This window comes from Theropithecus gelada, chromosome 7b (assembly GCF_003255815.1).
Source record: "Theropithecus gelada isolate Dixy chromosome 7b, Tgel_1.0, whole genome shotgun sequence".
Lineage (NCBI taxonomy): Eukaryota > Metazoa > Chordata > Mammalia > Primates > Cercopithecidae > Theropithecus > Theropithecus gelada.
This window is the reverse complement of record NC_037675.1, coordinates 74,964,468-75,252,825: the sequence shown is the minus strand read 5'-3', so window position 1 is coordinate 75,252,825 and position 288,358 is coordinate 74,964,468. Positions and strand designations below refer to the sequence as shown.

Sequence of the window (288,358 nt, the reverse complement as noted above, 5' to 3'; positions counted from 1 at the left end):
AGTGCACCAAGATCGCACCACTGCACTCCAGCCTGGGAGACAGCAAGACTCCGTCTCAAAAAAAAAAAAAGAAAAAGTCATGAAATGTCCAGAACAGGCAAATCAATCCAGAGACAGAAAGCAGATTAATGGTTGCCAGGGGCTGGAGGAAGAGAGAAATGGGCAATGATACTAATAATGGGAATTCTTTTTCTTTTTTTAATCATCTCCTGGATATGGGGATCCTCTTTGGGATGATGAAATGTTGTGGAGTTGGACAGTAGAGAAAACTATAAAACTATGAATATATGAATATATAGTTGGCCATACACATCCACTGATTGAACCAAGCAGATAAAAAAAATTCAGAAAAAATAAAAATAAAAAATAACAGGCCAGGTGTGGTGGCTCATGCCTGTAATCCTAGTACTTTGGGAGGCCAAGGCAGGTAGATCACTTGAGGTCAGGAGTTCAAGACCTGGCCAACATGGTGAAACCCTGTCTCTACTAAAAATACAAAAATTAGCCAGGCACGTGCCTGTAATCCCAGCTACTTGGGAGGCTGAGGCAGGAAAATCACTTGAACCCAGGAGGTGGAGGTTTCATTGAGCCGAGATCATGGGCCACTGCACTCCGGCCTGGGCAACAGAGCAAGACTCCATCTAAAAAAATAAATAAATAAAAAATAACAATATAGTAATAAAAAATACAAATAAAAAACCAATATGGCATAACTATTCACATAGCATTTACGTTGTATTAGGTACTATCAGTAATCTAGAGATGATTTAAAGCATATGGGAGGATATGTGTAGGTTATATGCAAATACCATGCCATTTTATGTTAAGAGACTTGGGTTATTTGTGGATTTTGATATCTGCTGGGGTCCTGGAACCTATACACCACAGATAACAAGGGATAATTACATTACTACTAAAAATCACTTAGCTGCACACTTGTCTTCTTTTTATATTTTAGACAGAGTCTCACTCTGTCACCCAGGCTGGAGTGCAGTGGCATGATCTTAGTTCACTGCAACCTCCGCCTCCCGGGTTCAAGTTGATTCTTGTGCCTCCGCCTTATGAGTAGTTGGGATTACAGGCACACACCACCACACCCAGCTAATTTTTGTATTTTTAGTAGAGATAGGATTTCACCATGTTGGCCAGGCTGGTTTTGAACTCCTGACCTCAGGTGATTCACCCGCCTCAGCCTCCCAAAGTGCTGGGATTACATGCATGAGTCACCATGCCCGGCCGGACTGCACACTTTTTTGAGATGAATCTTATGGTATGTGAACTATATCTCAACTTTAAAAATGTATGGATGAAAAGGGAGGGAAATATGAAAAATAACCTGCATTTGCTTGTATATGCAAAAAGAACCATTGGAAAAGTAAACCAAATAGGAAATAAAAAGTGGTTATATCTATAAGAGGAGGAGGGAGGGAACATGGTAAAATGACACACCTATAATCAAGGCTTTTTGAATGCATCTAGCTTTGACTCTACATATTAAAAAGACTTCAAAAAGAAACTGAAGCAAATCTATATATCAGGCTGGCGATATATTAAAACAATGATTTAAAAGGTATTTAAACATAGTATTATTCTAAGAAAAATACAGCTCCAAGAGTCTTAAACTTCATTCTGTAGACAAATTGATAATATTGGTATTATCATTTTGAAACAATATTGCATTAATGTTAGGAACCAAGATTTTCAGTGTAAGAGAAAAAAATATAAAGTACAAAAAAATTCCCTGAAAATTGTTTAATGTGAAAATTTAAATTGGAATTATCAATATGAACCAATTATTTTATTTTCAAAAATATGTCTTCTCTAGTTCTTTCCACCAAAAAGTTCTAGAAACAGTAACAACCTTCTTTTTTTCTTTGAGATGCAGTCTCGCTTTGTTTCCCAGGCTGGAGTGCAGTGGTGCATTTTGGCTCACTGCAGCCTCCACCTCCTAGGTTCAAGCGATCCTCATGCCTCAGCCCCCCAAGTAGCTGGGATTACAGGTGCATGCCACCACACCCAGGTAATTTTTGTATTTTTTTTGTAGAAACAGGGCTTCACCGAGTTGCCCAGGCTGGTCTTGAACTGATGGGCTAAAGTGATATGCTCACCTCAGCCTCCCAAAGTACCGAGATTACAGACATAAACCACTGCGCCCTGCCAACAATGACAACCTAACAGCAACGGGCACGTGGCACCCAGACTGTGGTTCAACTATAAGGAACCAGGACTCCATGGAGGAATAGCTGATTCCAAGTCTAAGGTAAGCCTGGGAACTGTTGTTGTGTTATAAAGCAAAGAGGCTATAACAACACAAATGGGTCATGTCAAAAGCATAAATACGGCATGAGAAGCTCCGAAAATAACAACCAGGCCAGGCACGGTGGCTCACGCCTATAATCCCAGCACTTTGGGAGGCCAAGGCAGGTGGATCACTGGAGGCCAAGAGTTCAAGACCAGCCTAACAAGGCAAAACCCCATCTCTACTAAAAAATGTGCAAAAATTAACAAGACATGGTGGTGGATGCCTGTAGTGCCAGCTACTCACGAAACTGTGGCATGAGAATCGCTTGAACTAGGGAGGTCACTATAATTACCCTGATAAAAAAGCTAAAAATATCACAAGAAAACATTACAGACCAATATCCCTCATGAACATATAGACTCCTTTTCCTCCTTCCTTTCCACTCTCCTGCCCTCCTCCTCTCTCTCTCCCTTTCTCTCATCCTTCCTTCCTTCCCTCCCTCCCTCTCTCTCACTGATTGATTTTTTTTGTAGAGGACAGGTCTACCTATGCTGCCCAGGCCGGTCTAGAACTCCTAGGCCCAAGCAATCCTCCTGCCTTGGCCTCCCAAAGTGCTGAGATTACAGGCATGAGCCACCACATCCAGCGAGTTGTAAAAATTCTTAACAAATTATGACAAAACCAAGTCTAGCACCATATAAATAGGACTATACACCCTGACTAAATGGGATTTACCCTAGAAATACAAAGTTAGTTTTATATCCAAAAACCAACTGTTAGCAGTAACATTAGTAGCATACAGTACAAAAACAACAAGATCATCTCAATAGACACACAAAGGTACTTAACAAGATCCAAACCCATTCATAATAAAAATTCTCAACAAACTAGGAAGAGAAGGTAAATTCCTTCATCTGATAAAGGGCATCTATGAAAAAAACTACAGTTAACATCAAATTTAATCATGAAAGACCAGGCACGGTGGCTCACACCTATAATCCCAGCACTTTGGGAGGCTGAGGCAGGTGGATCATTTCACGTCAGAAGTTCGAGACCAGCCTGACCAACATGATGAAACCCCACCTCTACTAAAAAAAAAAAAAATTAGCCAGCCATGGTGGCGGGCGCCTATAATCCCCACTACTCAGGAGACTGAGGCAGGACAATCGCTTGAACCCAGGAGGCAGAGGTTGCAGTGAGCCAAGATCACATCACTGCACTCCAGCCTGGGCAACAGAGTAAGACTTTGTCTTTAAAAAAAAAAAAATTAATCATGAAAGAATAAATGCTTTTCCCCTAAGACTAGGAAAAAGACAAGGATGCATACTCTCACCACTTTTTTTTTTTTTTTTTTTTTTTTTTAAACAGAGTCTCGCTCTATCGCCCAGGTCAGAGTGCAGTGGTATGATCTTGGCTCACTGCAACCTCCGCCTCCTGGGTTTAAGTGATTCTCATGCCTCAGCCACCTGAGTAGCTGGGATTACAGGCATGAGCTACCACATCTGGATAATTTTGTATTTTTAGTAGAGACAGGGTTTCACCATGTTGGCCAGGCTGGTCTCGAACTCCTGACCTCAGATGATCTGCCTGCCTCAGCCTCCCAAAGCATTGGGATTACAGGTGTGAGTCACTGCGCCGGGCCTCACCACTTCTATTCAACATTGTACTACTAGCCAGAAAAAGAAATTAGGCCAGGTGCGATGGCTCACGCCTATAATCTCAGCACTTTGGGAGGCCAAGATGGGCAGATTACCTGAGGTCAGGAGTTCAAGACCAGCCTGGCCAACATGCTGAAACCCTGTCTCTACTAAAAATACAAAATTATCCAGGTGTGGTGGCTCACGTGTGTAATTCCAGCTCTTGAACCCAGGAGGCAGAGGCTGCAGTGAGCTGAGATTGCTCCAAAAAAAAAAAAAAAAAAAAAAAAAGAAGTTAAGGCCAGGTGCAGTGGCTCATGCCTATCATCCCAACATTGGAAGACTGAGACAGGAAGACTGCTTGAGCTCAGGAGTGTGAAACCAGCCTGGGCAACACGGCAAAACCCTGTCTCTATAAAAATTTTTTAAAAACCTAGCTGGGGGCTGGGCGCGGTGGCTCAAGCCTGTAATCCCAGCACTTTGGGAGGCCGAGGCAGGTGGATCACAAGGTCAGGAGATCGAGACCATCCTGGCTAACACGGTGAAACCCCGTCTCTACTAAAAAATACAAAAAACTAGCCGGGCGAGGTGGCGGGCACCTGTAGTCCCAGCTACTCGGGAGGCTGAGGCAGGAGAATGGTGCAAACCCGGGAGGCGGAGCTTGCAGTGAGCTGAGATCCGGCCACTGCACTCCAGCCTGGGTGACGGAGAGAGACTCTCTCAAAAAAAAAGAAAAAAAAAAAACTAGCTGGGGGCCAGGCGTGGTGGCTCATGCCTGTAATCCCACTACTTTGGTAGGCCAAGGTGGGCAGATGACTTGAGGTCAGAAGTTCCAGACTAGCCTGGTCAACATGGTGAAAACCTGTCTCTACCAAAAATACAAAAATTAGCTGGGCGTGGTGGTGCATGCCTGTAATCCCAGTACTCGGGAGGCTGAGGCAGAAGAATCACTTGAACCTGGGAGCTGGAGATTGCAGTGAGCTGAGACTGTGCCACTGCACTCCAGCCTGGGCAACACAGTGAGACTCAAAAAAAAAAAAAAAAGCTGGGCATGCGCCTGTAGTCCCAGCCTCGGGAGGCTGATGTGGAAGAACTGCCCGAGCCCAGGAGGTCGAGGCTGCCGTGAGCCATGATCATGCCACTGCACTCCAACCTGAGTAACAGAGGGAGACCACGTCTCAAAAAAAACTAATAAATAAAAAAGAAAAGAAAAGAAAGGAAATTAAAGGCACCTAGATTGGAAAGGAAGAAGCAAAACTATCTTTAATCTCCGATGACATGATCTTTTATGTAGAAAACACTAAAAAATCTATTTTTTAAAAACTACTAAAACTCAGCCAGGTGTGGTGGCTCATGCCTGTAATCCCAACACTTTGGGAGGCCAAGGTGGGAATATCACTTGAGGCCAGGAGTTCAGGACCAGCCCAGGCAACACAAAAAGACTCCATTTCTACAAAAAAAAAATAGAAATTAGCTAGATGTGGTGGTGTGAGCCTGTAGTCCTGTTGCGGGAAATTAAAGACTGGAAAGGCTGATATGGAGAACGGGAGGATTGTTTATTTTATGTACGCACCAGCTCAGTGGATTCACATCCAAAAAGCTGAGCATTAAACAAAGACGGAGTGGGGTTTTTACAAACAGACTTATAAAAGTAAAACAAAAGCAGTTAATCGTGACAGGTCACATAATCTATAGCATAGCATAACTTGTGGCCTTGCATAGCTGGTGGCCTTGTAACTGCATTGAAAGAAAAATAAGAACTGGCTAAATACAGACATTTGTAAAACAGTTATGCTTAAGAAGCCAGGGAAGTGAATAACAGTAAAGGAATTTGTCTTTCTCTCTCTTTTTTTTTTCCTTCAACCTTGCTCTGGAAGAGGGGGTGTCTGGAGTCCATTCTTTTGGCCTTGGCTTCTCAAACAGTGTTACTTTTTAACTGTCCTTGAAGTGAACTTGCTAGGCAGAGGAAAACTTGTTCTTTTCTTTTTAACCCTTGCGTTGCCTGTTATTTTCTTGGAGTGAATGAATGCATATTTATTTTTAAATTTCTGCCTCAGTCCCAGCTATTGGGGAGGCTGAGGTGGGAAGATCACTTGTTCCCAGGAGTTCAAAGGCTTCGGTGAGCTATGATGGTGCCACTGCACTCTAGCCTGGGCAATAGAGTGAGACTTTGTCTCTAAAAAAAATAAACAGAAAAAATAGGGTGTAGGAGGAGGGGGAGAGCATCAGGAAGAATAGCTAATAGACGCTGGGCTTAATATCTAGGTGATGGGATGATCTGTGCAGCAAACCACCATGGTAAAAGACACCTTTACCTATGTAACAAACCTGCACATCCTGCACATGTACCCCTGAACTAAAAAGCTGGAAGGAAAAAAAAAAAAGAAACTACTAAAACTCAAGCACTTACCAAGGTTGCAAGATCAATGTACAAAATTCAATTATATTTCTACATATTAGCAATGAACAACTCAAAAATAAAATCAAGGAAACATTTCATTTGAAATAGCATCAAACATGAAATACTAGAAGTAACTAGAGCATCAATTCCTTATTCTCAAAATTCACAATTAAAAGAATTACACATTGATCCTGCCTTGGCTATGCAAATGATCAAATAGCCCTATACTTGATATTAGTGGAAAAGAGTCCAACTACAGAGTTCCACAGTACAGAAGAATTCCAACTAACGTGAAAAGAGTAAATGAGTAAGAAAAACCACCATTTTACAATCCTTAATGAAATAAGGGATTCAGGCATCATTTAGGAATGAAATCAAAAGGTGAAAGGTTGGCTGGGTGCAGTGGCACACGCCTGTTAATCCCAGCACTTTGGGAGGCCAAGGCAGGCAGAACACTTGAGGTCAGGAGTTCAAGACCAGCCTGGCCACATGGTGAAACCCTATCTCTAGTAAAAATATAAAAACTAGTGGGGCGTAGTGGCATGCGCCTGTGATACCAGCTACTCAGGTGGCTGAGACAGGAGAATTGCTTGAACTCAGGAGGTGGAGGCTGCAGTGAGCCAAGATCATGCCACTGCACTCTCGCCTGGGCAACACAGTAGTAACTGTCTCAAAAAAAAAAAAAAAAAAAAAAAAGAAAGTGAAAGGTTCATAGGGAACTTTACAATATAGGGATTAGGCCAGCTGAACCCATGGATCAATTTTGACAACCAAGCACTGTGAGCTTCCTGATGTGACACAAAATGAAGCACACAGAACCATCTCTCACATATTCTTGCCCAAAACTTCCAAACTTTGAAGCTTTTAGAGCTTACTTACATTTATAGGAAATGTAGGGAAACAAGTTAAATGACATAAATGGAAGCAAACCAACACATCCAGAATGTGGGGTATTCTACAGGACTCAACTAACTCTGTTTTGCAAAAACTCTATGAAAAACAACAACAACAACAAAAACTCCATGTAGAAAGATCTAGAGTTTTAAAGACTTAATAACCAAGTATAATATTGGATCTTGTTGGATCCTGATTTAAACAAACCAACTTTAAAAGAAATTTTCGAAACAAGTAGAAAAAACTGAACATTGGTTATAAGATAAAACCAAGGAATTATTAATTTTGATAGGTATAACACCACTGTTGCTATGTAAAAAAAAAAAACTTCTCTACTTTGGTGAATCTTTCACATAATCTGACACAGTAAAGTAAAATAAAAATGCTCTACAATCCAAGCAAAACACATCTGAAGTCCACATCTAGCCTACAGGATACGTTTGCCATCTCTGCTTAGAACCTGTCATCATATTAAAACACTGCTCCACTCCTAATAGCTCAACTCTGCAATGCCCATTCCTGATTGTAATCTCCAACTTCCTTGCTCCCGCTGCAGTAGCTTGCTTTCCTCATAAGTAACTTCCAGTTCCTCCTTTCCACTTGTCATGTTCTGGCTTCCCCTTGGCCCATCATTCAACAATGACCTGATTCCATTCTAGAATCCCTCTCCTCCTTGAGTTCATCTCTTACTCAGCAAGCCTCTGTTCTGATTAACCTCCATCACCTATTTTCTCCAGTGTCCAGCTTTTAAATTGTTCAGCAGTAGCAGAAAAAAGTAATAAAATCTGAGTTATGCTACTTACTCTCAGCTATGTCCTCACTCACTGTTACTTAGCAATCCTTTTATTCATTCTCATTGGCTCAATCAACAAATTCTAAACAGCTGTTGTACGCCAGGAATTTTTTTTTTTCTCACCTCCAACGAACTTACAAGGCTAGTCTACAGACCCCCTCTAGCACTCATCATCCAACACTTTTCTAACCCCTCATAAATATGTGAGTCACCCTGACAACTGGAAAGCCCCCTTTCCCTCCTTATCTTCACTACCACTTTTTTTTTTTTTTTTTTTTTTTTGAGACAGGGTCTCGCCCGGTCATCCAGGCTGGAGTGCAGTGGCACAATCACAACTCACTGCAGCCTCAACCTCCTGAAACTACCATGCTTTTTTTTTTTTTTTTTTTTTTTGAGACGGAGTTTCACTCTTGTTGCCCAGGCTGGAGTGCAATGGCACAATCTTGGCTCACTGCAACCTCCGCCTCCCGGGCTCAAGCAATTCTCCTGCCTCAACTTCCCAAGTAACTGGGATTACAGGCATGTGCTGCCACGCCCGGATAATTTTGTATTTTTTTAGTAGGCTGATCTCGGCAGGATTTCACCATGTTGGCCAGGCTGGTCTCAAACTCCTAACCTCAAGTGATCCACCCGCCTCGGCCTCCCAAAGTGCTGGAATTACAGGCATGAGCCACGACACCCGGCCACTACCATGCTTCTTGAATCAATAATCCTCACCTGCTGCCTCCATTTCCGTATCACTTTATAGCCAATCATTTGCGGAGTTGAACAGATTCTTTCACTGGGTCTCTTTCCATGCTCCCTGCCACTACACTGGAGCAGACTTCTTGACCAGACTGAAAAAAAGTCTTCTCATCTCTTCCTATTTTGGTTTAGCTTCTGCATCACTGCCAGATTAACCTTCAGTAAGCCAAGTTTTCATCAGGTTGTACTTCCAGTAGGCTCCACAAACTCTCCTTTCTGACATTCTAGGCCCTTCTTAAACTACCTTCCCCGTCTTGTTTTCCAAGTAAATCACCATGTCCTACAGGAAAAAAGTCCTTCTAACAAGATACAGGTTTTTCCCTGGGCTGTACCTGACTTCTGGTTGAGAAGATGAGATATATCTGCAGAGTGAGCAAACTGACAGAATTGCAGGGAATTAATTTAAGGCTCCAAACAGAAAATGGGTTGCTAAATCTTACTCCTTTCTTCTCTTCTCCACATCTGCAACGATAAGGTTTGTGGTTCTACTTGCCAAAGGCACAGTTTCTGCCAAAATGGTGACTCAAGCAGGATCACTAACACCTGCTCAGAAGGCAGTAATATTACTGGTGCTGCTACAACTTATATCAATCTTTTTACTTTCTTCTGATGTGAAATCCTCCCCAAGGATAAAAACATCAATTCCTAAAGAGAAGCGTCCACGTTTCATGTAACTTATAAAGCACCCAGCAGAGTGCCAAATTTGCTGTTCAAAAAAAGGCTGTATGAGAAACACAGCTGAAAATAATAATTAGATGTTTCCCCCCCTCCTTGATTATAAGAATTAAGGGCCTAGACTTCTGATTCCGTCATGATGATGAGAAGCTTTCTATCTTTATAGTGAACAGTTTGTTTCTTTTTAGGTGTCTTTATATCACCCCCACAACCCTTTTAGTCTTTTGTCTACTTTTCCTAAAATCTATGAATGGCAAAGGTTCTGATACCTGAGTGAACCACCAGATGTTTTCGGAGACTAGAATACTCAGCAAAGGAACGGCCACATCCTTGGGCTTCACAAAGGAAAGGTTTCTCTCCTAGAGACAGAAAATGAGATAAAGATTCAGTCTTCTGATGAACTGATTACCTGTTACTCTCTTTTCCCACCAACTTTATTCAGAGTCGAATGACTTACCTACTCTGATTTATTTAATTCATGTTATAATTTTAACTGGGCTACCTAGCAAGTGTTGCCTCTCAGTGATCTTTTAGTATACATCCCGCTGACAGCCTTGCCCTTTTCCTTGGAATGGCTGCCTCAAAGCCTATACTTCCTTCTCCCTCCTGGCCCAAGAGCTAGAGAGTTGCATTAACCTACCTTCTTCAGTGATTCCCACCCTCTGAGGATATCAAGATTAATACTGAATATGCGGTCAGGACTTTTACCTTACATCAATTTTCTTTATGACTCAGTTTCTAGATCCATCTAAAAGTATAATTTTTTTGGAGATGAAGTCTCACTATGTTTCCCAGGCTGATCTCAAATTCCTGGGCTCAAGCCTGGGCTACAGAGAGAGAGTGAGACCCTGTCTCAAAAACAAAAAACAAAAAACAAAAAACAAAAAAGATGCAGTCTCTATCCTCTAAAAGTCACAGACCAGTGTGAGACAAATGAATTCATTAAAAAAAAAAAAAAAAAGTGCTCCCTTGCAGTAATTTTTGTAAGCAGCTGAATTTGAGTTCATCTAAAAGATGACAAGGATGGAAGGAAATTTCAGGCACAAGGAATAGTGTGTGAGCAGAGCCTTGAAACTGAGAGTGCCAAGGGAAAGTTCAGAAAATGGCAAGTAAGGCTGGCACAGTGACATTACGGGAGCTGAGCTTTCTAGAAGGGAACAGCACTGCTAGATTATACTATTCTTTCAGACTGTACCACACAGTTTAATGTTTGCGATTCTCCAGCGGTAGCTTTTTTCAATGCTTTATTTGTATACTCATCCCTACCCCAGAATGCTAGGTACTCAAAAGTTATTGAAAGAATGAACAATACATTAATATATGTAACAGAACAAATGTCAAGAAAACAGAACATTTTAGTAATTACAAGGTCAAATGTTTCAAAAGATGAACTAAAGAACTAAAAATACAAAAAGGATTTAGAAAAATATTCTACATAAGAATGTAATGGCATGAAATATTTGCATCAAGCTGGTTAGGGGATATACCTATTTGGAAACTTGAGAGGATGGTTATTTCACTGGGATAAGGGACACAGGAGAAGGAACAGGTTTAAAAGGCAATGCAGCAAAATGGTGAAAAACATGGCCTTTGGGGTCTGTTAATCCAATTCTGACTTCAAATCCTGGCACTACCACTTATTTGTATGGGGAAGGTGTTTAATCTCTTTAAAAATCAGCTTTTCATCTATAATACGGAAATAATACAATTTCAAAAGTGTTTTGAGGATTAAATGAGATAATACCAGGTAAATATTCAGCATGGTGCCTGGCACATAGTAAGCCCTCATAGTAAGCCACTGAATTAGCAGCTTTACTTTTTTTTTTTTTTTTGAGACAGAGTTTTGCTCTTGTTGCCCAGTCTGGAGTACAATGGCGCGATCTCCATTCACTGCATCCTCTGCCTCTTGGGTTCAAGCGATTCTCCTGCCTCAGCCTCCCTAGTAGCTGGGATTACAGGCATGCGCCACCATGCCCCAGCTAATTTTTGTATTTTTAGTAGAGATGGGATTTCACCATGTTGGTCAGGCTGGTCTGGAACTCCTGACCTCAGATGATCCACTCACCTTGGCCTCCCAAAGTGCTGGGATTACAGGCATGAGCCACTGTACCCAGTCAAAATTGTTCTTTTGAGATGGAGTCTCGCTCTGTCTCCCAGGCTGGAGTGTAGTAGCACAATCTTGGCTCACTGTAACTTCTAACTCCCGGGTTCAAGCAATTCTCCTGCCTCAGCCTCCTGAGTAACTGGGATTACAGGCACCCATCACCATGCCTGGCTAATTGTATTTTTAGTAGAGATGGGGTTTCACTGTGTTGGCCAGGCTGGCCTCAAACTCCTGCCCTCAAGTGATCTGTTCGCCTCAGCCTCCCAAAGTGCTGGGATTACAGGTGTGAGCCACTGTGCCCGACCTGAACTGCAGCTTTAATTACTATCAATACTACTAACAAAGATTTGAGGTCAGTTTTGACATTTGAGATAAACTGAGTTGTCAGCATTTAAATATAAAATCCTTGGAAGAGCTCTGGGATCATATCAGAATTCAAATTCCAGCTCTGCCATTTCCTACCTGCATGATATTGGGCAAGTTACTTCTCTCTCTAATCTTCTGTTCCTTTATCAATAAGTACAGTATCTAAGGCATAAAGTTACCTTAAAGATTAAATGAGGTAACATATATGTGGTTGGTACATATTAAAGTGCCTCAACAAATGCTAACTTTTATTATTATTATTTATTATTGAGATTCAGATCTGTGAGGCATCTAGGGAGAAATAATTAAATTGAGGTCTGAGATTGTGACAAGAGAGTGCACTGAGTAAAAGAGAAGGAACGAGAAATTCTGAAACTGATGAAAAATTCAGAGATTAACAGATAAAAGTCAGAAAGAATTAGAAAGAGAAAAATAAAAAACAAAAAAAAAATCAGGCCATATTTTGAAGTAAAAGCGTTTTAAGGCTGGGTGTGGTGGTTCACATATGTAATCTCAGCACTTTGGAAGGGCAAGGTCAGCAGATCACTTGAGGTCAGGAGTTCGAGAACAGCCTGGCCAACATGGCAAAACCCGGTCTCTACTAGAAATACAATTGTCTGGGCATGGTAGTGCACACCTGTAATCCCAGCTACTGGGAGGCTGAGGCACGAGAAAAACTTGAACCCAAGAGGCAGAGGTTGCAGTGAGCTGAGATCACATCACTGCACTCCAGCCTGGCTGACAGAGTAAGACTCTGTCTCAAAAATAAATAAGAAAAAAAGAAAGCTTTTTAAGATGATGTTCAGTGTTATCAAATGGTACAACAAAGGGCTGGTCCGAAGGTAGTGAGTTATCTCAACTGATGTTCACAGTTATAGATCAAGTGCCTTGTTTTACTTTTTCCCCTCTTCTCACTACCGCTCATTTGACTAATTTTAAAAAACGGTACAGGCTGGGCACAGTGGCTCACGCCTGTAATCCCAGCACTTTGGGAGGCTGAGACGGGCAGATCACAAGGTCAGGAGATCGAGACCATCCTACCTAACATGGTGAAACCCTGTCTCTACTAAAAACATACACACACACACAAAATTAGCTGGGCGTGGTGGCGGGTGTCTGTAGTCCCAGCTACTGGGGAGGCTGAGGCAGGAGAATGGCGTGAACCTAGAAGGCGGAGCTTGCAGTGAGCCGAGATCTCACCACTGCACTCTAGCCTAGCAACACAGCAAGACTCCATCTCAAACAAACAAACAAAAAACAAAAAAAAAAGTATGTGTGTGTGTATATATATATATGCCTTTTACTTTTAATTTTACATATGCCTTATGTTTTTATACAAGCTTTTTATTTTATATATGTCATATATATATTCGCCTTTTAATTTTACCTGCTGTCATTTTACCAATGCAAGAATCAAGAAGAGTCAACGAAAGTGGGGAAGAATAGTTACACATTCTAAGAGTGGTCTGGGTTCAGCGATTATACTTTGGCTAGATACTAGAACATGCTAGACTAAGTGGCTTGGAAAATCACCCTTAGACTCTTAGACTATGAGTCAAGGAATCTTTATTTTGTTCCTGTGATATTAACATGCTGTGTGACCCAGAATAATTAACTTCTCTATTCTGTTTCTCATGTTGTGAGGCTCTAATGAGAAAGTCAGGGATTGCATCTTATCTTTTGTATTTTTTCCCACCCTGCCCCATTTAGTGCCTAGAACAGGTTCTGCATGATTTGTGTGACTCAATAAATGTTACTGCCCAAAATCTTAACTGCACAGTGTTCAGAAAGATTTGAACACAGACTGATTTTGTCCAGATCTCCCCACATCATTGTTGTCTGAGAAGGTCTTACAACTCTCCCTACAGGTTAGGCTCCTGGAGACAGAAATCAACATCGTCCACTCTAAACACACAGGTAAAAATACAATAAATATTATTATAAGTGCCACAAGTCATTTGAAAAAGAAATCCCATCTTCAGAGTTCTAGCAACAACCCCAGACCTTCATTTCTATTCCCACTTGAGTTTTTCCTAAGGATAGGCAAACATGCAGAGCCAAGGAGTAGACTGCCCAAAGGAATGTTGGTGCTGCACATACCTGTGTGAATGCGCCGGTGGTTCTTCAGGTTTCCAGCTGTAGTAAACTGCTTACCACAGCCAGACTCATGGCACATAAAGGGCTTCTCTCCATTGTGGGTCCTCATGTGTACCTTCAGCCTCTGCAGCACATAGAAGCTTTTCCCACAACCTTCTGCAGGACAGATGAAGGAGCGGTCATTTCTGCAAAAATAATCACATAAGCAAAAATATCTGAAAATACTCTTTGCTAGAGATGACAAGTCAAAGCCCCTATTGACTCTCAAGGCAAACAGTAAGTCCAAAAACTGGATATATCAGAATCAACTGAAGACTTCGTTAAACCTACAGCTGGGTGGTGGCTCACAGCCTGTAATCCCAGCTACTCTGGAGGCTGAGGCAGGAAGATTACTTGAGCCCAGGAGTTTCAGATCAGCTTGGGCAACATAGCGAGACCTTGTCTCAAAAAAAATTTTTTTTTAATTAGCCAGGTGTGGTGGTGCAAGTCTGTAATCCCAGCTGAGGCTGAGGTAGGAAGATGACTTGAGCACAGGAGTTTGAGACTGCAGTGAGCTATGATGGCGCCACTGTACTCCAGCCTGGGTGAGATCCTGTCTCTTTTAAAAAAAAAAAAAAATCAAACAAAAAACTACAGATGCCTAGCACCACCCCTTAAACTGATTTCATAGGCTCGAGGTAGGGGCCCATGCTTACTTGTTACTTTTAAGTTCTCAAAGGAAATATGTTTTATAATAAAATTTGAGAACTCTTAGTTTAACGTCTTTAGGTCCCAAATGTCTTATTAAATATTTATCAAGAATGAGATAAATGAGACAATGCAAATCTTTCTGTTAAAGAAAAAAAGACATCTTAACCAGAAGTTAACTGGAGTCCCTACTTTCCTGTAATCTATCAACCTGAGGGACAAGCTCCTCTGGAAGAATCAACTTTTGCATCAACATATATCCAAATATGAGATCTCAGATTTGCTCACCGATGAGTCTTGAGGTGGTATTTAAAGTGAGCTGGCCATACAAATGTCCGGTCACAGCCTTCAACTGTACACTTGAGCTTCTTTTCCACTTGAGGAAGGGGCCCAGAATCTTTTGGTTGCCCATCACCAGAACCAAGGTGGACATTTTCTCCTGTAACAGAGTCACATATTTATAATCCAGGAAAGGACCCTACTCAGATACTTAGGCTCAAACAGTAAAGCTCCTATGTTTTCCTCCTAGAGATCATGAATCAGATATCTATCTTCATCTTCCTCAGTTCTCCGTGTACACACTTAACAGCAGAAACTGGGCCAGGCGTGGTGCTCACACCTATAATCCCAAGCACTTGGGAAGCCAAGCTGGGGGGACTGCTTGAGCCCAGGAGTTCCGAGACTAGCATGGGCAATGTGGTGAAACCGTATCTTTACAAAACACAAACAAACAAACAAAAATTAACCAGGCATGGTGGCACAGGCCTCTAGTTGAGGCTCCAAGGCTAAGGCAGGAAGATCACTTAAGCCTGGGAGGTTGATGCTATAGTGAGCCGTGACTGCACCACTGTACTCCAGCCTGGGTGACAGAGCAAGAATCTGTCAATAAATAAATAAATATAACAAAACAATAGAAATGCAAGTGTTCTACATATTTATTCCCTTACTCCAGGAAAAACTACCAAAAACTATCATGTTTTGTTTCACAAGACTAGGCCTCTTTGACAAATTTAAGAGATATCCAAAATGGTTTGCTATTAGAAATCTTAGAAAGCAGAATTAAACCCACTTTGCATTACAGTTTGGTGAGAAGCAGGGATAGCAACACTATCCCTGAGTAGTATGCTACAAAGATGACAAAGTTCTGAGTAGTTAAAAACACTGTATTTTGCTTGTGTCCAGGAGGCGGAGGCTGCAGTGAGCCGAGATTGCACCACTGCACTCCAGTCTGGGCAACAGAGTAAGACCCTGTTTCAAAAACAAACAAACAAAAAATCCCACTGTATTTTAAGGAGAAACAGTCATTCTGGTTCAGTGTGGGCTTTGACAGATAGCCATTTTTATATTTCCATCTTCTGAAATGAATTTGGCCATTTCCTGTCATTCTGGAAACTAAGCACCACCTTCCAATTTCCTGTACCACCCTTCTTTAGTTATAAAATACTTAAGGAATACAAAATTTAAATTTCTAACCACATTTTAAAAAGTAAGAGAAAATATCTACTGCAGTTTTGTTCAACAGAATAAAGAGAGGTAAGGAGTACAAAGTGCCTCCCTTAAATGTAAACAAAATCAGTTAAAAATTTTTATATAAATTCCAAATTAGTAGGTGGTGGTCCTTTTCTTTCACTTTCTTCAAGAAATACTTGAACATCAATAGAGAAAAAAATTAATAGTCATTTAATTCTGCTATAAGCATATGCAGGCAGTGTATCTTTCCACTATATATACCTTAGCAATAAGATTTATATCTCCAAATTTCCCCCTCAATAGCCAAAAGTAGAATATATATGTTGTACCTATCACAACCCCTAGAACCTGATGGCTAATCAAAGGCAGTTTCTGTCCCATCTATTAATCTTCTCCTTGCTATACTTTACCAAATACTAGTCATAAAGCTGATTGCTCCAAGGTCAGAGCAGAACCTAGGATGCTTCCTGCTAGTTACTATTAACTTTTTCTTTAATATTGCCCCAAGATTTTTAAAAATGTGCTTACCTGAAAAATATCTACACATATAGCACAAAAATACATATGCCATGAAGGAATCTTCCCACCAACCCCAGAACTCCAGCTAACTGATTTCTAATGAAAGGTCTGTTAAACATCATGCTTTTTTCTTTTACATTTTTTTGTTTTTGTTTTTGAGACAAGGTCTCATTTTGTTGCCCAGGCTGGAATCCAGTGGCATGATCTCAGTTCACTGCAACCTCGACCTCCCTAGCTCGGGAGATCCTCCCACATCAGCCTCCCAAGTAGCTGGGACTAGAGTCAGGTGTGCACCACCACACCTGGTTAATTTTTTTTTTTTTTTTTTTTTTTTGTAGAGATGGGGTTTTGCCACGTTGCCCAGGCTGGTCTCCTGAGCTCAACAGATCCACCTGCCTCGGCCACCCAGTGTTGAGATTACAGGCGTGAACCACTGCATCGGCCAAAAACATCATGCTAATACAGTGATTCAAATCAGTGATAGTAGGGGCTTTCTGGATTCAGTTTTATAGATATAATAAGAATATTAATATAATCATAAAATAGGAAAAATGAATACATAGAATAAGGAAAGGCTAAGAAATTATTGAAACTCCTCCTGCTCAACAATGAAGATTATCAATATATGCTCAAAGAAATATAAGGCAAATTTTTCCCTAAAAAAAAAAAATCCCTCAGAAAAGAGTGCATTTGAGTTCTACCATGTTGGCCAGGCTGGTCTTGAACTCCTGACCTCCAGTGATCCGCCCACCTTGGCCTCCCAAAGTGCTGGGATTACAGGTGTGAGCCACTGCACCTGGCTGCCATATGGTTTCTGTTACAACAACTCAGCTTTGCCATAGTAGCAGCCTTAGACAATCTGTAAGTAATGTGGATGCCTATGTTCTAAAACTTTAATTATAAAAACAGGTGCGGGCCGGGCACAGTGGCTAACGCCTGTAATCCCAGCACTTTGGGAGGCCGAGGCGGGCCGATCATGAGATCATGAGATCGAGACCATCCTGGCTAACACAGTGAAACCCCGTCTTTACTAAAAATACAAAAAATTAGCTGGGCGTGGTGGTGGGCACCTGTAGTCCCAGCTGCTCGGGAGGCTGAGGCAGGAGAATGGCATGAACCTGGGACGCAGAGCTTGCAGTGAGCCAAGATCACACCACTGCACTCCAGCCTGGGCGACAGAGCGAGACTCCGTCTCAAAAAAAGAAAAAAAACAAAAAACCGGTGGGGATTTGGCCCAAAGGCCTTTGCTGACCTAATATACAACATCTTATGCAAACTTAAAATGTTTCTGTATTTCAAACAACTTTGATTATAAATGAAGATAATGTGCTCTGAAAATCTATGCTAGAGGACTCACAAACTGACTTCAGTGTTGACAATGACAAAGATATTTATGTTAAAAATGCACTAAAATATTGAATAAAATCACTTCATTACATGTTAGTGCAAGGGTGTCCAATATTTTGGCTTCCCTGAGCCAAAATTCTTCTTTCACTGAAAGAAGAAATGTCTTGGGCCACACATAAAATATACTAATACTGGCCAGGCGCGGTGGCTCATGCCTTAATCTCAGCACTTTGGGAGGCCAAGGCAGGCAGATCACAAGGTCAGGAGATTGAGACCATCCTGGCTAACATGGTGAAACCCTGTCTCTAGTAAAAATACAAAAAAAATTAGCCGGGCGTGGTGGCAGGCACCTGTAGTCCCAGCTACTTGGGAGGCTGAGGCAGGAGAATGGCACGAACTCGGGAGGCGGAGATTGCAGTGAGCCGAGACTGCACCACTGCACTCCAGCCTGGGCAACAGAGCAAGACTCCGTCTCAAAAAAAAAAAAAGAAAAAAAACAAAAACAAAAACTAATACTAACGACAGCTGGTGAGCTTTAAAAGAAAAACAACTCATAATGTTTTAAGAAAGTTTACAAATTTGTGTTGGGCTGCATTCAAAGGCATCCTGGGCTACATGTGGCCCACAGGCCGTGAGTTGGACAAGCTTGTGTTAGTGGGTAAAAGCAATATAGATATATTTCATATGATTCAAATGTTTATGTGGGAGCAGGCGCAGTGGCTCACACCTGTAATCCCAGCACTGTGGGAGGCCGAGGCAGGCAGATCACCTTGGGTCAGGAATTTGAGACCAGCCATGGCCAACATGGTGAAACCCTGTGTCTACTAAAAATACAAAAATTAGCTGGGCATGGTGGCATGCATATGTAGTCCCAGCTACTCGGGAGGCTGAGGCAGAGAATCACTTGAGCCCAGGAGGTGGAGTTTGCAGTGAGCACTGCAGTGAGCAGATTGCACTGCTGCACTCCAGCCTGGGCGACAGAGAGAGACTTGGTCTCAAAAAAATAAATAAATAAAAAAAAATGAGTATGTATAACCAAGATCATAAAGTTTCCAAATAGCAACCTATAATGTTAATTTTATCTACATGCCTAAAGGTTTACATAACTAAGTTAGGGGGGAAAAAAAGGCTTTTAGGGAATTAACTTGTTGGAAAATAAAAGACTGTCTTATATTTGGGGTGATTTTTTTTTTGGGGAGACCGAGTTTCGCTCCTGTTGCCCAGGCTGGAGTGCAGCGGTGCGATCTCAACTCACTGTAATCTCCGCTTCCCGGGTTCAAGCAATTCTCCTGTCTCAGCCTCCCTAAGTAGCTGGGATTACAGGCATGCGCCACCATGCCCAGCTAATTTTGTATTTTTAGTAGAGACGGGGTTTCTCAACATTGGTCAGGCTGGTCTCAAACTCCTGACCTCAGATGATCCGCCCACCTCAGCCTCCCAAAGTGCTGGGATTACAGGCGTAAGCCACCATGCCCAGCCTATTTGGGGTGATTTATATTCAGGCATACAAGGTAGTTGTTAAGATAGTAAGGCAACATATTTTGAGAGTAAGAAAAACATCCACACAATGCTTTGCCGATTCTAACATTTCCCAGATAGAATGTTACGTAATCTCCATAACAAGTCAATCAGGTAAGCTGCCTGATCTCCATGTTCAGATCATGAGAAAATTGAAGCTAAGGGAGGTTAAACTGCCCAAGGCAGGGAACTAATAAATGATGATCCCAGGCTTGGATCCCAAGCCCCCAGATTCTAAATTGCAAGCTCCCCTCCCTACACCGCTTCTCATTGGCAAATATGGCACTATTTCTTCAACGTAAGAGGAAATGCTGAAGGTTTCAGCATCCAGAGATTGGCACATACATCTCAGGAAGAATCTCAACTTTAAGGGTCCTACCAAAATGGTAAAATGAACCATTCTAAGTAGCACTATGGTAGTCATAAACAGAACTAAGTATTTTGAAAACGAACAGAAGTTTAGAGTTTGGCTGAGCATGGTTGCTCACACCTATAATCCCAGCACTTAGGGAGCCAGAGGGAGGAGGAGAACCTGAGTCCAGGAGTTTGAGACCTGCCTGGGCAACAGAGCAAAACCCCATTCTCTACAAAAAGGGAAAAAACAGAAGACAAAAAAAAAAAATTTAATGTTTCAAAATATTCATAGGGAACTCTAGTTCTCTATTAGAAACTTTAACTTTTATTTTCATTTGAATGGTAATCAAAAAATAATAATAAGCATATACTAAATAATCTGCATAAACTCCAAACAGCTGTACTAAGTGCTTAAGCTTAGTTTGTGATAATGATAGCATTAAACCATGTAGTACTGAGTTGTCACATGTTAATGAGAAAACACAGAGGCAGACATAAAAAAGAATTCATGACATGCTACATAAGCAAAGATTCTGCAGTGGTCCGAATAGAGCCGTGGTTCTCAAGCTTTAACATGTATCAGAACCAAGTTTTTGACTCAGTAGGTCTGGCATGGGCCTGAGAGTTTGCATTTCTCAGTTCCCATGTGACATCAATGAACCAGTGACAATGCTTTGGAAATTACTAGAACAGAGAAAAGTGGCACAGAGTAATTAGTACAGGCATGCTGAACTGAAAAAGAAAAAGCATTAAAACCATCATAGCTAATTGTTAAACTGCCAGGAGCAGCAATTCAGTTTCAGCAAAACATAATCCTCTGCCACAATGACTTAATGTTATTTTTATTTTCATGGGTTTGGTAGTTTTATTCCTATTAACTGATAAAACTTTTGATTTCATGAGGGTGTAAGAGCTCTAAGTATATAAAGTTTACACAGAATTGATGTTTGTGCGTATTTAAGAGACATTACAATAAAAACAATTCAAACCCCAGAATGTATATTATTTTTTCTTTAAAAGGGGCTCTGTACATTTTTAAAGTTGAGAATTCAGAATACTAGTTGGTTTTGGACACAAATCTAGTATGGCCAAGTTATTTTACAGAAAATAAAATTTAAACAATTTACAGATTTCTAGCTTTCTGCTCTCATCAATAAAATAACTTGAATTATATACAACTCAAACCAGCCACTGCATTACCAAAATCTCTTTGCACAGAATAGCGGCAAGGAAAATGCCAACAGGCCTCACCATTGCTGCTGGTTTTTGCATTCTTTGCCAGTTGTGCACGAGTAGCAGCAATCAAACTGTCATGGGCCAACTCTTGAACCCGGAGGAACCATGGAATGCTACTGTCTGTGCTCTCACTGGAGAGGAAATCATTCCCTGAATCTTCTGCCTCATCCTGTACAAACACTAAGTGCTCAGCTGAAGAGCCCAGACCTGGAAGAAACAAAATATATGAAAAGTTAGCAACCAAGCAAGCCTTTTATTTGCCCTGGCTCAGAAACTCTCCATGTCCCCCCATCTTTTTTTTTTTGAGACGGAGTCTCGCTCTGTCACCTAGGCTGGAGTGCAGTGGCACGATTTCGGCTTACCACAACCTCTGCTTCCCAGGTTCAAGCGATTCTCCTGCCTCAGCCGCCTGAGTAGCTGGGATTACAGGCATGCGCCACCATGCCCAGCTAATTTTTGTATTTTTAGTAGAGACAGGGTTTCACCACGTGGGTCAGGCTGGCTGTGAACTCCTGACCTTGTAATCCGCCCACCTCGGCCTCCCAAAGTACTGGGATTACAGGCGTGAGCCACTGCGCCTGGCCCAGAAACTCTCCATGTCCTAAATAAGCTATTCCTGACCTTCGCCTTTTACCTCAAACTTCTCATTGAAAAGTAGGCTATCACCTTTCTACCTTTAGTCTACAGGCTTGTCGTTACCTTGCCTCCTCTAATTTCAGAGGCAAAGCTGTCTTTCTTGGTCAACCAGACTAACCCCCATCTACAGTATTTCATTCTCATTCTTCAATTATCCCCTCATATATACTTCTGTTATCTCCTCTCTCCCATCTGCAACCAGTTTCCTATCAGCCAGCATTTCCTTAGAGTCTTTAAATATGTCCTAACTCAAGTCTCTCACCCTTATTTTTTAAAAGAAGTAGAAAACCCCAAGTACTTCTCTAGCTATTACCTTCTTCCCTGTTCCTTTAAAGTCAAGTTTCTTGAACAAGTGTACCTTCTAACTTGCGTATCTACTGTCTTACCTCCCATCCACTCCCCATCTCTTTAACCCTGGCCTCTACCTTAGCTACCACAGTAACAACTGCTCTTGCTAGGGTCACCAGACACACACTTCTCACTAATAAGCCCATCATGTAGCATTTGGCATGATTTAGTGTATTTTCTGCCTTAAAACTTCTTCCTCCCTTGGCTTCCCCGCTACCAGTCTCTCCAGTTCTCTTCATCCCCTTCCAGCTGCTCCTTCCTGTTCTTCTGTTGTCCTCTTAAATGTTTTTTCCCAGGGTCCCGGACTTGCCTTCTTTTCTGTTTATGCTTCAGACTTCTCTTGAATCAAAGAATCCACACTCACTGTTTCATACATTTCCTGAATGCTGATAAGCACCAAAACAGACCTTTCTAGAACTCTGGATTCCTGTTTCTAACTCTCTAAAGGACATGTCCTCCTGAATGTACCTCAAAATCTCAACATAAATAGGCATAAATTGGAACTAATCATCCTCCCCCAAGCCTTGCTCTTCCTGTTCGATCTCAGTAAATGGCACTACATAATTTCCCAAACAAGATGGGTCATACTAGAGTCCTCCCTCTCCCTCTACATATTCAAATGGTCACCAGACACACCAATTCTCCAAAATAATAAAATAATAAAGCTTCTTTCTATTTTAAGTATGACTAAGTAAAATATGCCCCACCCCTAATTTTTTTCTTAGGCATTAGCAGAGCTCAAGAAAAGGAAAGAATACCTGCTCTTGTTAGGTTAAGAAGAATAAAAGAAGTGCTATCACTTGGCTGTAGATCTTGCAACAAGCTAGAAGACTCTGAAGTGGACAAAAACTCCGGGGATTTCTGTACAGTCTGAGCTCTCGTCTCCTCTCCGTCTGGACCTACATTCACCCGAAGGCTTCTCAAAACAGCTGAGGAAGGGACCTCCTTGGAGGAGTTAGAATGATTTGTAGTATCATCTAGTAAAGGGAAAATATCACAGCTTTATGTAACACCTATCTCCAGGGGCTCACCATTTTGATACACAGCACCCAACATCTCTTGGAAGCTAACATCCTTATAGGAGCAGACAGCATTCTCATTATACAAATAAAAACTCTGTCTCACAGAAGACCAGAGAGATGGCTTTATGTTCTAAAGGCAGTCAGCCAAAATGTGAGGAACAGAATTCTCTGTCACTTGGCAGTAATGGTTGGTGAATAACCAACCATTCACATTTGGACCATGGAATTTAGTCCTTTTTGAAGCCAGAAATCAGTACTTTTTCCTTGAAAAATATAGCTATACAATGAATACTAACTCAAGAATAGGATCTACATTTTATTTTTCTTGTAGAGAGCTCCCTCTCCTTAACTTTTATATTAGGTTGGTGCAAAAGCTATTGCAGTTTTTGCCATTACCTTTTTACCTCTGGTTGTACCTCAGGCTGTGGTATTTTTTTCTGTGCCACCACACCTGGCTAACTTTTGTATTTTTAGTAGAGACAGTGTTTCACCAGCCAGGCTGGTCTCAAACTCCTGACCTCAAGTGATCCACCTGCCTTGGCCTCCCAAAGTGCTGGGATTATAGGCGTGAGCCACCACGCCCAGCCTGTAATATTGTGTTTTATGAGCTGGGAGGCAAGTATTTGGATTTTCATTTACTTTTATCTATACTTGTTTGTATGTCTCAAATACTTAAAATTAAAACTAAAGGAAATGTGGAAAAGAAAGTGAATGCATTTTTAAAAAATCCATTCATTAGTTGATGAACACAAAACTGATTCCTTATCTTGGTTATTATGAATAATGCTGCAATTAACATGTAAGTATAGATATCTTTGACTTACTGATTTCAATTCCTTTAGATATATACCTACAAGTTAGATTGCTGGGTCATATGGTAGCTCCATTTTTAGTTTTCTGAGGAACTTCCATACAATTTCCATAATGGCTGTACTAACTTACATTCCCACCAACAGTGTACAAAGGTTACCTTTTCTCCATATCCTTGCCAACACTTGTTATCTTCCATCTTTATAACAGTCATTCTAAGGGGAGATGGACACTCTGTTGTTTTCATTTCCTTAATTATTGTTTGTTTTTATATATATATATATATTTTTTTTTTTTTTTTAATTTATTATTACTATTTCTTTTAAGGTGTTGCTCTATCCACCCAGGATGGAGTGCAGTGTTGCAAAAACAGCTTACTGCAGCCTCAAACTCCTGGGCTCTACTGATCTTCCCACCTCAGCTGGGACTACAGGTGCACACCACCATGCCCAGCTAATTTTTAATTTTTTGTAGAGACGAGGTCTCGCCATGTTGCCCAGGCTAGTCTCAATCTCCTGGGCTCAAGCAATCTTCCTGCCTCAGCCTCCCAAAGTGCTGGGATTACAGGCATGAGCCACCACACCTGGCCTGTCTTCAACTTTTCTAACTGGTTCTTTCCTCTTAGCATAAAGCTACCCTCAAATACCTCAGATCTTAACACAAACAAAAAATTTCCCTCTATCTCATCACCTTCTCGTTTTCCTTCTCGTACCAGGAGAGTCTTTAGAAAGTATGTATTGATAGGCCTGATGCAGTGGCTCACACTTGTAATCCCAGCACTTTGGGAGGCCAAGGTGGACTGATCACTTGAGGTCAGGAGTTCAAGACCAGCCTGGCCAACATGGTGAAACCCTGTTTCTACTTAAAATGCAAAAATTAGCTAGGCATAGTGGCGCGCACCTGTAATCCCAGCTACTTAGGAGGCTGAGGCAGGAGACTAGCTTGAACCCGGGAGGGGAGGCAGAGGTTGCAGTGAGCCGATATCGCACCACTGCACTCCAGTCTGGGTGACAGAGTGACACTCCGTCTCAAAAAAAACAGCTTGTACACTCAAGTCACTGCAGCCTGACTTTCCATCCTCTTCTCTCCATGGAACAGGTTCTGCCAAAGTCAATAATGGTGTCCTTTTAGTCCCTATTTCACTGGGCCTGTCAGTAGCATTTGATACAATGATTTCCCCTGGGTTTCATGCCTCCACTCTGCTGATGTTCATCCAACTATTTTAGTCTTCGCTTCTTCCCTCCTTTACAAGTTCTCCTGCCCTACCCTGTACCTTAAATAAATAGTTCCATAGTTTTGCATTGACCTTTTTTCCCCACTCTCACACTCTCTGGGTGATCATATCCATTCCTATGGCTTAAACTACCAAAGCACTAATGATTTCATGGTTGCTTTTTCTCCATGACTCCTAATTTTTACAGTTTCCACCAGTCAGTTATTAAGTGATATATTCATTCCACCACTAACATAGAGTAGGCTAGGCTCTTAAGACTTCTTTATCCTATCTCTAGTGATCTTAATTTTTACCTGGTAACATTAGCCGACTGCATTCTGAGGCTTCAGTCACGGGAAGGAGGGACAAACAAGTAATATCTTTAGCTTCTGATTCTACAAGCCCCTGTCCCAATGGGATGGATGTATTCTGAACAAACTGTACCAGGAGCTAGGGGGAAAAAAGACAACACTGAGAAATACAAGTTGTTAGAAATGTATCTAAACCTCCGAATTTACCAAAAGATAATATTAAGACTATTTACTAGTCTCCTCCATATTCAAAGAAAAACTAAACACCATAATATCTAAAGTTATTTTATCAAGTTCTCTGTTCTAGAGAACAGCTGATTTATATAAAGTCATGTGCTGCATAACGACATTTCAGTTAACAGACCACATACAGTGTTATGGTCCCGTAAGATTGTAATACCCTATTTTTACTGTACTTTTTCCACATTTAGATATGTTTAGATACACAATGTTTACCACTATGCTTCAACTGCCTACAGTATTCAGTACAGTAACATGCTGTATAGGTTTGCAGCTTAGGGGCAATAGGGTATACCATACAGCCTAGGAATGTAGCAGGCTAAACCATCCAGGTCTGTGAAAGTATACTCTACCATGTTCGCATAATAATGAAGTCAACTAATGTCATATTTCTCAGAATGTATCTCTATCGCTAAGTGACACTTCACTGTAATTAAGTTAACCTCTGCCACCTTCTGTCAAACAGAGAAATGATAAAAATACTTACATTTTAAAATAATGGCTTAAAATCAACTGCATCATATTGATTACATTTTACAAAGCAATTTTCTGTGTACTGGCTCATTTAATTATCACATTAACCCAGTAAGATTTAAGATGTATTTTTTTTTTTTGGAGACAGAGTCTTGCTCTGTCACCCAGGCTGGAGTGCAGTGGCACAATCTTGGCTAACTGCAAGCTCTGCCTCGTGGGATCACACCATTCTCCTGCCTCAGCCTCTCAAGTAGCTGGGACTACAGGTGCCCGCCACCAGGCCCCGCTAATTTTTTTTTGTATTTTTAGTAGACATGGGGTTTCACTGTGTTAGCCAGGATGGTCTCGATCTCCTGACCTCGTGATCCACCTGCCTCGGCCTCCCAGAGTGATGGGATTACAGGCGTGAGCCACCGCACCCGGCCTTAAGGTGTATTTTACAGCTGAGGAATCAAATTGAAACATTAAGTGACTTGTCTAAGGTCACATGACTAGTTACGAGCAATGCCAATCCTTAAATTTAAGTAATCTGGTTCCAAATTCAGTGTCCATTCTGCAACACAGATGTGCTAAATTTAAAGTAAGAAAAGTGAACAACAAAAAATGTTTAAATCCCCTAATCACATTTAGAAAGAAAATACTTACATATACAAAATAAACAAAAGAAGAATTTGTAGTAGTAAATATTTATATATGTATACACCTATATACATCGCATGTATCTCATATTTATGTAAGTACATATTTATACATAAACATATTTTTATTTACAAGATTTTATTACATAATTATCTAAATGTATAATGGTTTTACGTATACTGAAAAACATATACAGCTTATAAAACCTAAAATATTTATTATCTGGCTCATTGAATAAAAAGTTTGCTGACCCCTAAACTAAAGATAAACTTTGAAATATAGCCCACCAAAAGAAAAGGAAACAAGCTGACTGGGCTCACCTCTGGTTTGGATTCTAACTCATCTGATAACATTGATTCAGCTTCCAAAACCTGTAGCTATTCAGGGGACAAGTTCAAATTTAATTCAGAGCCAATGATACCTTCCTGTTATGTTCATATTCCTCTAGGAAATACTATGCTCTTCCTGTAAGATGTTGTACTAGGTGGGTAATCAATTTAACCTAGAATAGGGTAAAAAAGAGAGAAGGGGCATTAAGAGCAGTGGGAAAACACAGGTACATAAAGACACTTCTTCACATATCCAAAAACAATCACAAGCAAGCAAATAAAGAATTCAAACCAAAACACTTGTTTTAAAATACAACAAGCTCAACAGGCATCCAAACCCATAAAAATACTATGCTTTGATGCAGTATTTCAACCTTTAATAATCTAAGAAACTATCTTAAATATGGATAGAGCTATGTCCAAAGATGTCCATCTTAAATAATAAACAACTGGAAGCAATGTATATACATACACCACACACACACCCCAATTAGGGAATGATTGATTAAATATGGCACTGTCACTTCAAAATATGCTATCAAGGGTTGGGCATGGTGGCTTACACCTGTAATTCCAGCATTTTGATAGGCTGAAGTGGGTGGATCACTTGAGGTCAATAGTTCGAGACCAGCCTGGCCAACACAGTGAAACCCTCTCTATTAAAAATACAAAAATTAGCCAACCATGGTCGCAGGCACCCGTAATCCCAGCTACTCGGGAGACTGACGCAGGAGAATCCCTTGAACCCAGAAGGTGGAGGTTGCAGTGAGCCAAGGTCAGACCACTGCACTCCAGCCTGGGCGACAGAGTAGGACTCCATCTCAAAAAAGAAACCAACAAACAAATGCTATGAAGACTATGCAGCAACAGATGACTGACATGTTAAATTATAAAAACAAAATACAAAATTATATACTTGCTATTATTAAAACTAGTTATAATAAGCATCAGAAAAAGTAAAAGGAGATTCATACAGCTATGACAGTAGCCATACAGTGTGGTAGGCTGGTGTGACTTAATTTTCTTTTCTCAATTGTCCGATTTTTCTAAAAGGCAACCATATCGTTTTGATAATTTTAAAAATTACATTAAAGAAACAGTAAAAATTTGAAGAGTGTTTCCCAAAGGTAGTACTCTCAGGACCCTGATACGGTTGTTCTCTCCCTATAATTTATTTAGTTAATTAATTTATTTATTTAGAGATGGAGTTTTGCTCTTGTTGCCCAGGCTGGAGTGCAATGGCACGATCTCAGCTCACCGTAACCTCTGCCTTCCAGGTTCAAGCAATTCTCCTGCCTCAGCCCCCCGGAGTAGCTGGGATTACAGGCATGCACCACCACACCTGGCTAATTTTGTATTTTTAGTAGAGACAGGGTTTCTCCATGTTGGTCAGGCTGGTCTCGAACTCCCGACCTTAGGTGATCCGCCTGTCCTGGCCTCCCAGAGTGCTGAGATTACAGGCATGAGCCACCAGGCCCTGCCATTCCCTGGAATTTAAATTCTTACTTTCTAATAGTTTAGTTTCTTTTCAGGATTTTGGAATGTTAGTCCATTTTATTTGGTACAACTGTTGCTAAAATCGGGAGCACTATTACAAATAATCATACAGGGTAAAATGTATCCAGGATGGGTATATTTTCAATCAATGGGTACTTTAAGTTTCCAATTAATACAAGGTAGCATGGAAAGGTAGAACAAGACAGACTTAACAAAGAGGGCACTTAGGCTGGGCACGGTTGCTCATGTCTGTAATCCCAGCACCGAGGCAGGTGGGTCACCTGAGGTCAGGAGTTTAAGATCAGCCTGGACAATATGGTGAAACCCCGTCTCTACCCAAAATATAAAAATTAGCCGGGCATGTGGCAGGTGCCTGTAATCCCAGCTACTTCGGAGGATGAGGCAGGAGAATCGCCTGAACCCTGGAGACGGAGGATGCAGTGAGCTGAGACTGCATCACTGTACTCCAGCCTGGGCGACAGAACAAGACTCCATCTTAAAAAAAAAAAAAATACCTGAATAAATTTTTTTTTTTTTTGTCCTGTTGGTTCCTCCCTCTCTCTTTCTAGCTGCCTGAAATCCTCCTTTTTCATTGTAAAAAAGTAACCATTTAGGCCAGGGCCAGTGGCTCACACCTGTAATCCCAGCATTTTGGGAGGCCGAGGTGGTCGGATCACAAGGTCAGGAAATTGAGACTATCCTGGCCAACATGGTGGAACCCGTCTGGACTAAAATACAAAAAATTAGCCAGGTGTGGTGGCACGTGCCTGCAGTCCCAGCTACTCAGGAGGCTGAGGTGGGGGAGGCAGAGGCTGCAGCGAGCTGCGATCGCGCCACTGTACTCTAGCCTGGGCGACAGAGCAAGACTCTGTGTCAAAAAAAAAAAAAGTAGTAACCATTTACAAGATATAAATGGAAATGCTCCTTCCAAGTTTCCCACATAAAGTATCATAAATCCCTGACTTTTCTTTTTTTTTTTTTTTTTTTGAGACGGAGTCTTGCTCTGTCGCCCAGGCTGGAGTGCAGTGGCTGGATCTCAGCTCACTGCAAGCTCCGCCTCCCGGGTTCACGCCATTCTCCTGCCTCAGCCTCCCCAGTAGCTGGGACTACAGGCGCCCGCCACCTCGCCCGGCTAGTTTTTTGTATTTTTTTAGTAGAGACGGGGTTTCACCGTGTCAGCCAGGATGGTCTCGATCTCCTGACCTCGTGATCCGCCCGTCTCGGCCTCCCAAAGTGCTGGGATTACAGGCTTGAGCCACCGCGCCCGGCCCCTGACTTTTCTTTCACACACATTTTTCTTATTCAAGCTCTGCAACAGCTTCATATGTTTATCCATCCCTCTATTTAGAGAGGAAGGAACCAAGGCTCAGTATTAAGTAATTAAGTAATATACTTAATTACCAAGTTATTAAGTTGCAAAGCCAAGACTCCCACCGACAGGGGAAGTACGCAGGAATCATTAGCGTGAAGAGTGATTACATCTCTCTAGGTTTGATTTTGAATCTCCATGGCTTAAGAATTCCTTTTTTCAGCCTAGGCAACACAGTGAGACCCTATTTCTCTCTCTCTTTTTTTTTTTTTTTTTGTTTCAGACGGAGTCTCGCTCTGTCGCCCAGGCTGGAGTGCAGTGGCTGGATCTCAGCTCACTGCAAGCTCCGCCTCCTGGGTTTACGCCACTCTCCTGCCTCAGCCTCCCGAGTAGCTGGGACTATAGGCGCCCGCCACCTCGCCCGGCTAGTTTTTTTTTTGTATTTTTAGTAGAGACGGGGTTTCACCGTGTTAGCCAGGATGGTCTCGATCTCCTGACCTCGTGATCCGCCCGTCTCGGCCTCCCAAAGTGCTGGGATTACAGGCTTGAGCCACCGCGCCCGGCCTTTTTTTTTTTTTTTTTTTGAGACAGAGTCTGGCTCTGTCACTCAGGCTGGAGTGCAGTGGTGCAGTCTCGGCCAGTGAGACCCTATTTCTACAAAAAAAACCACTTTTTTTCAATTAGTTTCACATGGTGGCACATGCCTGTGGTCCAAGCTACTAGGGAGGCTAAGTAGGAGGATCGCTTTAGCCCAGGAGATTGAGGCTGAAATAGCAGCGATCACACCACTGCACTACAGCCTGCGTAACGAATGGAGGTTGTCTCAAAAAAAACAAGAATTCCTCTTCCCCAATTCCAGCTTAACAAGCCAAGAAATTATCAGATGTTTGTTGTTTAAGTCATCTTTAAGGTTCCTCCAACTTTGAGATTCCAGGATTGTAAAATCTCTGAGGAACCAGACAACTATTTACTGTCCTTTATATGTTATCTATGACATCTTTTTATTTCAGTGTTTTCACTTCAATAATCTTTAAAAATTAACACGAGCATTTTCTCAAGCACTAGGTATTCATATAATAACTAAGTACTGCCATACAATTTTGGTGTCCAAGTTTATGATTTGTATGTGTACAGTATGAATAAAACAGAAAATAGCAGAATGCATTAAGATATGCAACTGAACTCAAAAGAATTTGTACTAGAGCACTATCTTTTTTTTTTTTTTTGAGACGGAGTCTCACTCTGTCACCCAGGTTGGAGTGCAGTGGCTGGATCTCAGCTCACTGCAAGCTCCGCCTCCCGGGTGTACACCATTCTCCTGCCTCAGCCTCCGGAGTACCTGGGACTACAGGTGCCCGCTACTTCGCCCGGCTAGTTTTTTGTATTTTTTAGTAGAGACGGGGTTTCAGCGGGTTAGCCAGGATGGTCTCGATCTCCTGACCTCGTGATCCGCCCGTCTCGGCCTCCCAAAGTGCTGGGATTACAGGCTTGAGCCACCGCGTCCGGCCAGCACTCAGTATCTTATCAAGTGTACTGTGGGGATCTCATCTTTAACAGAGCAACGTACTAATTAGCTACAGGTGTAACAGCAAATATGCAATTAAACATTCCTATTCCCAATTCCTTACTCAACAGATTTCCAAAACTGCAATGTAAATCTTTTTTAAAAATTAGTTTCATTAAGATATTGTTCACATACCATACTATTGACTCATTTAAAGAGTACAATTAAAATGTCTTTAGTTTATTCAGAGTTGTACAAGCACAATCAATTTTACAACATTTCATCACCTCACAAGGAAACCCTGTGCCCATTAACAGTCACTTCCCACTTCTAATGTGTTTATTATGAGCTTAAAGGGCTTCCATACAAGCTTCCCAGTAAGCAACTGGTGGGTACTAAATATTTGTATAATGAATGAATGACACTACAAATGATACCCACATTTTTCTCTAGTCATCTCTGCTGAACTCCAAACCTTCATTTCTAACTACTTGCTAGGTATCTCCACATGTATGTACATTCAACAGCATCTCAAACCTAACAATGTCCAAAATTCAGATTATTATCTTCCTTACCAAACCTGTTCTTCTTGTATTATCTATTTCAATGATCGCCCAATCTTCCTCCCACTCAGCTGCAAATTCTAGGTCTTTAAATCTCTTTCTCCATTTTTAAATAATTCCCGTGATTCTCTGTTCCCAGAATGTTCTCTATTCCCTACTGTAAAGCCCTGTTTGCGTCTCTCAGTAACTTTCTACTATACTACTAAAACAGGCTTCTAACTGGTCACCCCGCCTTTAAAATTCCTCTTTCCAATGCATCCTTTAGGCAACCATTCAAGTTACCTTTCCAAAACAAAGAAATGCTTATGTCACTTCTATTCAAAGTTCAGTGCCTCAGAATAACTGTCATAACCCTAAGGGTAAACCCTTTCGTTTATACAGAAAAACTCCCCAGAGCTAGAGATTCAGCAACTTGCCAAAAATTAGATGCAAAACGTAAAAAACTAGAACTTAAAACTTCTGACTGCTACTTTAGTTGTCTTTTACTCTGCACCACACTAAGAAAAAAACAAGTGCAATTTCTCACCCCCTAACAAAATGCCCGACTTTATTTCCAAATGTTTCTTTTATTTACTGCAAAGATGCTGCGTTGATCTTCGTGCCAACCTAAGTACTAATTCTTAAGTCCCAACTTAATATTTAACTTCCAAATGGTGCCTAAATGCATTTCTGAGCCTCATGAGCAAGTGGGATAAACTTTAATAAATTGGATTATCTTGAGAAATTTCAGAAAATAAATTCGACATGAAATGTATAAAGGCCGTAAACACAATTCATACACTCTCCCCTACCCCCCTAACTGACAGGCAAAGGTGAAACGGGCGACCCAGCCCAGTCGAGTAGGCAGCTGTCCCTTTTCCAGACGCAGAAAGTAAGTGGTATGAAAGGAGAGGGTAGCTATGGACCGAAACATTTAGGGCAAGGCCTCCTGGCATCCTCTACCCCACACCACAAAGGCCTTAGTAATAAGGCCCCAAGGTCCGCGGGCAGGCCCCGGCTGCGGGTGCAGTCCAAGAGCCCCCGCCCTGGGGACTCGCTGACTCCGGCTTTCTCAGGACAGTCTGTTCCTATATCCCTGTCCCCAAAACCAAGCAAAGGAGTAGGAATATCGCCCCTAAAAACCCGCGAGGGGAAGGGCCAAAGCCGCAGGGCTTCAGACTGGCCGCTCCCAGGCCCGCCAGATCCTGGAGGGATGCCCAAGGAGGGCGGTTTCCTCTCTCGGGGTGAACTCGGCCCCAGGCCCCAAGTAGCCGGTACTGGCCCCCGCCCTCTGGGTTACTACCTAGCCGAGCTGGTGTGGCCAGGCCCACCTCGGAGCTCACCTTCCAGTTCTGGGCAGCCGGCCGGCCGTCTGTCGGTCCCGAATTCCGTCCACACACAGCGTCTTCCGGCTCCCGCCGGAAGCAGCTCGAGCGCGGGACAGGAAGTTTGGCCGACCCCCCACGCACACACCCACTCGCCCGCCTCAGGGCTGGGTGGCTGCAGCGCCGCTCCAGACCCAGACGTCAAGGCTGCTGGCGGGTACTGCCCAGGCCCGCGACGCAGGGCTCCGCCCCGGACAGGAGGAGCCGCAGCCTCCCCGCTCCCAGTCACTCACTCTCGGCCTTCGGGACTCCTAGGTCCGCGAAGCCTGAAAAAACAGGTCAGCTAATTCGTTGACGTCACTGCCACCCCCCAGTAGCGGAGGGAGTAGTTTTTCCCATCAGCGGAGGCGTTGCAATGGAGGCAGACGAGAAAGGATCACTGCTTAAACATTTATCAGAGGTCTCCATGGAGAGGACCTCGAAGTTTCACCGCCTGAGAAAGGAACTTGCAGAATCAAGTTTTGCATTATATACGGGACGGGGTATACAGTGAGTCTGGGTTCGGTGTTGTAATTAGGATGTAAAGAGCTCTTGGATGTCCCAACTGCGGCCTTGAACACTTGACTTCCAAGCTAGATGCCACCTTGTTAAAGCTTTGTGAGTTTGACTGACTTCTTGAAATTACTTACTTTTAAATATTTGCGTGCGGAAGGATGAGACTCAACTAATGTGGGGAATTAAAGGAGTTATCTTTAAAAAGGGATTTTCAAGGTTAAAGATAAGCCTCGATGACAGGTTTGGGTACACAAATTACTAATGGTGATTTAAAATAAAGGAGAAACGTTTCAGAGGAAGATCATTCCACTTTAGAAAAGCAGAGTAGGCCGGACTCGGTGGCTCACGCCTGTAATTCCAGCACTTTGGGAGGCTAAGGCGGGCGGATCACGAGGTCAGGAGATAGAGACCATCCTAACTCAGTGAAACCCCGTCTCTACTAAAGATACAAAAATTAGCCGGGCGTGGTGGCACGCGTCTGTAATCCTAGCTACTCTGGAGGCTGAGGCAGAAGAATCGCTTGACCCCGGGAGGCGGAGTTTGCAGTGAGCCGAGATCGTGCCACCGCACTCCAGCCTGGGCGGCGGCAGAGCGAGACAAAAAAAGAAAAAAAGAAAAAGCAGAGTATAAGGTGCCAATCCAGAGTTGAGGATATTTACTTGGAGGTAAAGGTCCAGTGCTCAAGAGGTGAGAAATACAGATGGAGATTTGGGAGTTAACAACATACAAAGAAAAGGTGAAACCCCCTCAGGAGATGAAATGGTCCAGGAAAAGTAACAAGAAAGAGCCACTCAAGTAAACTGGAGAGGCTGATTCCCAACACAATTTGATCTACTTATTACAAATGTTGCATACAAAAGTGTATTGGCAGTGTGTAGACAGACGATCATAAGCCAAAACATTCAGAAACAATAATCTTCAGTTTTACTGTTCTGTGAGGGTTGAGTACAATTAATAAAACAAACTCTTGAGGTACATCAGCAGTTCCTGAACATTCATGTTTACAAACGTTTGCTAATTTGCTCAGTCCTGTCATTTTCTGAAGCTGTCTTTATTGTCAATCTGTTTTTGTTTTTTGAGACGGAATTTCACTCTTGTCGCCCAGGCTAGGGTGCAATGGTGCGATTTCAGCTCACTGCAACCTCCCCCTCCCAGGTTCAAATGATTCTCCACCCTCAGCCTCTTGAGTAGCCGGAATTACAGGCACCCACCACCATGCCCTGCTAATTTTTGTATTAGAGAGAGGGGGTTTCACTGTGTTGGCCAGGCTGGTCTCGAACTCCTGACCTCAAGTGATCTGCCCGCCTCTGCCTCCCAACGTGCTAGGATTACAGGCTTGAGACATCAGGCCCGGCCGTCAATCTTTTAATCACCTAAAACTCCAACTGATGTTTACATCTGTTTGCCCTCTCAATCTTTACAACTATTTGACAGTATGTGCCTGCTAACCTAAAATAAACATACACTTTTCTCAATATATATTGAGTTTTTAGGCTATACAGTAAATTATTTGGCAAATACAAAGAGATCATCCTCTGGAGTAAATCTTGTCAACTTAACCAACCTAAGTTATTTATTTTCCCATACTAATCCCAACCCAAAGCCGCTGGTCTCCTATCCCAAAAACTGTTACACAAGCTCTGAAACCTCCCAATCCTGCCCCTAGTCCCTATGTACACATCATACCATTAAGTCTCTTTTCTGTCTACAATGTGAAAAAAAGGCCATCTCAATTCTATTTTTACATCAAGTTTCAGTTTAAGAATCATGTAAAACATTTCCAGTTCAACAAATCTTTACTAAGTGCCTCTCAAGTATTCTATTTTAAGCATTCTATTTTAAATTAATAAAAGTTATTATTTTTAAAAACCTATTGTGTATGATTCATTAATGGTTGTATCAGATCATGTAAAACTTTTCCAGTTTAACAAATCTTTACAAAGTGCCTCTCAAGCATTCTTTTAAATTAATAAAAGTAATTACTAAAAGTTACTATTAAAAACCTATTGTGTGTGATCCATTAATGGTTGTTATCAAATCCCCTATGCAACTAAAAATAACACCTATGATCACATTTAAATCGAGAGCTATGTATATTCTAAGCATTTTTTAATGTATCTTTGAAAATATGCAAAATGGAAAAGAAATCTATGATTGCCTTGAAGACATTTACAGCGATTACAAAGAGATTTCTTCTGAAATGCAAACTATCTGCTTTCCAATGTTACCTCCTGTCATCATGGACTGGAATGCAGCTGGAAAAAGAGAAAGTAGATTATCTGAAAAGGTAAATGTCACTATCATACTTGTTTCCAAAAGGTACAACACAAAAAATTATCTTCAATAACCTTTTCAGTGATTTTCAATATTAAGCATAGAAAATTGTCATGAATGTAATCCCAGCACTTTGGGAGGCCGAGACGGGTGGATCACGAGGTCAGGAGATCGAGACCATCCTGGCTAACACGGTGAAACCCCGTCTCTACTAAAAAATACAAAAAAAAACTAGCGGGGCGAGGTGGCAGGCGCCTGTAGTCCCAGCTACTTGGGAGGCTGAGGCAGGAGAATGGTGTAAACCTGGGAGGCGGAGCTTGCAGTGAGCTGAGATCCAGCCACTGCACTCCAGCCTGGGTGACAGAGCAAGACTCCGTCTCAAAAAAAGAAATCTCAAGTAAAAAGTTATACACAAACCCAATTAACATCTTAAAAAAAAGTTTTGCCTATACTGAAAATATTTAATTGGTATCTAATTGGTATGTACATGAATGTTCATTGTTTACAGTATCTGAAGACTAGAGGCAAAAAAAAATATGGGAATAAAATGTCAGTGAAGGCCAGGCATGGGGCCTTGCAACTGTAATCCCAGCACTTTGGAAGGCCAAGGTGGGCGGATCACTTGAGGTCAGGAGTTTGAGACCAGCCTGACCAACATGATGACACCCTATCTCTACTAAAAATACAAAAATCAGCTGGGAGTGGTGGTGTGTGCCTGTAGTCCCAGCTACTCCGGGGACTGAGGTGGAAGCATCATCTGAGCCTGGGAGGGAGAGGCTGCAGTGAACCATGATTGCACCACTGCACTCCAGCCAGGGTGACAGAGCATGGCCCTACCTCAAAAATTAAAAAAAGGGCCAGGCATTCCCACCTGTAAATTCCAGCACTTTGGGAGGCTGAGGCAGGAGGATCATTTGAGGCCAGGAGTTGCCTGGACAATATAGTGAGACCCTGTTTCTATGGAAAATTTAAAAAAAAAAAAGAAAAAAAAAAGGCTGGGCATAGTGGCAGGTAATTGTAGTCCCAGCTACTCTGGTAAGAGGATTGCTTGAGCCCATGGGTTCATAAGTTATAGTTAGCTATGATCATGCTACTGCACTCCAGCCTGGGCAACAGAGCAAGATCATCTCTTTAAAAAAAGGGGGAGGTAAGGGGAAGGAAGGGCAGGGAAGGGGAGGCCAGAGAGGTAGCATTAAAAGATAAAAAGATAAAAGACTTTGGCCTGTGGGGTGGGTCACACCTGTAATCCCAGCACTTTGAGAGGCCGAGACAGGCAAATCACTTTAGTTCAGGAGTTCAAGACCAGCCTGGCCAATATGTTGAAACCCTGTCTCTACTAAAAATACAAAAATTAGCCAGGCCTGCTAGTGCACGCCTGTGGTTCCAGCTACTTGGTAGACTGAGGCAGGAGAATTGCTTGATCTCGGGAAGTGGAGGTTGCAGTGAGCCAAGATCACACCACTGCACTCCAGCCTGGGAGATAGAGCAAGACTCCATCTCAAAAAAAAAAAAAAAAGGCCAGGCATGGTGGCTCACACCTGTAATTCCAGCACTTTGGGAGGCCGAGGCGGGCAGATCACGAGGTCAGGAGATTGGGACCATCCTGGCTATGACAGTGAAACCCCGTCTCTACTAAAAATACAAAAAATTAGCCCGGCGTGGTGATGGGCACCTGTAGTCCCTGCTACTTGGGAGCTGAGGCAAGAGAATGGCATCAGCCTGGGAGACGGAGCTTGCAGTGAGCTGAGATCGCGCCACTGCACTGTTTCCAGCCTGGGCAACAGGGCAAGACTCCATCTCAAAAAAAAACAAAAAGACTTTATCTTTGTGTGTTGAGCACATGTATATAATAAATAAGTCTACATTCATCTTACCTCCCATGTTTTCCAACCCATTTATCACCGTCTCCTTAATCTGTAAATCAAAATAGGTAGATTTAATAGTCTTTAAACTTCAATGTTTCTCTATAATAGTTTCCATACTTACAAAAGGCAGCAATACTATTTAGCACCTTCTGTCTAAAAATAGATACTCTTTATTTCATGTAGGTAGTCCAGAAAAGCTTCCTATCAATTGGTTTTTTTAAAGTAATATCCCATTTTCCCGTTGTTTAATCTCTTCAATTAGTAACAGATTACAAGCTATACACTCTAAAACAGAAAAAGAAAAGTACAGAAGCATACAAAGGTACAACTTTGCCTATCATTTGCAGGTTTCAAGAATAGCCTAGGCCAGTCTGGATGCAGTGGTTCACACCTGTAATCCCAGCATTTTGGGAGGCTGAGATGGGGAGATCACTCGAGGTCAGGAGTTCGAGACCAGCCTGGCCAACATGGTGAAACCCCATCGCTACTAAAAATGCAAAAATTAGCTGAGCGAGTGGCACATGCCTGTAATCCTAGCTACTCAGGAGGCTGAGGCAGGAGAATAGCTTGAACCCAGGAGGCAGAGGTTGCAGTGAGCTGAGATTGCGCCACTGCACTACAACCTGGGTGACAAAGCGAGACTCTGTCTCAAAAAAAAAAAAAAAAAAAAAAGAACAGCCTAGGCCAGTATGTCTGAAGCCCAGATTAATAACTCCTGACTTTCAATCAACAACTAAGACATACATTAGGATGTCCAGGGAGGACAGGGAAGAAGTATGGTGCTAAAGGCATCAGGAGGTGCTTACATGATTTTTGAGAAAGCACAGCTTCTAACACATAGTAGCATCCCATAAATATTTGTTAAATTAATAAACATAACAATTTTACATTTGGGGGAAAACCTATTGATTTTGTGATATAATCTATGGAAAGTAAAGCTAAAAAATTTTAGATAAAGGGAATAACAAACAAGGGTTTGTTAAGGGTTTGTTAATCAGGAGGTTATACTCACCTGGGAGGTAGAGTTAATTTATAATATTCAGCATACTTTTCTTTTGTAGGAATTTTTATAATGAAACTAATATGTTTGCTATAGTACATTTAAATAATGCAAAATTATATCAAGTAGCAGGAAGAATTATATTGATAAAGAATAGAAGTTCTACCTTTAGCTTTCCTTCTTTAAACCACTGACTCAGCTGTAGAATGCCAGGCTCAAATTTGTCTTTATAATTTAACACCAGAAATCTTTCCCTGCAGTGAGGAAGAAAAGGATAATGATCAGAGAATATGACGGGAGTGGTATTCCAAGATCAAACCATTCCAGAATTCTAGTATCTGTTAATCCTTAAAATATTAGGACATAATCACATTGAGTCTGGTCAGATACAGTTTTATGCGGAGTTACAGGTATAACTGTAGAAGACTTCTATTAATAATTTTTGTTGCCAGGCGCAGTGGCTCACGCCTGTAATCCTAACACTTTGGGAGGCCGAGGTGGGCAGATCACCTGAGGTCAGGAGTTCAAGACCAGCCTGGCCAACACAGTGAAACCCCCGTCTCTACTAAAACATAAAAATTAGCTGTGCATGATGGCAGGTGCCTGTAGTCCCAGCTACTTGGGAGGCTGAGACAGGAGAATCGCTTTAACCTGGGAGATGGTGGTAGAAGTGAGCTGAGATCGTGCCACTATACTCCAGCCTGGGCGGCTGAGCGAGACAGCATGTCAAAATAATAAGTTTTTGTCTGCCCAGTATCTACAACCCCATTGGTTAATAGCACCGTGATTTTTTCCTTTGTGGGTAACATCCTTACTCGACCCTCATGTGACCTAACCCAGGCCAGTCAAAGCCAGTAAGTATGTTTTCAGGGAGCTAGTCAGCCAAAACCTAAATATTGAATGGGCTTTAAAAATGTGTATTTTAAAGCTTTCTTTTTGAGACGGAGTTTCGTTCTCGTTGCCCAGGCTGGATGGAGTGCGTGAGGTGATCTTGGCTCACTGCAACCTCCGTCTCCCGGGTTCAAGTGATTCTCCTGCCTCAGCCTCCCAAGTAGCTGGGATTACAGGCGCCCACGACCACGCCCGGCTAATTTTTTGTATTTTTAGTAGAGATGGGGTTTCACCATGTTGGCCAGGCTAGTTTTGAACTCTTGGCCTCAAGCAATCCACCTTGCTTGCTTTGGGATGCCGTCTCAGCATCCCAAAGTGCTAGGATTGCAGGTGCAAGCCACCACACCCGACCTAAGGTTTTATTTAATAAAGAAAAAGTGTCTATGAAGAACAATAGATTTCATACACATCTATGATATTTAAAACCCCATGAACCGGTAATAAGGGCAAAGAGGAAGAACACACCTTGTGATGTTTCTTTCTTTCTGGATTGCCTCTATAGCAGGGGATAGTGGGGGAGGATAAGGCACATCTTTGTTGTACTGAGAAATCTGACCACACAGGATGATATGGCTGTTCTCATTCATCTGCACAAAGAAAAATGATGATAAAATATCCCGTTCCTATGTTTACTGATTTTATGGCTGCCATAATGAAAGCCTCCTTGACTATTTAATCCTTTTTGTCAACTAGTTCGATTTTTTTTTTTTTAATTTACCTGTTAGAGGCATTTGAGAATTTGAGCTAGCTAGAAATAATTATATTCCAAAGGAACACAGAGGCAAATAAATGTTTGGTAATCAGCAAAAGAATTACATTAGTTGTTGTTGCTACTTATTAGTGGTAGAACTGTATTTTTTTGGATTTAAATAATTTAATAATCTCAACTGCAAATAATTTTAGATGCAGCAAAGGACTATGTAGTGTTAATAACTCATCCCAAAAAAAATATTATGATATTTTATAATATTGTTAGTAAATATACATAAATACATGCAGCCTGTGAAACCCATTCTCTACACAAGGTCTGGGGCCATAGCTGTGAGTTGGTCAGTGGTGAGTTAGGGGTCAGAGCTTCACTATTTCAACAATGCAACTGTAATTTTTCACAAAAATAAACCAAAAGTGAAAAATATAATATTGGTAGCAAATAACTGAAATTGAAGTTCATAGTACAAATCTGCAAGTAAAGGGAAGTAGGTATCAGCAAGCTCTTTTGTATCACTTAAATACAATACTGATCATCACATTAAGTCACAATAATCCCTCCAATTTTATAAATTTTTTTCTCAGTATTAGGTAAAAAGATATCACAACATATAAAATGCAGTATTCAAATTTGTAATAGAAATCAGCAAACAACCTGACTTATCACTGTATCACTGATGTTACCACCAACATTGTCAAAATAAACATCCACTCCAGCTGGGCATGATTCACGGAGTTGTTCTGCCACATTCTCTTTTTTATAATTAATTGCAGCATCAAAGCCCAGTTCTGAGGTCAAGAGGACGCATTTCTCATGTGTTCCACAAATCCCCACCACTCTGGAACAACCTAACAAATGGCCAATCTAGGGGAGAAATTTGAAGATTAAATGACTTTATATTGTCACATTTAAATGTAAAAATATACAAGTATGCAAGATATTACAGGTATATGACAGTGTTCATTACAATTTAGGTTAGATTACGCTGCTTTTAATGAAGAGTAATTTGAAAGTAAAAGAACTGAGGGCAGACAATGTCATCCCAAAAAAAAATTATTAAAATTGAACAAAGTTAGACTTACGTTCCTCAACTTATGATGGGGATATGTCCCAATAAAACCATCTTTTTTTTTTTTGGAGACGGAATCTTCACTTTGTTCCCCAGGCTGGAGCTCTGTCCCCTAGGCTGAAGCGCAGTGGCACGATCTTGGCTCACTGCCAGCTCCGCCTCCCAGGTTCACACCATTCTCCTGCTTCAGCGTCCCGAGTAGCTGGGACTACAGGCGCCTGCCACCATGCCCGGCTAATTTTTTTACATTTTTTAGTAGAGATGGGGTTTCAGCGTGTTATCCAGGATGGTCTCGATCTCCTGACCTCGTGCTCCGCCCGCCTCGGCCTCCCAAAGTGCTGGGATTACAGGCGTGAGCCACTGCGCCCAGCCAAAACCATTGTTAGTTGAAAATATCCTAAGCAAAAAATGCATTTAAGCCGGGCGCGGTGGCTCACGCCTGTAATCCCAGCACTTTGGGAGGCCGAGGCGGGCGGATCACAAGGTCAGGAGATCGAGACCACAGTGAAACCCCGTCTCTACTAAAAATACAAAAAATTAGCCGGGCGCGGTGGTGGGTGCCTGTAGTCCCAGCTACTCAGGAGGCTGAGGCAGGAGAATGGCGTGAACCCAGGAGGCGGAGCTTGCAGTGAGCCGAGATCGCGCCACTGCACTCCAGCCTGGGCGACAGCGCGAGACTCCGTCTCAAAAAAAAAAAAAAAAAAAAAAAAAAAAAAAAAAAATGCATTTAATATACCTAACCTACTGAACATCATAGCTTAGCCTAGCCTACCTAAAATGTGCTCAGAACACTTATGGCTGGGCAAAACCATGTGGCAATACAGTACACCATAGAGTACCAGTTGTTTACCCTCATGGTCATTGTCAAAATAAACATCCACTCCAGCTGGGCATGATTGACGGAGTTGTTCAGCCACATACAGTGGCTGACCTGGAGTTACAGCTTGTTGCTGCTGCCCAGCATCTCGAGAGAGTGTCATACTGATATCACTAGCCTGGGAAAAGACCAAAATTCAAAATTCAAAGTATGGCTTCTACTGAATGCATAGGGCTTTTGCATCATTGTAAAGTAGAACCATCATAAGTTGGGGACCATCTGTAGTTTAAATGTTAAAATCTCACAATTTTTGGCTTTCACTCATTGAAAAATATAAAATCAAAGAATAACTAAATTTAAAAAATAAAATTTCACAACTTAAATCTAATTTCATAAAAGGAATAATCAGACCCAAAGCATCACATGCAATTCATTATTTTTCAGGCTTGTGGTGAACTAAAATCACAGCTCAGACACAATGTTTGTTTTCAATGGTTTCAATCTATAAAGGCTATTATTTATAAAAGGATGTACTTTTATAAGATTTTTTTTTTTTTTTTTTCAAAGAAACAGGGTCTCACTCTGTCACCCAGGCTGGAGTACAGTGGTATATTCATAGCTCGCTGTAGCTTCAAACTCTTGGGCTCAAGTACTCTTCCTGCCTCAGCCTCTCAAGTAGTTAGGACAACAGGAGTGCTGCCACACTGGGCTAATTTATTTACTGAAGAGTCTTACTATGTTGCCCAGGCTGGTCTTGAGCTCCTGTCCTCAAGTAATCCTGCCACCTTGGCCTCCCAAAGCACTGGGGTTGCAGGCGTGAGCCACTGTGCCAGGCCGACTTCATAAAATTCTATCAAAATGTTTACATGTCTAGAATTCAATAAGTGGTTTCTTATTTGAGGATATTAATTTAAAATGTGAGTTTGACTTTTAATTCATGAATTCCAAACAGCTTCTCTATCATTCTCTTCCTTATAATAATGAAAGCAAAGCTTTAGCATTTACTACATCTATTTTTGGTTAACAGAGAATAAGACACTAAAATCTGCATTTTTTTTTTTTTTTTTTTTTGAGATGGAGTTTTGCTCTGTAGCCCGGGCTGGAGTGCAGTGGCCGGATCTCAGCTCACTGCAAGCTCCGCCTCCAGGGTTCCCGCCATTCTCCTGCCTCAGCCTCCGGAGTAGCTGGGACTACAGGCGCCCGCCACCTCGCCCGGCTAGTTTTTTGTATTTTTAGTAGAGACGGGGTTTCACCGTGTTAGCCAGGATGGTCTCGATCTCCTGACCTCGTGATCCACCCGTCTCGGCCTCCCAAAGTGCTGGGATTACAGGCTTGAGCCACCGCGCCCGGCCAAATCTGCATTTTTTATTACTGTTATTAAGAGAGTCTAAGTAGGTAAAAAAAAAAAAAAACAAAAAACACCCATTTCTACAAGAAACGTGTGAAAGCCATTATAAATTTATTGAATTTTGGCTGGGCATGGTAGCTCACGCCTATAATCCCAGAACTTTGGGAGCCAAAGCAGGTGGATCCCTTGAGGCCAGGAGTTCAAGACCAGCCTGGCCAACATGGCAAAACCCCATCTCTACTAAAAATACAAAAATTAGCCAGGTGTGGTGGCACACACCTGTAGTCCCAGCTACTCTCGAGGCTGAGGCATGAGGAACCCAGGAGGCAGAGGTTGCAGTGAGCCAAGATTGCGCCACTGCACTCCAGCCTGCAGACTCTGTCTCAAAAAAGAAAAAAAAAATTATCCAATTTTATATTTTTGATGGTATACATATATCCAGAATTTCAATTATGAATTATAACAATCCTCAAATAATCAGAAAATCATATAATTCTCAGAAAGTTTACCTGCCCAGCCACGGATCCACAGGCACCTGCAGCACCACTGACAACCATTGTCTTTTTAGATCCAGCAGTTATATGACCTTTTTCCTGTATCCCAATCAAGGAAGTCAAACCAGGCATACCTATAGCTCCAAGAAAATATGAAAGGTGTCCATTCACAAGTTGTGGGTCTACCTAAAATAAAATATATACTCTTTAAAAATACTAGGAATTCCTGTTTTGAGACAACAAAGTAGAGACAATGTGTTATAGACTGAATTGTGTCCCCGTAACATTTATATAGTAAAGCCCTAAGCCCCAGTGTGACTTTATTTGGAAACAGGGACTTAAAGGAGATATTTAGGATTGAATGAGGACATAAGGGTGGGGTCCTAGTCCAACAAGACTTGTGTCCTGGCCGGGTACGGTGGCTCACATCTGTAATCTCAGCACTTTGGAAGACTGAGGCAGGCAGATCACCTGAGAGCAGGAGTTTGAGACCAGCCTAGCCAACATGGCGAAACCCCGTCTCTACTAAAAATACAAAAAATTAGCAAGGCGTGGTGGTGTATGCCTGTAATTCCAGCTACTTGGGAGGCTGAGGCAGGAGAATCACTTGAACCCAGGAGGCAATGGTTGCAGTGAGCTGAGATCATGCCACTGCACTCCAGCCTGGGTGACAGAGTAAGACTCCATCTCAAAGGAAAAAAAACAAAAACAAAAACAAAAACAAAACAGACTTGTGTGTCCTTAGAAGAAGAAGAAACAAAACAAGATCTATCTCTCTGCACACCCACAGAGGAAAGACTGCCTAAGGACACAGCAAGAAGGTGGCCATCTGCAATCCAGGAAGAGGGGCCTCCCCAGAAACCAAATTTTCCAGAACTCTGATCTTGGACTTCTAGCTTCCAGAACTGTGAGAAAATAAATCTCTGTTGTTTAAACCACCCAGCCTGTAGTATTTTGTTATGGCAGTCCATCAGTATAATAAACAACCCAATATGGTTTATAGAAGAGTAAACCATTCATCAATCTTGCTAAAATTCTATACTTTATTTGTAAAGAGTAAAAAACAATATTACTTCTCTTTATATTAAAAAGAAACTTTAAGGCCAGGTGCAGTGGCTCACGCCTGTAATCCCAGCACTTAGGGAGGCTGAGGTGGATGGATCACAAGGTCAGGAGTTCAAGACCAGCCTGGCCAAAATGGTGAAACCCCATCTCTACTAAAAATACAAAAAATTAGCCGGGTGTGGTGGCAGGTGCCCAAATCCCAGCTACTCGGGAGGCTGAGGCAGAGAATTGTTTGAACCTGGGAGGTCGAGGTTGCAGTGAGTCGAGATCGTGCCACTGCACTCCAGCCTGGACAACAAAGCAAGACTCCGTCTCAAAAAAAAAAAAAAAAAGAAACTTTTAAAAACAATTCCCACATAAGAGACAAAATATTCTTTCTGTTAATGCCCCAAGTATGGGGGAAAAAAAAAAAAGGAAATGCTTAACAAAAAAATACTTGGCAACACTGGAAGATTTTTAAGTCTCTGAGCAATTCCAACATAAACATGTACCTATAAAAATCAACTCTGGCTGGGTACGGTGGCTCATGCCAGTAATCCCAGCACTTTGGGAGGCCAAGACGGGTGGATCATGAGGTCAGGAGTTCAACACTACCCTGGCCAAGATGCTGAAATCCCGTCTCTACTAAAAATACAAAAATTAGCTGGGTGTGGTGGTGGGCGCCTGTAATCCCAGCTACCCGTGTGGCTGAGGCAGGAGAATCACTTGAACCCGGGTGGCAGAGGTTGCAGTGAGCCAAGGTCACGCCACTGCACTCCAGCCTGGGCAACAGAGCAAGACTGTCTTAAAAAAAAAAGAAAAAAAATCAACTCAAATTCCAACAGTTCTCATTACTGATGTTTAAAATGTACCATTAAGGCTGGGCACAGTGGTTCACAACTGTAATCCCAGCACTTTCTAGGGCTGAGGCGGGAGGATCGGTTGAGGCCAGGAGTTCAAGACTAGCCTGGGCAATATGGTGAGACTCTTGTTTCTACACAAAGTTTAATAAAAATGGCTGGGCATGGTGACTCACGCTTGTAATCCCAGCACTTTGGGAGACTGAGGCGGACAGATCACTTGAGGTCAGGAGCTTGAGACCAGCCTGGCCAACATGGCAAAATCCTGTCTCTACTAAAAATACAAAAAATTAGCTGGGCGTGGTGGTGCACACCTGTAATCCCAGCTACTCGGGAGACTGAGGTGGGAAGATCCCTTGAACCCAGGAGGCAGAGGTTGCAGTCAGCCAAGATCACTCCAGCCTGGGTGACAGAGTGAGACGCTGTCTCTAAATACATAAATAAAGTCATTAGCAGACCCAGTCAGGCTATTGCCTATTCTTTTGGCAGCTGCTCTGAAACAACTTTTATTACCTGAGAGACTTTATCTACAATAAGATAACCTTTGTTTACCACGCAATTCCTCCCCTTTCCCTTTTTGTTGCCATTTCCCCCAAAAGCCTCAAGTCCCATTCCTTTAGGCTATAAGAACTTCAAGCTCACACCTGAAATCTCAGCACTGTGGGAGGCTGAGGTGGGAGGACTGCTTGAGCCTAGGAGTTTGAGACCAGATGGGGCAACACAGTGATACCCCATCTCTAAAACAAACAAACAAGCAAAGAAACAACAACAACAAAAAACCTTCAACCATCTGGTCCCTCCTTTGAGTCTTCTATTCTTCTGTGAGGCTCCAGTGCACATACATGAATTAAAATGGTTTTTCTCCTGTTAATCTGTTTACTGTCAGTTTATTTTAGCAGGCTCAATTATCAAACCTTCAGAAGGAAAATTTAAACTTCCCTATACAGCTAACAGTGGAAAAGGAACAAAGGCTTTCCGCATTTTGGCAGCTAGCTAAAAGAAAATATATGCTTTTATTTTTCCCTGATTACAAACACAACTGAATATCAAATGCACAAAGTAAGAATTGCACAGGGGAAAAAAAAATCAGATACGTTCATATATATATCACCTTTTCAAGGTTATTTCCATCCAGAATAACTTTGGTTTGCCAGGGCCAATAGAAAGAAGTCACAAAATCGCCTTTAGTCAAATTTGTGTGTTTGCTTTCTTCTATAATTCCAACACCTCCACCATCAACGACTTGAGATAGCTGCCAAGGTGTTATATAATCAGTGCCAGTGTCTTCATTCATTCTACAACGCTGAAAAAGAAAACATTAAGATAATTTTATCCAATAATGTCAAACCACTCTACTAATTTACCCAATGATAAAAGTATATAATAAGTAATATATCACACACAATACACAAAAATCAACTCAAAATACATTCAAGACTTAAACATAAGACCTGAAACAATATGGTGACTATAGTTAATAACAATGTATTGTATACTTCAAAATTGCCACTGGCTGGGAACGGTGGCTCACGCCTGTAATCCCAACACTTTGGGAGGCTGAGGAGGGCAGATCCCCTGAGGTCAGGAGTTCAAGACCAGCCTGGCCAACATAGTGAAACCCCATCTCTACAAAAATACAAAAATTAGCTAGGCATGATGGTGGTTGCCTGTACAGCTATTCAGGAGGCTGAGGTAGAAGAATCACTTGAACCGGGAGGCAGAGGTTGCAGTGAGCTGAGATCGCACCACTGTACTCCATCCAGTCTGGGCAATGAGAGCAAAACTCCGTCTCAAAAAAAAAAAGAAAAGAAAAAAAGAAAAGAAACTTGCCACGAGGGTAGATTCTAAGTGTTCTCACCACAAACAATAAGTATGTGATGTAATCCATGTTAATTAGCATGTTAGCATAATATAACCACTGTACAATGTAAACATATTTCTTTTTTTTCCTTTTCTTTTTTTTCATGTGGAGTTTCGCTCTTGTTGGCCAGGCTGGAGTACAATGGTGCAATCTAGGCTCACTGCAACCTCCGCCTCCTGGGTTTAAGCGATTTTCCTGCCTCAGCCTCCCGAGTAGCTGGGATTATAGGCATGCGCCACCACGGCCGGCTACTTTTGTGTTTTCAGTAGAGACGCGGTTTCTCCATGTTGGTCAGGCTAGTCTCAAACTCCCAATCTCAGGTGTTCCGCCCGCGGCCTCTCAAAATGCTGGGATTACAGGCATAAACCACCGCGCCCAGCCTGTAAACATTTTAAAACATCATGTTGCATACCATAAACATAAACTTTTTTTTTTTTTTTGCAGATGGAGTGTTACTCTGTCACCCAGGCTGGAGTGTAGTGGCACGATCTGGGCTCAGTGCAACTTCCGCCTTCTGGGTTCAAGCGATTCTTCTGCCTCAACCTCCCGCGTAGCTGGGACTACAGGCACGCGACACCACGCCTGGCTAATTTTTGTATTTTTAGTAGAGATGGAGCTTCACTATATTGGCCAGGCTGGTCTCGAACTCCTGACCTTGTGATCTGCTGGCCTCGGCCTCCCAAAGTGCTGGGATTACAGGTGTGGGCCACTGCGCCTGGCAACAATTTTTATTTGTCAATAAATTTGTTTTTAAATAAAAAATTTAAAAATTGAGGTGACAGTTGCAAAGAAAGCTCTGTGAGTATTCTAAAAGTCACTGAACTGTACATTTAAATGCATGAAACGTATGCTAGTAAATAAAGCTAAAAATTTTAAAGAATTACTTAAGGAAATTGAAGTAATATTATACACATTATACTAGCAAAAAGTAATACAAAATAGTGTTTTGATGGTGTCAAAGGATTGTGGCCAATTAGGTACACTCACATGTTGCTGATACTATAAAACTATTTTTTATGGAAAACAAACTAGCAACACATACACCATAAAACTTGATTTCTTTCAGGCTAAGGATTCTGTCTCCCCAGTGGAAATAACCCAAAAAGTAGTGAAGTAATTTTTATACAGTTGCTCATCCCAACTTCAGACCAAGGACTCTCCCTATTTCATGCCCCCTAACCTCAGATGAGTGCTCTCTTCACCCCTCGAAGACAAGAGTGTCACAGTGGGACCACACCCCGTCTCAAGAGGAGAGCTAACAACTTCTCTGGGTAGTACTCAAGGCTCTCTTCCTCTGTGGCTCACTCTTGCCTCTATCATGAAATCCAAAATGTAGAGGACCACAGCATGGACCAGGAAGTGGAAAACATGGAAGGACGCCTGATCCCATGTGGTTCAGTGTACCCGGGTAAAACCGCGTAAAAGACGAAACAGAGAACTGATGCAGAAGCTTCTGTAAGAATACATTTGCTTCTGCTTGTGTGCCACCTCCCACGTATTCCTTAAAAGCAAGTGCAGCCATAGACACTGGCCAGACCAAGTGCCTGACACTAAACACAGCTAGTAGGAAAAACGGAAATAAGTTCTCTGAGATATAGGAAAAAAATCTACTTTTTCCTCCTTTCACTCACCACTCAACACTTTTAAAAACAGATGTGGTGGGGTATTTCCCCATACACCAACCAAGCAGTTCTGCAGAGGACATCAACTGGGTGTCCCCTAATTCCATTCAGTTCAATTGTGACACTGTCTACCTGGATATAGTGTCAGGTCCCACAGATTAAAGGCTCAGTCCCACAAGACTGCACCTACTTCAGATGCCAATCTCAAGCCCTAGGTTATGGTCTGTGCTTCTGATAAACTGGCTACAAATCAGGGTCCCCACTCTACTCTCTCCTTTGGTTTCATTTGCTAGAGCACCTCACCGAAGTCAGAGAAATACTTTACTTACATTTACTGTTTATTATAAAGGATATTACAAAAGATATAGATGAATAGTCAAATAAAAATAAAAATTAAAAAAAAAGACAAAGAACAAAAATTAATTTAAAAAAAAAAAAAAAAGATGAACAGTCAAATAGAAGAGATGCATGGAGTAAGGCGTATGGGAAAAGGTGCAGAGTTTCCACACCCTCTCCAGGTGCACCACCCTACAGGAATCACCATGTGTTCAGCTATTTGGAAACTCCTCAACAAGGTCCTTCTGGGTTTTGATGAAGGCCTCATTATATAGACATGATTGATTAAACCGAATAAAAGTTCCAACTCTCTGAGCATATGGTTGGTTGCCCTGGTAACCAGCCCCCATCCTGAGGCTATCCAGGAGCCCCCCAACCACTTGTCATCTCATTAGAATATAAAAAGACACCTTGGAGATTCCAAAGGCTTTAGGAATTGTGTGCCAGCAAAGAGCAAGAAGACCAAATACTTCCTATTATAAATCACAATATCACACAAGTAATTCCCTATAGCTAAACAAATGATGTCAACAGAACAGAATGTTATTAACCACCAAAATAAAAATATTTGAACTAGTTTTCCCATTAAAGTCACTTAAAGAATATGAAAGCACATCTATAAACCCACCACTTTGGGAGGCTGAGGCAGGAGGATTGCTTGAGGCCAGGACTTTGAGACCAGCCTGGCCAACAAGTAAAACCCTCTTCTCTATCTTCTCTATCAAATGAAAATAAAAAATTTAAAAAATTAAAAACAATATGAAAGCCAAGTTGTAGATGTACATTAAGGATAATCATGTAAAATACTGTGTACACATAATGATTAATTTTAGTTGTGAATTGGAATGATATAAAATCTCAATTAGTTAACGTTTGTTAGACTCCCTTTTCCCTTTTAAAGCTGCTTAAGAAGCCTGGTGTGGTTGGTGGCTCATGTCTGTAATCCCAGCACTCTGAGAGGCCAAGGCAGGCAGATCACCTGAGGTCAGGAGTTTGAGACCAGCCTGGTCAATGTGGCGAAACCCAGTCTCTACTAAAAATACAAAAATTAGCTGGACATGGTGGTGCACGCCTGTAATCCCAACTACTCAGGAGGCTGAGGCAGGAGAATCACTTGAACCCGGGAGGCAGAGGTGGCAGTGAGCCAAGATTGTGCCACTGCACAGAACAAGACTCTATCTCAAAAGAAAAAAAAAAAAACAAAAAGGTGCTTAGGGTTTTTCTATTTTTTAGAGTGGGGATCTTGCTTTCTGCCCAAGCTGGATTTGAACTCCTGGCTTCAAGCCATCCTCCCGTCTCAGTCTCCCAAGTAGCTGGAAGTATAGTCCCAAGCCACCACACCCAGCCAATTCTTTTTATTTTTTTTCTGAGACAAGAGTCTCTCTCTGTCGCCCAGGCTACAGTGTAATGGAGTGGCACAATCTCAGCTCACTGCAACCTCCACCTCCCCAGCTCAAGCGATTCTCCTGCCTCAGCCTCCCAAGTAGCTGGGATAACAGGCGCATGCCACCATGCCCCGTTAATTTTTGTATTTTTACTAGAGACGGTGTTTCACCATGTTGGCCAGGCTGGTCTCAAACTCCTGACTTCAAGTGATCCACCCGCCTCGGCCTCCCAAAATGCTGGGATTACCAGCATGAGCCACCTTGCTCAGTCTGATTATTTTTTTAAAGGAATGATGCATAGAGAATGTCTAGTGGAAGTATCCCAAAGTGATTTTTCTTCCTTCCTTTATGCAATTAACATTGAATAAACATTATGCTAGTCACTGGAGATAGTGATAAATACAAAACTTTGTTTTCATAAACTTTTTTGTTTTTTTGTTTTGTTTTTTTTTGAGGCAGGGTCTCACTGTGTTGCCCAGGCTGGAGTGCAATGGCACGATCACGGCTCACCACAAGCTTCGACCTCCTGGGCTAAGTGATCCTCCCACCTCAGCCTCCAGAGTGACTGGTGCACCTTAACACTCCTTTTTTTGGTATTGATGGCATCTTTCTATGTTGCCCAGGATGGTTTCAAACTCCGGGGTCAAGTGATCTCCTGCCTCAGCCTCCCAATGTGCTGGGATTATAAGTATGAACCATGGCACCCAGACCATAAACTGACTTTTCATTAGGGAAGACAGATAATCTAACAATTACACACAAGTAATTATTACTTTCAATTGGGATAAATGCTGAATGTCAAGAGGAAAATATAAAAGAGAGGTCTAGACGAGTCTGAGGGTTCAGGGTGATTTACCAAAGGAAATCTCTTTAAAGCAGGCATCTAGGGAATAACAGGGATTACCAGGTAAAGAGAAAGGAGTGGGAGGAGGTTTTTAGATAGAGGGCCAACATGTATGAAGGCTTGCTTTAATATGTACCCGGGACTCTGTTTTAACCAGGTATGGTAAAATGATAGATACGAAGACAACTGCCTTGAAAGAAGAATTTCTTACAGTTGCCAAGGAGGGGAGGACACAATATGCCAAGAAGGGTCGTATGGGGAAGCATGAGAGTTGGTCACGAGGGCAAAGGAGCGAGGAAGAGCATGGCCCAGAGTCTTTTTTATTTTTTTTTGGAGGAAGTATCTTTGGTTTCCACAGGGAAGAAGGGGCAAGGCAGGGTAGGTAACCTTGAGTAGATTACATGACAGCTTTAATAACATCAGAGAGCTCTGATATACAGGGGTGGTTCTTAAGTTGTGCAGCATCTGGCCCTGGGGTGATTTAAGGCAGGGGAGTGTGAGTTAGATACAGGAGGAGTTTAGGGATATGGGCTTTGGATTGGTTGGTTTGTTTATGAATGGCAAGACTCAAATGCAAGTTGTTATCTCTAAAAATAAGCAAATCCTGCCAGGGACAGTTACTCTAGGATTCACAAGCCCCCTAAGATGTGAAAACATCCTAAAATACACTAAATTAAAAACATGATTAATACAAAGATTAAGCAGAAGGGGGCACTGATGTGTTACAAAAGAAAGACATCCCCTGAGGCAACAGTGTGAGGGTAATTGGCAGGTTTCTCTGAGCCTGGACAGGTAAAGGAGTCAGGTTATGCAGCTTCTTTTTTTTTTTTTTTTTTTTTTTTTTGAGACAGAGTCTTGTTCTGTTGCCTAGGCTGGAGTGCAGTGGCTTGATCTCGGCTCACTGCAACCTCTGCCTCACGGGCTCAAGCGATTCTCCTGACTCAGCCTCCCAAGTAGGTGGGACTACAGGCATGTGCCACCACGCCTGGCTAATATTTTTTGTATTTTTAGTAGAGATGGGGTTTCACCATGTTGGCCAGGCTGGTCTCAAACTCCTGACCTCAGGTTATCCGCCCACCTCGGTCTCCCAAAGTGCTGGGATTATAAGCATGAGCCACTGCGCCTAGCCCAGGTTATGTAGTTTCTTAGACCATGTCAAGGCTGATTGGTCTCAATTCCAATGGGAAGCCATTAAACCACTTTAAGCAAGGTGACACAATTAGTTGCTGTTATAAAAAGAATCACTCTGGCACTCTGGCTGCAGTGTGAAAAATGGCTTAAAGGGGCAACGTGTGTATGCAAGGGTACCTACCCTATTAGGAAAGAAACAATGGTAATTCAGAGTAGGTAGACTTCTCTGGAACTACTAAGATATGGACTGAATTGAGAGGTATTTAGGAGGTGGGACCCACAGGACTTCGCAGAGGCAAAATTCTCAAGACGGTGCTTTCTAGCATGAAATGAGTAAGTAGACAAAATATTTACTTCCCTGGAGGAAAAAGATGTTTTTTGGTTTTTGTTTTTGCTTTGAAGTTGGGAGTGTTCTAAGTGAAGATCATTAACTCAATTCATATTATAATCCTATTGTTCCATCATTTTTCCTCCCCTAAAATCTTTTTTTTTTTTTTTTAAGAGAAGGGTCTTGGCCAGGTGCGGTGGCTCACACCTGTGATCCTAACACTTTGGAAAGCTGGGGAAGGCAGATTGCTTGAGCTCAGGAGTTCTGGGCAACATGGCAAAACGCTGTCTCTACAAAAAATATAAAAATTAGCCAGGCATGGTGGCACATGCCTATAGTCCCAGTTACTCCAGAGGCTTAAGTGGGAGGATCACTTGATTCCAGGAGTTCGAGGTGGGGCAACGAGCCGTGATCACACCACCATACTCCAGCTAAAGGGACATAGTGAGATCCTGTCTCAAAAAAAAAAAAAAAAAAAAGTGATTTGGTCATGAGGGCTCTGCCTTCATGAATGGACTAATGCCATTATGGCAGCAGTGGGTTCCAGATAAAAGAATGAGTTTGGCTCTTTCCCCATGCTCTTGCTTGCACTCTTTCTTTTATTCTTTCTTTTATTTATTTATATATTTTTTGAGATGGAGTCTCGCTTTGTTGCCCAGGCTGGAGTGCAGTGGCGCAATCTCAGCTCACTGCAAGCTCCACCTCCTGGGTTCAAGGAATTCACTGCCTCAGCCTCTCGAGTAGCTGGGATTACAGGCGCCCACCAACACACCCAGCTAATTTTTGTATTTTTAGTAGAGACAAGGTTTCACCGTCTTGGCCAGGCTGGTCTTGAACTCCTGACCTCATGATCTGCCCGCCTCGGCCTCCCAAAGTGCTGGGATTACAGGCGTGAGCCACCATGCTCAGTCTATTTTTATTTTTCAGAGACAAAATCTTGCTCTGCTGCCAACGCTGGAGTGCAGTAGCGTGATCATAGCTTACTGCAGCTTCAACCTCCTGGGCTCAAGGGATTCTCCCACCTCAGCATGCCGAGTAGCCAGGACTGCAGGCACATACCACCATGCCTAGTTAATTTTTTTTTTTTTTTGAGACAGAGTTTCACTCTTGTTACCCAGGCTAGAGTGCAATGGCACGATCTCGACTCACTGCAACCTCTGCATCCCAGGTTCAAGCGATTCTCCTGCCTCAGTCTCTTGAGTAGTTGGTATTACAGGCACCTGCCACCATGCCCAGCTAATGTTTTTTGTATTTTTAGTAGAGACAGGGTTTCACTATGATGGCCAGGCTGGTCTTGAACTCCTGACCTCAGGCGACCTGCCCACCTCAGCCTTCCAAAGTGCTGGGATTACAGGCGTGAGCCACTGTGCCCGGCAAATGTTTTGTAGAGACGTGGTCTTGCTATATTGCCCAAATTTGTCTTGAATTCCTGGCCTCAAGTGATCCTCCAGCCTTGGCCTCCCAAAGTGATGGGATTACAGAGATGAACCATTGTGCCTAGCCTCTTTTTTTTCTTTCTTCTACTGTATAGCTACTCAATTTATATGCTCTTGCCCTTCTACTTTACACTATGCGAAGACACAGTTAGAAGGCCCTTGCCAGATCCCAGTGTCATGCTCTGGAACTTCTCAGCCTCCAGAACCATGAACCAAATAAATTTCTGTTCCTAATAAATTATCTACTTTGTGGTAATGTATTAATAAGCGCATAAAACAAACTAAGACAATAATGAACCAATCAATAGAATAAAAAGCAAAAACCACGATTGTCAATAGGTATGGAAAAAGCGTTTTACAAAATCCAATACCTCTGCTGGGGGAAACGGAAAGTGGTGATGGCCACACAACACTGTGAATGTGCTGTGTGTGTATGTTCTTTCTTTTTTTTTGAGATGGAGTCTCGCTCTGTCACCCAGGCTGGAGTGCAGTGGCAAGATCTCTGCTCATTGCAAGCTCTGCCTCCCGGATTCACACCATTCTCCTACCTCAGCATCCCAAGTAGCTGGGACTACAGGCACCCGCCACCATGCCTGGCTAATTTTTTGTATTTTTAGTAGAGATGGGGTTTCAAAGTGTTAGTCAGGATGGTCTCGATCTCCTGACCTCATGATCTGCCTGCCTCGGCCTCCCAAAGTGCTGGGATTACAGGCGTGAGCCACCGTGCCTGGCTGTGTGTATGTTCTTAATGCCAATGAATTGTATACTTAAAAATGGTTAAAATGGTAAATTAAATTATTATATATATTTCACACCAATAAAAAAAAATCCACACCCTTTCATGATAAAAACACTCAACAAACCAGAAATAGGAGGAAATTCCCTTAATCTTATAAAGGATATATACAAGAATCCTACAATGAACCAGGTGCATTGGCTCATGCCTGTAATCCCAGCACTTTGGGAGGCCGAGGTGGGCAGATCATGAGGTCAGGAGTTCAAAGACCGGCCTGGCCAACATAGTGAAACCCTGTCTCTACTAAAAATACAAAAATTAGCCGGGCATGGTGGCACATGCCTGTAATCCCAGCTACTCGGGAGGCTGAGGCAGAAGAATCGCTTGAACCTGGGAGGCAGAAGTTGCAGTGAGCCAAGATCATGCCACTGCACTCCAGCCTGGGCAACAGAGTGAAACTCCGTCTCAAAAAAAAAAAAAAAAAAAAAAAATCCCACAATGAACATCATACTTAATGGTGAAAGACTGAATGCTTTCTCCCTAAGATCAGGAACAAGACAAAGATGTGTACTCTCAATACTTCTACTCAATACTATACCAGATATTCTAGTAAGGGTAATTAGGCAAAAAAATGAAATAAAAGGCATCTATATTGGAAAAGAAGAAGTAAAACTACATTTATAGATGACATAATCATGTACATAGAAAATCCTAAGGAATCCACCAAAAAAAAACTATTAGCACTAACAAACAAGTTCAGCAGGGTTGAACAATATAAGATCAATATACAAAAATCAATTGTATTTCTACATTAGCAATGAACAATCTTAAAACAAATTTTTTAAAAATTCCATTTATAATAGCATCAAAAGAAATACTTAATAAATTTAAAAAAGAACAAAACTTGTACTCAGAACTACAAAACATTATTGAAAAAAATTAATGAACACCCAAATAAGTAGAAAGACATCATGCATTCATGGATCAGTGTATTAGGATATTGTTTTTATCAGAATTCTCCAGAGAAACAGAATCAACAGCATACATACATATATATGAAGAGATTTATTATAAGGTATTGGCTCATGCAATAGAGAGGCTGAGAAGTCCCATTATCTGCCATCTGCAAGCTGAAGACTCAGAAAAGCCAGCAGTGTGGTTCCAATGAATGAGAGCAGGTAAGCTGACAGTAGAGATTCTAGTCCAGGTCTGAAGGCCTGAGAACCAGGAACTCCGAGGACAGGAGAAGAATGATGCTCCAGCTTAAGCAGTTAGAGTTAGTTCAACCTTCTTCTCCTTTTTTCTTTTTTTTTTTTTTTTTTTTTTTTGAGACAGAGTCTTGCTCTGTCACACAGGCTGGAGTGCAATGATGCAATCTTGGCTTACTGCAATCTCCGCCTCCCGGGTTCAAGCAATTCTCTTGCCTCAGCCTCCTGAGTAGCTGAGATCACAGTTGCCTGCCGCCACACCCAGCTAATTTTTGTATTCTTAGTAGAGATGGGGTTTCACCACGTTGGCCAGGCTGGTCCTGAACTTCTGACCTCAGGTGATCTGCCCACCTCAGCCTCCCAAAGTGCTGGGATTACAGGTGTGAGCCACCATGCCCAGCAACCTTCTTCTACATTTTGCTCTCCTTAGGCTCTCAATGGACTGGATGATGCCCACCCACATTAGAGAAGGACATCTGCTTTATTCAGTCCACCAATTCAAAAGCTAATCTCTTCTAGAAACACCTTTGCAGACACACCCAGAAATAACATTTAACCAGCTATTTAGACATCCCATGGCCTAGTTAAGTGGACACATAAAATGAATCATCACAGAAGACAATACTCCCCAAATTGATCTACAGACTCAAAGCAATCCCTATCAAAATCCCTATCAAAATCTTCTGTGCAGAAATTGACAAGATGTTTCTAAGGTTCATATGAAAATTCATGGGACCCAGAAGAGCCAAAACAATCTTAAAAAAGAAAAACAGGCCAGGCAGGGTGGCTCACCCAACTGGGTGATCAAGACCATCCTGGCCAACACGGTTAAAACCCTATCTCTACTAAAATACAAAAAAATTGTTCAGGCATAGTGGCTCATGCCTGTAATCCCAGCACTTTCAGAGGCCGAGGTGGGTGGATCACCTGAAGGTCTGGAGTTTAAGACCCGCCTGGCCAACATGCTGAAACCCCATCTCTGCTAAAAATACAAAAAATTAGCCAGGTGTGGTGGTAGGTGCCTGTAATCCCAGCTATTTGGGAGGCTGAGGCAGGAGAATTGCTTGAACCTGGGAAGCAGAGGTTGCAGTGAGCCAAGATTGCACCATTGCACTCCAGCCTGGGCAACAAGACTGAAACTTCTTCTCAAAAAAAAAAAAAAAAAATTTGCCAGGTGTGGTGGCATGCGCCTGTAGTCCCAGCTACTCAGGAGGCTGAGGCCGGGGAATCACTTGAACCTGGAAAGCAGAGGTTGCAGTGAGCCAAGAGAGCGCCACTGCACTCCAGCCTGATGACAGAGCAAGATTCCATCTCAAAAAAAAAAGGAAAATCAAATTGGAAGAGTCACAGTTGCTCATTTCAAACTTTTTTTTTTTTTTTTTTTTGAGACGGAGTCTCGCTCTGTAGCCCAGGCTGGAGTGCAGTGGCCGGATCTCAGCTCACTGCAAGCTCCGCCTCCCGGGTTCATGCCATTCTCCTGCCTCAGCCTCCCGAGTAGCTGGGACTACAGGCGCCCGCCATCTCGCCCGGCTATTTTTTGTATTTCTTAGTAGAGACGGGGTTTCACTGTGTTCGCCAGGATGGTCTCGATCTCCTGACCTCGTGATCCGCCCATCTCGGCCTCCCAAAGTGCTGGGATTACAGGCTTGAGCCACCGCGCCCGGCCTACTCATTTCAAACTTATTACAAAGCGACGGTAATTAAGAGAGCGAGGTACTAGCATGACAGATACACAGATTGATAGAATAGAGTTGAAAGTCCAGAAATAAACCCTCACATTTATGGTCAACTGGTTTTCCACAAGAGTACTAAGACAAACCAATGAGGAAAGAATTATCTTTTCAACAAACAGTGCTGGTTCATGTCACTTCGTGGTCACATATTTCTGGTCTCTCAAAAAAAAAAAAAAAAAGTGCTGACATGACTGTATATTCACTTGCAAAAAAATGAAGTTAGGTCAGGTGTGGTGGGCTTGCACCTATCGTCCCAGTTACTTGAGAGTCTGAGACAGGAGAATCGCTTGAGTCCAGGAAGTTTAAGATTGCAAACAAGAATGAGTTGGGCCCTGTGATGGATAATTTTAGGTGTCAACTTGACAGGATAGAGGGATGCCTAGATGGCTTGTGAAGCATTGTTTCTGGGTATGTCCTTGAGGGTGTTTTCAGAGGTAACTAGCATGTGAGTCTGTGGACTATGTGGCAAAGATTTGCCCTCAATGTGGGTGGGCACCATCCATTCAACAGGAGCCCAGATGGAACAAAAAGGCAGGTGAAGGACAAATTCTCTCTCTCTCCTGCAAAGCAGGACACCCTTCTGCTCCTGCCCTCTGACATGAGAACTCCAGGTTCTTCAGCCTTTGGACTCTGAGACTGCACCCATGGCTTCCCGGGCTCTCAGGCCTTGGGACTGACAAGTATACCAATGGCTTCCTTGGTTGTTGGGCCTTCCAGCTTGGACTGAGCCATGCTACCAGCTTCTCTGATTCTCCAGTTTGCAGACAGCCTATCATGGGAACTCTCAGCTTCCATAATCTCATGAGCCAATTCCTCTTACAAGTCCCCTCTCATATACATGTGTGTGCATGTCTGTGGGTGCATGCCTATGTGTGTGTTTGTGTTTCTGTCTCTCTAAAGAATCTTGATTAATACAGACTCCTTCCTCATACTCATACACAAAGTTTAACCCAAAATGTGTTACTGACTTAAATGTTAGAGCAAAACTATAAAACTCTTAGCAGAAAATATAGGACTATTGTGCTTCAATGGATACCATCAAGAGAATAGACAACCTACAACATAGTCTTGCTGTGTTGTACTCCAGCCTAGGTGACAGCGGCCAATTTCCCTACTGCAGCAATCTGATTCCAAGCACTGAGACTTTTAAGACAGGGTCTTGCTCCATCACCCGAACAGAAGGGCAGTGGCGCAATCATGGCTCAATGTAGCCTCAATCTCCCAGGCTCAAGCGATCCGCCCACATCAGCCTCTCAAGTAGCTAGGACTACAGGCACAGGCCACCACACCTGTATAAATTTTTAATTTTTTGTAGATGTGGGGTCTCACTCTCTTGTCCAGGCTGGTCTTGAACTCCTGGGCTCAAGCAATCCTGCCCTGGCCTCCCAAAGTGCTAGGATTACAGGCAAGAGCCACCATGCCCAGCCGAGACTCTTAATAGCAGGGGGTAAACTGACATATAGAGCTGTGCTTTTCATGGCCATAGGAAAAAGTTAGAAGTAAAGAAGAGACTGTATGACCTCTGGGAAAAGTAAAGCAAGACACCAGCTCATAGAGCCAAAGTCCCTGTGCCTAATGGCTTCTTATCTGCAGTCTTCGGCAATATATGCGTTTTCAATAAATCTTCTTTATCTAGAAGTAGCATAAGTGAGTCTGTTCCTTTCAAAAAGAGATCAAATACAGGGCTGAGCACAGTGGCTCATGCCTGTAATCCCAGCACTTCAAGGAGGCCAAGGTTAGAGGATTGCCTGAGCCCAGCAAAACTGAGACCAGCCTGGGCAACATAGCTAGACCTCATCTCTTAAAAACAAGAAAAAGTAAAGAAAAGGAGGTCAACTAGAAATAAATAAAGATCTCATACATAGCCTCTCTTATAAAGTGGATCTGAAAGAATGTGCAATCTCATTTTACCATCTTCAAGCTTTATTTACTGAATTTGCAATCCTATTTTACTATCTTCAAGCTTTGTTTACTCCCAGGAAGTAATCTGAACATTTGAAAGCACCTGAATCACATACATGTGCTACTATTATCTGTCCCCTCTACAACATTCCTTATTACACTAGTGAATAAAAACGAAGGCAATCTATAATTAAAAAGTATCAATATATAACTGCTCAAATATTTACCAATCTATAAGGGACTGCACAATAAAATTCAGATACAACAACACAAAAAATAATAAAATAAAGTTATTTTTCACCAAGTTACAACATCCTGATTCTTACCATGTAAGGATCCACAGAAAGATAAAGAGTTCTAACTTGCACTTGTCCTTCATTAATATTATCTGGTAAACAGACTTCTTCCATTCGGAAATTCTCTGCCACTGGATTACCATTTTTTCCTAAAATATTAGGCAAAAATATAAACTTAAAAAAAGCTACTTTACTATTTATTATTATTATTATTATTTGAGACAGAGTCTTGCTCTATCGCCCAGGCTAGAATGCAGTGGCACGAGCTCGGCTTACTGCAACTTCTACCTCCTGGGTTCAAGTGATTCTCCTGACTCAGCCTCCTGAGTAGCTGGGATTACAGGTGCGCACCACCATGCCTGGCTACTGTTTTGTATTGTTGGTAGAGATGGGGTTTCACCATGCTGACCAGGCTGGTCTCGAATTCCTGACCTCTTGATCTGCCCACCTTGGCCTCCCAAAGTGGTGGGATATACTTATTAAAGGGTCACTCTAGGATTCAGAGCACTTCCTTTTAAAACAGGCACAAGGGGCCAGGTGCGGTGGCTCACACCTGTAATCCCAGCACAGGTGGATCACGAGGTCAGGAGTTTGAGACCAGCCTGGTCAACATGGTAAAACCCTGACTCTACCAAAAGTACAAAATTATCCAGGCATGGTGGTGCACACCTGTAGTACCAGCTACTTGGGAGGCTGAGGCAGAGGAATTGCTTGAACCCGGGAGGTGGAAGTTGCAGTGAGCCGAAATCGTGCCACTGCATTCCAGCCTGGATGACAGAGCGAGACTCTGTCTCAAAAAAAAAAAAAAAAAAAAAACAGGCACAAGTAAATCTATATTGTTTTGTAATTCTTCTGTAACTATAGAAATGACTCAGTACGTATTTCTTTTTTTTTTTTAGAGACAGGGTCTTACTCTGTCACCCAGGATGGAGTGCGACTAAACTTTCCTTCCTCATTTTAAGAAGCAAATAGAAACTTAAAGGAATACAAAAGTAACAATAATAAAGTCTGAAAAATTAGGAAATTAAAAAATTAAAAAATTTGAGGCATGAGAAAAATTTGTAAGAAAAGATCATCATTATAGAAACTTAAACGAATATAAAAGCAATAATAATAAAGTCTGAAAAAATAGGAAGTAGGAAATTAGAAAATTTGAGGTATGAGAAAAATTTGTAAGAAGGAAAGGTTACCAGTAGAAGGTACTCATCTTCAGATATGTTTAATGCATATTTACTCTTCATAGAATTATTACATTTATAAGGTGGGAATAGTACATAAAGATCTTAATCTAACTGCTCATTTTACTAAAATTGAGTTCAGAAAACTTAAGTGATTTCCCCAAGTGGGCAGCAGTGATCCAAATCTCTCAGGTTCTTTCCATACCTGTTTTTATGATGCAGTTTACATGTCAGCACTGATATAAGTTAGTACATTTCACATAAAAAAGAAAAGCAAATTTTAAGACCAATAATAGCATACTCTAAAGAAATAAAAGCCACGTATATTTGTAATGTAACCTTTCAGATGTTACGATTCCAAAATAACTTTATTTCATCAACAAATGCCTGGATAAGTTACCACTTGAAAAACCAGTACACTGTTTAAAAATGGCCTTGATAAGCTAACACTTGAAAACTATCACATCATTTAAAGAGTTTCTTCTAATACCTCTACTAGTGTTAATATCTTACTACCTTAATTTACCACATGAACATCACATTAGTTTTTATTCCTCCATTTGCATTAGTAATTATCAAAGATCACAGCTGTTCATTCATCACAAATACATACCAGGTCGAGAATTCAGTACCACTCTTTGAACGATCATCGCTCTGGTTGGGCAGTGGTTTCACAAGATTTCTGTATAAAATACTCCTATAAATAGAAAAAATTTTAAATCACAAATAAGATTTGAAGTATTCAACAATTTAAAAATAAAAAAGAAGTCCATTTGTGTTTCCCAATGAAGGGGAGAAAAATCACATTTAGGATCCAAAAAGATAAACTCTCCTGTCAGTTTGCCTCCTAAAGCAAATACGTGAAGAAAGACTAAATCTAGTTAGAATTTTTAACTAATAGGAACAAGTTCACTGAAGATTAAGTGGGGCAAAATGTTTGTTTGTTTATTTATTTATTTTGAAGACAGAATCTCGCTCTGTTGCCCAGGCTGGAGTGCAGTGGTGTGATCTCTGCTCACTGCAAGCTCTGCCTCCCGGGTTCACGACATTCTCCTGCCTCAGCCTCCTGAGTAGCTGGGACTGCAGGCGCCCGCCACCGTGCCCGGCTAATTTTTTTGTATTTTTAGTAGAGAGGGGATTTCACCGTGTTAGCCAGGATGGTCTCGATCTCCTGACCTCGCGATCTGCCTGCCTGGGATTATAGGCATGAGCCACTGCACCCGGCCCAAGTGGGGCAAAATGTTTTTGGTATCAGATAATTCTCATCTTCAAGCACACCATCATGAATAAGCCTCCTACAGCTCGATTAAAAGAAAACACCACAAGGCTGGTCCAAAGGTAGTGAGTTATCTCAACTGATTATTCACAGTCAGTAACAGGTCAGACCCCTTTGTTCTACTCTTTCCTCCTTCTCAGTACTGCACTTGACTTGTTTTTAAATAAAGACAAGAAAAAAACAAAACAAACAACATGATATATTCCTCCAGAGCTAGCAGTTAATCTAGTGGCAAAATAAAAACACTTACTGCGGCTGGGCACGGTGGCTCACGCCTATAATCCCAGCAATTTGGGAGGCCAAGGAGGGTGGATCACGAGGTCAGGAGTTCGAGACCATCCTGCCTAATACGGTGAAACCCTGTCTCTACTAAAATTACAAAAAAATTAGCCGGGCGTGGTGGCAGGTGCCTGTAGTCCCAGCTACTCCAGAGGCTGAGGCAGGAAAATGGCGTGAACCTGGGAGGCGGAGCTTGCAGTGAGCTGAGATCCCGCCACTGCACTCCAGTCTGGGCAACAGAGCGAGACTCCATCTCAAAAAAAAAAAAAAAAAAAAAAACACTAACTGCTTAATTGATATGTAATCAAAATTTTTTTTTTTTTTTTTTTTTTTGGAGTTGGGGATGGAGTCTCACTCTGTCACCCAGGCTGGAGTGCCGTGTCTCAGGATCTCAGCTCACCACAACCTCTGCTTCCTCGGTTCAAGCGATTCTCCTGCCTCAGCCTCCCAAGTAGCTGGGATTACAGGCGTACACCACGATGCCTTGCTAATTTTTTTTTTGTATTTTTAGTAGAGACGGGGTTTCACCATGTTGGCTAGGCTGGTCTTGAACTCCTGACCTCAAGTGATCTGCCTGCCTCAGCCTCACAAAGTGCTGGGATTACAGGCATGAGCCACCAAGCCCAGCCACGTAACCAAATTTCCAAAGGCTCTTCTATTTGTTTATCAAAATAGAAATTCCTTTGCCTTCTTATCAGTGGTGAATTAAAAAAAAAAAACAAAAAACGGAAATTCCTTTATAGTTTAGCTAACAATAAAAGTAACGTATCAAAGGAATTTAAAAATCCTTACCTTAGAGGAAATTCTATATCACAATATGGCCAATAAGTAAAGGATCAGTTCATTCTGTTTTGTTTTATTTTTTGAGATGAGGTCTTGCTATGTTGCTCAGGCTGGTTTTGAATTCCTGGGCTCAAGTGATCCTCCCATCTCAGCCTCCCAAAGTGCTGGGATTACAGGTGTGAGCCACTACATCTAGCCAGTTTATTCTGGATTTACAATTTGAGCTAATGAAGGAAGCAAAAGAAGTTCCAGTACTAGCACTATCTGACTTGTTGAAAATCACTTTGCTTACTTTATCCACCAGTGAAAATTAGAAAATCAAGCCCTTAGTGTTACTATGTGCCAAGCACTGTTGTGAGTGCTTTCTACAGCTTGACTACTGGGATACATGCCGAGAAATGTGACATTAGGTGATTTCATCATTGTGTGAACATCAAAGTGTACTTACACAAACCTACATGCTACAGATGACACTAGACACCTAGGCTACATGGTTTAGCCTATAACTTCCAGGGTACAAACCTATATGGCATATTGCTGTACTGAACGCTGCAGACAACTGGAACACAATGGTAAGTATTTGTGTATCTAAACATAGAAAAAGTACAGTAAAAATATGGGGTAAAAGATTTAAAAATGGGCTGGGCGCGGTGGCTCACCCTTGTAATCCCAGCACTTTGGGAGGCCAAGGTAGGCAGTTCACCTGAGGTCAGGAGTTCCAGACCAGCCTAGCTAACATGATGAAACCCCGTGTCTACCAAAAATAAAAAAAAACTTAGCCGGTGGGTAGGTGGTGCACGCCTGTAGTCCCAGCTACTTGGGAGGCTGAGGCAGGAGAATAGCTTATACCCTGGAGGCAGAGATTGCAGTGAGCCAAGATCGCGCCACTGCACTCCAGCCTGGGTGACAGAGTGGGACTCCGTCCCCCAAAAAACAACAACAAAAAATTTTTTTAATGGTATACTTATATAGGGCACCTTACCATGAATGGAGCCTACCAGATTAGAAGTTCCTCTGGATGAGTCAGTGAGTGAGTGGTAAGGGAATGTGAAAGCCTAGGACATTACTGTAGGCTACTTAGACTTTATTAACACTATACACTCAGACTACACTAAATTTCTTTTCTTTTTTTTTCGAAACGGAGTCTTGCTCTGTTGCACAGGCTGGAGTGCAGTGACGCAATCTCAGCTCACTGCACTTCCGCCTCCCAGGTTCAAGCGATTCTCCTGCCTCAGCCTCCCGAGTAGCTGGGATTACAGGCACATGCCACCATTCCTGGCTAATTTTTGTATTTTTAGTAGAGACGGGGTTTCACCATGTTGTTCAGGCTGGTCTCGAACTCCTGACCTCATGATCCACCCGCCTCGGCCTCTCAAAGTGCTGGAACTATAGGCATAAGCCACCGCACCTGGCCCCACTAAATTTCTTAAAAAATAAAGTAATACTCCAGGCATGGTGGCTCATGCCTGTAATCCCAGCACTTTGGGAGGCTGAGGCAGGTGGATCATTTGAGGTCAGGAGTTCACAACCAGCCTGGCCAACATGGTGAAACCCTGTCTCTACTAAACATACAAAAATCAGTTGGGCATGGTGGTGCACTTCTGTAATCCCAGCTACTCGAGAGGCTGAGGCAGGAGAATCGCTTGAACTCAGGAGGCACAGGTTGTGATGAGCCAAGATTGCGCCATTGCACTCCAGTCTGGGTGACAGAGTGAGACCCTGTATGTATAAATAAATAAATAAATAAATAAAGTAATTGCACTATAATGTTCTGATGACTATGACATCACCAGGCAAGAGGAATTTTTCAGTTGCATTATGTTATGGGAGGCTCATCGTCTGTCATTGTTTGAACCATCATCATGTGGCAAATGATTGTATAATCTCACTGGTTGTGACAGAACAGCTAGTTGCCCTCAGTGACTATCCTCTCCTACTGGACGCTATGTTGCCCAGCTAAAATATTACATTTTCCAACTCCCCCTTGAAGCAAAACCCAGCCATCACAGATTTAAACATAAACACTATGTCATTATTACACCTAATAGAAGTAATAGTACAAGTAATTCCTTATCATCATCTAATGCCTAGTGCATATTCAAATCTCCTGATGTTTCAAGGATGTCTTTTTACATTTGGTTCATTAAAATCAGAATTCAAGGTCCACATACTACAGTTTGAGTCTCCCTTCCCTATTTCATGCCCTTGATTTGTTTCATTACTTTGTCTGTAGAATGTTCTTTGACTGCTTCCTCATGGTGTCATTTACCATCACAAGGTAAATGACTAGCTTTTAAAGAAAGAAGGAAATGTCTCTTCTATCTCCTTCCCTTATCTATGACTGCTAGTTACATCCAGAGGCTTGATTACTTCAGGTTCAATTTTTTAGGCAAGAATCTTTAAGGGTGGTGCCACATCCATTCATCACACCAAGAGGTCCATAATGCCATGTAGGGCTACACGTGTTTTAAAAAGAAAACTTTCTACAGAATCACCATATGTGTCAATTATATAAGGATTAAAAAGCCAAAGTTTTCCAAATTAAGTGGGTCTAAGAGTCCTTAAGTAGTAATAGAACCATAATGGCTAAATTTTCAAAGTAGTCTTTCCAAATGAAATGTCATATTTGCCCTCTTATCTAATTACTGTCAATGGTATGCTTTATTTCTTTAAAATATTAATATGTATATTATAGATTTGTCCAAACACTGCTTATCAGCATGAAAAATATAGTATTAAAGTTCTCCCACTCTGTATTAAATTAGAAACTTTTCAAGTGTCAAATACTACAATTAATACAGGATAATTGTATGATATCCCTCCACAGTACCAAAAAAACACACATTTACAATACAGATAACTTGGCTGTGCACGGTGGCTCACACCTGGAATCCTAGCACTTTGGAAGGCTGAGGCAGGTGGATCACTTGAGGTCAGGAGTTTGAGACCAGCCTGGCCAACATGGTGAAACTCTGCCCTACTAAAAATACAAAAATTAACCGGGCGTGGTGGTGGGCGCCTGTAATCCCAGCTACTCGGGAGGCTGAGGCAGGAGAATAGCTTGAACCTGCGAGGTGGAGGTTGCAGTGAGCCAAAACTGAGCCATTACACTCAAGCCTGGGGGACAAGAGCGAAACTTCGTCTCAAAAAAATAAATAAATAATAAAAATAAAACATGGATAACTGGATTTAGTCATAAAATTAACAGCTAAAATAAGACACACCAAGTTCCAAGATCTGAAAGAAGGGTAGATTGCTAAATTCATCCCAAGTAGGGGAAAAAAAACTCAGCAAATCCTATTTGCCTGGGATGCTATTCCTACTTGGTGCTAATATTCCAAAATAATAACAGATGAATTTGCTCTGATGTGATGATAAAGAGTGTGTTGAGTGTTTACCTTGCAGCCTGGAAAAGAGAAAGATCATTTAACTAGGAAGAACAGCATACTTGTCCTGGTTCTAACCAGGTGGGAACTTGGAAAAAGTCCCTTCTGTCAACCTGTTTCCTTAATATTCCTAAACGCCAGGAACTGAGCAAAGACTCATTCATTAGCCTGTTTAAACCACCTCCCCCACCCCCATCCCCAAAAAACTGTGAGGTTGGTAATATCATCCTCTCAATTTTATAGATGAGAAAAGGGGCCGGGTATGGTGGTTCAAGCCTGTAATCCCAGCACTTTGGGAGGCTGAGGTGGACGGACCACCTGAGGTCAGGAGTTGGAGACCAGCTTGGACAACATGGCGAAACCCCACCTCTACTAAAAATACAAAAATTAGCCCGGCGAGGTGGCAGGCACCTGTAATCCCAGCTACTCTGGAGGCTGAGGCTGGAGAATCACTTGAAACCGGGAGGTGGAAGTTGCAGTGAGCCGAGATCATGCCATTGCACTCCAGCCTGAGTGACGAGAGCAAAACTCCGTCTCAAAAAAAAAAGAGAAAAGAGAAAAAAAAAAAAAAAAAGAGGCACAGAAAGATTGAATAATTCGCCCAAGGTCGCAAAACTTGTAATAACGCTAGAACCCATACTCCAACGCGGCACCTACTATTTCAATCACATTAGCTTCTTAATACCTTTTAATACCCTTATTTCGTGCAATTTTTCTGCCACTAGCAACTCTGTTGACCACACCTTGTTATAAAACATGTCTTTCCGGGCCCAACGCCGTGGCTCACACCTGTAATTCCAGCACTTTGGGAGGCTGAGGTGGGAGGATCACTTGAGGCCAGGAATTTGAGACCAGTCTGGCCACCATGGCAAAACCCCACTCTACTAAAATACAAAAATTAGTTAGGCGTGGTGGTGGGCGCCTGTAGTCCCAGCTACACCGTAGGCTGAGGCTGGAGACTGAGGTTGCAGTGAGCCGAGATCCAACCACTGCACTCCAGCCTGGGAAAGAGTGAGACTTTGTATCAAAAAACAAACAAATCACATGTCTTTCTGGATCTCTCTGCCAGTCTTCTCCTCCCCTTCCGGTTTTCTGGTCTCCTCCTTCCCCTCCCGAAGTCTTGCATGTGGAAATTCCTATCTGGCTCTTCCCTTTCTCAGTGACCTCACTGAGCCCTATGGCTCCTGCTACCAACCACTTTATATGGAATTTGATCATAATTTGCGTCTCTGGCCCAGAATTTCAAACTAACTGCCCAGATCGTCAGCGCTAAGAGGATAAGGACTCGTCTGCTTTCTTCAACGATGTGACTCCAGGCCGGGCGCGGTGGCTCACGCCTGTAATCCCAGCACTTTGGGAGGCCGAGGCGGGCAGATCACGAGGTCAGGAGATCAAGACCATCCTGGCTAACACGGTGAAACCTCGTCTCTACCAAAAACAACAAAAAATTATCCGGGCGTGGTGGCACGCACCTGTAATCCCAGCTACTCGGGAGGCTGAAGCAGGAGAATCGCTTGAACCCGGGAGACGGAGTCTGCAGTGAGCCGAGATCAAGCCACTGCACTCCAACCTGGGCGACAGAGCGAGACTCCGTCACACACACACACACACACACACAAAAATGTGAGTCCAATCCCCTAAGCCCGGCACATGGTAGGTGCTCAACTAATCTGTGTTAAATGAAAGTTCCAAAGGCACCTCAAACACAATTACGTCAAAACCTCAGGTTGCTTTCCCCCAAGAATTCAAAAAAACACCCCAAAACCTGCTTCAAAAAGAAGCTTCTGCTTCTCAGTGTTCTGGGCAATAACGCCAGTGTCCCCGGTAGATCCAGGAGGACGCCTGGAAGTCACCCTGGTTGAGTCTCCTCCCTCCCCGCTGAGGCCCGAAGCAGCTTCAGGAGCCACAGTCGCGGCGGCCGCTCGCGCTTCACTGACCGTAGTGGAGCCGGGGTAAACGAAATCTCGCGTGATTTGCCGGAAAGATGCTGTACTCCACGACCCCAGCTCGCCCACAGGCCGCGGCCCTCCGACCGCAGTACGCAGGCGCGCGGCTGGGCCCGGCTCCGCGCCCCCTCCCCTCCCAGGGGCGGGGTTTGGAAGCTTAGGGAAGATTCCCAGGCGCCCCACGTTTCCGGCAGAAGCAGGGGAAATGCAGCACGTCAGGGGAGAGTTACTAGTCTGGATAAAGTGCGTTAATAACTTAACCGAGATTGGTTCCCTGTGGCCGCCCCTACTGCCTTGACCCAAAAAGCAAATCTTGCAACCTTGACCGGCGAATTCACATTTAGCAGTCCTTGAAGAAGCTGTATTAGTTTTGTGGATTTCTCCCTCAACCTCGATTGGGAAATCATAGCGAGAGAGGGACCGTCAAGCCTACTCCTTGTTGTATAGACGGGAAACTGAGTCTCGGAGAGCTGATGTGATTGGATCACCTACCTTTCAGCTGGTTAGGGGCAGTGCTGAAATAAAACGCCTGTCCCCGGACCCTGATCCTGGGCCCCTTTGCGCCTCTTTTATTTCACAAAGAATACCAAATTCCTCCAAGATTACCCAGAGTGGGCTGATTTCTCAATTTCATTCATTGTTAGTTGTCTCCTTTTGTGCTGGACTGGGTTGAGCAAAGTGTATACCTAGGACAGCTTCGGATCCTCAGGGACTTAAGACCCTAAGAAAGATCATGTGAATTAGGCAGGTATAAGAATTGCTTGTATTCACGTGAGAGCTAATAGCTCAGCACAAGTCACGCATGGAGTAGCTGAAAGATGACGAGGTTGGTGAGCAAGGGAATAGTGATCGAACAGGTTGGAGCTCCTGGTAGCTTTATGTCTGAATGTTTTTGCTTCTTTGGGAAAGCTTCAGGAAGGACTAGGAGAATTATACTACTTTGCAAACATTTTCAGACAGGAGCTAATCTCTTTTATCTGTCATGGACAGGTAGACAGATCTTCAATGCCTTTTGTAATGACTTAAACCAAATGATGAAAAATAAAATGCTCAAATAGACAAAAGGTAGTAGTATAAAATAAAGGTAATCTAGAACCTGATTTAAAAGAAACACTCATTCAAAATAGAAAAGAAACCCTGCAATATTAAATTAGTTTTGGGGCTGGGTGCGGTGGCTCACGCCTGTAATCTCAGACCTTTGGGAGGCACAGGCAGGTGGATTGCTTGAGTCAGGAGTTCGAGACCAGCCTGGGCAACGTGGTGAAACCGCGTTTCTTCAAAAAATAGAAAATAAAATGAAATTAGCCAGGTGTGGTGATGCTTGCTGGTAGTCTCTCAGCTGCTCAGTAGGCTGCAGCGAGCCTTGATCACACCACTGCACTCCAGCCTGGGTGACAGACTGATACCTTGTCTTAAAAATTTAAAATACATGTATATTAATTAGTTTTAGCTCTCTTGATTCTAGGGTCTGTGAACTCCTTGTAACAAGTGTGATTTTTCTCACCAAAATGAGTTCCCAAAAATTCAATAAATGAGTAGAGGATTTATATGTACATTTTAATCTTGTTTATCCCCTACTTCTAAATTTTCTCTAACACCAGGATTACTATCATTTATATAATGCTTAGTTTGAGTTGGATAATGCCTTATATGATTTTTTGCCTACATGATTTAATTTTCAAAACAGCCCTGTTACTATTATTACCATTTTACCAATGAGGAAACCAAAGTTAAACCAGTTAAGTACTAAGTCAGGTTAAGTAACTAATAAGTAAAGGAGCAAGTTATCCTCCCTCAGTCCAAGCACCTGACCCTTTGTTATATTTGCCATAAATCTGGAATTCCCTACTCCTCCCCCTTTGCAGAACTTTGTACTGCCCCCTTCTCATCATTCAAGGAATTCCTGAGAATCATTTTCTTTTCTTTTTTTTTTTTTTTTAAGACGGAGTCTCTCTCTGTCGCCCAGGCTAGAGTGCAGTGGCACAATCTCCGCCTACTGCAACCTCCGCCTCCCAGGTTCAAGCAACTGAACCTACTGAGTAGCTGGAACTACAGGCGTGTGCCACCACACCCAGCTAATTTTTGTATTTTTAGTAGAAACGGGGTTTCATCATGTTGGCCAGGCTGGTCTCAAACTCCAGACCTCAGGTGATCCACCCACCTTGGCCTCCCAAAGTGCTGGGATTAAAGGCGTGAGCCACCACACCTGGCCCTGAGAATAATTTTCTAGACTTCACTAGAAGGAAGTGTCAATTATTCTCATCTCCATCTTATCAAAAAAAATATATAGTATATATTGTTTCATTCAAGCATGATAAATATAGGCCAGGTACAGTGGTTCACACTCATAATTCCAGCACTTAGGGAAGCGAGACAGGAGGATCACTTGAGGCCATAAGTTTCAGACCAGCCTAGGAACATAGGAGACCCCAGAAAAAAAGTAGCCAGGTGTGGTGGCACACACCTGCAGTCCCAGCTACTCAGGAGGCTGAGGCAGGAGAATCACTTAAACCCAGGAATTCCAAGTTGTAGCTAGCTATGATCTCACCACTACATTCCACGTAGGTACCAGAGTAAGACTTTGTCTCAAAAAAAAAAAAAAAAAAAGAAGCCCAGGCACTGTGACTCAAACCTGTAATCCCAGAACTTTGGGAGGCTGAGAGGTAGGAAGATAAATTAAGCCCAGGAGTTCAACACCAGCCTAGGCAACATGACAAAACCCACCTCTACATAAATTTTAAAAATTAGCCTGGTATGATGCACGTGCCTGTTGTCTCAGCTACTTGGGAGGCCAAGGTAGGAGGATCACTTGAGCCCAGGAGGGCGAGGCTGCAGCGAGCTGTGTTTGCACCACTGCACTCCAGCCTAGGCAACAGAATGAGATTCTGTCTCTTAAAAAAAAAAAAAAAAAAAAGGCCGGGCGCGGTGGCTCAAGCCTGTAATCCCAGCACTTTGGGAGGCCGAGACGGGCGGATCACGAGGTCAGGAGATCAAGACCATCCTGGCTAACATGGTGAAACCCCGTCTCTACTAAAAATTACAAAAAACTAGCCGGGCGAGGTGGCGGGCGCCTGTAGTCCCAGCTACTCGGGAGGCTGAGGCAGGAGAATGGCGTGAACCCGGGAGGCGGAGCTTGCAGTGAGCCGAGATCTGGCCACTGCACTCCAGCCTGGGTGACAGAGCAAGACTCCGCCTCAAAAAAAAAAAAAAAAAAAAAAAAGCGTAATAAATATAACTACTTGGCCAGGCACAGTGTCTCACACCTGTAATCCCAGTACTTTGGGAGGCCAAGGCAGGCGGATCACGAGGTCAGGAGTTGGGACCATCCTGGCTAACACGGTGAAACCCCGTCTCTACTAAAAATACAAAAAAATTAGCCAGGTGTGGTGGTAGGCGCCTGCAGTCCCAGCTACTCTGGAGGCTGAGGCAGGAGAATGGCATGAACCCAGGAGGCAGAGCTTGCAGTGAGCGGAGATTGCGCCACTGCACTCCAGCCTGGGCGACAGAGCGAGACTCAGTCTCAAAAAAATAAAAAAATAAAATAAATAAATATAAATACTTAATCTGATATGTTTGTATACTCATTAAATTATGTTTTAGTTTTTTTATTCATTAAATTATTTTTAAATGAAAATAACTTCATGTGATAGCAAATTACTTAGGAGAAATCATTCAAGTTTGACCAACCTGCATGATATATGACAGTGCAATATCAAAGATTATTGGATGCTAAATAAAACATTTTTCCATGGAGGTGATAATTGTTCATAATGACACAAATTCATACCCAAACATACATCGTAAAGAAATAACAGAACAAGGTAGGAGACAAAAACCGCACCTGGCTAGGCTCAGAAGCTCATGCCTGTAATCCCAGCACTTTGGGAGGCTGAGGTGGGCGGATCACATGAGGTCAGGAGTTCGAGACCAGCCTGGCCAACATCGTGAAACCCTGCTCCACTAAAAATACAAAATACAAAAATACAAATACAAATAAAACTACAAAAAATTAGCCGGGCGTGTTAGCAAGCACCTGTAATCCCAGCTACGCAGGAGGCTGAGGCCAAAGAATGGCTTGAACCTGGGAGGCAGAGGTTGCAGTGAGCCCAGATCATGCCACTGCACTCCAGCCTGGGCAACAGAGCAAGACTCCATCTCAAAAAAAAAAAAAGAAAGAAAAAGGAAAAAAAAAAAGAATGCTGTAACTGAATCCTGTGACACTCAAGCTTAAATAAATGCTTTTTCATAAAAATTGAGTATTTAGAAAAAGGTCATATTTCTGCCTATTACAAGGTGGGTTCTCTGGAAAGCAGACTCTGATGGGGAGTTTGGTATGCAGGATGTCTATTACAGAATACCTTTTGAATCAATACTTACAGGAGGGAGAGGAAGAAAGCAGGACTCGGCAACAGGAGAAGTTGAACTCCACGGGGAGCTTGGAACTAACATGGCCAGTCAGAGTTTTCCTCTGTTGGACCTGAAGTTTCTCCCACTGCCTTTAGTTAAAGTCACTGTGAGTAATGTATCTCAAAATTGCAAATCATAATTTTCTCCCCTGTACCTCCTATTGGTATGACTGATCTCTTTAGGGGCTTGAATGCAATAAACTCCCTATTTCACTGCTATTAAACAAAAGTTTATTTATTTATTTATTTATTTTAATTTTTTTTGAGATGGAGTCTCATTTTATCACCCAGGCTGTAGTGCAGTGGCGGGATCTTGGCTCACTGCAACCTCTGCTTCCCAGGTTCAAGTGATTCTCCTGCCTCAGCCTCCCAAGTAGCTGGGACTACAGGCACCCACCACCATGCCTGGCTAATTTTTGTATTTTTAGTAGATACAGAGTTTTACTATGTTGGCGAAGCTGGTCTTGAACTCCTGACCTCAAGTGATCCACCTGCCTCGGCCTCCCAAAGTGCTTGGATTACAGGCGTGAGCCACTGCACCCGGCCATATTTCCTCCTCCACTTCTGCCAGTAAAATTTAGCTCTACTAGCCTACATTTTACTTATAATGTTGACTAATGAAATCCGGAGCCTGACCTTAAAAATACCAACTCTTCAAAATTAACAAAAAGAGTCCCAGAAAGAGATAAATGAGATTTCTCCTCTCCCCTGCAGTTACTGATGGAAAGAGACATTTCTGTATCATAAAATCATTTCAAAGACTCTAACCATATAAGGTGTTAAATTAAGAACATTCATATGATTACCAACTTGTATGGACATTTATAAATGTGATCAACCTTTTTTTTGTTCCCCCTTAATATATCTGTCCTTTGAAGCATAATTTCAGAAAAGAGAGCTTAAAAACTCTTAGAGGTTTAGAAATTCTTGCATGCCAAGTGAAAATAACCTTGAAAGAAAAACCTTTGAAGATTGGCTGTTGTATCGTTATCTATTGCTACAAACAAATTACCCCCAAAACTTAGTGGTTTAAAACAACGAACTTTTCAGTGGCTCATGCTTGTAATCCCAGCACTTTGTAGGGGCCGAGGCAGGCGGTTCACGAGGTCAGGAGTTCGAGACCAGCCTGGCCAAAACAGTGAAACCCCGTCTCTACTAAAAATTACAAAAAACTAGCCGGGTGAGGTGGCGGGTGCCTGTAGTCCCAGCTACTCGGGAGGCTGAGGCAGGAGAATGGCGTGAACCCGGGAGTCAGAGATTGCAGTGAGCCAAGACTGTGCCACTGCACTCCAGCCTGGGTGACAGAGCTAGACTCCATCTCAAAAAACAAACAAACAAAAACTATGAACTTTTTTTTTTTTTTTTTTGAGGCGGAGTCTCGCTCTGTCACCCAGGCTAGAGTGCAGTGGCCAGATCCTGGCTCACTGCAAGCTCCGCCTCCCGGGTTCACGCCATTCTCCTGCCTCAGCCTCCCGAGTAGCTGGGACTACAGGCACCCGCCACCTCACCCGGCTAGTTTTTTGTAATTTTTAATAGAGACGGGGTTTCACCGTGTTAGCCAGGATGGTCTCGATCTCCTGACCTCGTGATCCGCCCGTCTCGGCCTCCCAAAGTGCTGGGATTACAGGCTTGAGCCACCGTGCCCGGCCAAAACTATGAACTTTTATGTTATTATCTCAGAGTTTTGAAGGATCAGGAAGCCAGGCACAGTTTAGCTGGATACTTCTGGCTCAAGGTCTCTGTAGTCAAGCTGCCAGTCTGGGCTGGGCTGTGGTCTCATTAAGAAGACTCAGCTGGGGAAGAATCCACTTCCAAGCATGCTTTTTTTTTTTTTTTTTTTTTTTTGAGACAGTCTTGTTCTGTTGCCCAGGCTGGAGTGCAGTGGCACAGTCTCAGCTCACTCAAGCGATTCTCATGCCTCAGCCTCCCAAGTAGCTGGAATTACAGGTGCACGCTACCATGCCTGGCTAATTTTCATATTTTTAGTAGAGACAGGGTTTCACAATGTTGGCCAGGCTGGTCTCAAACTCCTGGTCTCAAGGGATTCTCCTGTCTCAGCCTCCTGAGTAGCTGGGATTACAGGCGCCTGCCACCATGCTTGGCTAATTTTGTATTTTTAGTAGAGATGGGGTTCCTATATGTTGGTCAGGCTGGTCTCGAACTCCCGATCTCAGGTGATCCGCCCACCTCAGCTTCCCAAAGTGCTGGGATTATAGGCGTGAGCCACCGCGCCCAGCCCTATTATTATTATTAAAGACTAGTCAAGCGCAGTTGTAAGAAGGAAGAAAGAGTAGAACAAGGAGTTCAATCTGTAACTGAACAGTCAATTGATATAGCTCACAACCTTCAGACTAGTCCACATTTATTATTGCTGGGAATGAAAATTGGAACAATCTCAATGAGGGGAATTTGGCAACTAATAAACTATATATGCATTTATCCTTCAACGCCGCAATTTCGCTTCTAGAAACTTACCTTGAAGATAGATAGAGACAGATATGTTCAAGGTTATTTGTTGCAGCATTATTTATCATGGTAAAATATTGGCAACTACGTTAAGTGTCCAAGTGTAAGAGATTGGTTAAATAAGCTATGATACATCCACCTAGTAAAATACCATCAAGCTATACAAAAAAATTCAAGACAGATCATTATGGACTGATATGAAGGCCGGGTTTTTTATAGAAACAGGGTCTCACTCTGCCCAGGCTGGAATGCAGTCACATGATCATAGCTCACTGTAGCCTTGAACTCCTGGGCTCTAGTGATCTTCCCACCTCGGCTTCCCAAAATGCCAGGATTACAGGTATGACCCACCACGCCTGGCCTCCAAGAAATATTACTAAGTGAAAAAAGTAAAGTGCAAATAATCATATGTAGTATGTTACATTTGTGCGAGAAAGGAAGGAAAATAAGAAAACATACATATGGGCCAGGCTCAGTGGCTCATCACACCTATACTCCTAGCACTTTGGGAGGTCGAGGTGGATGGATCGCTTGAGCCCAGGAATTCAAGACCAGCCTGGGCAAAAAGGTGAAACCCCATCTCTACTCTAAAAAATACAAAAATTAGTTGGGTGTGGTAGTGTGCACCTGTGGTCCCAGGTACTCAGGAGGCTGATGTTGGAGAATGGCTTGAGCCTGGGAGGTCGAGGCTGCAGTGAGCTGTGATCATGCCACTGCACTTTAGCCTGGCCAATGAAACAAGACCCTGTCTCAAAAAAACAAAAAAAAGTAAAATATATATATGTGTGTGTGTGTGTATATATATATATATATACGCTTGTTTTTATTAAAAGAATCAGGAAACATAAACCAAAAACAACAAAGGTGGGCTACCTATAAGGGATGTAGGGAAATAGGTGGCAGTGATATTAGGAGTGAAACAGTGGGGCATGGTGGCTTATACCTGTAATCCCAGCATTTTGGGAGGCTGAGGTGGGCAGATCACTTGAGGCCAATAATTTGATATTAGCCTGGCCAACATGGTAAAACCCCGTTTCTACCAAAAATACAAAAATTAGCCAGTCGTGGTGGCGCCTGCCTATACTCCCAGCTACTCGGGAGGCTGAGGTGGGAGAATCACTTGAATATGCGAGGCGGAGGCTGCAGAGAGCCGAGATCCTGCCATTGCACTCCAGACTGGGCTAGTGAGTCTTTTGTCGTATGCTGATGGATCTGTGTATGTTTAGGGGAGTACATTCAAAGTGGAGACTGTCTTCAAGTATGTTCCATGTTTTCCTTTCTACAGGGCCTTTTTGAGTCTCTTACATACATATGCACAGCTCCAGTGTCAGCTAGGCATGTGTGAATAGGTTGGCCCCTCTTTGGTCTCCACTATGCATGCATTCTGCCCCAGCTAGGAATATGCTTGCCCCAACCACAACAGGCTCATAGAACCAGGCTGTTGGCCTTCTCCTGCTCACCGGCCTCAGAGAAGTCACTTCCACTGACAATAGCTCTAAGCATTGACATTGCCCACTGCTCCAAATAAAGCATCACCCTTCCATCACAGCAAAAAAGCTGCCAGTCTTCATGACCTGCCCTGCCCTGGCAGAACCTCCACATATTCAGCTGGAGTGGTGGTAGGGAAATGGGAGTAGCCCCAGGTCAGAATACCTCAGATCCCTCTGATTCTTACCTAAAGTTCAGTGTTCAATCATAAATGCTTCTCATTGTTGTATGCTTTTGGTCAATTTCTGGAGCACAAAAGGGTTGCTTATGTTAATTTTGTCCAGCTTTAGAGCTGTTTTTTGTTTTTCTAGTGGGGGTTGATTGGATGTACCAATCTCCTCACTTGGTTATTATGAGAAATCTGTTTGTTTATTTTATGAATTCCAAATAATTTTAGAGAAAGACTTGACATTTCTGTGTGACTCAAAAGAGACATTGTCACAGCCAGACGTGGTGACGTATGTCTCTAGTTCCAGTTACTTGGGAAGTTGAGACAGGAGAATCACTTGAGCCCAGGAATTTGGGGCTACAGTGCACTGTGATGGTGCCTGTGAATAGCCACTGCAGTCTAGCCTGGGCAACACAGCAAGACTCCATCTCTAAAAACTATAGAAATAGTAAAATAAAAATAAAAGCGGGGGGTAGTATTGTAAAAAAAAAAAAAAAAGGCATTGGCTTTAAAAATTTTTTTCTGAGAAACTCTGATCTAATTAAACTTCCTCATTGTACAGAGAAAAAAAAAAGAAAAGTTATTATTTACCCAAGATAGAATAACTTGGTTAGTTTTTAAAATAGCAAATTAAGCTATCTTCTTTTCTTTTTTTTTTTTTTTTGAGATGAAATCTCACTCTGACACCAGGCTGGAGTGCAGTGGCATGATCTCAGCTCACTGCAACCTCTGCCTCCTGGGTTCAAGTGATTCTCCTGCCTCAGCCTCCCAAGTAGCTGGGACTACAGGTGCATGCCACCACGCCCAGCTAAATTTTGTAATTTTTTTTTTTTTTTGAGACGGAGTCTCGCTCTGTCGCCCAGGCTGGAGTGCAGTGGCGCGATCTCAGCTCACTGCAAGCTCTGCCTCCCAGGTTTATGCCATTCTGCTGTCTCAGCCTCCCGAGTAGCTGGGACTACAGGCGCCTGCCACCTCACCCAGCTAGTTTTTTGTATTTTTTAGTAGAGACGGGGTTTCACCGTGTTAGCCAGGATGGTCTCGATCTCCTGACCTCGTGATCCGCCCGTCTCGGCCTCCCAAAGTGCTAGGATTACAGGCTTGAGACACCGCGCCCGGCTAAGTTTTGTGTTTTTAGTAGAGACAGGGTTTCACCATGTTGGCCAGGATGGTCTCCATCTCTTGACCTCGTGATCCGCCCACTTCAGCCTCCAAAGCTGGGATTACAGGTGTGAGCCACCGTGTCCCGCCTATCTTATATTTTCATAGTGACTAATAAAGCTACCCATCCTAGAATATTTTTTCCAATTTCTTTAATTTGCTGCCATCTGTTGATCACCTCTGTCTTTCTTTTCATGTACTGTTTCTATGGATACATGTCCAGGACTTGTATAATAATCGTAGGGGTAGAAAGGTGTGATATGCCTGACACTCCCATAAAAACAGACAAATTAACAAGAGAAAAAAGCATAACAAATTTATTTAATCAAGATGGGGTTTTTTGTTGTTTGTTTTTTTTTTTTAGACAGAGTCTCACTCTGTTGCCCAGGCTGGAGTGCAGTGGCGCAATCTCAGCTCACTGCAACCTCTGCCTCCCAGGTTTAAGTGATTCTCCTACCTCAGCCTCTGGAGTAGCTGGGATTACAGGCACCCGCCACCATGCCCAGCTACTTTTCATATTTTTAGTAGAGATGGGGTTTTACCATGTTGGCCAGGCTGGTCTCGAACTCCTGACCGCAGGTGATCTGCCCACCTTGGCCTCCCAAAGTGCTGGGATTACAGGCATGAGCCACCATGCCAGGGCTAATCAAGGTTTTACAAGATACAGGAGAACTTCAGAAATGAAGACCCAAAGACCCAGGGAAAATTATTTTTTATAGAGACAGAGTCTTGCATACTGCCCAGGCTGTTCTCAAACTCCTGGCCTCACGCAATCCTCCCACTTCAGCCTCCCAAAGTTTTGGAATTACAGGCGTGAGCCACTGCTCCCAGCCTCTTACTCATTTTAGAGCCACAGTGCCTAGCATAATCTTTGACATATATAAAAAGTACAAGATATATTTGTAAATTTAATGGAAAATCTGGGACTCTTCTCCTAATTCAAGTTGTCTGCATTATCTCAGTAAGACTTTCAAGCTCTGTGGTCAGAGTTTGAAAGGCATTAGATATGCTGAGTGCAGTGGCTCACACCTGTAATCCTAGCACTTTGGGAGGCCGAGGTGGGAGTTTCATTTGAGCTCAGGAGTTTGAGACCAGCCTGAGAAACATAGTGAGACCTTGTCTATACAAAAAATGAACAAAATTAGCCAGGCATGGTGGCGTGTGCCTGTAGTCACAGCTACTTGGGAGGCTGATGTAGGTGACTCGCTTGAGCCCAGGAGGTCAAGGCTGCAGTTAGCTGTAATCACCCCACTGTTCTCTAGCCTGGACGACAGAGCGAGACCCTGTCTCAAAGAACAAAAAGGGGCAGGGAAGAAAGAAAGAAAAGAAAACAAAGGAAGGAAGGAAGGAAGGAAGGAAGGAAGGAAGGAAGGAAGGAAGAGAGGGAGAAGGAAGGAAGGAAGGGAGGGAGGAAAAAGAAAAAAGAAAAGAAAAGGGAAAGTATTCGATAAGCAGTTGAGATCAGAAATTCAGTTCTGCATCTTCTTTGTGACTTCTCATTCATCTCTGGGTCAGTCATAGAGTCTCTCTTGTCTTAATTTTCTCATCTATGAAACAGCTACCCCTCTATTTATCACCAGTGGTTTTGAGAACCTTAATCAACATTTAAGAAATAATATATAATCCTCATAACATGAGACCCATCATTGAAAGACTATACCATTATCATGGCCCATTTCATTTTATCTGGATTTTTTTAAACTAAGTTGGTTTTATATATTGATGTGAATTTCTACGCAGCACTATTGTTTAATTGAGTGTTGATTTTCACTCCCCAGAGAGTTTTCTCCTTCAGTAGTGGAAAAATGAAGCGTACATTATTGCAATAATAACACTCTTACTTGTGATCTTGTCATTTCACAAGATTTTTTTTTTTTTTTTTTTTTTTGAGACGGACTCTTGCTCTGTCGCCCAGGCTGGAGAGCAGTGGTATGATCTCGGCTCACTGCAACTTCTGCTGCCAGGGCGCAAGTGTTTCTCCTGCCTCAGCCTCCTGAGCAGCTAGGATTACAGGCGCGTGCCACCATGCCCAGTTTTTTTTTTTTTTTTTTTTTTTTTTTTTTAGTAGAGATGGGGTTTCACCATGTTGGTCAGGCTGGTCTTGAACTCCTGACCTCAAGTGATCGGCCTGCCTCGGCCTCCCAGAGTGCTAGGATTACAGGTGTGAGCCACAGCACCTAGCCTCATAAGAATCTTGAAACAGGAGTTGGGCTAAATTACAGCTTAGAGGAGAAACCTTCAGAATAAAAGCATGAGCTGTAGGAACAACCTTAGCTGCTATTCTTTGCATTTTCCTTTTTCTATGTTCAATTCTTGAGAACCCAGGAGTAGATAAGCCCTAGCATCATATGCATTCAAACACTTCTTTTGAATATAATAGCTGCTGTTTCTCCTCTAGCTGCTCCACCAATCCTATGAGACACCCTTCTTATAGTCCAGGGGGGACTTCCTGATATCTGTCCCTAGCTATTCCCTTTTTCTTGTTGGTTACTGAAGAAATAGTAGGCAAGAGCTTGTGGTTTAGGAGAGCTGCCAATCCATACCTCAGCGTGCATTCTTATCAACCAGTTTCAATTGTGATGACTCTTGGCACTTGCAAAAGCTCTTTAATTTCCGTCTCCCATTGATATTTGCTACCATGCTCTCTTGCTGTGGCCAGAATTCAGTCCTAAGTTACCACATGTGACTGGGTGGTATTTTGTTAAGTAATAACTTTATTTATATGTATACATCCATTTGATGATGTAGATACACATCATAAACACTACTCTATGCCATATATATATATAATATATATGTATGTATATATATCTGCACATGAGTAGTTCAAATTCCTTGACATAAAAACATATAGAATTTGGGCACAGTGGCTCATGCCTGTAATCCCAGCAGTTTGGTAAGCCAAGGTGGGAGGATCACTTGAGGCCAGGAGTTCAAGACCAGCCTGGGCAACATAGTGAGACCCTGTCGCTACAGAAAATCTTTAAAAATATTAGCCAAGTGTGGTAACACACCCCTGTAGTCCCAGCTACTCAGGAGGCAAAGATGGGAAGATTGCTTGATCCCAGGAGATTGAGGTTATGCTGAGCTATGATGATACCACTTCAGCCTGGGTGACAAAGCAAGGCCCTGTCCCCCCCAAAAAACAAAAACAAAACAAAAACATACAGAATTTCCATTTATATATATATTATATATATTTCTTTTTTTTTTTTTTTGAGACGGAGTCTCGCTCTGTCACCCAGGCTGGAGTGCAGTGGCACGATCTCGGCTCACTGCAAGCTCCGCCTCCCGGGTTCCCACCATTCCCCTGCCTCAGCCTGCTGAGTAGCTGGGACTACAGGTGCCCACCACCACGCCTGGCTAATTTTTTGTATTTTCAGTAGAGACGGGGTTTCACCGTGTTAGCCAGGATGGTCTCTATCTCCTGACCTTGTGATCCGCCCGCCTTAGCCTCCCAAAGGGCTGGGATTACAGGTGTGAGCCACCTTGCCCGGCTAATTTGTGTACTTTTAGTAGAGACGGGGGTTTCACCATGTTGGTCAGACTGGTCTCAAACTCCTGACCTCAGGTGATCCACCCACCTCCACTTCCCAAAGTGCTGGGATTACAGGCGTGAGCCATTGCACCCGCCCCTGCCCATACATTTTCTCCCCTCATGTTCCCATATTCAAAACACTCTGGTCCCAAACATTTTGAATAAAGGATATTCAACCTGTAGTATATAGTATATACTGTACATATTACATAATATGTAAAATAGATACATTCCCATCATTTGTCTCTACCTTATCTCCAGAAGCCCCAAACCCTATTCCTTTCCATAGCGGAGGATGATACCCAAATCTGGATCATCTGGCCTCTTCCCTGCGTCTTATATTTTTGAGGGACTCCTGTGCATACATACATACATACATAAAATTGTGTTTCTCCTGTTAATGTTAATGTCAATTACATTCACAGACCAGCCAAAGAGCCTAGAAGAGTTGAGGGAAGCATGTTTCCTTCCCTACAGTCACTGGTGTGCATGTGAACAACACATGTGTCACATGAATAGCAAACTCAGGTGTTTCACCACTTATCTGTTCACGACTGTAGTCATTCTCCATTTCTTCTTCTTTTTTTTTTTCAGGCTGGAGTGCCGTGGCACGATCTCAGCTCACTGCAACCGCCACCTCTCAGGTTCAAGGAATTCTCGTGCCTCAGCCTCCAGAGTAGCTGGGACTACAGGCACAAGCCACCACACTCAGCTAATTTTTTGTATTTTTAGCAGAGACAGGGTTTCACTATATTGGCCAGGCTGGTCTCGAACTCCTGACCTCAGGTGATCCACCCACCTCAGCCTCCCAAAGCGCTGGGGTTACAGGCATGGGCTACCGTGCCTGGCCCATTCTCCATTTCTTCTGATCTCCTTAATAAACACTGCTGTGAACATACCTCTTTCAGTTGATTTCATCATTTCACCAACCTGAACACAAACTCCATTAGGCTGGTATTGCAATAATATCCTCTGACAGATAGCATAGTGCCACTGAGATGTGTTGGGGTGTGTGGGAGGCAGAAGATGTACCTTGAACGGGGGAGGAGAGGGCTATGCAAAACAAAATCAGAAACGAAGATGAACTGAAAGGGGTGTCAAGTGCGACTAGTCTAAAACACAACGCGCAACCAAATCCTTGACAATAGTAGGAAATTACTTGCAGGGAGAACATTCAATTAAGCCACTATTTTCAGGAACTAGTTGAAAAAGGACTAATAAGCAGCCAACTGTTGAACATCATCTTGAGAAACAGCTAAATGACAGGTGCATCACCAAAGCGGGTAATGAACACATGAATAAAGATGTAAGTGTTTTGTGTGTCTGAAGTTATATTGCTGTGAGTGAATTATTAAAGAGTTTTATAATTTAAGGCTCAGCAAGAAGAAACTCTTGTTAAGTAGCTCTTTAGGGGACAGTGGGTTTCTACTGATCATATAGTCATCCAACATGGCTATGTTCTTTTTTTTTTTTCTTTTTTTTTTGGGACGGAGTCTCACTCTGTCGCCTAGGCTGGAGTGCAGTGGCGCAATCTTGGCGCACTGCAAGCTCCGCCTCCCGGGTTCGCGCCATTCTCCTGCCTCAGCCTCATGAGTAGCTGCAGCTACAGGTGCCCGCCACCATGCCCAGCTAATTTTTTGTAATTTTTTTTTTTTTAGTAGACATGGGGTTTCACTGTGTTAGCCAGGATGGTCTCGATCTCCTGACCTCTTGATCCACCCACCTCGGCCTCCCAAAGTGCTGGGATTACAGGCGTGAGCCACCGTGCCTGGCCTTTTTAAAAATTATTATTTGTGTGTGTGTGAGAGAGAGACATAGTTTCACTCTTGTTGCCCAGGCAAGAGTGCAGTGGTGCGATCTTGGCTCACTGCAACCTCTGCCTCCTGGGTTCCAGCGATTCTCTACCTCACCCTCCTGAGTAGCTGGGATTACAGGTGCCCATCGCCATGCCGGGCTAATTTTTTGTATTTTTAGTAGAAATGGGGTTTCATCATGTTAGCCAGGCTGGTCTAGGACTCCTGATCTCAGGTGACCCACCCACCTTGGCCTCCCAAAGTGCTGGGTTTACAGGTGTAAGCCACCGGGCCTGGCCAAGACTGTCTATGTTCTATGCACTGCAACAGTTGCTGAAATCCTTGTCTTAGATGCCCAGTGCACACACAGTCTCCACATACTAAGCATATATGTACACACAGTACCTCACCTCTTATTGTAAAGAACAGCATAAAATCCAGCTCAAGGCATGTTGCATCATTGGAACACCTGAAAGCTTGCTGCTTTTTCTTCCTGGATTGACTTTATTAAAGTCAGCCTCCCTGGGCTACCTTTAATTCTGCAGCCTGTTTAGACCCAGAGGTCTGACAAGACTTTCCTTAAATCTAGATGCTTTGGTGCTTCCCAGGGGTCAGCCTGTGTGGGCCTGGTATACAGGCGGCCATGCTTGTGAGATCCATTGAACTTGTCTCTTTTTTTAATTTATCTTTTTTATTTATGCCTCTGTAGGGGAGAAAAGTAATATCTTTCATCACTCATTGCTAGGTTCTTGGCTGACCCCCCTATAACAAAAGACAGATGAACAGGAAAAGAGAGATAATCTTTTCTGTCCTTTTTTACCAGGTCCTTGGGAGAATGTAGGAGATTTGTGATATAAATGCAAGGAGGAGAAAAAGAAAGATTCAAGAGTTTTACAGAAGTGTCTTTAAGAAAATTGAAGGGGGCCAGGTGCTCATGCCCATAATCCTAATTTTTGGGAGGCTGAGGCAGATGGATCACTTGAGGCTAGGAGCTTGAGACCAGCCTGACCAACATGGCAAAACCCCGTCCCCACTAAAAATACAAAATTTAGCCAGGCGTGGTAGTGGGCACCTGTAATCCCAGCTATTCAGGAGGCTGAGGCAGGAGAATTGCTTGACCCCAGGAGGCAGAGGTTGCAATGAGCTGAGATGGCGCCACTGCACTCCAGTCTGGGCAACAGAGTGAGACTGCATCTCAAAAAAAAAAAAAAAATTGAAAGGAACATATTTCCTTTAGTCCTGTTTTCCTGGCAGGGCCCCAAGGAGGTGGCAAAGCCCCAGAGAGGAAAGGAATTGGGGCCCTCAGTCTTGCAAACAAGTCTCATGTCTCAAGTGGGTGTAGAAACGAAGGTGTCAGCAGATCTGAAGGGGCTACTGGGAAAGGGACAATGTCTCCGCAGGGATCTTCAACAGCCAGGCAGGACTCACTGTTAGAAGGTCACCTTCAACTTGGAATTGGGTAAGACTGTGGAATCTTTGCCTGATTGCAAGGTGCCAAACATTAGAAACGACCAAAGTTAAATATTTGCCTGCCTGTCTGACTGGGACAGAGAGGCAGTAACTCAATTGATATGGAAAACAAAATACCTGTTCTGCAGGTCTGGCCCTGGGTGCTGAGACTGGTTTTCTCTGTGCATTCATCAGTGAAGTTGTGCAGATCTAGCTCAACTGGAACTACATTTCCCAGAATTCCCTCCCCCATAGTGTATGAGTTAGGCTTGGCCACAAGTGAAAGATTGCATGTGATTTGGATGGCAGAAGTGAAGCAGTGGCCATAACGCTCTGAAAGCCTCACATACATCATGACTGCCCTGCTGACTTCCCTTGGTGTGGGGCAGCAACTTGGCCCACCATTCCTCCAGCTCCCATCCCAGGGATGTTTCCTGGGATGCTTCCCAAATAAACTACTTGCATGCAAATCCTTTTTTTTTTTTTTGAGACAGGGTCTCTCTCTGTCACCCAGGCTGGTGAACTCCTGGGCTAGACAGACAAACCGTGTCTCTACCAAAAATAAACAAACAAACAAAAATACACATATATATATTTATATATATTATATATATATGACATATATAACTTAGCCAGGTGTGATGGCATGTGCTTGTAGTCTCAGCCAGTTGGAGGCAGAAGCATCACTTGAACCCAAGAGGTTGAGGCTGCAGTGAGCCTTGATGGGACCACTGCACTCCAGCCTGGGTAACAGAGCGAGACCCTGTCTCAAATAAAGTAAAAATAAATCTGTTTCAGAGGGTTGGTTGAGGAAGTTGAGGAAGGAGCTACCTTATTGAAACAATAGCAAGTTCTCAAGCTTCAAAATTCCACCCTTAAGGAAATTGTTTAAATCTTTCTTCAGTTCCCCAAAGGCTCCAGCGCCCCTGTGGGTGCGTGCCCCCAAGTCCCACCCCCAAGTCTGTACTGGTGCACAAATGTTGGAGTCTCAATGACTCACAAACCAAGAGTTTCCTCAAGAGGTTGGGGTTGGGGAAAGAATGGGATTGGGGGGCAGGGAGAAACTGACTAATTATACCTCAAAAATTATTGTCCCTGTCACATGCAAAAATTAATTGCTTAAATGATCATAAATTCAGGATCCACCACTCCCTCCTTACCAGTCAAGCCTCCTCTCAGGGAGAATTAACATAGGATAATAGGAACGGACTATTAGAAACAACTCAGTTACCTCTCACTTCCTGCTGGGAGCCAGTCCCTTATTCAGATAGGTATTTTAGGCAGGGTTGCTAATGACCTCCAAGCCCATTAGTGACATTCTTCATGTTGGCTTCACATGCTGATGCAGGTGATGTGACTGCCCCCTGGCAAGATGGGAACTTCTCTCTCTTCCCTGGCACAGCTGCGTTAATGTTCTTAGGTAGCCCCTACTATTGTGTTCTAGAATCAAAATCCAGGCTAGTAAAAAGGGCTTCAGAAATTGGCCGACCCCGAAGTCCTTTCCTATTTTGTTCTTTTCTGCACTGATATACGAGTAAAGGTTTACGTGGTTGACACAGCGCCCAAACTCCATTTTCTCTGCTAATGGAAGAGAGTAGAGGGAAGAAAACACAAAACAAGCCCTGTGTGCACAGCACACACACTGTCATTCTCACAAGGGCCTCTCTGGCTTCTTGGGCAGCTTGTCTCTTGAGGGGAGAGCAGGGCCGCTGGTCATGGTGCCAGGAACTCCTAGTTGCGTCAGAAAGGGGAGCCGCTGCCCGTGAAGGCTGAGCAAATTCCCCGAGGCACCCAAACAGTGGGCAAAGGAATTCAGAGGTGTTGGGCCCCTGCTGCCTCCACCCCTCCCACTTATAAAAACACAGGCAACAAGCCATCAAAAAGACATTTTCAACCAGCAAAGCCCTAATATCCAAAACGCATACTCCAATGAATCAATAGGAAAAAAAAAAGCAACCCACTGGAAAAAAATAGACATTTCACAAAAGATGAAAAATATATTTAAAAGACACTCATTGGCTGGGTGCGGTGGCTTATGCCTGTAATCCCAGCACTTTAGGAGGCCGAGATGGGCGGATCACGAGGTCAGGAGATCGAGACCATCCTGGCTAACACGGTGAAACCCCATCTCTACTAAAAAATACAAAAACCTAGCCGGGCGAGGTGGCGGGCGCCTGTAGTCCCAGCTACTCGGGAGGCTGAGGCAGGAGAATGGTGTAAACCCGGGAGGCGGAGCTTGCAGTGAGCTGAGATCGCGCCACTGCACTCCAGCCTGGGTGACAGAGCGAGACCCCGTCTCAAAATAAATAAATAAATAAATAAATAAATAAATAAATAAATAAATAAATAAAAGACGCTCATCTTCACTAACTAGCAGGATAATGCAACTTAAAACAATAAGATGTCTTTACATCTGATGATGTCAAATGGTAAAGAGGATGTGTAACAATGGGAACTCATACATGGCTGGGGAGGGAATACATTGGATTCAGTCACTTGGAAAACTATTTGGCAGTATCTAGCACAGTTGATTATTCACACATGCTGTGTGCCATTTGTCCCAAAAACCTGACCACTTCTTTTGCAGGTCTCCCAGAACCTTGTCTGGATTAGCTATACAAACAAATGAGGTCTGGTTCGAGGACCTGTCATTCCTTTCCTTCCTTCCTTTCTTCTCTCCCTCCTTTCTCCCTTTTCTTCCTTCCTTTCTTTTTACCTTTTGCCTCCCTCCTTTTCTTTCTTCCTTTATTTTTGCTTTTCAAAATAGTAAAATACAACATACATATAGAAAAATGCATAAAAGACTGGGCACAGTGGCTCACACCTCTAATCTGAGCGCTTCAGGAGGCCTAGCCGGGCAGATCACCTGAGGTCAGGAGTTCGAGACCAGCCTGGCCAACATGGTAAAACCCTGTCTCTACTAAAAATACAAAAAAATTAGCCGGGCATGGTGGCACACACCTGTAGTCCCAGCTACTTGGGAGGCTGAGGCGGAAGAATTGCTTGAACCCTGGAGGCGGAGGTTGCATGAGCTGAGATACAGCTACTGCATCAAGCCTAGGTGACACAGCAAGACTCTGTCTCAAAAAAAAGAGAAAAAAGAAAAATGAATAGAATATATTTGGACAGTTTAAAAAATAATTACAAAGCAGCCCCCTGTGTAACCAACACTCAGATCAAGAAATAATAATGGCCAAGCATGGCAGCTTATACCTGTAATCCCAGCACAATGGGAGGCCGAAGCCAGAGGACTGCTTGAGCCCAGAAGTTCAAGACCAGACTGGGCAACACAGTGATGTCCTATCTCTATGAAAAATTTTCAAATTAGCTGGGCATGGTGGCATGCACCTGTAGTCCTAGCTACTTGGAGGGCTAAGGTGAGAGGATAACTTGAGCCCGGAAGGTTGAGGTTGCAATGACTTGTGATTGTGCCATTGCACAATCCTGGGTAACAGAGTAAGATCCTGTCTCAAAAAGAAAAAATAAATAAATAAATAAATAGTAATAATCAGCACCCAAGAAGTTCCCTGTGCATCCCCTGAGTGATCACAACCATCTCCCTCCTATCAGAATTACTATTATCCTAACTTTCATTATGTTAATTCCTTCTTATTCTTTATAATCTACCACCTGTATTTGAATTTTATATGTGTGGATTCCCACTGTGTACATTCTTCTGTATCATGCTTCTTTCCCTCAATGTTATGTTTGTGGGATTCAAACAACTAACTCACTGGCTGTCACCGTAGGTCACTCATTTTCATTGCTGTATTGTATGAATTCACCACAATGCATCTCTTTCATTGTTTTTCTACCTTTTTTTTTTTTTTTTTTTTTGAGATGTAGTCTCGCTCTGTCACCCAGGCTGGAGTGCGGTGGCATGATCTTGGCTCACTGCAACCTCTGCCTCCCGAGTTCAAGCAATTCTCTGCCTCAGCCTCCTGAGTAGCTGAGATTACAGGCACCTGCCACCATACCCAGCTCATTGTTTTTGTATTTTTAGTAGAGACAGGGTTTCACCATCTTGGCCAGGCTGGTCTTGAATTCCTGACCTCATGGTCCACCTGCCTCAGCCTCCCAAAGTGTGGGCATTACAGGCATGAGCCACCGCACCCGGCTGCATCTCTTTCATTCTATTTTTTTCTTTCTTTCTTTTTTTTTTTTTTTTGAGACGGAGTCTTGCTCTGTCGCCAGGCTGGAGTGCAGTGGTGCAGTCTTGCCCCACTGCAACCTCTGCCTCCCAGGTTCAAGCGATTCTCCTGCCTCAGCATCCCAAGTAGCTGGGACTACAGGCGCCCACCAGCATGCCTGGCTAATTTTTGTATTTTTAGTAGAGATAGGGTTTCACCACGTTGGCTGGGATGATCTCAATCTCTTGACCTCGTGATCTGCCTGCCTCGGCCTCCCAAAGTGCTGGTCTTTCATTCTATTCTTGATAGATAGGATTGTTGGGCCGGGCGCGGTGGCTCATGCCTATAATTCCAGCACTTTGGGAGGCCGAGGCGGACGGATCACGAGATCAAGAGATCGAGACCATCCTGGCCAACATGGTGAAACCCCATCTCTACTAAAAATACCAGAATTAGCCGGGTGTGGTGGCAGGTGCCTGTAGTCCCAGCTACTCTGGGGGTTGAGGCAGGAGAATCACTTGAACCCAGGAGGCGGAGGTTTCAGTGAGCTAAGATTGTGCCACTGCACTCCAGCCTGGTGACAGAGCAAGACGCCGTCTCAAAAAAAAAAGAAAAAAAGATAGATAGGATTGTTTCTGCTTTGAGTCTATTATGAACAATGCTGCCAAGAACATTCTTGCACCTAAATCCTGATACCCATGTGCAAGAGCTTTTGTAAAGTGACGGCATTGGGGGGCTTCCCTTTAATCAGGGCTTAGTACATTCACGCTTCTTCCCTGTCTCCTCTTTCAAAACCAGCTCTCAGGAAAGGATTAGAAATTCACTCATGGCAAGGTATAAATGGCTGAGAAGGATTAATATGTAGTCTCTCCCATATAACTGTGAGGTGGGACCAAAGGAATTAATTTCTAGTTGTAGAATTTTAGTATCAAGAGATTGGTGGAGAGAAATCCATTACAGTTAGCCCTAGAAAAAAGCATCACATGGTTGTAATACCATGAACCAAGAAAATGAAAAAGAAAAAATCCACATACACAACAACAAAAAACCAGCCAAGGTGTTATACTCTACTTGAAAGGTCAAAAACCACATACAAGCAGCGAAGTCCCACTGGGCACGGTGGCTCATGCCTGTAATCCCAGAACTTTGGGAGGCTGAGGTGGGTGGATCACTTGAGGTCAGGAGTTCGAGACCAGCCTGACCAACATGGTGATACCCCATCTCTACTAAATATACAAAATTAGTTGGGCAGGGTGGTGCGTGCCTGTAATCCCAGCTACTTGGGAGGCTGAGGCAGGAGAATTGCTTGAACCTGGGAGGCAGAGGTTGCAGTGAGCCAAGATCACACCACTGCACTCCAGCCTGGGCAACAAGAGCTAAACTTCGTCTCAAAAGAAAAAAAAGAAGTGAGGTCTCGTCTCCGAGGATCAGTTGGTAGTTAATGGCTAAGTTAACTGGTGATAGAGCGGTCAAAAGTAAGTCCTCAAGGCCAGATACCAGCACTTGAACCTCAGCTCCATCAGCTAGACGGGTCACGTTCTCCCAGCCTCAGTTCCTCTTCTGTGAAATTGACATAATGAGAGTACTTACTTCATCAGGCTGTTGTGCAAATAATGACTGAATCACATTTCACACAGCGCTTTATAGTGTAAGTGCTCAAATAGTATTGGGCATCCTTCTGCTTATTTGTATTATTTGATGCCGAGTGTGGGCACTTTCTGTGAGTCGGGATAAGCCAATGATCTGAGTAGGGCTTAATGATGCCACTGGAGAGTCTGACAAGATCAAAGCGTAAATGGGAGACAAGAGGAAAAGAAGGAAAGAAATGAGAACCACATAGCTGCTGGGCAAGATGAAAAGTGCAAAATTTTCAGGGGCAGGTGGGTAAGTGGAGAGGCTGGGCCAGAGAGGCAGAGGGGCTGCTCACCTAGATGAGGCCCAAGAAGCGGTTTGAGTGGGTCTCACTGTGTCAGGATAGAGAGGTCAGGTGTAGTCAATACATGAATAGGGAGGTGCAGGGCAAGGAGTAGGTCAGACAACAGCAAAGGTGTGCATCCCCACAGGATTGCTGTAGATCTACTGGAACTGAGGTCTGTGGCTCGTGATGCAGCTGTGGCTAACAGCTCCTATGCATGCTGATGGCTTCACATCTCAAGCACCAGTGGAATCTCTCAACTTTTCTGCCTCAGAATTTTCCCTTGGCTTGGAAGCTTGTTCAGTCCAACTTGCAGAGACAGCAACAGAAGAAAGGGGTGGGAGCTGGCTGGTAGGGGAGTGGGAGATTGTCAATGGAGGATGAAGGTTGCTGGATAAATGTCCCAACCTCTCACACTTCAGCAGGACAGTTTTGAGTGGTTTCTTTTATTATTATTTTTTTTTAGACGGAGTCTTGCTCTGTCCCCCAGGCTGGAGTGCAGTGGCGCAATCTCGGCTCACTGCAAGCTCCACCTCCCGGGTTCACGCCATTCTCCTGCCTCAGCCTCCCGAATAGCTGGGACTACAGGTACCCGCCACCTCGCCTGGCTAGTTTTTTGTATTTTTAGTAGAGACGGGGTTTCACCGTGTTAGCCAGGATGGTCTCAATCTCCTGACCTTGTGATCCGCCCGTCTCGGCCTCCCAAAGTGCTGGGATTACAGGCTTGAGCCACCGCGCCCGGCCAGGTGGTTTCTATATGGTTCTTCAAAGGTGTGCAGGAAGAATGAGCCAGTTGTCCACAGTGAAACCTAGCTCAGCAGTGTACCTTTCATTGGCTTTCCCTCCTTCCCGTATCATTCTCCGCTCTCCCTCTCTGTCTTGCTTGGATATCTTCCCAAGTAAACTATTGTCAACCAAGTTCTTGTCTCAGGGTCTGCTTTAGGAGGCACCAAACCTAAGTGGTATTATTACTAACACAAATCTGGAGCTGAGATTCCAAAAACTGAAACAAAAACTAACTTAAATAGAATGTAGTCTGGATGTGGGGGCTCATGCCTGTAATCCTAGCACTTTGTGAGGCTAAGGCGGATGGATCGCTTGAGTCCAGGAGTTCAAGACCAGCCTGGGCAACGTGGCAAAATCTCATCTCTATAAAAAAAAAAACCAGAAAAATTATCCAGGTATGGTGGTGCATGCCTGTAGTCCCAGCTACTTGGGAGGCTGAGGTGGGAGGATCACTTGAGCCTAGGAGAGTGAGGCTGCAGTAAGCCGCCATCATGCCTCTGCACTCCAGCCTGGTAGACAGAGCAAGACACTGTCTCAAAAAAAAATCAATAATAAACTAAAAATAAATATAATAGAATGTTGAAGAAACATGGTCAAAGTGGAAATTAGGAGTGTTTTTGCCAATGGAAAATGTCAAGAACTAATATATCTTGTTCCAGCAGGTGTAACTAGAGAAAGAGGGGGAAAAAAAAGAATAGAGTCAAAATCATTGCATAAGGTAGATGTGCTCAGATAAACCAAATGTGGGGAGGCATATGAATAGAAGAAAAAACAAACTGCAGGAGTATCAGAAGAAAATGTAAGCAATCCTGTGAAAATAGTCCTCAGAAATTCTCACAAAGGACCATACATGAAGTTGTTCATTACAGGGCTGTTTGTGGTAAGGGGAGTTGAAGGCTCCAGGGGGTCAATGCTGGGGGAAGGGATGAGGGTAGCAGTTAGAAGGAAGAAACTGAGGGTACCATGGCCATGTGGAAGGGCTGTAAAACAGTGTTGAGAGAAGACAGTCAGAATAAGGCCTATGGCACAATATCATTTACCTAAATATATATATATAAAAACATTTTATTTATTTATATGCTTCCCATGGAAGGTATATAACATATATATATATGTATTTATTTTTGAGATGGAGTCTCACTCTGTCACCCAGGCTGGAGTGTAGTGGCATGATCTCGGCTCACTGCAACCTTCACCTCCTGGGTTCAAGCGATTCTCCTGCCTCAGCCTCCTGAGTAGCTGGGACTACAGGCACGTGCCACCACACCCAGCTAAGTTTTGTATTTTTAGTAGAGATGGGGTTTCACCTTGTTGGCCAGGAGGGTCTCCATCTCTTGACCTCATGATCTGCCCGCCTTGGCCTCTCAAAGTGCTGGGATTACAGGTATGAGCCACCGTGCCCAGCCCGAGAGCCACCATGCCTGGCCATATATTTTATAAGGAAACATGCAAATGCTGTAAAACCTATCAAATGCATTACTGTGTTGTCCATGATGTACTGGGGGGATAGGAATGGGAAATGGGATAAAAGGGAATAAACAGACAGACAAAGAGATGTCTCACACAGACCAATGCTGACCATGCGGAATGTGAGCTGAGGAGCTAAGGAGCAGATTAACTCAACTGAGGTCCAAAATGAAAGAAAAAAAGTACAGGGAGATAGTATTATAACCTTAAAGTACGGAAGGCCTTGAACAAGGTATAAGATGCTAAATACAGCTGGGCGCAGCTACTCACACCAATAATCCCAGCAGTTTGGGAGGCTGAGGAGAGAGGATCGCTTGAGCTCAATTCAAGACCAGCCTGGGCGATTTATTGAGACCTCATCTTTACTGAAAAAAAAAAAAAAAATTAGCCAGGTGTCGTGGTATACACCTGTAGTCCCAGCTACTCGGAGGCTGAGGTGGGAGGATTGCTTGAGCTGGGGAAGGCAAGACTGCAGTGAACCATGACTGCACCACTGCACTCCAGCCTGGTGAGGGAGCAAGATCCACTCTCCATTAAAAAAAAAGTAAAATAAAATGTATACATGCTAAAGTAAAAATTACAACCACTACATACATAAAAACATATCTGGCTGGGTGTAGTGGCTCATGCCTATAATCCCAGCACTTTAGGAGGCCAAGGCAGTAGGATCACTTGAGGTCAGGAATTTGAGATCAGCCTGGCCAACATGGTGAAAACCTGTCTCTACCAAAAATATTAAAAATTAGCCAGATGTGGTGGCCGGCGCCTGTAATCCCAGCTACTCAGGAGGCTGGAGCAGGAGAATCGCTTGAACCCGGGAGGTGGCGGTTGCAGTGAGCTGAGATCGTGCCACTGCACTCCAGCCTGGGTCATAGAGCGAGACTCTGTCTCAAAAAAAAAAAAAAAAAAAAAAAAAGACATCTATTAGGGTGTCAACACAGCATTTTAGTAACAGCTAGAAATTGAAAACGAAATGGTTAGTGGTGTTCCATTTCTACCATAGAATACTATGCAGGCGTAACAAGAATGAGGTGAAGCTGCGTGTACTGAGAAAGGGCGCAGAGTGCAAGGAGGTCATTCTCAGGGTCACAGACGGTTCTGCTTGCCTCACCCTGGTCCTGGCCCTGCCAGGGTATATCTATAGGGGAAGAAGCAAGTCAAAGAATAACAAAAGTGGCCAGGCGCGGTGGCTCACGCCTATAATCCCAGCACTTTGGGAGCCTGAGACAGGTAGATTACCTGAGGTCAGGAGTTCAAGACCAGCCTGACCAACATGGCAAAACCCTGTCTCTACTGAAAATACAAAAATTAGCTGAGCATGGTGTGCATGCCTGTAATCCCAGCTACCCGGGAGGCTGAGACAGGACAATTGCTCAAACCCAAGGTGGGGAGGGCAGAGGTTTCAGTGAGCTGAAATCACGCTACTGCACTCCAGCCTGGGTGACAGAGCAAGATTCCATCTAAAATAAAATAAAATAAGCCGGGCACGGTGGCTCACGCCTGTAATCCCAGCACTTTGGGAGGCCGAGGTGAGCTGATCACCAGGTCAGGAGATCGAGACCATCCTGGCTAACACGGTGAAACCCCGTCTTTACTAAAAACACAAAAAATTAGCTGGGAATGGTAGTGGGCACCTGTAGTCCCAGCTACTTAGGAGGCTGAGGCAGGAGAATGGCATGAACCCAGGAGGTGGAGCTTGCAATGAGCTGAGATCACGCCACTGCACTCCAGCCTGGGCAACAGAGTGAGACTCCGTCTCAATAAAAAAAATTTAAAAAAAAGATTAGCGAGCATGGTGGCACACGCCTATAGTCCCAGCTACTCGGGAGGCCTAGGCAGGAGAATCACCTGAGCCCAGGAGGTCGAAGCTGCAGTGAGCTGTCACTGTGCCACTGCGTTCCAGCCTGGGTGACAGAGTGAAACTCTCTCTCAAATAAAATAAAATTAAAAAGAATAAAAGTACAATACAATATAATTTGTACTATAAAAATAGCAGGGATATACCTACTATGTATCCACAGTTTTGTTTTTTTTTTAATGGCAGGGGAACACAAAAAGGAATTTATCATTTGATCTGTACATTCTACACATATATCAGTGTCTAGAATGAAGTGTGCAAATTAAAATAAATAAATATATGTGTTGAAAACGAGTGTAGGGAGTATGAAAGGATTGCTACATGATTAGTTGCTCCATGGTAAGATCTTCCAGAACAGTTCTGAGCAGTGAGGCCAGTTTTTCCAAATGTCTCTGGGTTCTGAAACACTCATCTCTCCAGGGCCCTGTGCCTGGAGAAACCCGCAGGCCAGAGCCTGCACTTTCCAGAGATGCCCATCGGGGGGCAGAAGCACCTATGAGCCGGCTGCCCTGGCAAACTGCCCTGTGACCTGGAATTTAGGGCTGGGCCCCGCCTGCTTCAGAGCCATTAAGGCTGCTTATTAAGTTTTTCTGCAGAGCAGCAGATTCACATATGTGCTCTTGGCTGCATATTTTCAAAATTCTGAACATGCATTTGAGTTAAAAGTAACGACCTAATTTTTTTTTTTCAAAATAGAATTACCCTACTTTCTTTCTTTATGATTATAAAAGTAAAAATATACTTATTATAAAAACTTTTTTGGAAAAGTATAAAATGAGAAAAACACATTTTTATTACCTGAATAAAACACTGTAATGTATTTCTTTTTATACACAAGCATTTTACTAAAAGATTTATTCATACCATACATATCATTTTATAGCTGCTTCATTTCAACGGGATCAATAAGATCTCATGGGTAATAAGATCAAGGGCTCAATGGTAAACAAAATTTACATACATGTTATTAACCTAATTATTTCCATTAAAGCATCCTGGCAGTCACTGAGATGGGCCAAGACCCATGCCACTGTTTGGGCTTTAGATCTGGTTATGCTATTCTGACCAGAGGACTTGCCATTTCTGGGAACAAATCAGCAGTGAAGGGACCAAGTGCTTCCATGGATCCACACTTCTAAATGGCTGTGGAGTTTTGGCAGTCAAGGGCTTTGTGGTCTTTTATAGGTTCCCTTACACAGTGACTTTCTTTTTCTGTTCTTTTTTTTTTTTTTTTTTTGAGACAGAGTCTCTCTCTTGCTCTGTTGCCCAGGCTGGAGTGCAACGGCGTGATCTTGGCTCACTGCAACATCCGTCCCCGGGTTCAAGCAAGTCTCATGCCTCAGCCTCCCTAGTATCTGGGACTACAGGCGCCAGCCACCACACCCAGACAATTTTTTGTATTTTTAGTAGAGGTGGGGTTTCACCATGTTGGCCAGGCTGGTCTCAAACTCCTGACCTCAAGTGATCCGCCCGCCTTGGCCTCCCAAAGTGCTGTGACTGCAGGCATGAGTCACCGTGCCTGGCCACACAGTCACGACTTTTTGAATAATAGATGTTATTTCAATTTATTAGATAACAGAAAATAGATGCACATCAGCTTCAAAAATCTCCCTTGGAAAAGTGACTGATTTGTCTATGTATTGTGTGGAGTGACTTACTAGAAAATGAAGTCTTTGGACTGCCAGATTTTAGTTGCTTCTCCCTTAGGGGAAGTGATTATCTCATTATAGAAATTTATAAATATAGCTCTTGCTAACTACATTGTTTGGGGAGGTTTGATTCAAAAAAGAATAAAGCAGTGGCTTCATATGCAAAGACATGTCAGATTTAAACTATCTTTCTTTCTGGCCCTGTTCTTCCAGGAGTGCCTAGAAAACTTAACCAGATAAAAAATAGTTTGGGCTGGGCGCAGTGACTCACACGTGTAATCCCAGCACTTTGGGAGGCCAAGGCGGGCATATCCCTTGAGCCCAGGAGTTCGAGCAACATGGCAAAACCCTGTCTCTAAAAACAAATACAAAATACAAAAAAATTAGCCGGGCATGGTGGTGTGCATCTGTAGTCCCAGCTACTCAGGAGGCTGAGGTGGGAGGATCGCTTGAGCCCGGGAGGTCAAGGCTGCATTAAGCCATGGTCATGCCACTGCTTTCCAGTCTGGGCGACAGAGTGAGACACTGTCAAAAAAAAAAAAAAAAAAAAAAGAAATCTGATTTTTTTTAAGTGAATTGTTTCTTGTTTTGGAAGGTGTTCCGATAAATAAAAAGTTAAAAGATTTGCCAACAAATACGAGAACAAATATACCATTTGGAGGGGATCAACCACCATACATATCCAACGCCCAAGGAAACAACAACTAATTTTGCCACCAACTTACAAAGATCAATGAATACAGAATTCAGAGAGAAAGTGTGATATTATTTTCTCAAAGGCATAATGAAAAATTTCCAAACTCCAACATCTTGGCAGACAATCGCTCAGACAATGGCTGAACTGAATACTCAAAACCCCAGGAACAATGGGCCACAGATGCAGAAAGGGCCCTGGGTGGTCAGGCTTGTGGCGGGGTGACAGCTTGCCAACCAGCAAGGGCCCCTCTGAAGAGTTCTGCAGTTGTGTTCCTTCTTCCTCAGGATTTAGGTCACAGGAGATTGTCCTGCTTTAAACCACCAAGCTTCAAACCACTTCCAAAGTTGTCAATGCCTGGAGGAACTCCAGTCTTTGTCTGTGGTAGAGCAGACAAAGCTGACAGGAAGTTGGAAAGCATATTTTATTACATATGTATTTGTTTTTTGACAGGATGGAAGGCAAAGGTTGTTGATGTTATGAATGTCTGTTTCACAGAACTAAATGTGAACAGTTTTATTAAAGAGATGGCTCATCCCAGGGTAAAGACAGCAACAGATGATATAGAGAAGATTACACCAAGCAAACCTGCTATAAACTGCATTTACCTTTAGAAGATGATAAACTAAAAATGAAGAGAAGGGATAATGAATGAATGTTAAGAGCTAAAAGCTATAAAACTCTTAGAAGAAAATATAGCAGTAAATCAACACAATCTTGGATTAGGCAACAGTTTCTCAGATACCTCATCAAAAGCACAAGTGACAAAATAAAAAAATAGATAAATTGGACTTCATCAAAGTAAAACTTTTGCATTCCAAAGAATACCATCAAGAAAGTAAAAAGACAACCCACAAAATGGGAGAAAATATTTGCAAATCATGTATCTTAAGAGAATTGTAGCCAGAATATAAAAACTCTCACAACTCAACAATAAAAAGACAAATAACTCAATTTTGAAAGTGGACAAAGGGATAGACCTACAAATGCTCAATAAACACACGAAAAGACACTCAGTATCATTAGCCATCAGGGAAATGCCAATCAAAACCACAATAGATGCCACTTTATGCCCACTAGAATGGCTGTAATAAGAAAGATAGATAATAATAAATTTTGTCAAAGATTTGGAGAAACCAAACCCTTACACATTGCTGATGAGAACATAAAATGGTACAGACTTTTTGGAAAACAATCTGGCAGTTCTTCAAAGAGTTAAAACAAAAAGTTACCTTGTGACCCAGTAATCCCATTCCAGGAGAGTTAAAAACATATGTTCCAACAAAAGCTTGTACATCAATGTTTATAGAAACATTATTCATTATGGCCAAAAAAGTGGAAACAACACAAATAAATGTTCATCAGCTGATGAGTGGGTAAATAAACATGGTATGAACTTATGTTTTATTTATTCATTAAACCATAAAAAGCAATTAAGTACTGATACAGGCTACAACACAGACAAATCTTGAAAACATTATGCCAGCCTGGGCAACATGGTGAAACTCCATCTCTGTCAAAAAATATGAAAGTTAGCTGGGTGTGGTGGTGTGTGCCTGTAGTCCCAGTTACTCAGGAGCCTGAGGTGGATGGGAGGATCACTTGGGGCTGAGAGGCAGAGGTTGCAGTTAGCCAAGATTGCACCACTGCACTCCAGCCTGGGCGACAGAGTGAGACCCTGTCTCAAAAAGAAAAAGAAAAAAAAAAGAAAAAGCAGAGAAAACAGTATGCTAGCTGGGTGCAGTGGCTCATGCCTGCAATCCCAGAGCTTTGGGAGGTTGAGATGGGAGAATCAGTTAAGCACAGGAGTTTGAGGCTTCAGTGAACTCATCACACCGCTGCACTCCAGCCTAGATGACAGAGACTCTGTCTCAAAAAAAAAAAAGAAAGAAAGTAAAAGAAGGAAAGGAAGGAAGGAAGGAAAGAAGAAAGGAAGGAAAGAAGGAAGGAAGGAAGGAAGAAAGAAAGGAAGAAAGAAAACTTCATGCTAAGTGTCTAAGTGAAAGAACCCAGGCTGGAAGTGGTGGCTCATGCCTGTAATTCTAGCATTCGGGAGGCTAAGGTGGGTGGATCGTTTAAGCCCCGGAGTTCAAGACCAGCCTGGACAACATGGTGAGATCCCATCTCTATTAAAAATTTAAAATCTGGCTGAGTGTGGTGATGTGTGCCTGTAGTGCCAACTACTCAGGAGGCTGAGGTGGGAGCATCGCTTGAGCCTGGGAGGTTGAGGCTGCAGTGAGTTGTGTTTGTACCACTGTAATCCAGCCTAGGCAGCCTGGGTGACAGAGTGAGAGACCTTGTCTCAAAAAGAAAGAAAGAAACCATACATAAAAGGCCATATATTGTATGATTCCATTCATATAAAATAACTAGAATAGGCAAATCCACAAAGACGGAAAGTAGATTAGTGGTAGCTAAGGCCAAAGGGGAAGTAGGAATGGAGAGTGACTGCTAATGGATATAGGGTTTCTCCTGGGGGGTGATGAAAATGCTCTGGAGTTAGGAAATGCTGATGGTTGCACAGCTCTGTGCATACACTAAAGCTACTATATTGCACACTTTAAAAAGGGAGATTTTATGGGTGTGTGAACCATATCTCAATAAAGTTGTCAAAATAAATACATAAACTAGGAGGACTTCAATAAATAAAAATATAAACGGAAGTCACAGACTGTCTGATCCCATCTCTCAGCTGAGCAGGAGCCCGGAGTGCTGAGTAGTGACTTGGGTGGGGTGACCAGGCCTGGCTCACCAGCTGCCAAGGGAGGAGTGAGGACAGTCAGGAGACGGCACCCACGGGCAGAAATGGAACCGACACCCATTGTCACTGCTCACTGGGAAAACTCCTGTTAGGTGGCAACCCAGGGAAACTGAGGCAACTGGAATTGAGCAAGAGGGATGGGCAGGAAGGTGGGAGCCAAGGTATTTCCCGAATTAAAGAGCACAGCCAATTCTATAGGTTGCCTGGAACAAGGTGTGAGCAGAGAGCTATTAAGGGCACTAAGCAGAAATTGTGTGGTGTTTAAGGAGACTGACTTGTGTAAGTAGTCATCGACTATCTCCAAAGTGATTCGTGACATGACATTCATTTTATTCAGTAAGCTTGCGTGCCTACTGTGGTGCTAGACTGAGGCAATAAAAAGGAAAGTAAGGCCAGGCGTGGTGGCTCATGCCTGTAATCCCAGCAATATGGGAAGCCAAAGAGGGTGGATCACTTGAGGTCAGGAGTTCAAGACTAACCTGGCCAACATGGTGAAACCCCATCTCTACTAAAAATGTAAAAATTAGCCAGGCGTGGTAGCGCGTGCCTGTGGTCCCAGCCAACCCAGAGGTTGAGGCAGGAGAATTGCTTGAACCCGGGAGATGGAGGTTGCAGTGAGCCGAGAACCTGCCACTGCACTCCAGACTGGGTGACAGAACGAGACTCCATCTCAAAAAGAAAAAAAAAAAGGGAAAGTAAGGGCCAAGACTCGCAGCCTGATAAAAATGACAGATGGTAAGTTACTCTACAGTATGACAGGTGCTATGGTGAAAATAGGTTCCAGAGTACAGATAAGGGTCATCAGATTCAGGTGGAACACAGTGACAAAGCAGGTAACAATTTGATTCTCTTTGTCAATTGAGATGCTGAATTCAACTCAGTTTTAACTGGAGTGTGTTCCTCCTTATGATCCCCTCAAAAAGATATGTTGGACCGGGCGCAGTGGCTCACGCCACCACAGGCAAGGCCGGCAGAAAACCTGAGGTCAGGAGTTTGAGCCCCACCTGACCAATGTGGCGAAATGCCATCTCTACCTTTTTTTTTTTTTTGAGACAAAGTCTTGCTCTGTCACCCAGGCTGGAGTGCAATTGCATGATCTCGGCTCACTGCAACCTCTGCCTTCTGGATTCAAGTGACTCTTCTGCCTCGGTCTCCTGAGTAGCTGAAATTACAGGCACCCACCATCACACTCAGATAATTTTTTGTATATATATATATTTTTTTGAGATGGAGTCTCGCTCTGTTGCCCAGGCTGGAGTGCAGCGACCCGATCTCGGCTCACTGCAAGCTCCACCTATTGGGTTCACACCATTCTCCTGCCTCAGCTTCCCGAGTAGCTGGGACTACAGGTGCCCACCACCATGCCCGGCTAATTTTTTGTATTTTTAGTAGAGTTGGGGTTTCACTGTGTTAGCCAGGATGGTCTCCATCTCCTGACCTTGTGATCCACCCGCCTCGGCCTTCCAAAGTGCTGGGATTACAGGTGTGAGCCACTGTGCCCGGCTAATTTTTGGTATCTTTAGTAGAGGCGGGGTTTCACTCTGTTGGCCAGGCTGGTCTTGAACTCCTGACCTTGTGATCTGCCTGCCTTGGCCTCCCAAAGTGCTGGGATTACAGGTGTGAGCCACCACACCCAGCCTGTCTCTACTTAAAAATACAAAAAGTAGTCGAGCATGGTGGTGCAAGCCTGTAATCCCAGCTACTTGGGAGGTTGAGGCAGGAGAGTCGCTTGAACCTGGAAGGTGGACGTTGCAGTGAGCCGAGATCACGCCACTGCACCCCAGCCTGGGCAACAGAGCAAGACTCCGTCTAAAAAAAAAAAAAAGAGAGATGTTGACGTTTTAACCCCTTAACCCAGTATCTCAGAGTCTGACCTTATTTGGAAATAGGTCATTGCAGACGTAATGAGTTAAGGTTAGGTCACACTGGAGTAGGATGGACCCCTAATCCAACATGAGTGGTGTCGTAAGAAGATGGCCATGTGAAGACAGAGACCCACAGGGAGAACAGGACACGGGGAGCCTTGCCGCTGCAAGCCAAGGCAAACTACCAGCAGCTAGGAAGAGGCAAGGGAGGGTTCCGTGACCTCTACCAGGGGAAATACGACCTTGCCGATACCTTGATTTTGGACCTGTAGCCTCTAGAACTGCGAGACAATGAATTTATGTTGTTTTATGCCACCCAATTTGTTGTATTTTGTTATGGCAGCCCAGGGAAACTAACACAGCCTCCCAAAGCTGAGGCTCTATCAACTTGCACACAAAAAAAGTTTGTAGTCTTTACTTGAAGGATTGTTTCCATTAACAACAACAACAACAAAATACCTTCAAATCCCCTGGGATTCCAAAGCTGTTCCCAAGAGTGCTGGTTTCCTGATGGAGTCTGGTGCTGGCTCTAGTACATCTTACTCTGGTGAAATGGACTGAGCTTCCTTGAGAAGCACCTGGAAATGCCATTTTCAGGTCCTATGTGAGACTGAAATAATGGATAAATTGGGCTTCTTTTTTCTAGGGTTTTGGGTTTTTTTACTTTTTTTTTTTTTTTTTTTTGGAGACGGGGTCTCGCTCTGTCTCCTAGGCTGGAGTGCAGTGGCATGATCTCGGCTCACTGCAACCGCTGTCTGCCAGGTTCAAGCAATTCTCCTGCTTCAGCCTCCCGCGTAGCTGGGATTACAGGCGCATGCTGCCACGCTCGGCTAATTTTTTGTATTTTAGTAGAGATAGGGTTTCACCGTGTTGCTCAGGCTGGTCTTGAACTCCTGAGCTTAGGTAATCTGCCCGCCTCGGCCTCCCAAAGTGCTGGGATTACAGGCGTGAGCCACCACGCCCGGTCTGTTTTTTTTTTTTTTACCTTTTTAAGAAATAAATTATTATTTTTGGGGGGTGGGTGTGACTGGGCATGGTGGCTCATGTCTGTAATCCCAGCACTGTGAGAGGCCAAGGCGGGCAGATCACTTGAGGTCAAGAGTTTGAGACCATCCTGGTCAACATGGTGAAACCCCGTCTCTACTAAAAATATAAAAATTAGCCAGGCATGGTGGTGGGTGTCTGTAATCCCAGCTACTCTGGAGGCTGAGGCAGGAGAATCTCTTGAACCCGGGAGATAGAGGTTGCAGTGAGCTGAGATCATGCCACTGCACTCCAGCCTGGGTGACAGAGGGAGACTCAGTCTCAGAAAAAAAAAAAATATATATATATATATTTTTTATATATATATATATATATATACAAAATAGAAATAGAGACAGGGTCTCAATATGTTGCCCAGGCTGGTTTTGAACTCCTGGGCTCAAGCAATCCTTCTGCCTCAGCCTCCCAAAGCCTCCCAAAGTGTTGGTATTACAGGCATGAACCACTGCACCCAGTATATGTATATATATTTTGGAGATAAGGTTTCAGTCTGTCCACCCAGGCTTGGGTTTATTGGGGTGATTACAGCTCATTGCAGTGTCAAACTTGTGGGCTGGAGTGATCCTCCCACCTCAGCCTCTAGAGTAGCTGGCTGGGACTACAAATGTGCGCCACCACACCCAGCTAATTTTTTTTGTTTTTTTATAGAGATGGTTCTCAATTTTTTGCCCAGGCTGGTCTTGAACTCCTGGCCTCAAGCAATTCTCCGGTTAAGGGAGATTACAGGCTGAGCCACTGCATCCAGCCCTTTTTTCTAGTTTTTAAAAGACACTGAAGAACTTATACTTCCATATATGTGATAGTCTTTCTCTTTCTTTCATTTATTCATTCAACAAACCTGTACAGCACACCTACTGTGTGTCAGTGGTGGATGGTCTCTGCCCTCACGGAGTCGGCAGCCGGGGGCACCTTCTCACTGTTGCACCTGTGCTGCCGCTGCCTCTACGCCTTTCCAGGCCTCCTCACTGAATAATGTCTGCCTACCTCATAGCATGCCCTCAGTGGTGAAAACCTCCACCTTTGCAGGCAAATATGAGTTTTTGGAGCATCCAGAGACCTTCAGAACCATGTCTGAAGAATAAAATGTATGATTAAGCAGGAAAAAAAAAGATTAAGTCTCGGTTTTTCCTCTAAAAATCTCAGGAAAAAAACCCAAAATATTTTAATGGCAATACCAATGGGATACATTTATAGCTCATAAGATGATGCTGTAGAAGAACAATGTTATTCAGATATAAAAAATGACTTATTACACCATGGTCATAGAAGCAGAACCTTTTAAGTCAAGCCCGGAGTTCTCACGTGGCAGCCTTTCTCTCATGTTTTTTTTTCTTTGTGTTATTCTTTCCTTTAGATAGAGGCGCAGGGTGAAGGGAGCAGTATCTTTCATCTCTTCTTTCTTTCTCTTGAGTACATAGATGATGACTGGTGCATGGCTCAAACCTTTCATAGCTGCCAGGACTTTCCAGACTCTTGATTGCCCTCATTATTTTTCCTGCCTTGTCCAGGGTTCTCCTTCCAAGGTCATTTTCTGGTTGTGATGTGAGCCTCATCACAGCTCCCATAACACATCACAAGACATGTACACTGCAGACACTCACAAAGCTGAACTGCAAGAGAAAACAGGAAGCAGGCTGGGCTTTCCATTCACAGAGGAAAGCGTCTCAAGATGCCTGGGAAAGTGACTCCAGGGCTTGTGACCCAGTGAACTGAACCTAGTTTCCCTTTCCTTCCTTCTTTCTTTCCTTCCTTCCTTCCTTCCTTCCTTCCTTCCTTCCTTCCTTCCTTCCTTCCTTCCTTCCTTCCTTCCTTCCTCCCTCCCTCCCTCCCTTCCTCCCTCCCTCCCTCCCTCCCTTCCTCCTTCCCTTCCTCCCTTCTTCTTCCTTCCTTCTTTCCTTCTTTCCTTCTCTTTCCTTCTTTCCTTCTTTCTTTCTCTCTCTCTCTTTTTTTCTCTCTCACTCTGCCGTCCAGGCTGGAGTGCAGTGGTGCAATCATAACTCACTGCAGCCTTTAACTCCCAGGCTCAAGCAATCCTCCCACTTCGGCCTCCCCAAGTGTTGGGATAGCAGACGCGAACTGCCATACCGGGTCATTACTATTTCTTGACTCAAGTGTCAGTTACACAGAGAGCTGCTTTGTAATTATTTGTTAAATTGTCCAAATATGTTCTATGCATTTTTTTCTCCTTCCTTCCTTCCTTTCTTTCTTTCTCTTTTTCTTCTTCTTTTTTTTTTTTTTTTGTTGGAGAGAGGGTCTTGTGGTCTTGCGTCATTGCCCAGACAGGAGTGCAGTGGTACAATCACGATTCGCTGCAGCTTCAACCTCCCAGACTCAAGCTATCCTCCCACCTCAGCCTCCCAAGTTTCTGGGACTTCAGGCACATGCCACCACGCCCAGCTAATTTTTTATTTTTTGTAGAGAGAGGGTCTTGCCACGTGGCCCAGGCTGGTCTCAAACTCCTGGGCTCAAGTGATTCTCCCATCCCAGCTTCTGCAAGTGCTGGGATTACATGTGTGAGCCACCATGCCCAGCCCGAGCCTAGTTGTTAAGTCTAGAATATTCCCTCCTGGTGTGTGGAAATAGCAAAGGTTAAATTCAGTGTTCCATAAGGCAATTGTATATCTGATGACCACAATTTGTTATATCAGAAGACCACCATCTCTGCAAATGAGGAGGCTTCATTCACTCATTCATTCATTCATTTATTCACCAGATATGTATGAAGTGACACACTTTAATAGGCAGTAGGAAATCTAAAGCTGGAAACAAAGTCTGTGCCCTTGAGGGGTTCATGGCAGGGAGACAGATCTACATAGAATCTGGTGTGATATGGCCTGAAGGCAGCCATGACTTCTTAGTCCACCCTTCTCATCGTTTTTTTCTTTGTTTGTTTGTTTGTTTGATTGAGTTGGAGTCTTGCTCTGTTACCCAGGCTGCAGTGCAATGGCGTGATCTCGGCCCACTGCAACCTCTGCCTCCCGGGTTCAAGCAATTCTCCTGCCTCAGCCTCCCAAGTAGCTGGGATTACAGGTGTACACCACCATGCTCAGCTAATTTTTGTATTTTTAGTAGAGACAGGGTTTCACCATGTTGGCCAGGCTGGTCTCGAACTCCTAACATCATGATCCACCCGCCTCGGCCTCCCAAAGTACTGGGATTACAGGCATGAGCCATTGTGCCCAGCATGGTTTTTTGTTTGTTTGTTTGTTTGTTTGATATGGAGTCTTGCTCTGTCGCCCAGGCTGGAGTGCAGTGGTGCGATCTCGGCTCACTGCAACCTCCGTCTCCTGGATGCAAGCGATTCTCCTGCCTCAGCCTCCCAGGTAGCTGAAACTACAGGCATGCACCACTATGCCCAGCTAATTTTTGTGTTTTTAGTAGAGATGGGGTTTCATCATGTTGGCTAGGCTGGTCTTGAACTCCTGACCTCAAGTGATCCACCCACCTTGGCCTCCCAAAACTCTCGGATTACAGGCATGAGCCACCGCACTCGGCCTTCATCCACACTTCTAAGCCCTGTAGATCCAGCCCAGCATCTAAATTACCCTGCTCCAAAGACATGAGCAGGAAAAGGATGAGCAGACATCACACATCACCAACAAAACTTCCCAATCACTGCCTTTTAAAAACCTCTCTGCTCCTTCCCCAAAGTGCCCTCTCATCGCAGTTGCTGTACCTCAGCTCTCATCCCATCCCACCCCAGACACTAGGATCTTAGCTTTTTCTCCCCTCCTCACATCACCCCTCCACTTGTAATCTGGTTTAGTAAAACAAGACTTGGCCTCAAGCATCTTTCAAGATTGCCTCTAAGGGGCCTCAATTCAAAGTGGTTTGGTGTTGCTGCACCATGAAGTGAAAGCCCAGGGGAAGCCTGGAGTCAGAGGAAGGGGGATCTCAGAAGCCAGACCAATTTTTGTAGTGGCTGCACCTACCCTTGATTTTCTGAATCAGAATCTAAACAAAATTCCGTCTCTTTTTCTCTCTCTCTTTTTCTACTTGTTGAAAAAGTTGAGTGGTCTGTTCTGCAGGACAAAGTTTCTCGCACTCTGAATGTTGCTGATTATAATATTGCTGTGCTTCCTGGTAGTTAGATTTTGAGGTTAAAGTGGGTTCAGGTGTGACTATTTTGGCCAGACTACTTCTAGGGTTACCAGGATTAGTAAAAAAAAATACAAGATGCCCAGTTAAGTTTTAATTTCAGATAATGAGCTTTTTTTTTTTTTGAAATAGAGTCTTGCTGTGTCACCCAGGCTGGAGTGCAGTGACGATCTCGGCTCAACGCAACCTCTGCCTCCCAGGCTCAAGCAATCCTCCCACCTCAGCCTCTCAGGGAGCTGGGACCACAGGCATGCACCACCTTGCCTGGCCAATTTTTTGTAAGGATGAGGTCTTGGTATGTTGCCCAGGCTGGTCTTGAACTACTGGGCTCAAGCAATCTGCCTGCCTCTACCTCCCAAAATGCTGGGATTATAGGTGTGAGTCACTGCACACAGTCCCTGAACTTTTTTTTTTGGCGGGGGGCAGGGGGACAAAGTCTCACTCTGTCACCAGGTTGGAGTGCCGTGGCGTGATCTCAGCTCTCTGCATCCTCCAACTCCCTGGTTCAAGCGATTCTCCTGCCTCAGCCTCCCGAGTAGCTGGGATTACAGGCACGGGCCACTACGCCCAGTTAATGTTTATATTTTTAGTAGAGATGGGGTTTCACCGTGTTGGCCAGGATGGTCTCGATCTCCTGACCTCATGATCTGCCTGCCTCGGCCTCCCAAAGTGCTAGGATTACAGGTGTGAGCCACCGCGCCCAACCTGGTCCTTGAACATTTTTCAGCATATGTATGTCTCATGGAATATTTGGGATATATTTATACTAAAATTTATTTGATATTTGAAATCCAAATTTAACCGGACACTGTGTATTTTATCTGGAAACCCAAACTACTTCACAAGATGTATTGCGTCCACTCGTCAGGAGCTGAATATCTGGCTTTTGCTCTTTTTGTGATGTTAGAAGCTGGGGATGATCGTGGCGTAGACTGATTATGTCCCCAGAGGCTGTAAAATGATGATATTCTAATTCTATCTTTTTTCTTCATGTCTTAGCTGGAATATGTCTATAAAGAGGAACTTTTCCTCGTCAACTATTTGGTTTCCTTGGTTATTTTCATATAGAGAAAGCAGGCAACATGCTTATTTCTGTCCTTTTCTTCACCAGTTTTCAGAATAATTAATCGGTTCCCTAGAACTTGCCAAAGGTGACCAATGGGTTGTGTTCTTGACTTTAAAAGTATCATTATGATCTCAGGTGTGTTTTTTTTTTGAGACAGAGTCTCGCTCTGTCGCCCAGGCTGGGGCACAGTGGCACGATCTCCGCGCACTGCAACCTCCACCTCCCGGGTTCATGCCATTCTCCTGCCTCAGCCTCCCGAGTGGCTGGGACTACAGGCGCCCGCCACCATGCTCAGCTAATTTTTTGTATTTTTAGTAGAGATGGGGTTTCACCATGTCAGCCAGGATGGTCTCGATCTCCTGACCTTGTGATCCACCCGCCTCGGCCTCCCAAAGTGCTGGGATTACAGGCGTGAGCCACCATGCCTGGCCGAACTCAGGTATTTGGACATGTACATATTTTGACCCATTGCAGTTGTTATTTTTTCAGACACTCAAATTGTTCCATATTTGGCAAATGAGAGTCTCTTGAACTTGGCTACTGTGTCCTTTTGATGCCACCCCAACAGTCTTTGTTAGGTTCTTTGTTTTCTGGTGTAACAAGATATTCCAGAATCATCTTACGCATTTCTTAGCTCTGGCATGGAATTAGACATTTCTCTTAGGAACTCTTTTAGTAGGAAATGATATTTAGAGATCAAACATTTCCTACTCCCCTATTTAAAATTACAAACCCCTGCAAGTTACACATAGACCTATGTTCCCTGAGATCCCCTTACCTGATCTATTTTATTCCATACGGTTATCACCACCTTCTAACATGAATTTGTTGATTGCTTTTCTCTCAGCATGAGACTATAAGCTTCTAAACAGCAGAGACTTGTTCACTGTCTGATACATCGCACAACAGCAGACACTCAATAAATACTCCTTTAATGAGACGATGACTATATATCACCAAATGACTATTTTTTTTTTTTTGAGACAGAGCCTTGTTCTGTTGCCCAGGCTGGGGTGCAGTGGCATGATCTTGGCTCACTGCAACCTCCACCTCCTGGGTTCAAGTAATTCTCGTGCCTCAGCCTCCCGAGTAGCTGGGATTGCCACCATACCTGGCAAATTTTTGTATTTTTAGTAGAGACGGGGTTTCACCATGTTGGCGAGGCTGGTCTGGAACTCCTGACTTCAAATGATCTGCCTGCCTCGGCTTCCCAAAATGCTAGGATGACAGGCATGAGCCACCGCACCCAGCCCCAAATTACATTTTTGAAGTGTTCATTCTCACTTCTGGTGGAGAATGTATTTGGGAGGGACTGATGTGAAGCAGGGAGGCCACTAAAGAGGCTTTTTCAGTTGTCCAGGGGAAAGACGAGGGTGGCTGAGACTAAGAATGTGTCTGTGGAAATGGAAAGAAAAGTGAGGTAGAGACAAGAGGTATTTAATAGAACTGACTAAACATGGTGATGGGCTGGATGTGTAGGATGAGGGAAAAGTAAGAGTGAAAGATGACTTAAAGAATTTGCCCTGTGCAAATAGATGGATAAAGAAGCTAAAGGGGTGAAGGGGAGGGGAGAGGAGAGGGAGAGATTTTGAGGATAAAGAGAATGAAGAGCTCCAATGTGGAAATGCAAGATTTGAAGTGCCTGTTAGCCAGGTGGAGACATAAAGCAAGAGGAGCATGAATGAGTCTGGGCTCAGGCATGGAGATGTAAAATTGGGTGTCATTAGTATTTAGGTGGTATTTAGAGCTCTGGAGTAGATGAGATCATTTTGACAGCTTTAGACAGCAACTAGATGCTATTTCAGAACCAAGCCCTAAAGTACCCCAACACTAATGGTCAGATAAAAGAGAAGCCTGCCAAGGAGACTGAGAAGAGGAGGCTATAGAGGTAGAGGAAAACCAGGAGAGAATATCATCGTTAAAACCAAGAAGGAAGAATGCCTCGAGAAGGAGGAAATGGTCAACTGTGTCAAATGCTACTGAAGGGTCAAGTTCTACGAGGGCAGAGGTAAACTCATTAGATTTTGCAATATATAAGTTGCTGGCAACCTTTACAAGGGAAGTTTCAGTGGAACAGTAGGGACAGATGAGTGAACAGGAAGAATGAAACCATAGAGAGTAGACTCTAGACTCTTTCTTTTTTTCCTTGTTTTGAGACAGGGTCTCGCTCTATCACCCAGGCTGGAATGCAGTGGCAGAATCATAGCTCATTGAAGCCTTGAACTCCTGGGCTGAAGTGATCCTCCCACCTCAGCCTACAGAGTTACTGGGGGTACAGGTGTGCACCACCTTGCTGGGCTAATTTTTAATTTTTTTGTATGAAGACAGTGTCCAACTATGTTGCCCTGGCTGGCCGCCAACTCCTGGCCTCAAACGATCCGTCTGCCTCAGCCTCCCAAAACATTAGGATTACACGCATGAGCCTCCGCACCTGGCCCTGACTACTATTTCAAGAAGCTTTGTGATGAAGGGGAGAAAAGGAGCAGTAGTTGGAGAGAGATGCAGAGGCGAGGAATGGGTATAGTCAAAATGGGAGATGCTGTGTAATAATGAGATGCCCCTGTGTAGTAGGAGAGCCTACTGACACAGGACTGAGAAGAAACTGAAGACTGTTGGCAACATCCATACAAGAAATAAGAAAGACCTGAACCAGGACAGGAAAAAAACAGCTAATGGAATTTATGAAGCAGGTTGACCTAGAAGTCCTCCATTTCCAGACCAGGAGGCAAATGCCAGGGTACATCATTTCTCGGGATCCAAACCTACCTGCTGAACAGACTATCTTCTCCCCACTGTCACCCCAAATCAACACATAGACGGAAACACCTGAGCCTTTCGAAAAGCATAGAAAGCAGGATGCACACTGGGATCCTGAACAAATGGCCAGCTGCACGTAGGGTGGCCTGATCTAGGTTCAAAGCCGAGAAAGCACACGGAGTTTTCTTGCTCCCCGACTAGATTTAAGTAGGGTTTTAAGGCACTCTTCTCTGGCTACCCAGGGATTAACCATGTGTTTCAGCAAGTGATTTAAAATCATTACTCGTCTCCTTTGGTTGAACCTCAAACGTTTGAAATGTACACAGCTTGGCAGGCTGGACAGTGCAGCTGAGCATCAAGAGGCCATGTCCCAACCATCTGTTGCCCCACTTAATTCCAGCTTTCTGCCCTTCCCGCAGCTTGGGAGCGCTGGGCTTGACAGGCAGATGCAGGACAAAGACAACTGCAGCCTTGGCTTCAAACAGTTGCTCATACAGTGTCTTGGGTGGTGGTGGGAGGGACGGGGAAATCATTGAGTTGATTCTAAGTGCTTTGCCTTGACATATGGAGTTTTTTCCTCCACCTCAGAGATCCGGAGAGTTTTAGAGACAAAGACTAAGGGTGTTATCTTTTGTTTCCCTTCCATCAGGGCGGATCAGTGGATTTCAAACTGTGCTCAGCTACTCTGAGGTCATTCAGCAGTGCCAATGGAAATATTAGAATCTCAATACAATTATATTTAAATATTTTTCTCTTTTTTCTTATTTTATTATTATTCAAATTTTTTTTGTAGAGACAAGGTCTTGCTATGTTGCCCAGGCTGGTCAAGCTATCCTCCTGCCTCAGCCTACCAAAGTGCTGGGATTACAGGTGTGAGCCACCAAACCTGTCCCCTAAACTTTTTTTTTTTTTTTTTTTTTTTTGAGACAGAGTCTCGCTCTGTCGCCCGGGCTGGAGTGCAGTGGCCGGATCTCAGCTCACTGCAAGCTCCGCCTCCCGGGTTTACGCCATTCTCCTGCCTCAGCCTCCCAAGTAACTGGGACTACAGGCGCCCGCCATCTCGCCCGGCTAGTTTTTTGTATTTTTTAGTAGAGATGGGGTTTCACCGTGTTCGCCAGGATGGTCTCGATCTTCTGACCTCGTGATCCACCCGTCTCGGCCTCCCAAAGTGCTGGGATTACAGGCTTGAGCCACCGCGCCCGGCCTATTATTATTATTTTTTTTTGAGACAGGATCTCGCACTGTTGCCCAGGCTGGAGTGCAGTGGCATGATCTTGGCTCATTGCAGCCTTGACCTCCCCTAGGTCCCATCTCAGCCTCCAGAGTAGCTGGGACTATAGGCACATGCCACCATGCTCAGCTAATTTCTTTTGTATTTTTTTTTCCCCTTAAATATGGGCTTTTGCCATGTTATTCAGGCCGGTCTCAAACCCCTGGAGGCTCAAGCGATTCTCCTGCCCTGGCCTCCCAAAGTGTTGAGATTATAGACATGAGCCACCACCTCTGGCCCTATTTAAATATGTCTTAAAACAGCTATTAAAATGTTTAGGGGGCCGGGCGCGGTGGCTCACGCCTGTAATCTTTGGGGGGCCAAGGCGGGTGGATCATGAGGTCAGGAGATCGAGACCATCCTGACTAACATGGTGAAACCCTGTCTCCACTAAAAATACAAAAAATTAGCCGGGCGTGGTGGTGGGCATCTGTAGTCCCAGCTACTCGAGAGGCTGAGGCAAGAGAATGGTGTGAACCCGGGAGGCGGAGCTTGCAGTGAGCCGAGATTGTGCCACTGCACTCCAGCCTGGGCAAAAGAGTGAGACTTCGTCTCAAAAAAAAAAAAAAAAAAAAAAAGTTTAGGGGACAGGTTTGGTGGCTCACACCTGTAATCCCAGCACTTTGGTAGGCTGAGGCAGGAGGATAGCTTGACCAGCCTGGGCAACATAGCAAGACCTTGTCTCTACAAAAAAAATTTGAAAACTTAGCCAAGTATGGTTCCATGTGCCTATAGTCTCAGCTACTTGGGAGGCCAAGGTGGGAGGATCACTTGAGCCCAGGAGTTAAGGGTTTTAACACACTGTGATCGTACCTGTGAATAGCCACTGCACTCTATCCAGCCTGGGTGTCACAGCAAGACTCTGTCTCTAAAAAAGTTTAGTCCATAACAATATAAGTGCATTAAATGCTTACTTTTAGCATGTCAAGACCTTGGTGGTTTAAGTTGCATCACCAGGTAAACTAATTTTTTAACAGGGCAGCCAATTTTATTTTTTATTAATAGATTTTATATTTTAGAAAAATTTTAGGGCAGGTGCGATGGCTCACGCCTGCAATCCCAGCACTTTGGGAGGCCAAGGCAAGTGGATCACGAGGTCAGGAGATCAAGACCATCTTGGCTAACATGGTGAAACCCCGTCTCTACTAAAAATATAAAAAATTAGCCAGGCATGGTGGCATGTGCCTATAATCCCAGCTACTCAGGAGACTGAGGCAGGAGCATTGCTTGAACCCGGGAGGTGGAGGTTACAGTGAGCCTAGATCACGCCACTGCACTCCAGCCTGGGTGACAGAGCGGGACTCCATCTCAAAAAAACAAACAAAACAAAAAACAAAAAGGAAAGAAAAATTTTAGATTTGCAAAAACATTGAGCAAATAATAGAGTTCCCATGTTACCTTCCCCTTTCCAGCAGTCACTTTCTCCTATTAACATCTTAAATTGATAGGGTACATTTGTCACAATTGATAGACCAATGTTGACACATTATTAACTAAAGTCCATAATTTATTCATATTTTTACCTAAAAGCCTTTTTCTGTCCCTGGATCCTGTTTAAGATAATACCTTACATTTTGCTCTCATATCTCCTTAGGCTTCTCTTGGCTGTGACAATTTTTCAGACTTTCCTCGTTTTTGATGACCTTCTGAGTTTTGAAGAGTACTAGCAGAGAATTTTGTAGTATGGCCCTCTAGTGAGATTTATCTGATGGTTTTCTCACAAGTAGACTGGAGTTAAGAGACTTGGGAAGGAAGATCACAGAGATAAAGGTGTCATTTTCATTATATCATTCAAGGGTATGTACTATCAACATGATTTATCAACATGATTTATGAGTGTTGATGTTGACCTTGATCACCTAGCTGAAGCAGTATTTGTTTTTATTCTTTTTTTTTTTTTTTTTTTTTTTGAGATGGAGTGTCACTCTATCACCCAGGCTGGAGTGCAACGGCACAATCTCAGCTCACTGCAATCTCTGCCTCCCTGGTTCAAGCAATTCTCCTGCCTCAGCCTCCCAGGTAGCTGGGATTACAGGCACCTGCCACTCCACCTGGCTAATTTTTGTATTTTCAGTAAAGATGGGGGTTTCACCATGTTGGCGAGGCTGGTCTTGAACTCCTGACCTCTAATGATCTGCCCGCCTCGGTCTCCCAAAGTTCTGGGATTACAGGTGTGAGGCACTGGGCCCAGCCTATTTTTACTCTTTTTTAAATTAAAAATTATGTAAGTATCGATTCACAGCCATTCTACACTTTGGGTTGTAATCCAATATTACTTTATCTTGTTGGTGACATTGTTCCAACTTTGGCCACTGGGGCACAGTTTACTCCTGTGCCTCCCTGACATACCCCCATCTGTGTAGTGTTTTTTTATTTTTTGAGACAGAGTTTCGCTCTTGCTGCCCAGGCTGGAGTGCAATGGTGTGATCTCAGCTCACTGCAACCTCTGCCTCCCAGGTTCAAGCAATTCTTCTGCCTCAGCCTCCCAAGTAGCTGAGATTACAAGCAAGTGCCACCACGCCCGGCTAATTTTGTATTTTTAGTAGAGAAGGGGTTTCTCCATGTTGGTCAGGCTGGTCTCAAACTCCCAACCTCAGGTGATCTGCCCACCTCAGCCTCCCAAAGTGCTGGGATTACAGGTGTGAGCTGCCGTGCTCAGCAGTAATTTTTTTCTAAACTCAATTTTGTGCAGACTTTGGCACAAGCTCCTCCCAGCATCTCTGAGCCCAGCTAGCACTGAGATGGGTGTGTCAAGCGGATGTTGCAGTGCTGTGCCAGCCTGGGCACGTCTGCTTGTGAAGAGCAAAGCAATGAAGAGCCGAGAGCTTCCTGCAGTTGGGTGTACCAGGCTCCATAAACCACCAGAACTATAACAGGGAACACCACCGGCAGAGTGATGAAATTGTCTTGTTTGTTTAATATTTGTCATAAGTTTTAGTTGTTTATTGTCTGATTTTTATGTTTATGATGACGAAAAGCAGTTGTTATATATTTTGATAGTTACTCATTCAACTTTGAAACAAATATTTCTACTGCTTCTCTTTCTAGCTTCTAGATTGGTTTAATTGAACACTATTCTAATCTCAAAAGAGAATCTGAAAAAAAATCCTTTAGCAGGAGTTAAGAGCACAAATCCTGGATTGGGACTGCCTAGATTTAAGTCCTTGACCTCAGACAAAACACTCCTCTGTCCCTCAGTTTTCTCATTTACAAAAGGGGGATGTTAATGATAGACCCACTTCAAAACGTTTGTTAAGTGAATTAATATATGCAAAGTGATTAGGACAGGGCCTGGCATATAGTGAGTGCTACGTAACAGTTTTTTGTGGCGGCTGTTGTTGTGTCTCGCTCTGTCACCCAGGTTGGAGTGCAGTGGTGTGATCATGGTTCACTGTAGTCTCAACTTCCTGGGCTCAAGCAATCCTCCCACCCCAGTCTCCCAAGTAGCTGGAACTACAGACATGCACCAAGATGCCTGGCTATTTTTTAAATTGTTTTTTGTAGAGACGGGGTCTCGCTATGTTGCCCAGGCTGGTCTTGAACTCCTGGGCTCAAGTGATCCTCCTGCCCTAGCCACCCAAAGTGCTGGGATGACAGGCAGGAGCCACAGTGCCCAGCCAGTAATAGTTGTTATCATTATTATTTATAACCATCCATCTGTATGATCAGAATTTTCTCAGAACCGTGTGTACCAAAGCAAAATGCAAAAATAAGTTGGATGAGGAGACTGAAATAAGACTGTGAATTGGTCAGAACTCTGACTTAAAAATGCAACAGAAACTGGCTCTGGATGATTTTAAGCAGAAGAGGGATTTATGTAAAGATGCTGGGCAGCCCACAGGTCTCTAGGAAGGCTAAAGAGCCAGTTTAGGGCATGAATGAGAGCAAAGGGTGTGAGACGGCAGCCAGGAACATGGCCAGAACTGTGGAGCACAAGCTATGCAGACAGTCCTGCTCTGTTCTCAGAACACTGGGCAGCTGTGCCACAACCATGGCTGGGGTCTGAACCATGACCCTGCTGCTGTTGCCCTGGAATCTGGACAAGGCTGCAGTAGCCATGGCCACTTCCACCAGAAAAGGTTCTGTGCCGGGCTCTGGCTTGGTCCAGGCTCCTCGGTCCACGGAACCTGAGTGGCCCAGCCAAGATCACATGACTAAGCCCTGCAGCTAAAGGAGGTTGAGAAGCATCTGGCATTTTCAGCCTCTATGTTGACAGGTAAGCAAAAGGCTCCAGCTTCCATGAAGACTCCTAAGATGGCATCTTCCACAAACCTGGGAAGGGACTCCAAAACCGGGTAGCCAAAAAGTAACAAATGTTACTCATTACCCTGCTTTCAAATTTTGTTCCATCGTATTGGCATCATTGATGGACTTTATTTTTTTATTTTTATGTTTTTGAAACGGAGTTTCGCTCTTTTTGCCCAGGCTGGAGTGCAGTGGCGCGATCTCAGCTGACTGAAACCTCCACCTCCGGGGTTCAAAGGATTGTCCTGCCTCAGCCTCCCAAGTAGCTGGGATTACAGGCGCCCACCACTACACCCAGCTAATTTTACAAAAAACTACAAAGTTTTAGTAGAGAAGGGGTTTCTCCATGTTGGCCAGACTGGTCTCAAACTCCTGACCTCATGATTCACTCGCTTTGGCCTCCCAAAGTGTTGGGATTATAGGCATGAGCCACCGTGCCCTGCCCATTGATGGACTTTATAACAAGCACTGGCCCAGTGCTCTGGTATCCCTTGTATTTTTCCTTTTAAAAAAAAATAGAGATGGGATCTCTTTATGTTGCCCAATCTGGAGTGCAGTGGCATGATCTCAGCTCACTGCAACCTCTGCCTCCTGGGTTCAAGCAATTCTCCTGCCTCAGCCTCCCGAGTAGCTAGGATTACAGGTGTGCGCCACCACACCTGGCTAATTTTTGTATTTTTAGTAGAGACAGGTTTTGCCATGTTGGCCAGGCTGGTCTCGAATTCCTGACCTTAGGTGATCCTCTCTCCTTGACCTCCCAAAGTGCTAGGATTACAAGTGTGAGCCACCGTGCCCGGCCGTATTTTTCCTTTTTTTAAAGACTAGAGATGGAATCTCGCTATGTTGCCCAAGCTGGATTGCAGCAGCTATTCACAGGCATACCACAGCTCACTGCAAACTCAAATTCCTGGGCTCAAGTGCTCCTCCCGCCTTAGCCTCTCAAATAGATGGGACTACAGGCAAACACCACCATGCCTAATTTTGTATTTTTTTTTTTTTAATGGAGTCTTGTCCTATTGCCCAGGCTGGAGTGCAGTGGTACAATCTCAGCTCACTGCAACCTCTGCCTCCCAGGTTCAAATGATTCTCTTGCCTCAGCCTCCCGAGTAGCTGGGATTACAGGCATGTACCACCACACCCAGCTAATTTTTGTATTTTTATTAGAGACGATGCTTCACCATGTTGGCCAGGCTGGTCTCGAACTCCTGACTTCAGGTGATCCTCCTGCCTCGGCCTCCCAAAGTTTTGGAATTACAGGCATGAGCGACTACACCCAGCCTAATTTTGTATTTTTTAAATCAACAGATGCCAAAATGAACACTACTATCATGTGGACTCTTTGAAATGTTGTGCTTTCAAAAGGAAGTCTTCATGTTAGAATGTTGCAAACCCTTCACATCGTCCCAACACTCCTTTCCAAAGTGCAGAAATGGAGGCCCAAGGGGTGAAGTGACTTATGCAAGTCCACACAGTTGGTTTAGTAGCAGGACTGGGTCTCGTGTCGCAGTTCTTAATGTTGCCTCATTGCTGTGCTGCCAGCAGCCAGCTCAGGAACAGGCCCGGCCCTCCAGCCCCACAGCCACCTCCTTCTCAAAGCAGGTCTTGACAGGAACCCAAAGCTGCTCTGGAATAGTGGCCTGTGGCTGCTGCTGCTGCTTTCCTCATCTTTACTTCTGTGTTGTTTTTGTTTTTTTTTTGTTTTGTTTTTTTTTTGAGACGGAGTCTCGCTCGGTCGCCCAGGGTGGAGTGCAGTGGCCGGATCTCAGCTCACTGCTAGCTCCGCCTCCCGGGTTCACGCCATTCTCCTGCCTCAGCCCCCCAAGTAGCTGGGACTACAGGCGCCCACCACCTTGCCCGGCTAGTTTTCTGTATTTTTTTGGTAGAGACGGGGTTTCACCGTGTTAGCCAGGATGGTCTCGATCTCCTGACCTCGTGATCCGCCCGTCTCGGCCTCCCAAAGTGCTGGGATTACAGGCTTGAGCCACCGCGCCCGGCTCCTCATCTTTACTTCTGGGATGAGAAGTCCTGAGTGACTTTCTCTCTGCCTTCTAGCTCCTCCACAGAGACAGGAAGGAAAAAAAAAAAGAGCAAGGCTGACAACAACCCCTGCACTGGGAGTGCTGTCCTCCCTGATGGTAATAGACCTGGGAGGACCTCGCCTAATAGACTCTGACCTCTGCCAGGCTCCACTCAGCCGCTTCTCAGAGTTGCTCACCTCCTCCCTCCCTCACTTTTGACTTGCTCCAGATCCTATGAACCAGAGTTCCTGGTCCTGCCTTCCTGCCCTGGTTCCCAGTCCCATGCTTTGGTCACATCCTGACATGGGCTGTGTGTACCCAGCACCGGAACTGCCTGTCTCCTCGCCTGGTCAGCCAGATCTGGAGCCAGCCACTCCTCAGGAAGCTCCGGAAACAGGGCTCATACCCTATTTTCCCTGGCATCCTCGGCACCCAACAGGGCCTGGTGCTGCAAACCCTCGTTGAGAGGAGGAATGGCCTGTTCTGTGTGACTGCTGCCCATGCCTCATCATGACAAATTAGAACAAAGGAAGGTGGAGGTGCTGAGAGGGCATTTCTACCAAACTATGAGCCACTTCTCTTATATGCTACCTGGGGGGATGTCTGTCTGATGTTGAGACCAGTTATGTAGATCTGAAATTCAAATGCCATAAACAAGATCTGGGCTGTGACCTGCCCAGGCCAGAGCAAGGAAAACTGGTCTTGGGAATCCAGAAAGAACTTCAGGATTAGGCAAAGCCTGCTGAGCTAAACCAAGAACTGAGATATACATTCATTCATTCATCCATTCAATAAATATGTATTGAGGGCCAGGTGCGGTGACTCACACCTGTAATCCCAGCACTTTGGGAGGCCGAGGCGGGCGGATCACAAGGTCAGGAGATCGAGACCATCCTGGCTAACATGGTGAAACCCCGTCTCTCCTAAAACTACAAAAAAATTAGCCAGGCGTGGTGGCGGGTGCCTGTAGTCCCAGCTACTCAGGAGGCTGAGGCAGGAGAATGGTGTGAACCCAGGAGGCGGAGCTTGCAGTGAGCAGAGATTGTGCCACTGCACTCCAGCCTGGGCGACAGAGCAAGACTCTGTCTCAATAAATAAATAAAATAAATAAATATGTATTGAGCACCATGTGTGTCAGGTTCTGAGAGAGGCACCCAGAGATTTAATGGTAAATGAGATATACTCCCTGCCCCCAAGGAGCTTAGAATGAGGAAGACAAAGCAGGGAATTGGTATCTACCATAGATTATGATGTGGGCTAGAATAATAATAGCTAACATTTATGGAGTGTTCACTATATGCCAGACTCTGCACTAAGCCGTTGAGGCTGCATTGTTTCATATAATCCTTACAGAAACCATATTAGTAGATATTATTATTATTCCATCTTACAGATGAGGAAACAGAGGCACAGAGAAGTTAAGTGACTTGCCCAATGTCACACAGCTGGGGCACATAGCATACCAAGAATTTAAATCCAGCCTGGGTGCAGTGGCGCACGCCTGTAATCCCATCACTTTGAGAGGCCAAGGCAGGCAGATTGCTTGAGGCTAGGAGTTCAAGACCAGCCTGGGCAACATGGCGAGACCCTGTCCCTATAAAACAAACAGAAAATTAGGCACGGTGGTGCGCACCTGTAGTCCCAGCTACTTGGGAGGCTGAGGTGGGGGGATCGCTTGAGCCCAGGAGGCAGAGGTGGCAGTGCACCCTGATTATGTCACTGCATTTCTGCCTAGGTGTCAGAGTGAGATCCTGTCTCAAAAATAAACAAATAAGTAAGTAAATCCAGGAAGTTAGACTCTAGGGCCTGTGCTTCCAGAGGACAGCACAGGGTATTATCGTAGCACAGAGAGAGGTACCTGACATGGGAGGGCAAGGAAGGCTTCCTTGAGGAGATCACATGTGAGCGGAGTCCAAAACAATCAGGCAGAATTGGGAGAACAGGGGAGGAAAGGGCATTCCAGACTGAAGGAACAGCATGTACAAAGACTGGCGGCAAGAGGCCATAGTGAGTTAATTACTATTTAGTGAGTACCAACTGTGTGTCAAGGACATCTAGAAGCCTTCAGGGACTGTAATCAGTATCAAATGACTGGCTTGTCTGGGATGAAGAGAAGACTGGGGAGAGAAGCGGCTGGAAGGTACAGGAAGTACCAGTTCACAAAGGTCTTTAAATCCAGGCTAAGGAGTCAAGACTTTATCCACAGGGCAGTGGGGAGATGCTTAAGGATAAGCAGAGAGTTTCCTAATCAAGTTGTACCTCAGTAAACTCACTTTGAACCATACTAGTTAAAGGAATGAAGGCACGCAAGGCTGGAGGGCATGCTAGGTGCCCACTCCGGAGATGATGGTGGCCCAAAGAGGTGATTGGCAGTGGCAGGAGAGATAAGTAGCCTAGTTTGATTATTTCATTGGAGGGGAGCTCACCATCAGACCAGAAGATTCGTGGGGACCAAGATACCAGCCGAGCCTCAGAGGGTCAAGGGTCAGCAATGGCCCAATGCCAGGCAGTTGGCCAAAGTCTGAACAGGTGAGGAGACGGGAGGAGAAAAACCCAGCAGGAGTTGGCGTGGACCCTGCAGCAGGAAAGGACTCCAGCCCTGGGGGGACTGATGAAGAAAGAGAATTTTCCATCGAACAACTGGGGACAGGGGAGACAATGGGAAACCAGAACCAGAAAGGCGAGTCCCTCAGGCTGGCAGCCAGACCGAGGATGCTCAGCTTCGAGAAAGGGATGGAGTTCCTTCTGTGTCCCTCCTCCTCCCTGGTCCTAAACACCCCCTTCCATGGCAGGTGGATTCTGTTTTTGTTTGTTTGTTTGTTTTGTTTTGGTTTGTTTTGTTTTTGAGATGTGGTCTCACTCTGTCACCCAGGCTGGAGTGCAGTGGCACGATCTCAGCTCACTGCAACCTCCACCTCCCAGACTCAAGTGATCCTCCCTCCTCAGCCTCCTGAGAAGCTATGACCACAGGGATGCACCACCATGCCTGGCTATTTTTTGTATTTTTGGTAGAGATGGGGTTTCGCCATGTTGCCCAGGCTGGACAGGTGGATTGTTTAATCAGGTTGGGTGAAGAGGGGGCAATGTGGCGAAAGGGAAAGAGCAGGAGTTTTGAAGTCAGGGTCTGAGTTGAATCTCATCCTTGAGCCACTCACTAGCTCTGTGACTTCAGGTAAGTTACTTAACCTCTCTGAGCCATAGCTCATTCATCTGTAAAATGAGAATAAACAACTACTCCCCAGGGGTTGCTGAATGGGAATAGCACCACTAGCTCCTGCAGTGGAGTTATTGTGAGGATGCAGAGTTAATATTTGAAAGCCTAGGGCCTGGCACCAGGGTGGGAGCTCAGTCAATTCATCAACTATCCTCCTTCATCAGAAACCATCCATGTGCAGGACCTTAGGCTGAGGTTGCCTTTTAACAAATCCAGGGAAATATCACCATTTCATTTAGCAGGCCAGGAATCAGGGTCAGAGAGTTAAGAAACATTTCCAACTTCACATTGCATTGTTTCTCCAAACTGTAGTCTTGCATCTTCTGCACAACTTTTTCAAAATCAACTGTACCTATACTATTTTTTGATTAATATTTTATTTAAATTAGTCCCTTTTTTACATTAATCAATATATTCTTTTATTTAAGAGATGGGGCTAGGTGCGGGTGGCTCATACCTGTCATCCCAGCACTTTGGGAGGCTGAGGTGGGCAGATCACTTGAGGTCAGGAGTTTGAGACCAGCCTGGTCAACATGGAGAAACCCTGTCTCTACCAAAAATACAAAAATTAGCCGGGGATGGTGGTGCATGCCTGCAATCCCAGCTACTTGGGAGGCTGAGGCACAAGAATCACTTGAACCCGGGAGGCAGAGGTTGCAATGAGCCAAGATCATGCCACTGCACTCCTGCCTGGGTGACAGAGCAAAACTCTGTCTCAAAAAAAAAAAAAAAAAAAAAAAAGGCCGGGCTTGGTGGCTCACACCTGTAATCCCAGCACTTTGGGAGGCCGAGGCAGGCGAATCACAAGGTCAAGAGATCGAGACCATTCTGGCCAACATGGTGAAACCCTATCTCTACTAAAAGTACAAAAATTAGCTGGGCATGGTGGTGCTTGCCTGTAATCCCAGCTACTCAGGAGGCTGAGGCAGGAGAATTGCTTGAACCTGGGAGGCGGAGGTTGCAGTGAGCCAAGATTACCACTGCACTCCAGCCTGGTGACACAGCGAAACTCCGTCTCAAAAATAAGTAAATAAATACAAGATGGGGTCTCGCTATGTTGCTGAGGCTGGAGTGCAATGGCTAGTATTCACAGATGTGATCATAGCACACTACAGCCTTTTCAAGAGATCCACCTGCCTCAGGCTCCCGGGTAGCTATGACGACAGGCACATATCTGGTTCCAATGTATGTTTTTCTTTTTTTTTTTTCCCCCACATCAGATGGGTAATGTGCTGACAATATAACAAGGTTTGAGTTAGGCACATCTCACAGATGAAAGTGAAAAGCCAATTGTCACGCTTATGAACTACAAAAGGATACCAATTTACTTTTTTTTTTTTTTTTTTTTTTTGAGACGGAGTCTTGCTCTGTCGCCCAGGCTGGAGTGCAGTGGCTGGATCTCAGCTCACTGCAAGCTCCGCCTCCTGGGTTCACGCCATTCTCCTGCCTCAGCCTCCCGAGTAGCTGGGACTACAGGCGCCCACCACCTCGCCCGGCTAGTTTTTTGTATTTTTTAGTAGAGATGGGGTTTCACCGTGTTAGGCAGGATGGTCTCGATCTCCTGACGTTGTGATCCACCTGTCTCGGCCTCCCAAAGTGCTGGGATTACAGGCTTGAGCCACCGTGCCCGGCCTACTTTTTTTTTTTTTTGAGACAGGGTCTCACTTTGTTACCCAGGCTGGAGTGCAGTGGTGCAATCACAGCTCACTGCAGCCTAGACCTCCCAGGCTCAAAGTGAGCCTCCTGCCTCAGTTTCCTGAGTAGCTGGGACTAGAGGAGTATGCCACCATGCCTGGCTAATTTTTTTTTTATTTTTTGTAGAGACAGGATCTCACTATGTTGCCCAGGCTGGTCTCAAACTCCTGGGCTAAAGTGATCTTCCCACCTTGGCCTCCCAAACTGCTGGGATTACAGGCGTGAGCCACCGTGCCTGGCCTCAATTTACTTTTTAAAATGGCTTTGTGGGGATGTAATTTGCATACCATCCAACTCACCCATATAAAGCTTATGATTCAGTGGGTTTTTTTTTTCAGTATATTCACAGAATTGTGCAACATTACCACAATCAATTTTAGAACATTTTCATAATTAAGTTACTTTTAAAGGAAACTTTGCATCATTCTCATAAGTGGAAAACCTGAATTATTTGCCACAAATGGAAGGCAAAACAAAAATAAAGTAAAGAGAGCTGGGCAATGTTATTAAATGCTATCTAGCTAGTGCTGCCTGTGAAGTATCTGAGCTTGAGACTTCTCTTTTTGCCAAAAAGGGAGGATGGGAAGTATTGAAGAGTTGTTGAAGACACACCAGCACTAAACTGAGACTCTCTCTTTAACATAATCAGAAAAACAAAAAGAAAACTGAAAAGAAAAATTACTTTTTCAATATATAATTTAATGCCACATCTCTGAGCCACCCAAAATCATCTTAAGTCTACGTCCCCACGTGCCTCCTCCAGGTAATTTAAGTGACTTGCCCAGTGTCACACGGCTAGGTAGTGGCAGACTAAGCCTAGAATTCAGGCTTCTTAACTGCTAATGCTATGTCCTTTCCACTACGTCATAGTCCTCTTTGCAATCATTATTTTAAATTAGGTCAAGTGCCTGATGTGTGTGCTAGGCAGCCCTGTTACAGATTTATAAAGCACAAATTTTACAGCTAGAAGGCACACCAGAAACAATCTAATCTAACTCATTTCATTTTACAGATGAGAAAACCAACAAGTTTGTTCACTTAAGCATGTTTAGAATTGCCTGTCAGTCAATCGGCTAGAACATACAACCAACGATATAGCTATAAACAGCCCAGAATTACAATGACCTTTCTCTGGTCTCAGCCTTAAACCAAACTTCGGATATCTCAGCCCTGTCACCAGGTCCTGGTTCAGCTTCAGTCTTGCTCTTTAATTTGGTCCGTTCTCACTTCTACATGAGTAGTTTCCCCTTGACCTAAACTGCCTAGGTGGCTTTAAGGATCACAGAGGTGAGGGGAATTCACTGGTGGATAGAAGGAGTGTGTTATATGAGAAAGAAATGAGAGCTTCTCACGAACTGTGGAGGGTTTAAGATTTTATCCTACTTGCAAGCTAATAAGTGAGCCTGTCGCAGTTTCATGGATGCTGGCAGAAGACAGAAGACTTCTAGGTGTGTCTGAAACAAAAGGTCTTATTTGCTCATAGAAATAGCAATAGCAAAAATATTGACATTTTCTTGTGCTTGTTTCCTGAGTCCCAGTTCCCAAAGGCAATGCAAAGGGGGCCAGGTGACATCTGTACACACAGCAAAGCATATCACAAGAGAGCCTAGCTTTAAGCTTGGGGAAGCAGAATCTCTCTCTCTCTTTTTTTTTTTTTTTTTCGAGTCAGCATCTTGCTCTATTGCCCAGGCAGTCATAGCTCACTGCAACCTCAAACTCCTGGGCTCAAGCAATCCTCCCGCCTCCGCCTAGGTGTGAGCTGAAGCACAGTGCTCAGAATCTTAGCTAATGGAGAGTAAGCATGCTTTACTTTGCTCTGGGAAAGAAGCTCTCCTAAAAAGTTGGTTTGAAACAAAGGGCAGTGACTCTGCTCGCAAGGCATGCAGACATGGAAGAGACCCACGGAGAACTGTCTTCCAACAAGCATTATGTACCTGCAGTCTATGGGAAGTGAGCTCACGGTTCTCTGCCATACTGGAAGGCACAGGGTGGGGAAGATGGAGAACCAGAAGCCCAAGTCCACGAGTGCTTTCGGTTCTATATTGATTCTTACTGGTTTCAGTTATGGAAAGAGCATTTGGAGGCTTGCTTGTGGATTTTGGCACGTGTCTTATTTATTTTTTTTTTATTTATTTTTTTGAGACAGAGTCTCACTCTGTCACCCAGGCTGGAGTGCAGTGGTGCCATCTCGGCTCACTGCAAGCTCCGTCTCCCAGGTTCACACCATTCTCCTGCCTTAGCCTCCCGAGTAGCTGGGACTACAGGCACCCGCCACCACGCCCAGCTAATTTTTTGTATTTTCAGTAGAGACGAGGTTTCACCATGTGAGCCAGGAGGGTCTCGATCTCCTGACCTCGTGATCTGCCCGCCTCAGCCTCCCAAAGTGCTGGGATTACAGGTGTGAGCCACTGCGCCCGGCACATGTCTTATTTTTTGCTGTATATAGCCCTCAATTCACAGCCTTGACCGGGTTTAGACAATTCAAATCATTCCTTTGCATAGCTATTAGAAAACCCTAGAAGCTCCATAAATTCACAGTTGGAAGAAAGAATATAACCTTCCAAATTTTATCTGCTTCCTGAAAATCACGCATGCTGGGAGAATCCAGGGTGGCCACACTGCAGTTGGTTGTGGGATGTTCACTCATCTCTTGCATCATGTTTATTAATACCTAAAATAAATGTGGTAAGATCTAACAGTCACCATGATGTAGTCACCAAGATTCCTGACTTGGTCTAGTCTCTCATCTGAAATGAGGACTACATGGGCCATGAAGGAAGATGTTATTTGTTATGTGGGGTCCACATCTGAGGCAGATATTTTGTGTCTATAACCAAGACCTTGAATCCAGGCCTCTGGCTGTCAGGAATAATGGCTGTTCGTTTTATTCCTCTGCCTGGAGAAGAATAAATTCTTAGGCTAAAGAAAAGCCAAAGCAACTGAGGACAGGAGCTCAGAGATACTGCTGGAACCATACCAGGACCTGGGATGTGGTCCACAGAGGAATTCTGTGGCATTCCATGGGTCCTCAGGCTCTTTGCAATCAACTCAGATGGGAGTTAACCTGTTGACTGGACTCAGGCAATGAGTTCCTGGTAGGTGAGTCAGTGGCCACACCCTCCAACTGGGGGCAAAGAGCAAAAATTATGTCAGTAAAACAAGGCCGAGCACAATGGTACAGGGCAAAGGCCATTCGAGTGGGATATCCTTAGCTGGTGATTCTAAAAGAGTGATGTGGGAACCAGAGATGTTCCCGCAGATGTGGTGGGCTGCTCTAGATATAAATATAAATATAAATATAAAGCTGACTATCCAAAGAGGTCCTTCTAGCTCATTGCCTCCTGAAGACCTCTATTTGGAATCGGGAAGTAAAAGGGGATAAATTAGAGGGATCATGGAGTCTTTTGCCCTGTCCAAGCAATCCATAAACTAAAGCTTTTACGAAATTCCTTGGTGCTATTGTGAAGAATTTCAGTTCATGAAGATCCCTGAAGATCTGCAGTCCCCTATGGAGTCTATATACTGCCACACACCTGGTTGCTGTAATCCCCAGATAGTACCACACCCAGAAGAGGAAGACTTCCTTCTTCCCAAAAGAAGCTGTGGGCCCTAAAGTAATCTCATGAATGCCTAGCAACCTCTTGGTCTATGAACCCAAATGATACCTCCCACATTATGCTAAGACTGATGTCCCAGGACCAACATGTATTACTGGCAGAGGACTGTGAAAATACTTCCTCCCCACTGGGCAGTGGGCTCTAACTTTTGAGTTGTGCCCGCCAATAAATAGTGACCTATCTCAGACAAGAAAAAGCACACTGTGTGGGGTGAAAGAACCGGGCTCCAGCACAGCTGGCCAGTCTGGTCCCAGAAATGCCATGCAGGTTGCCTTGATGCTTGGATTTGTGTTTTTCTATCCATTGTGAAAGACTGATTTACACACTCTGAGTGGTTGTACAGCCTTGCTGGGCTCCTGTGATCGTCAAACGCACAGAATTTCCACAGCAGCTTTGGAGAGCTGACTCCTGTTTACTTTTGTTAACCATTTCTACACTTGGCCTCCACATTGTGGCCTGCGAGGCTAACAAGTCTGAGAAGAAGCTTCAAGAAAGAATGTGTGAATTAGAGTTTATCCCTAAGCCAGGGGCCCGCAATCAGATTGTACTTTCAAGATACTGTCTCACGGCCAGGCATGGTGGCTCACGCCTGTAATCCCAGCACTTTGGGAGGCCAAGGCATGCAGATCACTCAAGGTCAGGAGTTCGAGAGCAGCCCGGCCAACATGGTGAAACCCCGTCTCTACTAAAAAAAAAAAACACCTAAAAAATTAGCTGAGGCCGGAGAAGCGCTTGAACCTAGGAGGCAGAGGTTGCAGTAAGCCAAGATTGCATCACTGTACTCCAGCCCGGGTGACAGAGTGAGATTCCGTGTCAAAAAAAAAAAAAAAAAAAGTAGACTGTTTCAGAGTTTGGGACTCAAGCCATTGACTTTCTAGTGGCTTGTTACTTTGGAAACCTTCTGGTGACCTAGCATCCTGGGACATTGCTTGGCCCACCTAGTTTGACTTTCTGCTCAGGCTCTTATATAAAAACCAGGGCTTCTAATACCTGGCATAGACACTTCACAGAGAACACCACATTTAGAAGACATCCCTGCGGTAGTTTTCTATGGCTACTATAACAAATTACCACAGTTGTATATGGCTACTGTAACAAATTACCACCAACTTGGCAGCTTAAAACAACACAGACTTTTTACCTTGCAGTTCTGTAGGTCAAAAATCCAATGCAAGTTTACCAGGCTAAAATCAAGGTGCTGGCTAGATCGTGTTCCTTTCTGGGGTTCCAGAGAATTTGTTTCCCTGCCTTTTCTGGCTTCCAGAAACTATCTGTATTTCTTGGGTCATGACCCCTTTTCTCCGTCTTCAAAGCCAGCAATGCTGTATGTCTTCAACCATTCATTCTTCCATAATCACACTTTCCTCTGACTCTGATTCCTCTTCTGCCTCTTGGTTCCACTTTTAAGGACCCTTGTGATTATAATGAACCTACTTTGTTAATCCAAGATAATCGCTTTATTTTTTATGCATTTATTTTTTGGGGAAGGGAAGTCTGGTTGAATAACTGCTTTATTTTAAGGTCAGCTAATTAGCAAATCTTAATTGCATCTGCAACCTTAATTTCCCTTTTGTCATGAAACGTACCATATTCCCATATTTATTAGAATATGAACATTTAGGGGAAGATCTTTATTCTGCCTACTGCAGTTCCCTTCTGAATTACTTTTGGACAACTGGAGGTAAGTAAATGTAAAGACTTGCTGTGTCTGTCTTCCCAGTTGGACTGTGTTTGGGGAGGGTCAAGCCTTTTAATTTAGATTACTTTTTTTCTTTTTTGAGATGGAGTTTCACTCTTGTTGCCCAGGCTGGAGTACAATGGCATGATCTCGGCTCACTGCAACCTCTGCCTCCCAGGTTCAAGTGATTCTCCTGCCTCAGCCTCCCAAGTAGCTGGGATTACAGGCATGGGCCACCACACCTGGCTAATTTTTTTGTATTTTTAATAGAGATGGGGTTTCCCCATGTTGGTCAGGCTGGTCTCCAACTCCTGACCTCAGGTGATCCACCCGCCTCAGCCTCCCGAAGTACTAGGATTACAGGTGTGAGCCACTGCGCCTGGCCATAATGTAGATTACATCTTAAATGTGCAGTCTATAACTGATCCAGTCCTCCCCATGAGCTGATGATGGTTGGGAGAATTTTTTTTCTTTTCTTTTCTTTTTTTTGAGACGGAGTCTTGCTCTGTCACCCAGGCTGGAGTGCAGTGGTGCAATTTCGGCTCACTGCAACCTCCACCTCCCAGGTTCAAGCGATTCTACTGCCTCAGTCTCCCGAGTAGCTGGGATTACAGGTGCCCGCCACTACGCCCAGCCAATTTTTTGTATTTTTAGTAGAGACAGGGTTTCACCATGTTGGCCAGGCTGGTCTCAAACTCCTGACCTCGTGATTCGCCTGCCTCGGCCTCCCAAAGTGCTGGGATTACAAGCATGAGCCACCGTGCCTGGCTGGTTGCGGGAATTTTTAACTGACAGTCCAACTTGAGGGTGTGGGAGACATAGGATGTTGCTATCCATATAGAATCCTATTGTCTGGTGAATGATTTACTTGTTTAACTGATGCTTATAGAACGCTTATATGTAAGAGCTTTACAAACTAATTTAATTCTCATAACAACCTTATCAAATATGTACAATTGTTATTATCATCCTTGTCTTACAGATAAGGAAACTGAGGCACAAAAAGATTAGTAACCTGTCCAAGGTCACACAGATAGTATATGGCAGAGATGGGCCTTGCAGCCAGGCAGCCTGTGGACCATCCTGAATCTTTGTTCCTAAGCCCCCATACCAAGCTGCCTTGTCCTCTTGGTTTCTGCTTACTCTTCAGGCCTTGCTGCTCTGCTATGCAAACTTGTGGTTCATTCTTTTTTTTTTTTTTTTTTTTTTAATTTTTTTTTTTTTTTTTAATTATTTTTTTTATTTTTTTTTTTTGAGACGGAGTCTCGCTCTGTCGCCCAGGCTGGAGTGCAGTGGCCGGATCTCAGCTCACTGCAAGCTCCGCCTCCCGGGTTCACGCCATTCTCCGGCCTCAGCCTCCCGACTAGCTGGGACTACAGGCGCCCGCCACCTCGCCCGGCTAGTTTTTTGTATTTCTTAATAGAGACGGGGTTTCACCCTGTTAGCCAGGATGGTCTCGATCTCCTGACCTCGTGATCCGCCCGTCTCGGCCTCCCAAAGTGCTGGGATTACAGGCTTGAGCCACCGCGCCCGGCCTGTGGTTCATTCTTTAGCAAAGCCGACCCCCTCCCTCCAACACTGGTTCCTCCCCATTGCAACTTGATGCTCATTTCTCCCTCTGTTCTCAGTGGTACAGACCCCTGACCTCCTCTGAGCTTGCTGTAGGGTCACCTTGCCCCATCAGGGCTGTCCCACACACAGCAGGCTGCTGGTTCCCAACGTGATATCCATGCCATGCAAGAATCAGGGGGACTCAGGAGAGCTCAGCCTCAGAGCTTCTCTCTGCCTACTCGGTTTTTTACTGCCAGGTTCACTTTGGCATGGCTGCCCCTGGTTGGGCATAAAACAGGCTTGGATACAGGTTCCTCCCAGAGTCCCTAGTGGGGAGCTGGGTGAGAGCCCCCTCTGTGTACGGAGTACCACTCATTAGGTAGTGCACCTGTCCAGACCCCATCCAAGACCTGGAGAGGAGGAATAAGCATGAGACCCTTCTGACCCTCTTCTCTCTCCTTACCCTTCCTACCTGCCAGCAGGCCAGAAAGGGAGTGGGGCTTTCTCCATCTTAGGTTCTCTCTATCTATCTTAGGGCTTTCTCTATCTCTATATTAGAGTTGGCCTTGCTGTTCTGGTGGAAATGGCCTCTGCTCTGCTAAGAGAGGACTCCAGGAGCTGGTCATTCAGGCATGGCCTTTGCTTTACTAAGGAGGGAGAATCTGGAAGGATTTGGAAAATCTCTTAAGTCATAGCTAACCTCTTCAGCTATACAGTGGGACGCCAACACCCTGATGCCTGGCCTATCGAAGGCGTTCAGTGTGTGGTAGTTATTTATCACTTTCTCTCTCTCTCTCTCTCTCTCCCCCCCTCTTTTTTTTTTTTCTTGAGATGGAGTCTTGCTCTTGTTGCCCAGGCTGGAGTGCAATGGCACGATCTCAGCTCACTGAAACCTCTGCGTCTCGGGTTAAGCAATTCTCCTGCCCCAGCCTCCTGAATAGTTGGGATTATAGGCATGTGCCAACACGGCCAGCTAATTTTTGTATTTTTAGTAGAGACAAGGTTTCACCATGCTGGCCAGGCTGGTCTCCAACTCCTGACCTCAGGTGATCCACCAACCTCAGCCTCCCAAAGTGCTGGGATTACAGGCATGAACCACCACACCCAGCCTTATTTATCAGTCTCTAAACCCAGAACTTTCACACTTCTTTATCTGAATGTAGGAAATTTGTTTTACATTCTGACACTGCACGAATGTACCTATATAGTACATAATTGAAACAAATGCTACACAAAACAATACTTATTATTACTTAATGCAATACAACCAATATTGCATGCAATACTTAATGCAATGCAAAAAGTTAAGTTTTAATATATTCTCTTTTTGTAAAAAGAAACACCCTGGTGCTGACCCATAACCCCTCTCCTGAGACAGACTTACTTTCCCCCTTCTCTGAGATCTCATAGTGCTCTCTGCAAAGCTGAACTCGAATACTTCTCATACTGCATTGCAATGTATGTCATTCTCTCCCACTAGGGACTTTGTTCTTTTCATCTTTGCATCCCTAGCATACACAGTAATAGACATCCAGTGAGTGTTAACTGAAGAAGTGAGTGGAAAATGCCTGTCTGAGCTGGGCATGCTGGCACATGCCTGTAATCCCAGCACTTTGGGAGGCTAAGGCAGGCAGATCACCTGAGGTCAGGAGTTCAAGACCAGCCTGACCAACATGGTGAAACCCTGTCTCTACTAAAAATACAAAACTTAGCTGGACGTAGTGGCGGGAACCTGTAATCCCAGTTACTTGGGAGGCTGAGGCAGGTGAATTGTCTGAACCCAGGAGGCAGAGGTTCCAGTGAGCTGAGATCATGCCATTGTACTTCAGCCTGGGAGACAGAGTGAGACTGTCTTCAAAAAAAAAAAAAAAAAAAAAGAAGAAGAAGACAATGTCTGTCTATGTGCTCAACAGAAAAGGATGGTACTTCCCCTCTATGGTGCCACATGATGCCTAGTGTGGTGTTGGAGAGCGCAGACCTTGGCAGTGAGCAACCGGGCTCAGGGAGGAATTCCTATGGATAGGAGTATATCCGCCTCCTGCAGAGAGGACCTAAATGCATAAAGAACTAGGACCAGCGACTTTAACCATTTCCCCCCTCCTCGGTTTTTTCCCTGAAACGATGTGTTTGCATCCCCATGCTAGAATGCCTTTCTGTCCTCCACAGTAATTTAATTATATAAAACTGACTGTGCAGACTCAAAATTTGGGGCATTTGGCATTCTTGCAAAGCCAGACTCTAGGAAACATGCCCATTGCTGAACACACTGGATGTGGTTTAGGTAGCAAAGCAAATGACCTAACAAGGAATATATGTGCTGAGCCTAGTTCCTGTTAAATTAATAGATTCACGTTCTGGCACATCCACAACCTCACAAGTCATAGCAACCGGATGACGGCATGGCAACACAGCAGCTGCGGCCACTGTACATGAGAAAAATCAGAGCCTAGTGTCTCTGGAGGGAAAACAGAAACGGCCTCTACAATTGCTGGCTTGTACTGGATTGACTGAAGCGAGGGAGCCGTGGGGGCAATCACAAGTAGATGCCTGCCCTGGTCAGGGATTGAGTATGACATCTCTCCTGCTTCCTGAAACTTTGTTTTATATTTTAAAAGTAAATAATTTGTTCCAGCCAGAGAGGAAATGATGCTGAGAGAAAGACACCATCACGTGGACAGAATGTTCTCCCTCGCCCTGGCAGCAGTGTGGAGTTGATCCTTATCAGTGATAGTCCAGGACTTGCTCTTCAACAGCAGGACCACAAGCCTTTCTTCCTAGTTTTTTGACCTTCCACCCCAACCAAAATCGCCTACCCCTTCTGGCTGCCAGGGTTGAAGGCCCTTCTTGCCAACTCTCCTTCTAGGATGAAGCCCTGACTCCACAGCCACTGTTTGGGCCAAGCCCTTAGGGATCAGGGTAAATGCCTGGAGGAGGAGGAAGACTATGCCTGGACAGATGTCAATTCTGGTGACACAAAAACATCTGCATGTGCTGTCAGGTAGGTGACACCCAATACCAGGGCTGCCTGGGACCGAGCAGGAGTCCACACCCCCTGACCTAGTTTAAAGTCAAGAATGACCCTTGCTCTGCAAAAGGACTGAGAGCTGGGCCTTCTGTTCTTGGGGTTTGTGTCTTACGCTTAGATCTGGCTCCGGCCCCTGCTTTCCTTTCCATGTTCTATCAGGAAGGCCATGCAGGGTTGTCACTGAGTCCCCATGGATTCTCTACTGGTCTCTGTCTTATTGGTGGCCGTGTAATGAATTCCTCAAAACACAGCAGCTTAAGACAACATTTATTATCTTATAGTTTCTGTGGGTGAGGAATCCAGGCAGCTTAGCTGGGTGCCTCTGCCTGAAGGGCCTGAGGGAGGCCCTTCAGCTATTGGCTGGGGTTGAAGGTCTTATCTGAAGTCTTGATTCATATAGGGGAAGAAGAGGCATCCCTTTCCAGGTTCTCTCAAATGGTGGTTGGCAGGCCTAGCTCCCTTTCTACCAGGCTGCCTTAGGATGTGGCAGTTGGCTTCCCCCACAGTGAGCGTTCCGAGAGAGCAAAAGGCATAGAGAGGACCCAGTACGGAAGCCGCAGTTTTTTTTATAACCTAGTCTCAGAAGTAACATCACATCACTGGCCATATTCTATTTGTCAGAACTCAGTCAATGAATTCAGCTTACACTTAAGGGGAGAGGATTATACAAGGGTATGAATACCTGGAGGCAGAGATCATTGGCAGGGGGTGCATCTTAGAGGCTGTCTACCACATCCTCCACATGGTGCCCTGGTACTCCAGCAACTGCCACCCTATATAGAGAGAAAAGCAATGTATGTGTAAGTGTCAGGCCTTCACACATTTACACTGTCTGCTAATTACTCCTGGGCATGCAGAAATACTGAATATTCATGAAATTGTGACTGAAAATTTGGAATCACATACAGAACAAAAAAAAATTCAACTCTTGTTTTAGCAAATATGGAGTATCACATGATTGCCTTTAGAAGCCTGGATAACATATTCTCTCTACTCATTGGTTGCCTTAAGCAGAATGCCCTAAGGAATTACTTCTATTTATTCCAAAATTGAAATGGGCAATCCCTTCACCATCTTCCCACAACAGTGTGATGTAAGAAGAATTTCAGAGAAGTTTAATTATTGAGTCTAATGATGCACTTATTTCTCAAAGCTGTATTATTTTTCTTGCATTGCACATTTTGTATTTATGATGTGCCATTAATGTCTTAGTAAAAATCAGAACTAGGGCGAAGCAGCTGCAACGTGGAGGATTTCATGTTGCTAGGAGAGCTTCGATCTTCATACTTCCTATCTTTGGGTGAGTCTGTGGCTTTCCATGAGGGATTAACACAGACCTGGGGATCATTTCCCAAATGTCATTTTCCACCAGTCTTACATCCACCTTTCTGAACAAAGCCTTCACTCAAGTCTATGGTTTCCTGTGTTTTCATAAAAAGATGAAGCATTGGAAGGGGTAGGTTTTATCTGGCCAATGTGCTAGGAGAAGCAGTATTTGCGGAAAAAAGGAAAATTGTTGAGCCCTAACATGCTTTTGAACCACCTATTAAAAGATCCCTGTTTTCCACGACAAGCTACAATGAAGCTAATGTTTCTGTTATGAAAGCCCTTTACTGCAGTTTCGAATGTCTTTTTTTTTGTTTGTTTGTTTTTGTTTTCACCAGCAAAGGCTAACCCCGTTTTTTCTCCAGCCTTATGGGATCAGGAGTTCTTCCTTCAAGACTGCTGTTTAACTACTTGGTTGCTACTTACCCTAAAGGTGGCTTTCCGTTGTACTTTTTAGGTGAACACATTTATTTTTAGCAATGATAAATTTCAGGATTACTATTGCCTGAAGCTGCCCTTCTCATGCCTCCACCCTACCCTCTAAGGCACTCTTGACCGGTGATGAAACAGAATGCATCAGACTCCATTCTCTGTGAGTTGAGTGTAAAGGAAGAGGTGGAAATCGCGGGGGAGGATTAGAACAGAAACCATGCTGCAGCCCCAGCTTCAGCTTGGGCGCTGAAATAGCCCCCAGAAGTGTGATACGTGGTAAACGTCTTGCTCACTTATAACCCGTAGAAATGACAAGGAACATCATGCAGACTTTTAGAGAGAACGTGGGGACAGGGACCCTTGTTTTAAGGCTCACTTTAGGCATTATTTAAGAACACAGCGCACACTGCTTTCTGACATGACATTTTTAGCCCCAACACCAAACAGAAAAACTTTTTCTTTCCCCTCCCCAACCCCTTTGTTTGTGTACTGGTGTTTCTCCTGGAACCCCAGCTTTACAGGGACCCTGAACCCCACCACCACCTTCCAGACCAGCCTGAGACCAGGGGACTCCAGCGCGGGTCCCCGGATCGCACTTGGGCGCGGAAACGACGCGGCTGGAGCGAGCCTTCCCTCCCAGAGGGGTGCAGGCTAGGCGGCCGGCCGCGCAGGGCTGCCCACTCCCCCGCAGCTGAGGGCGCGCAGAGCTGGGAGACGGCGCCTGGGACAAGGGGCGCGCGGAGCCGGGGGCGCGGGCGGGGCGGGCGGCTGCAGGGCCCGGCGCGCCACCGCGCGAGCGGCTGGGTCACAGCCCGGGCCGCGCCGCCAGCTCCGCGAGGAAGTGACGACTGCGCAGTCCCGAGAGCAACAAAGTTTGAGTCTGCGGGCCGCGCTCGCCTGCGCCCCCCGCCCCTCCGAGCCGCCCGGGGATCCAGCACGCAGGTGAGCCGTGGGCTCGGCACCCCCTCCCGCCACCGGGCGCCTGCGTGGGGCTCGGAATCGTTCCGGGGCTCGGGCTGGGCCGCGCGGGCGCGGATGTGGCGGGCCGGGTTGGGCCGGGCGCCGGGGTGCGGGGGCGCTGCAGGGAGGGAGCTCGGCGGCCGGGGTCAGGGCGCCGGGCTGCGCCGGTGTTGTCGCCGCTTTGCCGCGGGACTTCAAACAGCAAGGGCTGCAGCGGGACCAGCTCCAGGCGCCGTTGGCCAGAGAAGGGGTGGGGGGTAAGGGGCTTTCCGGGGCCTACGTTTGCAGCCAGCCCTCCGCCCAGCGCCTCCATCCCTGCAGGCTGGGCGCAGCGCTCGGCCCCCGCCCGATGCTTCCCTGGGAAACGACCTCTTCCTCTTCGCAGCCCTCGTCGAGGGCGCAGGAAGGAAGTTAAAGGAACTTTCCCCGGACTTTTATTTGCTCGGCCTTCCTGGGACGAAGAGCAGAGCAGTTCGGAAGTTTGGGAAAACAACCCCTACGCATTTCCAGAAAACCAAACCGGAATTGCCCCCAAGCCCTCTTGAAATGAATCGCTCCCGATTCCCCCTCTACCCTCCTCCCCAACCGCGTCCCAAACCTGACAGTGATCGCTAAGGCCTAACGCTTTGCAATTTAGCCATAAAAACTGTCAGCACACCCACGTACATATGTGAGTGTTTTCTATATAAAACTCAGAAACCCGCTTCCAGCGGACTCTGTGGCATCTCGTTCTTTTCTGTTTCCTAAAACTGCAAGGGCTGCAGGAATGTGCTGCAGGAACTTTGATGGTGGTTCCTGCCGCCCTCGGTAGCCTCGTGGCGCAGGGTTTTTTTAAAGAACAGCTAAGAAGTTTGGGACATCCCTGCAGAGTAACTCGGGGCTGGCGGCCCGGGCCAGCGGCGAGACTGCAACTGTAGTGGCGGCGGCGGGGACACGTTGGTGTGTGCAGGAGAGTGCGTCCGAGCCGTGGAGACTCGAGATGGGGTGTCCTGGAGGTTGAATGGTGCAGTTCCTAGCAGCAGCTTCCTGCCGGCCTGTAATTACAGCGTGATTGCACAGTCAGGCATTGTTGGCGTGGATGTTTATACACAGGCTATTGTGCAAGACCTCGGTGGTGGCTAACAAAACGCAGCTTTGCATTGCAAATGCCCAGGATAGATCTGGGTCTGAGCTGCAGTCTCCAAATTCTTTTTGCCCTTTAACCCTAGCTAGGTGATTTATTTCTTTACCTCTCTCTCACTTTTGACGACTTCTCCAAAGCCTGAGATGTGGGGTTGACTTGGAAGGCCACTACACTCCTATCTTAGGCAGCCTGAAAACTATCCCAGGAACTGTACCCTTATTTGTCTCCGGAGAAAATGTGGGATGACGTCAGCAGGAAAAGGAGATGGGAGATGGCTATCAACCTCTCTAAACGGGAAAGCTGTTTGAATTAGCAGAATTGCACGGGTGGCTGGGTTGGGGCTGAGTTGCAAAGAGGACTCGTCAGACCATGTGTGACTGAGCTGGCGTGCTAGACTTTAAGCCTGGAAGTGTCAGCTGCAGAAACTTAGTAGGTGGTGGGTCCTAATTCCTTTATTGTGCTCTGGGCAAAGAGGAAACGTGCAAGTGCTGGCACTTTTGTCTGTGCTGGTGGTCTGGGTCTGGGAGGGGCAGAGGAGTGACTCATGCACATTTTCTCCAGAGGAGCCCTAGGCCCACTTTCTTAGCAGGAACTGCAGCACAGACCAGGGCAGGGATCCTCCCATCTGCCATGCTGCCTTGCAGGAAGGGAGCCAAGCCTGCAAGTATGGAAAGAAGGCAAACAGTTTCTTGTGAGGGCCTTACAGGGGGATAATTGTATAGAGAAATTTAAAACACAGTAAAAAAAAAGCGTGTATTGGATTTGTGCAGGACCATTGTTTTCACATTCTAAATCTCAACCTGATAACTCCCTGTCCTAGGCAGAAGACGCTCATGGGGAGCACTCAGCCCAGCTAGGTTGCTGTGTGGCTAGGTGGTACCACCTTATTCTGGGCATGGGCAGCCTCTTTTCTCAGAGTGGCAGGTACTGATGATTCCAGTGCACTGGAGTTTCTCCATGCCTGGCCTTCTTTCCAGCCAAGTATCTGAGCTTCACTTGGAGGAAAAATGCTGTTTTGCAGCCTCGTGTCAGGTGTGTGTCACGGGCACAGTGACCGTTTGTCAAACCAAAAGATTAGGGCACAGTCCCTGGCAGGTACCTGTGTGCTTCCAGAAACTCGAGGACAAACATGTAAAATCAGGACAGTTCTGGAAAGTCTGGCATGTATGGTTACAGTTGCCATAGGGGAATGAGGTTTGAGCAAAAGCAGCACTATGGTAGGAGTCACCACAGGTTGCACAACCCTCTGCTCTAGAGACATTTGGTTTTTACTGATCTTGACTGTGAAGGTCCTGGTTAGCTGGATCACCTGACCAGGACTGCCATAATGAAGGCCTGCTGGTGCCTGGCGCTAGTCTTGAGGGGCAGGAGAGGGAAGCTTCCCTTCTGACCCCAAAGCTTTGAGTTTGCCGTCCTTTGTGTTCGTGTGGAACTTACAGAGACTGAAAGTGGCCCAAAGCCCTCCAGAGTGTGGCTGGGAGAGTGGAGGGGAGGGGTGCCTTGCAAAGGCCAGAGAAAGAGGGAAGCCAGGCTCCAGGGAGCTGCGGAGCCACATGCAGGCCCCGCACCTTCAGTTCCCTCTGGCTGAATTTTGTGCATAACTCAGGCCCTTTCCCTGGCTTGCTCAGCTTTGCCTCTGCATTCAGGGAGCTTGTCCCGAAGTTGTTACACAGAGACAGAGTCATAACCCTGACTTCCTCCTTCACCTTACCTAAACGTTGGTTTATGACTTGAAGTTGTTGCCTAGTTCACGGCGCCCGAGCAGCCCTGCCTACTGCCTCGCCATGCACAATTAGGAACAACAGTGAAAAAGCTCTGATTCAAAACTTGACAAGAGATTTTAAAAACAGTTTTATTGTTCTAAGAGGAAAAAATATTGGAGGTAATTAGGGAACCCAGCAACTCTGGCAGAAACCCCGACGTGCCACTGAGAGAAGCCGATGCAGGAGTGCCCTGGAGAGGGTGATCTTCAAAGGGAGGCTGCCCAGGCCCGGTATTGCTATTTCCGTTCATCTGCCCCTTCCTAGCTACCCCACTTCCTACACCACAACCCACTGTTTTGACATCACAACTCACCCCCAAAAAAGGAGGCCGAACACCCCCAGCTAAAGAGGGCATTCCAGTCGCGTGAGAATGCGCTGGTTTTCCAGACACCGCGGCTGGCGGTTCTGTCCTGCAGATTTGTTTCGTTCTTTAAAATGTGCCCCTCTTCATTTCTTGTTCTCACTGAAGCATCTCTTTGTGAGCCCCTTAAACCTTCTTTTTTCTCGTCTGCATGACACAGGGCAAACGCTTTACGACTTTCTGTCTCAAGTGCCACTTGAAATACACACAGGGCTTTGAATAAGCTTCGGATAAAGGCCTGCTCTGTAATCTCACTTAAAATGCCTCTTTGCAAGGGTCACCTTCCTGCTCAGCAACCTTCAATGGCTCCCCACTGTCTGCATGGTAGGGATCAAACTTCTAGGCCAGCAGTCAGGCCCTTCTCCACAGGGGTCTGACCTTTGCGGCTCTCCCGTCCTAACCCTCGGCTCTGACCCGGTGACCCACTCTGTGTGTTTGTCCGAATTACTGGTGGCAAGAATTCCTACCTCCCAGCTTCCCCAGAGGACTGGAATGCCTCCTTCCTCTCATCCACTTGGCTCAGTCCTGCTCCCCTTACAGTCCTGTTCATGTCCCCCTCCTTGAGAATTTCTCCCTGTCCCACCCTGTGGGCCTCCCCCTGGGACTCCAGCAACATCAGCCTGGGCCCTGTGCTGAGGAAAACCTTGAGTCCTGGTCTGAGGATTTTCACCTTCTCTTTTGGGCCATGACTTTAATCATATCCCCTGTTCAGCTCCTTAAACGAGCCTTTGGGTGAATAAATATTATAATTCTTCAACTAAACTGGAAGCCCTGTTTTATATATCTTTGTATCCCCAGGCCTGGTGCCCCACTCATATCAAGTCTCAATAAATGTTTTATGATGCTGATACAAAGAGCAGTGGCCATCAGATTTTGTCCACTTGGACACCCAAGTCAAGCTCCAAAGGCCGTGGTCCCTGGTGTCAATTCTGAACATTAAGCCAAGCCTGCCTCCTCTGCTTGTTAGCCGCTCTCAGGCTCCTCCTGGCTTTGCACCTCATTCTTTTGCTCCATTTCCAGCATCCCTTTCCTGACTGTCGGTATCTGCCCGGCTTTGGCACTGGCTCCTTTTGTCCCAGTCAGCCTGCCCTGTGATGCCCTACGCCTCTGCTCTGGCTCTGAGGTGAGACAGTTTGTTACTTGGGTTGGCCTGACTTTCTGAGGAACCAATCTGATAGAAGGAGGCAGGACCAACTTGCAGGCAAGACTTGTGAAGATAGCCAGGCATGGTGGCTCACGCCAGTAATCCCAGCACTTTGGGAGGCCAAGGTGGAAGGATCCTTTGAGTCTAGAAGTTCAAGACCGGCCTAGGCAATGTGACAAGACCCCTTCTCTACAAAAAATGCAAAAAATTAGTCAGGCATGGTGGCACGTGCCTGTAGTCCCAGTTACTTGGGAGGCTGAGGTAGGAGGATTGCATGCCACTGCCCTCCAGCTTGGGTGACAGAGATTCTCTCTCAGAGAATCTCTGAGAATAGTGGCATGCACCACCATGCCTGACTAATTATACATATATATATATATATATAAAGATTGTGAGGAGGGCAAAGAGAGGTGTCCTGGTTGGCCGGATGCATGTTTTGCCCAAACAGGTGTTGAACATACAAAAACCAGGCTAAACTATAAAACTTGAGTTTTAGGGAGATCCTGGCTGAACCCTAGCATTGGACTTGGCTAGGAGGACTGTGTTGCCTTCAGCCAGTCCTCATGCTGTTAATCACAACCTTGCCTCATAAGCCAGATTCTTTCTTTTTTGAAAAATAATTTGCATACCATAAAATGCACGTATAAGCTAGATTCTTTTAAAGTTTTGTTTTATTTAAAAATAGAATCTGGTGGATTCCTTTTCTTTATTCCACCCAGGCTGGAGTGAAGTGGTGTGATCTTGGCTCACTGCAACCTCTGCACCCCAGGTTCAAGCGATTCTCCTGCCTCAGCTTCCTGAGTAGCTGGGATTATGGGCGCCTGCCACCATGCCCGACTAATTTTTGTGTTTTTAGTAGAGACAGGGTTTCCCCATGTTGGCCAGTCTGGTCTCGAACTCTTGACCTCAGGTGATCCACCCGCCTTGGCCTCCTTAACCTCAAAAAGTGTTGAGATAACAGGCATGACCCACCGCAGCTGGCCTGAAGTCAGTTTTAATTGAAAGTTATTAATAAACGTAAAAGGGTGAAACTGTGATTTACATATTTCTGATAAGTTATGTATACACTGAATTTAATAAATCAACATTTTTTCAAATCTGCTATTTTACAAAATAATCAACTTTTAGAACTGGATAGGATCTTACGGACTATTATCATCCAGCCCCAGTTTTATAGTAACTGTAGTAACAGCATCTCTGATAATCCTGTGGTTAAGGATTTAAAGCTCAGAAGGAAACCTGTGCTAACTCTCATTTTAACTGAGGCTTAGAGAGGATAAGTTCCTTCTCCAAGTTCACACAGCTGTTGAATGGAAGAGTCAGGCACAAACCCCATTCTCCATTTCCACTGGCCATCCTGCATTGATAATTAGTCATCATAATCATCAGTTTCAGCCGGTCTATTTGTAAACGAAGGACTCCGTCTCCTCAGTTTCCCTGAGGCAGTACTCAAAGATTTAAAAAGATGAAACTTAAAAAACAACAACAAAACAAAACAAACAAAAAAAAACCTGGGGGTGAAGAAGAGGTCTTTAAGAGAGTGGGATGTGTATTTAATAGCTTTTACCATTATATTGTCTCATTGTAGTTTTAGTGGATCTTAGTTGCTATCAAAGCCCCCAAAGTTTCCTACCCAGGCTCAGCTGGCCAACAAGATTACTTACTGTTTTCTAAGTGCAGAACATGGGTTGAACAACACCAAGAAGACAGAGTTCCCAAGAGATAGGCAGGAGAAGGCCCAGGAACACAGACATGGCACTGCTTGAACAGCCAGTTACTGCAGGGCTAACTGTCCTCACCGGGCATTTGTGGAACAGCTGCAGTGCTCTCAACCATGTGTGTGGCACAATGAGTGTGCAAAACAGAGTGCCATGTGCTCCTTACCCCCAGGAGGCTTCAAGCCTAGCTCCTGAGATAGGTCACACCCATGCATGAGTGAGTGAAAGAATGAAGAACCCGAGGGAAAGTCCCTTATAAACGATGATGGGGAAGGTCACTACTGTTAAACGGCTATGGCCACTTTTCTTTTTCTCCATAGCTGGGGAAGTCAGATCCTAAATGCATGTGGTCAGCACAGCTTCCTTGGAGAGAGGGTGGAAGAAATCCTGAGCCTTTCCACCACCTCTAGAGCAAGTGGAAGAGGGTGGGATGGGGGAAGAACCGAGAGTGAATCTGTCACTGGGAGAATATAATTTGATGGAGTGGCGTTTTCTGGGGGTCAGATTCTAAAGTCAGTGTGTAATATGAAATATAAGAATATAATTGGCCAGGCGCGGTGGCTCACGCCTGTAATCCTAGCACTCTAGAAGGCCGAGGCTGGTGGATCATGAGGTCGGGAGATCGAGACCATCCTGGCTAACACGGTGAAACCCCATCTCTACTAGAAAATACAAAAAAAATTGGCTGGGTGTGGTGGCGGCGCCTGTAGTCCCAGCTACTCAGGAGGCTGAGGCAGGAGAATGATGTGAACCCGGGAGGCGGAGCTTGCAGTGAGCAGAGATGGAGCCACTGCACTCCAGCCTGGGAGACAGAGGGAGACTCCATCTCAAAAAATAAATAAATGAATAAATAAAAGAATATAATCAAGATTAACCTTGAAAGTCCTTTAGGAGGGCACCAGGTAGGCAACAGACACACTGGCTCTTGATGCGTAAATTCACCTTAGCCTGCTCCTCTAGTTCTGGAAGAAGTTGCACTTTTTTTTTTCTGAGATGAAATCTCGCTCTGTAGCCCAGGCTGGAGCGCAGTGGTGCAATCTCGGCTCACTGCAACCTCCACCTCCCAGGTTCAAGCGATTCTTGAACCTCAGCCTCCCAAGTAGCTGTTGGCCAGGCTGGTCTCGAACTCCTAACCTCAAGTACTCCATCTGCCTCAGCCTCCCAAAGTGCTGGGATTACAGGTGTGCACCAACCATGCCCAGCTATTCTTGTTCTATTCTGCTTTTTTCAGTTTCGGTTTTGTTTTTTTTCCTTTTCCTCCTACCTCCCTAACCTCTTCCTTCCTCCTATCTTCCTTTGTCTTCTGTCTTCTGCTAAGCTTGACCATTTGAATTTGCATAAGTTAAATGAACAGGTGAAGAGATTCCATTGTCCTATGTCTCATGAGAAGGTCATGGGGGCTGTAAGTTAGGAAATCATCATGTGAGATTAAGCATGAAAGGCTCTTAGACTAAGTGGGCAGGGTGCAGTGGAGAGGAGATCCATGGAGTAGGTTTTAAACTGTGGTTATATCATCCAGGATTGCAGATGAAAAACCTGTGCTTGGGTTGACCCAGCCCTGGTGTGGGGCTGGGAGAGGGCAGTGCCCACGTTCAGCAGACACTTTACACTAGGGGCCTAGCCCTCCATGTCCCCTCCCCAGCCTCCCCATTACAGGCCACTACAAGATGCTTGCAAGGAATCAACCAGCAAGATGTGTCTGCTTCCTCTGTGGCCTCCCCATAGCACGTGCTCTGTAACAACCTAGAAGCCGATAGCCACTCCCTGACCCCCTCTTCCACGTGCACTAGAGGTGGTGGAAAGGTTCAAGATTTCTTCCACCATCTCTCTAAGGAGGCTGTGCTGACCACATGGCATTTAGGATCTGACTTCTCCAGTTACGGAGGAAAAGAAAAGTAGCTGTAACCACAACAGTGGTGACCTTCCCCATCACGTTTTTTTGTCCCCGAGACAGAGTCTTATTTTGTTGCCCAGGCTGGAGTGCAGTGGCGCAATCTCAGCTCACTGCAACCTCCACCTCCCAGGTTCAAGCGATTCTCCTGTTCGCCTGCCTCAGCCTCCGGAGTAGCTGGGATTACAGGCGTATGCTGCTGTGTTCAGCTAATTTTTGTATTTTTAGTAGAAACAGGATTTCATTATGTTGGCCAGGCTACTCTTGAACTCCTAACCTCAGGTGATCCACCTGCCTCGGCCTCCCAAAGTGCTGGGATTACAGGCATGAGCCACTACGCCCGGCCCCCATCATGGTTTATAAGGTGCGTTCTATCAGGTTCTTCATTCTTTCACTCACTCACGCATTTATTGAGCCCTTACTGTGTACTTGGCTCTGTACTTGGTACTGGGGATACAAAGATAAAGAAGCTTCAGGCTCCCACTTTAAGGTGCTCATGGTCTGTGAGGGAGACAAACATCTACAAAAGCGAAGAGTAGTTAAGTACTGCAGGTGTCAATATCAAGGTGTTCAGGGGGCTCCTGCTCTCAGAGGAGAGGACTGGCCACTTCTACCATGGCCATGGGAGACAGGCATGTCAGGAAAGGTTTAGGACAACCCCAGTGCCTTGCATGGTACTTGTGCCTGGTGAATGCTATGGAATTAATGAATGAGAGGCGTCCTGGACAAGCTGTTTGAGCTGAGTGCTGAGAAGCAAGTAGGCATCCACCAGGTGGCAAAGGGAGTCAGGGCATTCTAGGTACAGGGAGCAGCTCAGACGAGGCCTGGAGACACAACACGACACCATTTGCTCTGAGGACTGAAAGTGGTAGGGCAGTGGAGCACGGCTGATAGGGGTGCAGAAAGGGGCAGGCAGGTCCGGGCCATGGGTCAGAGGAGCCCGTGTGCAGGTAGAAGGAGATGCTGGCATAGCTCAAGTCGTAGGTCTGCCCACAGCAGAAGCTGACTGTAGCTAAATTGAGGAGAAAAGAAATGTATTGGAAAGCTATCTGGTAGCTCACTGAATGTCCGAGAAGGTAGCTCACTGAATGTCCGAGAAGGCTGGAGAACGAAGCTCAGAAATTGATCAGGACTCGTGGGAAGTTGGGTGGCTGGAACCAAAGCCACGGTGACGATGCTGCTGACCTGGCATCACTGCTGCCAGCGGACCTAGATGCTGCCACCCCCTCCAGAATGAGTACTGAACTCTCCTCACTTTTTTGTGCCACTCACTCCAGACGCGAAGCCTCGGCTGAGCGTGTGGTTGGCCCTACTTAGGTCATGTTCTTGCTGTTATGGTTCTGAAGAGCAAGGCTCTGGAGGCTGCAGCCTCCCCAGCAGAGAGTGGAACTCTGCCTCCTCTCAGGACTCACGACCACAGGTGCCTGAAACCAGGGGAAGGGTACATATGCCCGGTGGATAGGTGTCTCCCATAGAGCCTGGAGCCCATTCTAGCCTTCAAACTGGGATGATGGGGCCGTTCTGGATGTGGGAAGAGGAGACAGGGCATCCGCCTTGGGCCACTGAAAGCATCCACATCTTTTCTTTTTTTTTTTTTAAATTTAAATAGAGATGGGGTTTTGCTGTGTTGCCCGAGCTGGTCTTGAACTACCGGGCTCAAGCCAGCTTCCCACCTTGGCCTCCCAAAATGTTGGGATGACAGGCGTGAGCCACCATACCTGACCAACATCCACATCTTGAGCTTAATCTGTTTGGACATCTTTCTGAATTCTTAGCCTCCTGCCAAGCTTTAGGAATGTTATATGCCCAGAAGATCTGAGTGTTTCATTAGTAATTGGAATTCTCCTCTGGAATCTGAAGTATTCCAGTGGAAAAGGGAGATCATTGCAGCATCTGGATCCTCCCTGCACATTTGATTCCACTTGGAAAACTTCGGTGCTGCCTTTCGAGGACAGAGGCCGAGGCTTGGCACTCTCTAACAGGCAGTTACAGCGTGAATTCTGCTTCTTCCCCAAGGTTGGGTGAGACTCTCGGGGCCACAGGTGTTTGCGAGGTGTCACTTTGCTTTTCAGACTAGAAGTTGGAGTTCTGGTTTCAGGCTTGGTTTGTGGAACAATCGAGGCCCCCGGTGTCTAAGCTGCCCAGGTGATCTCTCTAGTTCTGAAGATGTCACCTAGTTGAGATGTTCTACCCTATCTCCTTTCTGAGAGCGCTAAAGGAGCTAGAGCTTTGTTTGCCTGAGGCTGCCAGCATCACCTGTCACATCCTGCCCAGTTTCCTCATCCAGAAAAAACAAGAGGTGTCAGATAAGGTGAGCTCCAGCTCCCGTCTTGCCCTCAGATCTTCTGGGTATAACTCTTTGAAGCAAGGGCGCCTTGACTGGAATCTTGGTCACTCAGTTCCATTAATCTTAGACAAAGGAATTAGTTTTCTTTAAAAAGAAAAATGCAGTTTTGAACTTACTGGCTCTTTGATGCCAGTGTTCCAGGACTTCCTGGGAAAGCGGGAAGCTGCCGCCCCCAGGAAGCAGCAAGTGTCATGAGCTGGGCTCTGGACTGGAAGTGATTCCTGATCCTGAGGCTGGGTAAGCAATGCATGGCCAGGTTGGCCCCCCGAGGGAGGGAGCAGGGGCCTTCCTAGTTCCTGGCCAGTGTTGGTTCTGGCCTAGTTTACACTGAACTTGCCCATTTTTGTCCAGATGAAATGAAATTGTGCTAAAAGCAGCATTAAAGTGGAAAAGAAGTCTTACAGAACCTGAATTATTTTACTAAAACACAGCTTTGGTCATGCCACCCCCTCTTAATCTTTGAGAACTGCCCAAGTTCTGCAGAAGGAGCCCCACACTCCTCAGAATGGCACATGTACCCTTGTTTGAGCCCTGGCCCACCTCTCTGGCATTTTTCTTACCACTACCCCTTCCCTAGCACGGCCCTTTTTGTTCCAGCCGGCCTCTCGCTGCTCCTGGATGCACTTCTCTCCCCTTGTTATATGCTCTTGGCCTTTGCTTATTGTTGTCTCTTCCACCTGAAATACCCTCTCTGGCCTTTTCCTCTTGGCAGATGCCCACAGGGCCAGCCAGGAGTCACCTGCTCCATCCTGCCTTCCTGAGTTGCCACCGTGGCATTTCTGCAATTGAACTTCCACCCTGCAGGATGCTGGGGTCAGTTGTAGGAGTGCCTGGCTCCCCACCACCTTAGATCTGTGGCTGGCACACAGTAGGTGCCCTGTGACAGGGACGAGGAGGGCCGCCTGAGGGGCTGTGAGGGAGCATCGGGCAGGCCCAAGACGTGGCCTGTGTCTGGCAGACTGTGTGCTTCGTGACCTGGCTGTCTACATGACATCCCCAGTCTCCCTTAGCGCCTGCTGGTGGAGCTGCCACCTTGGTGGCTCTGCTGTTTGCTTGGGCCTGTCAGCAAGACCCTGGTGAGAGTAAGAAGGGGATTTGAGGGTATAAAACCTGTACTGGGGCCCCACTCACCTTGAAGAAGCCTTTGAGGGGACACTCTGAGGAGACATCTGTGGTGAGGAGCTGGTTTAGAGGTGGCAGAGGCATCTCTTCCTACTGGCCCTCCTCGAAGAAGGATAAATATTAATGCTAGCTGCTCTTAGAGGACCCTTTCGTTTCTCAGGCTCAGCACTGTCTGTTGGCTTCGCACAGAGACAGAGCTGGGGAAAGCAAGTCTGCAGACCATGGTAGCAGAGACTGGGGCTCTTTAAAATGAAAGTCCTGTCCCACCTGGTCATGAGGCAGTCAGGACAGGCTGTGGCTCTTCCTGTTCCTGCGAGGAAGAACACATCCTCCTGACAGTGATTGCAGGGTGCAGTGGGAGCCCCAAAGCAGGGATTGCAGTCTCCATTTGTCTATGAAATGAGGGGATTAGACTACAGGGGGACCTTTCCTGTTCCAAAATTCCTGTGAGTGAAGCCTGGCAGGCGGTGTCTTTATGGTGCCTCATAGTGGGACCCAGGGTTATCACTCAGAAGCTTCCTGTCATTATCCCAGGTCTGTGTGCCACTCAGAGGGTGCCACTGTGGAGAGAGACCTGTGGAGGAGCGGCTTTCTCACCGTGGCTGATTAGTTGGATTTGCTTTTCTTTTCTTTTTTTTTGAGATGGAGTCTCACCCTGTCACCCAGGCTGGAGTGCAGTGGTGTGATATCAGCTCACTGCAGCCTCTGCCTCCCAGGTTCAAGTGATTGTCCTGCTTCAGCTTCCTGAGTAGCTGGGATTATGGGCGCCCGCCACCACGCTTGGCTAATTTTTGTATTTTAGTAGAGACAGGGTTTCACCATGTTGGCCAGGCTGGTCTCGAACTCCTGACCTCAGGTGATCCGCCCGCCTCAGCCTCCCAAAGTGCTGGGATTACAGGCGTGAGCCACCGTGCCTGGCCTCTCTCTTTTTTTTTTGAGACGGAGTCTTGCACTGTTGCCCCGGCTGGAGTGCTCAGGAGGCTGAGGCAGGAGAATCACTTGAACTGGGAGGCGGAGGTTGCAGTGAGCCAAGATGGCACCATTGCACTCCAGCCTGGGTGACAGAGCAAGACTCTGTCTCAAAAAAAAAAAATATATATATATATATATATATATATATATGTATATATGTATATATATACACACACCCACACACACATTAGAACTTGAAGCTGTAATAAAATGTTATATACATTATACACAAATAATATCCTTTGATCTATTAGTATTGCTCTTGAGAATTTAAGAATAAAGAATAAAGAATTTATTAATTCTAAACAGGAAAAGTACAAAGATATTTATTTATTATTATTATTTTTAGTCTCATACCTTCCTACACACCGAACAAAGATATTTATAGCAACATTGCTTAAAATAGAAAAAACAAACAAACAAACAAAACTGTAAATAGCCTCAGTGTTTCATGTGGCTGTATAATTCATGATACCCAGACTCGGTGAGTATTGTGTCACAGTTATAATAATATGAAGATAATGTTGATTCTTGGGAAATGTTGATTAATTTAGATGAAAAGAGTAAAACACAGAATTGCATGATAAGTGTGTAAAAACTGATTACACTGCCCATAGTAAAAATTGACATAATGCAGATAACTGGATTTAGGCAAAGAGGTTATGGGTAGGGCATGTGTGTGTTTGAAATTGCTTTAATAATTTATACAGCATCTTTTTTGTTTTGTTTTGTTTTGTTTTATAAGACAAGGCCTTCACTTCAAAGACTTTGGATTTGGGTGGAAAGGAGGCCAGGGGGAGGGACGCCCATCTGTTACTACCAGGAAGACCAAACAGCTCTGTCTTATCAGCTACCGGCACTGCATGCAGGGCCTGGAAGATTCAGATGGGCCTGACTTCATAGACTGGCTGAGTAACTCTGGGGTTCACAGCGTGGACTCTGCATCCAGCCCCCAGCTGGCTCAGGGCCCCAGACGATTTTCACACCTGCATTTTCACGGAACCAGCCCAGTGAGCACGTGAGACTTTGAGCCACCCGCCCACTCACCTCTGGGCTGCCTCATACTGCAGGCCCCTGCCACAGCAGGAGGAAGCTGAGTCTCTCTTCTGCAGTTCCACCTGGCAGCAGGGACGGTGTGCTTTGCTAATTGACCTCCTGCAGCCTTTTCTAACCCTGGTGGCGCCCTAGTGAGGTCGTGTCTTGCGCACTTACATTGTTGCACATATTAATTGAAATGTGGAATTTAGTTGCTCTTTAGTGCTAGCCACATCCATCCAGTTCACATCTGTCCTAGCAGGCAGGGCCCCCTGACCCCACATCTTGCCATGAGATCTGCTGGGACACGCAGCTGCAGGTGTGGGCGTGGGGCTGAGCAGCTGACTGTCTTCTGAGCACCTTCTCATATCTCTGTGGCATCTCAGAACCTCTGGACACCTGGTGAATGGCCTTCTCACCCACCACTCCCCTTGTGTGTAGTAGCCTTTTCTTCTGAGGGGGAAGCCTTATTTTCTTAACGTGTGGAGTGTCTATTTGTAGGGCCCATGATCATCCCCTCGCTGTGACCAGCCCAGGAATGTGATCGGGGCAGGACAGCGAGACTCCTTGGTGTTGTGGAGAGTCCCCAGGTGGGTGGCAGCTGGAGAGCCCGCGGTATACCTTGAGTTTGCAAGTTGGAGCCTGCTAAAGCTCCACCCGACAGAATGCGTGTGGAGGGACGTCCAGACCCAGCTGGGGCCCTGGTTATCTCCAGCTTATATCTGCTAAAACCAAATTCCAGAACTGTCAAAGACTGGAGTTTTTTGTTCTGTGATCAGATTGAAGTAGGACCTTGTGACTGGAGGTGTGCCAGGGTCAGAGAGAAAATGGAGAGTATGGGCTCAGGGCATGCCTAGATGCTCATTAGGGGTACTCAGGCCAGCTTCATGTGTTCCATGAGAAATGATGGCTGTGTGAGTGTGTTCGGAGGTGGAGGTGGGGACTGTCTCTGTGCTTTTCTAGAATATCGTGTTTATTCCATCTTCATGCCCTACAGTGGCACTGAGCCTGGTTCTGATCATTGCTGGTCATGTGAATATTAAGTGCCATAGTGTCTAAGGAACAAGCTGCCTTCTCGAGCCCAGGCCCCAGCAATAACTGTTCCTCTCAGTTCCCTAATTTAGAGACCACGTGTGTGTGTGTGCCCCAAGGTTGTCTGCAGCTCGGTTTTTTGAAGCTTGAAACACATTTCCATAGAAACAATGCTATAAATGGTGGTTGGGTACCTAGGCTAGCCCACAAAGAGCCCTGGTGTTACCTCAGAAGTTGCTGAAATAAGGTATTAGTGAAATTGAGAGCTCAAATGCAGCAGAGTTAGCACCCAGGATGCTGGAGGTTAATTGGTGTGGGTTTATTTGTGTAATTTTCTTTCTTTGGTGAGAGGTGTTTCAAAGCTCTCCAGATAAGGGATACTCTGGAGGCACTCCCCCACACCATCCCCGCCCCATCACAATCACTCCTCTCCCAGTTTACATTCCTTCTTCTTGCCTCATCAAGCCAGGGGCCTGGGCCTACCTGCCCTCTGGTATGTTTATGATGAGGAAATCCTGTTCAGTGGCCCTTACATCGTCATCATCATCATCGCCATCATCACCATCATCACCATCATCATCATCATCATCATCACCATCATCATTGTTATTGTTATATAAATAATCTCTATCAACTTAACAGAATAAACATGACACCTATTTAGAATTCTCTTCTGATTGCTTCTAATGTTCCTGTGAGGTTTTAACACAGCTTATAAATTCACCTGACATATTTTTTGGTGCTGATTTTGTCACTTAACATGACTTCACCAAATGGTTTCATCAGATAGTTTCCCTTTGTCCATCCTTTCACATTTTGTTCTGTTGCTCTTCCTTACTGTACCATAATCTGATGGGCTCTATATACAGGTGCTATAGAGCATCTTTTGTAAAAACTTCCTTGTGGTGACATTTTAGATTGTTTTTATGGGATATAGTCGGCCAACCATAATTACCTGGTCAGTGTTTTAAACTCTTGCAACACTAAATACATACACCTACCATATATCCACAAACATTAAAAAAAAAAACAAAACCCAGCCGGGCACGGTGGCTCACACATGTAATCCCAGCCCTTTGGGAGGCCGAGGTGGGCAGATCACCAGGTCAGGAGTTTGAGACCAGCCTGGCCAATATGGCGAAACCCTGTCTCTACTAAAAATACAAAAATTAGCCGGGCTTGGTGGTGCGTGCCTGTAATCCCAGCTACTCGGGAGGCTGAGGCAGGAGAATTGCTTGAACCCAGGAGGCAGAGGTTGCAGTGAGCCCAAGATTGCACCACTGCACTCCAGCCTGGGCAACAGAGCAAGACTCCGTCTCAAAAAACAAAACAAAACAAAACAAAAACCTTTTTGCAGCACAATGCCAAATCACATTCTAGAAAGATTTAAACTGTTTATGGTAGCACAGCAACGTATATGCAGCTGCCCTGCCAACAGCAGCTTTCCTGGTTTATTTATTTACTTATTTTCATGTTGGGGTGGGCCATAATGGGGCCTTAATGATATTCTAATTTGCATATCCTAAATTGCTGCTGATGTAGGTTTTTCCTCTCGATGATTTACTGATGTGTTTCCTCATGTGTCAAACCCTGCTCATGTCCTGTGACTGCGGAGCCTCCCGCCTCATTTATCTCCTTGAACCACTTTCCTGTTGGGAAACTGCAAGTCCTGTCTTCCTCACTGGCCCCACCCCTCACCTTGTCTCACTCATCTCCACACCAGCCCAGCTCACCACCTCAGTGACTCTGGGGAGGCAGTGAGAGGGACAGACCCTGGAAGCCCTTGTGATGGAGGCCACAGGGCAGGAGGTGGATGCAAGGGAGACCCTGGGAGGAACCACAGGCTGTTAGAGCTGGAGGGAGCACTGGAATGCATCTGGCCCAGGGGTTATGCACTCAGAGGCCAGCAGGGAACAGAGGGGATGAAATGACAGAGGCTGGCAGAATGTGATGATAAAAGACAGTGACTCGTGGCCTAGGAAGGGGTAGGATCTTTGGAAAATTAGAAAGTCCATCCCACCTAAGCACCCCTCCCTAGCAGTGCTACTCAGCTCCACCTTCAAGAAGGAGGTTTCCAATTTTTTTTCCACGACAAGGCAGAAGTTCTGATTTTTAGTTTGTTTTTGTTTTCTGATTTAAAAAAAAAAAAAAAATATATATATATATATATATATATATATATATATATCCTAGGCAATAGGCTGGGCGCTGTGGCTCACGCCTGTAATCCCCAAACTTCGGGAGCTGAGACTGGCAGATCACCTGAGGTCAGGAGTTCGAGACCAGCCTGGCCAACATGGTGAAACCCCATTTCTACTAATAATAAAAAAATTAGCCAGGTGTGGTGGTGCACACCTGTAGTCCCAGCTACTCAGGAGACTGAGGCAGGAGAATCGCTTGAACCCGGGAGGTGGAGGTTGTAGTAAGCAACAAAGTAAGACTGTCTCAAAAGACAAAAAAAGTTGGCAATAAATTCATTTAAAATAAAACATAATATGTGAGTCAAATAAAACACATCTGTGAGGGAGAAGGGCCCATGAGGATCCAGTCTGTAATCTCTCATTTTATTAAACTTCTTATTGGGAAACACGGACCCAGAGAGGTATCCTCATGTAGCAGAGAGAAGGCTTCAGAGGGTCCAGAGGTCGAATGCCATCTGTATGACCTTGGCAGAGCTGTTTAACCTTCTTGAACCCCAGCTTCCTTATGTATAAAATGGGGAAAATGGCTTCCTTCCAGGGTGCTGGGGTGGACTCAGTAGGCTCATATCATGTCAAGCATGTATTTTTTATTTTTTAATTTTTTTGAGACAGGGTCTCTCTCTGTCGCCCAGGCCAGAGTGCTGAGTTCAGCGGTATGATCTTGGCTCACTGCAACCTCTGCCTCCCGAGCTCAAGCGATCTTCCCACCTCAGCCCCCCAAGTAGCTGGGACTACAGGCACACACCACCGTGCCTGGCTAATTTTTGTATTTTTTGTGGAGATGGGGGTTTCACCATGTGGCCCAAGCTGGTCTTGAACTCCTGAACTCAAGCAATCCACCCACCTTGGCCTCCCAGAGTGCTGGGATTACAGGCATGAGCCACTGTGCCAGGCCAATGTCAAGCATTTAGTAGCTGCTCCACAGATGTGAGAAAAATCCTGTGTAGGTCATCCAGAAAATTAGAGGAAGAACTAGGCTTAGAACTTTTCTCTCATGACTTACAGTGTGGAGCTTGTTCCACATTACATGGGCCTACTTTCATGGGAGTTTCCAGAGGTGTCTGGACACAGGGATCCTTCTTAACTCTGCGAAATTGTAGGTTATTTTATGAGAGCCTTTTTTTTTTTTCTCCCTGCTTAAGACACAGTTTCCTTCTGTTGCTCAGGCTGGAGTGCAGTGGTGCAATCATAGCTCACTGCAGCCTCAAACTCTTGGGCTCAAGCGATCCTCCCACCTCAGCCTCCCAAGTAACTGGGACTACAAATGCATACCACCACACCTGGCTAATTTTTTTTTTTTTTTGAGACAGGTCTTGCCGTGTTGCGCAGGCTGGTCTCAGACTCCTGGCATCAAGCGCAATCCTCCTGCCTCAGCCTCCCAAAACGCTGGGATTACAGGCATGAGCCACCGCGCCCAGCCCCTATGACAGCTTGTTTGCTCAACAGCTACTGAGCTCAGATAATGGGCATCATAGCTCTGTGGGCTTTGCAGTGCTGGCCTCAGAATTCAGGAGACTGAGCCTCAATAGTTGTTGATAATAATAATGCCATACACCACTGAACCTAAGAAGCCATTGATTAGAAGATGTAGTGTTATTTTATATACAGCTAAGAAAGAGGCCGGGAATGGTGGCTCACACTTGTAATCCCAGCACTTTGGGAGGCTGAGGCCAGCGGATCACTTGAGGTGAGGAGTTCGAGACCAACCTAGCCAACATGACGAAATCCCGTCTCTACTAAAAATATAAAAATTAGCTGGGTCTGGTGGTGAGGGCCTGTAATCCCAGCTACTTGGGAGGCTGAGGCAGGAGGTAGAGGTTGCAGTGAACCCAGGAGGTGGAGGTTGCAGTGAGCCGAGATCACAACACTGCACTCCAGCTTGGGCAACAGAGTGAGACTCCTTCTCAAAAAATAAAATAAAATAAAATAAAATAAAAAGGCCGGGTGCGGTGGCTCACGCCTGTAATCCCAGCACTTTGGGAGGCTGAGACAGGCGGATCATGAGGTCAGGAGATCGAGACCATCCTGGCTAACATGGTGAAACCCTGTCTCTACAAAAAATACAAAAAAATTAGCCGGGCATGGTGGTGGGTGCCTGTAGTCCCAGCTACTCAGGAGGCTGAGTCAGGAGAATAGCGTGAACCCAGGAGGTGGAGCTTGCAGTGAGCCAAGATTGCGCCACTGCACTCCAGCCTGGGTGACAGAGCTAGACTCTGTCTCAAAAAAAAAAAAAAGGAAGAGGAAGTGCTGCTAATTAAACTATACAGGCTATCAATTGCAAGATGCATCCTGATTTCAGAGATGTTAAAATGGAGGAAATGTGTATCTTAGAATCAATGAAATAGAATAGTAATAAAAGTAACAACAATCTGTTACATTGTATTGCTTGCTTTAAATAGTCACATATACTGTTTAATTCATGCAAGCATTCACTGAGCACCCACCATGTGCAGATGCTGTGTAGATACCAGGGATACCAAAGTGAGGAAGATCTAGGCTGTGCCCTTCAGGAGCTCCCATCCTAGTAGATGGCACTCTGATTCCAGATATGCTGCAATAAGCAGGTGTAGAACAATGTGTAGGTGATGGAGTAAAGATAAACAGAGGATGCCATGGGAATTTAGGGAACAGAGTGACTGTCTGGTCCTTAGGAGCAAAGACAGAGGTTTGGGTGCATGGGATTTATTTAAGAAATGGTCTCTGGAGGAAGGGAGGAAGGGAAGCAGGGTAGAGCCGGGGAAGAGTGTGTGTTGCAGCTGGAGCATGAATTGCACCACCATGGAACTGGTCCCACCAAAGGCCCCTTTTGAGAAGGGGGTAGCTGTGAGTCCTTGAAAGCCAACACTCAGAGCACCTGGGGGACATTGCACCAACTTTACAAAGTAGATCTGGGAGGGCTCCAACAGTATACACTCCAGTGGCCTTCCGCTGCTCAGAGGAGTCAATGAAGGCTTCCTGGAAGAGCTGCCATTAAGGTCAAGTCTGGTGGGAGATCTGGGTATGGGGTAACATGGGGATCAAGGTGGCAAGAGAAGGAGCATGTGTGAAGATATGAGGGTGAGAATGCAGGCATCTTGGAGAACGTCAGGTTGTTTAGCCGTGTGGGCTGAGGCTGGGAAATGGGGCAGAGCCAGATCGTGTGGGAAAGGTGCCTAACAGTCTAGCTAACAGTCTCAGCTTTATGCAGTAGATGATGGGAGCTACTGAAGAGAGGTGTGATCGCTCTGATGGCAGTGTGGATGGTAAAGTGTGCAAAACTAGAAGCAATGAAACAGATGAGAAAAAATGATGCCCAACACTTATAAAAGACTTAGTGTGTGCCAGACACTGTTTAAGTAAGCTCTTACTATCATTCCGATTTTGTAGATGAGTGGTTGAGTAACTCGCTCAAGGTCATCAAGCTAAGTGTGAGCCAAGATTTGGACTCAGGTCTCAGCCTGTGCTCTTAACCTGTACACCCCCATGAGCATGAATGTTGGATTCTAGCCCATGATGTATCAGTATTTGTTTTCACTTAAAATCAATGCTTTAAAGCATGCCCTGTTGCACACATTGGGTCTCTGGAGTTCCTGTTCCTCCTGGCCCATTGCCATAACACAGGGAAGCCGAGCTCCAGTGAACAGCCAGTGAGGAAGTCTGTCTGGGACTAGTTCTGCACAGGGCATGGAACTGTGCTGAAGGGAGGCCTTTGAGAAGTTGGCAGCTCTCAGTCTGTGAAGAAAGGGCGTTTCTGTCCTGTGGCTCTGCTGGCCTGCCCTCCCTGGCAGCCACACCTGTTTTGTCCTTCTCCCTACACCCGGCCAGACGTCTCTCGCAGAGTGACAGCAGCAACTGGGGACACGTACAGAGGCTCCCTCTCAGGCCAGACAAAGGCACTCAGAACCTGGCCCGGGCCTGCAGGGCAGGGAGGCTGGGGAGGGGGCAGGTGGGAGGGCCAGGGACAGAGACAGCTGTGGGCTGGTGTGGCAAGCATGGCCCTGCCCCAGAACAGGTGAAGTCAATGTGAGCGGAGGAGGAGGGTCCCCTGGCGTTTTTTCCAAGGGTAAAAGAGAAGACGGTGCAGAGACGTCTCAGCACACAGTGGCTTAATTTCATGACTGGGGTGGTTGTGAGCTCCCGGTTTGCTCAGAAAAGACCTGGCAAAAAGGGCTGAGAAGACACAGCTGTTGGAGGGGTGTCCCTACTTAGGCTGGGAGGACAACCCTGTGGAAAAGTGTGGTGGAAAGGACACAAAGAACGGGCTGGGAGAGAAGCCTTGGAGGACACCCCAGATGAGACATTGAGTCAATGCCAGAAAAAGTCTCTTGAGGCAGAGCCCATGAGAGGGTTACCTGAGGCCCGTGGGGTCTTTGTAGGCAAAATAACTGGGTTTTTTTTTTTTTTTTTTTTTTTTTTGAGACAGAGTCTCCCTCTGTCGCCCAGGCTAGAGTACAGTGGTGTGATCTGGGCTCACTGCAACCTCCACCACCTGGGTTCAAGCAATTCTCATGCCTCAGCCTCCCGAGTAGCTGGGACTACAGGTGCCCGCCACCACACCTGGCTAAGTTTTTTGTTTTTGTTTTTTTTGAGATGGAATCTTGCTCTATTGCCCAGGCTGGAGTGCAGTGGCTCGATCTTGGCTCACTGCAAACTCCGCCTCCCGGGTTCACGCCATTCTCCTGCCTCAGCCTCCTGAGTAGCTGGGACTACAGGTGCCCGCCACCACACCTGGCTAATTTTTTGTATTTTTTAGTAGAGATAGGGTTTTACCGTGTTAGCCAGGATGGTCTCGATCTCCTGATCTCGTGATCCGCCCACCTCGGCCTCGCAAAGTGCTGGGATTATAGGCATGAGCCTCTGCGCCGGGCCCACACCCGGCTAATTTTTGTATTTTTGGTGGAGACAGGGTTTTACCATGTTGGCCAGGCTGGTCTTGAACTCCTGGATTCAGATGATCCGCCCGCTTTGGCCTCCCAAAGTGCTAGGATTACAGGTGTGAGCCACCACGCTGGGGCTGGAACTAGGTTCTTAACAAGGGATAAGCTAGGTTGGGGAGGAGATACAGGGTAAAACAGTAAAAATAATAATCGTAGCCTCTTATGTGTACATAGCATGATCGAGTTATAAAGCAGTTTTTTGTCCTTTTGATCCTCTCAAGCCCCTGGAAGGTGGGCATCCTTTTGTTGTTCATGCAACGAACACTTAAATGGTGCATCTGTTATGGGCCTAAAAAGTGAGGCTCAGGGAAGGTCAGTGACAGTTTTCCTAAGTTCCCTGTATTTTCTACGCCCTTCTTTTTTTTCTGTTGTAATTGTAGGTAATGAGGTCCTGGAGGTCATACTTTAGTTCTGTAGAGGGAGATGACAATAAAGACACAAGAACATAAGGGACATAGGGACCTGGCTGGCATCGTGGACTTGGGATGCCCTCAACAATATTTGCATTCCCGATATCCCAGGCTCTGGTAAAGGTTGGTTGTTTACTTAAACACACCATGTGTGCTGGCCTCGGAGGAGGAATAGTGGGCAAAGGACAGGTATGCAGGTATGGAGCCTGGGGAGAAAGACACTTCTCTTTTAAATAGTGATGATGGCTGCAGAATGTTATTGGAAGAAGGTGGCTGGGAGGTGAGAACCTGGCTTCCTTGGAAGCTTCCCCCAACTTCGTGACAGCTTTATTGAGATATACTTCACACACCATAAAATTTACCCTTGGAAGATTTTCCTTTTTCTTGAGACAAAGTCTCGCCCTGTCACCCAGGATGGAGTGTGGTGGCGTGAACACAGCTCACTGCAGCCTTGACCTCATGGGCTCAAGCAATCCTCCTACCTCAGCCTCTTGAGTAGCTGGGACCACAGGCATGCGCCACCACACCTGGCTAATTTTTGTATTTTTTTTGTAGAGACTGGGTTTTGCCACGTTACCTAGGCTGGTCTCAAACTCCTGTGCTCAAGCAATCCTCCTGCCTCAGCCTCTTACAGTTCTGGGATTACAGGTGTGACCCACTGTGCCTTGGCCTCACCCTTGGAAGATTTTAATGGTCTAGATACTGTTGATGAAACACAGGGCAGTGACAGACCGCTCTGAGTGGAGTCCAGAGAGCTGATGTGCCCCCAGGAAGCCTCTCAAATGCCATATTCTACCTTCATTGGGAATCAGAGTTTAGGATTCTGTCTAGGGTGCTTTATTTCCTGGAGTGTTTCTCTCTTGTCAGACACACTCCCTGGTATCTAGAGCTCTGTACTCCTTTTTCCTGCAGTTTGTAAAGAGGGTTGAGGGTGGAGAAAATCCCACTCTCTGCATAAGGTCTCTGGAACACCTCCCTGTCTCCCTGAAAGGTCACCCTTCTTGGTTGCCCCAAAGACTTGTAGCAGGGGCTGGAGCTTCTAAAACCAAAACTTTCACTTCACACGTCAGTGATTCTGCACCGTCATATCTGCAGCAAAACTGACCTCCAGGGCTTTCCCGGAAGCGCTGCAGCTTTCTTTACATAGCCTCATCTGCCCGCCTTTTCAAGGTAGACTTCTCCTGCCAAGTGGGGGCTATTTGGTATAGTCTTGAGCCCTCCTCCCCTGCACACGTGTGTGCCCCTTTTCTTCTCTCTCCTCCTTTCTTAGGTGGCCTGAATTTGGAAGTTTAGCTGTAGTGAAGGGCGGTGCTGCTCCAAGGTGAGCAAGGCTCCTTCAGGGCCACTGACTTCTCTGTTTCCCCTGCCACCTGCCTCCACTCCGTGTGCTGCTTCCTGGGCCACTCCTTTGGAGTGGCTCCCACTTGTTCCCTGGAGGCTGGGCCCTGGCTCCATGGTGGCAGGCTCTTCTAGGAATGTGCTTCCCAGCCGGGTTTTCTGGTTGGTTGGGAATATCCCTGGGCTGGTCTGCACTAGCTCTCAGGGGCTCACTCTGGGCTTGCCTAAGGCCAGCTGCAGGGGCTGGGCTCTCAGGGGAGGTCAGGATGGCCGCAGGTCTGCAGAGGAACTTGGCAGCAGTGGGCACTGGAGGCCAAATGGCTTTGCTTTTGCTTCTCTCACTTGGATGTGTTGTCAATGGGAGGGAAGAAATCAGGCAAATGAAAAAAGTAAAAAGGCTCTACCCTGATCCTTTGCTAGGAGCCCTGAGAGTCTAGCCTCTGCTTGGGGGTCTGCATGCCTGAGCACTGCAGTTCCTCAATTGCTCACTGCCTTCCTCTGGGGGAGGAGCAGAGAGGTCACAGATGCTTGGCTTGCTCTGTGACCTGGTACAATTCACTTAACCTCTCTGAACCTCAGTATTCTCATCCATAGATTGAGAGGGATAAAACTCTCACATGCAGTGCTCTTCAGGAGACTGTATGGAGAAGTGCTCTGAGAGCTGCCAGGAACAGTACTGTCATCACGGATGCTAAACTGGGGAGCCCGGGCTTTTTTTGTTTTTTTTTTTTGTAGAAGGTGGTTTCCCTAGCTCCTTTATTCACTTACTCTAATCACAGAATCATGGATCTTGAACTGGAAGGGATTTCAAGAGGTGTTCTGGTCCAGTCCTGTGGCATAATTATCTGTATTTTGTAGATAAGATTGTTTTAAGCATTCCTTATTTTGACATATCTGTCATAACATGGTGCAAATAAGCCCTTTTCCTCTTGGGGAGGTGTGACTTCCAGGTGTACGTGTACGCAGGTACTCCAGCCAGCAAAGAGGTGGAAGAGGACAGGAAAGCCATGCTCCCTTAGGAGCAAGTGCAGGTTTGGCAGGGTTTCTGGGCAGAAGATCCAAGTTTTGCCTGTGCCCTCCACACCCCACCCTGGCCCTGTAGGCTCAGTGAGTGTGTGAGAATCATATTCTGCTGCCCCTCCCTCCTCTTCTCCCTGAGAAAGTGAGGGATGCACCTGGTTCTCAAGTCTAGCCACAGGGTTTTGAAAAGTGGCTGCCAGGACACACTGTATTCTTGGGTGGTTTTTCTTTCAAAGGAAAATCTCCTGACCCATCTCCTTGAAAAACAGCCACCACCACCACCACTGCATCATCACCAAAAAACTTGGAAGGAAGAATAGGACACACACCCCTGAATTTTCCCCTGGCCCTAAAGCCCCATTGAATGTGGGGGCCAGAACCAACCTCTTGAGCTGCAAAAATGTTTCCCATCTTCCCACCGGTCAGGCAAGGAGGCATCAAGGCTTGGACCTGAGAATTGATCAGGGGGATATTTAGGGAAGGCAGGGGAAAATGTGAGTATGGAGTGAAAAGCCGCTCAAGTCTGGCCTGAGTTGCTAGAATTAAATCCAGGAGATTTTCCTCACCTAAGTGATGGAGATGGTGGGTCCTTTCTAGGGACTGAGGCCAATCTCAATAACCTTTACACGCACCAGGACGCTGTTGAGCCAGAAAGTGAAACCCGGGGAGTCTGTTAATAAAGTGCCTTGGAGAGGATTGTGCATGATTTACCGTATCCAAAACCAGAGAGAGTTTCTTTGTGGAAGAAAGCGACTTGTGCCTTCCCCAACATCACACACACACTTTCCTGGCAGGCTCGATGGGTTTCCAAACATTTCGTCACCGTCTCCTCCTGACCTTGGTGTGAAAGGAACTAGCAGCGTGGCCCGTGGGTTCCAGCAAAGCCATCGGGGGCGCCAGCCTGGGCGGGGGGTGGGGACGGCGACCGACTCGTGAGTGGAGGTGAGGTCTGCTGGAAATCCCCAGCCCCGGCCGCCGCCTGAGGTTTAAAGACGCCTTCCCCGGCCTTATTTGGTCGCAGGAAGTGGGCGGCGCCGGGCCTGCTGGCTGAGGCCGCCCCGAGACAGTTGTGCTGATGAAGTGGTAGAGCTGGTTCCTGCTCGCCGCGGTGCCGCGCGCGCCGGCCGGCCGCTGGGCGCTCCGCGCTCCCAGCCTCGAGTTGTGCAATCCTTTGTAGCACGCCAGAGTCCTCCTCCTTCGCTGTTGCCTCTCGCCCTCTCTCTCTCTTTTTTTTTTTCAAGCTGTGAGCTCAACCGATGAGTCAGAGCCGTGCAATCCTGACACTGCATCGCAGGACTGGGGGTGACACGGAGGGAGGGAGAGCGCTTGCGAGGCAGACAGCACGGGTGCGGGGCGCGCCGAGGCTCCTGCATCGCGAGTGGGGGGTGACAGCCCGCGCGTCCCGCCCGAGCCCTGCCAGCAAACTTCCCAGCCTCCGGGAGGCGCGGGCTGGCGGAAGCCCCACGAGCGCCGCGGGGAGGCGACGGCGCTTGTTTGTTTTTAAAATCGGGAGTGCGTGCAGGCTGCTGGAGTCCCGGAGGCGACCGAAGGCGGCGGCCCGCGGCGGAAGGGGGACAGTCGAGGCCGGAGTCCGGAGCCCGGAGCCCGGGCAGGAGCTGGGTAAGTGGGGCTGCTCGGCCGGCGGCCGAGGCCTGCACGCGGCGGGCCCGGCGAGGGGACCCCAGGCGGCGCGCGAGCTGTGGCTGCTCGCACGGCGGGTTGCAGCTCTTGCAGGCACGGCCCGGAGCGGGGGCCGCGGGGGCCGCTGTGCTCGAACTTCTGCGGCCTGGGCGGCGGTGGAGCGGGCGCGTGTGGCTGTGCGGGGGCCGCCTGCAGCCCTCCGCCCCCTCCCCCGCGGCCCGCGCCCTCGGCCCGCAGCTGCGGGTGCAGCGCAGCCCCGCGGTGTTTGTGCAGCTACGCAGCTTGCGCGCGGCCCCCGCCCACCCGGGCGCGGCCCCGCCAGGAAAGCCCTCCCCACCCGGCGGCCCGCGGCGGCTCGGGAATCCGGCTGCTCCTCCTCCGCCCGAGAGAAACGTGGTGTCCGCGGGGACCGGCTGACGTGACGGAGCCCAGGCCCAGAAGGCGCGGCGAGGGGCTCGCCAGCTGAGGGAACTTGGCGCGGGAGCCCCTTCCCCTGCCAGCGTGCACGGGAAAGTGGGCCTGGACGCGGCGTCCACGCCGGGAGTTAGGGGGACAGAGATGCAGGGGCGGCGGGGAACTGGGGCAAATGCAGTCAGCAGAGGCCTAGGCTGGAGCGCTTCGCGCAGGCGGGCGCACCTCAGACCTGTCATCCTCCCGCGCGCCCCCGCACGCCCGCGCCGCTGCAGCCGGCCCAGCCCGCGAGGCGCCTCTCGGGGAGCTGTGTTCTCTGGTGCCTGGCGTCAGGGCCGAAACCCGGGGTTCGGCTGGGCCCTGCATATGGCCGGCTTGGTGGAGCTGGTCACGTCGCCTCCCAAGTCGCACATGCAGGAGCGTGTGTGCCAGGTTGCTCCCAAGGCCTCTGGGTAAGGGTCCAGGGGAGAAAGGGGGACCTCGTGTGCCCTGGGGCCTTCAGGCTTCAGCCCCAAGGCGGGCCGACATGGAGGAGGTACCTGCCACCCAAAGTGGAGGCCCGGTGTCCGTCCCAGCCCAGCCTCCAGGGAGAGCTGGTGAGAAGATGAAAGGGGAAGTTATATGCCCCATTTAAAACTTTGTTGGTCACAACTACGGTGCCTGCTTCCTGTTTCCACCATCCCACGTGGGACCTGTGTGCCAGCCTGTGGAGCCTCGCCCGGGGGGCGGTGGGATGGGGGAAGAGAGGCTGGCCACGGAGGCCCTGGTGGCACGCGTATGCGGGGGATCCTTGTTGGCAGCTGCGGCTGGGGGAGGGGATGTCTGGCTTGCCCCGGCAGGGGGATCCTGGCCTGGTGGTGTGGGATCTTCTTGTTCCTGTAGCTTCAGGGTTGAGACTGAAGGCCTGTTGAAGGTGGACTGAGAAGCCAGCCCTCCCTAGGGGGCCTCGGCTGAGGGGAGAAACCACCTGTCTTGCTCCGGAGCCTCCCATGGAAGGTGTGGCACACACCCCTTTTGGATCAGAGAAATGCACCCTTTCCTCGGGTGTGAAGTGGCTGAAATTCAGGAGCCAGGGAAAAGGAAAAGCCTTCCCCGGTTGGGTTGAGAATTCGTAGCTCCTCCTTCTCCAACTGCTCTGGACAGTGAATAATAGGAGCGTAAACATTCAATTACTGTGATACACCATTTCGTTGCATGGCCCTGGTCCAGTCTCCACTCTAATTGGATTGGCCTCTGGCTGGTTACTCTGGTCTGTGTACCCCCCGGGGGGACAAGGGGGTAAAGAACCTGGAGGATCCCCCCAGGTCATACAGCTTGCCAGCTTGCTCTGAAACAGCCTACCCATTGCCAGTGTGGTTTCTCCAAGTGCCAGCAGAACACCCACTCCCGTGGCTCTGTCAGCTCCTCACCCCACCCCAGGAAAGAGCGCCCTGGAGTGCCCATAGGGATGAGAATTTAATTTTTACATATAGGATTTTAAAATAGCCCCAGTGTTTGACCCTGTGGGCTGCTGTTCTCAATAAGTGGAACAAAAGAAAAGACAACATGCAGTTATGGATTCAGCTGAGGACCTCCTGTGGCTAGAGTCCCCAGAGAAAGGCTGCCCAGGGGCGTCAAGACCTCTGACAGAAGAGGGGAAGGGGAATGGGCCCAGTCCAGGAATCTTTGGCCTTGATAGCCCCTCTCTTGCAGTTGGGTCTCTCAGAAGAAAACCTTGCTCATGCTGGGGTGGGGACGGCCACATAGTGACTGGGGGTTTCCAGCTCATCCTTCTAGTCCTGTTTCAAATGCCACTTCTGAAGGCTGTAGCCATCTTCTGAACACTCATTTCCACCTTATGTAGTTATTTGTGTACATACTGGAGTGTGGTGGTCAAAAACAAAGACTCCGAGCTAGAGTCCCTATACAGTATCTCCCTCGTAGAGTTACTGTGAGGATTCTGTGAATTAGTATACATAAAGTGCTTAAAGCACATTTCAGTATTTGGTAGCCTCTGCTTCTAGTGTGAGCTCTGAAGGGTTCCCACAATGCTTGGCATCTAGTGTTTAGTGTTTTTTTTGTTTTGTTTTTTGGTTTTTGGTTTTTTTGGTTGTTAGAGACAGGGTCTTTCTCTGTTGCCCAGGCTGGAGTGCAGTAGTGCGATCTCAGGTCACTGCAGTCTCAGCCTCCTGGGATCAAGCAATCCTCCCACCTCAGCCGCCGAAGTAGCTGGGACTACAGGTGTACATCACCACACCTGGCTAATTATTGTGTTTTTGTAGATACAGGGTTTTGCCATGTTGACCAGGCTGGTCTTGAACTCTTGGGCTCAAGAAATCCACCGGCTTTGGCCTCCCAAAGTGCTGGGATTACAGTCTTGAGCTACCTCGCCTGGCTTTAGTGCATGTTAGTTGAACAAATTAGTGAAAGATCTCCATAAAAAAAAAGGTGTACTTGGCATGTGTTGGGCCCAGTGAGTCCCTGCTGCAGGAACCCCCTCACATTGCATCACTGGTTTCAAAAATGTCACTGTACCGTGGGTGATTCTGGTGCTGGTTAACCCAGTTTCCTGGCACTGCCCTGTAGCTGGCCTTGTGGAGTGCATGTGTCGGTCATCCTGACCCTAAGGGGACCTCAGGGTGAAAGAGTTGTGGAGCCATCTCCCTAGGGATCTGCTAGCCTGGGCAGTTCCTTTGGCCAGCCCAGGTTGGTACCCTTCCTGTGTGTGTGCAGGCACGCATGCATCAGTACAGAAGCAGCCTGGGGCTCCATTCTTCCCTGACTCACTGCAGGTGGCAGGAAGCAGAGCCAGTGGCCGCAATTTGTTGGAGGAATTGCTTCTTTCTGCACATGAGAACTCTTGATTCTGGGACTGAAAAATTGCATGCTGGGCCGGGGCTAGGGTGGAGTATGCTGAAATCCCCGGTTCTTACTAAGGGACCTGCATTTGCATTCGAAGCAACATTCAGGATACTGTGAGACTATGAGCTCATTTTATGAATCAGAAGCATTACAGCATAACTTTAACGTTGGAAACTGCAATTTGGAATCCAGATCACCCTCTCTCCACCTCAGCACACACACACACTCTCTGACATGGTCTCTCACAGTCACACACTTGGGAGCAACAATAGTCGGAGCATCAGTTCAGATTCTGGAGCCCTCAAGCAAAATTCGTCCACACAGACTTTGGCTTCTACACTCAGAACGCTGCTCCTGGATGGTGTGTGGACAGTCACTTGGGCAGTGACTGAAGGAAGTCTGGTGGGTACGTGGGAATGAGGCCTGGGCAGACCTGAGTTCATACCCCAGCATCTCCTCTTGCAGTGTGGCTTTGGGCATTGCTTAACTTCTTGGGCCTCAGTTTCCTCACCTGTAAAATGTGGATGATAATAGTACTTTATAGGCTGTGAAGGTTAGACAGGATTATGCATGCAAAGTGACTGACACATACTAGGTATTCAACAGATGGCAACTCTCATTTCACCAGTTCCCACTGGGTCCGGTGTGTTTGCCTTTGGCTCCTATCAAGGAAGAGAAAATGAAAGGTATCCTGCTTATAGTAGGAGAGCAATCTACCAGGCCACTGAAGCTTGTATAAATGAAGTTCATTGTGCCCTGGGAACAACTGCTTGATCCACTTCACCCTAGACATGTGGCCCAGACCCGGTGTCTGTGTGCCTTTGAGAGGGACTGTGTCCCTGCAGCCGAGGGCTGAGGGCCTAGCTTCCCAGAGATCAGATTATGCTCTCCGGAACCTACCCGCCCAGGCCCCAGGCTGAGCTGCTCACATGGGTGGGCAGGAGGAAGGCTGCTTTCTCAGCCAAGGAAGAAAAGTCCCCTGTTTGCTTCACCTGAAGCCTTGCAGTGTGACCTCAGGGGAGGTTTGGCTAGAGCCAAGGGTGGGAGTTTTTCCTCCAAAGACTGATTTGGCTGTTTTACCCATTAAAATTAGGTGCAACGGTGAAGGAAACACCAAGAATTATATAAGAAGAAAGTTACCACTGTCAGAGGAGAGCTGGAGTTGTGCTAGGGTGGGGCTGGGGGTCTCCCTGAGGGCTGCAGTTGCTGGCTGTCATTCTCGGCTGGTGGGGAAGAGCTGGTGGGGAAGAGCCGGGGCTTGGGGCTGAGGCTTCCCTGGCAGCCGCTCTTGCTCTTCCTGGAACACAGCCTCGTGCTGTGGCCAGCCAGGGAAGGTGCTCCCTGTTCCCTCTGCCTTTCTCCCAGCCACAGGGAGCTCTCATGGTGAGAGCATTTTTTCCAGGCAGTGCTGCTTCCTCTAGGAGTCCTGGGAAGGAAGGAGAGTGGGGAGAGGAGCCCAGGGCAAAGTTTATCCCAGTTAAGCTTGGATGGAGAGAGTGAGCTACAGTAGGCTTGTAGCCAGCCAGAAGGGGCTTCTCTCTAAAGCTGCCCAGCTTCTCTGGGGAATTGGAATCCAGGCAAGAAGGAAAATGGTGAGATATTTTGGTCCCCCGCTTTTCCCAGTAGTTGCGCAGAGGCCCCTATCCAGTTTACTGTTGCCAGAACTTGCCATTTCTTTAGTAGGTAAGGCCCCCATAGCTCAGAAACAGGCTTAAGTGATAACTTGCAACCCCGAGACTTCACGTGAGCTGTGGCACAGATCCTCCTCCTGACCTGGCCTTCCTCTGTCTGAGGCCCCAGCTGGCCTCGGGTCATAGTCCTGGCCTCCAGGGAGTCATTCCAGAGCTGGGAAACCATTTGGGATATCTAGTCCAAATCCTGCATTTTCAAATGGGGAAGCTTTGAGAGGTGGTGAGATGCTTGAGGTTCCGAAGACTGTCTCCACTTTCACTTTGGGAAGGTGGAAAGGAACTGCTCCTGTGTCCCGTGCCTGGTCACTGCTCCTCCCAGTTTGGAAGCTGGGAGGGCAGCTTGAGTGCAGGAAGAATCCAAAGGAATACTGTCTTGACTCCTGGGTGTGGCTCAGTCCTCAGCTGGCTCCATAGTTATTTATTTGTTTGCGTGTGCGTGAGTGAGTCCTGTGGTTGGGAGGCTGGATCTGAGTAAAAGCAGAAGTACCCACACTCTGTCAGCTGTGCAGCACGCAACAGGGGACAGTTGGGAGGGGAAAAACGGGAGCAGGGGCCTGTCTGCATGGTGGCTGCTAGTTGTGCTTTCTGCCCCTGTTGCAGTGCCTGCACACTTGAGTGTAAACAGCCCTTCCATGTTGCTAGCAGCTGCCCTTCCTTGCTGGCTTTGGGCAGAAGAGGCGCCCAAAATAACCAGGCAGGCACTTCCACTTGTGGGACATTTACTGTGGTGGCCTCTGAGCCGGCTTGCTTGCTTTTTGCAGGCCCTGTGTCTCTGCCACACGGGAGTCCCTTCTACTTCCTGCAGCCCTTCCTCAGCCTCCCTCTGGCCATTGCACCTTCCCCTTTATTGCTTTTATTAGAGTGAGCAAAGGAGGGTGGCGGCTCCTCCTTGTGGGCCTGGAAGCTCTGCCGGTGTTATCTGGGAAGTACCCTCATCCCCCTGTATCCCTGTAGGCAGGCCCTGCTGGCATAGCTGAGTTTAAAGGAGGCCTCTGCTGGGTGCCCTCTGGACTTTCTCGCCAGACCTCTCTCTCCTGGGTCTGTAGGCCAGAAGCTGTGCGTGCCTGCAGAGCCCCACACTGTTGCTAGGACTTTTGAGTCTCCCTGTCCTGCCCCTGCCTGGCCAGCCCTGCTCTCAGCCAGCTGTGGAACTGGAAGAGTCGGACCATTCATTTCCTCCAAGGTGTTAAAAGACTGATAACGATGTCTGAACCACCCCTACCCAGCAAGGGAGACAGGAATCACATTTATTGAGTGCATACCCTGTGCCAGGTGGCACTTCATCTGTGTATTACCTCGTTGTGTCCCACAATAACGAAGATGAAACTGTTGTGCCCATTCACCAGTAGGGATCCCCAGGCTTGCAGAGGCTGGTGATTGGAGAAGCCAGCACACATTGCCCCTGACTTCTTTTACCTTGCAGCTCCCACACTTCCTCCAGCTATTTTCCTGTGCACAGGGAACAATACTTTGATTCTTGGTATGAAGTGCTGATAGTAGGAATTCGGGCACCATTAGACTGGCTGATACGGGAGATATTTTGGGCTGGGAAGGGTGGAGAAGACCTCCCTGCTGCCTCCCTCTCCAGGTGCTTCACAGGGCAGCCAGGAGCCCAGCCTTGAGCCCTGAGGCCCTTCTGTGGAGGACTCAGCTGTGGACCTGGGGACTGCCTGGCCAGGCACATGCACAGGAGGAGGGGAAAGGCTTGGTTTCAGCTTAGTTGTGGGTTTCCTGGGGACCTCCCAAGTGTCTCCTCCCCGCTAAAGGTATCCCAGCCTCTGAGGTACTGAGAACAGTTCTGGGGATCAAAGACTGGGGCTAGGTGGTATCTTTGGTCTCCCTTCTTGGCTGCTGGGTCTGACCTGGGGCCCATCATTCCAGCTGGCTTGGCCCCGGTCCCAGAGAGCCTGGTTGGTGTGTACTTGGGGCTTGGGCTGGATGCTCTGCTGTGCCCGCATGCTGTGCCAAAAGCCTCTGGGTATATTTCAGGAACAATAAAGAATAAATCAACATAGGAGAAAAGGCCCTGCAGCAGCTGCTCAGAGACTGGAGAAATGCAAAGAATGCGTGAGCCTTTGGCAAAAGTCTTGCATCTTGACCAGGACCTGAGGAAGGACGTGAGGCTGATGTGATGGCTCTGGAGTCAAATGGGTGTCTCTCTGTGCCCACTTTGCAGCCCTTCTAGGAGGCCCCAGGCAGCCACACTGAGACTCCCCCCTCTGCTGGTGGCAAATTTTTGTGCTTCCTGGTCACTTGGCACGTACTGGGGAGCCATATTTCCCCCGTTTTTTACTCTCATACCACTCTGCCACACACTGACCCATCTAACCCCCAGGCATCAGGTGGGTCTTGGCCCTTTCCAACCCTGACCAACGAGGAATCATGGGTTGATGAAGACTTGGTAGGTTTGACACACATACTATACTCCTTGCTTTACCTCCCCCAGACGAATGTCAAGGACCTGGCAATGCCAGGTCTGAGGGATGCTAAGTGTGAGAACATCCACCTGGGAGGCCCTCACTGTAGCTCTACCCAGGTCGTCAGCCATGTGTCCTTAGGCAGGTCATTTTACCTTTGAGGACTTGGTTTTATGAGCCTTGGACAAATGATCTTTGGAATGAGTGGGCACCTCTGTCTCCTCTACTCGGGATGTGCGATGAACAGATTTTATTTAGGAAGTTAAGTTATTGGGAGAAGCAACACTCTGAGAGCACCATGCGGAGATGTGGGAGGCTGTGGCTGGGGGCTGATGCTCAGTGTCCTGAATGGGGAACCCAAGCAGAGAGCTGATTTGACCCAGACCTCAGGGTAGCAGGAGAAGGGACTGGAGCTTGGACTCCATGGGGACTTGGGTTATCTGACAAGCAGGGGAGAGTCAAGACTTTATTTTTTGAGGTACAGTTTTGCTCTTGTTGCCCAGGCTGGAGTGCAGTGGTACCATCTTGGCTCACTGCAACCTCTGCCTCTTGGGTTCAAGCAATTCTCCTATCTCAGCCTCCCGAGTAGCTGGGATTAGAGGCGCCCGCCACCATGCCTAGCTAATTTTTGTATTTTTAGTAGAGATGGAGTTTCACCATGTTGGCCAGGCTGGTCTGGAACTCCTGACCTCAAACGATCCCTCCACCTTGGCATCCCAAAGTGCTGGGATTACAGGCGTGTGCCACCATGCCTGGCCGAAGGCATTATTTATTTATTTATTTTTTGAGATGGAGTTTTGCTCTTGTTGCCCAGGCTGGAGTGCAGTGGCACGATCTCGGCTCACCGCAACCTCCACCTCCTGGGTTCAAGTAATTCTCCTGCCTCAGCCTCCCGAGTAGCTGGGATTACAGGCATGCGCTGGGTTCAAATGATTCTCCTGCCTCAGCCTCCCGAGTAGCTAGGATTAGAGGCCTGTGCCACCATGCCCGGGTAATTTTGTATTTTTGGTAGAGACAGAGTTTCTCCATGTTGGTCAGGCTGGTCTCAAATTCCTGACCTCAGGTGGTCTGCCCACCTCGGCCTCCCAAAGTGTTGGGATTACAAATGTGAGCCACTGCACCCGGCCTGGCTTTATTTTTAAAGAGCTGTTGGCTAACCTCAGTTGTGGGGTTGGAGGGTGTGGAAGGGGTGTGGCTTCCTTTTAGGCAAAGATGCCGAGCCCCCCACAGGTTGGCCCACTGGAGGTAATCACCTATAACCTCTTCATCTTCAAAGCCACTCACCTGCCCGGCCTCTCCCACCCACCTTACCTGACCAGCCACATCTCAGAACATCATGGTGGTTTTCAGGCCAGCTGAAGCTGCTCTCCAGGGAGCAGACATGAGCAACCCAGAGGCTGCTGCTGTTCTATCCCAGGCAGCCTGGTGTGACGCCCAAGTCTGAAACTCTGGCGGGAGGAAGTTTGCAGAACAGGCAGGCCTAGGTGGCAGTCCTGGCCTTGCCTCTATACTGCTGTGACTTTAGGCAAGTGATTTGACCTCAGGTCTTTTCAGATTTCTTGTTTAGAAAGGAGGAGTAATAATGCCTACCTTGATGGCCTGGTGTGGTGGCTCACGTCTGTAATCTCAGCCCTTCGAGTGGTTGAGTTGAGAGGATCCCTTGAGGCCAGGAGTTCAAGACCAGCCTGGGCAACAAAGTGAGACTCCATCTCTACAAAAATAATAATGCTAATATCTACCTTTCTGTGAGAAGATTCCACAGGATACTACATGTAGTGTGCTTAGCACCATGCCTGGCATATAGTAGCACCCCCAGTGGAAATGTTGGAGGTATTGATGAAGCCTTGTTTGTGTGATGTTGGGATAAACCTTGGCTCCATGCTTTGCCTAGTGTCTTGCCAAGTGGTGGGACCTGCCTAAATGGAGGCATGAAGCATTGTTATTGGAGTCCTTGATTTTGCTCCTGGCTGTGTGTCCTCGGGCAAGTTTATTTCATTCTCTGGACTGCTCTGTGGACCGAGGAATTGGAGTAGGTAAACATTGACATCCCTTGATATTTGGAATCTGTTCAGCTTTCCCAGCTGGGCCCTGCTTTGCCAGTTGGCTCTGAAGAGAGGCCCAAGCCACCTTTCTCCATGTGGCATGGAGGCTTTTATTCCAGAGTGAGACGGTGCTGAGCCTGCAGCCTCCAGCTAACCTCTGCAGTCCCCAACACCCTTTGGGCTCTCTTGGCTTCCAGGGGCTTCAGGGGCTTTTACAGATACGCCCCCCCCCCCCCCCCCCCCCCCCCCCTCCCCCCCCCCCCCGGGCGGGGGCAGGGGTTTTTCCCCCCCCCCCCCCCCCCCCCCCCCCCGTCTAGAGGGGAACCTCTTTCTGGCTGACTGGGGCTAGGATTATTTCTTAAGAAGAGTGTTAATAGACCATGCTGTGCTTGGAAATGCCCCCAGGGAAGAGCAGCAGCTCTGGGAAGGAGCTGGCTTTGTGAAGTTCTCAAGTGTAGCATTCCTTCTGAGGCCCACAGGTGTAGATTTCAGATTTTTCTGGGAGGGTGGTGGAAAGAGCAAGGACTTTGAAGACACAAAATAAAGTTTTGAATCTTGCTTCTGGCTCTGTAACAGCAGAGCCTCAACTTCCCTCTGGAGAATGGGGACATAAGACTCCTCCATAGGAGGTTTATAAGCATGGATTCGAATATGTGAAGGACCCAGCCCAGGGAAGTACTTGTTAGCTCCCTTCTTTTGGGAAGGATCTGTCTTTTGGATATTTTGTAGATTGGTCACGGAAGTGGAAATATTTGCCTGTGGCCATTTTTCCCAGGGAAAAACAGGACTGCCTGACAAGCTGTTGCAGTCCCAAAGGCCTCTCCATCCCCTAGTTGTTTTGCTGTCGGGATCAAGCTTGGGGTCAGGTTCAGTGTGTGTCTGGGAGAGGGGCTACCCAGGCCTTTGCAAAAGTCTGAGCTCTGCAGCTGCCTAGGGCTGTGATACAGGTGTGGAGAACATGGGCTGAGGAGGGAGGGGCCTTTCTGAGCTGAGAGAACTTGGCGAGTTACTTTTAACCTTCGTTTCCTGTAAGTTTCCCAAATTTCCTTTGGTTATTGATTTCCAGTTTCAGCCCATTTTGATTGGGGAACATACTTTGAGTGATTTCAGTCCCTTTAAATTTGTTGAGACTTGTTTTATGGCCTAATAATGATCTTTTGTAGAGAATGTTCCGTGTGTGTGTGGTGGTGTTTTTTTTTTTTTATTTTTTTCTGGCCGGGCGCGGTGGCTCAAGCCTGTAATCCCAGCACTTTGGGAGGCTGAGACGGGCGGATCATGAGGTCAGGAGATCGAGACCATCCTGGCTAACACGGTGAAATCCCGTCTCTACTAAAAAATACAAAAAACTAGCCGGGCGAGGTGGCGGGCGCCTGTAGTCCCAGCTACTTGGGAGGCTGAGGCAGGAGAATGGCGTGAACCCGGGAGGCGGAGCTTGCAGTGAGCTGAGATCCGGCCACTGCACTCCAGCCCGGGCGGCAGAGCGAGACTCCGTCTAAAAAAAAAAAAAAAAATTTCTGAGACTGGATCTTGGTCTTTCACCCACGCTGGATTGCAGAGGCATGAACACGGCTTACTGCAGCCTCAACCTCCTGGGCCCAAGCAATCCTTCTGCCTCAGCTTCCTGAGTAGCTGGGACTATAGCCTATAGTGGCCACCACACCCAACTAATTCTTTTTTTATTTTTTTATTTTTTGTAAAGACACGGTCTCCTTTTGTTGCCCAGGCTGGTCTCGAGCTCCTGGGCTCAAGTGATCCTCCCGCCTTGGCCTTCCAAAATTTTGGGATTACAGGCATGAGCCACTGCACTGGGCCTGTTCTTTTTTAAAAAGAAACAAAGACAACAGTTCACCTACGACTGCAGTATCTGTGTGCTTTTGAGAAGAGTGTGTATTCCTGTGTATTTTGCTGTTGTTAGGTGGAGTGTTCTATATAGGTCTTCTAGGTCTAATTGGTTTATAGCGTCTAAATCTTCTGTTTCCTTGTCTATCTTCTATTTAGTTGTACTGTTTGTTGTTGAAAGTAGAGTGTTTTCTCTCTCTCATGTGTATATATAAAATAAAATGAAAAAAAAGTAGAGTATTGAAGTTTCCTACTATTATTTGAGTTGTTTATTTTTCCTTTCAATTCCGACAGTTTTTGCTTCATGTATTTTGGGGCTCTGTTGTTAGGTACATGCATGCCTATAACTGGTATAGCCTCCTGAGGTTTGGACACTTTTGTTCATTATAAAATATTCTTTGTCTATAATAATAGTTTTCTTTTTTCTTTTTTGTTTTTTTTGAGATGGAGTCTAGCTCTGTTGCTCAGGCTGGAGTGCAGTGGCGCGATCTTGGCTCACTGCAACCTCCTCCTCCCAGGTTCAAATAATTCTCCTGCCTCAGCCTCCTGAGTAGCTGCAATTACAGGCGCCTGCCACCACGTATTTTGTCTGATATTAGTATAGCCATTCCAGCTGTCTTTTGGTTACTGTTTACAATGGTATCTCTTTTTCCATCCCTTACTTTTTCTTTTTTGGTACAGAGTCTTTTTTCTTTTTTGGTACAGAGTCTCACTGTGTTGCCCAGGCTGGAGTACAGTGGTGCAATCTGGGCTCACTGCAACCTCCACTTCCTGGGTTCAAGCGATTTCTCCTACCTCAGCATCTTGAGTAGCTGGGACTGCAGGCATGTGCCACCATGCCCTGCCCTGCTAATTACTTTCAACCTATTTGTATCTCTGCATGTAAAGGGTTTCTTTTTTTTAAAGAAATTGCATCTTTTTTTAAAAAGTCCGTTCTGCCATATAATTGCATATTTTTTTTAAAGTCCATTCTGCCAGCCTCTGCCTTTTAATTAGATATTTAATCCATTCACATTTAAAGTAATTATGAATAAGGCAGGATTTATGCTGCCATTTTGTGATTTGATTTCTGTATGTCTTATGTCTTTGTTATTCTTTCGTTCTTCCACTACTGTCTTCTTTTGTGTTAAATAGATACTTTTGAGTATACCATTCCTGGCCTATAAATAACGAGACACAGAACAGTAAGGGTTAAATAAAATGCTGCCTGCAATGGACTTAGCACAGTGCCTGGCAAATAGTAAGTGCTCAGTAAACATGGGCACTCAATTGAGTCCCACATGTGGTAAGAGCCACAGTTAATCCTAGGACTGGCTGAGAGCAAAGTCCCCTCAGGGCTCTGTGCGACCCCTCATGTCTCCTGGGCAGGCCACAGCACTCTGGCGGGTAGTGCCTTTGGGGAATGGGGAGTGGTGGATCCTGGGAAATTTCACCATGCCAGGCTGTGACTCTTTAGCCATTCCTCTGCTGCAGTGCCTGGGCACCACCTGGCTGCTTGTGAAGCATCCTAGATTCCCCATCATGCTCTTCCCACCCTTGACCCCTACCGCACCAGACCCATTAACTAGCCTCTCAGGGCGGGTTTTATTGCACACATTGAGGTTTAAGAACCACTCCTTGACATCTACACAGACGCGTATTGACACAGTGACAGAGAGACCTGGTTTGGGGTCAGGAGGCTTAGATTTGAATCTTGACTCCTCAGTCATGAGTTCTGTGAACTGGGACAAGTTACTTTCAGAGCCAGCCTTTCCTCGTTTCTCAGTTGGGAATAAGTGGTTATGTAGGTAAGCGATACTCTGCCGCATTCGGCATACAGCTAGTCCTTGTGGCTGCTGTTCCGCGTGGCACTTGCTTTTTACAAAGGTGTTTCTTTGGTCCCTGGATGCAGGTCTCTTCCCACCCCAGGCTCTTAAGCTCCTCAAAGGCAGGAACCAGTGAGTGGCGGCTCCTGGACCAGACATCTGGTTGGTTACCTGACCAGCAGTCCACTGCCCTCCGTGTTGGTTCATGTTGTCTCCAGGCCCTGCTGCTCCCAGGCTCTGTGCAGGAACAGAAGGGAATTGATGAAGAAGCGTTATTGGATAGTAGTCTAAGAGCATGAAGATTCCTAATGAGTAACAACAATACGTGCTGGAGGGCCAGCTGGAGGAGGTAGGCTTTGAGGAAAAGCAGATTGTGAGAGTGGAAGCAGGGCTTCCAGGCAGAAGGAACAGCTCTAGGGGAGGCTCAAAGTCAGGGAGCTCCCCCAGGGATTGCCTGTCCCCAGGGGTTGCTTACCCCTAGTCCCTGCACCGGCTGCCTTGCATTATAATTAGCGTGTGTTTCTGTGCGTCTGTCTCCCCACCAGCCTGGAAGCTCTGTGTCTCCTGTGTCTCCCAGAGTCTGGCTTGCAGCAAGTGTTCAGCAAATGCTTGTGGAGTGGATGAAGGGGCAGCAGGCCCACCTGCAGAGCTGCAGCAGGGAGCGTGTGTGGTGGGGGAGGCCCCTGTGAGTGGCCTCATCTGTATCTTGGCCCAGGGCAGACTCTGGCATGGGGTACTCAGGCACAGACTTCAGAGAGCCCTGCTCTAGCCCTGCTGGGGAGCCAGGCCCTTCCAGAAGGGGAAGGAGGAGCTGCAGCAGCCTCCAGTGATGGGAGCTGCATAGGGCATAGAGACAGTTTTGAGGAGACAGACCAAGGACCCTAGTGGTCCCAGGACACCCTCGCTAGAGGGCCTCAGGAACATCTGCTGAGTCTTCTGCGGAGGAAGCATACAGCTGCCTGCTTCTACCCTACTCCTGCTGGGATCCCTGGGTCCTACTGGAAGGGGTTTTCCAGGGCTGCCTGTGATTCTTCGTAGCCTTTGCCTAGGAGGAAGGCAGGCAGTTCCTTCAATGCAGGCAAAAGCTGAGCCTGAAGGCTTAATCCTTTTCGCCTTTGTTCATGACTGTTTTCTCTCTGCATTAGCAGCCCCCCACCTCCCCCATCCTGGCAAAACAAACTTGGCGATCCCAGCTTTCCATGGACACCCTGTGGGCATTTGTCGAGCTTTGCGGGAGGGAGGCAATCAAGGTAGAAGCCTGGACGGAACCCTGAGAGTGCCTCATAAGCCCTGAAAGGATTCTTCTCTTACACATCCCTTTAAAAGCATTTCAGTGTTGGCATTTTTACTGTGTAAGCTCAAACTTCAGGCAGCTTGAACCCTGGCCAAGCTTCTGATCCTGAGCAGCTTGATGGCTGAGACCCCTGGGACTCGTGACTCTCTGGCCTGTTGGCCTGGGTTCTCCTTTTGAGAGCTGAAGTTCAGTCCAGAGAAGTGATGGTCCAGGGACTGTCTGGATTGGGAATGGGCCGACCATAGGGCCTCTTACCTGCTCTCTCATGCTCCCAGGGAAAATGACGCTTGCGGGAGTCAGATCCACGTCTGTTGTATCAGAGCCTCCTTGTTTGCAAACCCCTTGAGAATAGGGCTTCTGTGTCCAGTGGCTTGCAGAAATGGGGTGCACTGGCCTGTGTGTGAAGGCCCAGTTGGTGGGGATACATGTGGCGTTGCAGATGGGGTCCAGAGGGAAGGTTTGTCTAGGGCCTGGGCAACTCTAGGTGGCCCAAGATGGCAGTTCCAGGCCACGTACCCAGTCTGGCTATAGCTGGAGAACCCAGAATGTCTGAGAGAGCTTTTCAGGATGTGAGCCCGAATGAAGGGGCCAGCTGGGCCGTGCTGTGCTCCTCTGGTGGGGGTGGCAGGGTCTTGTTATGGCTCCTTGGCATCCTGGCCAGACCTTAGTGTCTTGAGGTCCAGCCATGTCAGGGCATGAGGTAAACAGACCACAGGCTTGTGTCCCTGGCTACTGTCTAGGTGGGGTGGAAGCCTAGAAAAATGGGGTGGAGGGCAACAGTGGAGCTGGCACTTTTCCAGCTGGCCAGCATGTGGTATGGGGCAGCAGGTGACAGTCAAGGGCAGGTGGCTTGTGGGCCAGCAGGGAGAAGGACTTGTGTTCCACATAGGTGGAGAGGGCCTGGGCCAGGGGTAGGGTGGGATCCCGGGCTGGGTCTTTTCACTTCATCCCAGCATCTTGAGGAGCTCTGGTGTGCATCAGAGAGCCCAGAAGTCAGGAGCAGGCAGGAGCCCAGGGCAGGAATGCGGGCTGTGTCACCTCTGCCCAGGCGTGGCTCTGACTCACCTTGGGCGCAGTCTTGAATGAGCATCCTGACAGGCAGATACAAACCAAGTGCCAAGGTACAACGGTCTGCCAACCCTGTCCCGTGGAGCCTGCTGTCTGCTGGGGATGACGAAGCAGGCACCTGGGATTTAGTGTGCCATACACAGTGTGTTATAGGGGCTTGTAGTTCAGCTCCTGTCTCTGCTCTGGGGTCAAGGAAGGTTTCCCGGTGGAAACAGTGTCTGCAGCCTGAAGGATGAATAGGACCTGGCCTCATGAAAAGCGTGAGAAGTTGTCCCCAGGAAGGGGTACAGCCTGGCCAAAGACCTGGAAGCAAAGCAAGAAGAGCACGTTGGAGGCCCTGGCTCAAGCACAGACTGTCGAGAGAGGTGGCAGGAGCCAAGGTCTGCAGGGACTTGTGGACAGGGCAGGGAGTTTAGACTTTGTCCTAAGACAGCTCAGGGAACTGACTCGCCTGGAGACTCAGTTTGGGCCTGTCTTGCCCTTGGGTGACAGACACATGACCTTTGACTCCCCTCTTCCTAGTGCTGAGCTTGTGGGGCCTGCCCAGGCTCTAAGAGTGGGAGCTTGGAGCATTAGCCTACAAGGGCAGGGACCCTCGGGTCACCCCCAGGTCAGAGCTGAGCCCCTGCAGCTGCTGAGATCAACTTGGCATCTCCTCCCTGGCCTGTGTGACCTCGACTCACAACAGTCTTGTTTCTCAAATGGACACACTGATTGCCCCAAGCAGACAGGTGAGTGGCCCTGGTCCTGCAGTGGCTACAGTCTGGCCCCTTGCCCTGTGGTGATAGCTCACTGGCTTCTCCTGGGGTCGGTCAGCTAGTGTTGGGTGTGCGGCTGGGCTGCCGATGTCCCTTGGGGAGCAGTGTGTATTTGAGCTGACATCCCGGGAGAGCTGGTGTCACCATCAGCACTGAATACCCAAAGGCCTTTCCAGCACCTTCCCCTCATGTGTCTGCAAAACATATATGTGGGGTCAGCACGGTTTTTTGTGTTTTGTTTTTCTTGGTGCACACTGCTTTCTTCTATAGAGAGCAAGTGCTTTTCACCATAGAACTTCCTGAAAGCCTGCTAGGTCCCAGGCTTTGGTCTTGACTGTTGCCTTGTCTTTGGCCCAGGGGTACCTGTGGGTCTGGTCAAGGATTGGTTGCTGCAGAGAGGAGCCTGGAGGAAGGGAAAAGTGAATAGAGCGTGACAGTCAAACAGACTGACAGGGCGGACTGCAGTGTTTGGGGCCCCGTGGTGACTGTGGGTTTCCTTTTGCAGTGTTCCTGCATCCGTTGTCAGAGGCCCTGCAGCTCGTCCCAGGGCTGAGCTGCTGGCAGGAGTTCCTCGTTACATCCTCTTCCCTGCAACCTCAGGGACTAGGCCCACAGGTCAGCAGCCTTTGGAGGTGTCTTCCTTCCTCTTCCTCACTGTGAGGAAGGGCAGTTTGATTTCCACCTGAGGGACAGGGCAGTGGGGGTGGGGTAGAAGAAATGAGAGGAAGTGGTGTAGTCCTGACCCCGAGTTGCAGGCTGGGAGGAGCCCATGGGGTCTGAGAGCTGGAGGCACCACCAGCAGCAACTGAGCCTGGGTTGGGGTTGCAGGAGCCAGAGAGTCCCCAGATCGGGGACTAGAGTGGCCAGTGCAGGAGGAAGTGTTTCAGGCCTCCCTGCAGGTAGACCTCACACATCTGCTGACCCTCTGTGGTGAGACCCTTCCCTGCCCTCCCTTCCTGGAGGGTCAAGGGTCTCAGCCATATTTGGGGAGAATGGGAGAGAGTACCTGCCAAAGGTTCAGGCAGGGGTAAGGGGCTTCCCAGTGCCAGTGAGAAGGGATATCTGTGTCTAGAAAATCCTTGCCTGGAGGTGGTGTGGAGTGTGCTGTGGAAGGGAGGTGTATGAAGAGGGGTCTGGGGTCTTAGTGTGATGTCTTGGGGGGTTCCAGTCTTGGCTCTGCAACATAATGAATGTGTGACTGTGGGCAGCTTACTTGGCCCCTCTGAGCCTCATCTAGCTAACCTGTAAATAGAGGTTAAAATCGCAACACCTGCCTTATAAGGTCATGGTGGGAATTTAAAGGATACAAAGCATGTAGGATCTGCCTGGCACGGGTGTACCATCACCATCATCATCATCATTACTTCTATCACTACTTAGTGCCCTGCTGCCTAGGTGTGCCCCTTCACCCTTCCTCCCAGGCTGCCAGTATCTTCCACTCTTCTCCCCACTCCCAGCCAATGACCTTTCTTCTCTGAGGGTTCCAGGCCTGAGTGTCCATGCCCCTGGCACCCTTAGCTCTTCAGTGAGGGTGACAGAGAGGCCTCTGCAGCAAGAAGCTTCTGGGGTGATTCAGCCTTCCCCAAACCAGGCCCCTTGATTTCTTGAAAGCAAGTCCATTTCAGCTTCAGAGGCTGCTGTGGTGTCTTGAATGATGGCCCTCCTTGATGTGCAGGGTGGGAGTGGGAGGCTTCCCAGCTGAGCCCAGCTCCTCCAGGGCTGACCATACAGCTGTGGGTAAGCCCCTGTAAGACCTGCGTCTGGCCTCTGGCCCCTGCCCTGGGCAGAAGCAGGCTTGTCCTGGAGCCGCAGACCCCGCCTCATCTCCTTCTGTAAGAGGTGCTGAGCAGCCATCCCCATGGAGGGGGCGCAGCCCTCCATCAGGTTCACACTGGCACGTGCATCCAGGCCCACCTGCCACGTGGACCTTCCCTTGCTCCAGGCCTCAAGCCAGTGCTGTGGCTCACAAGGCGACAGGGCTGTGATGAAGGGAGGCGTGAGTGTGTGTGAGCGCCCACTGGAGGGGCTCGCAGCCCCCTGGAGGCACGTGGGCCTGCCAGGCTGGCGCGCATTCTTCCTTCCTCTGTCTTGCTTCTGCAGACACGCACTTCTAGTTCTGTGGGCTTGATGTTCCCTCGGAGAGGCGGAGCCAGACAGTCCTATCCTGCAGCTTCATGGTGGTGCCCAGGGTGATTTTTAGTGTAGGGGTTAGCTTTTGGGTTCCTGCTCTGACTTAGGTTGACTGTCAGAGAATGAGGGTTTAAAAGCTAGAGAAAGGTGGTTTCTCCAGCCCCCAGCTCTCCACTTCTTGTCCAAATCCCCCCACTCCCCTCTTACTGGGGGTCAGGGTGACTTGGATGCCATCCTAGTCTCTGTGCCTCTCTCTCCCTCCAGCTTCATGTATGAAAAGACAAAGGCTGCACACGAGGAGGGTCTCTTTTACTCTCTTCAAGGCCCAAGGACTGAGGAAGGAAATGGAGGAGGAAGTTACTCCCCTTCTGGGTGCTGGGTGAAAGTGAAAGATAGGGAGGGGGCCCTCAGTGAGTCACGCAGGCGGACAGGAGGCAGGCAGGCTCCAGGAGCGCAGGGGCTGGGGAGCTGCGGAAGCCTGCAGAGGAGTGATAGCCTGGGAGGGGCATTCCCGGTGCTGGGGGCGGGCCAAACTGTGAACTGGGTGTAGTCAGGACTCTGTGCCCGCCCAGCCCTGCCCTCCGCTGCTCCTGGCTGGTTTCCTGGGAGCTGCTGGGGTTGCTAACAATGACCTGTAGCATCTAGGGCCTGAGATTTCCTCTTCAGAGCCACCCGAGCTGTCTTCCCTTCTTCTCAGGGACCAGAATCTTACTAGGGAAAGAGGTGGGCCATTTAGCTCCCACCCCCACCAACTTCCCAGGAAAAAAACAAAACCCAAACAGCACTCTGAGGGAATAAAAAGTCTTTAAAAATACATGAAGCAGCTATGTAAGTTGTAAAATACGGGTCTAGATTCTGTTCTGTAGTGACTGTTTTAAAAAATCAAGTTACGAAACAAAAACAGAAAAACTGTGTACTTTAGTCATGACATTATCATGGAGAAACCTTCTGGAACTGAGTTCTAGCAATACACACCCTCTACGATCTGAGTTTACACTATTTGCCGGGGGTCTTTGGCGGTGGAAGGGGCAGGGGTCAGGCAGGGGCGGGGTCAGCGGCTGACCAGCTCTTGGCCTGGATCCTGCCTCCACCCTGCTAGGGTTGCAAAACAGGTTCTGTGCTGGTTTGGGAAAGACTGGCAGCGAGAACCCCACCCAGCAGCTCTTCCCAGGGGTGGGGCTAGGACTGCACACACCCTTCTGGGGCCTTACCTGCAGGCCTTGGTGAGCCTGACCCTGGGCCCCTGACTCTACAAGGGCCTGTTGGGGCTCCTGACCCTGGGGCTGCACAGGAGGAGTGGCCATGTCGGGAATGACCCTGTCCTCTCCACTTCCTGAGGCTGAGCTGTGCTTGGAGTGTCAGAGGAGGCACTGGCTGGACAAAGATCCTTCTGGGTCTGGTGGGAGGCTCCTGCATAGACGGATGTGTGCCAGGAGGACTAGGCCTGGCTGCCCAGGGGGCTGGGGCCTGGGTAAGAGGAGAGGGGAGCCAATGTGGCTTTTGCTGCTCCTTTCTCAGCTGGGCTGGAGGGGCTTGGGCTGGATGTCAGCTCCACTTGTCCCTTAGAATGTGCCTATGCAGTGCACAAATAACACAGCCAGATGCAGGCAGTCCTGCAGCTGAACCAGGAGGGTGAGGTGGTGGGACAAGAGAGTCACGGTGCCCTGGGAGATGCAGCTGATTCTCCTGCCCTCCTGGCAGCTCCCCAGAAGGTCTTGGCTCCTGCCTCACCAATGCTGCTCTGTGACTTGGGGCCTGTTCCTGTGATATGAGGTGGTGAGACCGATGGCCCTTGGAGGCCCCTTTTCTTACACTTGTGCTGATGTTTGGGGCATCCTGGGACGCTGTGGCTGACACTGTCACTGCTCTTCCCTCTGCAGGTGCCAGGACCCTGTGGAGCATCATGAACTGGGAAGAGTAGCTGAGCCCCAGAGCCTCTCTGGAAGAGAAAGGAAGAGCCAGCAGTTCTTTCTCCCAGTGCCCGACCTCATCGTCCAGGGTCTTCCTCTGCCCCTGCTCTGCCCTCCCTGGCTCCTGGACTAGAGTCCAGCTTCCAGCAGGACGTTTCCCCAGGGGATGGGTGACTGTTGAACGGGATCTCACTGCCAGGGCTCAGTTGGCCACATCATGAACCTCCAGGCCCAGCCCAAGGCTCAGAACAAGCGGAAGCGTTGCCTCTTCGGGGGCCAGGAACCAGCTCCCAAGGAGCAGCCCCCTCCCCTGCAGCCCCCCCAGCAGTCCATCAGAGTGAAGGAGGAGCAGTACGTAGGGCACGAGGGTCCAGGAGGGGCAGTCTCCACCTCTCAGCCTGTGGAACTGCCCCCTCCCAGCAGTCTGGCCCTGCTGAACTCTGTGGTGTATGGGCCTGAGCGGACCTCAGCAGCCATGTTGTCCCAGCAGGTAGCCTCAGTAAAGTGGCCCAACTCTGTGATGGCTCCAGGGCGGGGCCCGGAGCGTGGAGGAGGTGGGGGTGTCAGTGACAGCAGCTGGCAGCAGCAGCCAGGCCAGCCTCCACCCCATTCAACATGGAACTGCCACAGTCTGTCCCTCTACAGTGCACCCAAGGGGAACCCGCATCCTGGAGTGGGAGTCGCAACTTACTATAACCACCCTGAGGCACTGAAGCGGGAGAAAGCGGGGGGCCCACAGCTGGACCGCTATGGAAATGTGCGGCCAGTGATGCCACAGAAGGTGCAGCTGGAGGTAGGGCGGCCCCAGGCACCCCTGAATTCTTTCCATGCAGCCAAGAAACCCCCAAACCAGTCACTGCCCCTGCAACCCTTCCAGCTGGCATTCGGCCACCAGGTGAACCGGCAGGTCTTCCGGCAGGGCCCACCGCCCCCAAACCCGGTGGCTGCCTTCCCTCCGCAGAAGCAGCAGCAGCAGCAACCGCAACAGCAGCAGCAGCAGCAGCAGCAGGCAGCCCTACCCCAGATGCCGCTCTTTGAGAACTTCTACCCCATGCAACAGCCACCCTCGCAGCAACCCCAGGACTTTGGCCTGCAGCCGGCTGGGCCACTGGGACAGTCACACCTGGCTCACCACAGCATGGCACCCTACCCCTTCCCCCCCAACCCAGATATGAACCCAGAACTGCGCAAGGCCCTCCTGCAGGAGTCAGCCCCACAGCCGGCGCTACCTCAGGTCCAGATCCCCTTCCCCCGCCGCTCCCGCCGCCTCTCTAAGGAGGGTATCCTGCCTCCCACCACCCTGGATGGGGCTGGCACCCAACCTGGGCAGGAGCTCACTGGCAACCTGTTCCTACATCACTGGCCCCTGCAGCAGCCGCCACCTGGCTCCCTGGGGCAGCCCCATCCTGAAGCTCTGGGATTCCCGCTGGAGCTGAGGGAGTCACAGCTACTGCCTGATGGAGAGAGACTAGCACCCAATGGCCGGGAGCGAGAGGCTCTTGCCATGGGCAGCGAGGAGGGCATGAGGGCAGTGAGCACAGGGGACTGTGGGCAGGTGCTACGGGGCGGGGTAATCCAGAGCACGCGACGGAGGCGCCGGGCATCGCAGGAGGCCAATTTGCTGACCCTGGCCCAGAAGGCGGTGGAGCTGGCCTCGCTGCAGAATGCAAAGGTGAGAGGGGCATACGGTGGAGCCAGACCTGGCAGAGGGCATCAGGCTAATAGGTGAGAGGCTGCTTGCCTAGAGACAGCCAATCTTTGCCGTAGCCAGCTGCTTGTGGGGAAATAGTACAAAGACCACCTTTCACCTTGTAACAGACTTCTTGCTTACTTTCTTTTGCAGAAATGTTTTTTGAATAATTAGATACTATTTCGTGTGCCACCCACTGTGCAGGCCAAACAACCCATCCGTAAGCCACCTGTGGCAAGAGATAGCCATCTGGGGGCCCTTGGTCCAGGCCAGGGTGGAAGGGCCTGGAAGAAAGCAGGTTATGGAGAGTATTTGTTATTTATTTATTTATTGAGACAGAGTCTTACTCCGTCACCCAGGCTAGCGTGCAGTGGCGCGATCTCAGCTCACTGCAACCTCCACCTCCTGGGTTCAATCGATTCTCCTGCCTCAGCCTCCCCAGTAGTTGGGATTGCAGGTGCCCACCACCACACCCAGCATATTTTTGTTATTTAGTAGAGACGGAGTTTCGCCATGTTGGCCAGGCTGGTCTCAAACTCCTGACCTCAGGTGATCCACCCACCTCAGCCTCCCAAAGTGCTGGGATTATAGGCATGAGCCACTGCGCCCAGCCTCACATTGCTCTTTTCTATAGAAAGTGCTTCTGGCTGGGCGCAGTGGCTCACACCTGTAATCCTAGCACTTTGGGGGGACTGAGGCAGGCAGATCACGAGGTTAGGAGTTCGAGACCAGCCTGACCAACATGGTGAAACCCTATCTCTACTAAAAATACAAAAATTAGCCAGGCATGGTGGGGGGCACCTGTAATCCCAGCTACTTGGGGAGGCTGAGGCAGGAGAATCGCTTGAACCTGGGAGGCGGAGGTTGCAGTGAGCTGAGATCATGCCACTGCACTCCAGCCCGGGTGACAGAGCAAGACTCCATCTCAAAAAAAAAAAAGTGCTTCTCACCATAAAACTTCCTGAAAGCCTGCTAGGTTCCAGGCCTTGGCCTTGTCCTTGGCCCAGGGGTACCTGTGGGTCTGGTCAAGGATTGGAGAGTATTTAGAAGTGTGGTAGGAAGCCGGGTGCAGTGGCTCACGCCTGTAATCCCAGCACTTCGGGAGACCAAGATGGGTGGATCACTTGAGGTCAGGAGTTCGAGACCAGCCTGGCCAACACAGCAAAACCCCATCTCTACCAAAAAACACAAAAATTAGCCGGTCGTGTTGCTGTACATCTGTAATCCCAGCTACTGGGGAGGCTGAGGCGGGAGAATCGTTTGAATCCGGGAGGCAGAGGTTGCAGTGAGCCAAGATCGTGCCACTGTACTACAACCTGGGTGACAGAGTGAGACCTCCTGTCTCCAAAAAAAAAAGTGATAGGAGAAAAGGTGGTCAGGGAAAGGCCAACTTGTGAGACCACTGGGGGGCACTGTGGGTGTTTGAGTCCCGTAACTAAATGGGAATAAGGTCCTAGATCAAATCAGAATTCGTCTTTTATTTGTTTATTTATTACTGAGACAGGGTCTCACTCTGTCACCCAGGCTGGAGTGCAGTGGTGCGATCTCGGCTCACTGCAGCCTCAACTTCCTGGGCTCAGGCAATCCTCCCACCTCCGCCTCCTGAGTAGCTGGGACCACAGGAGTTTGCCACCATGCCCAGCTAATTTTGTTTTATTTTCTGTAGAGACAAAGTGTCACTATGTTACCCAGGCTGGTCTTGAACTTGTGGCCTCAATTGATCCTTTCATCTTGTCCTCCCAAAGTGCAGGAATTATAGGTGTGAGCCACTACGCCTGGCTATGATTTATCTTTTAAATTGCACTCTGTTCCCATCTTATCCAGGATGGCAGTGGCTCTGAAGAGAAGCGGAAAAGCGTATTGGCCTCAACTACCAAGGGTGGGGTGGAGTTTTCTGAGCCTTCCTTAGCCAGCAAGCGAGCACGAGAAGACAGTGGGATGGTACCCCTCATCATCCCAGTGTCTGTGCCTGTGCGGACTGTGGACCCAACTGAGGCAGCCCAGGCTGGAGGTGTTGATGAGGACGGGAAGGGTCCTGAACAGAACCCTGCTGAGCACAAGCCATCAGTCATCGTCACCCGCAGGCGGTCCACCCGAATCCCTGGGACAGATGCTCCAGCTCAGGTATGAGAGGCGCCCCTTCTAAACATCTCCAGCACCTGAGTGCTCCTGGGGCCCAGGACCCTATGGGGAAAGGAGAACATGGCAATGTAGGAAGGTATCAGGGAACTTGTGGAGATACTGTTTTTGTTTTCCAAACCAAACTTCTGGACAGATGTCCGGAAGGGGCATTTGGGGATGTCCCCCATCCTCATGGGGGATGAGATGGTTTTATACTTGAAATTGAAACTGCCTGGGAAATTCTAGGATGTATACATCTGTTTTTCTAGATAGCAAATTTTGATTTGGCCTGTACTGGGTGCTGGGAATTAGAGATGTTTGCTTATACTGTCACTACTGAGATCTTGACATCTCCTCCTTTTTTTTTTTTTTTTTTGAGACAGAGTCTCACTCTGTCACCCAGGCGGGAGTGCAGTGGCACCATCTCCACTCACTGCAACCTCTGCCTCCTGGGTTCCCACCATTCTCCTGCCTCAGCCTCCCGAGTAGCTGGGACTACAGGCGCCCGCCACCTCGCCCAGCTAGTTTTTTGTATTTTTAGTAGAGACGGGGTTTCACGGGGTTAGCCAGGATGGTCTCGATCTGACCTCATGATCCGCCAGCCTCGGCCTCCCAAAGTGCTGGGATTACAGGCATGAGCCACTGCGCCCGGCTGACATCTCCTTTTGAGATTGAGGTTTTGTCTACTTTTTCTTTAGGTTCTGTCATCTTTTGTTTTATACGTTTTGATGCAATGTTATTAGGTGCTCATTTAGAACTAGATTAGATACTTTATGAAGTTTCTTTTTATCTTAAATATTCTTTTTGCCTTTTATTCTTATTTTATATTTTATTTTATTTTTTTGAGACAGAGTTTTGCTTGTCCCCCAGGCTGGAGTGCAATGGCGAGATCTCGGCTCACTGCAACTTCCTGGGTTCAAGCAATTATCCTGCCTCAGCCTCCTTAGTAGCTGGGATTACAGGCATGCATCACGAAGCCTGGCTAATTTTCGTATTTTTAGTAGAGACGGGGTTTCATCATGTTGGCCAGGTTAGTCTTAAACTCCTGACCTCAAGTGATCTGCCCGCCTTGGCCTCCCAAAGTATTAGGATGACAGGGGTGAGCCACCGCACCCGGCCAATTCTTATTTTACATGAGTAAAGTTATAAGATACAAGTGTGATTTTGTAACACACATAGATGGTATAGTGGTGAAGTCAGGGCTATCAGGGTATCCATATCTATTCCCCAAATAATGCACATTGTACCCATTAAGTAATTTCTCATCATCTACCCCTTTTGCCCCTTAAAGTCAGTTTTGTCTGATATCTTGCTTGCTTTTGGTTAGAATCTGCAGGGTGCATCTTTTCCCATCATTTACTGTTATCTTTTCTCTATCCTTCTACTTAAGGTGTATCTTTCAAGTGGCATACATTGGGATTTGTTATTATCCAGTCTTTTAGAGCATTGATATGGTTTATATCTTTCTATTTATTTATTTAAAAATTAACATAAAGTCTGGGCACGGTGGCTCACACCTGTAATCCCAGAACTTTGGGAAGCCAAGGCTGGTGGGTCACTTGAGGCCAGCAGTTCAAGACCAGCCTGACCAACATGGCAAAACCCTGTTTGTACAAAAATAGAATAAAATAAAATTAACATAAAAAGAATACATATTTATGGCATACAACATGATGTTTTGATATAATCAAGTTAATTAACGTACCCATTACTTCAAATTTTTGTGGTGAGAACATTTAAAATCTGCTCTCAGCAATTTTGAAGTGTATAATACACTGTTACTAATGATAGTCATCATGTTATACAATAGGTTTCCTGAACTTACTCTTTTTTCCTAAGTGACATTATGTATTGTTTGACCAGTATCTCCCCAGTCCTCGCCCCATCCCCTAACCCTTGGTAAACACCATTCTACTTTATGCTTCTTTGAATTCAACTTTTTAAGATTCCACTGATACAGTTTGCATTTAATGTAATTACTTAAATACTTGGGTTAAAAGTTGCCATCTACTGTTAGCTGTTTCCCATCTTGCCTTTCCCATGTTCTCCTTTGGATTGATTTGATTTGTTATCCCACTTCCCCATTTTATTGATTTATTAGTTATATCCTTGCATGTTGTTCTTTTTGTGATTACCCCAGCATTCTTCTTACCCATATTTCTTCAAGAGAACTAAGCCCTACAGAAAGGGATTTGAGCAACTATTTCCTCAATTTTCTGAAGGATGGGACATAGCTAGTACCATTTTAAAATGCATAGGAGGCCAGGTGCAGTGGCTTATGCCTGCAGTCCCAGCATTTTGGGAGGCCAAGGCAGGAGGATCGCTTGAGCCCAGAAGTTCGAGACCAGCCCGGGCAACACAAGGAGAGACCCAGTCTCTACAAAAACAAAAAACAAAAAAACAACAGAAAAAAATTAGCTGGGTGTGGAAGTGCACACCTGTAGTCCCAGTTTCTTAGGAAGCTGAGGTGGGAATATCGCTTGAGCCCAAGAGGTCAAGACTGCAGGAAGCTGTGATTGTGCCACTGCACTCCAGCCTGGGTGACAAAGTGAGACCCCTTTTCAAAACAAAACAAAAAGCAAAAACAAAAAACCCAAACCCTGTTAAATGCATAGGAGAGAATTTAACTTATTATGTATAGTGAGTGTCTTATGACATTAGGACTTAGATCTTTGGTCAAGAAGGGCTGCTAGATATTAAAACATGTATCCTGGGCCGGGGGCGGTGGCTCATGCCTGTAATCCCAGCACTTTGGGAGGCCAAGAGATGGAGACCATCCTGGCCAACATGGTGAAACCCCATCTCTACTAAAAATACAAAAATCAGCTGGGTGAGGTGGTGGGTGCCTGTAATCCCAGCTACTAGAGAGGCTGAGGCAGGAGAATGGCTTGAACCCGGGAAGCAGAGGTTGCAGTGAGCCAAGATCGCACCACTGCACTCCAGCCTGGGCAACAGAGCGAGACTCTGTCTCACACAAAACAAAACAAAACATGTATCCCGGCTGACGCCTGTAATCCCAGCACTTTGGGAAGCCAAGGCGGGTGGAGTTCAAGACCAGCCTGGCCAACATAGTGAAACCCTGTCTCTACTAAAAATACAAAAATTGCCTGGCGCGGTGGCTCAAGCCTGTAATCCCAGCACTTTGGGAGGCCGAGACGGGTGGATCACGAGGTCAGGAGATCGAGACCATCCTGGCTAACATGGTGAAACCCCGTCTCTACTAAAAATACAAAAAAACTAGCCGGGCGAGGTGGCGGGCGCCTGTAGTCCCAGCTACTCCGGAGGCTGAGGCAGGAGAATGGCGGGAACCCTGGAGGCGGAGCTTGCAGTGAGCTGAGATCCGGCCACTGCACTCCAGCCCGGGCTACAGAGCAAAACTCCGTCTCAAAAAAAAAAAAAAAATACAAAAATTAGCCAGGCATGATGGTGTGTGCCTGTAATCCTAGCTACTGAGGAAGCTGAGGCAAGAGAATCGCTTGAACCTGGGAGGTGGAGGTTGTAGTGAGCCGAGATCGCACCACTACACTCCAGCTTGGGCAACAGAGTGAGACTTCGTCTCAAACAAAAACAAAAACAAAAAACATGCATCCTTGGCTTTTTGAAATCTGTTAGTACTTTTAGCTCTTCCTGGACAATGCAAAGTTCTTGTGTTTGTTTCTGGGTTTTTTGGGCGGGGGCGGGGGTTTGAGATGGAGTTGTGCAGGCTGGAGTGTAGTGGCATGATCTCAGCTCACTGCAGCCTCCACCTCCCGGATTCAAGCGATTCTTCTGCCTCAGCCTCCTGAGTAGCTGGGACTACAGGTGCAGGCCACCACGCCAGGCTCCTTTTTTTGTATTTTTAGTAGAGATGGGGTTTCACCATGTTGGCCCAGCTGGTCTCAAACTCGTGACCTCAGGTGATCCCCCTGCCTTGGCCTCCCAAAGTGCTGGGATTATAGGTGTAAACCACCACATCTGGCCCTGAATTACTTTAATCGGAGGTTGAAATGAGATTATTTCAAGCTAGGCTTTATTCCATATAGGGACTATCCTATTTCTGATTCACCTTTATTCTGAATGAAAGTGAGTATCAGCCCTTTTGGAGTCCCAGTCCAAACCTGGGGGTTTGCCAAGCTCTCCTTCCTTGGCGAGCCCTAAACTTCAGCTTTGTGTTTTTTTTCTTTTGAGATGGAGTTTCGCCCTTGTGGCCCAGGCTGGAGTGCAATGGCTCAATCTCGGCTCATTGCAACCTCTGCCTCCTGGGTTCAAGTGATTCTCCTGCCTCAGCCTCCCGAGTAGCTGGGATTACAAGTGCCCACCACCACACCCAGCTAATTTTTTGTATTTTTAATAGAGGCGGGATTTCACTATGTTGGCCAGGCTGGTCTCGAACTCCTGACCTCAGGCGATCCACCCACCTTGGCCTTCCAAAGTGCTGGGATTATAGGCATAAGCCACCTCACCTGGCCTTTTTTGTTTTTGTTTTTGTTTTTGAGAGGGAGTCTCACTCTGTCGCCCAGGCTGGAGTGCAGTGGTGTGTTCTCCACTCACTGCAACCTCCGTCTTCCAGGTTCAAGCAATTCTGCTTCAGCCTCCTAAATTGCTGGGATTATAGGCGCCCGCCACCACGCCCAGCTAATTTTTGTATCTTTAGTAGAGACGGGGTTTTGCCACATTGGCCAGGCTGGTCTTGAACTAACCTTGGGTGATCCACCCACTTTGGCCTCCCAAAGTGCTGGGATTACAGGCGTGAGCCACTGCACCTGGCCAAACCTCAGTTTTTATTGTGTCAGTTCCTTAAATTTCTTTCTTTTTTTTTTTTTTGAGACGGAGTCTCGCTCTGTGGCCCAGGCTGGAGTGCAGTGGCCGGATCTCAGCTCACTGCAAGCTCCGCCTCCCAGGTTTACACCATTCTCCTGCCTCAGCCTCCCGAGTAGCTGGGACTACAGGCGCCCGCCACCTCGCCCGGCTAGTTTTTTGTATTTTTTAGTAAAGACGGGGTTTCACCGTGTTAGCCAGGATGGTCTCGATCTCCTGACCTCGTGATCCGCCCGTCTCAGCCTCCCAAAGTGCTGGGATTACAGGCTTGAGCCACCGCGCCCGGCCCAGTTCCTTAAATTTCTTAAAAGCTCTGCTCAGTTTCTCAGCCTCTCCGTTGCCTTTTCTAGTAATAGCATTCACCTCTAGGGAAAACGCAGCTTCAAATACTGGGCTCACCTCTTTAGCATTCTTTTTTTCCCCCTGAATCTTGGCTCTTTAATTCTTTGCTTATTTGCCCTCTGATATCTTCAGAAATGTGTTTTGCATATCGAGTCCAGATTTTCTGGTTATTCTCAGCTGGAGAGTTGGCCTGCATGCCTCTGTCATAGGCAGGGGAGCACCACAGTCTCTGCTCTCTGGGTTCCTGTTCCCTGGTTGAGGAAAAGTTTGTGGTAGAGGCTGGAGGTCTGGGCAGCTTGTTCTGAGAGTGAGCAGGAAGGAGCCTGAGCAGCTCCACAGCTCAATGCCCCTATTTTATAAATGAGGAGTGAGGTCCAGAAAAGACAAGAGACTGACCTAAGGTCATACAGCCAAGTAATAGTAGAGCTAGCCCTAGAATTGGGATCTCCTGAATCCCTGCCTGTGAGTACTTCTACTACACCAGGCTTTGGGGGGAGGTTTTGTTACTTGTTTATTTCATTCATTATTTTTTATTCTTTGTACTACAGATACTTTCTTTCATGCATAAAAGTAGAGAGGGCTATAATGAATGCCAGCGTTTAGCCATCACCCAGATTTCACAGTTATCAAAACATAGCCAATCTTGTTCCACCTGTACCTCTGCTTCTCCATGCCGCTAGGTTATTTTGAAGCACATCCTGAACATCGTATCATTCCATCCATATATACTTCAGTTTGTGTCTGAAATACATAAGGACTCTTTCTTCTTCAACATTCTCTCAGTAGCATTACCACACCTAAGAAATGAACATGACTGTTTTTGTCAAATATTCAGAATAGTTTAATCCCTTATTATAAAATTACAAATGATTACAGCTAGCTGATTTTTTGGTTAGATTTCTTGTCAAGAAAGTTTGGTGGGGGGGCCTTTGGCTCCTGCATTTTTTTTTTTTTTCTGTGCAATCATATTGTTTCCCTAAGGGAAGAAAAATGAACAATTTCATTTCATCCCAATTTCTAGAAGGGAAAAGAGGGCGCAGATGAGTGAAGGACATGGCCACAGCCTCAGAGGGGAGTCAGGGCCCTCTGCTGGAAGGTGTTTATGGGAGCCAGAACCTTGGCAGGGAGACAGCTCATTATTCTAAGGCCCACTTGGTCACCATGGCCAGCCTTACCTGTTATACTGAGTATGCAGAGGGATCAACTGGGTGCTGCTCACCCTGTAGGGCTCCATTCTCTGCCTTTGAGATTATAGGAATCGAGCAAGGGAAGGCCTCTGTTGTCTTATAGTCCTGCTCCCTATTCTAGATAGAGGCCCATGAGGCACACCTAGCAAGGAGAAATAGGCGGGCTAACTTTTGCCAGTGTGCATGGGCTAGACTTTCCTAGTGGGATTAATACTACTATGAGAACAAAAGTTCTGCAAGGACAAGGACTGTCCATTCCATTTTTTTTTTTTTTCTTTTTCCTTTTTGTTTTTTGAGAGAGAGTCTAGTTCTGTTACCCAGGCTAGAGTGCAGTGGCACGATCTTGGCTCACTACAACCTCCACCTCCCGGGTTCAAGTGATTCTCGTGCCTCAGCCTCCTGAGTAGCTGAAATTACAGGCACCTGCCACCATGCCCAGCTAATTTTTGTGTTTTAGTAGAGACAGGGTTTTGCCATGTTGGCCAGGCTGGTCTCGAACTCCCGACCTCAAGTGATTCCTCCACCTCGACCTCCCAAAGTGCTGAGATTACCACGCCCGGCCTTGTCCATTCCATTTTGTAGTTCCATGCCCAGCTCAGGTCTTAGCACGCAGTAGGAACTTTCATCTAACGCAGAGCCTGGAGTTTAAGTAGTGACAGCCAATATTTACTGAGGTATCAAGCAGTGTTCTCAGTGATTTCCATGTATTAATTCATGTAGTCCTCATAGTTACCCCAGTAAGTAGGCACTTACTAGGTAGGCACCATGTTAAAAATGAAGATGCACAGAAAGATTGAGTAATTTTAAGTGGCAATAAAGGTGGTAGGTCCCAACCCAAGCAGTCCAGCTGCAGAGCCTGGGCCCTGAACTACTGTACTCTTCTGCCCTGTCACACGCTTTACAGCAGAGGTGGGGAACGGTGGTCTGGGGGCCAAATCCAGAGCTAAGAATGATGTTACAATTTTATACGATTAGTTTTAAAAAGAAAAAGGGAAAGAAGACGAATATGTAACAGAGATCACATGTGGCCCACAAAGCCTAAAATATTTACTCTCTGGCCCCTTACAGAAAAAGTTTGCTGACCTCTGGCCTAGAGGAGACAATAAGGGCTTTTGGACCTGCTCCTTTTTTTCAGGCTTGCCTTGGTGGGTGTGGTGGGCAGCCTAAGTTCCAAAGGTGAGACTGGCAAGCTGTGGTTAAAACTTCACTTTCCGTGGGATACAAGGCTGAGCCATCTTTGTTTTCTTTCCTTCTCCAGGCGGAAGACATAAATGTCAAGTTGGAGGGGGAGCCTTCCGTGCGGAAACCAAAGCAGCGGCCCAGGCCCGAGCCCCTCATCATCCCCACCAAGGCGGGCACTTTCATCGCCCCTCCCGTCTACTCCAACATCACCCCATACCAGAGCCACCTGCGCTCTCCTGTGCGCCTAGCTGACCACCCCTCTGAGCGGAGCTTTGAGCTGCCTCCCTACACGCCGCCCCCCATCCTCAGCCCTGTGCGGGAAGGCTCTGGCCTCTACTTCAATGCCATCATATCAACCAACACCATCCCCGCCCCTCCTCCCATCACACCTAAGAGTGCCCATCGCACGCTGCTCCGGACTAGTGAGTGACCTCCCTCCGCAGCCCTGGCAGGAGCGGGGCTGGGGCAGTGGGCAGGGAGGCATCTCAGCCTATGGGGCTGCTGCGGGATTTTGCTGGAACACTCTGGGAGAAGGAGCTCTGCTCTGTCTTCTCTGAGATTGAGAAGGAGGTTGTCCTCATTCAACAAGGAGGGGCGGGGGGCCCGCCCAGCTGCTTGGATTCAAATCTTAATTTCATCATTTACTGTTACATCCACTTTTGCAAGTCACTTCAACTCCCTGGGCCTCAGTTTTTTCAGTATTAAGATGGGGATATTAGTAGTACTTGGTTGATGATGAAATTGCCAATATTCAACTATTTCTGGGTTCACAAATAGTAGTTTCCTTTGGTTCAACCTAATGACCACTTCCTAGGCTCAGGTGCATTAGCACACATAAAGCTGAAACATCATGCCAGGCCATCCTGTTTGCTCATAGTTCTTTGCAGCAGATCTGGTCTCTGGGGCTCTCAAACAGTCATTTTGGCCAAAAACAGACACTCTGGAAATATTGGGCTGGCTTGGGGTGGTGTCCTGCCGAAAAGTGTTGCCCACTCCACAAGGAGATCCATTTCCTCTGCAGAATGGGGTAATCCAATCCCTTAGGGTGGTAGAGAGGATTAAGTGGAAGTAGCTAGCTCATAGATGCCTTTGGCCAATTAACCTTTGACTGTGACCTCACCCATGGTGTAGCTCTCTGGTGCCCCCTGGTGTCTGTGGGTGCAAAATGTTTGCCCTAGGCTGGCTGGCCTTCTGTCCTGCTTCCTGGGGAGGCTTCTCCCTGGCTAGGCTGTGTAGGAAGAGGAAGTCATTGTGGAGATCAGACTGGCAGCCAGCGAGAGGTCAGTCTGCCCACGAGTAGTTACCGAACACTTGGGTGTAAGGCCTTGAACTAGGTCCTGTGAGGGCTCCAAGAATGTACAGGACACTGTGGTCTGTTCTATAGAGAATGCAAGGTCATTAGGGAGTTGACATGAAAGCCTGGGAGTTGGAAAAACAGAGGTTCCTGGCAGTGTGGGATCTGTAGCCAGTGAGTGAAGCCCCTAGCAGCTAGCCTGGGCTGGTGAGGACTGCATTCAAGTGGGGTGGGGCCAGAGCTGAGCCCCAGAGATGGAGGAGGGCAGGGGCAGGAAGGACACACCAGGGAGAGGAAATGACTGGTGCAAAGGCCTGTAGATGGGACCATGCAGGGAGAGTGAGGGGCCGAGAGATTAGCAGTCAGCTAGGATGCAGGTCCAGGCACAGGGGTGGTGAGAGGTACAGATGGAAGCAGAACTGCCTTGAACTCTGAGGGGAGGGTTGCAGGTTTTATCTCGCATTGCAGCAGGGAGTCAGTAAAAAGCAAAGATTTTTTTTTTTCTTTTTTGTTTTTGAGCAAAGGAGTGTTTTGATCATGTGGGGCCTTAAGAAGACCAGCTTGGGGCTGGGCACAGTGACTCACACCTGTAATCCCAGCTACTTGGGAGGCTGAGGGAGGAGAATCGCTTGAACTTAGAGGTTCAACTCCTTGAGCCGAGATCACACCACTGCACTCCAGCCTGGGCAGAGACAGAGTGAGACTTTGTCTCAAAAAGAAAGAAAGAAAGAAAAAAAACTAGCTTGGGAGAAACTGAGGTGGAAAATCCAAAGAGGAAGTGAGAAAGTGAGACAATAACTGTATAACAGCGATGCCCTTCACCACCTCCCTAGTGTGCTCAAAGTTTCAGTCTCTTTACTAGAAAACCACAGCTTTACGTTGGAGCTGATTCTCTAGTGTTGGAGCTTCTGGGGCAGGGATATGGCTTTAGTTGTAGAAGCAGTAATAATCTTTATCGAGTGCCAGGCTCAGTGTGTTATTTTATCCAGTTCTCACATTAACTCTAGGAGACAGGTAGTAATCGTCCCTTTTGGTAGGTGTGAAAACTGAGGCACCCAAATATTTAGTGAAGAGCCTGCGTTTTTGTAGGTGGCAGGCTGCAGAGCCAGGACTCAGGTGCCTGTGTTCCCTGTGTGAGCTCTGTGTGTCACCACTGTGACTCTTGCACATACAGGGCAGCCACTAGGATTGGGGGTGCTTTGCTAAAAGGAGGTACTATTTATCAACCTGCTCTTTGTCCCGTAGACAGTGCTGAAGTCACCCCGCCTGTCCTCTCTGTGATGGGGGAGGCTACCCCAGTGAGCATCGAGCCGTAAGTGCAGCCCTGCCCCTGGCCGAGGGTGTGTGGGTGGCCACACTGGTGCAGTGTGTGCAGGTGGGCCCTGGGAGCAACAGGAGGGTTCCGTGGGGACTGCATAGGGCTGAGAGGGCCTCCCTGAGCTTCTGTATTTGGCCCTGGACTTTGCTGTCCCCGCCCTGCCTCTGTGTGGAAGTTGCAGGGAAGGACAAGGACCGGCTCAGCTTGAACTTATCTCTAGGAGAGTTGGAAGGGGGGTCCAGAGGCTCTTTCCCATCTGTAAACCTGGAGCTGCTTCTCCCCTCTCCTGCCTCTGGACCTTGCCTTTCTAGTGGTGCCAGGTCAGACTGTCCTCCCAATCCCCTAGAAGCCAGACTCCCTCCACCTAGCTGAGGCCTTGCTCTGCCGGCTCCCCCTCATCTTCTTCCCACCCTGAGGGATCATCAAGTTCTCTGTCCCCGCAAGGTGAGGCCTCATCTCCTGCCCTTTTCACTCCTCTAGACGGATCAACGTGGGCTCCCGGTTCCAGGCGGAAATCCCCTTGATCAGGGACCGTGCCCTGGCAGCTGCAGATCCCCACAAGGCCGACTTGGTGTGGCAGCCATGGGAAAACCTAGAGAGCAGCCGGGAGAAGCAGAGGCAAGGTGAGGAGGGGCCTGGGGCAGCCAGTGAGGGCAGGCACAGGCCTCAGCCTGCCCAGCCCCGAGCTGAACGTGGTTTCCTCCCCTCCCCCCTCATGCTCCTGTGGATCCAGTGGAAGACCTGCTGACAGCTGCCTGCTCCAGCATTTTCCCTGGTGCTGGCACCAACCAGGAGTTAGCCCTGCACTGTTTGCACGAGTCCAGAGGAGACATCCTGGTGAGAAGGCGCCCCCAGCAGAGGGAGGACCCCTCAGTGGGGGCTGGCTTGGATCCATGTCTGCTGCTCAGGAGCTAGGCCTGCTGGCATGCACTTTTGAGGCCAGTAGGAGGGTCTGACTAAGGAAGGGGCTGTAGAGGCTTGACCCGAGGGAGCCCTAGTTTCGGCCCCCAGGTTTTGCTGTGCAGCGTTCTCCCGTCCATTCCCATCCCTGATTTTGGGTCAGTGGACTCAGACTGGATGGTTGCTGAGAGCCTTCTCCAGCAGTGCTGCCCCTTGGGGCCATGGTCTCTCTTAAGAGGACCTGAGGCCTGTTTTCTGGGCAGTCTCACCCCCTGTGATCTCACCACCCCACCAAACCCCTTATCTCTCAGCAGTTAAGGGGGGCAAGAGTAAGTACCCACCCTACTCAGGATTTTATCAGGGCCTAGAATGCTCTGTCCACCACTGATACCCCTGCCAGCGCCCTGACCCTTCCCTCACTTCCCCTCCAGGAAACGCTGAATAAGCTGCTACTGAAGAAGCCGCTGCGGCCCCACAACCATCCGCTGGCAACTTATCACTACACAGGTGGGCCTGGCTGCGGCGGGCATGGTGCCCTGAGAGGTCCCCAGCATCCATGGGGCCCTGCTCAGTGCTGAGTCACAGCCCTGGGTCGGGGCAGGAGGAGGAGGGTAGATAACCCAAGAGTCAGAGTGAGGGAACTGCCACCAAAGCTGGGGTAGCTCTCCAGGGGTTTCCTGTGCCCTGGATGGGAGGGGAGAAGGGAGTGGGCAGGTGGGAGCCCATCCAGGCAAAAAAGCCCAGGTCACAGGGACAGGAACCCAAGGAGAGCCATCCAAATTGGCATCAGGTACCTGGAACTTAGCCCCAGGAGTGTATGTCCTGTTCTGGGCACTCTAAGAAGGACATGGACCGAGTCACATAATTCTAGCAGCCAATGTTTTCCATCCATGTTAGTGCTACATTTCATCTGCACCAGGTTTCACATGCATTATCTTACTGAGTCCTCACCACAGCTGGTGAGCTAGGCGATATTAGTTTCCATTTCACAAGCAAGGGAGTGAGGCTGTGCGCAACATGGCTAGTGTGTGGTGGAAGTGGGATGAGGAGCCGGCTCTGATGCCTGCAGAGACCATGGGCCTTAGACTTTTTTGCTGGTCAGAATGGCCCCACAGTGGCCAGGGCCCCGCCCACCCACTCCCTCGCTGCCTCTTTGCTCCATAGGCTCTGACCAGTGGAAGATGGCCGAGAGGAAGCTGTTCAACAAAGGCATTGCCATCTACAAGAAGGATTTCTTCCTGGTGCAGAAGCTGGTGAGCTGGGCTCTATTTCAGGGGTAGAAGAGGGCCAGGAGCTAGCTGCCTGTGTGACTTCAGGGCTCCCTCAGCCAGTGACCAAGCCCTCTTAAAAAGCAGTCAGGTCAATGCTACTGAGTAGCCTCAGAGAGAATTTCCTAAACAATACAAGAAAGAGAAAGATTAGGCCTCTTTTCTCTATTGGTTCTAAGCACCCTTTCCTCACTTCAGGGTGGTGTGGCCAAACTCTGGGGTCTCAATCCAGAAGGAGGCCTAAGTGGGCATCAGACTTAAAATAGGCAGGAGGAAGATGGGGAGGAGGGCGGCAAGTAGAGGTGAGCCATTCCCCAGGGGAAGGTGCAGGGGGAGGGCCCCCTGGGGTGAGGGGAACTGAGAGCCAGCAAGTGCCTGCATAACTGACCTGGGGGCCTCTGCCCTCCTTTGACTAAGAGTTGCCTTCCAGTAACTCAGCTGTTCAAGCCCACATTCCCTAGATTTATCTTGTCCTCCCTCCATATTCTTCTGGAAAAGCAGATGCTTTGCTAATCCAAGGAGTTGCATCTTTCCAGCTCTGTCTCACAAAATCTGGGCCGTGGGGAGAGAGGATTGTGTAGACTGCCAAGGGAAGAGTTTTTAAAAAAAAGCATGCCCTTTCCTCCTGGGATTGTAGATTGTATTGGGAACAGCCCTGGGGACTAGACAAAGTGCTGATGATGAATTCCCCTGCAAGGGCCCTGTTGTGAGGAGTCCTTTGCTATGTTTTAGTAACACTCTGTTCCCTGATTGGGCAATACTGACGGGAAGTACACGCCCGTGAAATTCACTGAGGCGCCCCAATGCCTAATGAAATGAGCAGACCTTTAGTCAGTCAAACAAAGGGTCAGAGAGAATTGACAGTAAATGTGTAAACGGCCTAATTAATACATGTGTGACTTGGCCATTTCTGTGAGATGAAAGATGTCTGTTTCCTCCTCAGACACAAAGGGCCCACACTGACCCCTGGCCTCTCTGGGACAGGAGCTCCCAGCCCAGCGGTGGCTGAGCAATGTGGGAGCCTGTGGGGTGGTGTCAGAGAAGACAGCCTCTTCGTGTGGGAAAGTCGCCCAAAAACTAAACCCAGTGTCCAAATAGATTTGTGCAAATAGATTTATGCAATGGGAGAGCTAGAATTTCAGAGCTTGAGAGGCAGGCCGCTGGAGATCTAGCCTTACTTAACCCCATTGGCTATTTACACATGAAAAAACTGAAATTAGAAAAGTGAGTGACTTGCCTAAGCTCAAATAGCTATGTGGTAGCAGAGTCAGGAGGAAGACTTAGGCCTTTCACTTCCTCCTCAGGTTTCCCAGGGCTTTCTTGTGAGTTTCCCTTGAGTTTCTCCCCCAACAGGGCACACTGTGTCATTTCTGTATGCTCACTTGTCAGCCACTGCTCCCTGGAGAGAAACGACATTTTGCCTGGATTAATGAAAAGCGTCTCTGTTGCCAGGTCAGGGCTGGCTTTGGATACAGATGGTGCCCAGACCTTTTCCTTCAACTTTTCAGTTTGAAAAATTTCAAACTTACAGGAAACACCTATCTACCCCGACTTCGATTTAGCAATCGTTAACATTGGCTACATTTGCTTTCTCTTTCTCTATGTCTAAACATAGACATACACATATACAGCTCTCTCATTCTCTGATTCAGCTAATCATTAAAAGTTACAGTCATCCTGTCACATGACTAAAAGCTTTCAGCATGTATCTCCTAAAAACCAAGATATTCTACAAAACCACAGTACCATTAGCACGCCCAAGAAATTTAACCTGATAACATAATTCAGGCCAGGCGAGATGGCTTACGCCTGTAATTCCAGCACTTTGGGAGGCAGAGGATCACTTGAGGCCAGGAGTTTGAGACCAGGCTGGCCAACATGGTGAAATCCCATGTCTACTAAAAATACAAAAAAAAACCCTAGCCAGGTGTGGTGGCACACACCTGTAATCCCAGCTACTCAGGAAGCTGAGGCATGAGAATCATTTGAACCTGGGAGGCGGAGGTTGCAGTGAGCCGAGATCCCGTCACTGCACTCCAGCCTGGGTGACAGAGTGAGAGACTGTCTCCAAAAAAAAGAAAAAAAAAATACAGTAATATCCTCTGATACGCAGTCCACATTGCCTTCTCCCGAGTGCTTCTGATGTCGTCCTTTATAGCTTGTTTTATTTATTTACTTATTTTAAATAGTGCTGAAGCATTGATTGATCAGTGGTTTGTTGCAGAGCAGGCATTGGAAAAATGCTTGTATTTCCTAGGTTGGCTGGGTTTCATTTTGGCTTGAAGTTAAGGGAAAGATGCAGGGACGAGAAAGGCTGGATTCTCCCCAGGCTGATGTGCCAAACCAGAGGGTTCTGACCTCAGTTTTGACTTCAAACCAGATCCAGACCAAGACCGTGGCCCAGTGCGTGGAGTTCTACTACACCTACAAGAAGCAGGTGAAAATCGGCCGCAATGGGACTCTAACCTTTGGGGATGTGGATGCCAGCGATGAGAAGTCGGCCCAGGAAGAGGTTGAAGTGGATATTAAGGTGACTCCTTTTCCAGCCGCAGATGCATAGAGCCTGGGCTGGGTCTGGGGCCAGGCCTGAGCTGGGAGCCTGAGCTCATGCTCTCCAGGAGCCTGCAGAGGGCAGGTTGAGGAAGACAGTGTCCCTGACAGTCACAAGGAGCCCTGGACCGCTGGGTTCTCCTCTCTATACTGCTGGTGTCATAGTAATAATACATTGTGTTGATACACAGGGTAATTTTCTCACAGGATTCACACCAGCATCGTCTTCCTATCTCCGCATAGCAGACCTCTAACACTGTTTTTCAAACCTCAGTCATTCTTCTATCACCTTTTTGATTTCTGCTATATCTGCATCCTACCTTGTGTCACCATTAGAATTTTTGTCATATTCACATACTACTTGTGCCATTACTTAATGTTTTCCTTTAAATCAACTCATTTTTTACTCAGAAGGGAAGCTTTATATCACAGTGATAAATAGAAAACCAAGGTTGTGTGCTATAAATAGAAGGTACTGGTAAAAATATATGTGAAAACCAGTGTTACTAAATTCTAGCTAGATACTGTGTTACCTGCCAAGGCTGAGACTGAGGCCGGACCTTGCTCTGTTAAAGAGATTATTAAGTCTAGAGAAGTATAAAAGACACATTAGCAGCAACCAGAGACTGAGTCCTTGGCATTATATAATCAGGATTGAAAGAGAATTGAAAAGGGAATGTTACTTAATTCCGTGTCCATGTATCCACCTAGCATCATTTTTGGGATTGCAAGTCCATGTTTGGTGACATGCTACTGTAAGACAGGGAGTGGTTTGCTGCCCATTTTGCAGGTAGGAAGGTAGTAGAGCTACAGAAAGCATTACAAAGATAGTTTGGAATTGGAACTCAAGGCTCCTGCCTGGCTCACCACATCATTGCCAAGGATGCCTCCTGGTCATGTGTCCAGGAGGATGGGTGGCAATGGGGAGCGACTGGTATATACCCTCCCTGCCCTTCGCTCTCTCTCAAGTGCTCCCAGGGCTTGAGACTCTCTTCTGTTTCCATGGCTACTGTGCCATGACCCCTGGGCCGGGTCAGAATCTGTGCTACAGCAGTGAGACGGAGCTGTAGGCTCACTGCCCTTGTTCTTGTTCCCCATAGACTTCCCAAAAGTTCCCAAGGGTGCCTCTTCCCAGAAGAGAGTCCCCAAGTGGAGAGAGGCTGGAGCCCAAGAGGGAGGTGAAGGAGCCCAGGAAGGAGGGGGAGGAGGAGGTGCCAGAGATCCAGGAGAAGGAGGAGCAGGAAGAGGGGCGAGAGCGCAGCAGGCGGGCAGCGGCAGTCAAAGCCACGCAGACACTACAGGCCAATGAGTCGGTGAGTGTGACCGCCATGGGCTGAGCCCAGGGCAAGCAGGGTGGAGCTGGGCCTGGGGACATGGGAGGGAGGGTAGAGCAGGACTGTGATCCTCATTATAATCATAATAGCAGGAAGTGTACTTTGTGCTGTTAACTCATTTAATTCTCACAACCGTATGTAGTATTACTGTTATTCCCATTTTATAGATGGGGAAATTGAGGCCCAAGATAACACAGCTAGTAGGCAGCCTGAATCCAGAGTCTGCGATTAATTTTTATACTCTACTGCTTCTGTATCTGAGATTCAGAGGGAAAAAGGTTTTGTGAAAACCCAGTACGTTTGTGGGTCACTGAGGGAGCATTGGTGGGTTGTAGCTTGGACAGGGCTCCCCTAAGAGAGCCGGAGCCCCTGACAAGAATGAGCTGAGACCATGGGAATGACAATCATAGGCCCTCAGGCATGATCTCTGCAAAGTGCTTTCATTTCCATTATCTCATTAATTCCTCACACTGCAGAGTTAACCTCTACTCTGCAGATGGGGGGAAAGCAGTTCAGAGATGCTAAGTGACTTGCCCCAGGTCCTTGGACTCCTAGTGCAGTGCTCTGTCCACCATATATCACAGGCCAAGAAGTGAGACTACCGGCCATAGTTGCTCCTCACCAGGGAGAGTTCTCCCAGAAAGCAGTAGGGAGGGGAAGGGGTTTATTGGAGAGCTGCTGCTGTTTGAGAGTCATTTTTTTTAGAAATGTGTGTAGTAGGCCTGGCGCAGTGGCTCACACCCGTAATCCCAGCACTTTGGGAGGCTGAGGTGAGTGGATCACCTGAGGTCAGGAGTCGAGACCAGCCCGGCCAACATGGTGAAACCTTGTCTCTATTAAAAATACAAAGATTAAGGCCGGGCGCGGTGGCTCAAGCCTGTAATCCCAGCACTTTGGGAGGCCGAGACGGGCGGATCACGAGGTCAGGAGATCGAGACCATCCTGGCTAACACGGTGAAACCCCGTCTCTACTAAAAAATACAAAAAACTAGCCGGGCGCGGTGGCGGGCGCCTGTAGTCCCAGCTACTCGGGAGGCTGAGGCAGGAGAATGGCGTGAACCCGGGAGGCGGAGCTTGCAGTGAGCTGAGATCCGGCCACTGCACTCCAGCCTGGGCGGCAGAGCGAGACTCCGTCTCAAAAAAAAAAAAAAATTTAAAAAAAAAATAAAAATACAAAGATTAGCTGGGCATGGTGGTGTGCGCCTGTAATCCCAGCTACTCCAGAGGCTGAGGCAGGAGAATCGCTTGAACCCAGGAGGTGGAGGTTGCAGAGAGCCAAGATTGCGCCACTACATTCCAGCCTGGGTGACAGAGTGAGACTCCGTCTCAAAAAAAAAAAAAAAAAAAAAAGGAATGTGTGTAGTACACTCATGCTTACAGAACTCCCATAAACTGTAAACCCACGGCTGTGTGCCCACTTCTGAGCCTCGACCACCTGCACTGAGAGCTGTGCTCTGCGTAACGCCCTGCAGAGTTCTGCTGACTTTTGTGAACACTTTCCCATGAGGGTTCCACTTCTGATGGCCACGCGGGGCTTCCCCAGCCAAGGCCCCCTCTGCTCCCTCTGCTCTGCACTCTGACCCCTGCTCTTGCCGTTTGGTTTCCCTGCACTGCGCTGTCCTGAACTAGCTACCTGTGCATCTGTCCCTTCCACCAGACCCTCAGCTCTGAGGGCAGGCATGCCTGTGTCAACCTCTTTGTCCCCAGCACCTGACCCATCACAGGGGCCTGAATCTCATTTATAGAACAGGGCATGAGCGGACTAAATGACAGAAAACATCAACAGGTCTTCATTAACCCAGACACCAAGATCGCCTGTCAGGCGCATCAAGGCCTCTAGCAGCTCGGGCTGCCCCACAGAATTACCCTAGCAGCAACTTTGTAAACGATAGAGCTGACCAGAGACCAGAGTTGGAGGAGGCAATGGTCGTCCTATCCCTGGAAGGACCCAAGTACATGCCAGGTGACTGGCAGGAGTATATATGACCTTTCAGGCCCCCGGTTCCCTGCGATTCTAGAATTCCAGATCTGCGCTCGCTTGGATCACTCAACTCTCCTTGTTTGATTTTCTTCAGGCCAATGACATCCTCATCCTCCGGAGCCACGAGTCCAATGCCCCTGGGTCTGCCGGTTGTCAGGCCTCAGAGAAGCCAAGGGAAGGGACAGGGAAGTCACGAAGGGCACTACCTTTTTCAGAGAAGAAGAAAAAAACAGAGACATTCAGTAAGACCCAGAATCAGGAGAACACTTTCCCCTGTAAAAAATGTGGCAGGTAAGGTGGCCAGCCCTGTCCCCGCTAGGAGCCAGGGGGCTGGTGCGCAGCGGGGGCGGGGCCCGGGGGGAGGGGCCCGGGGGGAGGGGGAAGAGGTACAGGCGGCGTCCGCCTCGTTTCTGATTGGCTCAGCGAGTTTCTAGGGCTGTGACGTCATGGGGCAGCTTTCGGAAAATGATACGAGCTGGCCAGCCCCGGCTGTGCCGCGTCGGGGTTGAAGGTGAAGGCTGGGGTCGCTCGCGCACCCGCGCTGGGAGCCCCGGGGTGGGCCAGGGCTGTCCTGATCAACCCCTGCCCGGCCGCAGGGTGTTTTACAAGGTGAAGAGCCGCAGTGCGCACATGAAGAGCCACGCAGAGCAGGAGAAGAAGGCTGCAGCGCTGAGGCTAAAGGAGAAGGAGGCCGCCGCTGCCGCCGCCGCCCACCAGCAGGCTCTGCGGGAGGAGAGCGGCGCGGGCGCGGGCGACAAGGGCTGAGCGCGGGAGCCAGGCTGGCCCAGTCCTGGACCCTGGCCCTTCCCGCACCTCCGCCAGCGCCCGCAGACACCCTGGCATCTCAAGAGGGAGTGAGGAGAGGATCGCAGGGATTTTTCCCTGCGAAACAAATGAGACAATGAAATAAACGGCTCTTTTACTTATGAAGGCCCCGGGAGCAGCGTTAAGGGCTCCAGGATCCAGTTCTCTTTGCATTTGGTCTGTCGGAAGTTGTCCTCGTGCTTTCCTGAACCGGGAGAGTCCCGTTCCCCTCAGGAGGGGCTCCACTGCCTCTCACACTCCGACTTCTTCTGCTCTGCTGCCCCGCAGTCTCTTCCCTCCTCTTTGCCTCCCCCTCCTCCCCTCGGCCTCTAGGAAGCCACCGTGGCCGGCCAAGCACAAGCTCACCCACTTTGGAGCAGCATTCCTCCTCCCCAGAGGACCTCGAAGGCTGCAACGGCCCTGCCCCAAGCCCCAGAAAAAGGGACTCTCGGAGGGAGTCTGCTGGCTTCTCTGAGAAGGGGCGCAGCCTGATACCTGTGCTGTCCCTGCAGTCTCCAGTCCTGCCTGAGCTGCTCCCGTGACCGTGCCCTGAGTGGCCACCTCCTCTTTGGGAGGGAGGCCGCGACAGGTACTCTCCCTTTGCTGCTTGCTGGCGGCGCTGCTGGGCCTACAAAGTTTTCTCGGCGTTGGGGAAGGGGCTAACGTTCTTGGCCAAAGCACTCATCTTGCTGCAGGCAAGGGAGCTGTGCAGAGGCTGGAAGCTGCAGAGTTAGGCCGGAGAGAGCTTTTGACAAGCTTGGCTCTTTCTGCTTCCCACCTTTTTTGCCAAATACCTTTGGGTCCTGGAGGCTGCCAAGGGCGCTCCGCCTTGAGCAGGTTCCAGAGAGGCTCAGCCTGCCCCTCCTGGGAGCCAGCGTCCTTGCCTCTGCCCTGACCTCAGCAGCTACACCTAACCCCACCGCACCCCACCCAGTGTCGATATCCACAACCCAGCCCCCAGGCCTGCACGCTGGAGATTTCTGGATCCTTCCCTAGGAGGGAGAGGTCTCCTAACTCGATTGGACAGGAGCCTTCATTCCTTGACTCGTGTCATTTGGGAGCTATTTATTTATTCTTAGTATTTAATTTTTAACATCCTCTCAGGGACCAGGGGCCTCCTGCTTTTCAGAGGCCCAAGTGCATTTATCCCAAAACGAGGCATCTTGACATCCCCCATCCCCCCCGAATTCCCAAGGCCCTAAGGTCCCTCACCTGTTTGCTCTGGAAGCTCTTGCCGGTAGGAATGATAGCAACACTGGAAGAGAGTGGGAAGGTGGAGGGTGTCACCAAAGCCACACAGAGCAAGGGAGATCAAAGGCAGTTCTTGCTGCCCCTTCTCTGGCTGTGCTTTGCCTGAGGGAATTGGCAACAGGCCAGGATTCTAATTTGGTTTATGGGGCCTGGATTGTGGTTTGAAGAAGCCATATTTGGCATGGGTGAAGTGAAAGGGCCAGGAGGTTCTGGAGGCCCCTTCACGTCCAGTCCCATAGCGGGGCTAGAGCGGGGCTCAGCTGTTTTTCTGATCTTACTCAACTGAGTTGTGCAAAAGAAATTCTAAGTGAATGCGCGTATGACAGGTCAATGTATTAGGAAGGAGCCAGAAAGTATTCATACTGCTACTCCTTACGAGATAGCCAAAAAGCGTCAGGTCAGTAACTGGGAGTGGAGAGGGAGTTTTGTTTTGAAACTGTGCACTGTCAGGTATTTTTCAGCATCCATTTATACATTAGTGTGGTTCTACAGGACCCCGGCTGTGGAAGTAACAAATTTCTTCTCCCTCCAGACTCTTGGATGACTACCTAGATCTCCAACTTCCCAGTTAGTTTCCTCCACAGGTTTCCATGAGCTCAGTATCCCAAGACAGCAAAAATCTGGTATATACCCTGTAGAAGCAGGGGGGTAGCAAATTTAGGCTCTCTTCGAAATTACTTGTATAATACGAGTGCCTTCGCAGCTTAGCCCCAAAGTGCTACTTACGTTTCCCAAGGTTTTTTCTATTCAAACCATATTTGGTTTCAGTCTCCTTTATGGACATAGGGTAACAGAAACCTCCATCATTCAGGAGACCCTTTTGTTCAGTGGTAACATCTTGTACTTGGAAAAAAAAAATTTTTTTTTTTTTTTTTTTTTTTGCGACAGTCTCATTCTGTCGCCCAGGCTGGAGTGAGTGCAGTGGTGCGATCTCGGCTCACTGCAACCTCCGCCTCTCGGGTTAAAGGATTCTCCTGCCTCAGCCTCCTGAGTAGCTGGGATTACAGGCACATACCACCACACCCAGCTAATATTTTTGTATTTTTTTTTTTTAGTAGAGACGGGGTTTTGCCATGTTGTCCAGGCTGGTCTTGAACTCCTGACCTTAGGTGATCCACTCGCCTCGGCCTCCTATAGTGCTGGCATTACAGGCGTGAACCACCGCGCCCGGCCGTAAATGTTTAAACAAGAAAGTGATTCTACTCTTCTAAGCTTACAGAGACCAGACCCGGTGAATGTAACTGGGGAAAATCAAGATGGTACCTCTCTGCATTAATCCCGCCAGACACCGTATTTTAGGAAGGTCCATGCTCCAGGATGCATTCATGTCTTGGATACAGTGTGAAAATTTAAAAGTTTAGAGGGTAGATGCAATTGTGGCAAGTGACCTGCCAATAAAGTAGGTGCAGCTATAGAAGCTGGCATAGGTATATCCTTAATGGTGCTTTCTCCCTGGGCTTGTCTTTTGTTTTTTTTTTCCCTATATTCAGAGCTCTGAGAAGTGATAAACACCTCCAGCTTTCTTAACATCCTCCCCACACCATCTCACCATATCCATCTCCCAGCATCCATCTGCATTCAGCTAAGGGCGGGAAACTGACCTAGTGCCTGTGCTGCAGACCATTTCTGAGGTCTCCACCCATCCAAGGAGGCAGAGCCATCATTACTGTCCTCCATGCCTTCAGCAGCCCCCCTCACAGCTAAGGTACATACCACCCCTTCTGCCGCGCCCCCTTCCACTCCTGGCACCAAGGTCTTTTGCTGCTTATGTCTAAAGGGATCGCCTATATTTAACTGCCTCAGTGACCTAACCTCTTTCTTCTCATGTGCCAGATGTTAAGATGAAGGAGGAATACAACACATACTCAAGCCTCAGCTGTTTAGTTGTTTTCACTGGGGCTCGCTTTTCTGGGACGGTATTTATTATCAGACTGGCAAGCCTAACTCCATAGGTTTACAGGAAGTAGGGATATTTTTATAAAACAATTGTGTCCTCCCCACATTTTGCTATGTTAATATTTGCCTCTAACAATTTGCAGCTGTTTCACTTTTTCTTCATTTGTCTCTAAGTTGAAGGCCTTGTTGGAGGGGACAGAGCACAGGAACAGCCTTGACAGTCTGTAATTATTGTACAAATATTTTAATAGCATATAAATAAGTATATTCCTTTTATTTTGAAACAAAAATGATCAGACACTGCCTTTTGTGTGTTTGCTGCCTGTGGCACCCTTTTTTAAAAAGACTGTTACATATTAAAATAGTGTACATATATATAAATATTACCTCTTTTGCTGTACAGTTGTGATAGAGACTGAAGATTTTATTTTTTGTGTGCTTTTTATAAGAAAAAATTAATACACTAAAGAATCTTGCTGATGTGATTGTAATGTACCTATGTAACTTATTTACTTTTGAATGTTCTTCTGTATCTTTAAACCTTTTATTAAATAAGGTTTTAAAAATTCAGAGTTGAATGCTATGTTCTCTTGGGATTTTCACCATCTGGGGTTGATGTAAGTGGGCCTTGTCTTGCTTGCAGGGAGATTACTCGACATTTTTGAGCCATAAGGATTCTCTTTTAGCAGCCTATTGTCGATGCCAGCCAGGAAAAGGAAAATAACACACTAATGTTTGCCTGGCTAAAAGATGACTCAGTAGACACAAACAGATGTTTACAAAAGTTTAGACAAGAAAAAGTCTGAACTCAGAATCTCACACAAATAAATGGCGCACTCCGACATTTTGGCTTCATTGGGATAAAATATGCAGGGTGCGCAGTGTGGTCAGGGGTAACGGGAAGCCAGGGTTCTGAGGAGACTATTTTCACGTGCAGGGTGGACTGGCTGAGCAACCCGAGTAGGCAAGTCCACCATGAGGGATGCCATCATTTCCAACAGTATCATCTTAAATCCACTCCAGGATTGGATTGTTATTTTTAAAACACGGTGCTTAGCAGTATTTGTTTGCTGTTAAAATGGAAAATTATGAAAAAGGAAATGCGCCATGAGAGAAACAAATGCCCGAGCCCCTCGCTGGCACCATGGCAACCGCTCGACCCCCGCGGGCCGCCGGAGCGGCCGCCGGAGCAGGCGTGATTCGCGCCAGCTGGGACACCGTTGCCATGGCGACGCCCGAGCGGCTCCGCCGCGGGGGCGGGACGGGGCGGGGCTGACGCCGCTAGCGGGCTGGCCCCATCCTCCACTGCAGCAGTAACGTCGCAGCGGGTTGCGGGTAGGACTCCACGCTGAGGCAGCCGCGCAGCGCCTGAGCCGCTGCAGGCCGCCGCGGCCGCCGCTGCCCACCTTTGCCTGTGCTGTTTCCAGCCTCGCTTCTCCGGCTTTCCTGCTCCTCTGCTGCCTTCGTTTCTGGTCCTCGGCCGTCCTCGCCGCCCGCCCAGAGGAGTCCCCGCGCCCGCCAAGAGGAGTCCCCACGCCCTCCAAGAAACCGCTCTCCGCTGGCCCGCAGCCGCCGCGACTTCGGCACAGTCTCTTCCTCTGGCTAGTCTCCCAAACGGCCGCTCCTCGCCCGCGGGAAGACCAGGCTGCGACCGCGAACGCCCGATTCTCTCCAGGAGCCGCAGCGAACTCCCGGCGGCCACGCCCCGCGACCACACCCCGGGTGCTTTCGGCCCAGCGCGCCTGCCTTCGCCGCCCGCCCTCGCTCCTTGCCGGCTGCACGACGACGCGACAGCCCGGCTGCAAGCGGCGGACCCGACCGGACCCGGACCCAGACGCAAGATGGCGACGGCCGCGTGACTGCCTCAGCGTCCCCGAGCTCAGCTCCAAGTGCACCTACGGACTGACTGGGGGGGGCAGAGAAGGGCGAGATCAGGACTCTGTGTCTTTGTTAGTCGTGAATGCATGAAGCCTACCTCCCTCGGGCCTACTTGGTGGGAGTGTCTGGTATTGTTCTAAGGCCAGGAGTACGGTGAGCCACAGTCTGTTGGTAGAATTGGCGTGTTGATAGTTGAGAAAATGGCGATGACACTGTTGGAAGACTGGTGCCGGGGGATGGATGTGAACTCCCAGAGAGCTCTGTTGGTCTGGGGCATCCCAGTGAACTGTGATGAGGCTGAAATCGAAGAGACCCTCCAGGCAGCGATGCCCCAGGTCCCCTACCGAATGCTTGGGAGAATGTTCTGGAGGGAAGAAAATGCGAAAGCAGCCTTATTAGAGCTCACTGGCGCTGTCGATTACGCCGCGATCCCCAGGGAGATGCCGGGCAAAGGAGGGGTCTGGAAAGTGTTGTTTAAGCCCCCAACTTCTGATGCTGAATTTTTAGAAAGATTGCACCTCTTCCTAGCTAGAGAGGGGTGGACCGTGCAAGATGTTGCCCGTGTCCTTGGGTTTCAGAACCCTACTCCGACCCCGGGCCCAGAGATGCCAGCAGAGATGCTAAACTATATTTTGGATAATGTTATTCAGCCTCTTGTTGAGTCCATATGGTACAAGAGGCTGACACTTTTCTCGGGGAGGGACATCCCAGGGCCTGGAGAGGAAACCTTTGATCCCTGGCTGGAGCACACTAATGAGGTCCTAGAGGAGTGGCAGGTGTCAGATGTAGAAAAGAGGCGGCGGTTGATGGAGAGTCTTAGAGGCCCTGCCGCTGATGTCATTCGCATCCTCAAGTCCAACAACCCCGCGATAACCACTGCCGAATGCCTGAAGGCGCTTGAGCAGGTGTTTGGGAGCGTTGAGAGCTCTAGGGATGCCCAGATCAAATTTCTGAACACTTATCAGAACCCGGGAGAAAAATTGTCTGCTTATGTCATTCGTCTGGAGCCTCTGCTACAGAAGGTGGTAGAGAAGGGGGCCATTGATAAAGATAACGTGAACCAGGCCCGCCTAGAGCAGGTCATTGCTGGGGCCAACCACAGCGGGGCCATCCGAAGGCAGCTGTGGCTTACCGGGGCTGGGGAAGGGCCGGCCCCAAACCTCTTTCAGTTGCTGGTGCAGATCCGTGAGGAGGAAGCCAAGGAGGAGGAGGAGGAGGCTGAGGCCACCCTTCTGCAGTTAGGCCTGGAAGGGCACTTCTGAGTGCCAGAAAAGGCAGCTTTAGTGCAGACCTAGATCACAGCTAGTTTTCTTGTCCCTGTGGGGTCTTACAGATGTGTCTCTGAGTAGTAAAGGCTTAGCCCTGTTCTGTTTTGTTGTTTTTTTTGGAGGGGAAGGTTAGTCAGGCCTGAGTATTCATGTAACATTCTAAAATTGTGCAAGCGAGCACCGTGAGCTGCTACAATGCAAGTGGGTCTTGCTAGCTAAAGTGCCAGGTAAAGGGTTGGTTGGACACAGCGCTTAGTGCACGCTGTCATCATGGACATCATAATCAGTTGTGAAAAACACACGAACCTCTGACACTTCCACACTGAATGTGAAATTGCATGTGCAGATGTTTACTACGGGGCCTGGCTCACAGGAAGTGTTCAGTAAAAGTATGAACTATTAGATTACTGATAGCACAGATTTTTCTTTACCATAAATAGTTCCAGATTTATATTGATGGAAGGAAATGTGCATTTATTAGCTATTACTCAACTTTACAATGCAAACATCATATTTCTCATCTTTAAACATGTCGATCAGTTTAATTGAAAAGTATTCTGAGACTGCAAAATGGGGTGTTAAAAAAAATACTGCAATTACGGAGCTGTGTAAACCAGTTTCTCATTGCATAAGATACAGATGTAAATTGCATGGAGAGGTTGATATGCACCTGTACAGTAATTCACTTCCCCATTTCAGATCTTTGTCAGAGAATAGTTCTTGTTCATACTGAGTGTTCTAAATTTGAAGTTATATATACAAATTAAAATATTTTAAAAATTCTGTTGTCTTCTCATTTTTCTGGCATGTATAAACATTTTTAGCCTAAGTAAACTCTGTCCTTTTTTCTTATGAAGACTTTGTCATTAAACCATTTATTTTACTCTTAAGCTTTGTATGATACTATGAATTTAAATGGCAAGTCCTTTTTTTTCCTTCCCCTCTTGCTGTCGTCTTAACATTTTTTGGTTTATTTTTTAATTTTTTAAATTTTTTATTTTTAAGGGCAGAGAGGGTCTTGCTCTGTTGCCCAGGCTGTAGTGCAATGGAGCGATCTCAGCTCACTGCAACGTCTGCCTCCCGGATTCAAGTGATTCTCCTGCCTCAGCCTCCTGAGTAGCTGGGATTACAGGCATGTGCCACCACACCTAGCTAATTTTGTATTTTTTTAGTAGAGATGGGTTTCACCACGTTGGTCAGGCTGGTCTGGAACGCCTGACCTCAAGTGATCCACCTGCCTTGGCTTCCCAAAGTGCTGGGATTACAGGCATGAGCCATCTCGTTTTTTCTACTAGAAATACAAAAATTAGCCGGGTGTGGTGGTGGGTGCCTTTAATTCCGGCTACTTGGGAAGCTGAGGCAGGAGAATCACTCTGGGAGGCAGAGGTTGCAGTGAGCCGAGATTGCGCCACTGCCCTGCAGCCTGGGCAACAGAGTGAGACTCTTGTCTCAAAAAAAAAAAAAAAAAAAAAAAAAAAAATTTAGAGACCAGATATGGTGGCTCACACTTGTAATCCCAGCACTTAGGGAGGATTGCCTGAAGCCAAGATTTTGAGACCAGCCTGGGCAACACAGACCCAATCTCCACATACATTTTTAAAAATTAGCCAGGCATGGTGGCACAGGCCTGTGGTCCCAGCAGCTCAGGCAGCTGAGGTGGGAGATTGCTTGAGCTCAGGAGGTTGAGGCTGCAGTGCGCCATGATCGCCCCACTGCACTCCAACCTGGTGATAAAGTGAGACCCTGTTTCTCAAAAAAATTTTTTTAGAAAATCTTGAAATGGGGTTCAGGAGGTTATCTGGCAATGTTTTTCTCTTAAGATCACTTTTCAGCTAAACATTTTATTTCACTGAAGAAATAACTATAATTCATCACACCTGTGTAAAATGACGGCTTATTTTACAGCAGCCATTTATAACAGGAAGATATAAAAAGGGAAATACAGCTTTAAAACATGTTTTTTTTTTTGCTGCAAAGATTCAGTGATTGAAGATATCCATCTTTTGAGGTCCTCAGTGAATCTAAAGTTACTACATGAATATTGTGTTCAGTGAGCTTTTCCCTAATAAGGTTTTAAAATTATAGCTGAGCCATTCGACAAGTTTATAAGGGGTAATGTTATGTTCTTCCAGATTTTTCGGTGCACATATTCGCTTCACGTCTGTACATCCCTTTCCTCCTGTCACAAACACATCTCCACATACTTGCCTTGGTTCCCAACAGATATGCTCAGCTTCACTTACCACAAACACTCGGCATGTCTTCACCCGCTACCCACCATTCACATAACTTTCCCCTCCATTCCCACCAGCATCAGGCACGCACTCAGCCGACCTCTTACATTCTGGACACATTCACTGTCATCTCCCCCTCAGTACTCCCAGGATAACATACACCCTCCTCCCGTTCCATGTACACTATGCCACTCTCCCAACCCCAACATACATTCCCACTTCTCCTCACACCCACACACACTCCCACCACCAAACACCAACGAGCCACCACATATATGTACACACTCCCACTCCACACATATACACACATACTTTTTTTTTTTTTTTTGGAGACGGAGTCTTGCTCTGTCGCCCAGGCTGGAGTGCAATGGCATAATCTTGGCTTACTGCAACCTCTCTCTTGGGCTCAAGTGATCCTCCTGCCTCAGCCTCCGAAGTAGCTGGGATTACAGGTGTGTGCCACCACACCTGGCTAATTTTTGTATTTTTAGTAGAGACAGGGTTTCACCATGTAGGCCAGGCTGGTCTCGAACTCCTGACCTCGTGGTTCGAAAGTGCTCCAAAAGTGCTGGGATTACAGGCGTGAGCCACCGCAACCGGCTCACATGCTAGATTTTTTTAAATGGGCCAGGTGCAGTGGCTCACACCTGGGATGCTGAGGTGGGAGGATGGCTTAAAGACAGGAGTTCAAGACCAGCCTGAGCAAAGTAGTGAGATCTTGTCTCTACAAAAATAAGTAAATTTAAAAATTAGCCAGGCCATTTAGGAGGCTGATGCAGGAGGACTGCTTGAGCCCAGGAGTTCAAGGTTGCAGTGATCTATGAACATGCCACTGCACTCCAGCCTGGGGTGACAGAACAAGACCCTGTCTCGAAAAAAAAAAAAACAAACAAAACACCACACACACAGATGCACAAAAAAACAAATTAGGTATATAAGGATTCTTTGCGGTTTTTTTGTTTTGTTTTTTTTGGTGTGTTTGGTGTTTTTTTTTTTTTTTTTTTTTTTGGCCCAATATGTTATGGACATCCTTCTATAGCTTAAACATAGGGATATACCTTCTTTTCATAGATGTAGAGTTGGCTGCATTCTTAGGAGGGAAGTTATCACCTAGGATTCTGACTTCTTAATTATATAAAACAATTGTATATATCTACATGCATACATATATATTCAATGCATTACATATATATGACATCAATCAGTGTCAGGCTCCTAAATGTCCATCCTTTGTTCTAGGAAACAATGAACTAAAAATAACAATGGGATATTTATGATCTGAATTAAGGCTTTCTTTTTATAAGCTCAGAAATTGAAATTTGTCTTTGTTTTTCCATTTTTTAGGGACAGGATCTTGCAGTGACATGATCATAGCTCACTGTAACCTCAAACTTCTGGGCTCCAGCAATCCTGCCTCAGCCTCCCCAGTAGCTAGGAGCACAGATGGCAGAACTAATTTTTTTTTTTTTTTGGTAGAGATGGGGTCTCACGATGTTTCCTAGGCTGGTCTCAAACTCCTGCCTTGGCCTCCCAAAGCACTGGGATTACAGGCGTGAGCCACCACACCTGACAATTTGTCTGCTGTTTAGTGGAGGACAGCAGCAAGAAATGTATCCTCATAATCAAACAACTGGAATAAGAAGTAGAAACTACACTACAGCTCTATTTTGCGACCAAAATTACATTTTAGCTGATAGCACAGAAAATGTGCTGGCAAAATGTGTAACGTTACTGATATTGCTTGGTGATTCCTTTTTCTCAACTCAGGGCCTATCAGCTAACCTTTACCTTGCATACCTTCTGGTAATCAGGTGAGGACTAGGAATGGTCAAGTGCAGTAGTAACTTGCTGTCCCTGGAAGTACTCTTTCTAGGAGCCTAATAATTTGAAATAGTGCCCAAAGAACTGAGGAAGAGTTACAAGCCTGGGAGGAAAAAAACTACTAAAAAAAAAAATTTAGCTAAAGAAATGAACGCCTCTGGCCGGGCGCAGTGGCTCTTGCCTGTAATCCTAGCATTTTGGGAGGCCGCAGTGGGCACATCACAAGGTCAGGAGTTTGAGACCAGCCTGGCCAGCATGGTGAAACTTCGTCTCTGCTACAAATACAAAAATCAGCCAGGCATGGTGGTGCACGCCTGTAGTCCCAGCTACTCGAGAGGCTGAGGCAGGAGACTCACCTGAACACGAGAGGCAGAGGTTGCAGTGAGCTGAGACCGTGCCACTGCTGCACTCCAGCCTGGGCAACAGAGTGAGACTTTGTCTCAAAAAAAAAACCAAACCAAAACAAAACAAAACACCTCTGTCTTTCGCTCTCTCTCACGTGCATGCGCACACACACACACCCCCCACACAAACTGCATGGTATATGTTATCCAAAGGCGAATTTCTTTGGATTGAATATCACTAGAAGTTTATATAATTGCTCTATATTAGCTACAACTAATAATCATGTACCAAAAATATACTTTTTTTTTTAACAAAATAACACAATTTATTACTATTTTAAAACATTTCACAAAATAACATTCAGAAACTCAACATTTCTAAATAACTTAATTCACAATAAGTTTAGTCATAAAGTCATGCTACAAAACTCCTGTGTATAAAAGATTACCAAAGTATTCATAGATGTTAAAATGTTCTTCAGAATGGAGTTGGTTCTAGAAGCCAAAGATTCTGGAATGATGCCCGTAATCATAACTGCCAGCCTGGGAGAGGAGTTGGCTATGCACACGTGCTCTTAGCTTCCAACTCACCAGTCTTTTTATGGGAGTGATCTCCTCTAGGCAGTAGCACCTCCGAGGCAGGTACCCTACTGATCACAGAGGCAAAGAGCCTCCCACCCACATAATGTTAGACAACTCTACATTCATTTAAAATCTAGAGGTGGGAACGATAATTCGCAAAGCTTCTATTCTGAGTAGGAGAACTACTTGATACATCCCCCAGAGGGATGATCTTGGATGTAACAGACGTGGAAGACGACTCAAGTAGGGAAAAAGGGAAATCCTGACTCTGATTATGTCAAAAGACAGTAACTACTCATGTGGGTTTAGAACGAGCAAGGGTGAGGTTTGGTTCTCTAACATCCAAGTGCAGGCTAGATATTTACCTATCTGCTCTATGGAAGTCCTTTCCACCAACATCCAGTTCATAAGTTTAAAGTGCAAATCTACTGAAAAATAGTTTACTCTCCCCCATGTTACTCTCCCCCATGTTAAATTTGCTAGATCATAATTTGGTTGGCTGGGTCTCCTCTAAACTGCCCAATATGGGAAATTAACTAGAATCCAGTTAATGACTTCTCCAAGTATCAAGTAAAAAGTTTTCTCAGTTTATCTTAGGCCAGAGAAAGGTAAGACACTCAGTCTAGTTCTTCCTTTCAGTTTTCTTCCTTTACAGATTTACAAAATGCAGGAATAGAGATACAGATATGGTATTTCTAAAAGTTCTGTGATTTTAAAACATAACCCTTGATTTTTGGAAGTTCACCCATTTTATGGTTTACAAAAAGAAAACAATATGACACATGTTAGAGCAAAGATAAAGAAATATGGTCAAGTTACCTTGTCAGAAGCAGCACCAACTCTGCTACGCTGAATCTTGCTTTTATATTTCATTATTTACAGACACATTAAATAGCCCCAAATAAAGAAAATCTGTGCCAAAGGAATGAATTTCTAGTAAAGGGTAACATGCAATTTAGCAGTTTTCTTCCTTTACTAACACTTACAGTATGTAAGGTGTTAGTGAATTGATGGTCTGACTGTAGTCAGAGAGACACAATCTATTCATGACTGATGCTTTGACACTTCCTCCTAATGCTTTTAAGTGAGTGATTAACTCCAACTTTTCTGGGCCCTGTGCTTTTCCATTTAGCCCTGAGAAAAACCCAGGTAGAAGATTCCAACTCTCTTCACACATCACCAATTCTCAGAATAAGTCAACAGTCAAGATTCATTTCTTATTCTTCCTTATTCTGCTCTGACCACTGGTAAAATGTGTCAAAAGAAGTGCTTATTCAAGTTCAAATTTCTCTTTCCACGAAAGAATCACATTTTTTTTTTTCTTTTTGAGATGGAGACTCTGTCACCCAGGCTGGAGTACAGTCACATGATCTCGGCTCACTGAAGCTTCTGCCTCCTGGGTTCAAGCAATTCTCCTGCCTCAGCCTCCCGAGTAGCTGGGATTACAGGCATGCACTACCATACCCGGCTAACTTTTTATAGTTTTGGTAGACACGGGGTTTCACCATGTTAGCCAGGCTGGTCTCGAACTCCTGACCTCAAGTGATCTGCCCACCACGGCCTCCCAAAGTGCTGGGATTACAGGCATGAGCCACAGTGCCCAATCAGGAAACACATTTAAGTGCCTTATACCACTATATGTGGAATGAATCCAGTAGCCATACCAAGTTATTGACCAGTCATCTTAAGCAGACATTCTTCTGATCACACCCAAAATTGATGTCTATATCAGCTAACTTTCCTACAAGATTATCAAATTTTACACAGTATTTTTCTGTATTTAATGACTGCCATGGTCTGCAAAATTATGTGCATTACTAGACAATGAATGATGCTTAAAGAATGATGACCTATTTTCTAAAGCACACTCAAAATGTTAAACTTTAGAGACAAAGCAGAATCTATGATAAAGTTGGGTTCTGTTGATAGAAACAGAGAGGTAGGTTAATAATCACTGTCCTAATATAAGCAAGAATGCTTAGAAATAAAAGTTGAGACCCTGCTTCAAAAAAGAGAAGTTGAACCTTCCAGCCCTGAGTTTCTAATATTATATGAAAATTATGAAAATGAGCATTACAGCCAGTTGCAGTGGCTCACGTCTGTAATCCCAGCATTTTGGGAGGCTGAGGCAGGCAGATCACGAGGTCAGGAGTTTGAGACCAGCCTGGCCAGTATGGTGAAACGCTATCTCTACTAAAATTACAAAAATTAGCCAGGTATGATGGTGGGCACCTGTAGTCCCAGCTACTTGGGAGGCTGAGGCAGAAGAATTGCTTGAACCCAGGAGGCGGAGGTTGCGGTGAGTCAAGATTGTACCACTGTACTCCAGCCTAGCCGACAGAGCGAGACTCCGTCTCAACAACAACAACAACAACAACAAAAATGAGCATTACAAAAAAGAAAATACCAGTGACCATTTCTTTCCATCCATGATCATTGAATACACCACCTTCTCTCATATAACAATTCAAGTGGCACATGGCTACAGACTGAAAATAAATGGACCCTGGACACAGGTGATATTGGTATAAAAAGCACAACTAAGGGAGAATTTGTTCCCACCCTCCTACTGGGTGGGAACATCTGTCTCCCAAGAGACAGATGGCAATGTCTGGAGATATCTTTGTTGTCATGGCTGAGGAGGGTATACTGGAATCTAGTGGGTAGAGGCCAGGGATGCAGCTGAACATCATAAGTACACAGGACAGCTCCCAACAACAATGAATTATCGATCCCAAAATGTTAATAGTTCCAAGGTTGATCCTCTGCTTTAAAGGAACAAATTCTTATTAACAGAGAACATAGAAACCTTTTAAGGCCTGTCTGCGTAATACAGCCCTAATCTTAGAGTTAGGGAACATAGAAAAGTTAAACTCCTTGGTAGACTAAAATCAAATTTGCTGTGAAAAACTAAAATACTGAACTGATTCCAGAGTTTTACCATCACTTACAAGAATAGAAGAAATTTGGCCAGGCGCAGTGGCTCATGCCTGTAATCCCAGCACTTTGGGAGACCAATGTGGGCAGGTCGCCTGAAGTTAAGAGTTCAAGACAAGCCTGGCCAACATGGTGAAACCCCATCTCCACTAAAAATACAAAATAGGCTGGGCATGATGGCATGTGACTGTGGTCCCAGCTACTCAGGATTGAGACTCTGTTTAAAAAACAAACAAACAAAAAAATCAGAATAGAAAAAATTTAAATTTAAATGATCCACTAAAATGGCTTAATAAACTGGAAGCACAGACAGAATCTATTCCACGTAGGTCAAATTTTTGATCCAAGAGGCATAAACCAAAGGCATTTATATCAGCTAAATTTGCAGCAGTAAAGGATAATTTAGGGAATGATTTGAGAAAATATCCTACATTTCTTCATACATCCCAACTGCCATTTTCTAATGGCATGGGTTCCATGAACAGGGATGCATAGAAGTCATTTAAAGATTTGTTGAATGATACTAAATATGAATTTTGCATGAAATGGACAGAGAGAAGTATCTTACATTTCTCTGAGAACTACCTGTAATTAACAGTCATTGAGAAACAAGGAAAAAGAAAACCAGTTTCTATATTGCAGAATTCAGAAAAAACAAACAGCAAAACTCTAAGTCATTTTACAAATAAATTCAATATGAAATCATTTACTTCCTATTATATTCACTTCCAGCGTTACTTTTAGAAAACATATCCATATCAACATGGCTTCAAGCTTGCCTACTGGAGGAAGTGCAAATTTTAAGAAGATCATCTTCCCTCTCAGTTTATGGAACTTAAACATCACCAAGGAGAATGAAGGCTCATTGCCTACAGTCCATAAAAGAAATGTCCAAAGGCTTTGAATGCATGAACCAGCTAGAGTAGAATAAGGTTTCTTTCTATCAGACTGAAAAGAAAAGAAAACTAAAAGGGTGTTAGACCAAGTTTTCCTCTTGTTTGTTTGTTTGTTTGTTTTGATACGGAGTCTCGCTCTGTTGCTAGGCTGGAACGCAGTGGCACAATCTCGGCTCACTGCAACCTCCACCTCCCTGGTTCAAATGATTCTCCTGCCTCAGCCTCCCAAGTAGTTGGGACTACAGGCGCCCACCACCACACCCGGCTAATTTTGTATTTTTAGTAGAGATGGGGTTTCGCCATGTTGGTCAGTCTGGTCTTGAACTCCTGACCTCAGATGATCCGCCCGCCTCAGCCTCCCAAAGTGCTGGGATGACAGGCGTGAGCCACCGCGCCTGGCCTCTCTTGTTTGTATTTAGAGTTGATTGTCAAAGCAGTGGTCCCTTTTGATCAAAGTGACTTAGAAAAATCAAGTAATTCCTATATAAATGATAGCTGTAATCTTCTGAAACCCAGGACTACTTATGCAATCACTTTTTAAAGATGATTCTCCCCTCTTTCACTGTGATTTTATGCAAGTAAAATCACACAAGTAGATGGGGAAACAACAATCAACAGTCTCTGAGGGACGTTAGGCACAATTTGGCAGAGGGCCCCTGACTTCTTTTCTGCAATCTAACAGTGATTCAGCCATGGCCTCTTATGACTTCATCGGCTTACTGACTACAATGTCTTACATTTTCCTGAAAGATTTTTTGTTTACATGATAAATTCTAACCTCCGCATCTAACTATTGCTTTGCAATTTTGAGGTTATATTGCCTACACTGTTTTATGTAGGAGACAATCCTCAAACATATTGCCATTTGCCTGGGATCTCATAATGAAACATCTCTCTTCCTTCCACAACCACGTACATAATACATTTTAAGAGCTGTTTAACTTAGAACTTCTCAAAAAATAGATTTTGAAATACTAAGTTTCATTATACCCTTACTTATAACCATGATAGTCACTTTTCCCAACACTGAAGGTCACCAGACCAAATCATTAGGGTCAATTTTGACATACATCAATGGCTAGCATTTAGGCTAGGAATTCAAATATAACTAATGCTTTAAACACATAAGGAACTATAAAACCAAAATGTGTGCTTAAGGCCAGGTCCACATGAGTAACATGGCCACATTATCAGTCAAAGACATGATCATGACAGTCATTTTAATCACTGACTTAGATCACAGAACGACTGACTGCACACAATGACTCAAGTGGCTATGCATATAAAACAACCTAAATTCCAGTTGACTATGTACACATTTTTGGAAAAACAAGTAAGTATAATATAGACTAGAAGGTCTCTGAGATTCCACTTTTTCCTTTTTTCACATATCTTTTCCAATGGAACTTTGGAGTCTTGGTTCCAGACCTGCTGTATTTCTAAGAGGAACCCTTCCCATCACCATACTACCTTCTGAGCTAAAGGCATGATATATTTGTGCTTCTGAATTGTACAGAGACAGACCTTCAGGAAAAACATTCTAAATTTTCAAATGTATATCTTTTAAAATGTCTAACCTAAAAAAAATGAACTGAAAAAAACATTTGTTCCTTTGTTATTAAAAATGACTGGTCTACAAAGGTTTTGTTTTAGTAGATGGGGCTACACAGTATATAACTGAGACTGAAGACAAAAACTGAAAATTTGTGATTTCTAAAAAGAGGAATAGGATATATAAGGTTGGCGTTACCAGTTTTGGGAAGAAACACTGAATAAGTTAAGGGGGGGAAAGAAAGATGAGAATCAGTGATCTGTTTTATCTTAAGAAACTTTTGTCCCATACAGAATCTTTAAAATAGACAATTATATAAAATTTATCTATTGTTCTTATGACATTTAAATAAGTTAACACACAGTGGAAAGCGTGGCATTAGTTATCTTCTTCCTCATCCCCTTTAATTACTGGAGTACCTAAAATGAAAAAGAAAATTATTACTAGTTATTCTCAAACAATTGCTAAAATTCTAGACGAAAATATTTTCCTGGCCGGGCACCGTGTCTCACGCTTGTAATCCCAGCACTTTGGGAGGCCAAGGCAGGTGGGTCACCTGAGGTCAGGAGTTCGAGACCATCCTGGCCAACATGGTGAAACTCCGTCTCTACTAAAAATACAAAAATTAGCTGGGTGTGGTGGCGGGTGGTTGTAATCCCAGTTACCTGGGAGGCTGAGACAGGAGAATCGCTTGAACCCGGGAGGCAGAGGTTGTGGTGAGCCGAGATTGCACCATTGCACTCCAGCCTGGGTGACAAGAGCAAAACTTCATCTCAGAAAAAAGAAAAACCTGAGAAACTCTGAGATACTATGAAGTGTGCCATAATAAAAATAATTTCACAAAATAATCTCTTTAATTTCAAATTCTCTGAAAAGCTTCTCAGAAGAATTCTCAAATGGTTTAGTATGCATACTTATGAATATTAATCCCCATAACTGCCAAACCGCAAATAAAAATGCCTATGGCCAGGCATGGTGGCTCACTGCCTCTAATTCCAGTACTTTGGGAGGCCAGATGAGAGGAGCGCTTAAGCCTAGGAGTTGGAGACCAGCGGTGGTGAGCTGTAATTATGTAACTGCACTCCAGCCTGGGAGGCAGAGTAAGACCCTGTCTCCAAAAAAAAAAAAAAGCCAACAAGTACCAAGCAGAAAAATAAAGTAAGTTCTGTACAGGTTAAAAGCTTTCGAATCACCTGAACCCAGTAGGCGGAGGTTGCAGTGAGCCAAGATCATGCCATTGCACTCCAGCCTGGGCGACAGAGCAAGACTCCATCTCCAAAAAAAAAAAAAAAAGCTTTCTATGTTAAGCATAAAGAAATATTCCTCATATCCCACAATAAAATGTGTAATCACAGTACTGCTAAAAATCTGAACTACTCTAATTGTCGTTTTATATGACCTCCCCCAATTGCTGAACATTGGGGCTACATTGAAAAAAGAATCACGGCCGGGCGCGGTGGCTCAAGCCTGTAATCCCAGCACTTTGGGAGGCCGAGATGGGCGGATCACGAGGTCAGGAGATCGAGACCATCCTGGCTAACACGGTGAAACCCCGTCTCTACTAAAAAATACAAAAAACTAGCCAGGCGAGGTGGCGGGTGCCTGTAGTCCCAGCTACTCAGGAGGCTGAGGCAGGAGAATGGCGTAAACCCGGGAGGGGGAGCTTGCAGTGAGCTGAGATCCGGCCACTGCACTGCAGCCTGGGTGACAGAGCGAGACTCCGTCTCAAAAAAAAAAAAAGAAAAAAGAATCACTGTAGAGGAAACAAAGCACATCTCTGGCTCTCACTGGGCCAAGGGCCACCCATCTGAGCTTTTAGCATTTGAAGCCAGTCTGACCCCAGTTGACTATTCAGTTTTAACTCTTTAGCCATTTACCCTGCACTCCAGCTAACCAGATCAATTCATTGTCTCCCAAACTCATCTTGCACACTTTTACCTCTGGCCTACTGGTTAACAAAGTGCCTTCATTTTTTTTTCCCTTTTCTTTCCTCTTCTCTTCTCTGAAGACTTTCTTTCTTCTTCTTTTTTTTTAATTTATTTTTTTTTTAATTAAAAAAAAATTTTTTTTTAGACAGGGCTTGCTATGTTGCCCAGGCTGGATTTGAACTCCTGGGCTCAAAGGATCTTCATGCTTCAGCCTCCCGAGTAGCTGGATCTACAGGTGCACGCCACAGTGCCCAGGTTAAAGTTCCTTCATTTTGTAATTTCCTCCTCAACTCTCCTCCATCTAACTCTGCATCTAAACTCTCCATCTAAACCCTACCCTTTATTAAGAACAAACCCCAGTGCCTCTCTTCCTCAGTGATGCCTTCCAAGAGGGATATGTTCTTTATGGCAGTGAGCATAGTTTGACCTCTCTGTACACCTCTGAGCATTTGTTTGTGGGACAAGTGAACTTTATACTGACGCACAACATACAAAGCGTACACATTATAATGTACAGATTGATAAAGGTTCATGAAGTGAATACAAGCTAGTTACCAGCACCCAGATTTAAGAAAGAAAAGATTATCAGAACTCCCAAAACTGCCTCAGGCCCCCTGCCAGTCACTACAACCACAAAAGATATATTCTGTCCTAATATCTAACACCCATATCTTATTTTCCTTGTTTTTTGTTTGTTTTTTTAAAGACAAGGTCTTGCTCTGTTACCCAGGCTGGAGTGCAGTGGTGTGATCACAGCTCATTAGTCCCAGACTCAAGCAATCTTCCTGCCTCAGCCTCCCAAATAGGACCACAGGAATGATATAGTATGTACCCCGTGTCTGGCTTCTTTTATTCAACATTATGTTTGTATGATTCATCCATGTAACATAAAACTGTAATTCATTCATTTTTACTGCTGTTTAATATTCCATTGTATGACTATGCCATATTTTATCTATCTATTCTATTGTTCGTGAATATTGTACATTTAAGTAGTTTCTAATTTTTAACTATTAAAATACCGCTACTATGAACATTCTCATGTGTGTCTTTTGGTAAACATTCACACCCTTTTCTTTGGCGTATGTAGTTAGGAGGGAAACTGCTGGGTCACAAGGAATGTACGCGGAGAGCTTTTGTAGATAACGCCAATTTCCCAAAGTGGTTATACCAAGTTACATTACCATCCTACAGGGTATAAGACTGGCTTCACATCCTCACTAGCATTTGGTATTGTCTGTCTTTTTTATTTTAGACTTTTAACATCCCTCAGCTTTAGGCTGGGCAAGGTGGCTCACACCTGTAATTGTAGCACTTAGGGAGGCTGAGATGGGGGGATCACGAGGTCAGGAGTTCAAGACCAGCCTGGCCAACATGGTGAAACCCCGTCTCTACTAAAAATACAAAAATTAGCTGGGCATGGAGGGGGGTGACTATAATCCCAGCTCCTTAGGAGGCTGAGGCAGAGAATTGCTTGAACCTGGGAGGTAGAGGCTGCAGCAAGCTGAGATCACGCCACTGCACCCCAGCCTGGGTGACAGACTGAGGAGACTCCATCTCAAAAATACATAAATAAATAAAGACCCCTAAGTTTTGCTTATGAGCAAAGAGAAACAAAAATAGGCAAGTTTGCAACCAGTACATGGTCCAAAAGGCCACAATGTAGCTTTGTCTATTCAAGTTCTACATTTGTGGATTCCATTCCATTCCATTCTCCATTCCATTCTCCATTCCATTCTCCATTCCATTTCATTCCATTCTCCATTCCTCTCCATTCCATTCCATTCTCCATTGCATTCTCCATTCCACTCCATTCCACTCTCCATTCCATTCTCCATTCCTCTACATTCCATTTCATTCCATTCTCCATTTCATTCTCCATTCCATTCCATTCTCCATTCAATTCCACTCCATTCCATTCCATTCCATTCTCCATTCCATTCCATTCTCCATTCCATTCCCATTCCATTCCATTCCATTCCATTCTCCATTCCATTCCATTCCATTCACCATTCCATTCCATCCATTCCATTCCATTCTCCATTCCATTCCATTTCATTCCATTCTCCATTCCATTCCATTCCATTCCATTCTCCATTCCATTCCATTCCATTTCATTCTCCATTCCATTCCATTCAATTCCATTCCATTCCATTCTTCATTCCACTCCATTCCATTCTCCATTCCTCTCCATTCCATTCCATTCCATTCTCCATTCCATTCTCCATTCCATTCCATTCCATTTTCCATTCCTCTCCATTCCATTCCATTCTCCATTCCATTCTCCATTTCATTCCATTACATTCCATTCCACTCCATTCCATTCTCCATTCCATTCCATGCTCCATTCCATTCCATTCCTCATTCCATTCCATTCCATTCTCCATTCCATTCCATTCCATTATCCATTCCATTCCATTCGATTCCATTCCATTCTCCATTCCATTCCATTCCATTCCATTCTCCATTCCAATCCATTTCATTCCATTCTCCATTCCATTCCATTCCATTCTCCATTCCATTCCATTCAATTCCATTCTTCATTCCACTCCATTCCATTCTCCATTCCATTCCATTCCATTCTCCATTCTCCATTCCATTCCATTCCAATCCATTCCACTCCACTCTCCATTCCATTCACCATTTCATTCCATTCCATTCCACTCTCCATTCCATTCTCCATTCCATTCCATTATTCATTCCATTCCATTCCATTCTCCATTCCATTCCATTCCATTCTCCATTCCATTCTCCATTTCATTCCATTTTTCGATTCCATTCCATTCTCCATTCCATTCCATTCCATTCCATTCCATTCTATTCCATTCTCCATTCCATTCCATTCGCCATTCCATTCCATTCCATTCTCCATTCCATTCCATTTTTCCATTCCATTCCATTCTCCATTCCATTCCATTCCATTCTCCATTCCATTCCATTTCAATCTCCATTCCATTCCATTTAATTCCATTCTCCTCTCCATTCCATTACATTTTGCATTGAATTCTCCATTCCATTCCATTCTCCATTCCATTCTCCATTCCAGTCCATTCCATTCCATTCCATTCTCCATTCCATTCCATTTCATTCCATTCCATTCTCCATTCCATTCCATTCCATTCCATTCTCCATTCCATTCCATTCCATTTCAATCTCCATTCCATTCCATTTCATTCCATTCCATTTTCCATTCCATTCCATTCCATTCCATTTTCCATTCCATTCCATTCCATTCTCCATTCCATTCCATTCTCCATTCCATTCCATTTCATTCTCCATTCCATTCCATTCCATTCTCCATTCCATTCCATTCCATTCCATTCCCGATTCCATTCTCCATTCCATTCCATTTCATTCTCTATTCCATTCCATTCCATTCTCTATTCCATTCTATTCTCCATTCCATTCCATTGACTCTCCATTCCATTCCATTCTCCATTCTTCAATCCATTCCATTCCAATACATTCCATTGCACGCTCCATTCCATTCTCCATTCTATTCAATTCCATTCCACTCTCCATTCCATTCTCCATTCCATTCCATTCTCCATTCCATTCCATTCCATAACATTCCATTCTCCATTCCATTCCATTCTCCATTCCATTCCATTCCATTCCATTCCATTCTCCATTCCATTCTCCATTCCATTCTCCATTCCATTCCATTCCATTCTATTCTCCATTCCATTCCATTCTTCATTCCATTCCTTTCCATTCCATTCCATTCTCCATTCCATTCCATTCCATTTTATTCTCCATTCCATTCCATTCCATTCTCCATTCCATTCTCCATTCCATTCTCCATTCCATTTCATTCTCCATTCCATTCTCCATTCCATTCTCCATTCCATTCCGTTCCATTCCGTTCCATTCCATTCCATTCCATTCCCCATTCCATTCCATTCCATTCCCCATTCCATTCTCCATTCCATTCTCCATTCCATTCTCCATTCCATTCCATTCTCCATTCCATTCCACTCCATTCCATTCTCCATTCCATTCCACTTCATTTCATTCTCCATTCCATTCTCCATTCCATTCTCCATTCCATTCCATTTCAATCTCCATTCCATTCCATTTCATTCCATTCTCCATTCCATNTTCCATTATCCATTCCATTCCATTCCATTCTCCATTCCATTTCATTGCATTCCATTCTCCATTCCATTCTATTCTATTCCATTCCATTCCATTCTCCATTCCATTCGATTCTCCATTCTCCATTCCATTCCATTCCAATCCATTCCATTCCACTCTCCATTCCATTTCCTTCCATTCCACCCTCCATTCCATTCCATAACATTACATTCCATTCTCCATTCCATTCCATTCCATTCCATTCTCCATTCCATTCCATTTCAATCCCCATTCCATTCCATTCCATTTCATTCCATTCTCCATTCCATTCCATTCTCCATTTTATTCCATTCTCCGTTCCATTCTCCATTCCGTTCCATTCCATCCCATTCCATTCTCCTTTCCATTCCATTCCATTCTCCATTCCATTCCATTCCATTCCATTCTCCATTCCATTCCATTCCATTCCCTTCTCCATTCCATTCCATTCCATTCCATTCTCCATTCCATTCCATTCCATTCCATTCTCCATTCCAATCCATTCCATTCCCCATTCCATTCTCCATTCCTCTCCATTCCATTCCATTCCATTCTCCATTCCATTTCATTCCATTCTCCATTCCATTCCATTCTATTGCAATCTCCATTCCAGTCTCCATTCCATTCCATTCTCCATTCCATTCCATTCCATTCTCTATTCCATTCCATTCCATTCTCCATTCCATTCTATTCTATTCCATTCCATTCCATTCTCCATTCCATTTCATTCTCCATTCCATTCCATTCCAATCCATTCCATTCCACTCTCCATTCCATTCACCATTTCGTTCCATTCCATTCCACTCTCCATTCCATTCTCCATTCCATTCCATTCTCCATTCCATTCCATTCCATTTCATTCCATTCCATTCTCCACTGCATTCCATTCCATTCCAATCTCCATTCCATTTGATTCCATTCTACATTCCATTCTCCATTCCTTTCCATTTCATTCCATTCCATTCGATTCCATTCTCCATTCCATTTCGTTCTCCATTCCATTCCATTGCATTCCATTCCATTCCATTCTCCATTCCATTTCATTCCATTCCATTCTCCATTCCATTCCATTCCATTCCATTCCATTCTCCATTACATTTCATTCCATTTCAATCTCCATTCCATTCCATTTCATTCCATTCTCCATTCCATTCCATTTTGCATTCCATTCTCCATTCCATTCCATTCTCCATTCCAGTCTCCATTCCATTCCAATCCATTTTCCATTCCATTCCATTTCATTCCACTCTGCATTCCATTTTCCATTCCATTCTTCACTCCATTCCATTCCATTCCATTCCATTTTCCATTCCATTCCATTTTCCATTCCATTCTCCATTGCATTTCATTCCATTCCATTCTCCATTCCATTCCATTCCATTCCATTGCATTCCATTCCATTCTCCATTCCATTTCATTCTCCATTCTCCATTCCATTCCATTCCAATCCATTCCATTCCATTCTCCATTCCATTCCATTCTCCATTCTCCATTCCATTCCATTCCAATCCATTCCATTTCACTCTCCATTCCATTCCATTCCAATCCATTCCATTCTCCATTCCATTCCATTCCATTCTCCATTCCATTCCATTGCATTCCATTCTCCAATCCATTCTCCATTGCACTCCATTCTATTCCATTCTCCATTCCAGTATCCATTCCATTTCATTCTCCATTCCATTCTATTCCATTCTCTATTCCATTCCATTCCATTCTCCATTCCATTCCCCATTCCTCTCAATTCCATTCCATTCTCATTTCCATTCTCCATTCCTCTCCATTCCATTCCATTCCATTCTCCATTCCATTCTCCATTCCATTTCATTCCATTCCATTCTCCATTCCATTCCATTCCATTCTCCATTCCATTCCATTCCATTCCATTTCAATCTCCATTCCATTCCATTTCATTCCATTCTGCATTCCATTCCATTTTCCATTCCATTCTCCATTCCATTCCATTCTCCATTCCAGTCTCCATTCCATTCCAATCCGTTTTCCCTTCCATTCCACTTCATTCCACTCTCCATTCCATTTTCCATTCCATTCTTCACTCCATTCCATTCCATTCCATTCCATTTTCCATTCCATTCCATTTTCCATTCCATTCTCCATTCCATTTCATTCCATTCCATTCTCCATTCCATTCCATTCCATTCCATTCTCCATTCCATTCCATTGCATTCCATTCCATTCCATTCCATTCTCCATTCCATTTCATTCTCCATTCTCCATTTCATTCCATTCCAATCCATTCCATTCCATTCTCCATTCCATTCCATTCCAATCCATTCCATTCCACTCTCCATTCCATTCACCATTTCATTCCATTCCATTCCACTCTCCATTCCATTCTCCATTCCATTCCATTCTCCATTCCATTCCATTTCATTCCATTCTCCATTCCATTCCATTCCATTCTTCATTCCATTCCATTCTCCATTCTCCATTCCATTCCATTCCAATCCATTCCATTCCACTCTCCATTCCATTCACCATTTCATTCCATTCCATTCCACTCTCCATTCCATTCTCCATTCCATTCCATTCTCCATTCCATTCCATTCTCCATTCCATTCCATTCCATTCCCCATTCCATTCTCCATTCCTCTCCATTCCATTCTCCATTCCATTCTCCATTCCATTCCATTCTATTCCATTCTTCATTCCAGTCTCCATTCCATTCCATTCTCCATTCCATTCCATTCTCTATTCCATTCCATTCCATTCTCCATTCCATTTCATTCTCCATTCTCCATTCCATTCCATTCCAATCCATTCCATTCCATTCTCCATTCCATTCCATTCTGCATTCTCCATTCCATTCCATTCCAATCCATTCCATTTCACTCTCCACTCCATTCCATTCCAATCCATTCCATTCTCCATTCCATTCCATTCCATTCTCCATTCCATTCCATTGCATTCCATTCTCCATTCCATTCTCCATTGCATTCCATTCTATTCCATTCTCCATTCCAGTCTCCATTCCATTTCATTCTCCATTCCATTCTCTATTCCATTCCATTCCATTCTCCATTCCATTCCCCATTCCTCTCAATTCCATTCCATTCTCATTTCCATTCTCCATTCCTCTCCATTCCATTCCACTCCATTCTCCATTCCATTCTCCATTCCATTTCATTCCATTCCATTCTCCTTTCCATTCCATTCCATTCTCCATTCCATTCCATTCTCCCTTCCATTCCATTTCATTCCATTCTCCATTTCATTCCATTTTGCATTCCATTCTCCATTCCATTCCATTCTCCATTCCATTCCATTGCATTCCATTCCATTCCATTCTCCATTCCATTTCATTCCATTCCATTCTCTATTCCATTCCATTCCATTCTCCATTCCATTCCATTCCATTCCATTTCAATCTCCATTCCATTCCATTTCATTCCATTCTCCATTCCATTCCATTCTCCATTCCAGTCTCCATTCCATTCCAATCCATTTTCCATTCCATTCCACTTCATTCCACTCTCCATTCCATTTTCCATTCCATTCTTCACTCCATTCCATTCCATTCCATTTTCCATTCCATTCCATTTTCCATTTCATTCTCCATTCCATTTCATTCCATTCCATTCTCCATTCCATTCCATTCCATTCCATTCTCCATTCCATTCCATTGCATTCCATTCCATTCCATTTCATTCCATTCTCCATTCCATTTCATTCTCCATTCTGAATTCCATTCCATTCCAATCCATTCCATTCCATTCTCCATTCCATTCCATTCCACTCCATTCTCCATTCCATTTCATTCCATTCTCCATTCCATTCCATTCCATTCCCCATTCCATTCTCCATTCCATTCCATTCTCCATTCCATTCCAATCCATTCCATTCCATTCCATTCTCCATTCCATTCCATTCCATTCCATTATCCATTCCATTCCATTCTCCATTCTCCATTCCATTCCAATCCATTCCATTCCATTCTCCATTCCATTCCATTCCATTCTCCATTCCATTCCATTCCATTATCCATTCCCTTCCATTATATTCCATTCCATTCCATTCTCCATTCCATTCCATTCTCCATTCTCCATTCCATTCCATTCCAATCCATTCCATTCCACTCTCCATTCCATTCACCATTTCATTCCATTCCATTCCACTCTCCATTCCATTCTCCATTCCATTCCATTCTCCATTCCATTCCATTCTCCATTCCATTCCATTCCATTCTCTATTCCATTCTCCATTCTATTCCATTCTCCATTCCATTCTCCATTCCATTCTCCATTCCTTTCATTCTCCATTCCATTCTCCAATGCATTCCATTCCATTCCATTCTCCATTCCATTCTCCACTCAATTCTCCATTCCATTCCATTCCATTCCATTCCATTCCATTCCATTCCATTCCATTCTCCATTCCATTCCATTCCATTCCATTCCATTCCATTCTCCATTCCATTTCAAACTCCATTCCATTCCATTTCATTCCATTATCCATTGCATTCCATTTTGCATTCCATTCTCCATTCCATTCCATTCTCCATTCCATTCCGTTCCATTCCATTCCATTCCATTTTCCACTCCATTCCATTTCATTCCATTCTCCTTTCCATTCCATTCCATTCCATTCTCCATTCCATTCCATTCTGCATTCCATTCCATTCTCCATTCCATTCCATTCTCCATTCTCCATTACATTCCATTCCAATCCATTCCATTCCACTGTCCATTCCATTCCATTCCGCTCTCCATTCCATTCTTCTTCATTCCATTCCATTCTCCATTCCATTCCATTCTCCATTCCATTCCATTCCATTTTATTCTCCATTCCATTCTATTCCATTCTCCATTCCATTCTCTATTCTATTCCATTCTCCATTCCATTCTCCATTCCATTCCATTCTCCATTCCATTCTCCATTCCATTCCATTCCATTCTCCATTCTGTTCCATTCTCCATTCTCCATTCCACTCTCCATTCCATTCTCCATTCCATTCCATTCTCCATTCCATTCTATTCTCCATTCCATTCCATTCCATTCCATTCTCCATTCCATTCTGCATTCCATTCCATTTCATTCCTTTCATTTCCATTCTCCATTCCACTCCATTCTCCATTCCATTCCATTCCATTTCATTCTCCATTCCATTCTATTCCATTCTCCATTCCATTCTCTATTCTATTCCATTCTCCATTCCATTCTCCATTCTATTCCATTCTCCATTCCATTCCATTCTCCATTCCATTCCATTCCATTCTCCATTTCATTCCATTCCATTTCATTCCATTCTCCATTCTATTCCATTCTCCATTCCATTCTCCATTGCATTCCATTCTCCATTCCATTCCATTCCATTTCATTCTCCTTTCCATTCTATTCCATTCTCCATTCCATTCTCCATTCCATTCCATTCCATTTCATTCTCCATTCCATTCTATTCAATTCTCCATTCCATTCTCTATTCTATTCCATTCTCCATTCCATTCTCCATTCCATTCCATTCCATTCCATTCTCCATTCCATTCCATTCCATTCCATTTTCCATTCCATTCCATTCTCCATTCCATTCCATTCCACTCTACATTCCATTCTCCATTCCATTCCATTCCATTCTATTCTCCAGTCTATTCTCCATTCCATTCTCCATTCCATTCCATTCCATTCTATTCCATTCCATTCTCCTTTCCATTCCATTCCATTCCATTCTCCATTCTATTCCATTCTCCATTTTCCTTTCCATTCCATTCCATTCCAATCCATTCCATTGCAATGTCCATTCCATTCCATTCCAATCCATTCCATTCTCCATTCCATTCCATTCTCCATTGCATTCCATTCTCCATTCCATTCCATTCTCCATTCCATTCTCCAATCCATTCCATTCGATTCCATTTTGCATTCCATTCCATTCCATTCTATTCTCTATTCCATTCCATTCTCCATTCCATTCCATTCCATTGATTTCTCCATTCCATTCCATTCCATTCCATTCTCCATTCCATTCGATTCCATTTTCCATTCCATTTCATTCCATTCTATTCTCCATTCCATTCTCCATACCATTCCATTGCATTCTCCATTCCATTCCATTCTCCAATCCATTCCATTCCATTCCATTCCATTCCATTTCCCTCTCCATTCCATTCCATTTCATTCCATTCTCCATTCCATTTTCCATCCATTCCATTCCATTCTCCATTCTATTCCATTCCATTTCAATCTCCATTCCATTCCATTCTTCATTCCATTCCTTTTTCCATTCCATTCCATTCTCCATTGTATTCTCCATTCCATTCCATTCTCCATTCCATTCCATTCCATTCCATTCTACATTCAATTCCATTCCATTCCATTCTCCATTCCATTCTCCATTCCATTCTCCATTCCATTCTATTCTCCATTCCAATCCATTCCATTCCATTCTCCATTCCATTCCATTCCACTCTCCATTCCATTCCATTCTCCATTCCATTCCATTCCATTCCACTCTCCATTGCATTCCATTCTCCATTCCATTCTATTCCAGTCCATTCAATTCCAATCTCCTTTCCATTCCATTCCAATCCATTCCATTCTCCATTCCATTCCATTCCATTCTATTCCAATCTCCATTGCATTCCATTCTCCATTCCATTCTCCATTCCATTCCATTCTCCATTCCATTCCATTCCATTCCATTCTCCATTCCATTCCAATCCATTCCATTCCATTCCATTATCCCTTCCATTCCATTCCATTCCATTGCATTCCATTCTATTCTTCATTCTCCATTCCATTCCATTCCAATCCATTCCATTCTCCATTCCATTCCATTCTGCATTCCATTCCATTCTCCATTCCATTCCATTCTCCATTCACCATTCCATTCAATTCCATTCACCATTCCATTCCATTCCATTCTCCATTCCATTCCATTCCATTCCAATCCATTCCATTCCCCTCTCCATTCCATTCCAATCCATTCCATTCCACTCTCCATTCCATTCCATTCCAATCCATTCCATTCTCCATTGCATTCCATTCTCCATTCCATTCTCCATTCCATTCCATTGTCAATTCCATTCCATTCGATTCCATTCCATTCTCCATTCCATTCCATTCCATTCTCCATTCCATTCCATTCCACTCTCCATTCCATTCTCCATTCCATTCCATTCCATTCTCCATTCCATTCCAATGCATTCCATTCCATTCCATTATCCCTTCCATTCCATTCCATTCCATTCTATTTCATTCTATTCTCCATTCCATTTCATTCCATTCCATTCTCCATTCCATTCCATTCCATTCTCTATTCCATTCCATTCTCCATTCCATTCCATTCCATTCTCCATTCCATTCCATTCTCCATTCCATTCCATTCTATTCTTCATTCTCCATTCCATTCCAATCCATTCCATTCCACTCTCCATTCCATTCCATTCCAATCCATTCAATTGTCCATTCCATTCCATTTCATTCCATTCTCCATTCCATTCTCCATTCTCCATTCCATTCCACTCTCCACTCTCCATTCCATTCCATTCCATTCTCAATTCCATTCCAATCCATTCCATTCCATTCTCCATTCCATTCCATTCCATTCCATTCTCCATTCCATTCTAATCCATTCCATTCCATTCCATTCTACATTCCATTCCATCCCATTCTCCATTCCATTCCATTCCATTCCATTCCATTCTCCATTCCATTCCATTCCATTCTCCATTCCATTCTGCATTCCATTCCATTTCATTCCTTTCATTTCCATTCTCCATTCCACTCCATTCTCCATTCCATTCCATTCCCCATTATCCATTCCATTCCATTTCATTCCATTCCATTCCATTCCATTCCATTCTGCATTCTATTCCATTCTCCATTCCATTCTGCATTCCATTCCATTCCATTCCATTCTCCATTCCATTCCATTCCATTCCATTCTCCATTCGATTCCATTCTCCATTCCATTCCATTTTCCATTTCCATTCCATTCCATTCCACTCTCCATTCCATTCCAATCCATTCCATTCTCCATTCCATTCCATTCTCCATTCCATTCCATTCTCCATTCCATTCCATTCCATTCTCCATTCCATTCCATTCCAATCCATTTCATTCCATTCTCCATTCCATTTCATTCTCCATTCTCCATTCCATTCCATTCCATTCCAATCCATTCCATTCTCCATTCCATTCCATTTTCCATTCCATTCCATTCTCCATTCCATTCTCCATTCCATTCCATTCCATTCTCCATTCCATTCCATTCCATTCTCCATTCCATTCCATTCCATTCCATTCTCCATTCCATTCCATTCTGCATTCCATTCCATTCTCCATTCCATTCCATTCTCCATTCTCCATTACATTCCATTCCAATCCATTCCATTCCACTGTCCATTCCATTCCATACCACTCTCCATTCCATTCTCCATTCCATTCCATTCTCCATTCCATTCCATTTCATTCTCCATTCCATTCTATTCCATTCTCCATTCCATTCTCCATTCCATTCCATTCTCCATTTCATTCCATTCTCCATTCCATTCCATTCCATTCCATTCTCCCTTCCATTCCATTCTCCATTCCATTCCATTCCATTCTCCATTCTGTTCCATTCTCCATTCTGCATTACATTCCATTCCAATCCATTCCATTCCCCTCTCCATTCCATTCTCCATTCCATTCCATTCTCCATTCCATTCCATTCTCCATTCCATTCCATTCCATTCTCCATTCCATTCTCCATTCCTTTCCATTCCATTCTCCATTCCGTTCCATTCTCCATTCTCCATTACATTCCATTCCAATCCATTCCATTCCACTCTCCATTCCATTCTCCATTCCATTCCATTTTCCATTCCATTCCATTCCATTCTCCATTCCATTCTGCATTCCATTCCATTTCATTCCTTTCATTTCCACTCTCCATTCCACTCCATTCTCCATTCCATTCCATTCCATTCCATTTCATTCTCCATTCCATTCTATTCCATTCTCCATTCCATTCTCTATTCTATTCCATTCTCCATTCCATTCTCCATTCTATTCCATTCTCCATTCCATTCTCCATTCCATTGCATTCTCCATTCCATTCCATTCCATTCTCCATTTCATTCCATTCCATTTCATTCCATTCTCCATTCTATTCCATTCTCCATTCCATTCTCCATTCTATTCCATTCTCCATTCCATTCTCCATTCTATTCCATTCTCCATTGCATTCCATTCTCCATTCCATTCCATTCCATTACATTCTCTTTCCATTCTATTCCATTCTCCATTCCATTCTCCATTCCATTCCATTTCATTCTCCATTCCATTCTATTCCATTCTCCATTCCATTCTCTATTCTATTCCATTCTCCATTCCATTCCATTCCATTCTCCATTCCATTCCATTCTCCATTCCATTCCATTCCATTCTCTATTCCATTCCATTCTCCATTCCATTCCATTCCATTCTATTCTCCATTCCATTCTCTATTCCATTCCATTCCATTCCATTCCATTTCATTCTCCATTCCATTCTATTCCATTCTCCATTCCATTCTCTATTCTATTCCATTCTCCATTTTCCTTTCCATTCCATTCCATTCCAATCCATTCCATTGCAATGTCCATTCCATTCCATTCCAATCCATTCCATTCTCCATTCCATTCCATTCTCCATTGCNCCACTCTCCATTCCATTCCATTCCATTCCATTCCATTCCATTCTCCATTCCATTCCAATCCATTCCATTGCATTCCATTATCCCTTCCATTCCATTCCATTGCATTCCATTCCATTCCATTTCATTCCATTCTCCATTCCATTCCATCCCATTCTCCATTCCATTCCATTCCATTCCATTCCAATCCATTCCATTCTCCATTCCATTCCATTCTGCATTCCATTCCATTCTCCATTCCATTCCATTCTCCATTCTCCATTCCATTCAATTCCATTCACCATTCCATTCCATTCTCCATTCCATTCCATTCCAATCCATTCCATTCCCCTCTCCATTCCATTCCAATCCATTCCATTCCACTCTCCATTCCATTCCATTCCAATCCATTCCATTCTCCATTGCATTCCATTCTCCATTCCATTCCATTCGATTCCATTCCATTCTCCATTCCATTCCATTCCATTCTCCATTCCATTCCATTCCACTCTCCATTCCATTCCGCATTCCATTCCATTCCATTCTCCATTCCATTCCAATGCATTCCATTCCATTCCATTATCCCTTCCATTCCATTCCATTCCATTCCATTCCATTTCATTCTATTCTCCATTCCATTTCATTCCATTCCATTCTCCATTCCATTCCATTCCATTCTCTATTCCATTCCATTCTCCATTCCATTCCATTCCATTCTCCATTCCATTCCATTCTCCATTCCATTCCATTCTATTCTTCATTCTCCATTCCATTCCATTCCAATCCATTCCATTCCACTCTCCATTCCATTCCATTCCAATCCATTCAATTGTCCATTCCATTCCATTCTCCATTCCATTCCATTCCATTACAATCCATGCCATTCCACTCTCCATTCCATTCCATTCCAATCCATTCCATTCCACTCTCCATTCCATTCCATTCCAATCCATTCAATTGTCCATTCCATTCCATTCTCCATTCCATTCCATTCCATTACAATCCATGCCATTCCACTCTCCATTCCATTCCATTTCATTCCATTCTGCATTCCATTCTCCATTCTCCATTCCATTCCACTCTCCACTCTCCATTCCATTCCATTCCATTCTCAATTCCATTCCAATCCATTCCATTGCATTCCATTCTCCATTCCATTCCATTCCATTCCATTCTCCATTCCATTCCAATCCATTCCATTCCCTTCCATTCTCCATTCCATTCCATTCCATTCCACTCCATTCCATTTCATTCCATTCTCCATTCCATTCCATTCCATTCCATTCCATTCTCCATTCCATTCCATTCCATTCTCCATTCCATTCCATTCTCCATTCCAATCCATTCCATTCTCCATTGCATTCCATTCCATTCCATTCTCCATTGCATTCCATTCTCCATTCCATTCTCCATTGCATTCCATTCCATTCCATTCTCCATTCCATTCCATTCCATTGTCCATTCCATTCCATTCCATTCATCCATTCCATTCCATTCCATTCCATTCTCCATTCTCCATTCCATTCCATTCCATTCTCCATTCCATTCCATTCCATTCCAATCCATTTCATTCCATTCTCCATTCCATTCTCCATTCTCCATTCCATTCCATTCCATTGTCCATTCCATTCCATTCCATTCATCCATTCCATTCCATTCCATTCCATTCCATTCTGCATTCCATTCCATTCCATTCCATTCCATTCTGCATTCCATTCCATTCCATTCCATTCTCCATTCCATTCCATTCCATTCCATTCTCCATTCCATTCCATTCTCCATTCCATTCCATTCTCCATTCTCCATTCCATTCCATTCCATTCTCCATTCCATTCCATTCCATTCCAATCCATTTCATTCCATTCTCCATTCCATTCTCCATTCTCCATTCCATTTTATTCTCCATTCTGCATTCCATTCCATTCCAATCCATTCCATTCCACTCTCCATTCCATTCTCCATTCCATTCCATTCCATTCTCCATTCCATTCCATTCCATTCTCCATTCCATTCCATTCTCCATTCCATTCCATTCTCCATTCCATTGCATTCTATTCTCCATTCCGTTCCATTCAATTCAATTCCATTCTCCATTCCATTCTCCATTCCTCTCCATTCCATTCTCTATTCCATTCCATTCCATTCTCCATTCCATTCCATTCCATTCTCCATTCCATTCCATTCTCCATTCCATTCTCCATTCCTCTCCATTTCATTCTCCATTTCATTCCATTCCATTCCATTCTCCATTCCATTCCATTCCATTTCAATACCCATTCCATTCCATTTCATTCCATTCTCCATTCCATTCCATTCTCCATTCCATTGCATTCTATTCTCCATTCCATTCCATTCAATTCAATTCCATTCTCCATTCCATTCTCCATTCCTCTCCATTCCATTCTCCATTCCATTCTCTATTCCATTCCATTCCATTCTCCATTCCATTCCATTCCATTCTCCATTCCATTCCATTCTCCATTCCATTCTCCATTCCTCTCCATTTCATTCTCCATTTCATTCCATTCCATTCCATTCTCCATTCCATTCCATTCCATTCCATTTCAATACCCATTCCATTCCATTTCATTCCATTCTCCATTCCATTCCATTCTCCATTCCATTCCATTCTATTCTCCATTCCGTTCCATTCAATTCCATTCCATTCTCCATTCCATTCTCCATTCCTCTCCATTCCATTCTCGATTCCATTCTCCATTCCATTCCATTCTCCATTGCATTCTCCATTCCTCTCCATTCCATTCTCCATTCCATTCCATTCCATTCCATTCTCCATTCCATTCCATCATTCCATTCTCCATTCCATTCCATTCCATTCCAATCCATTCCATTCCACTCTCCATTCCATTCTCCATTGCATTCCATTTTCCATTCCATTCCATTCCATTCGATTCCATTCCATTCTCCATTCCATTCCATTCTCCATTCCATTCCATTCCATTCCATTTCAATCCCCATTCCATTCCATTCTCCATTCCTTTCCATTCTCCATTCTCCATTCCATTCCATTCCAATCCATTCCATTCCAGTCTCCATTCCATTCCGTTCCAATCCATTCCATTCTCCATTCCATTCCATTCTCCATTGCATTCCATTCTCCATTCCATTCCATTCTCCATTGCATTCCATTTTCCATTCCATTTTCCCTTCCATTCCATTCTCCATTCCATTCTCCATTCCATTCCATTCGATTCCATTCTCCATTCCATTCCCCATTCCATTCTCCATTCCATTCCATTCTCCATTCCATTGCATTCCATTCTCCATTCCATTCCATTCCATTCCATTCTACATTCCATTCCATTCCATTGCATTCCACTCTCCATTCCATTCTCCGTTCCATTCCATTCCATTCCATTCTCCATTCCATTCCAATCCATTCCATTCCATTCCATTATCCATTCCATTCCATTCCATTTCATTCCATTCTCCATTCCATTCCATTCCATTCTCCATTCCATTCCATTCTCCAACCATTGCATTCTCCATTCTCCATTCCATTTCATTCCAATCTATTCCATTCCACTCTCCATTCCAATCCATTCCATTCTCCATTCCATTCCATTCTCCATTCCTTTCCATTCTCCATTCCATTCCATTCTCAATTCCATTCCATTCCATTCTCCATTCCATTCCATTCCATTCCAATCCATTCCATTCCACTCTCCATTCCATTCCATTTCATTCCATTCTCCGTTCCATTCTCCATTCTCCATTCCATTCCATTCTCCATTCTCCATTCCATTCTATTCCATTCCATTCCATTCCATTCTCAATTCCATTCCAATCCATTCCATTCCACTCTCCATTCCGTTCTCCATTCCATTCCATTTTCCCTTCCATTCCATTCCATTCCATTCTCCATTCCATTCCATTCTCCATTCTATTCTCCATTCCATTCCATTCCATTCCATTCCATTCTCCATTCCATTCCATTCCATTTCAATCCCCATTCCATTCCATTTCATTCCATTCTCCATTCCATTCCATTCCATTCTATTCTCCATTCCGTTCCATTAAATTCCATTCCATTCTCCATTCCATTCTCCATTCCTCTCCATTCCATTCTCCATTCCATTCTCCATTCCATTCCATTGCATTCTCCATTCCATTCCATTCCATTGTCCATTGCATTCCATTCTCCTTTCCATTCTCCATTCCTCTCCATTCCATTCTCCNTCCATTCTCCATTCCTCTCCATTCCATTCTCCATTCCATTCTCCATTCCTCTCCATTCCATTCTCCATTCCATTCTCCATTCCATTCTCCATTCCATTCCATTCCATTCTCCATCCATTCTCCATTGCTCTCCATTCCATTCCATTCTCCATCCATTCTCCATTCCATTCCATTCCATTCTCCATTCCATTCTCCATTCCTCTCCATTCCATTCTCCATTCCTCTCCATTCCATTCCATTCCATTCTCCATTCCATTCCATTCTCCATTCCATTCCATTCCATTCCATTCTCCATTCCATTCCATTCCATTCTCAATTCCATTCCATTCCATTCCATTCTCCATTCCATTCCATTCCATTCCATTGTCCATTCCTCTCCATTCCATTCCATTCCATTCTCCATTCCATTCCATTCCATTCCATTCTCCATCGCATTCCATTCTCCATTGCATTACATTCCATTCTCCATTCCATTCTCCATTCCTCTCCATTCCATTCCATTCTCCATTCCATTCCATTCTCCATTCTCCATTCCATTCCATTCTCCATTCCATTCCATTCTCCATTCCATTCCATTCTCCATTCCATTCCATTGCATTCTCCATTCCACTCCATTGCATTCGCCATTCCATTCCATTCTCCATTCCATTCCATTCTGCATTCCATTCCATTCCATTCTCCATTCCATTCCATTGCATTCCCCATTCCATTCCATTCCATTCTCCATTCCATTCCATTCCATTCTCCATTCCATTCCATTCCATTGTCCATTGCATTCCATTCTATTCCATTCCATTCCCTTCCTTGTTGCCCAGGCTGGAGTGCAGTGGTGTGATCTCAGCTCACCACCTCTGCCTCCCGGGTTCAAGCAATTCTTCTGCCTCAGCCTCCTGAATAGCTGGGATTACAGGCATGTGCCACCACAGCTGGCTAATTTTATATTTTTAGTAGAGATGGGGTTTCTCCATGTTGGTCAGGCTGGTCTCGAACTGCCGACCTCAGGTGATCTGCCCGCCTCGGCCTCTCAAAGTGATGGGATTACAGGTGTGAGTCACTGTGCCCAGCCTCTCTTTCTTTTCTTTTCTTTTCTTTCTTTCTTTTTTTTTTTTTTTTTTTTTGAGACGGAGTCTCGCTCTGCCGCCCGGGCTGGAGTGCAGTGGCCGGATCTCAGCTCACTGCAAGCTCCGCCTCCCGGGTTCCCGCCATTCTCCTGCCTCAGCCTCCCGAGTAGCTGGGACTACAGGCGCCCGCCACCTCGCCAGGCTAGTTTTTTGTATTTTTTTAAGTAGAGACGGGGTTTCACCATGTTAGCCAGGATGGTCTCTATCTCCTGACCTCGTGATCCGCCCGCCTCGGCCTCCCAGAGTGCTGGGATTACAGGCTTGAGCCACTGCGCCCGGCCTTTTCTTTCTTTCTTTCCTTTCTTTCTTTTCTTTTCTTTTCTTTTCTTTTCTTTTCTCTTTTCTTTTCTTTTCTTTCTTTCTTTCTTTCTTCTTTCTTTCTTTCTTTCTCTCTCTTTCTTTTCTTTCTTTCTTTCCCTCTCTTTCTCTTTCTCTCTCTCTTTCTTTCCTTCCTTTCATTCCTTTCTTTTCATTCCTTTCCTCCCTTTCTCCCCTCCCTCCCTCCCTCTCTCTCTTTCTTTCTTTCCCAGAGTCTTGTTCTGTCACCCAGGTTAGAGTACAGTGGCACAATCTCAGCTCACTGCAACCTCCGCCTCCCAGGTTCCAGTGATTCTCCTGCCTCAATCTCCCAAGTAGCTGGGATTATAGGCGCCCGCGACCACGTCCAGCTAATTTTTGTATTTTTAGTAGAGACGGGGTTTCACCATATTGGCCAGGCTGGTCTTGAACTCCTGACCTCAAGTGATCCTCCCACCTCGGCTTCCCAAAGTGCTAGGATTACAGGTGTCAGCCACCACACCCAGTTAATAACATATATTTTGAATACTTACTTTATGTTAAGCACAGCGTTTAGCATAGATTATCTCCATGTGTTCAGTGTTTCACATAGATTATTTCATTTAATCCTCATAATAATACTCTGATATATGTTCTAAAATGATTACTAATGGTACTATTATCATCTCCACTTTTTAGATTACAAATAAACAAGGTTTGGTGAGATTAATTAATTAGCACAATTTCACAAACTATTAAGTGGAGGAGATGGGACCTGACTCAGTTAATCAGGGTTATCTACTGATGCTGACACTGATCTTAGATATTGGGAAACCAAGACTGGGGATGAGGGGAGAGACAGTGAGAGAGAACACCACAATTTTGATCCAATTGTAAAAAAGCAACTGCTTACCATGTATTTCTGATTATTCTGTATAATCAGAATAATTTTTGATTCTGACCAAAATTTGTGACCTTTGTGTCACCTTTCTGACTTGAGGACAAGCCTAGCTTTCTTTCTTTTTTTAACTTGCTTAAGTGAACTAGAAGTTTATTTTTCTTTTACATAAAAGTACAAGTAGATAGTAGATAGACATGGAACTTGATGTTGTCTGGAAGTCAGGATCCGTCTCCCTCTTTTTTTTTTTTTTTTTTTTTTTGAGATGGAGTTTCGCTCTTGTTGCCCAGGCTGGAGTGTAGTGGCACAATCATGGCTCACCAGAACCTCCGCCTCCCGGATTCAAGCGATTCTCCTGCCTCAGCCTCCCTAGTAGATGGGGTTACAGGCACACACCACCACACCCGGTTAATTTTGTATTTTTAGTAGAGATGGGTTTCTCCATGTTGGTCAGGCGGGTGTAACTCCCAACCTCAGATGATCCGCCCACCTTGGCCTCCCACAGTGCTGGGATTACAGGTGTGAGCCACTGCACCTGGCCAGGATCCTTCTCTCTTACTGCTTTCATGGGTGACCTCTTTGTGATAGAGGGAAGAGTGAGAAAAGGAGGTGGCTCAGCACCAAACCCTGAATAATTCCAGCTTTAATCCAACATAACAGAAGGAAATTTATATCAGGAAAAAATAAATATACAATTAAAAAAATAAATACAGGGTTTGTCTCGCTATATTATGAAGGCTGATCTCAAACTCCTGACCTCAAGCAATCTTCCTGCCTCATTGAATAGCTTGGGACTGCAGAAACGTGCCACTGTGACTGGCCCCACATAGATTTATAAGGCCTAGGCCTAGCTTTCTTTCTTTCTTTTTTCTTTTTCTTTTTTTTTGAGATGGAGTTTCACTCTTTTTTGCTCAGGATGGAGTGCAATGGCACAATCTCGGGTCACTGCAACCTCCGCCCGCCGAGTTCAAGCAATTCTCCTGCCTCAGCCTCCCAAGTAGCTGGGATTACAGGTGCCCGTCACCACGCCCAGCTAATTTTTGTATTTTTAGTAGAGATGGGGTTTCACCATGTTGGCCAGGCTGGTCTCAGACTCCTGACTTTGGGTGATCCACCCGCCTCAGCCTCCTAAAGTGCTAGGATTACAGGCGTGAGCCACCATGCCTGGTCAGGCCTAGCTTTCTTGTAAGCTTTCAGTCTAGGGAGAATCTTGTACCAGTCTAAATATCCTAGCAGTTTTTCATCTTACCTTGGCTCAAACCTAGACCATTCAATTTTATATAGATAGAAATGACCTGGAATATCAGAGGTATTTTTTCTTTAGTTTTTCTCCTCTTCACGATTCCATGCCACAAATTCCATTTTTATGCCTAGAAGACAGGTCCAAGCCAGCTCAGAATCACTCACCATCCAGCTTTTTCAGTTTGGGCACTCTCTTGGTTGCTTCTTCAATCCAGTTATTCTCAGCAGAATGTTTCTCTTCCAAGGGATTGCCTACGAACACCAGGTCTTCCAGGCATGGCAGCTCTGCCAGCTTCACAAACTCAGCTACAAGTAAAATAATATTTTCCATATTAAAACAGCAAGTTTTGGCTGGGTACAGTGGCTCACGCCTGTAATCCCAGCACTTTGGGAGGCCAAGGCGGGCGGATCACGAGGTCAGGAGATTGAGACCATCCTGGCTAACACAGTGAAACTCTGTCTCTACTAAAAATACAAAAATTAGCCAGGCGTGGTGGCGTGCACCTGTAGTCCCAGCTACTCAGGAGGCTGAGGCAGGAGAATTGCTTGAACCTGGGAGGTGGAGGTTGCAGTGAGCGGAGACTGCACCAATGCACCCTAGACTGGGTGACAGAGCAAGACTATCTCAAAACAAAACAAAACAAAACAAAACAAAAAAACCCAGCAAGTTTTACTGTTACAATTTTGGGCATTAAATTCCAATATCATTAACCCTCAGTTTGTGACTATTCATGACAATTAGTTGTTTAAGATTTTGAAGGAAACTGGGAAAGTTATACCATATAAAGTCATTCTCAGAAGACATTACAGGATGGGAAGGAAAAAGAAGACACACTTCTTTACTTTAAATGCTAGCATAAGGATGAAATAAAATGAAATGAGATTCAGAGTCAAAAAGAACAAATCACTTTCCAGTGACAGGTCTTCTTCATGCTGTGCTGCATCAGTGTAGGTTAAGCTAACTTGCCTTTGTCTGTACCCATTCCCTCATCTTTGAATTCTTAAAACAACTCATTCAAATCTCTATTGCAGAACTTATCACATAGTTTTTGTGGGTTTATTTATTTATTTATTTATTTATTTTGAGAAAGAGTCTCCCTCTGTCACCCAGGCTGGAGTGCAAAGGCATGATCTCCACTCACTGCAACCTCTGTCTCCTGGGTTAAAGCAACTCTCATGCCTCAGCCTCCCAAGTAGCTGGGACTACAGGGTGTACCACCACACCTGGCTATCTTTTCGTATTTTTACAAAAAAATTTTTGGGTTTTGCCATGTTGGCCAGACTAGTCTCGAACTCCTGACCTCAGGTGATCCGCCTGCCTCGGCCTCCCTAAGCATTGGGATTACCAGCAAGAGCCACTGCGCCTGGCCTCTTATCACATAGTTTTATAATTATTAGCTTACAAACTAATTTTTCCCACTAAGCTGTGAACTCCTTGAGGGCAGAGATAATGTCCTATTCAACTATGTATCCAAAGAGACTGGTGTAGTTCATCGCATATAACTGAATGAATTATGTACAATAAAAAAGCAAAGTAACATAGATATCAAACAAGTCTTCTGCCTATGAAGTATTATAGTTAAACTGATTACTTCAGCCTTTGGATAATAGCTTAAATTTTTTTCATGATTAATAGGACCAGGACCTATCAGATTATACTCATCCTAAGTAAATAGTTAAATATAAATGTTAAGCATTTAAAATTTAGAAACTCCTATACTATTTCTCTCTGAGCTTAGACATAAATGTTCCCACTTTCTCTCTGTGCTTAGAAATAAACGTTCTCGTTTTGCATCTTTTCCCTCTCGGACTATTTTCTATAAACAGGCGGTAGGCGGTTAGCAAAGGGCCACTCTCAGCTTACCCCAGTCTTTTACCAGGTTATTAGACATGTAGAGAATCTTCAATTTCTTCATTACGTGGATCCCTTTCAACTTCTCAATAAAATTGTAGGAGATCCACAGTTCTTCTAACGTGTCCCCTACTGCCTCCTGAAAAAGAACAAAATTTGATTTATGTTTATGTTTAACCTTTTCTTTCCGTCTCCTTTATAAAGATATGCATAATAGCTTTCCAAGCGAACTTAGACCCTGCCTGTCTACTTGTAGAAGAGCTAGTAGCTGTGTGGGAGTTTTTTTAAGAATAGCTACTGAAATACTGAAATCACCAAGAGGCGAAACAACAGCACCACCTTATCACTTTCATTAATGCTATGGTTTTCAAATTACATTCCCACAGAGTATATTATTTGGTCCTTACAACATCTGCTTGAAAGAAGATAAGGCAGGTTATTTGATTTCTGGTATAGAGGGATTAAGGGCTTTTTCTAAGAACACACTGCTATTAAATAATAGAGCTAGGTCTAAAATTCAGGGTCTTCTCCAACATTTATTATGATAATTTTCAAACATAAAAAATTTGTTTTTTGTTTTGTTTTGTTTGAGACAGGGTCTTGCTTTGTCACCCAGGCTGGGGTACAGTGGCACACTCACAGCTAACTTCAGCCTCAACCTCCCCTGGGCTGAAGCAATCCTCTCACCTCAGCCTCCCTAGTAGCTGGAACTACAGGTGCACACTACCACATCTGGCTAATTTTTGTCTTTTTGGTAGAGATGGGTTTTGTAGAGATGTTGTCCAGGCTGGTCTTGAACTCCTAAACTCAAGGGATCTGCCCGCCTCAGCCTCCCAAAGTGCTGGGATTACAGGCATGAGCCACTGTGCCCAGCCAATAATACAATTTCCTACAGGTATTTGTTAAGTAGATAATAAAGACAAGATTTTAGTGAAGTAGGCTAGTGAATATCAATTAGGAAAACCTGGCAAAGTTTGAATGAATCAATTCAGTGAAATCTGTCATTAAATAAACTGACTCTTTCAAGAATTGGACAATAACTGAACAGTCATTTAGCAAGCTGGTCAGCTTCTGCATGTAAACAAGTCATTTCTCTCCTCAGTTTCTTACTCTGTAAAATGAGGAGATTGGCGCAATGAGATACCATCTCATACCCATTAGGATGGCTACTATCAATATCATAGAAAATAGTATTAGTGAGGATGTGGAGAAATTGGAACCCTGTACATGGTTGGCAGGAAGGTAAAATGGTGCAGGTGCTATAGAAAACAATTTGGCAGTTCCTTAAAAAATTAAAACAATTATCATGTGATAACTGATATCACTTAACAGGGGATCCAGCCATTCCACTCCTGGGCACATATTCAGAAGAAATCAAAGTGGGGTCTCAAGATATTGGTACACCCATGTTCACAGTAGTAAATTCACAATAGCCAAAAGATGGACGTGAACCAAGTGTCCACTGATACACAAACGGATAAACAAAATATGGTACATACATACCATAATAGAATATCATTTAACATTAAGCAGGAACGGACTGCGTGCAATGGCTCACACCTGTAATCCTAACACTTTGGGAGGCCGAGGCGGGTGGCTCGCCTGAGGTCAGGAGTTTGAGACCAGCCTGGCCAACATAGTGAAATCCCATCTCTACTAAAAATATAAAAAAATTAGCCGGGTGTGGTGGCACATGCCTGTAGTCCCAGCTACTTTGGTGGCTGATGCAGAAGAATTGCTTGAACCTGGGAGGCGGAGGTTGGAATGAGCCGAAATTACGCCACTGCACTCCAGCCTAGGCAATACAGTGAGACTCAGTCTCAAAAAAAAAACATTAAGCAGAAAGGAAATTCTGACACATGCTACGACATGGATGAAACTTGAGGACATTACGCTAAGTTAAATAAGCCAGTCATAAAAAGATAAATGCTGTATGATACTACTTATATGAAATACCTAGAGTAGTTAAATTTGTAAAGATGGAAAGTAGAATGGTGGGTGCCAGGGATGGGGGAAGAGGCAGTGGGAAGCTATTATATGCTTATAGAGGTTCAGACTCACAAGACAAAGAGAGTTCTGGAGATGGATGGTGATGGTTGTACAAGTCTACTTACTACCACTGAACTATACCCTTAAAAATCCTTTAGATGGTAAACTTTATGTTATGCATATTTCACCACCATAAAAAACATTGGAAAAAATGAGGAAGTTGGACAAGTTCTTTAAGGCACCTCTCAGCTATTAAAATTTATGATTTTTTAAGGTCAACCCATTGTAAGTATTGAAAACAAAAAAGTAAACGTCTGCTCTGTAAATAATATCATATTGGAGGTTACAGAAGTGGGAGAGCTTTATGAAATGGCATAAAAATCTCTGGTTTTTTGTTTCTTTGTTTATTTTTAAATTTAGAGACAGGGTCTTAACTGTTACCCACGCTGCAGTGCAGTGGCACAATCAGCTCACTGCAGCCTTGAACTCCTGGGCTCAAGTGATCCTCCTGCCTCAGCTCCCTGAGTAGTTAGAACAGGCAGGTGCCACCATGCTTGGCTAATTAAAGAAACAAATTTTTTTTTTGTAGAGACAAGGGTCTCACTATGTTGTCCATGCTTGACTCCAACTACTGGCCTTAAGTGATCCCACTGCCTCGGCCTCCTCAAGTGCTGGCATTACAGATCTGAGCCTCTGTGCCCAGCTAAAACATTATTTATAAATTAAGTGTAGCCTGTGTACAGTGTTTTATAAAATCTACAGTTGTGGGCTGGGCATGGTGGCTCATGCCTGTAATCCCAGCACTTTGGGAGGCCAAGGTGGGTAGATCACTTGAGGTCAGGAGTTCGAGACCAGCCTGACCAACATGGTGAAACCCCATCTCTACTAAAACGACAAAAATTAGCTGGGTACAGTGGCACGTGCCTGTAATCCCAGCTATTCAGGAGGCTGAGGAGGGAGAATCACTTGAATCTGGGAGGCGGATGTTGCAGTGAACTGACATTACGCCACTGCACCCTAGCCTAGGTGACAGGGCAAGACTCCCTCTCAAAAAAAAAAAAAAAAAAAAATCAAATTTTTATAGAGCATTAAGAATTTTACTCACCATATCCAATTAGAAAGCAAATAATTCATCTAATGGTTATAAACTTCCTTTATTTAATCCCAGAATCTGACCCTTAAGAATTTCTTTATTTTTTTGGAGACAGAGTCTCGCTCTGTTGCCCAGGCTGGAGTGCAGTGGCCCCATCTCAGCTCACTGCAAGCTCCACCTCCCAGGTTCATGCCATTCTCCTGCCTCAGCCTCCCGAGTAGCAGGGACTACAGGCGCCCACCACCACGCCTGGCTAATTTTTTTTTGTATTTTTTTTAGTAGGGATGGGATTTCACCTTGTTAGCCAGGATGGTCTCGATCTCTTGACCTCGTGATCCGCCCACCTCGGCCTCCCAAAATGCTGAGATCACAGGTGTGAGCCACCGCGCCCAGCCTGACCCTTAAGAATTTCCAGGCCGGGCGCGGTGGCTCAAGCCTGTAATCCCAGCACTTTGGGAGGCCGAGACGGGCGGATCACAAGGTCAGGAGATCGAGACCATCCTGGCTAACCCGGTGAAACCCCGTCTCTACTAAAAAATACAAAAAACTAGCCGGGCGAGGTGGCGGGCGCCTGTAGTCCCAGCTACTCGGGAGGCTGAGGCAGGAGAATGGCGTGAACCCGGGAGGCGGAGCTTGCAGTGAGCTGAGATCCCGCCACTGCACTCCAGCCTGGGCGACAGAGCGAGACTCCGTCTCAAAAAAAAAAAAAAAAAAAAAAAAAAAAAAAAAAAAAAAAAAAAAAAAGAATTTCCAAGCATTTTTAAAACTCATCAGTAACACTTTACGTGGGTAAATAGAATCACAGAGGTGGAAATATAATTCACAGTTTGGCTAATAAATTTGAGATAATTCCAAAATTGCACCTCTGAACATGACTCCTATTCAGGGTTACCACTGTTTCTGTACTGAGGAGGATGGCCATGTTAGCCTGTTTGGTCTTGGGAGGTTACTGTTGAAAACCACTGCAATTTCAGCTCCCCACTGCCTCTTACAAAGCACAAGCTAGATTTATTGGGAGGGGAAAGGAGTCAGGGCCATACAAAATTTCAGTATGTTTATGAATTATTTAACAATAAACACATTAAAAATTATTGTCTTTTCGGGAACAGATACAAGAAAAATACACTTCATCTTTCATGAAGTTGCCTAGTTTTACGTTATTACTCCATCTTACCTTCTTTGGAAGGAAATTCAAATGGCCAATAAATATAGAAATAAGACATGTCAAAAAAATTTTAAATGCCTAAGGCTGGTATGGGAAATTGGGAAATCTCACACATTACTGGTGGGAGTATAGGTTGTTACAAACTTTTTGAAGGGCAACTTGAGAATATGTCACAAAAGCCTTAAAAGAAACTGATACCTTCTGACCTAGCAATTCCATTTCAAGGAATTTATCCAAGAAATTATTCATGGATGTGTGCAAATTAAATAAATAAAATAATAATAAATAACAACCTACCAGTCCATTTAAGTTCTTTATGTTGTTTCTTCCTAAAGATAATATCCTCAAGTTTTCTGTAGTGAAAAGAAAACATTTTTTTGTTTACTAGAATCATAGTACACAATTGTTGTAAATCTAGTATAATAAAGCTTTAATAAGTTTTATATAATAGATATCCTTATACAATGAGTAAGAAAGGTTGTGTTAACAAAAATGGGTAATCAAGTAGAAAATAACATTGACCGGCCGGGCGCGGTGGCTCAAGCCTGTAATCCCAGCACTTTGGGAGGCCGAGACGGGCGGATCACGAGGTCAGGAGATCGAGACCATCCTGGCTAACACGGTGAAACCCCGTCTCTACTAAAAAATACAAAAACTAGCCGGGCGAAGTGGCGGGCGCCTGTAGTCCCAGCTACTCGGGAGGCTGAGGCAGGAGAATGGCGTGAACCCGGGAGGCGGAGCTTGCAGTGAGCTGAGATCCGGCCACCGCACTCCAGCCTGGGCGACAGAGCCAGACTCAGTCTCAAAAAAAAAAAAAAAAAAAAAAGAAAATAACATTGACCTATCATCTAAAGTAAACACTACAGGTATAATTTCATAACATGTCAATATTAAATTTAAAAATGGTTAGCTATCTGGAACACATGGTCTTAAATTGCTGGCTAATAAAAATATTACAGGATAGAAGAGCAGTAGAGAATATTTTGAGTTTGGGAACATATATATTTCAAATCTCTTATGAGAACTCACACTAGAAAATAAGAACATATATTTATGTATTGTCCACCTCACTCCATGAAGGATTAGAAGTGAAATAAAATAAATTTGGTATTTAAAAAATCATTTGCTTTCAAGTTTTTAAATAATTAGACTGTGATTTGGTTAAAAAATAAAATGCCTATCTTTATTTTTTAAAGGTTATTTCTATTTATATATCATATAGGCTATTTCTGGAGGAGAAAAAAGAAAGTAGAAACTGTGGTTGTCTTTGGGGAGGAAATAACAGTCTATGGTTAGAAGTAGACATTTCCCATTGTAATCTCTTTTGAACCATTTGAATAAAGCCAGATGCATATATTATTTTTCCAAATTAAAAAAAAAAATCTTTTTTAAACACCCAGGAAACCTCATTTCTGTTCCAAGAAACTACTGTGATTACTTTTGCTTATCATTATATTGAATTTTCACAACTTAAACATCTGTAACTTCTTTGTCTAATATGGTGGTCACTAGCCACATGTGGCTCTTTAATTAAAATTAATTACAATTTAAAATTCAGTTTCTCAGTCACATTAGCCACATTTCAAGTGCTTAATAACTATATGTGGCTAGTAGCAACTGTATTGGGACAGTGCTGACAGTTCTGTTGGATGACATTATTCTACAACATCCATAATTGAATGGTAAGAACTCAAATCCAATTAACTGAGTTTCAATCCCAACTCTCTAGGGAAGCAACCAAACCTCTTTGAATCTATTTTACCATATATAAAATGGGGAAATATAATTTCTATCTTATAGGAATCTAAGGATGAAATGAGGTAATTACCTAAAACATTCAGTGAGATGTGTAATCCATGGTAAGTACACAATAAATGATCTGTGTGTGAATGTGTGTGTGTGTGTGTGTGTCTGTGTGAATCAGGCATATGTAACTTTGACTTTAAACTTTAATTTATTTTATAAATTATTTTAAATTGTCTTACAAGAAACAATGAGCTTTTAGAGCAAGGTATTTTAAGAGTGGTCTAATTCACACCAAATGATTTAACTGCTGAAGCAAGACCCCATGTTATGGGCTGAATTGTGTTCCCTGGAAAATTCTTATCTTTAAATCCTAATCGCTAGCATCAGAACATGACTGCATTTGGAGACAGAGCCTGTAAAGAGGTAATTGGGCCAGTCATGGTAGCTTATGCCAATTATCCCAGCACTTTGAGAAGGTGAAGTGGGAGGATCACTTGAGGCCAGGAGTTCGAGACCAGCCTGGGCAACATAGAAAGACTCTGCCTTTACAGAAATAAAAATACAAAATAAAAAATTTAGGCTGGGCGCGGTGGCTCACTCCTGTAATCTCAGCACTTTGGCAGGCTGAGGCGGGTGGATCACGAGGTCAGAAGATCAAGACCATCCTGGCCAACATGGTGAAACCCCGTCTCTACTAAAAATACAAAAATTAGCTGGGCATGGTGGCGCATGCCTATAATCCCAGCTACTTGGGAGGGTGAGGCAGAAGAATCGCTTGAACTGAGGAGGTGGAGCTTGCAGTGAGCCAAGATTGTGCCACTGCACTCCAGCCTGGTGACAGAGCAAGACTCCCTCTCAAAAAAAAAAAAAAATTTAACTGGGCATGGGGCATGGTAGCACATGCCTGTAAGCCTAGCCTAGCTACTCAGGGAGTCTGAGGCAGGAGGATGGTTTCAGCACAGGAGTTTGTACCACTGTACTCTAGCCTGGGTAACAGAGTAAGACCCTGTCTAAAAGAAAAAAAGAAAGAGGTAGTTAATTGGGCCATTTAGACACTTAAAAAAAATAAAGGGGTAATTAAGGTAAAATGAGGTCATTTGGATGGGCCGTAATCCAGCATGATTGGTATCCTTGTCCAGCATGATTGGTATCCTTGTAACAAGAGGCAATTTGGACACAGACACAGAAAAAGACCATGTAAAGAGAGAGGGAGGGGCCAGGTGTGGAAGCTCACGCCTGTAATCCCACCACTTTGGGAAGCCGAGGTGGGTGGATCACTTGAGGCCAGGAGTTCGAGACCAGCCTGGCCAACATGGCGAAACCCCATCTCTACTAAAAATAAAAAAATTAGCTGGGCATGGTGTGTGCCTGTAATCCCAGCTACTAGGAAGGCTGAGGCAGAAGAATTCTTGAGCCTGGGAGGCGGAGGTTGCAGTGAGCCAAGATCATGCCGCTGTATCCCAGCCTGGGTGACAGAACAAGACTCTGTCTCAAAAAAAAAAAAAAAAAAAAAAAAAAGAGAGAGGGAGAAGACAGTCATCTACAAGCCAAGGAGAGAGGCCTCAGAAGAAATCAACTATGCTGAACATTTTGATCTTGGACTTTTACCCTCCAGAACTGTGAGAAAATTTCTATTGTTTAAGCCACCCAATCTGTGGGACTTTGTAACGGCAACCTAGCAAACTAATATATCCTATATAACTACTATAAATTTATGAAAATTAAATATTTAAGAAAATCACATAATTATTCTTTAAAGCTTCTTGATATGAAAAAACACCATTTTCTTTTGTCTATTTCATTAAGAATTAAATGCTTATTCAATAATTTATTCACTCAACACATAAGTTATTGATCATCTACCATACACCAGGAACAGCAATAAGCACTTGCAATATTACAGCAAATAATACAGACAAAATTCCTGCTATCAAGGAGCTAACATTTGGCAGATAAACAAAATAAGTAAGTATATTAGATAGTGACAAATGTGAAGGAGAAAAGAAATAACCAAGTAAAAGGAATGAAATATCAGGAGGTTGGGAACAGTTGATTTTTTGATAGGAGATGATGTTAGGGAAAGACCCAAAGGAAGTTAGTAAGAGAGTTCACCATGCAGATATCTGGAGGAAGAACATTTACAGGCAAGAGAACTTCAAGTACAAAAGCTTTGAGGCAGGACCACATAAGCTGAGAGAATGAACGAAGAGTAATAGGACATGAAATTAGAGGAAATATTCTTGGTTGTAAGTCCATTCATATAATATGAAAGAAATTAAAGGAAATAATAGGCTTTAGAGAGGATGTGAGAGAGAGGAGTCAAGAAATTACCAAGAGGTTTGGCCTGAACAACTGGAGAAATGGACTTGTCGCTATCTGAGATAAATCTGGTGCAAGAGTGGCTCACTCACACCTGTAATCCCAGAATTTTGGGAGGCCGAGGCAGGCAGATCGCTTGAGCCCAGTAATTCGAGACCAGCCTGGGCAACATGGGGAGACCCCAACTCCATAAAAATACCCAAAAAAAATTAGTCGGGCTTGGTGGTGCACACCTATAGTCTCAGCTACTCAGGAAGCTGAGGTGGGAGGATGGCTTAAGCCCAGGGGGTGGAGGTTGCAGTAAGCCGAGATGGCATCACATTGCACTCCAGCCTGGGTGACAGAGCAAGATCCTGTAAAAAGAAAAGAAACACACAGGAGTTGGTTTATCTGGGGTTAGGGGAAGATATCTAGACTCAGTTTTGGACATGTTAAGTGTGAGATGTTGGCCAGTCACTGGGGCTCATACCTGTAATCCCAGCACTTTGATTCACACTTGATTCAAGAGCTCCTCCCACCTCAGCCTCCCAAATAGCTGGGATTATAGGCATGTGCCACCACGCCCAGCTAACTTTTTTGGATTTTTAGTAGAGATGAGGTTTCACCATGTTGGCCAGGCTGGTCTTGAACTCCTGGCCTCAAGTGATCCACCTGTCTGGGCATCCTAAAGTGCTGGGATTACAGGTGTGAACCACCATCCCCAGCCATAAAATTAAATTTTTTAAAAAATGAAAAATTCAATTTTTAAAAAGTATGAGATGTCTGTCAGATATCCTGTGGAAATATCACCCAATGGAATACATGAATCTACAATTCAGAGGACACAGTTGGGCTAGAGATCTAAATGTGGCAGCCATCAGCATACTGATGGTGAGGCCATGACTCTGGATGAGATAATCTAGGGAGTAAATGAAGAAAAAAAAGAGAAGAGATACAAGAACTGAGTCCTGGGGCCTTCCAATATTTAAAGGTTATGGATATGAAACTGGGAAAAAGTGGCCAAAAAGACAGGAGGAAATCAAGGGGGACAGTATCCTAAAGCCAAATACTGAAAATGCTTTAAAGAGGGAAGAGAAATCATCTGTGTCAAAAATACGCTGATTCATCAACTAAGATGAGGACTGAGAAATGACCTCAGCAATGGGAGATAAGAAATATATGCAATTTTTTCTAAGATAATCTCTAACTCCTTTTTGAAAAACTGCACATGAAGTGGCCGGGCGCGGTGGCTCAAGCCTGTAATCCCAGCACTTTGGGAGGCCGAGATGGGCGGATCACGAGGTCAGGAGATCGAGACCATCCTGGCTAACACGGTGAAACCCCGTCTCTACTAAGAAATACAAAAAATAGCCGGGCGAGGTGGCGGGCGCCTGTAGTCCCAGCTACTCAGGAGGCTGAGGCCGGAGAATGGCGTGAACCCGGGAGGCGGAGCTTGCAGTGAGCTGAGATCCGGCCACTGCACTCCAGCCTGGGCTACAGAGCGAGACTCCGTCTCAAAAAAAAAAAAAAAAAAAAGAAAAAAAGAAAAACTGCACATGAAAATGGTAATGAATGGCTAAAAAGACCATATGTATTACTGTATAAGGAAATAAATTGATATCCAAAGTTAATAGATTAAGTGTTCTAACATAACACAATATATATTTTCCATATTTTATGTGCTGCATAAGTAGGGTATCACTAGAAGAAAAGTACTATAGTTTTCTTCATACAAGATCCTGATGAAAATCAAAACTGTGCTTTCAAGTTTTATGCTTATTTGTAACCTGTAACCTGAAGGAGTATACTTTTTCACCAAAGATAAATAGCAACAAAATTTATTTTCTAATCTTTAAGATTATTATTCATATTATACAGCTTTTTAGTCATGGTTTGAACACAGTCATATCAAGCAATTTTCTAGTCACAATTCTGGTACAATAAATAAAAATTGCTATTAGGGTTGTTCTGCCTGATAAATCACCTGTTAAATAGGAATACCTATTTATTTCAGATCATCTCATGATGGCATAATAGGTAAGACTACAGTGTTCATGAAAGGAGATGGGTAGGAGGCAAGCTACAGCATAACTTCAATCCTCATATGGATCAATTAGCTTCTTTTTGCTTCACAGTCACAGATAAAATGTATTCGCTAGCCACAGACTGCATAAATTGTATTTGTTACTAGCAGAACTAAAATGAAATGAGCCAAATATAGCAAATACCTATACTCTCTGATTTTGTGTCTACAGCAGACATCAATAATTGATCAAAGTATTCGTTCCACTAAGTTTTTGGAACTCTTATTATTACAATTTTCCTGAGAGTCTCTACCAACGGACCAAAGTTAGAAAGTTATTTAAAACCCAGTGTCAGCCCTACATAGAAGGTCATCCATTTTCACTATTATCATAGTCTTTTTTTTTTTTTTGAGATGAGTCTCACTCTGTCTCCCAGGCTGGAGTACAGTAGCACAATCTTGGCTCACTGCAACCTTCACCTCCTGGGTTCCAGCTACTCTCCTGCCTCAGCCTTCTGGGTAGCTGGGACTACAGGTGCGCACCATCATGCCCAGCTAATTTTGTACTTTTAGTAGAGATGGGGTTCCACCATGTTGGCCAGGTTGGTCTCGATCTCCCAACCTCGTGATCCACCTGTCTCGGCCTCCCAAAGTGCTGGGATTACAGGTGTGAGCCACTGCGCCAAGCCTTCTTTCGTTTTTTGGGGACAGAGTTTCACTCTTGTTGCCCAGGCTGGAGTGCAATGGCCCAGTCTCAGCTCACTGCAACCTCCGTCTCCAGGGTTCAAGTGATTCTCCTGCCTCAGCCTCCCGAGTAGCTAGGATTACAGGCACCTGCCACCATGCCTGGCTAATTTTTGTATTTTTAGTAGAGACAGGGTTTTACCACATTGGGCAGGCTGATCTCAAACTCCTGACCTCAGGTGATCCACCCACCTCGGCCTCCCAAAGTGCTGGTATTACAGGTGTGAGCCACCATGCCCAGTCCACAGTCATGTTTTTATATAAAGAAAAGCATGTAATCTGTCATGATAAATAATATGTTATCAACTTGCTTAGTCACATTTAAGTAAGTTACTTCAATTACAGACAAAAAAGCTGAATAAAATGTAATAAATTGTTTAATGAGTGAATCAGCAAAAAATTAGAATAGACAGGCATCTCACAACACAACTCTACTAGTTAACACTATGTAAATACTGAAGGCCAACTTTCCAGCAGTGTGTAAGTACTGAATGCCGACTTTGAGTAAGGTATGAGGGGTACTGGAATAGAAGATTAAAAGATTAACAAGATGATGCTTTTCCTCAAGGAATTCACTATCTAAAGAGCAGAACATATTCCCAATTAACTATAATAATGATTAATATTTGTTGCGCATTTTATATGCACCAGCCATAATTCTAAGTACTCTATATATACTAACTCAGTCTTCACAATAATTATATGAGATAGGTAATTATTATTATAATCCAAGTAGACTGTTATGAATATTCCCAAAGGAGTAATTAATTTTGACGATGGAGATGAGGGAAGTCTTTAAGGAGGGGTGACATTCACACATAGCATTTGTAATTTTTTTTTTTTTTTCTGAGACAAGGTCTTGCTCTGTTGCACAGGCTGGAGTGCAGTAGCACCATCATAGCTCGCTGCAGACTCACTCTCCTGAGCTCAAGTAATCCTCCTCCCAAGTAGCTGGGACTACAGGCAAACACCACCATGCCCAGATAATTTTTAACATTTTTAGTAGAAACGGGGGTCTCGCTATGTTGCCCAGGCTGGTCTCAAAATCCTGAACTTAAGTGATCCACCTGCCTCAGCCTCCCAAAGTGCTGGGATTATAGGCATGAGCCACAGTATCTGGCTGCATTCTTAATCTTAATTTCTTACAGGATTTTCCTGTTACAGGAAGAAGCTGTTCTCAGTGAAAAGTATTGCAATAATAAATGTTACAAAGTCATTTTTAAAATAGTATATTTGGGTGTGAATTGGATAGTAAAAGCTTTTAGATGACTTTGAATGCAACATCAAAGCATTTGGTCTTTACTAGGCAAAGAGGCATCATTAAAAGGTCTCTGATATAATGATATTCAAATAATATTTTTAGAAAGAAAACTCTCTTATCAGTGAGGAAGGTCACCTGAAGGGCAGAAATACAGGAGAAAAGGAGATCAATTAGGAGGCTATTGAGGGAGAAGAAAAGGAGAAATCAGTTAAGTAAACAGTGAAGGCCAGTCCTTGGAAAAGCAGCCTGCCTGAAAAATCATAGCTACAGGCAAAAATACAACAGCCTGGGGAAAACTCAGGCGGCACCTGCACGGATAAGTATGTAGGGTCCAGCACAAATTGCTCTTTGTATAAATGGCGGGCTCCCAGGAAAGTTTCTTCCCCTTTTCAGATATGTACACAGTAGGCTCCCTGGGAACTTGTACAAGGAGGAAAGGGACTTACCTAAAATAAACCCATAATTACACAAAGAAGAGAAGCAGTGCTTTGATGCTTGCCTGGAGGTATACCCACAACTACATAGATAAGGGGGAGTTGTGCAGACAGCTTTTCAGATAAGAGAAGTTACTCAAACAGCTACAGAGGTGAGAGGAGTTTCTTATAAAAGTTTTTGAATTCAACTGTAAAAACAGCAACTCACTTGGGGTTCCCTCTCCACTGCAGAGAGCTTTCTTTTTTCACTCATTAAACTTTCACTGCAACCTCATCCTTTGCATCCACATTCCTTAATTTTCTCAGTCATGAGACAACGAACTAGGATAACACCTTAGATAATAAGACCAGTGACCCTGACCTGTTTCACTATCACAAAAGTTATAGTGTTTTTCAAATTATGGGTCGTGAGCCTAAATTAATAGGTTGTGAAATCAATTTAGTGTGTTGTGATCAACATTTAAAAAAAAAAAAAAAAAAAGCCAGGCATGGTGGCTCACGTCTGTAATCCCAGCACTTTGGGAGGCCGAGGCGGGCGGATCACGAGGTCAGTCAGGAGATTGAGACTATCCTGGCTAACACGAAACTAAAATTACAAAAAATATTAGCCAGGCATGGTGGCAGGTGCTTGCGGTCCTAGCTACTCGGAAGGTTGAGGCAGGAGAATGGTGTGAACCCGGGAGGCAGAGCTTGCAGTGAGCTGAGATCGCGCCACTGCACTCTAGCCTGGGCGACAGAGCAAGACTCTGTCTCAAAAAAAAAAAAAAAAAAAAAGAAAGAAAAATTTTAAAACACATAATGGAAGTGGCCAGGCGTGGTGGCTCATGCCTATAATCCCAGCACTTTGGGTGGCTGAGGCGGGTGGATCACTTTAGGTCAGAAGTTCGAGACCAGCCTGGCCAACATGGTGAAACCCTGTCTCTACTAAAAATACAAAAATTAGCCAGGTGTGGCAGTGGGCACCTGTAATCCCAGCTACTCGGGAGACTGAGGCAGGAGAACTGCTTGAACCCAGGAGGCGGAGGTTGTAGTGAGCTGAGATTGCACCACTGAAATCCAGCCTGCGCAACAGAGTGAGACGCCATCTCAAAAAAAAAAAGAAAAAAAATTACTGGGACCTATGCTATATAAGGGTAAATGCTGTCTTGCAAACTTTATTCAAGTTTATATGTGTATGTACATATTTGATATGCATATTCATATGAATGTATAATAAATTCAGATGTAATTCTTACAATGGAAAGTAGTCAAAATGTTTGAAGAACATGACCTAAGGGGAAGATGATGAGGGTCTAAATTAAAGTTGTAACTCCTGGAAATGGAAAAGCAATACTTTATTTGAGTGCTCCTTCAAAGAGTAGAGTTAACAGGATTTAGTGATGAACTTGCATATAGGGCTTCAAGAGAGACTGTGGTAGGCTAAACAACGGCTCCCCAAAGATACCTACATTCTAATCCCTGGAACCTGTGAATGTTACCTTATATGGCAAAAAAAAAGTACTTTGCAGATATGATTAAGGATCTTGAGAGATGGGGAGATTATCCTCAAGATCAGGGTGTGCCCTAATGCAATCACATGTATCCTCATAAGAGGGAGGCAGACAGAGATGTGACATAGAAGGAGAAGCCAATGTGACTACAGGCAGAGACTGGAGTGATGAGTCACAAGCCAAGGAATGCAGCAGCCACCAGAAGCTAGAAGAGGCTAGAAAAAGATTCTCCTCCAGCCTCCAGAGGGAGCATGGCTTGATTTTCACCAGATGAAACTGATTTCAGACTTCTGGTCTCCAGAACCATAAGAGAATACATATCCATCATTTTAAGCCATCAAATTACAGCAGCCACAGGAAACTAACACAGAGTCAGAGGCCTTGGCAACTGGGAGGGAGGCAACGTCATTAACAAGGATAAGGAGCATGGGAAAAACAGGGATGATGAATTAAAAATTAAATATAACAAGTTGGAAATACAGAAAAGACAAATCTGAACAAAGAAATATATAATTAAAAATCTGATATTATATTTAAGACATCTCAGTTCTAACTCTATAAAAGTTTTTAAATGTCTTTAAAATGTTCAGAGCTCATGCTATCTCTACTTTTCTTTGGATAATCAAACTTAAGACATAGTTTATGTATTCTACTATCTGACAACAAGTATAGCTAAAACAGGTGCCAGCTTCTGGAATTACATATTGTCTCTGGAATGTTTATTAAAATAACTAGGAAATCCATGAACTATCTGTTACTGTGAATCACTTACTTAAGCCATTCAGGTTGGCAATTTTTTCAATGCAGTTTGTAGACAGTGAAAGCTTCCTTTAAAAGAACAAAGAAAAAATTTAAATTAATATGAAAAACTTAAATGGTAAATCAGAAATTATTCCTTAACAATAGTGCCCATGAAAGATAGTATTTAAGTAATACTTCCCCACTCAATCATAGTATTTATTACTTCATTTTAAAATCATTGTTTTTCTCTGATTACATAAGTTAATAAACACTTATTGAAAATTTGAAAAAATCTTCTTGAGGGCAATTTGGTATTAACAATTTTTTTTTTCTTCTTAAGACACAGCCTCACTCTATCACCTAAGCTGGAGTGCAGTAGCACCATTTCAGCTCACTGCAACTTCCACCTCCCTGGTTCAAGCAATTCTCCTGCCTCAGCCACCCAAGTAGCTGGGATTACAGGTGCCTGCTACCATGCCTGGCTAATTTTTGTATTTTTAGTGGAGATAGGGTTTCACCATGTTGGCCAAGATGGTCTTGAACTCCTGACCTCACGTGATCCACTTGCTTCGGCCTCCCAAAAGTGCTGGGATTAGAGGTGTGAGTCACCGCGCCTGGCCCTGGTATTATCAAGTTTTTTAATGCATACATTTCTTGACTCAGTTTTTCACTTATAGAAATACATCCTACTGAAATATTAATATAAATGCCAAAAGATAATGAACTAGATTATACGTATTACTGGAATAGCAGACAAATTGAAAAAATCTATAAGCACCTGTTAACTGAGGAACAGATAGTGAAATATTAAGCTGCCACTAAAACAAAGAAGATTGGGCTATAGACACCAACTTGGGAAGATGTCTATGATACATAATTTAAAAACCATCTAGCAGAACAATACTTTTTTTTTTTTTTTTTTTTTTTGAGACAGAGTCTCGCTCTGTGGCCCAGGCTGGAGTGCAGTGGCATGATCTCAGTTCACTGCAACCTCTGCCTCCTGGGTTCAAGTGATTTTCATGTCTCAGCCACCCCAGTAGCTGGGATTATGAGTGTGCAAGTCATGTAAACGACTGGCCAAATCTGTATATTTTCTAGTCACCCCCCACTCCTGAGAACTCCCAGTGATTAATGGAGTGCCTTTAAATCTAGGAATACGGTTGGGAAATAATTCTTTAATTCTTGTTAAGGCAGCCAGCACAAAGAAATTGTCAGCAAAATATGAACAGGTTGACTCGAGGTGATATACAAGGTGCTTTAGTATGAGGTATAAAACCTTCTCAAATTTGTTTGCCTTTGAGATGGCTTTATGATAAGAAGATATTTGACCACTTTGAAATCATGCCTGATGCCAAAAAAGCATGTGGTGGTGGATTTTTACGTGACACACTGTGTTCTCATCACAAAGAACAAGCTGTGTACAAAAGCTAAATATGTTTGCTCTCCCCTTTGATCCCACAGATGGATATTAGTCTAATGCATGGGTTCACAAACATGCGTCCTAGAATTACCCAAGTTGCTTATTGTAAATGCAGATTCCTAGGTTTCATCAGTAAATATTCTATTTCTATAAATTTGGGATAGGGCTGATCTCCTGCATAAAGTGCAGATGATCAAGGGATCACACTTAGACAAACACAGGGTGAAGAAATCAGAAAAAAACCCAGTGATTCTGTGGTATACTATAGCCCTGATGAGAGACACTCGTAGCCTAAAAACATGGTTACAAGGCAACATGGTATAATTGCCTCAAATTAGCCACAGAATGCTGCTAAAATACATATATTGAGAAAATAAATTAACAGAAATTACTATAGATTTGATATTTAAAGTCACAGGATATAGGATTACAAAATAAGTAGTCCAGGCGCAGTGGCTCATACCTGTAGTCCCAGCACTTTGGAAGGCTGAGGTGGGTGGATCACTTGAGGTCAGGAGTTCGAGACCAACTCGGCCAACATGGTGAAACCCCATCTCTACTAAAAATACAAAAAAAATTAGCCAGGTGTGGTGGCGAGCGCCTGTAGTCCCAGCTACTTGGGAGGCTGAGGCAGGAGAATTGCTTGAACCCAGAAGGCAGAGGTTCCAATGAGCCAAGATCACATCACTGCACTGCAGCCTGGGTGACAAAGAATGTCTCAAAAAAATAAAGGATAATTTGATCCCAATTAGAATTTTTTTTTTTTTTTTTTAAGTTAGAAGGCTCTACAAAAATGCTAGCACTGGTTCTCACACAGTGCTGGATTTTGGTTGATGTTAATTCCTTTTCTTTGTGCTGCTTATATTTTCCAGATGTTTTACAACGTGTTTTTATTAACTTTAAACTTTTTTTTAAGGGGTATCTCTTAGGCATGTAGTAAGAAAATACATTTCTGACTTTGTGGATAATTTTACAAGAGAAAGTAGTAGATTTTACAAGAGTCATAGTTTATTATGGTGCTCGCTTCAGCAGCACATGTACTAAACTGGAACGATAGATTAGCATGGCCCCTGCACAAGGATGACATACACATTCATGATGCATTCCGTATTTAAAAAATATATAGTTTATTGTGTTATTTAGCTTCTCCCAAAAGACTAGGAGATGTATATTTTCAAACACATTATAAAAACTGTACTAAAAATATTGTACTGTTCGGCCAGGCGCGGTGGCTCATGCCGGTAATCTCAGCACTTTGGGAGGCCGAGGTGGGCAGATCACGAGGTCAGGAGATCAAGATCATCCTGGCTAACATGGTGAAACCCTGTCTCTACTAAAAATACAAAAAATTTGCTGGGCATGGTGGCACGTGCCTGTAGTCTCAGCTACCTGGGAGGCTGAGGCAGGAGAATTGCTTAAATCCAGGAGTCATAGGTTGCAGAGAGCCGAGATCATGCCATTGCACTCCAGCCTGGGCGATAGAGCCAGACTCCATCTCAAAAAAAAAAAAAAATTGTACTGTACTGTTCAATAGTTTCTATTAATAATCCCATAAACCAGTCATTTTTCATGTTTGGCCTTGCCAAAGGGAGAATTACACTAAGCAAACAAAAAAAAAAAAATGAAGACCACAGAAAACAAACATATTTTCTTACTTTGTGTGTTTAAGAAAAGAAAGGGAAACCTAACAGCAATACTAGAAGGATGAAAAGAGAACTTACTCGCAATTAGCAAGCATGGACAAGGATGCATCCATCTTCTCTATAGGGGGAATCTGGGCATAAAGTTTTATCTCTTTGGCTTCAGATGGCCTCTGGCCAGTTTTCTCTTCCTATGAGAAAAATACATTTGGAAGAAATAACCCATGATTGTAATGTGGAACCAAAAGAGGCCAGCATTTCCCAAGGCTTTTCCATGTTTATTTCAAAACAATTGCTAGAATTTAGCAAACTGTTTAATAATTCTTTACCATTAGCTTATTGAAAACATTTACCTACTGACCCTGATAATCAGATTTACATGTGGCTGAATCAGATAACTATTAGGTCCCTACCAAATGAAAATGAGAAGAAAATTTTAAAAAACTTTATTTTTGTGGTATTTAAAATTTGAAAAGGACACAAACAAATGCAAAGATATCCCATATTCATGGATCAGAAGAATTAATATAATTAAAATGACCATACTTCCCAATGCAAGCTACAGATTCAATGTAATTCCTATCAAAATACCAATGTCATTTTTCATAGAAATAGAAAAAAGTCCTAAAATTTATATGGAACCAAAAAAGAACACAAATAGCCCAAACAATACTGAGCAAAAAGAACAAAATTGGATGTTATCAGACTACCTGATTTCAAAATATATTATAAGGTGAACACAACCCAAACAGCACGGTATTGGTATAAAAGCAGATACATAGACCAATAGAATGGAATGGAGAATCCAGAAATAAGTCCATGTATTTACAGCCAACTGATTTTTGACAAAGGCACCAAGAACATACATTGGGAAAAGGATACCCTCTTCAATAAATGGTGCTGGAAAAACTGGATATCCAAATGCAGATGAATGAAACTGGACCCCTTTCTCGCACCATATGCAAAAATCAACCATTATGAATTAAAGACTTAAAGGTAAGACTCAAAACTATAAAGCCACTAGAAGAAAATACAGGGAAAACACTTCAGGACATTGGTCTAGGAGAAGATTTTATGGCTAAGTCCTCAAAAGCACAGGCAACAAAAACAAAAATAAACAATGGAACTAAAACTAAAAAGCTTCTGGGCAGGCGTGGTGGTGCACGCCTGTAATCCCAGCACTTCGAGAGGCCAAGATGGTTGGATCACCTGAGGTCAGGAGTTTAAGACCAGCCTGGCCGACATGGTGAAACACCATCTCTACTAAAAACACAAAAAAGTAGCCAGGTGTGGTGGTGCGCGCCTGTAATCCCAGCTACTTGGGAGGCTGAGGCAGGAGAATTGCTTGAACCTGGGAGGCAGAGGTTGCAGTGAGCTGAGATGATGCCACTGCACTCCATCCTGGGCAACAGAGCGAGACTCCATCTCAAAACATAAAAATAAAAATAAAAAGCTTCTGCACAGCAGAGGAAACAATCAACAGAGTGAAGAGAAAACCTGTTGAATGGGAGAAAATATTTGCGAACTATTCATCTGACAAGTGAACTCAACACAATAGTAAAATGACAAACAGGCACAGTGGCTCATGCCTGTAACACCAGCAATTTGGGAGGCCAAAGAAGGAGGATTGCTTGAGCCCAAGAGTTGGAAACCAGCCTGAACAACGTAGCAAGACCTCATTTCTACAAATAATTTAAAAATCAGCCAGATGTGGTGGCACACACCACATCTTGGTGATGTGCCAATACTTTATAGTATCGGGAGGTGGAGGCTGAGGTGGGAGGATCACTTGAGCTCACTGCACTGCAGCCTGGGGGGACAGAGACCCTGTCCCCAAAAAAACAAACTAACTAACCAAACAAAACTAGAAGCTCAGGAGCCATTTCCTTTGCTTTCCTATGTTTTTTATAACCCACTGCAGTGTAAGACACACAAAACTCCTTTCAAAAACTTAAATCACCACATGTCAATAATAGAAAACAGGCTGGGCACAATGGCTCATGCCTATAATCCTAGCACTTTGGGAGATTGAGCGTGGAGGATCACTTGAGCTCAGGAGTTTGAGACCAGCCTGGGCAATATAGTGAGACCCCATCTTTACTTTAACAATATTAAATTAAAAGAAAAATAAAATATATTTAATAATAATGATAGAAAATATACAATCAGTTGTAAGATCTAATACACATCCACTCAGTGTTTATTTTTATGTCATATATTTGTAGGTTAGAGGAGGAGAAATTGACACCTAGTAGATCCTCAATAAATGTTGCGGGAATCAATGAAAAAGTGAGATTGATGTCTTTGAATAATCTTAAAATAAAAAATGCATGGGCCAGGCACAGTGGCTCACGCCTGTAATCCCAGCACCATGGGAGGCTGAGGCAAGAGGATCACCTGAGCTCAGGAGTTCAAGACCAGCCTGGGCAACATAATGAGACTCTGTCTCTACAACAACAGCAACAACAACAAATTAGTCAGGGGTGGTAATGCACACTTGTAGTCCCAGCTACTCAGGAGTTTGAGCCTAGGACACTGAGGCTGCAGTGAGCTATGATTGTGACACTGCACTCCAGCCTGGGTGACAGAGCGAGACACTGTCTCAAAAAAAAAAAAAAAAAGTAAAAAATGTATGGCCACAATGTAATCTAGAAATAGACTCTACCAGCCAAAACAAAACAAAAAAAAAAACACTAGTTATTGTAAGTAAAATAAAGTCTCAAAATCCAATTCAAGGAAAATGAAATCTGGTACTAAGTCTACTCCATATTCTTTTTTTTCTTAAGATTTTTCATTAAATATTTAACTAAACAGAAATAAATTATAAAAATACATTTAAAGTAAATGAGAAATTTATAAGCACTAAAACAAGAATTCAAGTATTTCATTATTTTATCGACTTTTGTCTATTTTCCCCAGACACCAGCGCTTCTGAAAGCCTTTTTATTCAAAGCCTAGTTACAAAAGCAAAAGGTACATTATTATGCAAAAAAACTACACTAGATCTTAGTCAAAGGGCTGAGAATCGAAGCAAAAAAACTACTGATAACATAGACAAGTTTATGGGCACAGAAATTCAGGAGCCATCTCTGTACTCTATGGAAATTATGTCTACAATGCTGAATTCTAACTGTTCAAACCATATAGAATGTTATATAATACTGAAAATATAATTTATATATAATGCATGTTTTTTACAATGTAGTTTCCTTTCTACTATTGCTACTTGAGTATTTTTATTCAGTGTTTTTTTTTCAGTTCTCTATGCATGATTTACATTGTCCACATTGATTGCCTCTGTACTAACCTCCACGAGACTAAAACCACCTTCTAAAGCCTAGATAATTCACAACCCATATGACTCCAGCATATGAAAATGATATGTAGCTTAGTGATGATACAGTTGAAAAAGAAAATTAACATAGAAATTCCAGCAATTTTATAGCAATAGGTAAAATCGGCTTTTCCATATTTAAATCTTCCAGTGGTCAGATTTTTTTAATTGAAATTTTTATTATAATATTTGAAGTTTGTCCAGTTCCCCCAAGGGTAGCATTTTATGACTATAGCATAATGTAACTATAGTATTGCTATTGATACAATCCACTGATTTTATTCTGATTTTCCCAAGTTTGCTTGTGCTCATGTGCACGTATGACTGTGTGTTTGTATGTGTGTATTAAGCTTTTTTTTTTTTTTTTTCTTTTTTTTTGAGACAGAGTCTCGCTCTGTCGCCCAGGCTGGAGTGCGGTGGTGCGATCTCGGCTCACTGCAAGCTCTGCCTCCCGGGTTCACACCATTCTCCTGCCTCAGCCTCCTGAATAGCTGGGACTACAGGCGCCCGCCACCGCGCTCGGCTAATTTTTTTTATTTTTTATTTTTTAGTAGAGATGGGGTTTCACCGTGTTAGCCAGGATGGTCTCGATCTCCTGACCTCGTGATCCGCTCACCTCAGCCTCCCAAAGTGCTGGAATTACAAGCGTGAGCCACCACGCCCGGCCGTATGTGTATATTAAGTTTTACACAATTTTATCATCTGTGTAGGTTCATGCATCCACCACCATAGTCAGTAGCTGAATAGTTCCAATACCAAAAGGATCCTTTGTATTAAACAGCTGGATTTGAATTACTAACATTTTTTCTTTTTTTTTTTTTTTTTTTTTTTTTGAGACGGAGTCTCGCTCTGTCGCCCAGGCTGGAGTGCAGTGGCCGGATCTCAGCTCACTGCAAGCTCCGCCTCCCGGGTTTACGCCATTCTCCTGCCTCAGCCTCCCGAGTAGCTGGGACTACAGGCGCCCGCCACCTCGCCCGGCTAGTTTTTTGTATTTTTAGTAGAGACGGGGTTTCACCATGTTAGCCAGGATGGTCTCGATCTCCTGACCTCGTGATCCGCCCGTCTCGGCCTCCCAAAGTGCTGGGATTACAGGCTTGAGCCACCGCGCCCGGCCACATTTTTTCTTGTACAGTTTCTAAAAGAAGGAAAAACTCATGTACTCACCCATCTCGCTAAGGCTTCTTTGATTGTTGTTGCTTTTGCCTTTTAAAAAAAAGAAAAGAAAAGAAAAAGAAGTTGTATGTATGTATGTATGTATGTATGTATTTTGAAACAGAATCTTGCTCTGTCGCCCAGGCTGGAGTGCCATGGTGTGATCTCCGCTCACTGCAACCTCTGCCTCCTGGGTTCAAGCAATTCTCCTGCCTCAGCCTCCCAAGTAGCTGGGACTACAGGTGCGTGCCACCATGCTTGACTAATTTTTTGTATTTTTAGTAGAGATGAGGTTTCACCATGTTGGCCAGGCTGGTCTCAAGCTCCTGACCTCATGATCCGCCTTCCTCCCTGCCCTCCCCTGCCTCGGCCTCCCAAAGTGCTAGGATTACAAGCGTGAGACACTGCGCCCGGCCCCAAGTTGTCTTTATTGGTGTAATCTGTTGATACACTTTTCAAGCAATAACTATTAGCCTTGGCTTCTACCATTAAAAGGATTTCTTTCTTTGAGATTTTATATGCAAAGAAGATGTTTTAATTTCCTGAAATCAGAATAATTTAAATATCTCTGAGAAAAAAATAAGGAAATCATTATGTAACACCCATACACTTCACTCCCACTTGGTTTACAAAAAATATGTAGCTTTCAATACCTGATATTAAAATACATCTTATTTCACTGATTCTAAGGATCTACATCTTTCTTACATTTTAATATTGAAATTTGGATATATCTTATACTCAGGAACAATTTACAATTGCTGTGGGCAGGTGGCAGTGGTGAAATTTTAGAAAAATATTAACCACTTTATTTCTTATCATATATTCCTTTTTATGTTTGCAAAGGATGAGGATAAAGGATAGGATAAAAATCTGTATGTCTACATACATTTAAAAGAACTCTATCAATAAGTACAAAATAAAAATTTTAAATAATAAAATATTTGTCATAGTTCAGTTCAAACCATTTTTTTCTTAGTAAAACAAAATAATGTTGCACCTTATAATTAATAGCAGCTTAGATTCAATTTAATATATTTAAAACTCTAAAGGTACCCAACGGAAGATATCCTTAATGATTTATTGCTGGTGCTCTTTTTTTAAAAAAGAACCCCAAAGAATAATAAAAGAAAAGTTTTTAAACTATGTGAACAAATGTGAACCTGAAAGAATCAATTCTTCAAGACAAATCCTGAGTAGTTAACTGGGCCTAAATTTAAAACAGGGCCTAAGCTAGGCACAGTGTCTCACACCTATAATCCCAGCACTTTGGGAGGCCAAGGTGGGAGGATCACCTGAGGCCAGGAGTTCAATACCAACCTGGGCAACATACAGAGACTCCACCTCTACAAAACAAAATTTAAAAAAAAAAAATTAGTCTGGCACGGTGGTGCATGCCTATAGTCCTAGCTACTTGGGAGGCTGAGGTGGGATGATCAATTGAACCCAAGAGTTCAAGGTTACGGTGAGGTATGATGGCACCACCACATTCCAGCCTGGGCAACAGGGCAAGCCTGTCTCTGAAAAAATTAAATTAGATTAAATCAAATTAATTAGAGTCAAGCAGCCGTTTGCTTACTAGAGGTCATATGCATATTCTGAGTCCCCCCAAAAAACACACCTCTGTTCAACTTTGAGACTTCCAGAGTTCATATGAACTAACCAATCAGAACTCACCTGAATCAACCAATCAGTTCACTTGCCTCAACCAATCAAGGCCCAGCTGTATCAACGAGCCAGACCGGAATGAGTTTGAATCCTTCATTTGCATAAACAGACCTGATTGAGAAGGTGGGAACTTTGGCTATAAAACTCAAGCCCTCCCTTTATTCTCTGGAACGCACCTTCCTTCTAAACCTAAGGCTGCATGTAGCCATATGTAAACTGTTCATTGAAATAAGGTTTCTTCCCTCCCTTTTCCTTTTGAGAGAATTTTTGTTCACAAATATATACCATTATGTCTAGAAAGTAAAGACATACTAATAAGTAACCCTTGGGTTAAAAAGAAAATGATAAAATAATAAAAGAAAAAAAGTCAAAATCTGGGGAATATAACACTAAGAAGGAAACTTACAGATTCAAATACACTTGTCAGAAAATAAGAGATAGAAAACAAATGAGCTAGGTGTTCACACATTTGGAAAAGTACATCATTACAAACCCAAAGAAGGTAGAAGGAAATACAAAGGAAAAAGTCAATGGAAAACAGAATGGGGGGATAAAATAACTAACAAAACTAAAAGTTGGTTCTTAAATCCCTGGCAAGCCTGATTGAGCAAAAAAGAGAGCAATATAAACTGAAAATATAGAATGAGCCAGGCATGGTGGTTCATGTCTGTAATCCCAGCGCTTTGGGAGGCTAAAGTGGGAGGACTGCTTGAGCCCAGGAGTTCGAGACCAGCCTGGGCAAGGCAGTGAGACTTTGTCTCTACAAAAAATAAACAAAAATGAGGGCGTGGTGGCACTGGGTAAGGTGGCGTATGACTGTGGTGCCAGCTACTCGGGGGGCTGAGGTGGGAAGATCACTTGATCCAGGGAGGGAGGCTTCAGTGAGCCGAGATCACACCACTACACTCCATCCTGGGCAACAGAGCAAGACCTGTCTCAAAAAATATATATAACCTGGACAACATAGCAAGACCCTGTCTCTACAAAAAAACACAAGTATTAGTCAGGCATAGTGGCAGGCACCGGCAGTTCCAGCTACTGGAGGGCTGGGGAACTGGGCAGGGGCTAAGCCAGGAGGATCACTTGAGCCTGGGAGGTCAGGGCTGCATGAGCCTAAATGGTGCCACTGCACTCCAGCCTGGGTGACAAAGCGAGATCTTGTCTCAAAAATGAAACAAACAAAAACCACACACATACACACATATACAGAAAAAGAGACAGAATACAGAGAAATAACTACAGACACCACAGAGACTTTAAAAATAAAATATCATTGCTGGGCACAGTGGCTCATGCTTGTAATCCCAGCACTTTGGGAGGCTGAGGCAGGTAGATCACTTGAGGTCAGGAGTTTGAGACCAGGCTGGCCAACATTGGGAAACCCCATCTCTATGAAAAATACAAAAATTAGCTGGGCATGGTGGTGTGCACCTGTAGTCCCAGCTACTTGGGTGGCTGAGGCAGAAGAAGTGTTTAAACCCAGGAGGTGGAGGTTGCAGTGAGCCGAGACTGTGCCATTGCACTCCAGCCTGAGCGACAGAGCAAGACTCCATCTCCAAAATAAAAAATATCATAAGCAAACATATGGCAATAAGGTTTAAAACCTAGACAAGGTATGCATTTCTATAAAAAACATAAAAGTGTCAAAACTGTCATAAGAATCAAGAAAATTTGAATAGACCAACACTATTTAAAATATTAAAATGATAGATTTACCCTTATCCTCCTCCCCTAATACTGCAAGCCTAGACACTTCTGTAAGTGAGTTCTACTAAGCTTTCAAGGGTATTCCCTGTAACAAGTTGTTTCAGAAATCAGAAAAAGAGGGAAAGCTGCCAACATATAAGACAGTGGTCACATAAGACTGTAATACTGTATTTTTACTGTAACTTTTCTATGTTTGTTTGTTTGTTTGTTTGAGACAGGGTCTTGCTCTGTTGCCTAGGCTGGAGTGCAGTGGTGCAATCTCAGCTCACTGCAACCTCCACCTCCCATGTTCAAGTGATTCTCATGCCTCAGCCTCCTGAGTAGCTGGGATTATAGGCGTACCACGACACCCAGCTAATTTTTGTATTTTTAGAAGAGGCGGAGTTTCACCATGTTGGCCCGATGGGTCTTGAACTCCTGACCTCAGGTGATCTGCCAGCCTCAGCCTCCCAAAGTTCTGGGATTACAGGCGTGAGCCACTGCACTCTGGAGGCTTTTCTATGTTTAAATACACAAATACATTGTTTCAACGGCCTACAGTATTCAGTACAGTAAGATGCTATAAAAGTTTGTAGCCTAGGAGCAATAGCCTACACCATCTGGTTTTTGTAGGCATATTCTATGATGTTTGCAAGGCAAAACTGCCAATGATATGTTTCTTAGAATGTATCCCTGTCATCATTAAGTGACTTATAACTGTACTCGTTCTGATTCTCTATTTGAAGATTTTCAACAATCACTATGGCTCATACTTTCATAAATATTTAGGTCTGAGGCTTTCTTCACCTGAATATAAACCCAGGTTCCAGAACTTTCAACTTTCCTTGGCAGTGGCTTTCAGCTAACTGCTTGGGGAACAAAGTAAGGAAAGCAGGGGGGAAAACTACTTTTTAAAGAGTGGTATTTAATCTGTTGAGGGCAGGCATGACTTCCTCATCATTTTCATCTCTTGGGCTCAATTTCTGCCCACTAATATAGCACTGGAATCACAAAAAGAAGACAAGTAATTATGCTGCTTCTTCATAAACATCTCTATCCAGTAGGACATCACATACTTTGCTCAATAGCTCTGTCTGTAATCCTTTTCAAACGACTAGTTAGAACTACCAAGTATGTAAGCAAGAGAGTGAACACTTCAAGTAAGAGTTGAGGAGCATCTCTAGGTAAAACCATTACTTCATAAAGAGCTCTGATTGGATAGACAGCTGGTAGATTTCAAACCTAAGGTAACAGCATTTCTCAGTGTGGTGGGATGCCCCCCAATTTTATAATCACTTGAGGTGTGTTATCGAAATGCACATTCCTGAAACCCCCAATCATATTAAAAATTCATAATCTGGCCGGGCGCGGTGGCTCAAGCCTGTAATCCCAGCACTTTGGGAGGCCGAGACGGGCGGATCACGAGGTCAGGAGATCGAGACCATCCTGGCGAACACAGTGAAACCCCATCTCTACTAAGAAATACAAAAAATAGCCGGGCGAGATGGCGGGCGCCTGTAGTCCCAGCTACTCGGGAGGCTGAGGCCGGAGAATGGCGTAAACCCGGGAGGCGGAGCTTGCAGTGAGCTGAGATCCGGCCACTGCACTCCAGCCTGGGCGACAGAGCGAGACTCCGTCTCAAAAAAAAAAAAAAAAAAAATTCATAATCTTCATTCCAACAAGCCCATACTTATGCATACTGAAATTTGAGAATCAGTGCTCTAATACATCCACCAGAGTGTGTTTTACAGCGTTACCTAATAATTGCACTCGTAGTCATTCAGAAGGCAACCTGGGTACATCACAGGTTACGAATACTGCTGCAATCCGTGTTATACAGAACCCTCTGGTAACCAGTCCCTCCCTGCATCTCGACGGGGGGGTCATTAAAATTACTGATATGTAAAGAGATATCTTCACACTCTCCTTCCCATCACCCTTCCCACTCCAATACGCTCTTTTTGGAGAATTTCCTGCTCTTCGCCCTCCCTTTTCTCCTGTCAGAGTCCCTCCACCTTAACCCAACCTCCGATCCACCCCAGGCCGCCCTCACCCCAGGCCACCCTCACCCCAGACCACCCCCGGCCAGGGCTTCTCTTTCGCCCGGGGCCCCTGACTCCACAGAGCTAGCGTCAGCTACCGGCTCCCTTCCGCTGTTCAAGGACCCCCAGACCCTCAACACTCCACAGTCACCCTTTTCCACTCCCAATCTTCTCTCAGCTTTGGCTACGCGGCCCGAAAGGTACTCACCATTCCGGCGGTTGCTACTGTCACTGCTCTGGTTGCTAGGGCCCGCGGGGTCAGTGCGCGTGCGCACTTCTCGGCGCTCTCCGCCGAAGCCCCATGCCCGGCAGCGGTCCTTTCTCTCCGCCCTCAGGGTGGTGCGAGCGGGGCATTGTGGGACTGCGTGGCGGCCGCCGGGGTCCTCCCGTCCGGCTGTTGCTGGCTGCCCTTTTGCTGCTCTAGGGCTTAACCGCGCACAGAGTGGTCAGGACCGAAAGCAGTTTCAGCTGATCTGTAGTGACTCGCCCGCCTAAAGTTAAAGACCTTAAAACGTCCCCCTAACAACTGCCCTTTTCATAAAATAATGTTTTTAATTCCTTTCCCCTACCGATGGCCTTTCCCACCCTTTTCCGGAGGAGGGAAAATAAGCGGCTTGCCGTAATTTATCCCTCCGTCCCACTGAGAATACCAGAGCCAAACTCCACCGATTTTATGTTTCTTTACCCCGGATCCTCCAGGGAGCCAGAGGCAGCTAAAAGCTCTGTTCCACATTTTAAATATCACAAATTGTGGGTTTTAATCACCAAGGTGTCTTTTTTCCCCCACCTACCAAATGAGCTAAAAATTAACAATAATAATAATTCATAGAGTTGATAGGGGTATGGAGAAGTAGGGACACACAAATACGCTGCTGTTTGTAATTGATACAGCCTTTCTGGAAGGCTGTTGGCTGTTCAAAAACTTTTGCACCCTTTGTGGTCCATCAGTTCCACATCTAGGACTTTATCCTGAGCACAGAGATGTATGTTCAAAGCTTTAATAGCAAAAAAAAAAAGAAAAAAGAAAAAAAAACTCAATTATCAACAAAAGAGAATTGGTGACTGGGACTGGTAGCTCACGCCTGTAATCCCAGCACTTTAGGAGGCTGAGGCGGGAGGATCACTTGATCACTTGAGACCAGCCTGGCCAACATGGTGAAACCCCGTCTCTACTAAAAATACAAAAATTAGCCGGGTGTGGTGGCACGCGCCTGTAGTCCCAGCAATTCCGGAGCCTGAGCCACGAAAATTGCTTGAACCCGAGGGGCGGACGTTGCAGTGAGCCGAGATCGCGCCACTGCACTCCAGTCTGGGCAACAAGAGTGACACGCTGTCTCAAAACAGACAAAAAAAAATAAAGAGAGAGAAAATTGGTTAGTAGTATTGAACATCCAATGCAATAATGTTCTTCCACTAAAAAAGTACCAATGACTTGCTGAAAGGCATCTATTCACATCCAAAGATAGTCATATTTTAAGTAAAAATAGAAGTTACCAAACAAAATAGTTGGTACGATTTTCTTTTAAAATTATACATAGTGGCCTGGTGCAGTTTGTTCATGTCTGTAATCCCAGAAATTTGGGAGGCCAAAGTAAAAAGATCCCTTGAACCCAGGAGTTCGAGACCAGCCTAGGCAACATAACAAGACCCTGGCTCTAATAAAAAGTAAAAATTAGCCAGGCGTTGTGGTACACACTGATAGCCTCAGCTGCTGGGGAGGCTGAAGCAAGAGGATCATTTGAGGAGTTTGAGGCTGAAATGAGTTATAATTGTGCCATTACACTCTACCCTGGGCAACAGAGTCAGACCCTGTCTCTAAAACAAAAAAAAAAACAAAAAAAATTGGAAAAGCTATACATAGTACACAGACACATATAAACCTTTATCTAAAAGGATATTATGAAGGTTTAATGTTTGCTGTGGACTGAGTGGTGGTACACCAAAATTCATATGTAGTGATCTGGTGAGTTTACGTTCTTTGATACTTTCTGAGAGGTCTGGGGGGTACCTAAATTTTAAGCTTTAAAACCGGAAGGGTCAATTTCTATGTTTATTTAAAAAAAAAAAAAACTGTCTATGGGACTATTGGATAGGTTTCAAAATCTTGGTAAACTTCACATAAAGAACATTTTGAGTTCCAGATTCTCAAAGGTTAAAAACATTCACACAGAAAATAAAAGAATTATATAACTTGGACCCTTCTTTTGTTCTTTCATATCCTACAAAATGACAAAATAGATTCCAAAACCTGTTCACCAGAGAACGTGTGGGTCTGCTTGCTCTTATTTCAGGCCTGGATAAAATAAGTTGAAAGAAAGTTTAAAAATAGTATTGAAGGCCAGGCACGGTGGCTCATGCCTGTAATCCCAGCACTTTGGGAAGCCGAGGCAGGCAGATCACCTGAGGCTGGGAGTTCCAGACCAGCCTGACCAACATGGAGAAACCCTGTCTCTACTAAAAATACAAAATTAGCCAGGTATGGTGGCGCGTGCCTGTAATCCCAGCTACTCGAGAGGCTGAGGCAGGAGAATTGCCTGAACCCGGAAGGCAGAGGTTGCCATGAGCCAAGGTTGTGCCACTGAACGACAGAACATGCGACAGAACGAGAACCTGTCTCAAAACAAAACAAAGAAATCCTTGATTTTTAAACAAAAATGTGGGCCAAACAAAAGAGAAGAAAAAATTGTCACATTTAAGAAATGAGTTAGAGATTAAGCAAAATAGCTAAAAGTTACATATCTTAAAATTTAAAAAAAGAACTTAAACCCTAGGATAGGCACTAATTCTTAAGGTTGTTTATATAATAGAGAGGTTTATCAATTCAAATTAGAATTGGCTGACTGGGTGCAGTGGCTCATACCTGTAATCCCAGCACTTTGGGAGGCCAAGGCAGGAGGATGGCTTGAGGGTGGGAGTTCAAGACCAGGCGGAGTAACATAGCGAGACCCCATATTTAACCAAAAAAAAAGAAAGAAAGAAAAATTAGCTGGGCATGATGGCGTGAGCCTGTAGTACCAGCTACTCAGGAGGCTGAAGTGGAAGAATCACTTGAGCCTGGGAGGTCAAGGTTGCAGTGAGCTATGATCATGCCACTGCATTCCAGCCCGGGCAACAGAGCGAGACTCTGTCTCAAAAAAATAAATAAATAAAAAATAAAAATAAAATAAAATAAACCTTGACCAGGCATGATGGCTCATGCACTGCATTGCAGCCTGGGCAACAATAAACCTCTTTTTAAAATCTTACACAAGGGCCGGGTGTGGTGGCTCCTGCCTATAATCCCAGCACTTTGGGAGACCAAGGCAGGTGGATCACTGGAGGTCAGGAATTTGAGACCAGCCCGGCCAACATGGTGAAACCCCATCTCTACTAAAAATACAAAAATTAGCTGGGCATAGTAGTGCATGCCATAGTTCCAGCACTCAGGAGGCTGAGGCAAGAGAATTGCTTGAACCCGGGAGATGGAAGTCGCAGTGAGCCAAGATCACGCCACTGCACTCCAGCCTGGGTGACAAAAGCGAGACTCAGACTCAAAAAAAAAGAAACAAAAATCTTACACAAAAACCCCTGAATTCAAGAAGTGGTGTGTATGAGTTTATACACACACACACACACACACCTTTTTTTCATTTTCTGGAGACAGTGTCTCACTTGGTTGCCCAGGGTAGATAGGCTGCAGTGTAGTGCTGTGATCACAGCTCACTGTAGCCTCAATCCCTCAGGCTCAGATGATCCTCCTGCCTCAGCCTCCCAAATAGCTAGGACTATAGGCATGTGTTACCACCCCCAGCTAAATTTTAAATTTTTTTTGTAGAGACAGGGGTCTTGCTATGTTGTCCAGGCTGGTTTTGAACTCCTGAGCTCAAGCAGTCCTCCCACCTTGGCCTCCTAAAGTGCTGGGATTACAGGCCTAAACCACCTCACCAAAGCCTGTATTTTTTCTTGATGTTAATAATTGAAACTTGTATTCGATTTTTAAAATAATGTTAATTTTGGGGGAAACTATTTAATAATACTATAAATTAGGGCAACAACTCTTCAACCTCTGCCAAGAAGACCCCTCGCAACTGGTTTTTTTTTTTTTTTTTTAGATAAGAGTCTCACTCTATTACCCAGGCTGGAATGCAGTAGACCAATCACGGTTCACTGCAACCTTGGCCTCCCAGGTTCGAGCGATCCTGCCACCTCAGCCCCTCAAGTAGCTGGAACCATAGAAGTGTGCCACCACGCCTGGCTAATTTTTTGTATTTTTGGTAGAGACAAGGTTTGCCATGATCCCCAGGCTGGTTTTGAACTGCTGAGCTCAAGTGATCTGCCCGCCTCCACCTCCCAAAGTGCTGGGATTACAGGCGTGAGCCACCGTGCCCAGCCGCAAACCAGTCATAAGCACAAGATTACTGATCAACCAAAATCAAAGTCTAATAATTAATATTGGTACCTTTCCCTTCAAATACGTAAAAACAAATGGCAACTGCAAAACTAAAACTAAATTATAATGAGGACCAGAACTTTTAACATGTTTCAATTCCATACATTTTAAGTGTTTAGAATAAAAACTCAGAACTTCATCTAAGATAATTCTAACAAGTTAAAGCTCACCCACAAACTGTAATTAAGTTTTTGGTGGAGAAGGTGGAAGGGATAAACTCTGTCTTTCCCTCAGATAATTACATTGTCTACATGTGTAATTATCAATTTGCAACTAGAACCTGGAACCTGCCTGTTTTAAAATATAATTTTAAACAAAAGCATGAAGGAAAGTTTTTAAAACTATACCAAGATAAGGGAACTTTGGAGAATCAAAGCAAGTGTTTCTCAGTAATTAGTTGCCATTCTAAAGATAAATATCTTAGAGTTCCCAGCTTTCTGTAAAGATCCTGGAACAGGGTGCAGCTAGACACATATCAAAATCTGATTAACAGCAGAAAATATTCTGTGACTTCAGTCTACCACCAACTAGCCTCTGAGTCATCCTGTAGAATTCACTCTAGTCTCTGACTATTATGAGAAAATTGTCATAACCAAATGGTTCCTCATCACAAAACCAGAGGCCTATGTGTATGTATTCACCCCTGGTCAAAACATACCTAAAACGGCTGGGCGCGATGGCTCATACCTGTAATCCCAGCACTTTGGGAGGCCGAGGTGGGTGGATCACTTGAGGTCAGGATCACTTGAGATCATTTGAGTCAGCCTGGCCAACATGGTGAAAACCCATCTCTACTAAAATACAAAAATTAGCCGGGCGTGGTGGGAGGCACCACTTGAACTCGGGAGGTGGAGGTTTCAGTGAGCCAAGATCAAGCCACTGCACTCCAGCCTGGGTGACAGAGGGAGACTCTATCAAGGAAGGAAGGAAAGAAGGAGGGGAGGAAGGGAGGGAGGGAGGGAGGGAGGGAAAGAAAATCTAAAACTTCGGGGACAGATATAGCAAACTAATAGTCATACACTGGCTTTTTAGATCTTTGGAGGTACAGAAGGTGGCAGGAAGAGTAGGTGGGAAAGATGGGTAAGTAGCAGCTTGAAAGCTGGCTTTCAGTTAGCAATTACCTTGAGTTAAAGCTCAAACAAACCAAACATGGAGAAATATGGATAGTTCCAAAACTGCAGTCTATGATGAACTTGAATTTAGCATTTTTATTTCTTTTAAAAGCTTGCAGATGACCATGAGAAGTTCAGATCTCAGTCATTTTTTGATAAAAATATTCAGTCAGTCTGTCTCTGGATTTGCTCTGAAGCATAACTAAATTTAAGTGTCTAGCCCAGCAAGGCTGCACATGCCTGTAATCCTAGCACTTTGGAAGGGTGAGGGGGGAGGATTGCTTGAGGCCAGGAGTTCAAGACCAGCCTGGGCAACAGAGCAAGACCCCTGCCACTTAAATAAATAAATAATACATTTAATTGTCTAGTTAGCTTTTACCCTAAGTGCAAAAACTCCAAGATCTTCCAAGACTCAATCTGAGCAATAGCATGAGCTTTGAGCTGCCCCCCTCCCAAATTAGGTACCCTTAATACGGGATCCAGAGCTACAGAGAAAAAAGGACTATAAGGGGGAATCTATTTTGTGGCCAGCACTGGACTAGCTTAAAAGAGTAAAATTTGTCTTCCCATGTTCTGAGACACTTCACGGCTATGTCAGTATAAACAGAGCTCTTCCAACGCCTGTCATCCTCTCCAACAATAAAAAGGAAATGGGCATTGGCTCTTTCTTTCTTTCTTGTTTGTTTGTTTGAGACAGAGTTTCGCACTGTAGGCCAGGCTGGAGTGCAGTGGCACGATCTCAGCTCACTGCAACCTCCGCCTCCTGGGCTCAAGCAATTCTCCTGCCTCAGCCTCCCGAGTAGCTGGGATTACAGGCATGTGCCACCATGCCTGGCTAATTTTTGTATTTTTAGTAGAGAAAGGGTTTCACCATGTTGGCCAGGCTGGTCTCGAACTCCTGACCTCAGGTGATCTGCCCGCCTCAGCCTCTCAAAGTGCTGAGATTACAGGCGTGAGCCACCGCGCCCAGCTGGATGTCTGGTTTTTAGAATGAGATTTTTAAAGCCAGGTGCAGTGGCTCATGCCTGTAATCCCAGCACTTTGGGAGGCCGAGGTGAGCCGATCATTTGAGGTCGGGTGTTGGAGACCAGCCTGGTCATCGTGGTGAAACCCCAAAAACCCATCTCTACTAAAAATACAAAAAATTAGCTGGTTGTCGTGGTGCATGCCTGTGATCCCAGCTAGTCAGGAGGCTGAGGTGGGAAAACCACTTGAACCTGGGAGGCAGAGGTTGCAGTGAGCTGAGATCGGGCCGCTGCACTCTAGCCTTAGCGACAGAGTGAGACTACGTCTCAAAAAACAAAGAATCAAAAAACAAAAAGAAACCCAGACATCCAAATTTAAAGGGCCCTTTGATTTCTCAATAAATTTAAGATACAGTCAGAGTCACCAAAATCCATAATTCAACAGGGATTAAACTATTTTAAAGGTCTAATGAAGGTGTACTATAAAGTGAACTACATGTGTGAAGAAATACTAAACTATCAATCTAATATCCTCCTAATGCTGGTCTATTATTTCTTTCAATATTCGTATTGGGGATGTGTTATTCCTTCACTATTCCAAGAGAAGAATTTATCGGCCAGTTGTTTCCTGGTATTTTTCAGATATATTCCTTTGTTATTCCAATTAAAGTAAAAGTGGTTGGGCTGGGTGGTGAGATCCTGTAGTCCCAGCTACTTGGGAGGCTGAGGTGGGAGAATCACTTCAGCCCCGGAGGGGAGGTTGCAGTGAGCCATGACAGCGCCACTGCACTCTAGCCAGGGTGACAGACTGAGACCCTGTCTCAAATAATAATAATAATTTTTAAAAAGCCAGGCTCAGTTGTGTGTGTCTGTAATCCCAGTACTTTGAGAAGCTGAGGTGGGAGGACTGCTTCAAGCCAGGAATTCAAGACCAGTCTGGGCAGCATAGCAAGACCCCATCTGTAAAAAAACTAAAAGGTTAAAATGAGGCCATGTACGCCTGTAATCCCAGCATTTTGAGAAGATGAGGTGGAAGGATGACTTGAGCCCAGAAGTTCGAGGCTGTAATAAGCTACCATGGTGCCACTGCACTCCAGCCTGTGTGACAGAGCAAGACCTAGTCTCTAAAAAAATAAGAATTTAAAAAAGAAAGATGGCTGGGTGTGGTGGCTCCCCAACACTTGGGGAGGCTAAGGTGGGAGGATCGCTGGAGCCCATGAGTTCAAGACCAGCCTGGGCAACGTAGGGAAACCCCGTCTCTACTAAAAATACAAAAAATTAGCCGGGTGTGGTGGCGGGCGCCTGTAGTCCCAGCTACTCGGGAGGCTGAGGCAGGAGAATGGCGTGAAGCCGTAAGGCAGAGCTTGCAGTAAGCCGAGATCACGCCAGTGCACTCCAGCCTGGGCGACAGAGTAAAATTCCGTCTCAAAAATAAATAAATAAATAAATAAATAATTTACCTGGGTGGCACATGCCTGCTGTCCCAGATACTCTACTCTGAAGGCTGAGGTGGGAGGATCGCTTGGGCTCAGGAGGTTGAGACTGCTGTAAGCAAACAAAAGCATTTAATGCTAGAAATTTTGCAGCAATTTTATGCTTAATATAGCAAACACGCAGGGTGTATGCTCCTAAGGAATAGCGTATGCAGCACTAGGACTCTGGCGGGTGAGCAGCTGGCAGAAGAAAGGTGCATGAGCAGATGAAATTTATATCCTAGCCACCATTTAATGTTCCACTTGATGTCTAGGAGACAAAACAAGGGATTAAGGAGCTCGCTTTGTTTTCAGATGACAAACCAGCTAGCAAAGCAAGCCAGCTTTCCTATACCAGCCAGTCGATTCCCTCACTGTGCTGCCAGGCACTCCGCGGAAAAGGGCCCCGAACCTGATGGCAGCAGGAAGACCCCCCGCAGGCGCGCGGCGCAGCTGGGGGGTGGAGAACCAGCGCTGCACCTGGGCCGAGGCCAGCGCTGGATCCAGCGGCGCCGCCTACTGCAGCGGCGTTAGGTGGACGGTCACCTCCACTTTGAGGGGGTTTTTCAAGGCTGCTCTCGGCATTCGACTGAGGCAGGGATCCTTCGAAGCGGCCGGCATGAGGCTCCACAGAAGCCCCATGGGCCCCACGCCCGTGAAGTCGCCGCCCAGAGCCAGGTCCCTGGCCAGGGCCAGCCCCTCGCCGCTGTCCACCTCGTAGTGGACGAGGGAGTGGAAGAGGCAGCCTCGGTGGCGGACGCCCGACACCCTCAGGGTCACCCGCTCCCCGGAGCCCAAGCCTTCTGCTTTCACATCCGGGCGCTTGTCGGCCAGCCCAGTCTTGGGCGTGACTGTCAGGGTCGCGGCCTTTTGGGAGAAAAGGGACGATGTGAATATCGGCCTCCAGGTCTGGAGGGGGACCCCAGAGGCTCGGAGCGCTGCCCGGGCCGCCCTCCACATCGTGCCGGGACCGTTGCGGCTTTGACCTCCGCCAACGTCTAGGCGGCCTGGCGCTGGCGGCCGAGGTTCCGCGCTGAGGAGGAGGAAGGAGTGGGGCCCGGCCTGGCAGGGCGTGGCCCCGTGGGGCAAAACCCTGCAGGGCCACGTGATGGGACTTGGGCTGTTCCCTGCGGCGCCACTTAGCAACGGGCTGCAAGAAGAGGCGACTCTGGAGGGCCCAGGGTCCTTTGAGCTCCTAGAGGTCCCGTGTGGAACCGTCTGGAAGAGGCAGGATCCCCTCGCGAGTTTACCCTGGACGTGTGGCGAATAAAAAACATTTTTAACAGAAAGTGCCGGCCTCTGGCCTCCTCTGAATTCCCTCACTGGCCACCAGGGGTCACTATTCTCTAAACTTGATTGAAGGAGGCCAAGTGTGCTAGGCTCCGAACAAATTCCTTTCCTCCCTTTTAAGTAACCTTTGTCCTGGATTAAGAAGGCCTGTCAAGGTTAAAGTTTAAACGTTTCCGATGAGATACTGAATTGAACTATAAAATAGTAGAGATTGATAATAGAAACTGGTGGAGAGACACTTCCCAAACTTGAATGCCAGCAAAGACCTAAAACGAGCCCAGCGGGACATAGGGGATGAGCGCAGGAGGGAGCATATATTTTGCTTTTTCATTCAGAAAACGGAACTACAGAGCAGCCCGCAGTGGCTCAGGCCTGTAATCCCAGCACTTCGGGAGGCCGAAGTGGGTGGATCACGTGAGGTCAGCAGTTCGAGACCAGCCTGGCCAACATGGTAAACCCAGTCTCTACTAAAAATACAAAAATTAGCCAGGCGTGGTGGCAGGCACCTGTAATCCCAGCTACTTGAGAGGCTGAGGCGAGAGAATTGCATGAAACCGGGAGGCGGAGGCTGCAGTGAGCCGAGATTGTGCCACTGCACTCCAGTTTGGGGGACAGAATGAGACCCTGTCTCGAAAAAAAAAAAAGAGAGAGAGAAAGCTGAACTACAGATATATACCCTGAGAAAATAAGTTCTATTGTCCTGTGGCCTGGCACAAGTATTAATAATGTATATTTTTTGTATGCAGAAAAAAAACTTAACAAGTATATTACATTTCTTTTTCTTTTCTTTTCTTTTCTTTCTTTTTTTTTTTTTGAGACAGAGTCTCGCTCTGTCACCCAGGCTGGAGTGCAGTAGCGCCATCTCGGCTCACTGCAAGCTCCGCCTCCTGAGTTCACGCCATTCTCCTGCCTCAGCCTCCTGAGTAGCTGGGACTACAGGCGCCGGCCACCGCGCCTGGCTAATTTTTTATATTTTTAGTAGAGACAGGGTTTCACCATGTTAGCCAGGATGGTCTTGATCTCCTGACCTCATGATCCGCCCGCCTCAGCCTCCCAAAGTGCTGGAATTACAGGCGTGAGCCACCGTGCCCGGCCAGTCCAATCATATTTCTACATGGCTGCCCATACTTTGTTGAGCCTAAGCATAAAAATGGACAATTTCCCCTGTGTCTTTGTGCTTTGCGTCTTCTTCTTCTTTTTCTTCTTTTTTTTTTTTTTTTTTGACAGAGTTTTATTCTATCACCCAGGCTGGAGTGTAGTGGTGCAATCTCGGCTCACTGCAACCTCCACCTCCTGGATTCAAGTGATTCTCCTGCCTCAGTATCCTGAGTAGCTGGGATTACAGGCATGTGCCACCATGCCCAGCTAATTTTTGTATTTTTAGTAGAGACAGGGTTTAGCCATGTTGGCTAAGCTGGTCTTGAACTCCTGACCTTAGGTGATCTGCCAGCCTCGGCCTCCCAAAGTGCTGGGATTACAGGCATGAGCCACTGTGTCTGGCCTTCTGTTACCCAGGCTGGAGTGCAGTGGTGCAATCATGGCTCACTGTAGCCTCCATCTCCTGGGTTCAAGCTATCTTCCCACCTCAGCACTCTCCCACTCCCCCAGTAGCTGGGACTACAGAAATGTGCCACCATGCCTGGCTAATTTTTTCTTCTATAAAGACGGGGTCTCAATATGTTGCCCAGGCTGATCTTAAGCTCCTGGCCTCAAGCAATCCTCCAGCCTCAGCCTCCCAAAGTGCTGAGTCCAAAGAACTGAGATTACAGGCATGAGCCACTACATCTGGATGGATCTTCATTCTGAAGGCTCCCGTAATACACGATAAATAAATTGTATGCCTTTTCTCCAACTAATCTGCCTTTTGAAAGTTGATTTTTGGAATGACCCTTCAGAAGGCCAAGTCTTGGCTGGGCACAGTTGCTCACGTCTGTAATCCCAGCACTTTGGCAGGATGAGGCAGGCAGATCACCTGAGGTCAGGAGTTCGAGACCAGTCTGGCCAACGTGGTGAAACCCCCTTCTCTACTAAAAGTACAAAAATTAGTGATGGGCGCCTGTAATCCCAGCTACTTGGAAAGCAGAGGCAGGAGAATCATTCGAATCCAGAAGGCAGAGATTGCAGTGAGCTGAGATCCCACCACTGTATCACTGACCTCCCAACATTAGAAAAACAACTCAAGTAATTTTGACGTCTGCCTCCAAATCCATCATTATACTGGCCATAAATGGTAGATTTTGTGCGTATCTGTATGTTAACATGGAAAAAATACACTGCCTTCCACAAGCTTTTATTGTCCCAGGGTTCCAAGGCCACTTTAAGTGAATATAAAATAGCTTTAAATGAATATAAAATACTCATGATAATTTGAAATAATTAAGAAGTCTTTGTGTTTTCAATAGCCTGAAATACGTAACAGGTTTGTACAAATGTTTTTTAAACGATCAGTGGTTAGAAAAATCTTACATTTGCTTTCACAATTGTCCGTCAGCCTTTTTTATCGTGATAGAACATTCAAGGGTATTAGGTATACAAACAAAATAATGGGTTGAATTTAGTAACATTTTCTAATTTGCTATTTGTTCTCATTTTAATAACTGTCTCCAACTGAATTCCATTTAGGCTTCAACTACTTTGAGCCACTAAGCTTCAAGAAAAAATTATTGGCCGGGTACAGTGGCTCATGCCTATCCCAGCACTTTGGGAGGCCGAGGCAGGCGGATCACCTGAGGTCAGGAGTTCAAGACCAGTCTGGCCAACACGGTGAAACCCCGTCTGTACTGAAAAT

The 288,358-nt window shown here is 45.3% G+C and overlaps 5 protein-coding genes, 1 non-coding gene and 1 pseudogene across 13 annotated transcripts in view; 3 read left to right on the top strand and 4 right to left on the bottom strand.

The window, feature by feature from the left end:
* ZNF410 (zinc finger protein 410) overlaps positions 1–33,980 on the bottom strand; it is a 45,464-nt gene extending 11,484 nt beyond the window's left edge. For 2 of the 4 annotated variants that reach the window (XM_025392040.1, XM_025392041.1), the window contains exons 1-8: positions 33,302–33,980; positions 27,098–27,279; positions 25,428–25,563; positions 22,827–23,045; positions 21,100–21,291; positions 14,929–15,079; positions 13,957–14,138; positions 9,656–9,745 (exon numbers count right to left, since the gene is read on the bottom strand). In XM_025392040.1, the coding sequence (XP_025247825.1) occupies positions 9,656–9,745; positions 13,957–14,138; positions 14,929–15,079; positions 21,100–21,291; positions 22,827–23,045; positions 25,428–25,563; positions 27,098–27,130 (1,003 nt within the window). In that variant the 5' untranslated portion in view covers positions 27,131–27,279; positions 33,302–33,980. Of the gene's footprint in view, positions 1–9,655; positions 9,746–13,956; positions 14,139–14,928; positions 15,080–21,099; positions 21,292–22,826; positions 23,046–24,950; positions 25,002–25,427; positions 25,564–27,097; positions 27,280–33,301 lie in introns of all 4 variants that reach the window. The other 2 variants (XM_025392039.1, XM_025392042.1) reach the window with 2 other exon arrangements.
* Positions 33,981–34,739: 759 nt separating this feature from the next.
* Positions 34,740–69,984, bottom strand: PTGR2 (prostaglandin reductase 2). Its single transcript, XM_025392001.1, has 10 exons — positions 69,867–69,984; positions 62,819–62,902; positions 61,058–61,176; positions 47,321–47,512; positions 44,321–44,491; positions 41,232–41,441; positions 40,334–40,455; positions 39,144–39,231; positions 37,987–38,026; positions 34,740–36,093 (listed from the first exon to the last, which is right to left on the bottom strand). Exons 2-10 carry the CDS (start codon positions 62,853–62,855, stop codon positions 36,017–36,019), a joined length of 1,056 nt encoding a protein of 351 aa, XP_025247786.1. The 5' UTR covers positions 62,856–62,902; positions 69,867–69,984; the 3' UTR covers positions 34,740–36,016.
* Positions 69,985–124,393: 54,409 nt separating this feature from the next.
* LOC112629619 lies at positions 124,394–124,497 on the bottom strand. Its single transcript, XR_003120706.1, has one exon. It is a non-coding gene; the product is annotated as a small nucleolar RNA U13 (small nucleolar RNA).
* Positions 124,498–137,305: 12,808 nt separating this feature from the next.
* On the top strand, positions 137,306–210,188 carry ELMSAN1 (ELM2 and Myb/SANT domain containing 1). Of its 3 annotated transcripts, XM_025391410.1 has the most exons (13): positions 162,931–163,476; positions 183,674–185,375; positions 187,218–187,517; positions 195,099–195,444; positions 197,562–197,628; positions 198,115–198,257; positions 198,368–198,471; positions 198,966–199,041; positions 199,699–199,787; positions 202,183–202,332; positions 203,453–203,665; positions 205,762–205,958; positions 206,264–210,188. In XM_025391410.1, exons 2-13 carry the CDS (start codon positions 183,921–183,923, stop codon positions 206,430–206,432), a joined length of 3,309 nt encoding a protein of 1,102 aa, XP_025247195.1. In that variant the 5' UTR covers positions 162,931–163,476; positions 183,674–183,920; the 3' UTR covers positions 206,433–210,188. The 3 variants fall into 3 exon arrangements, with proteins under 3 accessions (XP_025247197.1, XP_025247195.1, XP_025247196.1); XM_025391412.1 differs by lacking the exon at positions 162,931–163,476 and adding an exon at positions 137,306–137,445 and having other exon boundaries at positions 205,762–210,188; XM_025391411.1 differs by having other exon boundaries at positions 205,762–210,188.
* Positions 210,189–210,892: 704 nt separating this feature from the next.
* Positions 210,893–213,547, top strand: PNMA1 (PNMA family member 1). Of its 2 annotated transcripts, XM_025391414.1 has the most exons (2): positions 211,511–212,730; positions 212,771–213,547. In XM_025391414.1, exons 1-2 carry the CDS (start codon positions 211,697–211,699, stop codon positions 212,778–212,780), a joined length of 1,044 nt encoding a protein of 347 aa, XP_025247199.1. In that variant the 5' UTR covers positions 211,511–211,696; the 3' UTR covers positions 212,781–213,547. The 2 variants fall into 2 exon arrangements, with proteins under 2 accessions (XP_025247198.1, XP_025247199.1); XM_025391413.1 differs by having other exon boundaries at positions 210,893–213,547.
* A 3,927-nt stretch (positions 213,548–217,474) lies between these two features.
* On the bottom strand, positions 217,475–276,678 carry DNAL1 (dynein axonemal light chain 1). 2 transcript variants are annotated; one of them, XM_025391416.1, is made up of 9 exons: positions 276,511–276,678; positions 272,584–272,629; positions 270,919–270,957; positions 266,502–266,611; positions 263,392–263,447; positions 252,921–252,976; positions 248,389–248,515; positions 246,690–246,830; positions 217,475–223,549 (listed from the first exon to the last, which is right to left on the bottom strand). In XM_025391416.1, exons 4-9 carry the CDS (start codon positions 266,534–266,536, stop codon positions 223,509–223,511), a joined length of 456 nt encoding a protein of 151 aa, XP_025247201.1. In that variant the 5' UTR covers positions 266,537–266,611; positions 270,919–270,957; positions 272,584–272,629; positions 276,511–276,678; the 3' UTR covers positions 217,475–223,508. The 2 variants fall into 2 exon arrangements, with proteins under 2 accessions (XP_025247201.1, XP_025247200.1); XM_025391415.1 differs by lacking the exon at positions 272,584–272,629.
* On the top strand, positions 265,797–265,895 carry LOC112629505 (annotated as a pseudogene).
* Positions 276,679–288,358: the final 11,680 nt, after the last annotated feature.

What these genes read in the sequence shown, in the direction of transcription:
- PTGR2 (XM_025392001.1), bottom strand. Translation starts at nt 62,855, where the DNA reads ATGATCGTTCAAAGAGTGGTACTGAATTCTCGACCTG. An exon ending in GTGATACAGTGATAAGTCAG is followed by an intron (nt 40,456 to 41,231) that starts GTTGTTTGCTGA and finishes TTCTTTGTGCAG; the next exon opens with ATGAATGAGAACAGCCATAT. An exon ending in AAAGAAAGAAACATCACAAG is followed by an intron (nt 39,232 to 40,333) that starts GTGTGTTCTTCC and finishes TCCTCACTGCAG; the next exon opens with GGAAAGATTTCTGGTGTTAA.
- ELMSAN1 (XM_025391410.1), top strand. Translation starts at nt 183,921, where the DNA reads ATGAACCTCCAGGCCCAGCCCAAGGCTCAGAACAAGCGGAAGCGTTGC. An exon ending in TCGCACGCTGCTCCGGACTA is followed by an intron (nt 195,445 to 197,561) that starts GTGAGTGACCTC and finishes TTTGTCCCGTAG; the next exon opens with ACAGTGCTGAAGTCACCCCG. An exon ending in CCGGGAGAAGCAGAGGCAAG is followed by an intron (nt 198,258 to 198,367) that starts GTGAGGAGGGGC and finishes CTGTGGATCCAG; the next exon opens with TGGAAGACCTGCTGACAGCT.
- PNMA1 (XM_025391413.1), top strand. Translation starts at nt 211,697, where the DNA reads ATGGCGATGACACTGTTGGAAGACTGGTGCCGGGGGATGGATGTGAAC.
- DNAL1 (XM_025391415.1), bottom strand. An exon ending in TCCATGCTTGCTAATTGCGA is followed by an intron (nt 263,448 to 266,501) that starts GTAAGTTCTCTT and finishes GTTCTTTTAAAG; the next exon opens with GAAGCTTTCACTGTCTACAA. An exon ending in TAACCTGGTAAAAGACTGGG is followed by an intron (nt 246,831 to 248,388) that starts GTAAGCTGAGAG and finishes TTTTACTTGTAG; the next exon opens with CTGAGTTTGTGAAGCTGGCA.